The following is a 249,616-nucleotide window of genomic DNA, read 5'->3' on the forward strand; positions in this document are numbered from 1 at the left end:
CAAGGTGCAAATACCAACATTTAAGTGAGAAAGTGATGGGTGACCCTTTTGCCCTAAAGTCGAGAATAAATCATGTGACTTGCTTAATCCTATTATTTTGCCTCTACTTGATCTATTACCATTTATTTTTCTTCCATTAACGGTCTCGTCAGTTTTTACGATCTTCTCAGTGACCACGGTTTTCTTTTGCGCAGATTTAAGAAATCTTTTGTAATAAACTAGCTCTATTTTACAGTTGATAAAGAGCACTTGAATAACTTATAGCATTTCTACGAAATGGGATCGTACGCAGACACTTTAAAACCACCAAGTATTTAATTACTGACGGAAATATTCGTGGTATGTAAAGTGACTAAATCTTGAGACCAAGGTAACAGAGGCGTAATAGAGTAAAGCCCAACTACAAGGTAAGTGGGGGTAACCTTCACTGACCGGATGAAGGATGTCTTTTTCCTCTACATCTTTGTACTTCTTCTGTATTTTCCAAAATTTCTGCAATAAGCATATTTGTAAATTCTTTCTAAAATTATATACAATCCTCATTATATTGGCATCTTTGAAATGCAGGACTGACAGTAGGTCACATCATCTGTAAACAAATACCAGCCTTTATTTCCTTTAAGGCTTTGCCTGCAGTCATACCTTTGGGAAGGGAAATCAAGAAAAGGGAAACAGAAGAGGTGCGTCAGGCCTCATAATTTACAATCAAGTGTACTCTCAAAATGACTACAAGTCTCAAGGTGTAAGCCAATCAACTATCTGGAAGATAACTTGCCTGGTTTTGCTCTTATACAACATCCATTATTTTTCAAATTCTCAGCGCTGGCAACATAGGTAGGACTATGTACATTCTGTTTTGATCTCTAAGTTTACTTTCAACCTCAAGCTCATGGAAAATATTCACTTATCACAGTTAATGGAGAAGGCATGCGCTCCTTTTATTTTGCTAATTCTGTTAGCGAAAAGGTACATAACAATATTGGGCATAAGCATAAAGCATAAGGCAAGTTTTTTCCTCCCCATTTCTGCCTATATCATCACACCCACTAAATGTGATAGTTTCTTATGTGATTTGCTATTCCAGCATTTTGTGTAAATAGGATCAATATTTTGCCTTCAGTTTTTTGTTTTAGTGATCTGAGTGGTCATCTGATATTTATCTGCTTTTTTCTTCAGTTTTGTTTGTTCATAAGAAAGATTATTTAACTCCTTGTCTCTTTTTTTATTAGACATTCCATTTTGACTGAAACAGAGACTTTTCAAACAAGAATCTAAAAAGCAGCTTTTTTAGATTCTTGTCTATAAAACTTAATTTCAGGTGAGGGCCAAATGGATGAAATGACTTTTCAAGATCTCTTGATGACATCCTCCCAGTTCCTTTCCCTCTACTGTACATTGCCATCACAACATGCTGCATTCCCCAGCTAACATTTTTTTCACCTCCACAGTAGCTCAAGAAACTCAGAATTTCATTAGTCATACATTGTTTTATGATAGTCTTTACTAGGTAGTTTTTCATTTAATCTGATGATGTAGGAATTTTGAAAAGCAAATGCTGTTCATCATTTCTCAGGCAGCAAAAAAGAGTGGTTCCCACAATGGATCACGGATACATATATGAATTTTTCAACTGTGGTTGCTAAAAGTGACTGGCATGTGTGTGTGTGTGTGTGCGTGTGTGTGTGTTTGACGACATACTCGGATAATACATTGTTTAAATGATTATTCATTTTCTAACTCCTGGTTTAAAAAAAATGTATGTAGCTAAATGACATTGATTAATGCTGACTACCAGTCAACATAATAAGTGCAACAAATGCCTGAGTCCAAATATGAAAGTAAATCCAAAATAATAGAACAGATGCAAACCCAATGATCTGAAAAGGTGTATATAAATAGCTTTTGGAGGGAAAGTTTTATAATAAATTTTATCTTTTAATTAAATTGCTTGTTCAAGACACTGAACTGGGTAACCAGAAACACTGAAGTGAAAATTAACAACTACTAAGTTACTTAAGGAATTAAGAAGAAGAAACTGAAACTGGTCTAAAACTGTTTATCCAAAATACCACACAGATTTGCTTATTATGCTCTTTGGAGTATTTGGTGCTGCTTAAGTTCTCTAGCTTCTAACCATATTTAAATCATTTTATTCACATATTTAGCTTTAAAATGTTTTGGAAAGTTAAAGATCAGAAAGGTACTGTAGTTTTTACCAGCATTAATGCCAGGGAAAATTCTTAGGGACTGGAAGTAGTTTGAACAGTTTGTTGTTGTTTCTATGTAGTTGATCATGGCAGCTTACTTTAGAGAACATTGAGGAAACTAAATAATATTCATTCTTAATTGAGAAGATTTTTAGGGAAAGGGTGATGTATAATTTGCATATTTAAATTTTTTTGTATTGCATCAGAGATTGATTCAAACTGATTTTGAAAAATTGTTTCTTTTAAAGTTGACCTTCTCCTAATTTTCATGTGGTATATTTATTAAACATTTTCAGTTAAGCATTTAGGAAAATCCTTTTGTTCTGACCCTGAGAGATTGATTAGCCTGAGGTCATTGGTGTTGTGATGAAAGATTTGGCAAGTTTCTGAATGACTGCAGTCAGTAATCGGAAATACAAGTCAAACTAAATATTTAAATGGTCTCGAGGAGAAAGAGCAATGACACCAAAATTCCATAGTAAACAGCCTAAGAACTTTGTTTGGGGAAGGAAATGACATTTCATTTCTCATAATTCCACACTTTCTTTAAATAAAAGAATGTAGTTCTAATGACACCTCAGACTTCATTGCTTCTATATAGAATCTCTCAGGCAATTATATCCCATGATATATTTTTTTCAGCAGGTCCCATCAATTATAAATAAGGTCTTCCTTTCAAATTATGACTTTGCCACTGTTGGTTCACAGCCAACTGACCTCTGTTACCTGTATAGTAGTGCAGTTATTTTTAAAAGGGGAGGGTCAAAGGAGGTAAGATACTTTCTTCACTCCATGAGAATCATCAAGAGATAAAGGAAAGTAGATATTTAAAAATGTTAATTCCTTATAATTCACATGTTTGGGCTATTATTTTAAGATATAGTTGTAATTTACATTTTTCTATTTTTCCAAGTGTTAAATTATTGGAAGTCCAGGGGAGGAGGGGGGGCGTACTTATTTCATCATTGGATTTTTGGAAACACTTGGGATTCAAACACCTATAAAGTTACTCAGGTATTTCTTTAAAATAACTCCAATATATTCTTGAAGAATGACTGTCAAAACCAACTGGACTTAAATGTAAAAGTCTAGTTTTATTGGGCTTGAGAAGTGAAACTCTTTTTTTAGTCAATGGAACTAAATATCAATGACAACAAACACCAAGATCTCATAGGACTTCCCTCCTGCCAATACCCTGTGAGGGACAAGGTAGAGATTCAACAAACTATTCCACAATATCATTTTTATTGTTCTTGAATCTTCTTGGAAGAGTAATCTGTGCTCACTGTCTTCAATACCTAAACCCAGTCACTGAGCAACTCACTGCTCCCACACTTCAGACACCACCTCTCCTGAAACTGCCTTACTATCTAACTCCTACTCACTCCTCAAGACTCAGGTCAATAGCCAACCCGAGGAATCAGTCTTTCTTTGTCCCCTCGGAATGCTCTAAGGGCTTCTCTCTGAGCTCAAGGCAACTTATATATACCTCTGTCTTTGCGCTTATCATAGTACTGAAAAATCTGTCTTTCCTAGTAGATAAAAGTTTCTCAAAATCAAAGACTGTTTTTGTTTTCTGTATCTCCAACACCTGGCAAAGCACCTAGGACGTAAAAGATATTTAATAAATCTTGAACTAACCTGACCCACTCAGTGAAACATTTTACTGGGATAGATGACTTGCCAACAAACAATTGAAATACAGTGAGGTAAGTGATATATGAGATGTGTGCACAAGGGATTATGGGAGATGTGAGCAGGTACCACACCTACTTTATGATGTCAAAAACTAAACTGTAGAAGTGAGTCCTAAGGTCTGAGTGATATTGTGGTTCTCTAACCAGTAGAGAATAGGATCAAAAAGGAACATAGAAGAAGTTGAACCTTATATACTACATTTATTAATGATTTGTGAAACTGTATACCCTGGATGATCATATATTTTTTTCTCAAGCAAGACCTTAGTAGTTGTTCTGGAAAAAAGACCTCTGGTACCCACCACTTCTGGGAGTTTGATATTCAGTTTGATAGCTAATATAGACCATTTGTCCTACTGCCTATGTGCACCAATGTTCCATGCGGAAACCAGTGCTGGGCGTCTTTGTGAATGGAATATGATGGAACATACTTTTCTTGTTAAAATGGCATGGACCATCTGGTGGTCTGATAGAGACCCTTTGTCCTTGCAGAGAGTATATCTTCCATTAGAATCAGTAATTATTGAGGGTCTCTTCTTATTTAAACCTGCTACTCTGCATTTAAAACAACCAGTAAGCACAGAGGTTTCTGGAAGGGAAGAATAAGCAGCCTGAACAATTTGTAGTGAAGATCTGGTACTATTCTAAAAGGAACAACCCTTTGGGATTAGAAGTCAATAATTAGGTGCCTACAAAACACACTGCCATTTTGACTAAACACGTGCCTTGTTTTCAAGGAAGAGAAAGAAATGTGCCCTGAGAGCCAGAAAGACCAAAAATGAGAATGTGATTGTAGTCATAGGAAAGGTGTGTAAAGATTGGGGGAAAGGAAATAGAATAGCCGGAAGAAGACTGGGAAAAGGCCCGTCTCTTGAAGAAACTGTATTGCCTTTTCGAGCATTTATCCAGTACCTTTTATTCACTCTGAGAAATATGCAAGTCTTGCATTCAAGAAGCTTACTCAAACTGGGGTGATAGTTTTGTATACCATGGCAAGTCAATATAAGGCAGAATGCGACAAATGGACTCCTGAAGAGAAATAGAAGATTTTCTTATTGGAAGTGCTTATCTCTCAAAGAAAAGCTGGGAATAATGCTAGGGAAAACTAAAGCAGATAAGGTTATTTTTTATAAAAATTATATTTGAGCTCCACGGAACTAGGTTCCAACCGTTATCTGTGGAACCACACAGTTACTGAGGGTGGCCCTGTTAAAAGAAGGCCTTAGTGTTTGACATCTTTCATAGGTTCCTGGGGATGCATTAAATACAAATTTCAAAAGTAGATTTTAATGACATTCAAAAAAAAAAAAAGTATGGTGCAATGTTGCTTATTGCCAACAAGCATGATGCCCAGGGAAGTTCTGCAGTCTTTCTACCCAAAAGAAAAGCCTTTTGCTTATTAAAGGTGACTCTAGCCCAGGGCTCGAGGGGGGCAAATCCATTTGAGCAAATCTGGTGGAAAGCTTGAGACTCAGTCCCCTGGGAAGTCATGATATAAATGGACAATGACTTTTGGCCAGTTTAAACCAGGAGCATGAAAAAGCACTCCTCCAAGAAGAGAGGTCACACAGATGCCCTGTGGGCAAGATCTCTAACATCTGCAACTTTCCTTTGGAAAGCTTCATTTTGACATCTTCAGTGCCTGCTTTTTTGATACGTATATCTTTAAATCATAAGCAGGAGAGACTCTTTTGTTTGTCTCAAATAAGGCAAAAATAAGAAGTGGATCACCACTTCTGGCACTAGGCTGAGAAATGAAACAGGTCGGAGTACAACCCAATTATCACCCCCATCCCACTTGGCTGAAACCATTGCCCAGCTGCTTCTGTAGAGATTGGCCTGTGGGCTGCTGGCAGTCTCAGGTGTGTTTGCTCTACTGAGCAATCTACCTTTGGAAAGCGGTAGAGTAATATTTGAATGTTTATTGACAAAGCCTTTGATGAGGATAAAGGGGTAAGGGGAACCCTGTAACCAGTTTCCATCTCTTGGTGTCTTGCAGTTTTCATCTACTAAGTAATCAAACTATGATGCAACTCAGAGGAAAAGCATCTCTTATCTTGGCTGATCTGCTGCATTGCTTCTGCTTATTCACAATGAAAAACACCATATTTTAACAAAATATGAAATGCAGAAGTGAAAACTATTTTAAAGCAAACAATGTTAAATAAGGCGGAATATTCACTTTAAAGAATTTTAATTTTATGCACATTATATTCTAACTCAGAAAAGAATATTGCACAATGCTTTTATAATCACAACTGATATTTTTCTCACTGGTGAGATTTTGATAAACAAAGTTAAGTGAAAGTAACACAGAGAATGTCTTAATTGGTTAAATAATTTCAATAACCTGTGATGAACTGGAAGCAGGATATCATATTCCTATAAAAGACAAATACATATTCATAAATTCACTTGGTATAGTGAAAAATGAACTTCTCATGTACTTAATAAAACTTAAAGAAGAGAAAAATTGAGAATGTTGTGAAAATAGAATGTAACTCCAGAAGTTTTCAATGTAGTCATTTGCTTTTGAAAATCCATTAAACCTGCAAGACTTGAAGAATATCTGATCACATTGTAATCCTCTTATATTGGGGAAGCTAACACCTGATATTTTTAAAACAAAAATCTAGTTTAAATAAATACATATCTGCACTGTGAACAAAGTCTGCGAATGGTAAGGTAAAATTAACCAAATAACATAAACAAACTAACAAAAAATAAATAAATGTATCATGTCATGACATCTATAAACATTTCTGTTCAAATGTATGAATCCACAGCATTTTCCCTATGAAACAAACATGGTTATCATAGGATAGTGATGGAAGAAATGCTGAAAGTTTAAGAAAATAAAATATTAGTGGTCACTAAGCAATGTTAATTTCATAAATCTTTCCCAATTTTTGTGAATTCATTACAATTTTAATTGTTTTATTGCTGTCTATCTAGTCCTTTTAACAGAGGCATAGCACTGGAGGTCCAGAGGAGGGTATATGCCTCAGGCGGCACTCAGCTGTTTTTTTTAAACTATCATTCTGTATTTTTGTATTTTTAGAATTGGTGCTTACCAAATTCATGAACACACCCTACCTTTGCTCTATTTTTTATTTACTTCCAGGAAAATTTAACCACAGCATAAAGAGAAAAGACACAAACATATTACATTGTCTGATATACCATTTCCTCTTGCTCTGCCATTGACTTTTAGGAGCTGTGAATTATTTCAACATTGTTGGTATCTCTGTTAATGCTTAAACTAGATATTCCACACTATGAAATTCTTTTACGGTGTACTAAATACAATTAATTTGTACTGTGAACATTCCAGGCATCTAACATCTAGAATATTTATTCTATCCACTATTTTCATTAAATCCTAGTATTTTATTATATACTTGAAAAAAGTCTTCGTACAAGGTACCTCAAAAAACAAACTTATCAAAAAGAAAAAGGTAAAATAATGGATTCATTTGTTGTGCCTTAAATTGAAAACACTACAGTTAGGCTTCAGAAAACATAATTATTCCATTCAAAACTGATTCTCATTCATATTAATGATTGGAGATTTATTTACAGTAAAAGATACAGAAATTATGCGAGCCTAGGATGGTGCCAGGCTTGCATGTGGTGGTCATGTTTTTCAATTGGATGTGGATATTGAGATATGACTATTTATGAACTTGTTTATTTATTAGATAAGGATATGGCTATTGTTAATATTCCATTCTTTCATATTCCATTCAATTTCTAAACAATTTTTCAATTTTTAAATTAATTTTGGCCATCTGTCACTCTGATTCCATTTGGGTTTAAATAGAGGATTTATTCATAGCATGAGTGGAAAAAAAGCCCAGAACCATCTAAATGACTCTGATTGTACCCTCACTCTGCATTGCAAGTACCAAATTTCATTATAAACTCAAGAGAAATAAAAACTTCAGACTCAAATATACATAAATTACTTGTAATATTTTAAAGTCAAGAGGTATTTAAAGTCTTATTTTCTAGCATTTTCACAATTAGTGTAATAAAATTTCCACAGGTTGAGAAAAAGTTATTTGCTTCAAATGCTTATCTGTGATATATCAGAATATTTTTGCCATCACAAGTATAAACATTGGCAAAAAGGGAACTTAATTGCGAGTGAAAAAAAATACCAATACTAAATAAAATGCTTTCTTAATTAAAAATGCCATTACAGTTTAGAAACATTTTCAGAAAACAAAACCAACAACAATTTTTTAAATTTTCACACAAACACACTCTAGTTTTCTTAATCAGTAATCAAAAGCCCTGAAGGTTATGTGATGTATACACAATCATTCAAGCTGGGACAAGCCTACTGTAGCGTTTCTTTTACTTACAAAAATCAAAACTAATTTTACATAAAATATATTTAATTTAAAATACCTACTGAATATGATTTGCTAATTCCACAAGGTATACCTTCAAACCTTACCAAGTCCCATAGGGGAGGAAATCCAACCTTTATTTTTCTATTCCAGAGACTTGGTGTGGACTACCCTCTGGGCTTGTAAATCTGGGTACAACCTGTGTACTAGAGAAATGGGCCAACACTATTATTTGTGTTGTTTTTACAATAGTTATCCTTGTGATGCCCAGAAGCATAGTTTTGTTAATCTCAGTCAAGTTATGTGATAGATGACTTCTGCCTTCAGAAACTGATGTGTCAAATCTTTAAAGCTATCTTTTAAAGGCCTTATTGAAACCATGTCCACATTAACAAACTCTTTGTTTTAAAAAAACAAATAAACCCATATTAAGGGTTTCAAGTAGACTTTAGTTGCACATTTTTACATAAATCTAAAATCAACAGCAGCTCTGACAATGAGATTTGAGTAATTCATGTGCTTTTTTTTCTTTAAAGAATATATTCTCCAACCTGTGCATGATCCTGAAAATCTGTCCAAATCCCATCTGCAAGAAAAAAAGTTATCTATCTTGCGATTTCTATTACCATTAAAAAAAATGCTAATACTGTTCTTGGTCAGTTTTTGTTTTCAGACTTTTACTTAGGTAGATTGTGAGAAATATCTTGATATCCTTATTGTGAGTCTTGTGCAGGTAAGTAAATAATGCAAGCAAATATAATTGAACTATCAGTTGAAGGTGTTCCTACAATCCTTACATGTTAAACTCTTACATCTCCTTTTATTAATTCATTCCATATGAAAATCAATTCATTCAAGGGTTTTGGCACAGAACACTAGAAAGAGCAACTTTAAAAACTGGGGATTTAAGTATTTAAAGTTAAACTTTAAATCAGAGTGTTATTTGTTAGTGTTGAACCATGATCAGAATCACAGCATTGTACAAACAATAATAAAAACTCTTCCAAAAGCTCCTGCTTCTCTCTTTAACTCTTGAGTTTACCCCAGGAAATATATAATGTGTTGTACTTTCTTTTCTTCAGAAACAACAAATTGATAAAAGAAAACAATCATAGATAACTGTTATTAATGCACCAATACCCATGCTTTGAAGAACTGACAGTATATTCTACATAGTATATATGTGCCATAGACTATGAAAAAGGAAACACTTTAGGAAAAAAATCACATTACAAAGTGTATTATAAAAATAAATTACATAGCATGTGCCCATGGACCTGAAAGCTTTTCAAAAGGAAGAAAAATTTCTTTTGACACAAAGATTAAGTCATTCTTGCAACCTATTTTTATGTTTTCAGCAATGCCATTTTCAGCTTTTACATTATAGCCTCAAAAAAAAAAAATCACTGGAAGTAGAAAACTATTTTCAGTAGTGATCAGTAGAACGGAGGACCTTAGTGATGATGGAGAGCTGTAGAAACACTATCCGTTCAACAGGGATTCAGAGGAAGTACACACACCCAATATGTGCTTGGTTTACCATTTCATCTGGAGTTCATACGTAACTGGTGAATGATGATGCTTTCTATAAAGAGAAGAAAGATACAGCATTTTCAATTAAACTGAAAGGCAATTAGTAGTCTATGTGAGGATCAATACCACATCATTTCATTAAAAGACCATTGATATTAAACAGCAAAACAAAAACAGGTACATGAGCCCAATAGCTTCTCCTGCAGTTCTTTACTGCTCTTGGGTAACTTCTTTGTATTGGCATAATGCTTTACCTCCAAAATTCTTAAGGCTTTTTAGAAATCATGTCTAATATTCTAACAATATTAGATTGATTTTATACTCAAGCAAAGAACTAAACACCAAGGCAATAGAAGCCCCATGGTGGGAAACCAGGCTCTTTCCTAGAAGTAACTCTTCCAGCTATACTCCCTGGTCTGACAATATTCATATGATTTTAATTTTTTAATGTGTGCGAATTTGAGTTTAATGATGAAATATTAATTACCTGTTCCTAAAAAGTCAATAAACACGGATGACTCACCTTCATCTCTGACTGCCTCTTTTTGCATAATTCCATATATGCTTTTAAATCTAAATTCATTCTTCTAAAAGTAAATAAAAATAGACTGAGAGAGCAATTAAAACAGTACTGGCCCTGTTATGGGTGTGTGATAAGTATTGATTGACTTTACTTTTATCTTAATCTTTTTGCTTTCATGAACATGTATTATCATTTTTTTCATTCTATCATTCAAGGACTGTTTGCTGAGGCCAAACTATGTGCCCATCCTTGTGTCAGACATGAAACTACATTGGTGAGCAAAATGAGACAGAGTCTTGTCATTGCTGAGATTATAAAGACCAGAGGAAAGAAATAACTAAGACTCAATGGTTTCTCTGCCCCAGAAATGTCTTACCTCTTTGTCATATATGGCAGTGTTGTAAGTGTAGAAAATAACATGAGGGTTTATCAGTAGCATGAGGAAATTTTCACCTATTATTTGCACTTTAATTTCAAATATATTTACATTTTATTTTTACTTAGGTAATTAATATCTAAGTGAACATTAACTAAAGCACATTATGTCACCCTGACTGGTGTGGCTCAGTGAGTTGAGCATAGTCCTGCAAACCCAAAGGCCCTGGTTGGATTCCCAGTCAGGCACATGCCTGGGTTGTAGGCCAGGTTCCTGACTCGGGGCATGCGAGAAGTAACTGACCGATGTTTCTCACACACACATTAGTGTTTCCCTTCCTCTCTTTCTTCCTCCATTCCCTTCCCTCTCTAAAAACGAATAAATATTTTTTTTTTTTAAAGAAAGCACATTATGTCATATATCTATAAGTTCATGCTAATTCTGTTCAGTGGGTAATCAATCCTCTGTAAAAGTTTCTTAATTTGCTTTTATTAACTGACCACTAGGGGGAGATATTTCCATTTCTTCCCTCAACCTTTCAAACTATTTGGGACAAAACAGGTAAAAAAAGCAAATAAATGAAATACATAAATGTTTTACATATTTAATAATATTTAAATATGAAGCTTTTAAGACATACATATTATTTTTTCACTATACCAGAAAACTTTAAAAATCATTTCATTTTTCTCCATTGAAAAATTGTTCTAGCTTTAAAATTTTTTAATGCTTAAAATATACCAAAATCTTCAGACAAAAACTAAAAAAACACTAATTAAAATATGTAATTAAAAATCACAATCCAAGATTAAAATGCCATTTCCCAATCAATACCTTTTCTTTTTAAAAATTTCTGTAGTTGTTTTCAAAGAGAAAATATGTAGTTCTCAAATCTCCCTAATAGAATTAAAGAATCTTCTCCATTTTCCTCTTTTAAAAAAGCATAGAAAACATAAATTTAAAAGAGTGAAATCCAGAATTGTTTTTATTGTAGGTGTAATGCAGACTGTTTGTGCCTTTGTTTCCTCACCACAAAATGAGAGTATTAGAGGTCATCTCTAAAGTCTCTCGCAGGGTCAGTGTTCTGTTACTATCATACCACCTTCTCTCACCTTGGGTGTGCAAAGCTCTAAATTCCTAGAGTTGCCTTCTCTTAATCCTAGCATTTTGAAATCTCCATAATAATAACAGTTTTTCAGAATTAGCACTTGGTAAAAATGCATGTGACAGAGGGATACATACATGTTCATTGAACCTTTACATTATATTATCATATTTAAATTAGCAAACTGGTCATCTATGCATGGCATATCTACTAATGCCATTAATCAGATTATGTTATTAAGAAGACTGTCTCAGAAATACTTGCTGATGCCAAATAGTTTATTTAATTCTACTTTAATAATAAAAATGGTATTTACATTTAGGTTTATAAAGTTTATTTAAAGGAATACAATTAAGCTCAAGTTATTTTGTATGCATGGAGGCATATTTCATCGTGTTTCTAGAGATAATGAAATTATATGATGGCAGCCCTATTAATTTAAACTTATTAAACATATTTACTAAATCTATGTTTGCTTATCATCTATGTTTTCCCCAGATCTATGAACTAAAATAAAGTTAGAATTGCCCAGCCACTACACAAGATTGTGAGAAATTAAAGAAAATGTTGTTTCATGCCATTAAAGTTTGAGGTGACTCAATACACAGCCAAACTATCTAATATATATGGAATCCACAGTGGCCAGCAAAAAGAGAAAAAAGAAAAAGCTTTAGAGATTAATGCCATTATTTGTGTTAAAAAAAATTCCCAAGTCTCTTCCTTTTTTTGTGATTTAGTACAATGAAATAGTCATAAATTTTATTAATGTTACAAAGTCAATGAGGAAATCGTATTCCATCTTCTACTGTCTTCACCTAGTCCCAGAGTAAGACCCAATTATAAGTCGTTTGGGTCCTCTAAAATGACCTAAGTAATAAGTCTAGTTCTGTAACAATTTTTTCTGACATTCATAATTGGTACAGGTAGACTGAGACCAAAGGCCACCAATTAACATTACCACCTCCATCAACAAACTCAAAATAGCAAAGCACTTTACTTTGGAGCCCTCTGATGTACAGACATTTAATAAGATCATTTCCTTTTTTTCTAATTGAAAGAATAAAAAATAATTCTAAGCCTTACTTATCATATTGGATTTTTATATATTTTTGACATCAAACAGTTTACCAAAATCACTTAATAACATTTTATGTGTTTCTCTCAAGTGTTACCTTGAAGTTTCTTTTCCTTAGGGAACTTCAGGTAACACATTAAGTACATTATTTGTTATTATGATATACTGTGAAATGGTGTAGTTTATGAATTCATTCTTTTATTATACTAGCAAAGATAATTTCAATGGGAAGGAAGTTTAACATATTATCAAATCTTTATTGCTGTTGACTTCTGAACTCACTAACTATTCATCCTCCTTGGGGGGTATCCCAAAACTACTGGCCAGCAAGATGACACAATCCAAGATGGGGTTTGGGGAGAAATTTGGGGGAGAATGTCTCTTGAATGTTAGAGTAGGGCAACCTGGCAGCAAATAAGAATTCTGATTCCTCCCAGGAGAGCTCCTTGGCTGTGGGGTAGGAAAGATGTACTCATTGGAAAGTCTGCCTTCCTCCCAAGCAATGCATATGTTTTTGCTCTGCCAAACTCTCTGCAAGGGAACACATGAGCTCTGAATTTTAAAAATCTCCTCTAATAAATGAGACCAGATCACTTTCATAGATAGCCTCTAAGTTCACACATCAAAGACAACACGTAGAATTTACTGCAGGGCTTTGTACCAGCAAACGAGGACTGCTCTATCCACAAGAAACTGCATACTGTGGATGGTAGGATGGGTGGAAGAGGGCAAAGGGGGAAAAATTGGGACAACTGTAACAGAATAACAATAAAAAGGATTTAATTAGAAAACAAACAAACAACAAAACTGCATACCAAGTTATAGAAAACATTCTCTCTTGAATTTTGCATCAATTTGTCCGGTTCATGGCCTGCTTCCCATGTCCCATAGCACCCTCCTCCCCAGCAGCTCTGCCTGGACAACAAGGCATGGGGTTAGGGCTGTGCTGCTCTTCCTGTCCACCAGCTACCAAACCCCAGCTTTGAACTTGGTGTCCACAGGGTAATTTATCCACCTGTAAAAATGTCCTACATTCTGTACCCTTTAGAAGTAGGAGTGTCTAGATATTGTTTACTTTTAAGATTCTCATTTTAATAAACTGCTTCAGCATTCAGTTCTGTTATTATCACATTCAGAAATTTATCAGTTTTGATAAAACATCTGTTTTAAATAGGAAGTCCAGTAAACTTCCTCTGTTGACTTGGACTTGTATTCCTTCTTTTGGATTCAGCCCAGCTAATTAAAAATACTTCCGTTAATCAGTTCTGTCATTTTCGTCAGGAAATTTTTCAACCAGATGATACAGATTCTCTTGGGGTTTCTCAACCACCTAAGAGTTTATTTGCTTCTTTCTAAAACATTTCCCTCTCCACCCTCAGCCTAAATCATCCCCTTACCTCCCCAGGTTGCACAAGTTACCAATATCATAGTTACAACTGGTAACTTCTTTTTCAGGCAAGCTAATCCTTATCTCTCATGTAGATTACTGTTTACCAGACACAAGCAAATTGAAACTAGTTCTCCCACATATAACATTAATTATAAAAAAACTAAACTAAATGGTCGAAAAATAGGTAAATATTTGAGCCAAGTATGGTCAGGTTCTCCCTTTTCGCACACAGATGCTAAATGCCTAGTTTTGTCCTAAGCCTTTGGCTGGTCACAGAATAGCATGGGAAATAACATTGCGTGTGAAAATTGAAAAGGATATTGTGCTTTTTAGATAAGGATAACAATATTCATCAAAGTACATACTGTTATGAGAACTTTGACACATAGTTTCTAAGCAAATATCTCAAAATCCTTTGAAAATTTTATTTTGGCCCAATGAGTGTGGGTGTTTTAGTTTATGTATGAATATGTACTTTGCTCACTTGAAGTAGTTTCATATGAAATAATGAATAATGAACTAGGAGAAACTGAAAACCTGGCTTCATCATTAATAAGGTGGTTAGACATCTTTAAGCCTTGGGATTTTTCTTGTTTTATTTTTGTTTCATCATCAGTAATAGAAATAGTTATCTTCTTGATCTCTAAAGTTTGGTTCAGCTCTAATTAGCCCTTGACTTTGGAATTCTGTCCATCACACATTAGTACAAATGGAAAGGCCAAAACTACTTTTACCATATAAGCAATTAACCATTAGTTCTTAGGAAAAGCATTATGGCAGAATCCTTTAAGTTGCTTGCTAAACGGTAATGAAGAATATCATATTATGACTGTCAGGAGAAATGCCAAAATCATAAAAGATTATAGCTAAATGCTAAACCAAACCAGAGTAAAGTGATTTGCCAAAAGTTAGACAGCCTTGCTCTGGTCTCCTGGTTTTCAGTCTTATCTCAGGTGTCCAGTCCATTGGTCAGCTATCCGCTTTTTCTGGATGTTCACCTTGATAGCAATTCTAAATCTACATTCTGCTTATTGATTGTATTGTTTGATCCTTTAAAATGAGAGCCTCTCAGATGCATTTTAGTGGGTTCTTGGTGAATCCAAAGAGTATGACAGATCACGGGAAACTTCCTCTTTCCTGAAGTGTCTTTCATGCTCCTCATTCAAGTATGTTTGTAGTTCACAGTAAGCTCTCAGGCCCCCTCGAGTTCTCCACACATGTGATGGCTTCAGAGGCAAAAACTCCCCAGTCCTGAACCCCTGGCTCTTTTGCACCCAGTACTTGCCATGGTGCCTCTGGGGGCAGAGATGTAGCTTGCACTATCCAGAATGGCAGTACCCAGATTCCTTCCAATTCCACTCACTCTTTTCCCTCCATGTTCTCACAAATGCTTTGTCAGCATCTTGCATGTCATTCGCATGGGCTTGCATTGCAGACAAAGGGAAAAAAGAAGAATACCTCTTTTTTCCCGAACGTCCAGCCATCTTTCAGATCCTAGTTTTCTTTCTCTACAGTAAGTGCCAAGTTTTTACAGCAACGGACAGGCTTTAAACCTCAGGATAGATTCTGAAATTATGGTTTGTCTTCCTAAGGGAGGCAATGTTTTTAAGAGATTCTGAACATAGAAGGACACAACCACCAGAAGGAAAGGTAGGAGAAAGGGCAATCCAGGGAGAAAGAACAAGTTGATCAAATCAAGGAAAGTTGCTTGGCCTGCTATGCAAGCGATCCGTGGGCCTGGGTGGCCGGAGTCCAGGCAAGGGAAAGGGAGGGCTGCTCAGAGACTGGGGAAGTAGAGAGCCAAGATCACAGGGAGCCTCAAGTGCCATACCAAAGAGTTGGCATTGTACTCTATAGGTAATGATGAACATTTGGAGGGTTTTCAAACAGAAGAGTGATATGATCAACTTGCACTCTGGAAAACAAAATGGAAAATGAATCAGAGAGTTTTCAGGCTGGAGATTATGAAACCAGTTAGGAGAGTATCAGAGTAATTCAGAGGAGAAGTAATTAGAACTGCAACTCAGGCAGTGGTGGGAGAAATGGAGATGTGGGTTCAGCTGCTTGAGGTGTTTGGGGGTTTAAATATGAGAGACTTGCTGAATGAGTCTACTGTATGGGAGAGGGAGAGGGGTGAGCCTAAAATGGCTACCAGTTGCTAGCTTGGGTACTTGAATGGATCAGGACACCCCTGCTGAGGTGGAGAATACTAAGAGGAGAAGGCTTGGAAGAAGGATAGAGGAGTTGTTTAGAATGCTTTGAGATGAGTGGGAGACAGCAGTTTGGTAGTTATCAGCATATAGGTGATAAGTGAAGCCATGGGAGTGCATAAAATAACAAGAACTAGACTGCAGTGTAGGAAAATTGCTTTTGATAACAATGGGAGGAACAACAATCCTTTAGGTGTATACGTAAAACGAGGAGCCATCCACAGAGACTGTAGCAGAACAGTCAGAGAGGACAAAGGAAAACCAAAGACAATTGGATGTCTTGGTCACTGAGGGAGAAGAGCATCACCTCATTCTGTTTTCACACTTACCAGAGACTAAAAGAAACAACCTAAGAAGTTCTGGGCCTAGGCAAAGACTAGGCAGCACAGACTGAGTACAGGGGAGTGAAAAATTTGATGGGCTGAACTATGAGATGCTCCATCTCACCTCCCCTGATCTATTCCCAGAATGCAGGTAGCCTGCCCAGCAAGGTTATTGAAGGATTTTTCTCTGTAGAAACTACTGGGAGGTATACTTAAAAAAAAAAGGTAGACAGACAGAGGGATGATGAGGATAGATAGACAGATGGATAGATAGATACAGTTAAGCAAAAGAAGTAGAAGATAAGAAAATCCAGGAAACAGAGGATTTAGCACAAGCAAAAGGACAGCCAGACACCTGCGCAGCAGGCCGAGAGGACAAGTGGTCCAGGCCTCCGGGGAAAATATGAAACGGATGTGTTTCAGGGTTTGGTAGGTGTTTGGCAGATCCATTTGAAGCATTTGGGAAAAAATAAAAAATAAGGATAGATACCTAGAAAACAAAGCAGATGAAAAATTAAAGCAATTATTTATTTGAAGTGGAAAAATGATAAGGAAAAATAATCATAGTATAATACTTAACTCTGCAGGAAACAATATTTAAATTTACACTGTAAACATATTAATATATAAACCTACACATGCTGCTGGTTTATAAAAAAAAGTCTGATATAATCATAGTGGGAGGTTGGGAAAAGCAGAGCGTGGGACATGGGGGCGGACTAAATCCTCAGCCGTCCAGGTAATAATGATAAGACAAAAATAATATCTAAACTGACAAATAAAAAATCAGAATACAAGTATATTATTCATAAATATGGAGATAAATACCAGATGAAACAGCTAAGAGTTAGAAATGATTTTCTCCAGGGAGCAAAACTGAGGGAAAAGGAACAGCTGTTTTCATTGTCTTTTAGCACTGGCTGATATTTTAAGTATGTGTACAAATTACTTAAACAAGAATAAAAAGTATATAAAGAATAAATGGTCCCTGGCTGGTGTGGCTCAGTGGATTGAGTGCCAGCCTGTGAACCAAAGGGTTGTCAGTTTGATTCCCAGTCAGGGCACATGCCTGGGTTGCTGGCCAGGTCACAAGCAGGGGGCGCGTGAGAGGCAACCGCATATTGATGTTTTCCTCTTTCTCCCTCCCTTCTCCTCTTTCTAAAAAATAAATAAGTAAATGTGTTTTTTTTTTTAACTCAAAAAAAAAAAAAAAGAATAAAGGGGAAGTATGGAAGTGGAGGCATAAAAGTTAGAGTGTTCTGTAAATGACTTAAGTTGGCAGGAGAGAGACAGGGCAGTAGCTAGAGAGGAGGAAACACAGCTGAAGAAAGAATTGTTCAAAAATAGAACAGGCCAGAGCACATTTATATGCTGTGTGGAGGTAACAAGTGAAAAGGAGAAGTTGAAAGAGCACAGATTGAGGAGATAAGGAATGAGGAGACCTTGGGGCAGGAGATAAGAGGTAAACACTAACCTTCATCTGGGTTAGGAAAACTTGGGAATCCTATGTTCTTGCTTACTGGGAAACTCTCTCTGCATTCTTGTCGTTACCTCTTCCTTTCTCTCTCTGCCCTGTTCTCCCACATAAATGTGCTCTTCCTATCTAGTGTCCCCAGGACTTTCCAATCAGGTAAGCCTTACCCTTTCCCCAGTGTTCTGAAACTTCAAGGGAATGAGAAATTTAAATCTCTGTTACACTTTACATTCTTGAAGATGGTTTCATTTCCCTGAAATTATGCTCTTCCCACTCAACACATCAAAGCTATTCCTTCACTCTCTTCTTGAAAATATTCAAGTAAGAGATCTGGTAACACCATACCCTTATTGAAGATGACAAAAATCTCTAGAGAGACCAGTGGTTATCCATTAACTTGTCCTCACTGAAAATCTCATAAAAATGCCAGTAACAACTGAATGACACTTCCAAAATCACACATGCTAAATGGCCACCATCTGAGTGTTCTAAAATGGTCAGCACATAAAGATTATTTCAGGAGGGGGAAGATCAGGGCCTCCTGCGTAGCTGTGCAGATGGTACCCTGCATGTCATTTTTGTGGGGGGTGGGGGCACCATCTCATTGAAATCTGTGGAAGTGGTACCCCATCCCCTCCCCTCTGCTCCCCAGGGTGGGACCTGAGCAGCAGCGATTCACAGCCGTCCTGGTCAGACCCTTTTCATTTTACCACACAACGCTATGTTCCAGGACAAGGAAAAGACTAACCTTTTAATCTCATTCATTCTTATGAAAGCACATTAAACTGCATCTTAAAAACATTATACTCACAAATGGAAGCTGGAGTTGGAGTGCATTTAATCCTCCACCTCCTATCCCCAGTGGATTTCATTTCTAATATGTGGTTTAGAACAAAGCTATCCAATAAATGTAGAGTTGGTTCTAAAATTACAAAGAAAAGCTGCCATGGCGGTTGCTCTTTATCATTTCTGAAAAGTGAATATGTGTTGTTCTGCCAAGTTTTCTTAGTAGTTGTACTTTGTAGGTGGCTCAGTTCCAGGGTCCAGATGTATAAACATACTGTACGTGCACTGTCAAGCCGTTCGGAGCACTCTCCCTGCAGATGGTATGGACTTCCAGGCAGAAATGACGTAAGCATGGTGTGAGCAGGTAAAAGCAAAAATAGCAACAGTGACAATAAGAATACAATAAAAGTCACTGAAGAATGGCAGGTAAGTTCAAAAGGAATGCAGTGTTTCATACTTTTGGCACCTTCATTTGCTTAAGTACAGTATATTATGGTACAGTAACCCCAAATACCCTAAATGCCAGAGAATGCCCTTGTTTTTGAAAAGGACTGTGTCCACTTTCCAAAGTGGCGGTGGCCGGGTCGGGGGCGGGGGGTGGATTCCCTTTAAAAAAACAAGTATTTGAAATGGAGAGATTTCTTGTTTAAACTTGCTTACAGTCATATTTTATAAAATCTTCATTCTTAGCCTCTCCTATCTTGAAACCCCACTATTAGGGCACGTCTATCATGGTTGCTCAATATTTTTAAAGACATATGCTAAGAACTGATGAGCGATAGACAGCAGCGATCTGATTAAAGTGAATGTAAACACTGTGAGGCATCTAGTACCATCATATATAATTTAAGTCTAAGTTCTGCAAGGCGTAAAAAATCAGTATGGAAAGAACTTAGAGAAGGGTCTATTTATCAGGAAGCATGATTAATCATGGGCTAAAAACTAATCATATAGATATTTAATTTTCTTTTTCCCAAATATCAAGAGCAGGGAATATCCAGATAATTTTGGATCCCTCACAATTCAAAAGTGGAAAAATAACCTGTAACTTTGCAGTTATCGTATTTTTGTAAAGTTCACCCCATTGACTCAGAAATCTTGACAAAGGTGCTCCTACATAAGACCTCATATGCTATGCTACAGGTTATTAGCCTTGAGCTCATTTGTGGTTATTTGGCTGTGAAGCAGTGTTCTCTTTAACATGGTTAGTCTCCTCATAAAAACACTTGGCATTTTGCACTCACACACTGTTTCATGCTCATTAAAACATGCTCAAAATTAATGAAAATGATAGAAACACAAGTAAAACTGACAGGAATAATGATACACTTCTCTATGGCACACGCACGCGCGCGCACACACACACACACACAGTCATGAGCTGGTTTTTTACTTGCTAGTGAAGTTCACAGTTAACTAAGGAAAATATTTCGATTCAATTAAGCTATGCATGATGTCATTTTTTTTCTTGGCATTAACGTATCAGAATTTACTTTCTGCTATTTCCTATCCATTACAACCTCTGTTGAGCAATATGGGGCCATTTGGCAGCTCTATTCAAACTGCCCCGTGATCTAAATCAATTGCACACTTGAATAGAGCATGAGTCTGACATTAGCGGTTCTAAAATTGTCTATGAAATTCTGGGAATGTTTTGGAGATGGCCAAAACCTCTACAATACACAAAGAAACGCACAAATAAGTAAAACTCTGCTTTAGGATTCCATATTTCATTTCCATTTTATTTCACATTCAAATTATTTCCTGAAATCATTTCAGAGGCTTTTGTTTTTGCAAGACTTTGGAGGTCCAGGCCCTGTGATAACTAGATGTTTCTTCCAGCACATGGAGCAAATTTGGGATTTGATAGAGGTAAATGACAATTGTTAAAGTACTTCCTATTTCATAATAGAATTTTTGAAAAATCAATTATTGTGGAACAAGGTTTATTACATTTAATTTACAATTAGGAAATATGGGAGCTGGCTTTGGAGAGGATGTTATCCAGCTCCCCATAGCTCAGTGACAAAGAAACCGAGGTTCAGGTGGGTTAATTGATGGGTCCATTTCCTAGAAGCAAAACGGGCACTGCCCGTCAGGCCCTGTCTCAGGCCCAGGTTCCTCGACCACACTCACGGCAAACAGTAGTTTTGCTGATTAGTTCTGTTCCCCAGCATCAAAACAATTTCACAAAATGGGAAGGACACAAGGCTATTAGTAGATTACTTTATAAACAAGATATTCAAAACTTAAATTAGTACATGTAAAGAGTTGGCAAGAACAGACGAAGGTTTGTTTTCACTGCAGCAGTAGCGTCCGCACGACATACCCCCTCAGCCACTGCCCTCAGCCCTTCCCCCCTCCAAGAGAGGTAGCGCTGCCGGCTGCAGATTTCTTCAGCTCTATTTTCATAGACTGAGTCTCAGCTCGAGGCTCGAATTTGGTCAGATTTCCTGCTCCTGGGGCTGCCACTACTGGCTTTCCTGCTTTCATACCTTTTGACATAGGAATGCGGGTGGGCGTAGGCCGCTGGGATGACCCGTCTTGTCCTGACTGTAAGAGAAAACACAGAAACACAAGGGAGATGGTGGTGAGTTTCCCCCTGGATATGCCGTCAGTTTGAACGTTAGCAGGCCTCTCGCCACAGACGACCCCTCCCTGGGTAAAATTATCATTAGAACCTTTAAGTCATTATCTAATCTATTCTGATTGCATCCCTTTCTCCTCTGCCAAACTTCCTTCCCTTCTCAAGCTCCTACCCTACTTCCTCTACCCTTACTGAAGAGGACCTTGCCTCCTATTTCACAGACGAAATACAGGCCACTTGGTGTTCACTCAGGCCGTTTTATTCCTGCTGTCCCCCCAGTTATCTCCACTTTCTTTAGGTAGCCAGTTCTCCTCAGGACCCAGACTTTTCTCATTTATTATTGTCACCGACAACCACACCCTCTTTTCTGAAGCACTCCTAAAGCTCTTACTGTAATTTCTTACTCGAGTCTCACCCATCACATCCTGTGGCTGCAACTGCTTTTTAATCTCTTGATGGTTAGGCTCCTTGTTCAAGCTTGCCTGCTTGCTAAATGTGGGCATCACCATATTCCATTCTCAGCCCTCCTTTAATTTTTTGCTTTCATGCTGAGAATCACCTCAGTTATCACCTGATGTGTTGACAAGTTTCAGACCTCAAGCCTTCAATGCTCTCCTTACATACAGATCCATGTTTCCAACTACTAGCTAAACATTTCCAGTGTTCCTGAGGAATCTCAAGTATAACATGCCCCAAACATTACTTACCTTCTCCCCCAAACAGTAGCCCCTCTCTGTTTCTCATCCTATCCACCCATCCATCCAAGCCAGAAACCTCGGAGCCACCCTCCGTACTCAATTTGTCATGAAATCTTTGATTCTGTCTTCAACATATCTCATTTTCACTACTGTACTTCAAGCCTACACCATCTCTGGCCTAAAGAATTGCAACAGTATCTCTGTTCTCAGCCTCTGTCCCCTCCAATTTATCTTTTAAACGGTTTTATAGACATATCTTTCTAAAACATAAATAATGTAATGTTTTTAAAATCATCCTTACGCTTTCAATACCCCTTATATACTCCATGAGAGTAAATGCCAATTTCATAAGACATGCACTCTTCATACCTGCCCCCAGTTTGCCTCTCCATTTTCTGCTCTTGCGTTTTGTCTCCACGCCCAAATGCTGCAGCATAGTGGGACTGCTCACCCTCCCCTAGACATGCCAGGCTCCTCCACATTGCCATACCTTTGCACACACTGTTCTCTCTAGATGCTCCTTCCCTCTTCCTTCTTGAAAATCTCTCCTCACCTGTGAAAACCTCCTTCTCTGGGAAGCCTTCTCTGGTGGTTCCTTTGTTGAAATTCCTATCATGAAACCACTAAGTAAGTTCCATTCGGGACTGTCTCACTAAGATGAGAACTTCTAAAGGTTCCCGTTTTAGTCAGCTCCTGATCCAGTGGCTAAAGTGTAGCTACTACTCAGTAAATTCAATACTTCAATGAATACATGCACAAATAAACTAGCCTCACTATTTGATTTCTGAGAAGGGTGTCCCAAACTTTTTGTTGTCCTTAATTTAATGGGATCAGATATACCTGAAGCAGGTGGGCAATTACTCAGGCCTGAGAAATCTTAGCTGTTTTTAAATCCTATTTGTGTATGGGGTTTAATCAGTAGTCATTAAGGTTGCTACAGAAGGTAAAGCTATCTTGATCTGACCCTTAAAATGGGAATAAAATGTTTCAGCAGAGTGATCTGCTCTTTATTACAACAATTGACACCCCCACTGTCTTTTTATAAAAAATTTAAGCTATGCTCTGCCTAAAAAGCAGTATTGAACCATTTGAGAAGAGTGAGAGGTTCTGAATGCTATTTGGCTCCTATAGAGCCAATAAGGAAAAGCTTTTCTGGCAAAGCTGTTACTAATTCACATTTTGAAGACTGGCTGTCTTGAGTAGTCTACATTTGTACATAAAGAATTGAAAGTAAATTATATTGAAGATATGGGAAAATAAGCCACAGTTTCTATATTTAAATAAATAAGCTTTCTTAAGAGTTTCCAATATATGCTGCAGAATTTGTTCAGAGTTTAGGAATCATAATTTCTAGTCTGTTTATTTAAATTAATATCTGAATAGCACATGATTCTCTATAATTTCATTCATTAATTTATCCCCAATAAATGAAGACAATCGCTGGAAGCAGTTTGAAAAATAGAATTTATTTTTAAGTTCTGGCTTTTGTACTTTGGACATGATTTTTTATTATCATTCATTTAACCTTCTAGCTGGTTATTAAAAATATATATCAAGCACCTGACTTCTACAAGCTACTGTTAATATAGTATTTAGAGCTATAACTCACTTTTTTTACTTTTAAAAAAGTTTTTAATATTTTAATATTAAAATCTTTTCATCTCATTTTTTGGAATAAAGTATGACTATGGTCATACATAATCACATATTGAATATTTTAGGTTATAGAAGTATAACCCAGGAACAGTTTTAATTTGTCTTGCATATTGACCATTTCCCCAGTCTCCATTTTTAAAATTATTTTAAACATAAAATCAAATTTTAAACATTATCACTACATGCTAACATTACAAAGAGGCCATCTTTACAATTATTTTGGGGGTCTCCAAAATTTACATGAAAAAAATCTTTCTGTCAAAATTAGCTCAATTTATTAAAATATTAGGCCACTTTTTATTTTCATTTCTTAATGTAGATAGTTGTCTAGGAAACATCTCCTAATGGGTTCAGGTGGAGCGAGAGGCAATTGCTTTCCTTTTATTTTGGGCGTTGGGTTATTCTCACTGTTCACTTCTTACTCCTCCCTCAGCCTGCACTTTGAACCTCTTCTACTCACCACTGACTGGGTTCCTCGAGTAGATGAGGTTGTGACTGGTGTTATGGTGATAGTGCTTGTCACTTTGTTTGCACCAGGTCGTGAGGAGAGATGGTTCCTGGGAGAGCGAAGGACAGTGCCAGTGGAAACCTCCTTTTCAGCTGTCACGTTGACAGGTCGGACGGTAATAACCGGACTTGCTCCTTCTGCTGAAGTCCCAGGGGATCGCTTAAACTGAGAACCTAAATGAATGTGAATTTTATTGTCTTCTGTGGTTATGATATTGGCATTGGAGTTGTATTTCCGTACAGGAGTTGGAACAGTCTGTTTTTCTGGGGTGACTTTGAGGACAGTCCTTCCCATGGGCATTTCCTGGGAGTCAGGAGGGACTGCGATCTCAGCGGGGGCAGCTGATGTAGACACTGTCATTATCTGAATGGGGGATGTGGGCCTGTCCGCAAATGCACCTCTTCCGCTGTCTGGGGTTTTCTCTCTGGAATATGTGGTAATTGTGACTGGGGACATGGCTCGTTCTGTGCCAAGGGTACTATCTCCACTTTTCTGTTTTTGGGACATAATATTTGGTGATGGAATAATGGTTATCCTTGGTTTCTGATTCCCTAATGTAGGAATGACAGTGGTACTAGAGAAAAATTCTTCAGATGTCGGGCTTGTTATCTCCAAAGTTGCAGTGCTGTTCTCATGATCTGGTGTCACTCGAATATGCAGGGGCTGGCCCTGTTTTGGTGAAAGAACCAGCTCTCCTGGGTGCCCTGGACTGGAACTTGTTCGCGGCCCTTTCTCTTGAATGATTGAGGGCCCATTTTCCCTTTTTCTCATCCATGGAATCCACGACTTTCGCATAGTGAGCTCATTGGCTGCTGGAGGGTACCTGTCTAGGACAGAGGATCGTTCCATGGGTTTTTTCAATCCCACCTGTCGAAGATTACTCATGATATGATTTTCTTCTTGGAAGGATTTCCGTATAAATACTGCTGGTGTTTCCTCCTCTGTCGCGTCACTGCTGACAGCATCAGTCTGGACTCCAGTTGAGGTCACAGGAATATCTACCATTCTTCTCCCATTCATGCTGGGTCTCAGAGCTCGGCTGTAACGCTTAGAAAGCTCCAACTCTTTGGTCAGATTGAAGACCTCCTGTCCCATGTTTTTGTTCTTATTTTCTTCTTCCATAAATCTTTGTTGAAGGACAGAATAATCCACTTGGAGCTGAGAAAGCTGATCTTCTTTGTTCATTAATTCATGAATCTTCTCTTTAAGAGCTTGCACTTCGGCTTTTAAGTCTCGACTTTTAGCTTCTTCCAACCGAAATCTGTGTCTCAGCTCAGCTTCCTGGCTCACGGCCTCACCTTTCTCTATTGCTTTATTCTTGGCAATTTGGTGCTTAATCTCCTCCAGTTGCTGAGAGAGGAAATTAGCCTTATCCTGCTCTGTTCTAAACTTCTGCTCCAGCTGATCATACTCATCTTCCGTCTTCATCAAATCCCCTTCGACCACCTCCAGTTGTTGGAGACGTTTCTTCAGTCTCTCAATTTCAAGTGTTAGTTCCTTAATCTTGTTATCTTCTGGGCAGGTGAGTTCAGGTCCTTTTCGAGACCTTCCTCTTGTTATTTCTCTTTCCACTTCCTCTATCCCATCAAGTCTCTTCTTTAATAAGTCAACACTGCAGCTTAATTCAGATGATTTTTCTTCTTCACTTTTCAGTTTGCCTATTAACTCGTCCCTCTCTTTTGTCAAATTATATACTTTTTCCTCCATTTCAGATTTCAGTTTTAAAAGCTTCTTACTTTCTTCGATTAGTTTCTCAGTTACATCCATAACCTTTCCTTGTTCCACCTTAAAATTTTTATTGAGTCCATCCACTTTTCTCTCTTCTTGCTTTATTTTTTCCATCATGTTTTTCCTTTCATCAACCAGCATCACAGTAAATGACTTCAACTTTGTAAGATCATCTTTTAGGCTTAATTCAGCCTTTTCCAATCTACTTTCAGAACATTCCAGCTCTTTAACTCGACGCTTGACCACCTCCAGTTCATTTAGCAGGTCTTTGGTTAAGTTCTTTTCTTTCTCCAGATTTAAGTGTAGCTGGGTGCATTCAGATTTACTCTTGCTAAATGCTTCTTCCAATTTCTCCAGTTCGGACATTCTCTTTTGTAACTTCTCAACTTCAAGTTTGAGCTCCCTACTATGATGTTCTTCCTCTTGCAACTTCTTCCTCAATTCCCTGCACTGGGATTCAGTTTTAGTGATCTCCTCATCTTTACCCTCCATTTCAAGCACACGCTTCCTGAGATTTTCCACTTCTGCCATGAGGCTGGAGTTGCCACATTCCCCTTTGGCAATTTTATCTCTTAATTCCTGAAGTTCTTCCTCTGCCTTTTGCAGATTTTTGTTGGTCTCTTCTAGCTCCTCGATTCTTTGAGTTAAGCCAACCAGTTTGAGTCTAAGTTGCCTGTTGTGAGACTCTTGATTAGCCAACTTAGCATTCATCTCTTCATGCTCTTGGGAAAACCTCGAAGCCTTGCTTTCAAAATCCACTTCTAACTTCAGCAATTTCTGCCTGTCCTCTTTGGATTTGGAAGTAATGGCTTTGAGTTTTTCTTCTTCTTCCCTCAGTTTCTGAGTAAGGTCTTGTACTTTCTGGCTTTGCAGGCCAAGTTGCTCAATATGCATTTGTCTTTCATCCACCAGCATGAGTGCAAAGGATTTCAGTTTCACAAGCTCATCTCTTAGTTTATTGAGCCTCTTAGCATTTTCCTTTTCTTTGCGGGCTTGGTAAGCCTTTTCTTGTTCAAGGAGCTTTTTCAATCTATAAAACAAAATACATTAAAATATTATATTTTATTATTATATATTATACTTTACATATTCTATTTATATGTATTATATTTACTATTGTAAATATCAGAAGATTAATCAGAAAATAGGGTTATCTTAGATATTAAATAAAAAGTAAGATGCTATTACAATGTCTCATCAATTGCTGCAATATCAAGGTTTAACAAATAACCATTAACAAAACTAACCAGAAGTCAGTATATTAGTTACCCTTAGAGAGGGGTAGTAACTAGAAGTGGGCATGAAGAGGTACCGGTTTCCCTTTCATGATTTATGTGTTGTTTACACAGGATTGTTCCACTTATAAAATTTCTGTAAGCCGACCACTTATGAGTTCCTTTCTGCATATGTATTATACTTCAATAACATGACCATTGAATAAAACTTAAGTTGTACAATACACAACTATGTATAGAGTGTTTTCTGTATTCTAGGCACTGGGAATTATTTTATCCTCATAGCAATCCTATGAGACATGTAGTGCTAGTATCATCCCATGAGGAAAACGAGACATGGCACCTGCCACAGGTCACACTGTCAGCAAGTGGCAGAACTGGGATTCAAACTCAGACAGCACGGTTCCAGAATTCTGGCTCCTTGCCTCTGTATCACATGACTTCAAGAAAGAAATGTGTAGACCCAGAAAAGAAGAACCTTCAGATGCTCTCATTTCATATGCTACTATCACCTGATAAGGACAAAGCAAGACGAGCTTTCTGATAGAATGCTGATCTACACAAACTGAGTTTAGTTAACGCCAGAACTGGCACAGGATTTTGCCTCAGTTTTCTGATTTAAATGATTTTTTAAAATAGAGAATAGGTTAGGTAGAAAATGTGAATTGCTATAATGCAAAAAATGTGGCAGCCACAGAAATGATTATGTTTCACATGTATGAAATGCATTTTCTCTGTTGTATTTGTTTGGCTTTTTTTCCCCTCTGTCCTCATTTTTTTTTTATTATTCAATTACAGTTTTCCCCATTTTTCTCCCATTATTCTCCCCTGTCCTACCCACTCTCCACCTTATGTTTGGCTTCAAAAACTAGAAATATAAAGGTGCCAGAGTACCTCTTTACCATCCTTATGTTAGTCAGTTAATGTGCATCAATCTTTAAGTTATTTTTAACTACCCATAAAAAAGTTAAAATAAAAGTCATATTTACCATGATTATAGGAACACATTTTAGTAATTTACGTTTACAAGAGAGGCAAATTATAAACAACCACTAACATGTATTTACTTAAGTACATTTTCCTTTTAATATATTTTGTACCTTTTTTATTCTGAGTGATTTATTTCATATTTATGACTAGGCTGTTAGCCAAAATACATAGAAGTTAATAGTCTCACATTGCATTGTGTAGGAAAAGACTGAACATACACATAGGAATTCTTTATAATTAAATCCAGTGTCAGATATAGAAATGGTTCTGATGATGTCATGAAGATTTTTTAAATGGAATTTATTTTTTATAAAACATATGCTTGTGTATAAGTATCTATTAAGTAAACGTATTATTTACAAAACACATTATGACTTTATTCCTAGAATAGGAGAAGAAGATGCTTTTAAATCCTATGGACTTGCGTGAGCAATACTGAAATGGCTTCACTAAACGTGGTTGTTACATGTACAAACGGGCATTTTGTTGATCATCTTCTTTTTTACTTGGAGTCAAAACAGCTGAAATAATATCTTGGAACTATAGAGTAGGAGAGACTTCAGGGGATGTTTTCAAATTTTAATCTGTAAGAATTTTTATATCATTATCCTTCCTGTCTTTAAGAGTAGAACCTGGGGCCCTGATGTTTCTGCCAAGGAAAAGTAGAAAGCTTTCTGATCGGTAGGAAATCCTTTGAGCTAGAACATAACCGTCATAGGAATTTGGCTTTCAGAAAACTGCATTTTTCAGGTCCTAGCTGTGATTATTTCTCTTTTTCTAACTCCATTAAGCTGTCTCTCCTTCCTTCTTCTACCACATCCTAAACCATTCCCCTCTCTTAGTTTATAGGGCCTAACAACAGTACATAACCCATTCTCTGCATTCTCCCCAAATCCAGTTTCCTTGTTGGTACAGGTGAGAGTTAGATCCAGGACCACAGTAAATTTGGATGGCTCAGTTGCGACAGCCTGCCAATAGTGTTCTTGTAAATAGATCTGTACCCAAATTTCTACAGGCAGGGCATTAAGGATGGGAAGGATGAAATGAACCGTGAAATGAAATGTTACCTTTGCAAGAGGTAACTTGGCTTGGGCTTTGTGACTGCTTACTCACTAGGAGGACGTGAAAGAGAGAGAAAAATTACTCCAATGCTTTGGGTCTGAATTATTGCAAATAATAAAATCTCTAACAGATATGAAAAAAAGATGAGAAAGTAGTATTAGTATTAGTAAAAAACTGAGGCAAAAGCAAAACAGTTAAGTAGAAAAGTATAGCAGGCAACAGTTAACAATACTCTTTTGTACACTGAGAATTTAGTTAAGAGGGTAGATCTCATGTTAATTGTTCTTACCATAATAAAATAAGAAAAACAGAAAAGTATACCAACCAGAAGTGTAGTGCTTTGAAGATAAATCCTATGAACGTTACAGTTCATATAGATCTTAACCTATTATCCTAATGTCTCCCAACTACATTACTCCAGGCCAAGCCCTAAGCCTCTTCTGCTGATAATTCTGCAACAGCTTCCTGAATGCTATCCTCACAATCTTGGCATTGCCATTTGTTGGCTGTATGATCTTGGACAAGTTATATAATACTTCTGTATACCTCAGTTTTCTCAGTGATAAATTGGGCACCCAAATACCATCTGATTCACAGGGTTTGTGTGAAGTGCATATCAGTTAATATACAAAAAGTACCTACAACAATGTCAGCCTAAAGTGAGTGTACTTTTAGCTTTATTATCATCTCTCACCCAAATGCAAATATGTCACTCCCTGGCTTTCCATGGCGCCCTATTGCTCTAAGAATAGAGACATGAAATTTATTTATTTTTAATTTTATTTATTTATTTGTAGAGAGAGGGGAAGGAAGAAAGAGAAGGAGAGAAACATCAATGTGTGGTCACCTCTCACATGCCCCCTACCGGGGATCCGAGGATCCGGCCTGCAACCCAGGCATATGCCCCAACTGGGAATCAAACCGGCGACCCCCTAGTTCACAAGGCAGCACTCAACCCACTGACCCACACCAGCCAGGGCAAGGCATGAAATTTATAATATGGCCCAGCACAATCTGATTCCTGATTACCTTAGCAGGTTCATCTCAAATCAATCTATCCAGTTATCTAAGCTGCTAACATTCCTTCCATATGCCATGCCTTCTGGTTAGTATTTCCTCCCTGTTCCTCCTTTCACTTGGACTCACACACTAGAAAACACCTGGCTGATTTTTATCCTTCAAGTCTCATTTAAATGTCCCTTCCTCCAGGAAGCCTTCCCTGACCAACCTAAGTTAGATCTTTTCATAGATTCCCATCCTAACAGTTATAATTTTATATGGTGCTTTAAACAATTTGCACTGCTGGGCACCATTTTCATGTAATTATGCTATTTCAGGAACAGAACAAAAGGGTTTTGGTGTTGCTTGTGTCTTCCATCTCCTCTCCATCCTCCTCTCTGTCCATGTTGCCATTCTTCAACCACTTGCTGATTGTAAACATATTAGCATTAAAAGGAAACAAACCAGAAGGCCAAGACTAAGAAGATAAATTAGTAGCTTGATGCCAATCAGTAATAACAGAGCTTTAAGTGTCCTGAAACCAAACTTATTCTTTGCAAGTTCTTCATTTTCTGAAAACATTTTATCTTATTTAGAGGACAAAAGGAAGACAAGTAAATGATCTACTAGATTTTTCAGAATTCTCTTGCCATTCTTACTAACTATTAAATGTATTTTTCATTTCTCTTTTCAACCTAAATAAAACTATATTTTTTTACTTCTCATCTTGTATCATCATCATTTAACGTCTTGTATTTGGATTATTTTAATAACAATTTACCTGACCCTCAGCTTCCACTCTTGCTCACACTCAGTTTGTTCTCTGCCTAGGAGCCAGAGTAATCCTTTAAAAAAGGGTAAATCAGATTATGTCACTCTTTTGTCCAAGTCCTCCAATAGCTATTCATTTCAATCTGAGTGAAGCAGAGAATTGGAAAATAAGAGACATTTGAATCTGAGTGAAACCAAATCATCACATAAAAGCACAGAATTCTCTTGCTTTTCTTAATAACTATTAAATGTATTTCTTCTTTCTCTTTTCAACCTAAATAAAACTATATTTTTTAACTTGCAAGTTTGTCATTTATAAACATGTTAAGAAATTCGATTGTTTTCAACTAGAAAACTTTAAAAGTGTAGACACAAATGTTCTGATTGTTCATGATGTATATATTTGTCAAGACTCATCAAACTGTATATTTAAAATTGGTGAATACTTTATGTAAGTTATACTTCAATAAAAACTATAGTAAGAAAATAATGTAAAAAGCCCTGAAAAATATTCTAAGATGTCAGATAGAGAGAAATTGTAAACCAACACTCTAAGAAAGTGACTTAAATATGATAAAAAAACATAATGTAGGTCATTAATCTTATGTCAGAAAGAAGTGGAAGCAGAAGTCTGAAAGATAAAGAGAAAATGGCTAACATTTTCAGGTGGAACTGGAGCGGCTGACAAGACTATTTGTTCTGAAGAAATAATGTTTCAGTTACTATAAAACCTCTAGTCCAAATATTATTTCAAGAGGCTCTTAAAAGCCCACTCCAAACTCCAATATTTGCTAACACCTAATTTAAAAAAATAAAGGTTAGAAAGAAAGGTCTTTGATAATCAAACATCTTTTTTACGTATTACAGCCTAGGAAATATGTTAATACTTTATTATTTACTTGATTTTCATAACAACTCTTTGAGCCAGATATTTTACTGTGCCATTTTATAAATAAGAAAGTTATTTGACTTGAATCAAGGGAGCCTAAGAAGGGGAAAAGTTGGGATTTTGGACCAGATCCGTTTGACCACGAACAATGCACTTTTAACAAAAGTGCAATATCTGCATTTATGCAAGTAGATATTGCTTGAACAGTTAAAATTCGTAAGACTTTGTGTTCACTTCGGTTAACTTTATCTAGCTTGATTCAGTCTATCCTTCTGGAATTGTCAAGATCCTCCTTGGCCTCTTTCTTGTTGCCCAATATATTAGCTTATGTCAAGCCTTGTGTCAATGGCAAAATGACCCCAATCACTAATAAAAAGGCAGGTCAGTACACAGAACCCTTCAAACACTCTGAAGATCTCCCTCCTGCTGGCACCAACCCATTCAATAACACAGACATTGTCATTCAATTAGGATGAACCCACTGGGCTGTCATTCATTATCTCTTCTGAGCTCTCAATCCTCCCCCACAAATGTGTTCCAACCACATCTTCCTCAAATCAGTCAACAACAACCAAATTCTTTCAGATGCTGGAGCACAAAATCTAGGGTCATACTTGAGTCTTCTCTTTCTCTCACATTCCCATGTTCAATTCTTCAGAAAACCTTGTCAGTTTTACCTTCAAAATATATCTCAGACATGATTACTTACTACCTCCTCTACTACTATCACCTCAGGCCACACTACCATCATCTCTTATCTGGATTATTTTAATAACAATCTATCTGACCCTCAATTTTTACTCGTGCTCACACTCAGTCTATTTTCTGCCCAGAAACCTTTAAAGAAACCAGTAATCCTTTAAAAAGGACCCAGTATTTGCCCTTAAGCATTGGCTCTCTAAAGAAGAGGACAACTTTAGAGAGAAAGATATACAGAGGGAGCGGATAAGAAAGGCAGATAAAGCACATCAGAGGAAGAGAGGTTTCCAGGAAGAAGTGACACTTAACCTGAGTCTTAAAAGCTAAGTAGGAGCCAAGTAAGTGGAGAAGGGAAGGAAAGGGCCCTCTAGACCAGGGGTTAGCAAACTTTTGTTTGCGGACCACCTCTAGATCAAGACCAGCATTTGTATAGTCATCAACCTAAGAACGGTTCTTACATTTTTAAAAGGTTGTCATATAACCTCACTTATATGTGGAATCTAATGAACAAAATAAAGTAATGAACAAAGTAAAAACAGAGGCATAGATACATGGAACAGACTGCCAGCAGTTGAAGGGGAGGTGGGAGAGATATACTGATGAAAGAAGGTGAAAGAATTAACCAAAGAACATGTATGCCGAACTCAAGGACACAGAAAACTGTGTGGGGCTTGCAGGGGTGGAGGGAGTTGTGGTGGAGAGGGTATTGCTGGGTAGAGACAGGCAAAGAGAGAAAAAGTAGGGATAACTGTAATAGCATAAACGATAAAATATAAATGAATGAATGAATGAATAAATAAAATTGTTGTAAAATACAACAAAGAATAGTCAACAGATACTGTATGTGACCTGTAAAGCCTAAAATAATAGTCTAACGAAAACAGCACATAAAAGCACAGAATTGGGAAATGAGATATTTCGTTTTCAAGGCACAGTGTGTAGCTCAACTGAAATGAAGCGTACCTGTGGGGACAGTAGGGGAAATGCGGCTAGAAAGGAAGGACAAGCCTAACAAAGCAACGCATGGTCTAATAGGAAGAATCTGAGCTTTGTATTCAGAATACAAGGAAACTTAACACATGTGTGGAGGATAGAGGAATGTATCCAAGAACTAGATATCAGTTAGGAAGCTACAACAACAGAAACTGAGTAACAGAATGGAGTCTGAACTAAAATCATGTCATTGAAAAAGGGGAGAAGGGGATATACATGGCGATTTTGGGGAGGCAAAAGTCACAGGGTCTGGTGATAGATTGAGTGAAGATGGAGAGGTTGAAATTTGGACACTCTTCAGCTTCTGGCCAGAGCTGTTAATTTGATGTCAGTGTTTATCATACATAGGGTAATATAAGAGAAATACACTTGGAGGAGGAGGATCATGATGTTCCAGAAAGGTACAATGACTTCAGATTCCTGAGAGCCTACACTCTCTCATTGAAACTCTCACTGGTAGACCTGGAGTTCAGGAAACACCCAGGCAGAGTCTCCGGAGACTGGTGCAATCTAAAGCCCTAAGAAAGGAAGAGATAAGTAGGGGATGTGCGGACATAAGAAAGAAAAAGGAGGAAAAACAGGAAAAAAGATAAGAGATGACACAGAGAATTCGATGAGAGCCCCTGAGCAGGGACAGCCAGAGAGAGAGGGGATAGCGCATTTTTAGATGCCAGAGGGCTTCTCTGCCATGTCCATGACGCCAAACACTCTGGGCAGATCAAGTGAGAGAACAGGAAAATGTCCATTGTTTTCAATTAAATTCAAATTTTAAAAACTTTTTTCTACTGGACATGTCAATATGGTTATCATCAGTACATCATATGAGCAGTTTTAGTGAAGTTAGGGAACAAAATACAGATTAGAGCTTTAGCTGATAAAAAAAACCAAGAGAAAAAAATGGAGACAAATATCTGACATTAATTGTTTGAGATCTTGATTGTAGAAGAGGAGAAACAGGAAAGAAGACACAGTAAAGAGACAGGACAGGATTAACATTGTAAACTTTTATATATATTGGAGGTTACATAGATGTGTATGAGTTATCATGTTCCTACTTAACTTTAAATGTTTTTGTGTTTTTCTTGATAAGATAGTCTAGTTTATAAATAACCATAGAATGTCATTATTAAGAAAGAAAAATGTAAATATTGAATACTACCATTTTACAGTCCCCAATTAAATAATGGATACGGGCAATGTCTCCCAACAGAGAAACAGCCAAAACATTGTACACATATCACATACCCACCCAAGACATATTCTTACTAAAACAATTAATCGCAAATTAGATCAAGCTCTTGTAACTAATTACTAGTTTATAGGGAAGACAGGACCAAGAAACATATTAAATGACATTGTGATGGTAGGGGAAAAAAAACAAAATATAAGAAACTACACAGGATTTTTTAAAAAAACTCTATTTCAAAAATAAACTGCAAGAAAAAAGAGCAGTGGAAGGAAAACTACAAACTAAAAGAAATTTAGAAGACATAACCAGCAGTCATCTATTTGGATTCTAATTTAAATATTTTTAAATGAGACAGCTGGAAAAATTATGTTGTAAAAAAACTACTATTAAATTTTAGGTGTGATAAAAGATTTTAGTAATATTGTTTTTAAAAATCCTTATCTTTTAGAAATACAAATTGAAATATTTCTGAATAAAATGGCATTTATAGAATTTATACCAAAATAACCCAGGGGGTGGGGATAGATGAAATCAGACTAGTCACAAATTAATTATTGAAGCTAAGTGAGGGTTCATTATACTATTCTCTTTATTCTTGTAAATGTTTGAAATTTTCCATTATAACATTTTTTAACCCCCTTTTGTAATTTTTAGCTTTCTCTCCCAACCCTGCCCCCTCTACCCCCAAGTCCCAGCAGCTTTGGTATCTGGTCATATTTCTACTTTCCTAACAGTGCCATGCGACTTTCACATTTCTCTGTGATTGTGAGTAATTCTTTCATTTTTTTTCTGTGTTTATAAAATTAAGCTTGTTACTTTTTCTTCCCCATCGGAATCCATTTGAAGCTTTGTCAAACTTATGCTAGAAAAAGCATCCTCACACTGTTCTGTTTCACAGATATTTGTTAATTGACCTCTCTTTTTAGAGTATAAGGACAATTTTTTTTATTGGGGAATAGGGGAAGTGAGGTTTCTTTAACGTTTTCCTGGTTATCACCTTGAGATAAACACCTTCTCTGGACAGTTGTCAATTGGTGCTCCTAAAGACTCAGGGCCACACCTCTACCCATTCTCACTTGTCCTCCTTGAAAAGTAAACCATGCAAGATTCACAGGTTCTTTCCCCAACTTTATTGACACTTCCACTTCTTCAATCATTTCTTCAAATTTATCGGCATTAGCCCTAATGTAGCAATTTTCTCTTTGCTTCCTTTAGATGCTGTCAATTTGTCACCATCTTAATCCATCAGATCTCGTTTTAAAACACTGATGTCACCTTAAAAGTCGCCTAGGTTTGTATCTTAGGCAGACCATGCTAATTTCCTTTCCCATTATTTCTCTTCCTTTTCACTACGTTTATTCTTCTTAAACTCTCCCTGTGAGAATGGCTCTCTCTTTCAAGAGAAAAGGCAGGTAAAAACTAGCAAGGGCATGATAGCAATTAAAGATGAATGAACCTCAAAAGAGTCAAGCTTGCATTCTGTTAGAAGTCTGTAATCACAAAACATTTTTTACTAAGTAGAGCATGAGGCAGAGCTAAGCAGCTTGGTAACATGACTGGACAGGGTTTCACCAAATGATTCAGGAAGAAGTGTTACTTTTTCATAAGTCACCTTAGTTCCTCATGATGGAGGCTATTATAATGATTATCCAGGATCTAATGTCTCCAATACACTGCACAGGGCTGGGATTAGGGTGTGGTGGGTAAGGACGGGTCACGCAGCTGACCGCAGAGTCAGATCCCATCCTCATTTGAAAGTTTGATATTTTGTTCATTATGGGGTTTTTCCATTAATTTTTATTTTTAAATGCTTTAAAATATTGTATACCTTGATTACTGAGTTTTTTGGCACCGCCTTAAATTCTCTTGGACACACCCAATGCAAGAGACTCATTTGCCTTACCTGTTCCCAGCCCTGAGTACTGAATGCTAGATAATCATTTTTTATATACAAAGAAAGGATGGATCCTTCACGATAGGACACAAAATTTGAGCAGTATTACAGAGTGTCTGATAAACATTTTGACCCTGGCTCAGTGTAGGGGGACAAAGAATTATCTTACCTATTCTCACAATAAAAAAGAACTTGGTGATAAAAAATTGAAATCAAATCAAATCAAATCAGGAAATTTTTGTCAGCAGCTTTTATGAACTGCTTTTACTTTGTAAGAGAAGAACCTGAAGTTAAATACACAATTTCATATATAAAACTAAGTCCTATAAATTTAAAAATAATCTAGTAATCCTATTACATTTACTTTGACACTATAACCCAAGTAATGAAAATAGCATAAGCGCATGCACGCATCCCAGGCAAATGATCATAAATGAAATTTTACTCTTCATCAGATTTTGAGGGGATTAGGTATAATTCTGCTCTAGAATGGGCACATTGATGATGTACCTTGAGGTTCAGTTGTTGAAAATTATAAACTAATATTCTTCATGGAATCTCTGTGGCTTAACCCAGCAACCGCCAACAAACTGATTATGAAGCTTAAACAACACAGTACTAATTTACTTTTAAAAGTCACAGATGGCAGCAACTGAAAACCATGAAAATCTTGTGATGGATAACAAATTATTCTTCTTGAAGATTATAGGATTTCCTAATGCCAGGTGAGCACATGCTTAGTAAGTGTTTGCCAATGCATGGCAGCAGCCAGATGCCACTGTAAAATACTGACTTAGTCTTTAAGAAAAACTGGTAGCATGCCAATATAAAAGTACAATGCTCTATGTAAAAAGAAATAACAGCATATTACTAGTAAGTAGCTTTTAATCATAGTAGAAATTAAAGTCTATGGAATTGTCTGTCATTCGCTCATAAAACCATAGAAACTTTTTTTTTTCTGATAGTTTGCTGACCATCAGGAGACCTGTATTTGAGAATCGCTGTTTGAGGTGGGGTTCTGTGATCACACTCTGTAGTATGAAACCCCCGGATTCATATAGAAATGTAGCCATGATACATTAACCCATTCAATAATTCAACAAAAATGGGCCAAAAGTCCCCCACCATTGTCATATAGTGTATCCGGTACTCAGAATAAAAATAAATAAATGCAACATTATATAAAATATGCCATTTATGCTTTAAATATAATTTACTGAGGGACACCGAAGCATGGGGATGTGACTGGAGAAGTAGTTGCCCAAGGCTTTTGTAATTTTTGTTCCCATACTGTTTCCCTACTATCAAGAGTGCAGCCCATACTGCCCCTTCGGGAGAAGTCCATAAGGGTCCCCCTCCTCTCTAGGAAACTAGTCCCATGCTGGAATGCCTGGCTTGGTACTCTGAATGAGAAGTGAATTTCAGGCCCTCTCCTTGCATTAGACAAGTGCTCCTGCAAGCTGTAGCCTGCACTACCACACAACAGTCCTTCGGGGTTTAGTTCACGCGTCTCCTCCCAGAAAGGTATTCTCTGACAAGCTTATTGAAAATAGTTTCCCCAGCCACTCACCATCCTATCACTCTATTTCCTTCTTTCACTGAACTTTCATTATCTAAAAATCATCAGGTTCATTTATTTGCTTACTTAGATATGACCTGTCTCCACAGTGCAAAAGCTCCGTAATAGCAGGGCCCATGGCTGAACGCCAGCTCCATAACAAAGTGCCTAACACATAGTAGGTGCTCAATCAATATTTGTTCATGAATGAATAAACAGAGGTTATACAAATAAAGAATGGGGGAAACACCACACCACGTAAAGGAAAAAAGAGCACACAAACGCGAGAAAACAGAACCTCATCCAGAACGGCACAGTCCACATCAGAACACACAGTTGGAGGGAGTATGTCAAGCAACAAGACTCCAGAGGAATGTAGAAGTCAGATCATCAAGAAGTTTGATGTCATCCTAAGGAGCCCAGCTCCACTGTGGGGGTTACACAGCTCCTTAAAGACTTTAAGAACAGTCATAATATCAAATTTAGTTACTCGAAATTTCTGATGACAATGTGATTGCCTGGATTACAGAAGGGGAAGACTGGAGGCAGGGAAAGCAGTGGTGAAAGAATTTAAATTCTCCAAGAAGAAAAAAATCCCAAAAAACTAAATGAAGACCACAGTTGTAATCTGAGAAAAGGAGATTATAGAAATAATTAAGATGTAAAATTGTCTGGTTATGGTGATGGATTGAATGTAATGGTTAAGGTAGAAAGAATTATATAGGATTTTTCCCTGCATTTTGACAAGGTGATTATGTGAATGATAGTGCCTTGACCATACTGGCCCCCCACCACGCTACAGCCAAGTGATCTAAGTGGTATTGCGTGGAATCTTAGGGAAGTGGTTTTGATGGTTACCAATTGCCCAATTTTTCCTCAAGATTCTACTGATTTCATTAGAGGGCAAAACTACATTTTTGAAAAACTCAACTCAGCTGAGTCAGCATGGGCAAGATAAACTCGTTGGTCTTCTCTAGCATTGTAACTTTTTGAAATGTCCTTTTAGATCTCACTTTTATTCATCTTTGAAAAATAAGTATAGTTTTCTATTTTAAACTTGTGAGGAAAACAAATCAGGACTATGAACATTTTGGTAGGAAGTGTTTTTTGTATAGGGACATCAAGTCATTTGATGAAATCAATGTTACACAGCTGTAGAAAAAAATTGTTATTGAAGTTACTTAATTACCAACCTATTAATATGTATATTGTATTATTTAATAACACAAAATTCTATAGTTCTAATTGTTACCCTTGTGTTACTTAATTTCCATTTATCTTTCCAGTTCCTTTCTCCACCAGTCTCAGTTCTGTACTCCAGGAGGCTGACTTTTAGGCATTGTATTAACAAGCTCCTCCTAGCTTCCAGTTGGTTTAGTCAATAGCAGGCTCCGATAGGAGCTTGGAGAATAAGGTATTAGTTCCCTCCTCAGTCTTGGATATTTGGTTTCATTCCTCCACTAAGGGCCACACTCCCTGTTAGGAAGCCCTCTCCAACAGAGGGCTATAGTTATTCTCGAGAGTTCTGGTAACTACTCCCTCTCTCCAAGTTAATGGGTAGTAAGAACACATGCTCACCCTCCGCCATCCCCCACCTCAACACCAGTTACTAGGTCTCTATGGAACCGCTCCCTGACACTGCCACCACGCATGTGTAACAGTAACAAAATATCTCATCAGAGTCATCTGAGTGTTTGCTGTAATCCTGATAGATTATACCATATGCAAATTTCAGGGCTGAGGATCACTTTCCTTCTCTACATCCAACACACAACTTTATATGCATCATGATTTCTCCTAAAACAGGTTTGGTGCTTGGAATAATAGGACAAATCCATGGAGAGAAAACAAGGATAGCAGTAGTTAAGAGTGGGTCAATGAAGACCTGACAAACAAGAAGAACTGCTATGGTGGGGAGCAGGATCAAGAACACATGTGAAGCTGAAGATAGAAGAAGGAAGACAGAATGTTGTTCCTCCTCTCCCTCAGACCAGACATGAAGGGGCCTCACCTGTCCCCACCTTAAGGCTGGGAAGGGCCTTGCCTTGGATCCCAGGACAACAATCCTGAAGCCTAGCTCTCTACCTTTTGTATTTGGCACTGTAGGTTCTTTATAGCTAGAAAATTTCTGGTTGATACAAGTAAAGGAGAAATATTACAAATACTGAAAGCTGATGGGAATATTCAGGAGGAAAAAATATGGATGACTCCCGACAGAGGACCAAATATGAAATCATATCTAATAAATCGTGTAAGAAAACTGACCTCTAGTAACTCAATCATGGCAATAATTTTCATCAGCAGAAAATATATGTATTTTTTTTCACACATGTCATTTCAAAGCTATCCCTCGGTGCTCGGTGTAGTAGTTCTGAAGAGGGGTTCTGGAGTCAGGCTGTCTGGTCTGAATCCAGTTCTGCCACCTACTCACTTGGGCAAGTTTTAAAATTTCTCTCTTCCTCAGTTTCCCCCTCTGCAAAAAGTAGGGAAATGATAAAGTCTGTATCCCCAGTGTCATTGTCAGAATCACATCTGTACGGATGTGTACAGAGCTAAGTACTCAATAAATGTTAGATACTAGTGTTAATAACAATGCTAAATTGGAACTTACTGCTGATTTATATCTTTTCCCAACAATGAGAATAAATTCATTAAAGAAAATAAGGAGGGAAGTTCATCTACTAGTGCAATGGAAAATATATTTTCATTCCTGAAACTTGAAAATGTTGTCTCCCTTGTGGACATGGATGAGTAGTTTCTATCCACAGTAATATGCCTTTTATTGTATTTTCATATTTTCTAAGTTGTCCAAAATACTTTTCAAACACTCTCAGATTGATCAGGAAATATTTTGAAAACAGTAGAAAGAAAATATCTTTCTTTTTTATGTTGTTTATAAAGAATCAGCCCAGTGAATAAATTTACTGAACAATTTTCATGAAGAACAGAAAAAATCAGGAACCAGAGAACTTTGCCACCTGAACGTGTGTGGCCTTGGGCATTTTCTCCCCTCAGTCTAACCCGGAGTCCTTTCCTCTCCCCTTCCTAAAGAATGTGCCACCCGGGTTCATCACACCTAATTGTCGGAAGCTCCATCTAGCTAACACTGGAGACTCTCCCCCTCCTCCCCGCCGCCCCCGTAAGCTAAATGGAGGGATTTCACTAGGGAAGCCAGAGGCAGGTGGGTTTTTAGGTCCCTGCAACCACAGTGTGAGGGTGTCGTCCCACGCACTTCCATAGAGAGGCCTCTCTTCTTCGGGTTGCACTTGTCGCACAGAACATGAGGGGAGGAGCTGGGAGCATGAATCAAATTTCCTGAGACTATTCAAGCAAGCTGAAAACAATCCACAAAGGTATAAACACACTTCATTTTATGCTGTAAACATGCAGTTACAGAGTGCTAGGCGAAAGTCGTGTTTTAAGCTTCTACATTTTGAGAGCTCACAATATAAAAACATATCCTTTTGTAAAGTCTTGTTAAGACGCTATTAAGCTAATTTGTCTCAGAGAAACCTGTTTTCCTAAATAATATTTGTTTAAAATAATATAGGCATGAAATAAGTAGCAAATTAGCTTCAGTACATAAATCACTGATATGAGTGCATTCCCATGCTTTTATTTACTCAAAAATAATCTTCTCCCTCTTTAAAGTGGCAATAGAATGTATTGCCATTGTATCTAAAGGTCTTTAAAAAGCTTTTAAGTATAAACGTAAATGAAATTCCACTATAACTTTTAAAATTATGTTAACATTTACCTAATAATTATTTTATCCAGTTTTGGAACAACTTTAAAACCAATGCATAAACTAAAAAGCCAAAACAATAAAGAAAACTCCAAAACCCGAGACTTAATGTTGCGTTTATTTTGACTATTGTTAATCTAGAGGAAAAATAATGTGAGCACCCTCCTGCTGTGGCCAGGACACTTAGTTTTACAACCAAACAGAAGTTCATCCAGTCACAAGGAATTAAGAATCCAGTCTGATCAATGTAGTCTACGCAAGATTTTCATCACATTGAACTCAAGATTTTTGTCACTTTAAACACGGAGACAAAACATTAGAGACAATCAATATTACACAAAATTAAATCTATGCAAATGAGAATCTCACCATCTGCCCTTTCATTCAAGTTTCTATAAAATGGGTTATGTGAATCTAAAATCATGCTAGAAAAATTTGGTTCTGGCCAAGAGAAGGTCGTTTGTGACAGATTCACACTACCTGCCAGCCTTACTGAGCGCTAAATGCAAGCTGTTTATTTTGATACACACTGTTGAATTCAGACAACGTTTTTATGGCATTTTGAAAAATTACTAAAGTTGAACTTTTTATACAATTGCTTAACCTAGTCCAAATTTTAATCCCATTCTCACTCTGAAATCAAACCTGCCGTTTGCTTTATTATCCTTGTTATCACTACCACTCTGCCTGTTTCAGAACAAACAGGGCTTTCTTTGGATCTCTATGCATTTTAATTCATTGCCAATTTTTACAAGCCTTCCCCACATATGCAAAGAGAGATCCGCAGCAAATCCACGTAAAAAGAACAAAGAAAACCTTAAAAATAGTATTTTTACTTCAAATTAGTTGATCATCAAGCAATCATACAGCAGAAGATAAATTTACAGTTGAAGGAAAGGCTGTTCTGCTAAAAGCCTTCAAAACACAGGATTGATATTAGCAAGAAAATAAATTTTTCCATTCTTATTTATACAAACTCCCCAAGTTTCTCTAGAGTTAGATTACTTTTCACCTCCATAGAAAAACAGGAGCATGCCTCATACCACAAGATGCATCTTGGCCAGTTGCAGTCAAGGATTCTGAGGTATCAAGGAAAGTCACAATAAACTGATCACTTTCAAGGGTTGTCACCATTCACACTAAGTAAAACCTATAGCCGAAAGCTGAAAGATTGTTGAGTTCTCACAGCCCTTGTCAGATTAGAGAAGGCTCTACAAATGTCCAAACCCCGCTTCAAAGATGCTCTTTGCAGTAACACTTAGAAATGAGCTTACTGCCAAGTAAGCCTATTAACAAATGAAATGCGCCTGGATTAGAGTAACTAGTTGCTTAAATCAAAACAGATCTTGACTTCCTTACCTTAATACTAGGAAGCATGGTAGCTTTTGTTTTTGTTTTTGTTTTTTATAAGGGGGTACTGAAGTTTGTTCAACAGCAGCAGGCCTGCTCAGCCCCCTACTCCACAGGGAATTAACCGTCACATTCCAGCCCTGTCATCAGAACAATGAAAGGTGAATGTTGTGCAAAACAGCTTGGGACCACTAACTGATGATGTCATTCCTCCCTTATATGGTTCATTATTGTGCAGATTTACTTTGGTCTGTGAAAAGAGGTGGAGCTGCCCAGGACTGGAAGGGAAGGCAGCTCTTAAGAAGCAAAGCAAGTCAACAGGAATTATGCTTTATACTGAGGCAAATGCACTGCAGAGAGGGATAGAGTTGAGGGGGAAGAATAAGGTAAAGAAAAGATATGCATAAAATATCAAATGGGCCTCACTCCTGATTTTTCAGACTAGCTAAACGCCATACAGTTGTATTCAACACACACTGGAATTTAAATAGGGAGCCCACTAGAGCCTCATCTATGATTCAGCCAATAGGAGGGGGAGTCACAGTTCAGGCAAAGTGCTGGTTAAGTTGTGTGTTATCTAAATGAAAACACTACATTGTGGGCTACAGAATGCCAAGCGCCCTTTACTTGAAGGATCATTGTATCTTTTAAAAAAATTTTTTATCCTAAATTTCTTTCTTTCCTAGAAGTGTTTTTTCCCCTAAAAAAGTAAGTATAAATGTTTAATATCCCACATAAACAAAAAGTTCTTTGGACGTCCTTTTCTTTTTTTTTTTTCCAGAGGTAAGGGCATCTTGAGACCTAAAAGTAAGAAAACCACTGCAGTTTATCCCCAATAATTATTTGTATATTTCTTGCTCTGACCTCATAAGGTCCCATTACAAATAATTCATATTATAAAGCCCTTCGTGGGTTGAAGTTTTTGTTCTTTAAAGCCCAGGAACCTGACTTGTGGTGACCTGTTGGATTTGGATTAGTTACCTTGTTTTCTCCTCCCCACCCCTATTTTATTTCTTTTTTCTTATTTCTTTACACTTTTTTTCTTTTATCTCATTTTTAAAATTATTTTTCCCTTTTTTAATTTTTCTTATTGTTCTCTTTTCTCATTTTTTCTCACGTTTAAAATTTTTTCCCTCAATTTTTCTTTGTTCTCGTCTCATTTTTAATTTTATTTTTTTCTTTGTTCTTTTTCCTATTTTTTTAGAATTGTTTCAGTTAGTATTGTCACTCTCAGCATAGTATAGTTAGTGCTGTTAGTAATATTATCAGTAAGCACTGTTAGCACAGTTAGTATAGTTAGTATTGTTAACATTGCTTCTTAGTATTGTTTATTAGCATAGTTAGTATTAGTTACCATAGTTAGTGTAGTTAGTATTGTTTGTTAGCATACTCAGTAACCACAGTCATCATTGATAGTTAGTATTGTCAGTTACTGTAGTTAGCAAGTCACCATGTCTAATGAACTTGCAGCCATCTCTGCCAAGGAGGAGCCGCATGTTGGCCATTATGAGCTCCTGAACACCATTGGCCAGGGAACCTTTGCTGATGTGCGGTTGGTCCAGCACATTCTGACCAGGTCAGACATAGCAATCAAAGTTATTAATCAGTGGGACTCCTCTAGACCTTTTTAAGCAGTCTGCTGTATGAAGGGCTTGAATCACCCAAATATCATAAAGTTATTCAAGGTGATTGTCACTGAGGAAACTTTATTCCTCGTTATGGTGCTTGTGAGTGGAGGGGACGTGTTTGATTATCTAGAGGACCATGACGCATGACCAAGAAGGAAAGCCAAGCCAGGTTTCGGCAACTGGTAGCAGCAGTATAGTACTGCCACCTGAGCAGCATCATCCATAGGGACCTGACACCAGAGAACATACTTTTAGATGCTGAGCTGAGTGTAAAAATTGCAGTTTGGCCTCAGTGGTGAACTTATTTGCCATAAGCTGAGCACATTCCATAGCACCCTCTCTTATGCCCAGAGCCTTTCCTGCACCTACGACAGCCCCAGGGTCAATGTATGGAACCTGGGGGTAGTTTTGCATTGGATGGTAATGGGGACCCTGCCTCTTGTGGGAGAGGACTTAGCAGAAGTGACACGGCGGATACTGAGTGGGCACTTCCATGTCCCATATTTTATGTCTATAGAACGTCAAAAACTTTTTAAAAATGAATGACACTCGACCCCAGAAAAAGAAGACTTCTGGAGGGTATAATGAAGGACCCATGGCTCAACATGGCCCAGGAGGAGGAACTCAGTTAAATTTAAAGTTAATTTTAATTAACTCAATTTAAAGTTAATTACTGAAATTAACTTTAAAGCTCACAGAATTAAATTTTTGGAGAGCATTTTTAAGTACTCCTACATCTTTGATATAGTATAAATATGCCACTGTATGGCAGAGAAAGGAATATGAAGAAAAAAGAATTTAAAAATAATTGCTTTCCTACATTCCTATGTTAATTCATGCCTTTCACTTTAAGAACATGTCTATCTTTTTAATAGCATGAACTTAGTAAAATGATTACTGCATGTTTCAAGGTTTCAAGTGCATGTTTCAAGCTTACAATTCTGAATAAATATGTTTTGATGATCTAGTGATGTTGGTAAACGCTACACTAAGCAACTTTCCTGGTTAAAGTAAAATTACAGATACTGAACCAATTAGTTGTTGGTTTAGGGTTTTTTTGAAGGCTTTTTTCCCCATCTATTTTAATATGATGGGAAAAACTGAAATTCAAGAAGAAACTGCTGCCACCACTTGTTTGCTGCGTGCAGTGCTGCACTAATGTTGGGGAAGGGCTCCTTGGCCATCGAAAGACCCAAGACTGAATTTTGGCTTGGCACCTACTGGGTAGATAACCCAGATGTTTTATAACTCCTTTGGCTTCAGTTTACTCAGCTATATATGGATTTTAACTTGTAGAGTTGTTATGAGAATTAAGTAATATAAGGCTACAGACTGCCACATAGCAGGCCCACAACAAATAATATATTTAGTCATGGTTTATTCATTTTGATGGTGGTAGACACTTTGCAACAGCTCCAGTTTGTGGCCTAATTTTGACACAGACAATATAAAGCCATGTTAAAAAAGAGAATGTTGTGGGGGTCAGGGTCATGATTGATTATATAATTAAGTGGCATCTTACATGCAATCTTCCTCTGGTGATTCAGGTTTGAGATATAGCCCCAGGGAGACATTGATTACATTCAAAACCTTATCAAATCAGTATCTCAAAACAAATGATAATAGCAAGAGGAAATGTTTTATCACCTTTGAAAATTCTTTAAAACAAATACCAAATGTCAGTCACAGACCTGTATTTTTGTTCCCTGCTTAATACCACTAAATAGTTACATTCAGAATTAGGTAACTTAAAACCCTACTATTAAGAATTAAAATAGCTGTGTTTAGCATAATTAGTTAAGCTTCTTTGGCCAACTGACATTACTTATTAGAAGCCTCTTGGAACCTAGAGAAGATATTTAAATGGGTGTTAGCACCCTCCTTAGAGTCACAGTAACTAGAAATGCCCCACTATTAGACCTTGAAGGGCAGGGATGACATCTTTGTGTCTTTCTGTCTTCAGGAAGTATCTTCTAGTCACTCATTTAAAAAAAATAGCCTTATTGAGGTATAATTGACAAATAAAATAAGATATTTAAAGTGTACATGGTAGTGACTTGACATATACTGTGAAAGGATTCCCCCATCTAATTAATTAACAAATCTATCATCTCACCTCACTTTTTAAATTTTTTTGGTGAAAAAATTTAAGACCTATTCTCTTAGTACATTTCAATTATGCAATACAGTGTTATCAACTACAGTCACCATGTTTTACTTGAGATCCTCAGACTTTATTCGTCTTAGAGCTAAAAGTTTGTATTCTTTTATTATTTTCTATTTCCCCCACCCTCCAGCCCCGGGCAACAACCACTTTTCTGATATCTGTTTCTATGAATTTGACTTTTCTTTTTAAAGAGTCCACATATAAGTGATACCATGTAGTATTTTTCTTTTTCTGTCTGGTTTACTTCACTTAGCATTATGCCCTCTGGGTCCATCCATGTTGTTGCCAGTGGCAACTTTCCTTCTTTCTCATGTCTGCATAATGTGCCATTGTATGCAAATACCAAGTCTTTATCTATTTATCCATCTACAGACACTTAGATCATTTCCATATCTTGGCTATTATGAATAATGCTGCAACAGATATCTCTTTGATATCCTGATTTCTTTTCCTTTGGACGTATTCCCAAAAATTGGATTGCTGTATCATTTGGTAGTTCTATTTTTAATTTTTTGAGGAAACTTCCTACTGTTTTCCATAGAGGCTGACCCAATTTACATTCCCAACAGCAGTGCACAAGCATTCCCTTTTCTCCACATTCTCGCCAACAGTTATTATCTCTTGCTTTTTTTACTACAGCCAGTCTAACAGGTGGGAAGTGATATCTCACTGTGGTTTTGATTTGTATTTCCCTGCAGATTATTGTATTCACTCATTCTTAATTGGCTGTCCACCAAGGACCAGGCGTTATATTAAACACTGTGGATATGGTGTGCACAGGGTCTCAACCCAAAGTGATAGGTGCCCCGGGAAAAGGAAACAAGAATGTTTTCAAAGGAGGTGTCCTTAAAGATTTTCCTAAGGCAGTGACATCTGAATGAATACAAAAGGCTCAAAGAAACCGACCATGCAAAGAACAGAGGAAGGAGCAGCGAGTGCAAAGGGCCTGAAGCAGGAATACATTTGGGAGGGTCCAAGTACAGACAGGAAGCCATTGTGACCAGAGCATGAACAGCAAAGGAAGAGACATACAAGGTCCATTCAAATGACTGGTCCTTTCAGTAATTAGTATTTAGTTAACATTAGAAGTGTCCTTTTCAGGAGTATATGCTCCAGAGGTAACTCTGACAAAATACAAGGCCTTTAACATGCACTACAAATTTTTCTAATTAGTCCAAGGAATGTTAGAAATCATATTTATACTGGTGAAATGAGTGATTGAAAACATGTGGCACCCCCATTCTTGTATAAATGAGGCATAAGCACCTGGCAAGCTCAGCAGCCTGATGTCCTTAGGGTGCTCTCTCTAGACCCAGGCCTCCATTTAGTTCTTTGTCCCCCCAAATTAGCAGCAAATCCTATCACCTGATTTAACCAGAAAATGAGCTGATCCTGCAGCTAAAATGTTGCTGCATCTGCCTGATTGAACTTTTCATGCTGGGAACTTGTCAGTGTGTCTAAGGACAGGGAGCTGAAACTTCACCAGGCTTACAAGTACTGTTTACTCATAACCATGTATGTGGTGAAATTCAGTTAGGGACTTTTTTGCATCACGGTATATCATTTTTCATGAATTATCAATATATTCCAATAAGATATGACAATTGGAAAACAGTAAGTTGCCACTCTGTGGTAAGGAGTTGAATTTTCAGATCCTTTTCTGAAGGATCTGATTACATAACTTAATATGTAGAGAATTGTACTTGGGGGCAAGGAGGACAAGAGTGGAAACAAGATGTCTAGAGAAAGCTATGTAGTAGCCTGGACAAGCAATGTAATGGTAGCTTGGATAAGACTATCTTGGCCTAGGATGGCAGCAATGGTTCTGGAGAAAAATGGACAAATTCTCAATAGAATTTTAAAGCAGAATCAATAAAACTTGCTGGTGGTTACATTTTGAAGGTTGAGAGAAAGAGAAAGATTAATGATGATTGCTAGTCTTTTAGTTTGAGTTATTAGAAGTACTGTTGATTGAGATAGACACAACTGAGAGGAACAGGTTTGCAGGAAATGACAAAGAGTTCTGTTTGGAACACATTAGTTTGAAAAACCTATTAAACATCCAAATGGGCAGGTCAGGTATGGATATTGACTCAGTTACTATTTACTCAATGAACTAAATAAACATTTTTATTCTAAAAGAATTAGAAATTTTCTATGAATGACATACAACAAAATGGAGGTTCTCCTCTCAAACTCTTTAGCATATGTTAACTGAAATGTGTACTCCAATGTAATATAATGTACATGGAAAGTATTGTTGTGATAATGGGTCACCATACCAAGTCCTAAACCCACTGTTGGTATTGTATTAGAACTTTTAATGCCGTCATAACTTCTTAGAGTGCCAGATTCAGAGTATCTAGGATCCCATTATCCTAAAAGCATCTGGTTGCCACTTAACATTATGACCTGAACAGTGGCTCTTAAAATCAAGTTTTCTCTCAATTGTTCCTCATTTAAAATCATCACAAAAGAAAAGAAAAAGAGGAAGTTTCCTGAACTTTTCTGAGAAAGATCTAGTTGAGCCCATGGCAAGTAGGAAGTTTCTTAATGTGTAGGCAATCGCTAGTGTTGCCAATTCAATGTGCTTTCATCTCAGAAGATATTTGTATTTATTTATTTATTTATTTGCAGCAGCGGAGGTTATGTTCCAGAATTATGAGAAGTGGATGCACTGTGGGGCCTGATGTGGACAGGCAAGCTGAAGAAAATCATAGGATATGCTAGAAGTACTGCACTTGTGTTCCTTACTTGGGGCAGGAGAACATTCTTCCAGGATCTCCCTGGAGGTTTGATAATGGTGGATTAAGTCTGGGCAGTAGTTCTTCACACACTTGTGCCTCCTTCCTTGGGAGAAATGTGACCCAGAACTTCTCAAATGATATGTCTTCCAGAAGTCAGACAAATCTGGGACCATTGGAAAGCTGCACAAATCAGAAAGTACTGGAGGGAGGGATGGTGGGTATAAAAAAGAGGGCAAAGTAAGAATACTTTGATGATTAGAATACAAGATTTGGTGACATTGTAATAAAGGCAAAGACTAGGCAGATCAAAGCATTCTCCCCTCTAACAGCACAATGGATATGGAGCAGTCATGGTTCAGCATTTGCAGTTTCCTTTACACTTCAGATCAGACATGTAATTCCTCAAGCACTTAAGAATAAAATAAATAAAAGTAACTTCCAATACACCCTTACAGGATATTAGGCACTGTTAAAAATGTATAGAAAATCCTAAAGCACAGCATTTCTGAACTTAAGAGGAATAAGTTAAGATTAAGTAAAGTTGACCTCTAGTTTGTTTGCAGTTGAAGCTCACATTTCGGCCCCTGAATATTATTTGAATAGTTTCTTGGCTAAGAAATTCACATCCAAGAGCTGAATATGTTATGCATTGAGCATGAAAGACCCAACCTTTGATTAATCTTTTCTGTTCAAACTTTTCACCACCGTGAAGTACTTTCCAAACACAAGCATTCTTGGAAAAAAGCGCACACTCAGTCAAGGAGCCAGGAAGGAGCAACCTCCAAACACTGCAAACACCACCTTCCCAAGTTCCAACTCCCTCCCTGGAGTACAGGATTTGTAATGCTAATATCAGTACCTTCTTCCAGCCTGGAAAAAAGGAAAAATATCAAAGTAATGGAGTTATTCTCTGTGGTGCTAAGAGACAACAGATTTTTCCAGCAGTTTCCTTTCTTAACTCTTTCTTGCTGTATAAATTTGTGCAAAAACATTTGCCTGTTATTAATTGTGATAACAAATGGCTGCCAGTTTAAGGCAGCATTCCCAAGTTTTTCATTTCAGAAGAATAATCTCACTTATTACTTTTCAATATCTGATTTTATCCATAATGTTGAAACAAGACATCAGCTCAATTAATAATTTGATTCAACTAGTTTGGAATTTGGAAACCAAAAACTCCAAATCAGTTGTTGGAAATTTTCACTTTTAAATCCAGTTGTTTTTGCAACCTGCATTCAGTTGCTTTCTCTGGAACTTATACATCTCACTAATGCTCTAATTAATTTTTTAAAATCTGTAGGATATTTTGGTTTTGTATTTTCTGATATACAGAATGCGTGTGAGAGTTGATCAGCCCTAACCGGGTAGCTCAGTTGGTTAGAGCATCATCCTAATACACCAAGTTTGTGGGTTTGGTCCCTGGTCAGGGCACATACAAGAATCAACCAATAAATACATAAATAAGTAGAACAACAAATTGATGTTGTTTTTTTTACCTCTCTCTCTCCCCACCCCTTCCTCTTTCTCTCTAAAATCAAGTAAAAAAAATTTTTTTAATTGATGCATTGTCTGGAATTTCAACTGCCTGGATTATAATTGGCAGTATCAGTATATTGCCAGATCAAAAGAATAAAAAAATTTGTCACTTCAAAGCAGCATTCACTGTATGTCACTTGAGTAGACAATAAGACTGTAATTATTGACTTGTTAGCAACCGTCCCATCTGGTTTCAGGAACTGTAGCCTTGCCAGCAGGTGAGAGGACCCCAAGGCTGGAGCTAAGCAAGGAGGCCTTGCAAAAATAGACCACTGAGGAAACTAAACCTGTTCCCCTGGCAGGGCCACAGCCCCTGCCTCCCTCACATCACCATACTTGGCCTCAAAGGATGGCTGGTTAATCAATGATGGGTAAGACCCCTTGATTGCAGGGGCAACCTAAGACAGGCACAGTTGCAAGGGGCCATCATGAGAAGGACTTGGAAGACACTGAGAAAGGGCAATAGACCCTCACCCCTTGGCTTTGATATGGCCAGAGTCCTTATTCTATCTGAAAGAAGCCTCCTTATCTCTTGGCAGCTCTTCTCCCCGACCCTGGCTCAGGTTTGAAACAATATTGGAGATATCCCTAAACTGGATTGGGCGATTCCTGGGGGAAATCAGGCCTAGAAGTAAATTCCTTAAAGCATGCTTTGTTTTTCCCTCAAAAACTATGATAACCAGCTCATGCTGGGAAGGAAATTTACATAATTCATAGACCCTGACCCTAAATCATTTGGTGCTTTTATGTTTACGGTTTTATGTTTACTCGTCTTGTCTCAGATCCATGTAAATCGGTGTGTTCCTACCATTTGTTTTCCTCAAAACATCATCTATTGTCTGTAAACATTAACATACTGCTGTAATGAGATCACCTGAACATTCCTACTACCTAGCCCCCATTGATAATCCTTTCAACAAAAGCCATTGGACACAGGGGCTTGGGGCATTCTCCACTAGAGGGAATCACCACCCCCCTTCTCCTGGCAGACAGAGAAATGTCTGGGTTGGCTTATTTTTATTTCCCCATCTGTGACGACCCAGAGTGCACTCTGTGGGCCAGAACTCCGCTCCTCCTCATTGACTTAAAATTTGCTTGTTAAAGTATCATTATAACTGGTTTGCGTGTTATTTCCTGATTTTCGTTGTGTTTCTTTTTTATTTTTTTAAAGATTTTATTTATTTATTTTTAGAGAGAGGGGAAGGGAGGGAGAGAAACACTGATGCACAAAAGAAACATCGATCGCCTCTCACACGCCCCTAACCAGGGACCTGGCCCACAACCTAGTCATTTTCCTGACTGGGATTTCTTGCTTTGCAGAACGATGCCCAACACACTGAGCCATACCAGTCAGGGCTCAAAACTTCCCATCTGTCCTAGTTTCTGAAGGCTCTCTGATTAACAATAAAAGCAAGCATGAATTTGTATTTGTATACATATGCTGTATCAATAACAATCAACTTTTTATCTAAAATATATACAGTAGATCTGTACTAGATTTTCTAAATTAGTGAATTTATATCTGGACTCTGCTTAATAACCAACAATAACTTCTGTGACAAATATATGCATTAAAATAACCCCTCAACTTGGTACACTATGAGGTACAATTCTTTAGTTTGTTTGTGTGGGGTTTTTCTTTTTCATGTTTAAAGCAGTTTGCTTTATGCAGCTGCTGGGAAAAGAGTATAATTATTCCCCAGGTTATTCTAACAAGTCAGTCCAGTTGGATTTATACTTATATTATTTCAAGATATAAAATGTGTTCTTGGCTACTTCTTTTTAATTCATTAATTTTTTTGAATATGCAAAGTTATAGAAATACAGCAATATTTATGACTTCAGCAAAGTTACCATAGTAGTTTTTTTTAAGGGATGCCTATAGTTATCACATATTTTACTTCCCATAAAATTTTATGTGGCTTAAAATCATAATATTGCTTTTTTAATAGAAAGACATCGTTTTCCAGCTATATATTTTGTAGTTATATTTTATTCCTCAAATATAATTTTTTTATTACATAGGACTCATTGATCCTTTGGAAACTTAAAAAGTCAATGCTAAATCTTCCCTTAACATAAACCACTAATGTTATCTTGATGGTTCTCCTGAAATAGTAGAAACTAGATGAGGCTGGAGGGCAATTCCCTAACTAAAATATGACAAGTTGTACCCCATGTTCACAAATAAATTATCTGCAGTATACATAAAAATAACTATGATAATAACTATTACTAAGGGTCTCAATTTTTAAAACTGATATGGAATGCCGTTTCTACTTTAAATTTCCATATCTACTATAATCTATTTCCAGAACACCTATCAGCTCTATTGACCTGTCTACCCATGTACCAATACCACAATATTTTACTTATTGTAACTTTAAAATGACTTTAGTTTCTGCTAGAAAACATTTCTATTACTTTTCAGTTTCAAAATTTTACTAGTCTTGCTTTTTTCATACTTCATCTCTGCAGCATCCACTACTTCTCTCAGAAGATGCCTCTTCAGTGAATTGAGAGTTTCAGGAACTGTCTGACAATTTCCTAAAATCTTTCTGAAAGAGAACAACTCAATAATTTGTTCAGATATAGAGAGACGACAACCTGGCCACCTCCCACTACTGGGCTCTCACTCTTCTCACATACCATCCTCCATTTTCACTTCTCCTAGGACTTCTTCAGAATAAAGGGTCTCAAATAACAAGACTGAGACATTCTTATGAATTAAAATCTTAAACAGTAAAGTGTGTTTCTTGCTCATTGTCTCTCAAGCCCTTCTTTTCAATGCCTTTCCTTTCTTGAGGCCAGTCTCCTTTGATTATTATCCCACCCCTTTGTATAATATTAGAGTCTTTCTTGATTTGAGTTTTGTTTTTGTTGTCCTTGAAGTCCAAATACATTGAATCTAATTAACTAAGACGCCCAGCTAGGTTAAACCTAAGATCTGGAAAATGTCTTCACCACCCTTACACACAAAAATGCAACCATAACTGACATTTACATTTAAATATAATCTAATAGCCCCTGAAGTTGTATGGGTGGCAGGTAGCAGCGTGACAAGATCCTGATTCATCAAATATGAATTAACTGAATTTTGTGGTATATTTAAAAAACTAAGGAAAGTAAAATGTGTCAGAAATATTTTCCATAACAGTAAAAGTAATTTGTATCATAACCTGTAATTAATCAGAAAATTTGGTTGATCAGATAATGAGGATACTTTAAAGCTTGGGAGAAAAGGTCACGTCTACTTAAGACCCAGCATTCTTGTATAGTTGGAATCTGATAAAATGAAACTCAAGGCATTTTTTAATAGACTCACACTCATATGTAATCCACAGAGTGCCTAGTTAAACATAAGTGACATGTTCTACTATGCTGAACGTAGATACATTAATATTCTCGGTCCTTTAGGAGGATCAACTCCCCTTTAATTCCAAACTTCCAGGCCCAGGGAACTGTCTTTGTGTCACTGATTACTTGGTCCCTTTTAAGTAAGATGTAACATCACTTTTTTTAACATTATCCCCACCTACCCCACCCCCCAACATAAACAACCAAGCTGTGCTATAGGCGTAATACCACCAACGGCAGCCTCCTTCATTTCAGTCACATTTTCCAGTAGGAATCAGGATTTGCATATTGTAAGGATAAGAGGAATTGAAAGGTGTAGTTTGAGCCCAGCATTCTTTCAGAAAATCAGCTGTAAAACATATTCCTTCTGTGACTGAATCTCTGAAATCTAATCCCTCTTCTTTCTGAAAAACTCTATTCCTACGGATTTTCTCAGTCAGTAAGGATACTGGTAGTAGGTGGCATATCTCATGACCAAGTCTGTGAATTTGAATCCTGAACAGAATGGTTGGGCAGTCCAAGAAGTCATTGTCCAACTTTCCAAGTCATCTTTTCTGCCTCCATGCATTAATGAAATGAGGTGTTCATTTTAATTAGAAGCTAAGAATTTAGAAGTAAAAAATGTTACTTCATTTTATTTTTTTACTGTAAGAAGCTCAGTTCAAACATTGGTTCTTTCCATGAACTGTTCGCAGTGACGTCTGGTGCAAGGAACATAATCTGTCTGTTTCCTACCTGCTAAATGGAGGTGGTAATTATTACACATGTTACAGTTGTATAAGGATTAAACAAGATGTGTATGTGTCCAGCATATCGGGGTGGTCAATAAAAGCTAACTGTGCTATTAAACAGCATCTAGCACAGCGCTAATGCAGACTCAGGGCTCAGATGTTTTCTGTCCATATGTTCCGCCTACTGATTACTTTCTGCTTGATAAGACTTGATCATTTACACATCAGCAGCAATCTTTTTAAACAAAGTGCTTTATTGTGATCTTCCAAGCTACCAATGAAAAAAACCGACTTTATTGCCATATTTTAGAGATAAGCCATCTAAATCCAAGGAATTTTAGGAAATTATGCCCAGGAACCAGATGTGAATCTCTTTCTATAAAGTGAGCCAAGAATTTTTCCCCAAATCCCAGGCCACTACAGCCAGTTTTCAAAAACTTACTCTGTCTGACTGGTCATCCCCCCCCCCCCCACAGGCAAATGTAATAGTGCAGCCTGTCCCATGGGCCACCAGGCAAATGTCCAGTCCCCTTCCCATTGACCTAAACACCACCAAAATGGGGCTTGAAAGCTTTCCCTCCATTCAAGCTCCTGCTCCTGCATTCCCTGCTTTACAAGTTCAGAAATTTCTCCTGAGATGCTGATTTGTACTTAAAAAAAAAAAATAAAAAGAACTTATACTTGGAAAGCTTGCTGCAAGATTATATGATGATGTAATTATTTATTCAGTCCCAGCTGAGCTTATAGAATCCAAAAGCTTTAAAAACCTGTATCTACAGTTATAGATTTAGACAGCACTCCCCCCATCATTTACACACATGACCCCCAAATATTTAAGTTCAAGATCTTTTTTTTTGATGTAACTGTGTTGTCTCTATTTTGACATTCTTGAAGCAACCCTAGTGAAGTTTAAGATTAAAATCACAAGTCTTGCAGTTCAGACAAGGAATAAAACATAAACTCTAAAGGTGATCTCATGTGCCCAGAATTATCCCTTTAAAGATCAAATTAGTTTAAATACGGACCAAACAATATAGCATTTAGAAAGAGAGCTTCTCTTTACCCTCTCTTAATGCAATAAAGGATAAATTTCATCTTTATTATTAACAATACCATTTAAGCCAATGCATTTTTTTCATGCTATTTCCTCTTCTTAATCTGGGAATACAACTATTTATAACAATAAATATGCAGGAAATAATGGTAATAAATTATGATCACAGTCTGTTGTCTTAGAACAAAGGAAGCCCAGAATAATATGTTGTCCATTGTAGGGACTTAATTTGTGGAATTTTTCTGCAAGATGAACTTAACAACTCCTGAAGAGTTTTTACATTTGCATGGTTTAGGTCAGTAGCCATTGCACGGAGGTAGCTTGGAGGAGGGATTTATGTAGCCCTCCCATAACCATCATCAGCCTTGCATCAGAAAAGTCCCAAACAGAATGCAACTGAAGTGGAACACCGTGTATCCTAGTCAAATTTGGCTCCAAAACAAGTCCCCAGACTTGTGTCCCCAACAGACTATGTCTTAAAGCTGCTCCTATATTGACAGTCTAGAGACACTGCTGGTCCTAATATCACTGTGTTTATATCCTCACAATATCTGCCATTCTGCCTTTTAAAGACGTTATGTCATAGTTTGGACATAAGAGCATAGAGGTGGGGAGTCCACACACACACAAAGAAAACATAAAACAAGCCATTTTGTCCAAGAGGCTTATTTGCATAAAAATGTCAGTGACCTGTTTTATGATCTTAATTGAGCTACATAACTTTTCTGGGTCTCAATTTCTCCACTTGTAGAATGAGGAGCTTGAAAAGGCTGATCCCAGAAGTGCTCTGCGATGCTCAGAGCCTCAGATTCCTGGTTTCATCAAATACATGAATCTGGATTGCTTATCAAAATCTGCTACTAATCCTGTGTGCCTGGGTCCATTTTTGTTATCTTTTACCATTTTTCTGGAAGTGAGGACCCCTTACAGAGAAGGATAATTATAGAGAATGGACTCCCTTAGGTGGAGTCCCCTGGCTCTGCACCATTCCCCCTTGATTCCACCACCATCAAATGAAAAGCTGCCTGGGATGAAGACAGCTACGGAGTCACACATCCAGTGGGACAAACTAACTCGGTGACGTAAGAAGCAAACCACTTAGGCTTATCTCAAGTCTCACTTCCTTCCTTTACTCATGCTCACAGAAGAAACAAAGGTAAATGTTTCCCAAGGAAAGTTCTTGGCTCTCTCTGTCTCTCTTTCTGTCTCTCTATTCTTTTTTCTTTTCCTCACAAAAGAGACTTTTCCAGAGATGGGAAAGGGAGTGCAAAACAAAGAAGCAAACAAAGAACTTGGAACAGTCTATGCCAGGACTCCCACTAGTGCTGAGAAATGCCAGTTCTTTATTAGCTGTAGCTCAGCTTCCCCTTGCAGGTATTATGGCCATGGCCGCGTGGCACCCAAGCACAGGCTGCCAGAACGCCTGGGCCCAGACTGAGCCCCAAGGGACTAGGTCCAAGGGCCTTGTGGGGAGGAGCTCCACTGCCACCTGGCCCATGGGAAGGGAAAGCAAGCCTTGGGGTCAGCAAACTGACCCCAAGTAGATCTAATTATGACTGCTTACTTCAAAAAGAGGATTTAACTCAAAGCAGATTTATAGCAGGGCAGTTTCCAAAGGCAAGAATCCCAAACCTGACCTTTGAGAAAATCCTACAGGCTTCACTGCCCCGCGAACGGGACAGGCCAGTCACTGCTGATGCCTCAGGTCACAGAGAAATTCCGAGATGCCAGCTTAAATTACCAGAGTCATAGTGGGTGTATAAGTTAACAAACAAGTATGTCAAGGTGTGCCCACCATGACATACACACTGGTGGGCAGTCAGGGGATAGATCAGGGGGGAAAAATAGACAGTAAAAAATATGCAACATTAAAGTATAACCTGTTGAGTCAAAAAATACTATTTCAAAACTTTGAAGTGGTTTTATCATTAAGTGAGAGCCAAAGGTGTCTTCATGAATTCTTATAAAAAACATGAAAGTTTGGTGACATATCCCAGTTGTGCTGATCAAAGTATCAAAAGCATCTTAAGGTAATTTTTTTTTAATTTACTTTGATTTTTAAAAACCTTCTGCATAGCACTTCACTCAGGGGATATGGTTGTTGTAGTTGTCTTAGTAAACTTAACTCCAAAAAAGGGATTGGAATTGTTCAGCATGAAGTTGATCAGCATGAAGTTAGTAAATAAACACATCTGGGATAGGCTTATTGTATAATTGATGTAAAAGTACTGCTTGAACTGTTCAATTACTCTCACAGAACACAAAAATTAGGAAAACAAAGAAAGAAAGAAAAGGAAAGAGCCTGGGTAGTTCAGTCTCTCTGATCCAGACACTCCACGTAAGCCGACACCTCTGTAAGTGAACTGGTGCCACTTCAGGCATTGGCCTTAAGTGTGCAATTAGAGAAAAGCAATGTATCTGGGTAATGAAATAATTTACAAAGTGATCGGGAAATAATTAATCCACACAGGTGTTTTTTAAAATTATTTGATTTCAGAGCTTTTAAAAAGCCCATCTCTAACAAGTTGTTACTTTTTTACTGAGGCATTCCAGCACAGGGGCCTGCTGTAGATGGCTGTAACTGACGCTGCCATTAGAAACTTGTTTGCAATGTCCGTGTTTTAGATTGAGGAGGTGGCATTTATTCTCACTGTTTGGTTACCGAAAATGTCAAATTGGACCATGTATTGGTTCCAACATGAAGCGGATAAGCATGAGTTTACAGAAGCAGAAGAGGGGTTTAAAGAAACCATAGTGAGGAAATGGTGCAGCCATTGTTCTCTTTTCCATTTTTGCCTCCCCAAGGAATGTGCCTCGTCTAATAATAGATAAACATTACCAATAATTTTAGAATATTTAACACAAACTTGCCCTGTTTCATGTTTTTATTTCCTCTCTTATTGTGATAGCTTTTTCTGGTAAGTAAACTATTCTGGGGAAACCATATCTCTTTATTAAGTAGATAATAAAGCTGGAATTGGTAAAGCTGTTCCTGAGTGGCCTTTTTTAAAAAAAATAGTTTTTATTTTTCAACTACAGTTGACATACATTATTATATTAGGTTCAGGTGTACACCCCAGTGATTAGACATTATATATGTAACTTACTAGGTGATCATCCTGATAAATCTTGCACTCACTCGGCATTATTGACTATATTCTGTATGCTGTACTTTATATTCCCATGACCTTTCTATAACAATCAATATGTATTTCTTAATCCCTTTACCTGTTTCATCCATCTGCCCAACCCCTCTCCCATCTGGCAACCATGAAAATGTTCTCTGTATCTATGAGACTGTTTCTGTTCTGCTTGTTTGTGTATTTTGTTTTTTATATTCAGTTGTTGATAGATATGTATTTATTGACATTTTATTGTTCATATTTCTGATCTTTTTTTCATCTTCTTAGAGAAGACCCTTCAACAGTTCATATGATGCTGATTTGGTGGTGATGAACTCCTTTAGCTTTTTCTTGTCTGGGAAGCTCTTTATATGTCCTTTGATTCCCTGAGTGGCTCTTAATTTGCAAGCCTTATACACAGAAGCAGACACGCTTGGTAGCTCAAGGCATCAGGATTCAAGTCATTGGTTTCAAAGACTGCGAAATTCACAGACATACTATTCAGCTAAGGGAAGAAAAAGAAGAGAATAAACTAAAAAGAAGATGCTAAAAAAAAAACTGGGTAGCATAGAGCTTGTCAGTTTGGAGTCTGCTTCAAATGTGGCAATCCCTGGTCTGAGAAAAACTACCTGCAGGGATACATAATCAAGGCTCAGCACACTGTTTTGTTTTGATTTTGATTTTTTACATTGTTTTAAGAGTTTTAAACCCTTAGAAAGTTAGGCAGATAGTTCTAGTCATTAAGTAATTTATATACAACTGAATATTAAGAGTTTCTATACTGGTATTAAGAATGAATAGAATTAATTTTAAATTGTTAAGTTTAAAAATTTGCCTTCCTGAATAAGTCGATTTCAATCCCAAAGAGAACAAGTAGAGTATTTCAAATAGAAGGCAATTAGTGGAGAGGCTTTTCTAATGTGGGTGTTTCATTGATCAAGTTCAAATATAATCTTCCTGGGTTGGTTTCCAGCTACGAAGTTTATGGCTTACAAAATTCTAGTGGGAACATGGAGTCCTACTTACATGCACCCCCAAATATATTCACTTTAATAGTTCCAGATAAAAGCTCATCTCACTCTCCAAGGTCAGAAGCCATTTAGAAATTGGAATCAGACTGGGCACCTATCTGTGGTATCACTGGAACAAAGTCTGGTCCCTGACAGCAGGGACAGAGATGAGGGCGGCAGGCGCCCTCATGCGCCTGGTGGCACATTACCTCTCCCGCTCCTGCTCCAGCAGGTTGGTGAAGTCGTCGCTCTTGTTCATGTAGTCAGTGTGTTTGTGCTTCTCGTTTTCTAACTCGTCCACCGTGCGCCTGTGACACTTCTCTGCCAGCAACAGTTGCTCTAGCATGCGCCGGTAGGTTTCTCTCTGTTTTTCCTCAAGTCTGTCCAGCTGAGTAAGCAAACATGGGAAAGAGCTTAATATTTTACTTTATTTGTATATGACTCTAAATAATTTGTTTACATTGGTCTAGTGATTTATTACCTGAAGGGATATTCTCGGCCATTTTCCCTATTCCATAATTTTCTCTAGGCCTCTTGGCTTTGTAAACTAGTCAATAATAAGGCCGCAGTGGCCTACTGGCCTTATTATTGACTTCTGGCCTACTGGCCCCTGCACTGTGAACATACATATGGTTCCTAAACTGGCAGGAAAACAAAGTCTTTCACTGTTTCATGAGATGACACAAAACCCTCTAGCCAGAAAGAAAGAGGGTAACATCCCTCCTGATCTCAGGTAACAGAAGAGCTCAGCATGTACATGTGCCAAACTTCTACCCTGGGAGGTCGTTATCATCATCAGAATCTTTTTTTTTTTTTTTTTGAAGGTTTGCAGTTAAATGCATTTCTAGGAAAAAGTATACAAAGGACCTACTATCCTCTTTTTCAAGAGATGACAAATATAGAGAGGATTTCAGAACTTGTGGAGAGCCCAAATCTCAGACTAAAAGAGATCTTATCAAATATGATTGCAGGGCTTTGTGCCGAGTTCCCTGGCCAGACTATAAGATCTTTAAGGGGTCATGCGCTAATCATCCTTTTAGTCCCTAGTGCCTAGCACAGTGACAGGAACAAAGTTAAGTGTTCAGTAAATGCTTGTTAAATTGGATCAAATCTTACAATATTGATAGTTCCCTATCCTATTCTCCTCTTCAAACTCTATTACAGGGTTTCTCAACTTCAGCACTACTGACATTTTAGGCCAAATAATTCTTTATTTTGGGGGGCTGTCCTGTCCATTGGAGAATGTTTAGCAGCCTCCCTGGCCTCTGCCCCAAAGAGGTCAGTAGTATCACCACTGGTTGTAACAAAACTATTCCCAGACATCACCAAATGTACTCTTGTGGGAAAAACTGCTGACTTCCCCCTAGTGGAGAACCACTGCTCCCTAAATATGTTGAAGCAGACATATTTAAAACTCATTCTCAACCCCACAACCAACTCCCTAAAACCTAAGGGGTTAGCTCCACAGGGCATCAGCATCAGAGCTGTTCCTGCTGGGTTTTCCATGTTTGCCTTTCAGTCATTGGAAGGATCCAAGGTTCCCTCTACAACTGCATGTTTCTGTTGTGAATGGGTAATTTCTAGTGCCCCAAATGAAACAGATACTCTCCCCATAATATTCAGTGCCTTCTGCCTAGATCTCCTAAAAGCAAGTGAGCAGACAGACTGCTGAAGAAGCCCAGATTAACTGGTGGCTGATAATATTTGAGATCATCAAGGATTAACAAATTGTACTTTTATGGGTCTGGTATATTTCTGCCATCCTAAAGGGATAGCCTGTAGAAGGGATTTTCTCATAGCTTCACATTACAATATATTCTCCCCAAGGACTCTCTCATTCTCCTACAAATGTGGTTTTTCACCATGTTTTCTAGAATTTGCCAAGCATTGTTGAAACATCAGCATCCTCCTCCTCCTCCTCATCAGAAATGTAGAAGGAGAGACTCTCCCTTTTTTGATCCTTTATGATAGCATAGGACTATCCATGCTTTTGAAAGTATTTGAAAGAAAAGTTTCTGTCCACTTCCTCATACCCTCCTGGCTCCTCACTAAGGAGGGAGGAGTGACTTATATTACCATTTGCAATAGGGAACTGGAGATAAGCAGCTGAAACTTTTCATTTCTTATTTTTGACTCTGCTTGTCACAATATGATACATTGTGTTCTGTTGGCCCAAGATCTCTCTCAAGTGGTTTCTCCAAAGTTTAGGAGGGGAGGAAGTATAAAAAGCCTGGTGAGGTAATTTATTTATTTGTACTAATAATAAAGCTAAATATTTTAAGTCATCTGTCAGACTTTTGCAGTTATCCCTCAATCCATTAAAGGAACCATGGAGGAGCCAAGGCGGATGGGAGCATTGTTAATTGGATGGTTGAAGGAGACATCCAGGTAGACATTGTAGGAATATCTAGAGAGAAAAAGAGCACATATTGCTATTTGGCGTTCTGGGGCAGCCTGGACAAAAGGTGGACCTTAGCCTTAGTACGTTCTATCCACGTGGGCCTTTGAAACAGCTATGGCCCTGGGGCTAGGCCGCTGGAGGAGTTGCTGGGTTTCTGTGGGCAATTTTCACCTCACCTACACTAGCTGAGCTTGACCTCTAGCGCTGTTGGCCTCTAGCCCATAGGAAGGATGCCGAGACATCAGTGTGTGCTCCATGTTTTTTTGCCCAGAACTACAGACCCATTTCTCTTTAGCAATAAAGCATTAATGTGTGAGGATCTAGCTTCAATGTTAAACTCTGGGTGAAAGAACATACGTAGCAGTGATCAGCTGTGTCAGATCCTTCTTATTATTTTGTTTGTAACTGCATTGAGTTCTTAGGAGACAACTGAGGCGAGCCAAACCCTTGGATCTGTGTGGCTTGCCCAGAGGCTCTGAAGACTACCTCCCATTGCAGTGGGCTCTGCAGATTCTTTATTCATGTACACTGTACCTTTGGCTTTGGTTTTAAGGATCCAAACTGTGGCTCAACTGTAGAGGAATGATACCTTTTACTAATTTCACTTTTTTTACTAAAAGTGAAATGGGCACCTATTACTTTGGAAATACAACTCTCACTGGGACAGAGATGGAAGTAAAATTGAATGAATTCATCATAATGCCAAAAGCCTAAATTTACTAAGGAAAGGGTGTGGTGGAAAAGAAGTGCAAGGCTTTTAGATGGGGAAAAAATTCAGTATGTCTTAGACAAATGATCGTAGTTCAGGAAGTGATTTGAGCTGTTACCAGCAGAAGGCTAACTGGAGAAGTATTAAGGAACTTAGAAAGAAATAAATCTACTTAAGAGGAAACATGAGGTCTTAAAGACCACGCTGGATTTACACAAAAGGGAAATGGATCTAAGTGCTCTTAAAGATAGGGCCATGAAAAGTGAGCTAATTTAGTCACTGTTGAATCAGAATGTATGATCATAGGAGGTAGAGACAGGAGAGCCCAGAAAACAGAGCAATGAGACTCCCCCACAAAGAGGGTGTTGGGATCCCAGAAATGTTTCAAGACCGCAATAACTATTCGAACTGGTTACATAAAATGTTTAAGCATTAAAATCTGAGAATATCAGGGTAGGATATTTGAAATATTATTTGGTGAGTTTCTCAGTGTCAACTATTTACATGGGCCCTGAGTGAACATGCTCAAGAAACTTGGAAATGTAGAGTTTAAAGGAAAGATAAGACAAATAAGAGGAGATTCAGGCAGGACAGCAGCAGGTATGGACACAACATAGGTGTGGTATGATGGGAAAGCGCTCCTTAGTAGAGATTATCCAACTCAAAGACATAAAAGTAGGTAAGATTTGTATCAAACAAAGGATCCTCTTGGCAGACTCCTAATACCTTGCTGTTACTTCTCTCACTGAGAGAGACCACAGAATATAGATTATGGAAGGCAGTATTAGGAAAACAAATGTCTGGGTCTGAAAACATAGGGAAGTAGAAGCAAGCAAAACAATCAAAACACTTTAAGATCCATAAAATAAGAACAGAGAACAAAGAAAACCTCTTGAAGAAACTGGTCAAAATATTTTTTTTAAAAAAAAAAAGCTCAGCTGAGCCTCCTTACTGCAGAAAAGGCTGTGACAAAAGAAAATATTTCTGTTGCCTTGAGTAGGACAAGCTACTCCAGGATTAGAAAGGTCAAACACGAGGGAAGGTTAAGTTCTGAGAACAGTAACACCTGGATAAGGTATGGTCCTCATTAAATCCCAAGGCACACAAGCTGCAGAAGAGTCTCCCAGGGGAGGGGTCATTCTCCAGCTGAAATAAGGAGGAAATAAGGAAAATCAATGGTAAGAGATGGGTTTTTTAGGCCTGGGTGTAAGGGCTAGAAAAGAAAAAATTAAACAGGTGTTAAATATACAGGTGTAATATTAGAGCACCTAAAAATAAGACCTAGGCACAGAGAATATCACCACTGCAAATCCCTAAACTTCACCAAAAGATGCATTTCAAATGTCTCTCACTGAGGGCAAGGATAGTACTGTATATGCAAACAGATTCTTCCATCCAACATAGGGTTTTCCATATCCCGTAATTATTTACATTTTGATAGTAACAGTCTCTGTCTGATGTGGACAACTGCCCAGACTGACTGGCATTTTATTGTAGCTGAAGGTTTTCTGTATCTGCCCTCTTTTCTTAGACATCTCCTACGTCTCTGCTTTGGTCTTGGAAGGGTAACATGGGTCTGTATTGCACTGAGTTGTAGGGTCAAGGAATGTCATTTTGCTTGACAGAAACTGATCTTGGAGCTGGGAATTTTCTTGAATTTTTAAAATTTCAAGTTGGTACTATGATAAATGCATATGTCCAATAATTCTTAGGACTCTGAAAAAAAATTGACTAGTGGCACTACAGAATTAATTCACCTTTAAAAGTGTTTAAGATTAGGATCCCTCTGGCTAAGGTTAAGGAGAATAAGAATTTGGAAAGGAAAAACACTGAAACCTGAATTTGTTTGGAATTTTGCTTAAGAATTATGAATGTTGATATCCTGAAAGCTCAGGAGGATTTAATACTTGACACTTAATTTCTCCCCAGATATTTGGCAAGGGATGGGGGGTGGGTTCACCATACTGGCTTCACTGCCTCTAGTGAGTTCTATTGAGTAGACTAGCTGGGACTAATTTAGTATGAAAAATTTGAATAAGCCACAAGTTTTTGGCTTGAGGTGTAGTATGGCTTCTAGGAACAAGAGCTAGATTATTTGTTTAGGGTCCAAGGGGGCTAATGGAAAAGTGATGTGTTGGGATTTTTGCCCCATGAAGTTGAAAGCAGGACTCCTGCTCCTGGGTAACACAAACTTGATTGTTAAGCCCAGAAGGCTTCAGAGACCAAGAATCTGTAGATGGTGAGAGAGAAATCTTTTCTCCTCCTAGCATTCTGTTTCCCTCACAAAAACAGGACTTCTCCATTCTGGCAGTACTGGGAATAGAAGCTTCTGTCCTTTTCTCTATCTCCTCACTCACTCTTCCCCAGGGGAAGAATAAACTTTTTAGATTATTTAGAGAAAGAAACAAAGAATCATGCCCAGTTTAGCCAATTCCAAAGGACAACCCACAGGGTAGGTATTTTCTGTTCTGCTCTTCTGTTCAGGAGGCAGGAGCATTTGGGCTACATCCACTTTCTGAAGGTAGGTCAGAAACTTCTTTCTTTGTGTACTGTCCATAAAACTCATGCACTAGAGGCACTGATTCTGGGTAAGTGCATGTGCTCTGCAGGCCTACTGCTCTTTTGAGGGGTCATTCCAAACTCAAGCATGGGAGAAAAAAATGAGGAAGTTCAAATGATACCATTTATCCAAACTGAGTTCTCCAGTTCAGGTGATAATGATAATAAAATAAAACTGATATTTTGACTTCTCTATATCTTTTACTCCTCAAATCCCTCCAAGTTTGGAGCTAATTACAGGTGTGAGCAATTACCAACCTTAGGTCAAAGCACATACCCATGACTAATATTTGCTGGAGTACTGAAAGGGGATTTTAGGAGTACCTAAAATGTATCAGACTCAAAGTTGAGGCTTTACTGGCATTGCTTCATTTAATCCTCACAGAAGTTCTATTATAAGTGCAGTGTTGTTTCTCTCACCTGACAGATAAGGAAATTGAGGCTTAAAGAGCTGAAGTGACAAGACCAAAGCCACACACAGCTAGTAACCATGGATCTCAAACATGAAACAGTATTCAGCCTGTTGACTACATCCTACCACATAATCAGTTCTTAGCATTTTAGGAAAAGATGAGAACAAAACTTCAGTTTATCCTAGTTGCAGAAAGTAGAATATTATAAGACCATCAATTTGTTGTGAATATTGTCTAAAGCAGATCTCATCTGAGATATGTCAAAATGAACTGTGCAAAGACTTGACTAAGTTAAAAGTTAAATTATAATAAATTGGTCAGACTTTAAATTTTTGTGTTCTTTTTCATTTGTGATACTAATTGTACATCTATGAATTTTTTTACATGAATTCTAAAGAGTCAATATGGTTAGATCCATCAACTGGTTCCTTAATTCAGCATCACATTTCTATTTTTAACATATAGCATCAGGGTAATTAATAACAATAGTCAATTGTTCCTAATATAATCTCGTAAAAATTATTAAATTATAGCCCTATTAGATTTCATTTCATCTTAAATAATTGTCTTAAGCATTGCATTGGGATTTTGCTCCCACCATTGTATTTTAGCCACTTGAATGAGATTTTAATTATCACAGAGTTGATTAGATACCAAAGCAGTGGCTTTATAACCATAAATATCAATAATAAAATAAATTTAATTTTAGGTTACCAGTTTGATAATAATCCTGACAACTCAATGCTAAAGCCGATAAGCACTTCAAATTTTACACTCATAATCTCTTAGAGAAATTAAAGAATAACAGTCTGCAAGAGCAGGTAACTGTAATAATCATATGAGAAATATATTTCTAGCTTTAAGTATATTCAAAGAAATGCTTCTAAAATTCTTATCATTGAAGTGTAGCCACAATAATTCATGAATTATTTAATTACAGTTTAATTTTATATTAGTGTATTATAAAAATGTTGCTTTTGAAAAAATATTAAAGCGTGTAAAATGGAAGAATGTGAAGGGATCACTGTGAGGTTCCCTTCCGAGGGGATTGTTGGTGTCATATTTTTACCTCTGAAATTGGTTTCTCGTAGACATCTTCTCCTATGGATTTCTCCTGGGCTAGGATGGCGTCTCGGTGCAGGACCCGCAGCACTTTCTCTGGCTCCGCAGACCCGTAATGAGCCTCCAGAACCTCAGGCTTGGTTTTCTCCGTCTTCAGCATGTGGATCACATCTTCCCTGGCCTGTGGTGGAAAGTGCAGCAAGGTCAGATGGTTGGCAACATAAATCACATGCTGAAGCTCACAAAATCAGCACAGGGCTTATTGAATACATCCCCCACCTCTTCAGGGCGATTGTCAAATTCACTGGGTCTTCTGTTCTTATTTCTTACCAAAAGCAGATTGGCAAGCAGATACTCTGCTTCAGTTGCTAGGAAGCAGGCAGGCAGCAAAGGATTTGTGCTAATATTAACTACATAAAAACTGCTTTTTCTAAGTAGCACTGATTATAAGAGGGGGTTGGACTGCTCCTGGGATATTTACCCCCTTTCAGTGCAGATAAAGTCAATGACAATAAAAGTGTTCTGGTTTTCTATTTATGCTCAGTGTAGTATTCAAATCTGGTTTAAAATAAAACCCTGCTCTCTCCATTCTAGTTATAACTGCATGTGTAATTAACAAAAACAGCCTGTATTACTGATTTCCTGTTTCCCACCAAGTGATTTATTTTGCACAGAAACACATGGTTGGGAATTCACAGGTTGCTGGACTGGGCGTTTCAAATGAATGTATTCACACTGAAGGTGAAATTTAACCCCTTTAACATACAGGTTGTCAATCATGACTCAGGATGGTGGGGTCAGAGTTGTTTGGTTTTTTAGCAAAACTTTTTTAGCATCTTGTTGAAGTTCTTGAGAAAACCACATAATTATAAGCTTTCTATCATATAGATATGGTCCCCGTCACAAAATGCAAATATATCTTGATGTACTTACTACTGGCTAGTAGTGATTATTTTTCTAGTTAAAATGAAGCTGACACCTGCTAAATGTATTCCATCTAGTCATATACTTGTTTTTCCAGTAATGGTGATGGTTATGAAGTATCCTGACTTCATTTTAACTTACACTAAGGAATAAAAAGGTTGGCAACAGTGTTCAGTCTATGACAATGGAACAGAGTCTCTCCCTGTATTATGCTAACTACGGGTTTGAAATTATAAACCTGGCTTATTATCATGGTATTCTAAACATCGGAGCTAACCAGTTAGTCCTGAGATAGCACAGTTATCAAGCTGGTCTTTCTTGAGGGTTTTCACTTTTATTGCTAATTCAGAGTCTCCAAAATAATCTAATTCCAGATGGCTGAAGACTAATTTATTACAGAAACGTCAACGGACTGGAATTTGCAGATTTTCCCATGTTGTTTCTGCCACATATAGTGTGCTCATTTCAAGACAAAAATGGAAAATATTAATTTTGAGGAACCTAGTGGTTTCGAATTAGGGAGATAGTTAAAGTCAGATACAGTTCAGTGGAAAGGCAACGTGCCTCCATGTAGGGTGAAAGGACACAAACATGGAGGTAGTGTCAGGCCAGGTTGTACAGTGTCTTTGCACAAATTAGAAAAGGTGCCAGGAGATGTAGCCCAGAGTGGGAGTGCAGCTTGCCTAGTGAGCAAAGAGTGGGCTGTATTTTGTCCCCTCTGCTAGGCACCCTTGTGGAAGGCACAGCTCCGTATCTGTATATGGTGGCCCTGTACTGAAGGAGCCTAAGGTATGTTCATTGTTATTGGTCTTCAGGCAGGAAGTTCTCCCTATGTTTATCACACGGGTGAATATATATAGCAAATTCTAAAATAACGGTTTTTGAACCTGACTGCTTTGGAATCAGGGGAACTTTGAAAAATTCCAATCTCCAGGCAATCCCAGACCAACTACATCCAAATCTTTCAGGAGAAGGAATTAGGCATTAGTACTTGTTTAAGGTGATTCCAGAGTTGAGAGTACTCTTCCACACTAATCAATTAAGAAACCTAGTAACCATACTGGATACAAATCCTTGGTATTATCTAATCTAAACTTCCCCAGTTTAGTACATTTCCCATCGTCAAGTGCATTTCCTTTTACTGTTCATAGAAAGGTGTTATCACCTTACTGCTCACACCGGAGGTCCACCTTTTGCTTTGGCCAAAGTTGAAGGAAAACAAGTTGTCTTAAAAAAAAAAAAGAAAAAAGAAACACAGGTCTGATTTATCATGAAATGTAAATATTTCAAATTGTCTGCTCCTTGCTCTCCGAAACAGATATAGTAGAAGTTTAAGAAAGGAACAGAATGAAAACAGAACTCAAAATCTTCAGGAAAAAAAAAATTATAATTGAAACATATATACTTGGGTTATTTAGAAAAATATTGAAGGACCAAAAGAAAATGGCTTAGAAGATGGACATTAAAATACTGTACCGACACTAGGGCTGTTTTTATTGCTCCTCTCTGACCTCTCTCCCTCTCGCTCTTGTCCCCTTCCAATCTCCCTCTTTCCCTCCCCTCTCTCTTTTGTTTATTTGTATTTTCTAAATTTTTTACAGTGAACATGTAATTGAATTTATAAAGAGAAACAAAGTTATACTTAAAGAAAAAAGAAATAGTTCATCATTCATTCCTATTTCATATAAATAAAACAGGCAAATAATGTAACAGCTATCTCTTTTTTGAGGTGCTAAATGCTGAGAATGCTGCTTGCATTCTGCTTATAGACAAGCCTATGATAATTGTCTCTGGGGTTCAGCACAAAGAAGGGCGTAAACCCAAATTGCCCACATGATTATTCTATACACTGTTTCTGACATTGTCTTGATTCCTTTTATAATTATTTCAAACACAGCAGCGAAGGCACAGACACAACAGCCACCGAGCTCAGTACGTGTACTAAAAACAGACTGGTGTAAAGATCATAGGTTTTCCCATCTAATGTTTATTCTGATTAGTCACATTCTGACTAGACAGCTGAAGAAATCACAGCAAAACTATTTCCATATGGCATTTCCACAAATGACATCTCTGAAAAAATGTTTGTCTCTAATTGTGGATTGAGGTAATCAGAAAGTGGCTCTCAAATGCAAATCAAATAATCTTGAGTTCATAAATTGTACTGCTAGTTAGCTTAAACTTACATGATCTGAGCACAGAGGAAATTAAAGAAAGCTATCAGGAAAATAAAAATTTAAGTGCACATGGAAATAAAAGTCTCAACATGGAATAATACAGTGAGTCCAACTTTGAAGAAACCCAGAATTCTTTTCCAGTCCCAGCTGTGCTGTGTGATTTGTACAAGTTGCTAACATTGCTTTGACCTAATTTCATTGTCTGTAAGTAGGATTATAATAACTTGCTTGTACAATTATTGTTAGGATGAAATCCAATATCAACATATAAAATACCTAGTACAGAAGTTGGTTCACAGTTGGTGCCCAGTCAATGGTAACAATTTAGTTTCTATTAGGTCCCCATCATTAGATGCTTTTTTGCTGCACGGGGAGAAAAGAAATTTTATAAGATATATTTTTCCCTAACTAAATATAGCATTTAGGACTGATATAGTTTAACAGTCTAAACATTTCAAAATTTGCCCTTAACATTTTTTGAAAAAGGAATTTTTAAATCATAACAGCCTCTTTCCAAAAGATATTTACTCTCCCTGACTCAGCCACCTTGTCTATAATATAGGGACACCAGCCTCTCTGCGTCACCGGGACCATGCAAAGCTCTAACGAGGTAGTGTAAATAATGAGCTTTTAAAACTGTAAATAGGTAGCTATTTCAGTTTAAAAGTTTAAGCCACTCAGTTTAAAAACATGTCAATATTGTTGGTATTTATCTTCTTGACCAACTCATCCTATTTACTAGAAGAAAACAGCTTCTTTCTTTCCAACTGATGTGAAACAGCTAATTCTTCTTTCCCAAACAATGCGACTGTGTTTGAACTGTATTGTAATATGTTACATATACTACACATTTTATTCTTATTGGGTTGGCCAAAAAGATCATTTAGTTTTTTCTGTAAGATGGCTCTAGTAATGCTTAGTTGTCTTTAACTTCATTTGAAAAAATTTTTGCTAGATTATATTGTGACAATTGTCATATCAGCATGTATTTTTTTAAAAAACCAAAATTTGTGAATTTTGGGGTGGGGGAGAGTGGTAGAGGGAAAATGGAGACAACTGTACTTGAACAACAATAAAAAAAATTGATGAATTTTTGTGTAGCCATTTTAATATTGAAGATGGAAGAAAATATGAAACATTTTTGGCATATTACGCTTTATTATTTCAAGAAAGGTAAAAATGCAACTGAAATACAAAAAAAAAAAACGATTTGTGCAATGTATAGAGAAGGTGCTGTGTGACTTATTGAATGTGTCAAAAGTGGTTTTGAAGTTTCATGCTGGAGATCTCTCGCTGGACAATGCTCCACGATCAGGTGACCAGTTGAAGTTGATAGTGATCAAATCAAGACATTAACTGAGAACAATCAACATTATACCATGTGGGAAATAGCAGACATATTCAAAATATCTAAATCAATGAAGTCATTGGTGAAAATGAAAACTGTGTCTTTTATTTTATGAATAAACAAGATGGACTTGTTGGACAACTCAATAGTTTAAAAACTGTGGACACTAATTACCAAAGAAAAAGATGCTATGGTGATGTAACACTGTGCATTATATATTTAGAACCACATTATTCATCATGAATTTACTAAAAGCTTTGTATTTGCTTTAGTAATAACAATGTAAGTAAAATAGCTGTTGCCTATAAATTATTGCTAATTAAAATAGTTTAGTAAATCAATCTTGTGGTGACTATTTAATCAATGGGTTAATAAAGATGACTATGTGATCACAACTAATGTTTACACCACTTTAAACATGTGATTCAATCTATGTAAATAAGATCTTACATTTTGGGGATAAAACCACTTTTCATCTCTTTTTGGAAACCTTGTAATTTTTGTATAAAAGAATTACAAAGGTAAGAAAATTCCTGTCCTTGAACATTATTAGTTTTTACAAAGAAATCTTATCAAAAGCAAGTGATTAAAGTCCTACTATTGTAGGGAGCTGCTAAGCATATCCCTATACTTAAATATACATAAAGAGATCCACAGGGAAGAATACTTTGAAGGCGACTCTAGAGTAGGGAGAGAAAGGGGGATTGAAGGAGAAGAGACTTAATAATAATGTTTATTTAGTCATGATGATGGAGGAGAATAAATGTGAGATAATGGCAAGAGTATAGAAACAGACACAGAGGGGTCACACCCTTTTTTTCTATTCTACTTGGTCCCTCTTTGTGCCAAGGGAGGCATATTGAGGCTAAGAGCAAAGGTTTCCATGCAGAACTGAAACTGGACCAGGTAGAGCAAGCAGCTGGCTCAACTGGCTACATAAGGGGCTATTTCAAAACATGTGGGGACAGCAAAGAGCTGCTCTGCAAAGCCCAAGGCCAACAGGTGTCTGTGCTTCATCTTCTAAAGTCAGGGAAGGGCATCTGGGGTTTGCAGGGAGTTTGCAGATTGAGGGACAGGATAAGACGCAGGACAGATGGAGCCCACACTGGTGGCATAGTTCAGAAGAGGATTAAATCCAATCATTCATTCAATAAATATTTGTGCATGTTAACTTTGGGCAATGCATTGTATTCAGTACTGGAGATAAAATTTCATCCTCAGGGATTAAAATTTACAGCGATACAGATGAACAATTGAGAGACATTTGTAATATAACATGGCAAACCTTAGGATGGAAGAAACACTGGGAGCTAAGAAACTCATTAGAATAATACTTGACTTGAAACCGAGCTGAAAGAGGGGGCTTCCTGGAGGAAGTGACCCAAAATCTCACAAGTACTTGAGCCAGAGAAATAGGGAAGTAGTTAGGGTGAGAGTAATCTTGGCCAAGAGAAGACTAGGCAAGAGCCAGAGTGAGATGCATGGCTGGGGCAACAGAAGGTTAGAGTGATAACCAATAGGAAACTCATGAAAAGCCATATAAACCGTGCAGTGAATTTGCATTTTATCATGGAACAGAAAGAGGATTAAAATTTTTAACCAACAAGACAGTGACATAGATTTGTGTGATGGAAAGATTATTTTACCTGCTGTGTTAAAAATATAGAACTTCTGAATCAGCATGTCTGTTGGTCCAGCCCAGGAATTGGGATTTAAAATATCCCTGCAGGTGATTCTAAAGTACAGCTGCACTTAGAAACCACTGCTTTAAGACAGATAAACCAATTCACCACCAAAAGCACTTAAAACTTGAGCTGTGTTAGTTAGCTCAAGCTTCCCGGCACGGTTGTCTGATTCCCAGAGACTTGCTTGCTCAAAAAGCCTCTCATGTTCTCACAGTTTAACCAGATCCTTCTTCACCAAGGAATCATGGTCTCTTCAGGCTAGTCACCTAAGCCAGGAGGGTCCCTGGAAACACTTGGAAATGTTTGCCAGTTCCGGGCAAATGAGGGTAACCAACTGTCCCATTTTGCCTGGGACTAAGAAGAGCAAGGTCCCATGAAGTAGACTTTTGAAAATCAGAACAGTCCCAGAGAAACTGGAATGAGTTGGTCGTTCTGGGGCAAAAACCAAGTGGAGAGAAGACTGGATATTTCAAAATCTCCCTGCATCTAGCAGAGCAGCCATAGCGGACTTGGCATACTCAGGAAATGAGTTCCACTGACAGTGTTTCCAAAACTTAGCTTTATTATCATGATTATGACTGGTGACGATTTTAACTGTTTTTTTAAACTTGTGAGGTTTTCTTTTTTAATTTGTGGGAAAAACCCATTATGAGTAGGAAAGAATGCGTAGTTCTTATATCCATGTGACAGCTTTTTCCACATTTCTAAAATGGGTAGGTGTATAACTCGGAGCACAGGGTGGAATCGAAATGAGCCTTGGAGCCTTGAGCTAAATAAATACGGTGCATCCTCCTGAAGCACTATGGGTACATAAAGACTTGGGGTGGGTGGTAGCTTAAAACTCTTTTCTTAACATTAATACAGTTTTAATATTCACTTGAATGTTTATGCAAAAAGCCCACAAGATTTAAAAAACATTTGCTTGAGGCAGATAGTTTGGGACAGATTCTTAGACTACGGCACCATGAGCCCCAGTATCCTAATCCACTCACCGAGGCTGGAGGGAGCACACACGGGGGGAAGTTTGAGAAGCCTGCCCCTTCCCCCTACACTGTGTACCTCAAACACAGCAGTTCCCTGCCAATAGCTGCTGACCTTAAATGGTGGAAGCATTTTAAGGAAAGAATGAATCTATTTCTATGCTGACGGAAGAACCAGAATGTCACAGTTCCTAAACACTATCACTTCTTTGTATTGTTTAGTTAACTACCTATATAAGGTCTTATTGCTGTAGTGAGCCAAGGAATCCTAGAAAAGAAGACCCTGGAAGACCAATGTATGCCCATTCTGTGAATGCTTTCCTGTTCTGGGAACTCACTTTGGTGTTCTGTATGTTTTTAAATAAAATGATTTATTAGTTTACTTATCTATTTCTTTATTAGGCGGTGAGCTGCTTTGAGTACAAGGGGACTGTATCTACAGTGTCCACTAAATGAGTGTCTCCCCACACGATAGGCACTTTGTAAATATTTGCCAAAATAAAGAAAAGTAAAGCAAGTGATGTGAGGTCCAAGTGGTATAATCTAGCACTGAAAATCTCAGAACAACCTGAACTACTTAGCCTTGTTTAGAAGATCTAAACAATTACTCTTTCGTCTGAAATTCTTGTCTACAATTTAGGAGTCATTTTGTTCTTCTTAAGTTTATTCCAAAGGAAAATATGTAAACTGGATAAGGAAAAATAGTACATTCCAAAATGTTGCAACAGGGTGTAGGTTATCTTTAAATCTCATACAAATTGAATGATACTATTTATCCAAGTTAGGTGAACATGAAATTGTAAATGTATCACAAGAAAAAAACTAGGTAATTTATGATGGTATTAGTTATTACTAGAGAAATTAACCCATTTTTTTCTCCTGAATTTTAGAAAGCAAAGTGAACATGATTAGTAACACCACAACATACAAGGAGAAGAATTAGGCATAGTTAGTTTCAAGGGCTATTGAAGCTAAAAAATGTGTCTTTGGTTTCTCTGGAGAAATTTCTCTCCACAACTATATGGTCAACAGTAACCTAATAGTCTCTATACAGCTTGTTCATTAAAGATCATTCTTTTTTAGCATTTCAGACTGAAAATCATCCAAAAGAAATAGTTTATTAAAATATCACAAGCAAATTTTTTTCATGTTAAAACTTGCTTTTACTCTCACCATGATGCTTGAATTTTTAAAGGTAAAATTCCTCAAAATCTCAATAGCATTCTTTACAGAAATGGAAAAATCCATCCTAAAATGCATTCGGAATTTCAAGGGACCCCAAAGAGCCAAAATAATCTGGAAAAAGAACAAAGTTGGTGGTCTCACACCTCTGATTTCAAAACTTATTACAAAGCTACAGTAATTAAAACAGTACTGGCATAAATACAGACATATAGACCAGTGGAATAGATTATCAAGCCCAGAAGTAAACCCTAGCATATGTGGTCAAATGATTTCCAGCAAGGATGCCAAGACCATTCAGTTGGGAAAGGACAGTCTTTTCAACACATGACATTGGGAAACCTGTATCTCCACAAATAAATGAAATTGAACCCTTACATTATACCACATACAAAAATTTACTCAAAATGAATCAAAGACCTAAATGTAAGAGCTAAAATGCTTAGAAGAAAATATAGGGGAAAAAGTTCATGACACTGGATTTGGCAATTACTTCATGGACATGACATAGGCAACAAAAGAAAAAATAGATAAATTGAATATATCGAAATTTAAAACTCCTGTGTATCAAAGGCTACAATCAACAGAGTGAGAACAAATCATAGGATGGAAGAAAATATTTGCAAATCATATATATCCAGACTATATAAAAAAAATGCCTACTATTCAGCAGCAACAACTACAACAACAAAAAAACTTAATTAAAAAGTGAGCAAAGGACTTAAATAGACATTTCTCCGGAGAAAGTATACAAATGGACAACAAGCAGTTGAAAAGATACTCGAAATCACAAATAATTAAGGAAATACAAATCTAAAGCACAGAAAGATGACACTTAACACCCATTAGGGTAGCTTCCATCCAAAAAACAGAAAATAGGTATTAGCAAAGTTATTTGTCTATGAAAAACTGGAACACTTGTGCATTGCTAGTGAAAATGTAAAATAGTCTGGTCACTATGGGAAACAGTATGGTGGTTCCTCAAAAAATTAGGAATAGATTACCATATGACTGAGCAATTCCACTTCTGAGTGCATACTCAAAGAATTCGAAACAGATACTTGCGTTCATAGCATTCTTCAGGATAGCCAAAAGGTGGAAACAACTCAAATGTCTACTCACAGATGAAAGAGCAAAATGTGGTATATACACAATGCAATGTTATTTAGCCTTTAAAAAGAAAGGAAATTCTGACATGCTACAAAATGGATAACCTGGAAAGTAACTATGCTAAGGGAAAAAAGCTAGTCACAGATGGTCAACTGCTCTATGATTCCACTTCCATGGGGTACTTAGAATAGTTAAATTCATAGAGATAGAAAATAGAATGGTGGTTTTCAGAGGTAGGGGAGCAAGGTAGGGAAAATTATGGGTTAATGGGTACAGAACTTTAGGGTTGGAGTAGGACGAAATTCTGGAGACGGATGCCGGTGATGTTGCACAACAGGGTGAATGCCTTCAATGTCAATGAACTGTATACTTAAAAATGATTAAAATGGTAAATCTTATGTATATTTTACTGCAATTTTTTAAAAATTAAAAGTAACTCATTCACACCCAAGAAAATTCAAATAAGAAAATAAAAATCATCCTCAATCTTTTTAGAGATTACCACTTAAGTAAAAGGTTGACTCCCATGTATTAAATGAAAAAGTGCTGTCATATTTTTCTTGTGATTAGTTTCCTGAAAGTCACAGTCATCCATGGATTTAAATGCATTTTAATTACTTATGTAGTTTTCTTCATTTTTCTTTTTTACACATGTTGGGATATAAATAGTACAACAGCTGCTGTGTCTTGGATTAGAAATTAGATAAGGTCACAGTTTCCCCATGTAGTGCTATGATTTTACAGTGTGTCATTTCTTAAGTTCTAAAAGACTGCAACCTTTTTGCTCTTTGCTAATAAAGACCTTGAGCAGGGCCCTTAAACTGCCCACCCCCATACGTAATCAGGTCCAGCAGTTAGAGTCCAGTTTTCTGTGAACCAGTTGAGAAACTGACTTCCTTAAAACATGAAAGAAGCCATCCCTAAGGCATGAATAGATGACCATTTTCTCACTGAGGTTGTTTATCCAGGTCCATAAATTAAATCCCATCAACATAAACCAGCTAGATGAGATCCAGGACAGATAAAGCATCTGTGCCAGACAGCTAGCTCTCTCTGTACAGACATCTCTGGTATACACAGTTTGCTTATTAGGTTACATTTTCTCCACAGCTTCACTTTTCCTTATGATTGTCTCCTTTTCAGATGGTCTCAAGTATTTTTCAAGGCTGAGTGAAATCCTTCGATGTAATCCTGTCTGGAGGATTGACTGGCAGGCTGGCTCTGCCACAGGGCTATTTGCATGAGGAATCGAGGCCCTTCCTGGGAAAGAACTCGTCCTGAGGGAGGAAGGGCGCCATTTTGGTTGAAGGACAATGGGGCAGGGTCAGAGGGGAAGGGTGAGTCTGAGGGCAGCACAGAGTCTGTCACTCAGATTCCCCTCCAGCCCACCCCTAGACCCATGCCTGAGTCCCAGAGTGAGGAACTGCTACAAAAGACTTAAATAATAACTAGAGGAACTGGTCAATAAGAATTCAGGGCATTGAGCCTCTAGTAAAGGGGGAAGGCAGGAAGGGGCAGCCCTCTCCATATCTTGCATCACACTCTCAGTGTAGACACCAGCCTGAGCAGCTCACAAGGAGACATCAACTGACATAAACAGAAGGGAAGCACAGTGCTGGCCGTGCTTCCAGCATGTATGCACAGGGGCAGCTGGGCTGGAGCAGGAAAAAGGGCAAAATGGTAAATGTCATATGATAGCCCAATGAACATATCGGAAGACTTCTAGCCTATTCCCACAGAGCAGGTTGGGGCAGAGGCAGGAGAGGAAAAAGCTTATTTCCTTTCATTTTATGTCTAACCTCTGACTGATGAGGGCTGAAGAATATGAGTAATACTTTTTCCAAAGAGAAAATATCTCAATCAAAAAGGTAAGACCACATTGTCTAGATAGAATTATACATGAGGTTTATTTGACTCACATGACATTGAGTTCCTTTGGATTTTTTTTTTTTTTTTTGACGTATTCCCTTCAACTCCTGACCTAAGTGAATTCTATAGTTATAACATACATTTGGTCAACTTAGAAGAAGCAGAGTTTAATTTTTTGAATAAAAATACAAGAAAATATCAGCCATAACAAACCTACAGGGGATGTGATACTACATATTTAGGTTTATAAGTAATCAAGGGTTAGTACTTTAAACACTAAAGTTTTTTCATTTTAAGGGTTTGGGAATAAGAGCATCCTGAAATGAATTATAAAGCCTCTCCCTTCTTAAAAATATAATATACATAAGTTAATGCCCTTTTGAGTACTCATGGTGGTATCAGTTATTCTAATGTACTAAAGATGTTTATTATTATATGGTTCCTTAACCCACTTGCTTTTTGTTTTTCTCTTTAAACAAGTTCCTGTTGTAAACTTAGAGCTAGTTTTTTGTTTATATTTACTCCTACTCAAGAAAAGCAATTGTGGAGGAAAAAACACGTGCTTGGGAATCTTGCGTTAGAAAATGTATCAGCACTACTGCAAGTGTGACCTTGAACACGTGAATTAGCTTCTCTGAATTCAGTTTCTTCATTTGTAAAATGAGCATAGCAGTAGCTACCTCACAGGTTATACATGGGCTAATATACATAGGTACCTGGAAAATGATAATTACCTGGCTTTTTGGGAGTCAAACGGACAAATTATGGCTCTGCAGTTTACTATAGCTATGTTACCTTTGGCAGATTAGCTCTGAACTTTAGTTTCCTCACCGGTATGAGAACGAAATAAAGGACTCATGGACTAAGCCAAAGTGAGGAAGGATTGAGGGTGGGAGGTGCAGGGGAAAGAGGTCTGAGAAAATGGAGACAAATATATTTGAACAATTAAAAAAAAAAAAAGAATGAAATATATGTGAAGTGACTATTAATAGAGTACCTGGAATACTGTAGATAGCGAATAAAAGGCTGAATTGGCTAATATGGAATTGTTGGATCTACTGGGGGACATAACGAAAGCCTTTCCACAAACTGAATCAATAAGTAAAAGGCTAAGGTGGTTCTCGTCCCTGTTGCTCTCAGTATCCTGCGATTGCCCAAACTGCTCATAATAATATCTGAGATTCCGATGCCACAAACCTAACAGACAATAGGCAACCCACGTTGGCTTGCCCTGTGCTGCTGAGCCTCCTGCACTATTGGTTGATGGGATTTGAAGGAGCAGCTCCGTCTCTAATTGGAGAATTTGGTCTGCACTGTTTACTCTAGTGTCTGTAGCTTCTTCATCACCACTGTCAAAAGATTATATTGCAGCAGAAATGACACCATTTTTTCTAAACTTTTCTGAGCATTCTATTTAAAACCTGGCAGCCGTAAGAAGCAATGCTGAACAGCACATCCTGTGCTGGCACTTATGCTGAACACAGGCATTGCCTGTAAATGAAGGTGCCACCAAAGTCAAGCCTGCTGATTTAGGAAAAGAAAATAAAAATAAGTTTAATAAATGATTTGATAATTTTGAAAAAATTCACCTTTGATGTTTAATAAAACTTCTATCAGTGCTTCTACTAGGAATGTCATTTTTTAAAGAAAGGAGGTGCTTGAAAAGCCATAAAAATACAATCTGTTGTTTGCCAGCTGCTTTTTATGAGCAGTATTTGGCTTTCTAGTGTCATGTCATAATTTGAAATGCCAAATCTACCATTTTAAAGAGAAAATGTGATTGATTACATCTGCTCCTACAATTTTCTTTTTTTTTCACTATATTGGACAAGAGATAGGCACCTTCAAAAAATTTTTAAACAAGAAAATCTCATGTGTATTGTTACTTGAGTGCCCGTATTTAGGAGCTATGTGATGCTCTGCGATTTGAGAATGGGCACACAATCACACGACTTACAGAACTGCCATTTCTGATGCCTGATACTTCTCACCACTTTGTAGCTACAGTGGCCTGTTTTCTCTCTGAGAGCTCAGTGAGGGCAGAAGCCTCTTCTCTTTTGTGTCCCGAGCCCTTAGTGCGGTGACCGACATGAGTGGGTGCTCAATCAACATTGTTTAATGTATGAAGTGTGTCTGTGTCGTGTGTATGTATTCTACATATCAAACAACAATTTTCCATGTTTCCCTTTTTCTAAGGATGTACATTTTCTCCTTTGAGGAGACAATGGCTTTATAAAAATCTACCTTCTATCTTTCACTAGAGAAAGCTTAGATTCCAAAAGATAGTGGCTTATTACTTTCATCAGTGTTCATGAAATTCTTGTCAAATCTCCTCATGACTCAGGTTCCTTATTGTATATGAGAAACAAATAGAAATGAAATACAGTTGCTCCTCACTATCTGTAGTAGTTATTTTATCACAAACATTGAATTAGAGAATACTGAATCACTGATCTTGGGGGAAATAGAGTTAGGTTCTCACACACTTCTTGTCATGACATTTCATTAACTAATCAATATATAGCCTCATTTTATTTATGTTTTTGCTGTTTAAAGTCAAATGAATGAATGAATGAATATACATGGGTAGTTAACTGGCTCTGCATGAGGGAAAGACCGCCTCTGAAATGAGAAAGAAAAAGATCAGAGTTTCTTCAAGTAAAACAAAATCATAGCCAATTAAATGACAGAAAAAGAAGGAATTTTGTAATGACTATGACAGATATGAGGTAACTATCCTCAATTATAAAGAGTTTACACCCGAGGTCTGTCCAGAAAAAGTCCAACCATTGTTAATATAATGAGAATGGCTTGCGTGACATCAATGTAACCTGGCAGCCAAGGAAAGTGGACTGGAATGCACGTGCGTGAACAATGATGATTTCACTGTACTAGTCAGTGTGGATGGTAGATGCTGTTGAGTGAGCATGTGTACTGTGTGGCGATGGCATTCAAAATGACTGACTGAGTAGAGTAATGAATCTACATGAGATTTTGCATTAAGCTTGAACATTTCTCCATGGAAACTATTCAGAAGGCCACAGCTATGGAACTGGTGATTGGCAGCTTCATCACAACAACATGCCTCCTTATGCATCACATCTCATGCAGTTTTCTTGCAAAACATCAAATCACCCGGGTGACTCAGCCCCACTACAGTCCAGTCTTGGTGCCCTGAGATATCTGGCATTTCCCAAAAATTAAAATCACCTTTGAGAGGGAAGAGATTTCAGACTGTCAGTGAGATTCAGGAAATTACAACGGGGCGGTAGATGGTGATTCTGGCAAAGGATTTTGCAGGGTGTTTTGAGCAGTGGAAGAGGCACTGGGAGAACTGTGTGAGGTCCCAAGGTGCCTGTTTTGAAGGGGACTGAGATGTCATTGTCCTATGTACAATGTTTCTTGTATCTTGTATCTTCTTCAACAAATGTCTCTATTTTTTATATCATATGGCTGGCAACTTTTCTGGGCAGGCCTCTTATATCAGTGAGAAAAACTCCAAGTCTCAACAGAAAAACATACAAAAGCTATAAATAGATAATTCACTGGCATATAACATGTCCATTAGGAAATAGTTCAACTTAACTAACAACTAAAGAAATGCAGTGAAAGCAATAATGAAGTAACATAGCTCACTCCTAAATCAGGACACATTTTAGAACTATAGTAGTTATTTCAAGAGACAGTTTTACTAATGAGAATTCTCATAATTTTGTGGGGATGTCACGTGGATTCTAGAAAACAATTTGGCAATAGTTTCACAGAAGAGACTTTTAAAATATTCATATCTTTTAATTGAAAAGTTTAGCAAGAAAATCAAAGATTTGTACACAAGTACATTTGTTGAAATGTTGTTTATAACAGTAAAAATTAGAAATGACCAAAATATTCAGTAATAAGGATATATTTGAATAAAATATAATACTTCCATAGGATAATATATTTTAGACTTTAAAAATTATATTAGGGAATGTGAAATGATGTGGAAAATGCTTATAACAAATATATATTCAAATTTGTATGTACTCTGTGTTTGCAATTATGTAAAAAAAAAGTGTAGAAAAATACCAAAATATTTGCAATTGTTTTTTCAGGTTGGTAAAATTATGAACGATTGATATTTTTCTTTGTAACTTTTTAATATTTCTTTTTAAAATGATTTTGTTTGTTTATTTTTAGAGAAGAGTGAAGGGAGGCGAAAGAGAAAGAGAGAAACATCAATGTGCAAGAGAAACATCAATTGGTTGCATGTGCCTCAAATGGGGACTGCCAGGCCCACAATACAGGCAAGTGACCTGACTAAGAATTGAACCTGAGACCTTTAGTTTTGCAGAATAATGTCCAACCAACTGAACCACACCACTAAGAGAAACTTTTTAATATTTTTAAATCAGTGTTTCTTAAACTTTTTCAGATTTATTTTCCTAAGGAGATTTTTGTATATGTATCTCCTAATTGACCTCGTTATGAAATTTTAATACCCGAGTATACTGTAGTCTTTTTTTCCCTAAAGATTTTATTTATTTCCTTTTTTTTTTTTTTTTTTTTTTTTTTTTTAGAGGGGAAAGGAGGGAGACAGAAAGGGAGAGAAACAGCAAAATGTGAGAGATACATTGACCAGTTGCCTCTCATGCACCCCCACCTGGGGACCCAGGTATGTGCCCTGACTAGGAATTGAACTGATGACCTTTTGGTTCACAGGCCAGCCCTCAATCCACTGAGCCACACCAGCTAGGCCGTACTGTGGTCTTTTTGAGGACCACAAACCAATTTTAGATTTGTCAAATCTAAAATTTCTTTACCTCCCCTCTAAGAACAAGTTTTTAACCAGTTGGGAACAATAGCATTCTCATTGAGAATGCATGTTTTGAATAATCTATACTGAATTTGCTTTGTTTTGAAAATCAGATAAAATATTTTTATTTTATTTTTTATTCTTTTACAATTTTATTTATTTATTTTTAGATAGAGAGGAAGGGAGGGAGAAAGAAAAGAAGAGAAACATCAATGTGTGGTTACCTCTCACAAGTCCCCAACCAGCGACCCAGCCAGCAATCCAGGCATGTGCCCTGACCGAGAATGGAACCAGTGACCCTTTGGTTAGCAGATCGGCATTCAATCCACCAAGCCACACCAGCCACGGCAGATAAAATATTTTTAAAAGAAACTTCTGAAATGAGTAGTTTCAAATTAGAAGACAACATCTCTAATAGAATTTTTGGTCCTGTGATACCTGAAATTTTGAAACATTGATCTTTCTATCATTGCTAAAATTGCTTATATAAGTGAACATCTATTCCAACTAATACCTCTGGTTTTATATGTATAATATATGAAACTAACATTTTTCAGGAAGGACAGTTGAATTTAGTAACAACCAATACTTACATTGCACCCTAGTTTGATCAATATTCTTCTCAGAGGTATTATTTAATTTATTTTTCTTAATTCCATTTTACAGATTAAAAATAAGGCTCAAAAAAATTAAATAGCTTGCCCAAGGTTACATGATTCATAAGAAGCAGAGCTACTTGACTTCACAATATTTATTCTTTCCATCAGCAATTGCTGTGGGGGGTCAGTAAAAGTTTTCTGTGATAATACAATATAAGCTCAAAGCAAGGGGAGGCTCTGGAATGAAATTCGCTGGGTAATGTTTCCTATACCATGACATTCCTCCTCCATGGCACTGCCCCCATCCGGTCCACACTACATAACTTGATTGGCTTGCCATGATCTTGCCAACATTTCTTGAGCAGTGTTATCTCTTTAATAACTTCCCTAAAAATGCTGCGCTTCTATCTTCAGGCCAGCATGTGAGGCAGTGAACTCTATCGTGTAAACTTACTTCTCTGATTCTCCAAGACCCCTTGCCAAGCCACTGCTGCTGGAAGACAGCCCATCCCTGGAGCATGACTTCTTGCAATGCACTTTGAAGTAGATAAAATATGCACTCATGGACATCTGTCTGTTATTTCCTGCACTCACAGCTTTGTTCTTCTTTATTGCCAGAGAATTCTATGGATGATGTCACTTTTCTCTGAAGAGAACAGGCCATCGGAGCTTTTCACTGACATAATTAATTATCTGTAGCTTGATTCGGAGCCAGAAAATTCTCAAGGCACGGCCTCCAAAAGAATTAACTCTACTGTGCTCGCTATTCTTAAACTTTTAAAGAGACAGGGTACCATATCTTTTTTCTCTCAGACACTGATAATGGTAGTTTTGTTCAGTGATATCAAGTAACAGAAAGTGAACTGGGGCACCATTCTATGATTTCACAAGGAAGACCTTCGCTTCAATGGGCAGCAAACTCTAAAGGTCGCTACAGATCAAGTATACAAAGCAGAGCTTTTAGGGCTTAGTCTTAAATGCTACAGGAATGCATCACAATTACTGAATAGACTCTTTGGGGGATCTTATGAATTTGCAGCCAAAAAAATGAGATCTCAATCAAGGCTAAGCATGTTAAGTTATCTACAAGGTGAAAAGCTTCAGTCTATCAGCCACAAAAGTCTGAAACATGAATATAATTAAAATTTACAAGATATAAGAAATTGCCAGAATAGTAACTATGTATTTGAGAATTTTCACCCATGTCTTTATATAGATTTAAAGCAAATTAGCCAGTTCATCAGAAAATGTCACCCTCTACTCTGCTGAGTTTCAAGGTTATGTTAATGAGTTATTGTCGCTTCAAACTGGGGCTTAGTGGGGAACGACCAACACTGCGGATGTCATAAATGTCATAAAGTCGTGGCGGGGCTCTGATGGGATCACGGCGCTTGAGTTCTGGCCTGGCTCTTCACTAGGTGAGTGGTAAGATGTGACTCAGGAAATCTTTCAACTTTCTCAGCTCTGGAGGAAATCTCAATATCCTACCTGACACAAAGGATTAATTAAGACCCTAGATTTGAATGTGCATAGGAATACTGCCCATCTCCTCCAGAAGGAATTGTTATTTATGGCCTCTTCTGCTGCTTTGATCCTGCATAAACTTGTTTAAATTGCACTCTCTTTGGATTAATTTTGTTGGGTAAATTACCTCTTTAGATCTACTCTCAAAATTTTTAGGGATTTAAAATTATAATGTAATAAATGTTGATTATTTTAAGAAATCAACATTACAGAATTGACTTTTTAAAAAGCAAAGGTATATGCCACATTCTTTCAAAATTCCACTCCCCAGGCTAATTCTATTAATAACTTAAAGTGGATTTTTACATAATTGTTTCTTATGCCTGTATTTACAATATTTTAAGCAGATGTCAACAAACACACACCATTCTCTCTGTGTATCAATCTCTCTTTCTCTTCTTAATATTATTGAGCAGTTAATAGTAACTGGGAATGTGCAAAGTGCTTTGCAAACATCATTGAGTGTAAACCTCACAATAACTGTATCAGACAGGTACTACTATCACCATTTTGTAGATGAGAGATCTGAGACAGGCACAAAGAGATTCAGAGATTTGCCCAAAGTAACACAACTAACAAGTGGTGGCGTCAGGATGCAAATCTAGGCAACCAATCCCCGGAACTGGGGTTATACTTTATGAAATCTCCATATGCATGCATCAATATAGAACCCCTAAAATAGGTACCATTTTATTTTTTACTCAACTATAATGTAAAGCTTAAGAAGAGTGAAGTGCTATTGATGTTAATATTAATTTCACCAGAACTAAGAGTTATGTCTTGCTTATTTGTTTTTCAATAAATTGATTGGGTTGTTTCTATTTTTACATGTTCATCTCTCAATTCAGTCTTTTTCAGTTTTCTCAGTTCTTACCTGAAACTTTAACCCAAGTTTATATCAAAATCTAATACTAAAACAAAAATTTTTTTAATTCCAAGGAAAGAATCATATAATTATGTTGGACTAGGATTCCAAAATGTTGAGTTTGTTTGAAATAAAGATCTCTACTGTGATTATACCTGTAGTAATTAAGTAAAATCTTTATCAAACCTGTCTTTGATTTATCCTGTTCCTTCTTAGATTAAAATTAAAAGGTGTAGCCACTACTTCCCTTTTCACTGGTACCAGCACAAACCATACAGGGAGTAGTAGTTATTGCCTTCTTCCCTCCCTTTTTCCTTTCTTCTTTCTATTTATTAATTATTCACTTAGCAACTACATGTAAAATTGCAATTCTGTGGGTCATTCTGATGGATCCCAAATGAGTAGGACATAATCTTGTGTTTGCATGACTTTATAATCCAGTAGAAATGAGCTTTGGGAAGGTAATTACTACAGCTATTAGTTCATCAAGCCATTTTTTGAAAGGATGACAGAAAAATCCCAGAGCAAGGGAGATAGCATGGGGAAGTCAGGAGGAATGATTAACTTTAATTCCAGTGTTTTGACCAATCTAAATGGCTCCAAACCTTAGCACAACATTTGATTCATAGAATCATATTTAAAGTAAAAAAGGACTTTAATCACTTAATTTACTGTTAAGGAAACAGTTTCAGAGAAGTCAGTGATTTGCCCAAGGGGTACAACTAATTAGTTATCAATTTTATGTCCGAACTTAGGTGTCTTGATTCTCAGACCAGAGATCTCTTCATTATACTAAATCACTAGTAAATATATTTCAACAATCTCAAGCAGGAATTAATCCATATGCTAATTAATTAGTTTTAAAAATGTAAAATGAGCAATATTTTAGGCCAGGTCAATTTTTATAAGTATTTAAATGTCATTAGGCACACTTGAAGGAACCCTGACATGCTATCAAATCAATGCCCTGAATAAGTAATTGATATTTCACTGAAATTTGTGTATTCAAATACATTATTTGTCTATTAGCAGTAAGAATGTGGTAGCTGAGCTCAGGTTATGTGAGTCAATATTTTTACCTTAATTTTCAAGTCAGTGCATATATAAAGTGCTATTTACAAGCATGCTTTTTTCCCATATGCAGTTCCTACAGTCGATCAATTTTTTTACAGTATTCTTGAGGGAAGATGTTGAACAAACTTGATTTTGTTATAAGATTATCAGTAACTACAGCCGATAACCAGTCATCATTTAAAGTTGGATCATTCTGGTTAAGCATGTCATATATCATGGTCTCATTATTTGCAGACACTTAGAAATTTTTTTTATGATAGCCTAAGGTTAAGCTTTATCAGACAGCATGACATTAGTTCTGATATTTCAAAATCTCTGTTTTACTAGCTTCTATAATCTTCCCACTGCATCAGCCTTTTCATAATACATGACTAAGAACCACCAGCCAACATTCATATTAACAGCTAGGAACTTTCAGGCAAAGCGCTTTCTTAATTATGGTAGAGTCAATAAAATGGCTCAGGGTCTCCTTAGTTATTTTAGACTCCTGCTGCTTATTTGTAGTTACGAAGTTGCCCATTATTATTTTCTCAGACTATTGATATGCACTGACCTCTGCTGAGGCTCTGTGGTTAGGAACCTTAACTGAGCTGTCATTATCCTGCTTCATCATCCACAACCCAAAGGTCAGATGAAAGCACGGTGAGGACGACTAAATAGAAGAAGCAGGTGAATGAGATCAGACAACCAGTGTTGGCAGGTTTCTCGATGCTGAACTCATTTTATGCTCAGCAGTGGCTGGTCTTAAATAATATTACAGGAATATCCCTAGATTTCCTTCCAATTTCTCCAGGACCCTCAAGGCCAATAAACATGAAGTCTGAAGGCCCTCTTTCTGCAGCCACTCTTCACACATGCTCAATCTCAAGCACTGACTTAGCAAGGCACCATGAAGCTACAGCAATATAGGCTTGCTCTTCCCAGCTGAAGTTCTAGTGGTCATCTCACAGATGGTGTCCTGTTCATGGGGATCATTTATGGAGGTTTACGTTCCTAAATGACTCAACCACAGCAAAACCATTTTAAGCATCTCTTTCTGACATGTTTGGCATCGGTTTTTCTAGCCACAGCTCTGAAGGACTCGCCAAAGCCATGAACAAGGATAATAATAATCAATTGTGTATTTCCAATACTGCAGCTGCTAAAGTAAAGGCACTTGCTACTTTAGGTACAACAAATAAAAAACCCTGGAAAAACTCATATCTCTCACCTCCCAAACTCAAATCCGCATTTGGCCCTGCCATCATTTCTAATCCTACAACTCACCCATCCCCATCTCTTGAAATTCTTTCCCTGTGTTTTTTGAAATTCACATTCAACTACTAAGCCATTTCTTCTAAGTTCACAAACTCTTCTGAGAATGTTCCCTTCACCTCCTTGCTCTCAGGCAGTGATTTTCAAATTTGACTGTATATTGGGGTCATGCAAACTTTTTAAAAAAGTCCTGATGTCTGCCTCCTATTTCCAGAGGTTGTTATTTTTTTGGTCTGGAGTGTGGCCCCAGCATCTTCAGAAAACTTTGGGCACCACTTCCCTAAGGGAGCCCTGACACTGTCCTGAGGGCACTGCCTCCCCCAAGAGCCCTCAGAAAAAATGAATAGTTTCTCTTCCATTCTTCTTGTACGAAAAGTCCTGGAAATAGCATAGACTTCCACCTTGCTTTATATCACTGCTTCCAGATCATTCTTTTTCTCTCTTCCTTAAAATGCCCTGACTTCCAGCCAAGATGGAGGCATAGGTAGATACACTTTGCCTCCTCGCACAAGCAAAAGAAGGACAACAACAAATTTAAAAACAAAAAATAACAAGAACTGCCAGAAAATCAAACTGTATGGAAGTCCAACAACCAAGGTGCTAAAGAAGAAACATTCATCCAGACCAGTAGGAGGAGCGGAGATGGGCAGCCGGGGTGTAGAGGACCTGTGGCAAGGTGCGGCTGGAGGACCTGGCAGGCGAGGCAGCAACTGGAAGACCAAAGGATCCCACATTTGCATGCAGATAAACTGGAGGAACAGCTGGGGAGAGAGAGAGACTGTGCAATCCAGGTTCCAGAGCCAGAAAAGAAAGCCCTAAAACCTCTGGAGGTAAAAACTTCTTTGGGTTTCAGCAGCAGGACAAATTGCCAGCTTCACAGGAGAGTCCATTGGAGAGACCCACAGGGTCCTAGAACATACACAAACCCTCCCACCCTGGAATCAGCACTAGAAGGGCCCAATTTGTTTGTGGGTAGTGACTGAAAGCTGGCTGAGAGCCAAGCAAGTGCCATTGTTTGCTCTCGGGTCCCTCCCCCACAGACAGCATCACAACGCAGCGACCTGGATTGCCCCACCCTGGTGAATACCTAAGGCTCGGCCCCTTCCAAAGATTTCCAAGGCATGCCAAGACAAAGAAATATGGCCCAAATTAAAGGACAGATCAAAGCTCCAAAAATAGAACTAAGTTATGAACAGATAACCAACCTATCAGATGCACAGTTTGAAACACTGGTAATCTGGATGCTCACTGAACTGGTTAAGTATGGTTGCAAAATGGATGAAAAAGTGAAGGCTATGCAAAGTGAAATAAAGAAAAATATACAGGGAACCAACAGTAAAGGGAAGGAAACGGACTCAAATCAATGATCTGGAGCAGAAGGAAGAGATAAACATTCAACCAGAACAGAAGGAAGAAACAAGAATTCAAAAAAATAAGGACAGGCTTAGGAACCTCTGGGACAACTTTAAACAATCCAACATCCAAATCATAGGGGTGCCAGAAGGAGAAGAGGAAGAGCAAGAAATTGAAAAATTATTTGAAAAAATAATGAAGAACTTCCCCAGTCTGGCCAAGGAAATAGACTCTCAGGAGATCCAGGAAGCTGAAAGAGTCCCAAAGAAGTTGGGCCCAAGGAAGCACACACCAAGGCACATCTTAATTAAGATACCCAAGATTAAAGATATGGAGAGAATCTTAAAAGCAGCAAGAGAAAAGGAGACAGTTTCTTACAAAGGTGTTCCCAAAAGACTATCAGCTGATTTTTTATAAGAAACCTTGCAGACAAGAAGGCGCTGGCAAGGACTTTTCTAAGTCATGAAAAACAAGGACCTACATCCAAGATTACTCTATCCAGCAAAGCTATCGTTTAGAATGGAAGGGCAAGTTAAGTGCTTCCCAGATAAGGAAAAGTTAAAGGAGTTCATCATCACCAAGCCCTTATTATATGAAATGTTAAAGGGACTTATCTAAGAAAAAGAAGATCAAAAACTATGGACAGTAAAACAGAGGGATGGGGAAGGAGGAAGAATGGGGGAAAACGTACAGGAAATAAGCAGCATAAATAATAGGTACAAAATAAGCAGGGGGAGGTTAAGAATAGTATAGGAAATGGAGAAGCCAAAGAACTTATATGTACAACCCATGGACATGAACTAAGGAGGGGTGGAATGCTGGGGGGCGGGACAGTGTAGGGAGGAGGGGAATAAAGGGAAGAAAAAAATGGGACAACTGTAATAACGTAATCAATAAAATTTTTTTAAAAAACTTAAAAAAAAAGAAGTAATGAACTGAGACATGAAGGATAAATCACTTGCCCAAGGTCATACAGCTATTAACTGACAGAGCTAGGACTAAAATCCAAATTTATTTGGCTCTAAAGCCTGAACACTTATATACTATAGATAAGTTCACATAGGGTTCATATAGTATTGTGAACTGAGTCATTTTTTTATTAATTCAGTTTTTCATATCATCTCTGTCTATTCACAAGTATCAAATTTCCTTGAAATTCTCTAAAACTGGAATTTAGTGCTGAAATATTAAGATATGTCATTGTTTTTAAAAACTTACCATAGTCTGGTAAGACCATAAAACTAATTCATAATAAAGTTTTACGCTGGCCAGTGTGTCTCAGTTGGTTAGAACATCGTCCTGTAATCAAAAGTTTGCAGGTTTGATTCCTGGTTGGGGTACAAACCTAGGTTGTGGGTTCAGTGCCTGGCCCAGTGGTGGGAAACACCCCATTTGGTTTCGAGGACTGTAGCCTTGCCGACAGGCAAGAGGACCCGAAGGCAGGAGCTAATCAAGGAGGCCTTGGAAAAACAGGCCACTAAGGAGACAAAACCTGTCCCCTTGAGCCCTTGCCCCCCTCACATTACCCTGCTTGACCCTGTGATGGTCGGTGATCCATGGCGGATAAATCCTCTCACAAGTAGAGACAACCTAAGACAGACATCAACCAGTATAGAAAGCAGACAAGAAATTGGAGGACATGGAGAAAGGGCAAAAAGGCCCACATCCCTTGGCTCGGCTTGGACAAGGCCAGAGTCCTCATTCTATCTGAAAGAAGTCTCCTTATCTCTTGGCGGCTCTGCCCCACCTGCCTGGCTCAGGCTTGAAACAACACTAAAGGCAGGTACAGCCGTAAACTGAATCAGGTAGCCCGGGGACAATCAGGCCTAGAAGTAAGTTCCTGTAAGCATGCTTTGTTCTTCCCTCAAAGTGAGGCTAACGGGCTCATACTGGGAAGAAGGTTTACATTATTCATAGACCCTGACCTGAGGCAGATCTCTTGTGATCCTTCCATTGTCTCTATTTGTTTTCTGTAAACATAGTCTTTTAACACTGATTGATGAGCTTTGCTACATATCCCTTTGCATATGGTCCTCAATAAAAGCCTTTTGACAAACACAGGCGTTCTGGGCCTTCTCTCTCCTAAAGGTAAGAGTCTTGTCCCCTCTCCTGACAGACAGAGAAGTGTTTGCAAGGACTTATGTTTAGTCTCCGCATCTGTGACAACCCTGGGACGGGCTCTGCGGGATTCAGAGCCCCTCCCCCTCTTCAGCTGGCTTCAGACAGTGACCCTCAGATCCAGGAGCGCCCATCCCCCACACTCCCTTGTGTTGCCCCTCGCAATAGTCCAGGCGTGTATGATCCCTGGTCTGGGCATGGAGGGAAAAAAAATGTCCTAGCTTTGAATCTCATGACAATATCAGTGTGTATCCTTTCTTTTCATGGTCAGGTGCCATTCACATCTCTAGGGCCATTCACTCTCTTTCTCAAAAATGTTAACTCCTACATTTTTATTACCCTCACTACCACTGCTTCTGTCAAATTTCTCGGTGATTTCAACATTCCTGTAGATCAACAATTTTCAACCTTTTTCATCTTATGGCACACATAAACTAATTACTAAAATTCTGTAGCACACCAAAAAATATATTTTTTGCCGATCTGACAAAAATAGCTATAATTTTGATTCATTCACATCTGATGGCTATTGTTGTACTGGCTGTCGTCATTTTTTAATTTGACAATCTGAGGGAAAAGAGGTCGGTGCCCCTGACTAAACAGCCAGGTGTTGTATGTTTTAAAAAGTCTTGTTGCATACCATTTGAAAATCACTGTGTTATAGGATTAAAGTGACATTTCAAAAAGTCAGGGAAATTTGATTGTTTAATTTAATGCTTATTTACTTATTATCTCTCAGTATAAAACCATTTATCTTTATTTTGCCCTGTGCTGCTGGGTCTGGAGCTCAGCAAATTGCATTTCCCAGACTCCTTGAGCTTGCTGCTTCCTGCTGGGTTCTGCCAAGAAGAGTCATTAGAGAGATATTAAAAGGTGGGAAGGGGAAAAAGGGGAGTTCCTTTCTGTTTTGTCCTGTTTCTGACAGTGTTGCTCCAGCAGTAGCAGTTAGCTCTGGCTTCAGCTCTAGTTTCCTCAGGTCTTCTAGAACCAGCCTCACTGAGCTCCCTCACAGGTACCAGCAGAAGCTAGGTGGTGAGCCCTCCTCAGTGAGGACCCTCTTCTGAACACCTGTATTCCAGTAATTTTACCTCTTCCCTTTGTTTCCCCAGCTCTAGAGTTAGTAGCAGCTTATTGCACTTATTATCTCTAGTTACCACAACATTTCTCTATATCCTTTCAGCTTTCTAATATCTGTGGAACCAATTCCTTTATTAACTTCTTTCCGTTGGAAATATTTAAAAGCAGTTCCTGTCGTACTAACCTAGACCCTGACTGATACAACAGCCATCTACAGAAAAGTACAGTGGTGCGCCTTAAACAAAGATGAATTCCAGGTGGATAAAATATTTAAATAGGAAAATGGGAGGGGGGTAATAGAAAAAAAATTGGAAGGAAATTTTCATACTACAAGAATAGGAAGGCCTTTCTCCATTTGTTTGAAATTAAAAACCATAAAAGAAAAGCTAGATTTCTAGCTAATGGTCGTAATAAATAAAGTCTGCACAGCAAAAAATGTCAAAGGCAAAGACAAAATAAAAATAATGAGATGGGAAAAGTATTTCATTTACAGCTCATGTCACAAAGAACTAATTTCTTTACTATGTAAAGAACTCATATTAATCAATAAAAGAACAACAAGCCAAAGGATAGGAACAGAGTAGTCACTAAAAGGAAAGATAAATACCACTAAAAACACTTGAAAAGATGCTCAACCTCACTCACAGGAAAATGTAAATTAAACTACAAGGGGACGCTCATTTCACCTATCAGATTGGCAAAGAAACTAAACATCAGATTGGCAAAACAATTGATAATATACTGTGTTAGCAAAAATGTGAGAAAACAGACCTATGAAGGGCAACTTAGCAAAATCTACCCCAAATTTATATATCCTTTGATGCAGCAATTTTAATGCCAGGAATATGACTAAGAGAAATACCCTTACATACATGATAAGATGGATGTATAATATATTTACACAGCATTATTTGTGATCGCCAAATGCTGGTTGTAGCTTAAATGTCCATCAACAGGGGACCGCACTAAGGTACACTCAACTATCATATACTCTGCAGCTATTAAAAAGAATGTAAAGTCTCCATGTAAGAGGGAAAGATTTCCAAGGCATATTTGATATCTGAAAGAGACCAATTGCAGTGCTGTGTATATAGAATGCTACACTTGTGTAAAAAGCAAGAAGAATATATACATAATTGCATACATCATTATCTTCTAGCTTTCAGCCATATGTGTGAACTAACCATTCAAATTTTTAAATAAAATATTTTTAAGATAACTAAACATTACGATAATCACTTCATAATATACACGATTATTGAATCATTGTGTTGTACATCTGAAATTAATGTGTTATATGTCAATCATATTCAGTAAAAACCATAAAAGATAATAAAACTGTTGTTTGAAATCACAAAAAGAATTTTTAACATTTTTTTTTAATATATAAACATTACTCCTATACTGTAATTATATTTTTTATGTTTGGACTCAGTTTTACTACTGAATCAGAACATGGCTGCACCCATACACTTGCCTTGTCTTATAATTACAACATTATTTCTAAGTATATGAAACAATAAAACTCCACCTTGGAAGAGATACAGGAATGATACTCTATCAAGATATAAAAATCTCTGAACACCTGGGCAAAACGGAAGTCCTCTAACATGAAATCCTTGAAAAAACATGTGAGCAAGTTATAACAAGTAACGGAAAAACTTTTAAGCACTAGCCAAACAGTAGGTGTTTGTATGAAGAATTGCCTTCCCTGCCTAATGTTTCTACTTGATGTAGAAACAACATTAAAAATAAAATAAGACAGAAGTCAATGAATAGAATCAATGCACTGCTCCCATCAGCCAGCCTTGAACATGTGGAATATTAGAACCTGTTCTTTCAAATTATTTGCATAATACACAATGAAAAAGAATACTCCCCAATAAAAAGAGGCTCTCCACACCGTATAAGCAGGAAACGTTCAGGGATTGCAGACAAGTCAGTACAATGGACCGTAGGTTGGGGGAAAACAATGAAAATGAGGCTGGAGTGTGAGCAGCTGCCAGTCAATAAGTGTCTCAGAGCAACAGGGAACCCCTGAGTGCTTTAAGCAGAGAAAGGACCAATTTGTATTGGGTTGGCTAAAAAGTTTATGTGGGTTTTTCCCCTTAAAATAAAGACATATTTTTCATTTTCACCAGTAACATTACTGATTTGGATGTTTTTGAGTATGCGGGCTATCTCCTGCATGGTAGTGTTGATTGTTCTGAATTAATGTCTCAATTTGATCACTATCAACTTCAACTGGTCATCAGACTGTGGAGCATCATCCAGTGATAAATTTCCAGCACAAAACTTTGCAAACCACTTTTGACAAATTCAATCAGTCACAGCACCTTCTCCACGCACTGCACAATTCTCATGTTGCATTTCAGTTGCGTTTTTACCTTTCTTGAAATAATAAAGCATGATATGCCAAAAATGTTGCCTATTCCACCTTCAATATTAAAATGCCTACACAAAAATTCATCAATTCTGCTAAGTTTTTTTAAAATGCACACTGATATGACAGCTGTCACAATACAATCTAACAAAATTGTTTCAAATGAAGTTAAAGACAACGAAGTGCCACTGCAGCCATCGTGCAGAAAAAAACAAACGAACTTTTTGACCAACCCAATACTTTAAAAAGCTAACTCTTGCTGTGATGTGGAGAATTACAGGTAACAAGACTGTGGGAAGGGCATACCAGTTAGGAGGCTCTTGCAACAAACCATTAGAAGGTTGGTAAGTATGCCCGAAGTAAAGCTGTGGCCATGGAGGTCATGTTTCCTAGTCAGGGACACTGGGGTTATTTTCCCCCTTCAAATTCCCTCTACTACCTAGCTGGCATTCCATACTTGCATGTCAATTGTTGACCCCCTCTCTGCTGTAGGTAGACAATAGTGTGATATTTGTGAACATCATTACAATGAGGCAGTAGGACTCAGGGGGAGATGGGAACCACCTGCATCTTGTCTCACAGGTAAAGAAGGGTAAGCCTACATCCCTTCCTGCTTAAGTAATTATGGCTCCAGAGAGAAAGAAAGGAAGTGAAATGTTCAGAGTTTCCTGTGCTGAACTCTTCAGAGACCCTGGAGGTGTCTCCTGCTCAGGATATGTAAGTTTCCTTTCAGGACAGGCATGTGCCCTGCTATTATGCACTCAGTCTACCTGGCACTGCAGGCTGACATGCTATGCCACAACTACCTATAAACAAGTCATGTCAGATATTTCAACAATAATAAATATGCAGGGCTCACACTCTGCAGGCAACTGTGATCTTATCTACACTTGAAAGACTGTCCTTGTAAACTCAAAGCCAGGAAATTACATTCCACTAAGGAAAAAAAAAGACACACACCTTTTGATTATCTCAGAACACAGTTCTTCTTACGCATTGTTTTCAGGTTTAAAAAAGTTTGCTAATTTAAAAAATTATATGTATATAGGTATGTGTATGTATATATTTTTATATAACATATATACATTCACACACACACATAAAACATAATTTTGTTTGACTACTGCAAGATGGCAAAGCTATAATATGACACCTCAGGGTAGACCTAACTATTCAGAAACAGTAACACCACTATTCAAGGGACACTTATTTTCTTTTTTATTTAATTAATTAATTAATTTTTTCAAATACATTTGTCTCCACCTTCCCCCCACCACTTTCCCCTGCCCCCCTCCCCCTTCTCCCTCCCTCAATCCTTCCCCACTTTGGCTTTGTCCATGAGTCCTTGCTATATGTTCCTTGACTTACCCCCTCCCTTCCCTTTCCCCCGCCCACCCCTCCCTCTTTCCCTCTTGTCTCTGTTGGTTTCTTTTCCTTTCAGTGTTGCTGGTCTTATTTTCCTTGCATCTTTGTTTTGTTGGTTAGGTTCTGCTTATAGGTGAGATCATATGGTATTTGTCTTTCGCTCCCTGGCTTATTTCGCGTAGCATAATGCGCTCTAGTTCCAACCATGCTGTTGTGAAGTGTAGTAGTTCTTTTTTTCTTTCTGCTGTGTAGTATTCCATTGTGTAAATGTACCATAGTTTTTTGATCCAATCATCTACTGATGGGCATTAAGGTTGCTTCCAACACTTGGCTATTGTAAATTGTGCTGCTATGAACATTGGGGTGCATAGGTTCTTTTGAAGTGGCGTTTGGGTATTCTTAGGGTATAGTCCCAGCAGGGGAATCCCTGGATCAAAAGGCAGTTCCATTTTCAGCTTTTTGAGGAAATTCCACACTGCTTTCCACAGTGACTGCACCAGTCTGCATTCCCACCAACAGTGGACTAGGGTTCCCTTTTCTCCACAGCCTCGCCAGCACCTGTTGTTTGTTGATGTGTTTATGATGGCCATTCTGACCGGTGTGAGGTGGTACCTCATGGTGGTTTTGATCTGCATTTCTCTGATGGCTAGTGATGCCAAGCATCCTTTCAAATTTCTCTGGGCCCTCTGTATCTCTTCCTTGGAAAAGCATCTGCCCAGGTCCTTTGCCCATTTTTTGATTGGATCATTTGTCTTCTTGGAGTGGAGTGGTGTGAGTTCTTTATACATTTTGGATATCAAACTCTTGTCCAAGGTATCATTAGCAAATATATTTTCCCATACGGTTGGCTCCCTTTTCATTTTGCTGATATTTTCTTTAGCCGTGCAGAAGCTTCTTATTTTGATGAAGTCCCACTTGTTTATTCTTTCCTTTATGTCCCTTGCTTTAGGAGACATATTGGTGAAAAAATTGCTGCGTGGGATATCTGAGAGTTTCCTGCCAATGTTCTCCTCTAGGACTTTTATGGTGTTGCGACTTACATTTAAGTCTTTTATCCATCTTGAGTTTATTTTCGTGTATGGTGTCAGCTGATGATCCAATTTCAATTTTTTGCATGTAGCCATCCAGCTCTCCCAACACCATTTGTTGAAGAGGCTATTATTGCTCCATTTTATGCTTCTGCCCCCTTTGTCAAATATTAGTTGCCCATATAGACCTGGGCTTATTTCTGGGCTTTCTATTCTGTTCCACTGGTCTATGGGTCTGTTCTTGTGCCAGTACCAGATTGTTTTGAGTATAGTAGCTTTGTAATATAGTTTGATGCCCAGTGTTGTGATCTCTCCTACTTTGTTTTTCTTTCTCAAAATTGCTGCAGCTATTCAGGGTCATTTATAGTTCCATATAAATTTTTGAAATGTCTGTTCTATTTCTGTGAAATATGTCATTGGTATTTTAATAGGGATTGCGTTGAGTCTATAAATTGCTTTGGGTAGTATGGACATTTTGATGATATTAATTCTTCCAATCCATGAACACAGTATATGCTTCCATTTATTTGTGTCTTCCTTAATTTCTTTCTTCAATGTTGTATAGTTTTCTGCGTACAGGTCTTTTACCTCTTTGGTTAAATGTACTCCTAGGTACTTTATTTTTCTTGCTGCTATAGCGAATGCTATTTTTTTTTCTGATTTAGTCTTCTTCTATTTCATTGCTGGTGTACAAAAATGCCTTTGATTTCTGAATATTGACTTTGTAGCCTGCTGTTTTACCAAATTCACTTATTAGGTTGAATAGTTTTTTGGTGGAGTCTACAGGATTTTCTATATACACTATTATGTCATCTGCAAACAATGATAGTTTTACTTCCTTTTTTTTCCTATTTGGATGCCTTTCATTTTGACTGCTGTGCTAGGACTTCCAATACTATATTGAATAGAAGTGGTGAAAGTGGACATCCTTGTTGTGTTCCCGATCTTCGTGGGAAAGCTTTTAGTTTTTGCCCGTTGAGTATGATGTTGGCTGTAGGTTTATCATATATGGCCTTTATTACATTGAGGAATGCCCCCATTTATTCCAATTTTGCTGAGTGTTTTGATCATAAATGGGTGCTGTACCTTATCAAATGCTTTTTCTGCATCTATCGAGATGATCATGTGGTTTTTGTCTTTTCTTTTGTTTATGTGATGTCTTACATTATTGATTTGCGTACATTGAACCATCCCTGCATCCCTGAGATGAATCCCACTTGATCATGATGGATGATCTTTTTAATGTATTGCTAGATGCAGTTTGCCAATATTTTGTTGAGGATTTTAGCATCTATGTTCATTAGCGAAATTGGCCTGTAGTTTTCTTTCTGTGTAGGGTCTTTATCTGGTTTTGGGATTAGGGTGATGCTGGCCTCATAAAAAGAGTCTGGGAGTCTTCCCTCCTCTTGGATTTTTTTGGAATAGTCTGAGACGGACAGGGGTTAGCTCTTCCTTAAATGTTTTGTATGTGAAACCATCCAGCCCTGGGCTTTTGTGTGCCGGGAGTTTTTGATCACTGCTTCAATATCCCCAGCTGTTACCAGTCTGTTCAGGCTTTTCCGCTTCTTTTTCCTTCAGTGTTGGAAGATTATACTTTTCTAGAAATGTATCCATTTCATTGAGGTTTTCAAATTTCTTGGCATATAATTGTTCATAGTAGTTTCTGATGATCCTTTGCATTTCTGTGGTATCAGTTGTTATTTCTCCTCTTTCATTCCTGATATTATTAATTTGGGTCCTCGCCCTTTTTTTCTTGATGAGTCTGCTTAAAGGCTTGTCGATTTTATTTATCTTTTCAAAGAACCAGCTCCTGGATTGGTTGATCCTTTGAATTGTTCTTTTCGTCTCTATGTCATTCAGTTCTGCTCTGATCTTGATTATTTCCTTCCTTCTACTTGCTCTGGGATTTATTTGTTGTTGTTTCTCCAGTTCTTGAAGTTGTAGTGTTAGGCCTTTTATTTGAAATGTTTCTATCTTTTTTAGGTAGGCCTGTATTGCTATGAACTTCCCTCTCAGGACCGCCTTTGCTGTGTCCCATAGGTTTTGGGCTGTTGTACGTTCATTTTCATTTGTTTCCAGAAACTTTTTGATTTCTTCTCTTACCTCATTATTGACCCATTCGTTGTTTAATAGCATACTGTTCAGTCTCCATGAGTTTGCAAGCTTTTGAGGTTTCTCTTTGAGGTTGATTTCCAGTTTCAAGCCCTTGTGGCAAGGGACACTCATTTTCACGAGTGCAAGTGTTGCTTTTCAGCCTTTGAGATCATTTCCTACATCTGCTTAGGAACATATAAACCCCTGGTTTATCATTGATTTACCTCATAAATTAGCTATTCCCCATAGAACCATGGACTTGCAAATGTGCTCTCATTATTACTACTTTTAAAGGCAGGAGAGCAGGGTTTGCTAAAATTTGAGCACATTATTTCTGGTTTCCTTTCAGGCCCTTGATCAGGAAATGTTTAACATGGGACTAAGTAATGCTAGAGATTAATGGTTGCTGTTCAGAAAGGTCCATAGATATTCTTTCCTGGCAATACAAAAAACAAAAAATACATACATTGTTGACGAACAAGACTGAGTCCACAGATAGGATTGCTTAAGCTAAACAGACCCCAGTGACAATGCTCTTTTTGAATCAAAGTTTCTATCCTTTCTTTCGATTATGTACTAATATCAAAGTAAAATGATTTCAACAATTTTCATCAGTGCCTGCTTTCTCTTCTAAATACAGATGGTTTGGATAAAATATTTCTCTGTTGACAGCCATGTGACATGAGTCTCTAAATTCTTCATGTATTTTGAGACTGGTCCATGACTGGTTGATATGATGCTTGTGAAGTCAGATTTCAAATACCACCGAGACCAGGTGCTTTGCAAAGAAAAATATTCCACATGTTGTCTGCACTTGTAATTGCATCTGGCAAACCTGAGGATGCTACAGGTCACACGAGGTTCAGAACAGACCCTCCGTCACCACTGTACCAGCTAAGGTCTGAGGGTCGCTGGGGCTGAAACAAAGGAACACCTAATGAGGAAGGAAGCACCTAAAAAAGGGCCATACTTTACTGAGTCTTTGCCCAGTGACTTTCAGGAGTGTCCCTGAAATGTTCAGAAGGGAGAAGGGAATAAAAAAGAGGTTTAAGGCTGACCTTGGAATTTGTAAACGCTGTCAAGTTGCTAGCAGCTATAAACAGGCTGGTACAGTGACATCTCACTAATTTGTACACTATCAGTTTAAATTCACCATGGTCTAGACATGCACTTCTGCATTTTACTATTTATAGTGTAATAGTGTGAACCAGAAAATGCCCCTCACTTAGGTGAAGCTGAGTCCCTCTTTCCTCTAGCTAGCTCCTCTGTGATCTTTATCACCAGCTTGTTGGGGGCCTGGAAACTTTCTTCGTAAAAGGAGCAAGATTAAGCAAAAACTTCTGGGGTTCTTTAGACATGGGTTTACTGTCATCAAGGTCTCTGTTTCCCAGGGAGGCTGAACATAAAATATTAAGACCTCTTCTAATCTTCTCCTGCCTACATGCTTACGCCTTCTCTCTCCCTTATCTAATTCAGGTACCTGTGTCTTCACATCGATATATTCATCTCAACCATTTTCTATACTGTTTGACTATTTTTAACCAAGTTTCTACTTGTCCATGTCTCTCTTTTTAAAAACTATTTTAAATTGCAAAATTCTAGAGGACAGACCAGTTAGATGCTTTTTGAAAATTACTTTGTAATTCCATTTGGTTAATACAGTTTTTAAAGCAAACAAACAAACAAACAAAATGTGGATTACCATTTAAATTTTTTCTTAAAGTATTTCACGTTGAATCCAGAAGTTGTCATTGGCAGAACCTTCACACAGTGACCAAGAGTGAGGGTGTTCTACTTGTCACACTACCTTACCTGTTGCATCACTTTATGCACTTTCTCGCTGGATGTGTTAGGCCAATATTAGGGGCAGAGCTGTCTCTCCAACAGTGGCTAAATGGTACCCTACCCTGAAAACAGTCTTTATAATCTCCTTATTGCTGGATGAAATGAAAGAATGTCTGGAATCACCTTTAAAGTGCTCTAGTCTCTCTTCTCCTACTATTCCTTCAGATCCAGCCCTGCCACCTTTATCTACCTACAGACTTCTCAAAAGTGAAGTTTGGCCAAGCTTCTAGACACCAGCAGTTTGATATTAACACTCACTATTCCTTTGAAATTTCACCTGTTGAATGTCAGCTCAATAATGACCTGTCCTCCCTCTTCATTCTCCAGCCTTGCAGCAGTTCTGAGGACTGTGTAAATGTCTTCTTTCTGAAATTCTCTCCACCCTTGCTTCCACGACACTTTATGGTTCAGATCTGTTTTCCTTTCTCTTTAGTCATGTCCTTTCTTCCTCTTTGGCCATTTCTTTTCTCTCTTCCCACCCTTAACCAGGGGCATTTTATAGAATCGGTGTTTAGATTTGACTTTTTCCCTTTATTCTCTATTTTTTGGTTTCTACGAAGGTCTCTTCAGATCAGTGCCATGTTTGTCTCTCTATATCTGTATTGTTGATTCAGTAGCCATGTGACTCTTTAAATTTAAATTAAGTATCATTGGCATTTAAAATTCAGTTCCTCAGCCATATTAGCCATATTTCACAAGCTCACAAGTCACATGTGGCTATTGGCTACCATGTAGAACAGTACAGATATAGAACATTTTTTTCTTCATAGAAATTTGTTTTGGATACCAGAGGTCTAGATCTTACCTCTCCAAGTTCTTCTGGAATCACCAATTCATCATTCCTCAATTCTACTCCATTTAACAAATGTTTCTCATGAGAGCTTTTACATAAAAATGGCTCCATGTGACAAGAGCACATGCTCAAGTAATTGGAAAATATTTATACAGGTAAGTTTAATATTTAGATATGGTTTTGTTTATTAAAATAATAGAGATAACTTTCACTAGAAAAATACAGTTTACACTCCTTTATGGTAGAAATCTCCAACTTTCACATATTGCCTATATATAGTATTTCCCCATGTTCAGAGACTCTCAAATAAGAAACAGATTTATTTGATGGAATATTTTCTCTATTAATATATGTTTTTACATTTCTCAATGAAACCAATATTCTCTCCTATAGTGTCAATGAGTATATTATTCTCACTGCAGAGAGGCCAACTTTCTGATTCTATGAGGAGCAGTTAAAAATACTCTGCCTGAACAATGACACCAAAGCTCTTTGCCAAAACACTGATAATACCACGAGACACATGAGATTTTGAAGCATCATATTCAACAAAGAATCAGATCTGGTCCTGATTTTAATCAGAAAGCAACCTGTCTCTTTGCTGCCTCCTAAACTTAGCAAAGACATACCATTCTCAGCATGCTGACCATGTTGGTGGTATGAGGTTTCACTGGGCAGCCTTGCTCAGGGTGACCTCAGCCTGGGATTCTAAAGATGGAGCATATTAAGTGCAGGTGAGTCATCAATTTCAAAAGCCATATGGAGTAACTAAAAGCTTCTTTCTTCAGAAGTACAGAGGCTCCACAGGAAGCCTTACCATGTGACAAATAAAAATCACTTAGGGGAAAAAAAAGCCATCTCTAAAGAAAAAAGTGATAAATGGCACCCCTGTAGTATAAACCTATTGTGTTTGGTTGCACCAGGTAATTCCATCTGAACTGATTGTCACCATCCCCAATGGAGTTATGACATCCTTTGTTAAAAATGACAAAAAAGCAGAATCATAGTAGTATAGTAGGAATATCATTGTAAATATTTGGGACCATTATTATTAATTTAATAACATGACATTTTTATGTTATATAGTTCAAAGTCTTTTGTAGATGTTAAGAATGTCATGTTAAGGAACACAAAAGATGAGCTTTTACAGCTAAGGGAGTGTCAACTAATAAATAGCTTTTTCAGATAGTCTGAACAATTTTAATTTTAGTCAGATAAGGTCTAGAGATTTTTTAAAAATTCCTACATGATCAGAGGCACTTCAGAAAAAGTAGTCTGGAAACAGTTATCTGCTGACCTTCTAGTCCCCAACCTTCATATTTATTAAATGAAACAGACTTGCTCTCAGTTCCAAATCCTACCATCATCCCACGAAGTTTCAACATTCATGTGGGAGAGTTAGCCAGTATCTTAACATTACCATTCCTTGATCTCATTAATTCTAATTGCTTCACTTCTACTCCCAGGACCACACCCAAGACTTTGCATTAGTTGAAACTTTAGCACACCGAAAATTTAAGTACAAATAGCCCAAATCCAAGTAAGAATTAAAGTCAACACTACTAAGGTCAACTACTAAACCTTTTGAGATCTACAACACTTCTCCACAAGACTTGGCATTCAAGACACACTGATTTAGCCTTTTACTTTTTAATAATCCATTGCTTCACTTAAAACACCAAAGTAGATAAAAAGAAACATGGTGATTTCATAGCAGGAGGTCAACAAATGTATACTAAGAACATACTCTGTGCCAAACAAATAATTTACTGCTATGCTAAAGAAAAGGGAAATTTGGCGTCTTTGGCTATGTCAAAACAAACAACAACAAAAAAATACAACAGAAAATCTGATAACTCATAAAGATTTTCTAAATTCCTGTATTTTCAACAGAACATGTCACTCTTATTTTTTTAATTTCCATTCACTTCTCGAACCACTGAAAGCAGCTTTAAACTCACTGAAACTGCTCCAGCAAATGTTCCCAACAACCTTTAGATTCACAAAACTCAATGCCCTTCAGTCATACCCAGCTGAAACTTTCTGCTGATATGCCTGACACAAATCCTCTTTTCTTCTCCACAACCTTGACTCCCTTGGCTTCTGTAACAATCCTCTCCTCTGGGAGCCTCACACCTTCTAACTCTTGTTTTTCAGATGTCTTACTTGTAGTTTCCAAATGGAGGTGTAATTTTACTCCTACCCAATTCTTCTCTACTGAATCAAGACTATTCACCCACGAGCATGCCCCACGCTTTCCCACCCACTCTGTGTTTGGTTCTACTCCTGTTGGCCCTACACTAATCTCCTGTCCAAAACCTATCAATCCTTCAAAGACCAATTCTTCAATGAAGCTTTTATTCATCTCTTGAGGTTTTCAGAATCTTCCCCACCTCTGTACTCCCATAAGTTGCATTTCAATTACCCCTATAGAATATTTATTCCTGTATATTCTCATCTATCCTTTCAGGTCTTAAACTCTTCCTTCATGACTGCTGTAATAACCAGTGCTTAAAATCATGCTTGGCACAGAATAGTAACTCATCAAATTTTAGCCATAAGCATTATTGTTATTCACCTTTGTATTCCTCAAACCTCTAGCATAGCAATGTTTCTAAAATATTGTAAGATCAATCAACTTAGAATGAATGAATGAATTAATTAATGCCCTAAGAATGGATGAACTCTCATTGAGAAAGAACAGATAGAGTGCTCACCTATAGTAGGTGGTGGAGTGGTAAAGAGAAACTAGTGAACAATATTAAAGAAAATGACTAGGAACCCCAGAAGGAAAGAATAAACTTTTAATAATCTGCAGGGATATTATCTATTTCATAAATTATCTTTTTGAAATACAATACCTTCTGCCAGCCACCTAGGATGAAGTTAGATTTCTCAGTGTATCGATGACTGTCTCTGACTCAGGCTGGAAAGCACAAAGCCAAATGGAACGGTGGTTCCTTATCTAGTTATGGTATCTAGTTTTCCCTGGGCCCGCTTACACACAGGTAGAAGAGAACTAACTACAAGGACAAAAGGAAAAATGATGAAATCCATTTGAGGTTGGGTTTTCTAAAACGTTTTCAAGTGGAAAACGTCAGGAAATTTACTACATAAAGTAGTTAACTTTTTTTTTTTTTTGCATCAAGAAAAAAAATTAATTAGGATTCTGTTTTTAAATCATTTTATAAGAATACCCTTCTGCCAAGTTTTCTGTATTATGGCTTTTTGATGTGAGTACCATTTCCTTTGAACTTCAGTCATGTTTAGTACAGCCAAATTGAATAACTTCTTTAAATTGCTATTTTTGGACAAATACAGAGGGAAATTAATCATGGTGCCCAAATAATGGTCTGGTGTACTATTTCATTATTTCCAGTTTAGTCTGGGAAATATGTAACCAGTTTTTCACCCAGAAAGTAAAAATGTTCCAATTTATTAGAAAGTAGTTGTTATTGGAAGCAGTCAATGACACAAATGTAATAATAAAAACCATCCCTGCTACTTCTGTGCAGGCAATGCCAGCCAGTCACTGTGCTGAAACAACTTTCCATGTGTTAAGGTGTGACTTGAAAAGTCTGGAAGACATCTGTCTCCAGGACAAGGGTCATGACATCACCAGTTCTGGCTAAGACTCCTTAAAATGCAAAGATCCCTGGGAAGGACAACTTCATATCTAATACATGTCCATTAAAGGTGCACTTCAAGGGTTTACTGGATACATGGACTGATAAACAAAACAGCAAATTTACAAAGGTTTGCTAAGTGCCAATGCTAACAATAAAGGTCATGCCATTTAAAATGATGGCTGAACAAATTTCCCATAGATTGCACAACAGATTCTGAAGGTGGCAGACCGCTAGAACCAAAAATATACAGAGCGATAATGTCCAAAACCCTGGGTCCCGGGTGAGAAAGAATGAAGAAATCGACAAGGAGTCTGAGAAAGAGAAATGGGCATGAAAAGCCTGAGCGAGCCTCCTGCTCCTCCTTTTCCCCAAGTCACTGCCAGAGCACGTCTGTTACTGGCAGACCTCACATTATTCTTATCTCCTTGATATTATTGGGTTGGCCAAAAAGTCAGTTACATTTTTTTCCATATGATAGCTCCAGTAGTGCTTAGTTGTCTTTAACTTCATTCAAAACAATTTTGTTAGATTATATTGTGATAACTATCATATCAGTGTGCATTTTTAAAAAAACATATCAAAATTGGTGAATTTTTGTGTAGCCATTTTAATACTGAAGATGGAAGAAAATAGGCAACAATTTTGGCATATCGTGCTTTATTATTTCAAGAAGGGTAAAAATGCAATTGAAATGCATAAAAAGATTTGGACAGTGTGTGGAGAAGGTGCTGTGACTGATCGAACATGTCAAAAGTGGTTTGCGAAGTTTCTTGGTACTACTGACATTTTGGCCAAATAATTCTTGGCTGTGGGGCTGTCTTATGCATCGGAGGATGTTTATGCAGCACCCCTGGCCCCTGCCCACGAGCAGCCAATAGAGGGAGGTAGCCGACATATTCAAAATATTCAAATCAGTAAAGTTATTGGTGAAAATGGAAAACGTGTCTTTCAGTTTATGGAAAAAATGTAAGGGACTTTTTGGCCAACCCAATATAAGTTCTTTTCTCTGTGAGTCACCCTATTCATTTTGGTTAGCAGTTCCAGTCCCCTCAAGGCTAAGCTGTCACACAGCTTCAGGGCACAGGCCTCATGGAGTACTGAACATGAAGCCCCCGCAGTGGTGCTGTGCCCAGCTTGTGGCCACGTGGTGCTGCTGTCGTCCCCATTTTTCTCACTATCCAGACCACAACTGAACTTAAAGGCTTAGCTCATATTCCACTGCCTTGATGTGAAAGATTCCTCTTAACTCTATTTCTCTTACCCAAAAAAGGCTTTGTCTTTTCACAGAATGGCTTCAGCCCCAAAGTTCACAATGTAAGTCTACTAAGAAATTCTGGAGGTGAAGAATGAGTATAATAGAACCCACCCTTGAACATCCCTACAGTGTAAATGATTTAGCGGTGGGGACACTGGACTGAAAGACAGGGAATTTAAGTCTAGAGAAAATATAACTAAATTGCTGAGCAACCTTGGCAAGTCACATAACTTATCTGAGTGTCAGTTTCACAAATATGGTGTAAAATGGGTAAATGAGTTACCTCAAAGATGTCTGGCAGTCCCAATATTTTAGAGAACCTTGGAACAAACACCACCTCCAGAGTAAGAATACACAAGTCACATACAGCCAGTCCATAAAGGGAGAGCAATGGGTGGCCTCTGAGCGACAACTCACTAAATGCTCATACATGTTGAGCTAAATGCACACAGGCCCAAGCTGGGGGAACTTACCTCTCCTCTCAATGCCAAATCTTTAGATAGATTTTTTTTTTCTTATCTTTAATCTTGAAAACCTGGTTCAGAGCTGCCACATTTTTAGCAGCCCACTCATGGTTGCTAATGCCAACTGCCTCCCACTCTCAGCTGCAACAGACACACACCCAAGGGACAATGTTAATGAAGTACAGGTGTCAGGTACAAGAACATCTATCTACAGCTGTAAACATAGGCACACCCTCATTTTTAACAAATCTAATATTGCAAAATCTGCATTTATAAGAACACATACTGGCACATGTATGTGTGTGCATATAAGTATATGGAGGATGAATTATTTGCTTTGCAAATGAATGCACCATGGAATTTCGTTAAAAATATCAGATCTTTCATGTCTTTTTCCCTTCACTACCGCCCTCACAAATATCTTATATTTTTACTTGTTATTTACTTATTTATTACTTATTTACATCTACTGTGTAAGGTAAGGTATCTTGTGTTCATAAAAATTAATGGAGAGCAAAATGTGTTCCTTTGGAGTCTCCTCGTAATTTCTTTGATATCCTGGGCATGTGGGCTTACACAGAGTGGAAAGAAGTAAGCTGATAGCATTGATTTTTATTTCTAAAGCAACCATTCTGCCTTCCACTCTGGTTAGTAATGTCTGCTAGGGCAGCTTAAAAAGCTGAACTAATAAATTCTACCTCCTTACACAATAAATGTTAATACACAAAACATTAACCACATTTCTGGGAGAGGTGCAGCTATTTTCATTAATGATGGCGCTCTGGAAAATTTCATCCTTTGTTGAGAAATGCAAATGTGATTTTATCCACAGGTAACTGGTAAGCTCAATCATGTTTATCTTTTTCTTTTTTTTTAATTTGAGCTCTGTTGTGTTTTCTATTTCCCTTTACCCAAAAAGTTTTCTTATCTATGTGCACACACAGACAAGGGCAGGAACAGATCAGGGGAGCCCACCCTAGTTTAGGGTAGGTTTAAAATAATATCTCTGATGCTAATAGCACCAAACAAAGGTTTTATCTCACACAATCATTATTATTATTCCCCTAGCTGCTATTTTCAACCTTTTTCATTTCATGGCACACAAACTACTAAAATTCTGCAGCACACCAAAAAATATATTTTTTGCCAATCTGTCCAAAAAAATAGGTATAATTTTGATTCATTCACACTGGACAGCTATTGTTGTGTTGGTTGTTGTTGTTGTTGTTGTTGTTGTTTAATTTGACAATCTAAGGGAAAATAGGTCAGTGCCCCAAACTAAATAGTCAGGTATTGCATTATTTTCAAAACTGCCAGCATACATGGTTAAAAATTGCTGCCCTAGAGGCTCATGAAAGCTAAGAAATGGATAAAAACAAAAAAGAAAACAGAAACTCCATTCTTAAGTCATCTCCTCCACCCTACCCCAACACACACCAAAAAAAAAAAAGTTATGGTTTCCCCACTTCCACAGATATAATTGTCTAGCGCTCAGGAACTCAGAAAGATCCCAGCTCCTCTTGGATCCTTAAAAACTTACAGATGAGGACATGGCCCAGATAGCCTCAGAAGGCTGTGAGGACGGGCTGCAGAAAGAACACTGGGCCAAGAATCAGGAGGCCTAAGATGAGATCTGGACAAGCCCTTAACCCTTCTGAGCCTCAGTTTCCTCACTGTAAAATATAGATAATGACACCCACAATTTTATTGAGATTGAATGAGGTAATAGACTTGAAATGCTTTGTGAAAGTATCAGGTCTTCACAATACGTTGCTCTGCTTATTTGTGTGCATCTCAATCCTTATGACATTATAGAAAATTAAAGTTGAAGGTTACAAAAAATAAGGTAACTGTAAGGCTGGTTTAAACAAAGCCTTCTTTCTCTTTTCCCTTCCTTTCTTCCTCCGTCTTTCTTTTCCTTTATCTCTCTTGTACTCTATCTTCTGGAAAAAATAAAAAATAGCACTTATCTTGACTCTGTCATCTAATAACCATGATTTTTCCCCAGTTTTTAGCCATACTCAAAGGCTAAATTAAATGAGCTCATTGATTACCTACTACTAAGTATAGGGACCTGTGTTAAATTATTACCAAAATCATATCATGAAGAAATTTTCTGCCCCAGAGAAGCTTGGAGCTGGAATCAGCATCTACTCATTTATTCATTCATTCAACAATAATATACACAGTGCAAACCAGGGCCAGGCACCAGGGATTTAGAAATGTGTAAGAAAAACCTTGCCTTTTTCCTCATGAAGTTTGTAATCTAATGAGACAAACTAGTTTGTAGTCTCTTATTTTACAGTTCAGTAACTAGAAACACAATAGTTGAGAAAATTTGACACTACCTGCAACTCTCCTTCCATTATACTGAGTAGCTGGATGAGGTCTTCTTTGGATAACTCCAAGGATTTCTTATTCTTTTTTTCACTTTCTCCAGATGGTTTTAGGTGTCGTTTGACGGTTCCTGAGGCCATGACATCATCCTCCTTTCTATTTGATTTGTTCTTCTTTTTTGCATCTTCTGAGAGACTTTTATCATCGACATTGCTTATGATGGAGGATTTGGGGCAGGAGATATGCCCGTTGGATGAACTTTCACCACCCTGGTTTCTGGATCTCATTCCCACCTAACACAAAAAAAGATTAGATGTTTTTACAACCATTGTAATTATTTTTTTCTAACTATTTAAAAACTTATTACAGCTTTACAACACCACCAATAAAGAAAAATCAAAAGATCAGTCCCAGTTAGCTTCCTTATAGCTTTAATTAATGTATCATTAAAATCTTCAGGAAAATGCTTTGATGGTCTCCAAGAAATAGTGAAAATATGATTCTAATCTGACAAATATCTCAAGCCAAATGATCAAGGTCAACATCAACAGTCCTGAGTCCTGTTGATGATATGTATCTTTGACAGGAAGTGATAAATTTGTGATCTTCCTCCCTCAAAACATTACTCAAGTCTAATAATGAGAAAAACATCAAACAGATCCAAATTGAGAGACACTCTACAAAATTCTTGACCAATGCTCTTTAAAACTATCAATGTAATCAAAAACAAGGAAAATCTGAAAAACTGACACAGCTAAGCAGGGCCTAAGGACCTATGCAAACTAAATGTAGTATGGCCCCCTGGAACACTGAAAAGACATTAGGGGAAAATCGAGGAAATATGAACAAATTATGAGCTTTATTCAATTACAATATATCAATATTGGTTTATTCATTGTAACAAATGTATCATACTAATATAAGGTGTTAATTATAGAGGAAATTGGGTGGGGGGTATTTGGGAACCCCCATTATCACCTTGCAACAATTCTGTGAATCTAAATGTGCTGTAAAATAAAAAGTTTATTTTTAAAAGTGATTCTAAGTTAAGTCCATCAGAAAATTCAAACCTCTGACCCTGTCAGGAATCAAATGGAAGTCGCTGTGTGCAGAGAAATTCACAAAGGGTGGAGGGGGCTTGAAATGGAGAAAGAAAAAGGGAAAAGCAAAGGGAAGAGGGTGGTGCAGTATTTAGCGATATGTAATCCTATTTTTCCAGTAGCCTTTTTTTCAAAATCAGGTGTGTGTATGTGTATTTTTTATGTCAGTCATTTACAGTAATAAGAAAAAGAGTACAAAGAATTGGGAGAAAACATCAATTACAAAACCAAAAATTTGAAAAGTATACTTTGAGGTAAAATAAAGAAAAAAGACAAAGCAGCAGTGAACTCGTCCCATGGGGAGCAACTTTGAGTCGTTCCGTGATGAATGTTTTACATATTATCTGTCAGTCTCTGAGCAAAAGGGCTTGACTAACAGCTATGTTATTAATACAAACATACTGAACCCAAAAGCTAGGATTCAAAGTGCTGCAAAGAGAGCTCTGATATCCTGGGAGCTGTACTACAAAATTTATCCAAACTCTTAAATATAGTAGCTTAGTGCATGGGCTTATTTAAAACTCACAATATAAATAGTTCTTTTTCTGAACAACTAAGCAGCCAGATTTTCTAAAAGTAAATTTCCTTTATGAACCCATCATACTTGACAAACTAAGGAAAGCTTTTCAAAATAGTAGGTTTATAATAGAAAAATAAATATGGTGTGGTGTTTCCTTTCAGATAGCAAATAGTCAATTCTTCCAACAAATCTTGAAATCTACATTCATGCTCCTTTTTTTGAACTCCACTCATATTGTGTGTGTGTGTGTTGGGGGGGGCAGGGGTGAACTTTCTACAGCACCCTAACCGTGAACAACATAAAAGAAGGGGTGGTCTTTGACGCTGGCACCCAGGTTTCTGGTTAACTCAGTGATTTGTTCTTGGAATTTTAGAGCATCTTTTGTGCTTCTCTGATGAACAAAGAATAGATGTTTCTTTGTAATGGAAGCCAGGGCACTTCGGAGCAGACCTACTGTATTTCATCACAGCTTGTTTGTGGGCAGAGTGGGCTGACTTAAGCTCCAAGCCAAAAAAAAAAAAAAAAGGTGATGAATAAAAATTTTTGAATTTAACTCTTGACCTGTTACACATCACAACTAAGACACATGGACTTCCCAAATTGAATTGTGACTCCCTACGACTCCATACCACATGTGAATTCCTTTTATCTGAAATAACTTTCTCTATAAGATCTTAAGGCTCTTTGGAATGGTACGTCAAATATTGATTTGACAACTTCAGTTTAGATCATGAGTTAATATAAATTCCAGACAATAGTTCTTAAAGCACAGGAAGTGAGGAGTGATGTACTAAATTTAATTTCTCTTAGCCTTAATCATACACAGAATTTGTATTTGACTATAGCATGTGCTTATATCTTATTTCCCTGGATTTTCAGTATATTTTAAAGTATCTACAGCACTAGGATATTCCTAAAATAGGGCAAATGCATAATTATATGTACGTTATGTGCATTTACATACTCAATTAAACTTTTATTTGCAAACATGCAGAAAGTGGTATTTCCTTAGCGCCAACTCTCTTACATTTAGTTCTTTCTAAAAGTTTCAGCCTGATATTAATATTTTAAAATAAATTTTTGTAACATTAATAGCTTTTACAAAATTGTATTAAACAACATTAATTATTGAATTAATTAATTATAGAAAAACATATTTTAGAATTATCTAGCTATATTATATCGGGTCAAAAGCTTGAGTTTCCTATTCTCTTCCACTTTAATTTACTTTGGCTGATGGAAAATCTCATGTGCTAGAACCATGATGTTGATGTCTTAGGAAATGATTTTCCTCAATGACATAGAAATTTCACATTAATTGCTTTTCCTCTGACACGGGCACATGTATGTTAGTCCATTCTTGGTAAGCCAAATAAGGTCTACTATCTTTATCTCCGCCATAAAATCAGCAGGCAGTACCTGTTCTGTCTCAAGACTGCAAAAGTACTCAGACAACAAACTAGTCAATAAATGCGTTAGGAAGAAATTAGGCAACCTGTAAGAGGGAGAAAAACATAAGTTCTCAATAGCATAACCAAGTCTGTCATCAATAATGTCTGCATTAAAATACTTTTTTTCTGCTTTGTAAGAAGAAAATATTCAGACTACAATGAATTTAGTGACATTCACACTCTTCCTTACTATAATAGCCCTCACTTATTGTTTCTTAAGTGTTACACAGTGTGCTAAGAATTCTACATATAGCATCTCACTTAAATTAATATTCACATCAACCCTATGAAGTGAGTGCTATTATTCTCAGTTTTATAGATGAGGCCTCTAAGATTTAAAGAGATTAAATATATTTTTCTAGATTACACAGCCACTCCTAGTGAATAGAAAAACAAGGATTTGAACCCAAGTGTGATTCTAAATACCTCCTCACTATATGGCATTCTCTAAATTCTTAAACACATGCAAACTGAAAGAGAGAAGTACAGCCTGTAAATCAGATGATCCAGAGAAATTTACAAATGCTTACTAAGGCAATGTTTTTTTCACTTCACACTACAAAGTAGGAGAAATCCATAAATCTTCCTCCATAAACACTGCAAAACTCACACAGCAACAGAAATTAGTTTGCTAAGTAAAAATACATTTTCTAAAAATCATTATCCTACTGCAGAACTTGTAAAATGATGAATCGTTTAAAAATCTTCTTGAGAAGGAACCTGGTCAATTATTAAGGAAACAGGTTATAAAAACAGGATGCAAAGTCTGAACAGGGACCATTGTAGATTTATTGTGTAAAAAGCCCTAGAGCTGAACAATAATAAACATTTAATCAGAGTTGGCCAAATCCTATCCATTGTGCTTAGAGGAGCACAGACAGGTAACAGAAAAGGCATCTGGCACCCTGCAGGCTTCTTAATAGTTGATCATATGACTGCAAGTTTGGGACATGTAGACAATAAACTTTCTGAAAGAAGCCAAGAATGCCTTTGCTTCACTTAGCTCATACTCTTCAAAGAAAGTTCTCAAGAAAGTGGCTTAAATAAACTGAAGATTCACATCAGATTTGTAATATTTTTTTAATCCTCACACAAGGATATGTTTATTGACTTCAGAGACACAGAAAGATCAATGTGGGAGAGAAACACCAAGCAGTTGCCTCCCGTGCACGCCCCAGCAGGGGATCAAACCTGCAAACTTTTGGTGAACAGGACAGCACTCCAATCAAACAAGCCACCTCACCAGGGCTGCAATCTTTATTTTTAATCAATGTAAGTTGGGGCACAGATTCTTCTCTTTAATAAGTAAACTATCCTAACATAGTTCATGAAATATACTTACTTTTCCTTTTGTAGTAATTAGTCAGCAATACTTTGCATGGGATTTGCTGACTAAGGTGTGAAGAAAAGAAAGACCAAATGTTATTTCAACCCTCCCTCTTTCATCTGCCATCGTCTCTCTTCTGTTTTCCCTCCCCTTACATTAGGCAATATTACCAGACCATACCCTCAATGAATGGTATCCGAGGAATCAGAAAATGTTTATCATGGCATTGGATCATTTATGCTGAACTAACAAGTATTTCTAGAGCATTTGAACGAGAAAAAGAAAAAAATAAAGAAGTCTACAGCAGTTAAATACCGAACCTAGTTCCCATCTTCATTATTAGTTCCTGCAAATTGTGACCTTGAATTTTCCTCAGCATTTTCACTCCTTCTCTTGCCTCCTTTCAGATTTGCCTTTTCATGTTATGATTCAACGCAAGTCACAATACTTCCATTTCTACCACCAACAAAAACTTCTTTTCTGCATAAATTGGGTTTTGGCCGCTTTCCTATGCTTCTCAACTATTCAGCTCCTGTCTGTCCCTGGTTTTATTTTATCTATATAGTTTTTCAAGAACCTATCTTAGTGCATAGGGTGAAATGTCACAATAATTTTATTTATATAACTTCTATTTTTAAATTACTTTATAGAATTACAAAGCCTAATTATAGTATCTGGTAAAAAGGAAAGCACACAAGCACAGAAAAGCCTACTCTTGACAGCGTGGCCTGGCAAGAGGCCTCTACCAGTGGGGCTTCCAGGCCATTAGCATGGAACTGGCCTGATTCTTTCTTTAGACATAAATGACAATACCCAAAGCACCCAAAACTGAAAGCAAAAGAAAACATCTGTTCTAGTTTTATGTGAATTTTAAGATGTAAAAGACCAATCGAATCAACTAGTTCCTTCTCTATTAACGCCATATTAGTCCCTCTGCATATTTTATTTACTTGGGTAAATCTAGTTATAAATATCCCAACTCACAAAATGTTCAAGCATTTCTCATGAGATCATTACTCATTCCAATAGCAAAGACTATTCATAAGTGTTACTAAATCTGCCTTAAGTGTCCTTTACAATTTTTAAAAAGTATTTATTTGTTTGTTTTCAGAGAGAACAAAATGGAATGGAATAAGAAAGGAATATCAATGCAAGAGAGAAACGTGGATCAGTTGCCTCTCATATGTGCCCCAACTGGGTACCAAACTGCAACCCAGGCACGTGCCCTGACCAGGAATCCAGCCCGTGACCTGACCTTTCCCTTTGCAGGAAGATACCCAGCCCGCTGAGCAACACTGGTCAGGGCTGGGAGAGAATCTTTATGACCTTGGGTTAGACAAAGATTTTAGATAAGACAGAAAAAATACAAACCATGAACTTTTCACTTTGTGGGATCATGCCCAACCAACTGAGCCACATCACTCAGAGCTTCCTTAACAATTAAAAAAAAATTTTCTTCATCTTACTTATGCAACAAGCTATGTGAAGGGATTTTTTAAAATTCTGATTACCTATACTCATAAAATCCTCAAAATATCCAGAATTTTTGTTTATTTAAGGTCTTTTCTTTCTACTAGGACAGATCTATTCAGACCAAATGAAAATTCTCCAAATAATTTCATGAATGTTAAAATTCAAGAAAAGGGATTTTCTTGAAGTCACTGCAGTGATGTTGTAATCAAAAGTTCAAGGAAAATATTATAACTGTGGCAAAATAAAAAATATTATTCTACCCTAGCCTAATACCATGGTGAAATATCTTATGAAATTCTTTTTAATATCCTTCAAGAAAGATAACAGCAGACCTGGAAAAGATTTCTAGAAAAAGAAAAATAAAACACAGGAATAGACCAGGGATCTACCATGAAATAAGGAATCTTTTTACATTAGATACACGAGTCTAAATAAATGTACCATTTGAGGGTTTTAAAACTTTGACTGTAAAATAGAGTGACCTCTCTGACCAATATTTTGATAAAAAGGGTATCCCTTCTAGCATCTATAATGTAGTGTTCTTTTTCTTTTTTACTGCCTTGCAAAAATAAGGCTACTGTCTATTATAATAAAGAGAAAAGCAGTTAACCACCTATAAATATAATATTTTATAAAGTAATGACAACATGACAATTTTTTTCTGGCATTTTCAACATCAATGACTCATCCTTTAACCTCGAATACATTTCAAATATTGTTTTATTTATAATATTTTATTATTATAATTCTGATGTCACTATTCCACTAGATATAGTATATAATCCATAGTCACTGATTACATAAAAAAGAGGAAGGTCCTCAAATTTAAGATTTCTAGTAAATTTTACCTATATTCTTTCTACATATATAAAATATTTTTTTTCATACATTTTAATAGTACCTGTGGGTCTCTGAAGAATGCCATCATCTAATTTAATTAGAGTTGCAAATATTTGTTTTATCATCTGACAAGAAGAACATCTCTGGAAAAGTACCAGATTTTTGGTGAGCCAGGACTATACTTCCTTCCTGGATTTCATCACTTCTAAAAAGGCCCAACCCTAGAATTATATAAGAATCAGTCATTTCCTTTTCACTAACAAAAGAGACTTATTTGTAGCCAGAAAGAGAAATACTTTACTTAGATTTTAACTCAGGCAGTATATATTTGATCAAATATTCTTAAATATTACCTTTATTAAGAATAATCATAACTGACATTTACTAAAGAGCTTATTATGCTCTGAGCTTGGGGTTAAGTATACTTATCTATAGTATCCTCTCAAGAAAATCTGATAACAACCCATAAAGCAGGCACTATAATTATTCTCCTTATGAAGATAAGAAGTGAGGCTTAGAGAGATTTAGATATTAGTCCAAAACAATATGGCTGTACCTAGGAAGCCTGCACTAAAAGGTTTGGATTTTACATGTTCATGAAGAAGTTTTTACCACCACAAGAGAACTACTGCCTTACAAATGATTCCACAGCCACTCACCCTGTCATGGGGCTGAAATATGTTTAGTCAGAGAGGCTCGTATCCACCAAACAGTTGTAAATAGCAATGATTAATATAGAATCCTACTATTCCAGGAGATTTTCCCCTCTAATTTCTACTTGTGTCATACCTTATTCTTCTAAGACCACATTTTCTCCCCCACTGCTCTCACACTTCTCAGTGCTCGACGTTTTCAAAGGAGCTAAAGAGAAACTTTGCTATTGTGCTTCTGACTTTTGACTTTTTTGGAACTGGCAAAGTCACTAAGACTCCAGAAGCATAACAATTGTTATTTAATTGGATATAAATTAAGCTGATGTTTTAAATTAGGAAAATTCTAGTTTGTGCAGAAGCTGATTATTCTAGTAAGCCAACTGCAAAAAATTTCCTGTTAGAAAAAAATGTTTGTCTTTATGTAGAAAATATCCTCAAATAATTTTATTATACTTTCAAGGAATATGAGGCAAATCACAATTGCTGGTCAAAATTAACAAGATGCGCTTAGGTCCACGAGGAGAAAGACGTGCAGTGGTTTGGCTCATACTGAGCGGGGAGAATATGGAACAATGCACATACCTGTGTGCTGACGATGACTTCATACATTCTTAGTGCCTGCACATATGCCAGCTTTATTCAGGTGTCCTTTAAATGCCTTTTCTTTTAAACTTCTAGGCCATTTCTTAACATAACAGAACAACTTAAAATCAGTTGTAATGTATGGGGTCACAGGTTGTGTCTGTTTTGAACTCCTCCTGACTTCTGTCTTTTCTAAGCATCCCCGAGCACCTCTTGGATTAAATCAGAGTATAGGGAGCCTAAATTAAAAACAGAGCATAGCTACTTTATAACCAAGCAAGAAGAGAAGTAAAAATTACTCCTATTGAAACACATTCTATGAAAGCAACTGAAGCCACATGGTCATCAAAAATGTATATCTGATGTTTACAGATGCTTATCACTTGGATACTGCGTGAAGAGGCTGTGAATTCTATGTCAATCAACCAATCTTCATAAACTTAGTTGCCATGACTGCAAAGCTGGCAAAAACAGTAAAGAGGAGAATTTTGAGGTTAGCTAATTAAGGTGCATCAGAAATTTAATTTATCTAAAATGTCATGCTGCCATAATGCCCACGTTACAGACTCAGTGTATGGGCAGGAAGTATGTAAGAAATTGAGTCACTACCTTTTGGAATAATTTTTTTCCTAACACGTAAGGATCCGTAGACACCTCTCTTCTCTACCCTCTACCTCAGCATACCACCCAACCCCACAGTGGACCTTAAGGTTGTCCACAACGTCATGCATCAGAACCCTCAGCGTTTGTTTTCCTAACATGCCGAATCCGCCCAGAACCATTTGCCATTAGCTCCAAGGAATCAAGAGAGCTGAGTTCCCGCCCCTTACCCCACACTCACTTCTGTCATCCAGGACAAGTTGCTTTACCTCTCCAATGCATAGTTTTTTCACCGCACAATGAAAACAATGATGCCCCTCCTACCCACTGCATGTATGTGAAATCATAATGCCTGTTCTACTCTCTGTACGTACATAAAAGTATTTATTAGCAGTAGTGATGCAGGAAGCATTCGTCTGTGGCAGATTTACTATGGGGTCATCAAACACCACTTCACAGCCCCACATAGGTGTCACCAGAGGCAAAGACACTTTATTTTCAATTGTGATTGTCTAGTACAGGGGTCAGAAAATTTTTCCTGTAAAGAGGTAAATATTTAATATCTTGGACTTTGCAAGTCATGTGGTCTCTATTCCCTCTACTCAATTCTGCCATTGTAGCATGAAAGCAGCCATAGATGATATATAAACAGATGGGTATGGCTGGGTTTGACCCCCTCCCTTAGTTTGCCAACCCTGATTTAGAATCTCTTATTTCCAGCCATCTTTCTAATTTCTATAAACTGGGGCAGAAATGGAAATGATTTTTGCCACTCCCACTCCCTCCCCCAGTTTACGGAAATTAGAAAAATGGCTGAAAATAACAGAGAAGGAAAAAAATGAGAAAAACATTAATGTAGTAGCTATGCTATCTATCCACCTATCCTATTCTTCTCTTCCACATAAGTTGAGAGAGGATACAAATATAAAGGGCTCCTTCACAAAGTTTGGGGAACCTATGGTAGAAGAACCTGACATGCTAAAATTTCAGAGGATTTCCACTGGCATTAGTCATGCCATAGGCTGTGCAGACAAGCAACAGACTTAGCAGCACGTGTCTGTACAAAGAGGATGATAGAGACTGATGGCCACCAAGTGTATGAAGGAGATACAGAAGAGGTCAAGCGCCCAGCGAGAGTGGAAGGTAGCTAGGAAAGATGGCTGGCATGCTAGTACAAGAGTCACCCAGGCAGACCACCCACACTAGGGAGAAATGGAAGGCACAGCACCTGTGAGCGTTATGGCAGGGTTCCAAGACAGCTGGAGACAGAGGCCACTTCCCCAAAAGAGCTATGGTCATAACCTTCACCAGGAGCCAGGCTGGGAGATGATAACAGGGAACACAGGTAGGACTGGTTTCATAGGCTTATGACCTGTGCACAGAGCCCCACTCTCAGTTTAATGCTCTGTTGTTGCTCTTTGGAAATTCTTAATTATTTTTTAACTGGAGCCGCCCCCCCCACTTCCCGTATGTGTGGGCTCCTAAATTACGTGGCCAGTCCTGACAGCAGCAAGGCAGGTACCGGAGGTGCTCCCACGCGGTCACTTCCACCAGCCTGTGCATGTTAGCAAACTTCCCCTCTCGCCTCCCACCCCTCACAGATGAAGCACAGTTTTTGTGTGACACCCCCAAAATGAAGTGAATAGCTTGGGAGGAGATAAAGAAAAGACTGAAATGGAATTCTGATTTGTTTTAGGACTGACCGAAGAGTATTGAGTTTAACTAAAAAAGAAAAAAAAATAGCCAATAAAATTGAACTTACCAGGAAATATCCAGGTTAAGTTCTCTATCTCAGGCGGGGATTGGAGGAAGGAATACAGAAGAGGTAGTAACTAAAGAGCAAAGTTGAATTCAGTCTTAAAGAAATAAAGTATTAGAATTATGTCCTTGAGTTTTATGGGATGTCTTGACTGTGAAATATAATACTCGTCAGTTTTATAAGCCATAAAGTACTACAGGACTTTAAAGCCATAGATGTAAAGTAGTTTTCCTTTAAATCTCACCGCTATTGTTCCTGCTCTAGCTTTGAAAAAGAAAGTTAAGAAATAAGATTCATACCTGGGGCTTGGAACCAACCAGAACGCAGGGACTTTCCAACAATGAAATCATTGCATGACACCTCTGAGAGGAGGATGATGAGGAGCTTTTGAAAAGAGGGAAAAATACAAGTCTATCCATTGTCTTTCTCTGACTCTCTTTACCTTCCTCCCTCAAGTACCTTTCTTGTTTTCCCACCTGTGTTCCTCACCTATGTCTTTCACTGAAATTGTAAAACTGAGATCCCCATGATCTCATTCTGCTCCACAAGGGGCCTTCCTAGTCCAGACTTGTCTGAAGTGTGCCCCAAGCCCTCACCCATCTATTGAACTCTCACTCTTCCAGAATCTCAGGATGGTGTTAAGTAATCAACCTGGCTAAATTTAAATCATATAGTAGCTTGATTACCCTAATCCAGTATTCCTTAGTCTTTATTTACCCTAGTGATTGAAATTAAAATAGAAATAGCCATTGGTAAAAGTTTGGGTTGAAGGTAGGGCAAGGACAAGAGATCTTAAAGTACACCCACTACTAGGCTCTTCTTCTATGTAAAATAAGCCGTGGCAGAGGGAGGGCAAGAAATCTGGGGACATGTTTTTCTTCTCCTCTTCCCTCTCAACATTCTAAATTCCTGAATCCCCTTTTCTCCACTACTAAGTGCCAAGATCCTATTTCGTGTCTTAATCCAATGTTCTTTTTTTCTGGAGAGCAAAACTGAACCCAGGGTTTACATAGCAGATATATCTTGGCTCCTAAAACCTGGTGTTGAGGTCGGGAAGCAGGAAGACCAGGGTTGTACCTGGCGCCAGAGCTCTAGGATCATACTGCAAGTAGAGAAGCTCCTCTGAAGGCCTGAAGCAGAGGTTCTCAAACTTCAGCCTATGGCAGAATCACTTAGAGGGCTGGGTCATTGCTGGAACCAACACAGGTGGCAGAGGCCTCAAGAGATCTTCAAGCCAGGTCAGGGACAAGACAGCATTTGGAGGGCCTAATAGACGTCTGCTGGGAACCAACTCTTAAATTAATCTGAGGAAGGTGGAGAGGAGGTTCTGCAATATGAGGGGGGACCCAAAAATATCAGAATTATCTTCAGAAGGGTGAGCTCCTTGTAGTACAGAGTTCCCCCGCTAAGTGAGTGTTCTAGGAACTCATCTGTTACCAGTGTTCCTACAACTCACAACAGCTGGCATTGTTGTGAGAGGCTACGTTCGGCTTCAGTGAATTTTTTTAAAGACCCTTTCAACACATTTGCCCATTTCATGATGGGTGATTTACAAGTGCACCTGCCCACACTGCGCTGGGTATTCAGCAGTTTTTGACCAAAAACGGCGTGACCCCATGCCCGACCCTCCCTATTCACCTGATATTGCCCCAAGCTACTTTTTTGTTTTTTGTTTTTGTTTCCCCATGAAACTGAAAAAATTCTTCAAAGGCAAACATTTTGCCAATGTAGAAGAGGTGAAACAAAAAACAGCAGAAGCAGTAGAAGGCATCAAAATCGATGAGTTCAAAAACCGTTTTGAGAAGTGGAAAAAATGTCTCAATGGGTGTATTGCATTAAATGGAGAGTAGTTTGAAAGTGACTGAAGTTTAAACATGTAAGAATAAACACACAGTTTTTTATAAATAATTTCCGGTTTTTGGGGGTCCCCCCTCATAGTTGAGGTAGAAACCACACTGATCTGTTCCTATTAACCCTCTGCCTATCTAAGCTAGAGAACTATGGGTTTTATTTCATTCCACAAACTGTTTTTGTGAAACATTATACCAAACAACAAGCATACAAGAACCATGCTGGGTACAAGCAATCACCCACAAAAAATTTTAAATAAAATAATAAAAATAGAAAAATTCTTACCTCACATATGTCATAGTCTAAGAAGAGTCAAGATGATGGAGTAGATAGATTCCGAACTCACCTCCTCTCACAAACACATCAAAATTACAACTAAATAGACAGAACAACTATTACTGAGAACCACAAGAACAGAATTCCTATAACTAAGGAAATAAAGAGGAAGCCACATCGAGACAGATTGAGGGGAAGGCACAAATGCTGGTTGGGACTCACACCCAGTGTGGTGACTCACAAATGGTGGGATTATCTGAACGACAGTTGTCTCCTCTGAGGAACAAGGAGTCCAAGCCCCACACCAGACTCCCCAGCCCAGAGCACCAATGCCTGGAAGAGGAGTCTCTGTAATATCAGATTTTGTAAACTAACTGAGATTATGTCTCAGAGAGATGAAGGACAATGGGAGATGCTGTTCTTAAAGGGCTCATGCACAAACTCACTTGTTTCACATTTCAGGTTCAAGACAGCAGCTTGAGAAGTACCTGGGTCATATGGGGAGGAATTAAATTGTATAACGTTAGGCCAAGGGCCTAAACTCTTCCTGAGGATGGAAGCATTGGTGCATGCCGCTGTTCCTTTGTTTCTTTTTTTGTGCTTCAACCTGGCTAGCCAGATGTGTCAGGAATCAAATCAGTTACTCTCCATTAACCTGCTAACACTGTACACCCCACCCCAGTGATCCCCTGAGATTCCTCCCCACCCACTCAGCTGGCCCCTGCTGGAACCCCTTCTAAGTAACTCCAGACCCTCCCTACAAGTGGTGGCCAGCCTTGGTTTGCATCGTGGTCTTTTCAAATGCCCTCGAGCCCAGCACAAGCAGCAGTTGGCTTCTTCTTGCATCACAGCCTTTTCCAAGTGCTCCCAGGATCAGCATAGGAGGCAGCTGGCCTCAGTTTGCATTGCAGTCTTTTTCAAATGCTCCCAAGCTCAGCCTAGGTGACAGTCAGCCTTCACTTGTATTGAAAACTTTCCCAAGAGTCCATAAACCCACACAAGTGGCAGCTGACCTTGGCTCACTCTATAATCTCTCCCAAGTGGTCACAAGACTAACATAAGTGACGACAACACCAGAGCTCCCCGCAAGTAGTTCACCCATCAACACACCCAATGGGCAGCCTCAGCTGGTACCAGAGCCCTGCCAAAGAGATTCCTGCTCCATGGGGCCAGCCCCTACATACCATATCATCCACAGTTATCATGGTCAGTTTTCACAGCCAGTCAGCCTGAGGATCAAACTCACTTATCACTGTGCTTGGAGCAACGACAGCCCAACTACAACAGGAAAGCTCATACAACCAACTCAGGGGACACATGTGGAGTACCTGGCTTTGGTGACCAGGGAGGATTGGGTCATTATGTCCCACAAAACACCTTCTATGTAAGACTTCTCTTTCAAGACCAGAAGATTAACAGAGCTATCTAGTATATACAAACAACCACCCACAGAGAGACAGCCAAAATAAGGAGATTGAAGAGTATGTTCCAAATTAAAGAAAAGGACAAAACCACAGAAAAAGAACTAAACAAAACAGAGGCAAGCAATCTATGAAAGAGTTCAAAAACAATGTTTATAAAGGCACACAATGAAATTGGGAGAGGAATAGATGGACTCAGTGAGAACTTCATCAAAGACACAGAAAATAAAAAGGAGCCAATCAGAATTGAAGAACACAATAACTAAAATGAAAACAAAATACACTAGAGTATTTCAACATCAATTACATGATGCAGAAGAATTACATGATGCATCAATCATGGAGACAAAGTAGTGAAATAACACAATTGGAAGAGCAAAAAGAAAAAAAAAAGAAAACATAAGGATAGTTTAAAGCACCTCTGGGAAAACATCAAGCATACCAACATTTGCATCATAGGGATCCCAGGAGAAAAGAGAGAGAAAGGGGCAGAAAACCTATTTGAAGAAATAAAGGCTAAAAATTTCTCTAACCTGGTGAAGGAAACAGACAACCAAGTCCAGGAAGCACAGAGAGTCTCAAACAAGATGAATTCAAAGAAGCCCAGCCCAAGACATATCATAATAAAAGGCCACGAGTTAAGGATAAAAAGAGAACATTAAAAGCAGTAAGAGAAAAGCAGTTATACGCAAGGGAGCCCCCATAAGACTATCAGGTGATTTTCAGCAAAAACTTTGCAGGAAAGAAGGGGATGGCATAATATATTCAAAGTGATGCAAGGAGAAACCAAGAATACTCTACCAAGCAAAATTATAGTATATAGAATTGAAAGAGAGAAAGTTTCCCAGATAAACAAAAACTATAGAAGTTCATCACCACTAAACTAGCCAGAAATTTCAAAGGAACATTTTTAAGGGGAAAAGAAAAGGCCAAAACTGAAAATAATAAAATATAAGAAAGAAAAAAAATGTAACTGATAAAGGCAAACATTTAATAAAAGTAGTGAATCAACCAACTATAAAGCTAAGAAGAAAGTTAAAAGGCAAAAGTACTAAGATTATATGTAACCACAGTAATAAATTAAGGGATACATATATGCAAATGTAAAATATGATGTCTTTAACATAAATATGGGGTTGTGAGTAAAAAATGAAGTACTTTTAGAATGCATTTGAACTTAGAAACAACCATCAGCTTAAACAGATTGCTGTAAACAAATCTTGTTGCAGATGAATCACATGGTAATCACAAACCAAAAACCTATAATAGATACACAAAAAATAAAAAAATCCAAGAAAATCACACAAAAATGTCATTAATGTACAAGAAAACAGAGGCGAAGAAAGGAATAGAGAAGGACTACAAAAGCAAATAAAACAATTAATAAAATGGCAATAAATACATGCCTATCAATAACTACTTCAGTGTATGGACTAAATGCTCCGATCAAAAGACATAGAGTGGCTGAATGGATTGAAAAAAACAAGACTTGTACATATGCTACCCACAAGATACTCAGTTCAAATAGAAAGACATAGGAAGCTTGAAAATGAAGAGATTATAGAAAGAGATATTTCATGTAATGGAAACAAAAAGAAAGCTGGGGTAATTGACACATATTTCAAACAAGACAGACTATAAAACAAAGGCTTTAACACTAGACAACTAAGGGTATTCCATAATGATTTTAAAATATCAATCCAACAAGAGGATGCAATACTTATAAACATCTATACACCCAATGCGGGAGAACCTAAATATACAAAGCAAATATAATGGAAATAAAAGGAGAGATTGACAACACTACAGTAGCATTAGGAGACTATACCATCCCACTTATGTCAATAATAGATCATTCAGACTGAAAATCCACAAGATAACAGTGGCCTTAAATAACACCTTAGGTCAAATAGACATTTATTTACAGAACAATCTAACTTTATACCTAAAGGAAGTAGTAGAAGATGAACAAAACCCAAATTGACTAGGAGGAAGAAAATAATAGAGATCAGAGAAGAAATAAATAAAATAGAGATTAAAAAAATAGAAAAGATCCATGAAACTAATAGCTGATTCTTTAAAAAGATAAACAAAATTGATAAGCCAGACTCATTAAGAAGAAAGAGAGGACCCCAAATAAGTATAATCAGAAAAGAAAGAGTAACATGGACAACAGTATGGTGATTGTGGGGGAAAGAGGGGTACAAGAGTACTAAATGGTAATGGAAAAAAAAAACAATAAGAAATGAAAAGAAAAAGTGGCAACCAATACCACAGACATTCAAAGACTCAGAAGAGAATACTATGAACAATTATATGCCAACAAATTGGGCAACCTATAAGAAATGAACAAATTTCTAGAAACACACAATATGCCAAGACTGAATCAGGAAAAAAATAGAAAATCAAAACAGAATGATTACTAGTAATACAACTGTATCAGTAATCACAAAACTGCCAACAAACAAAAGGCCAGGACCAGATAATAACAGGTAAATTCTACCAAACATTCAAAGAAGAATCTATACCCATATTTCTCAAACTATTAAAAAAATTGAAGTGGAAGAAAAGCTTCCAAACTCACTTTACAAGGCCAGCATTACCCTGATACTAAAGCTAGACAAAAACACTATAAAAAACTATAGACCAATATCTCTGATGAACAGAGATTAAAAAAATCCTTAACAAAATATTAGTATACTGAATTCAGCTATACATTAAAAAGATCATATACCATGGCAAAGTGGGACTTCTTCCAGGGATTCAAGGATAGCTAAATATCAGCAAATCAATCAACATGCTGTACAACATAAACAAAATGAGAGTAAAAATCATATGATCATTTCAATAGATGCAGAGAAGGCACTTGACAAAATTCAGTATTCATTTATGATAAAAACTCTAACAAGAGGGTATAGAGGAAACACACCTGAACATAATAAAGGCCATATATGACAAGTCCATACCTGACATTACACTCAATGGTGAAAAGATGACAAGGATACTCACTCTCAGCACTGTTATTTAACACAGTATTACAATTCTTAGGCACAACAATCAGACAAGAAAAAAATAAATTGGAAAGGAAGAAGGAAAATTGTCACTTTTTGCAGGTAACACCATACTGTATGTAGAAAATCCTAAAGATTCCACCAAATAACTACTCCAACTAATAAATTAATTTAGTAAAGTTACAGGATACAAAATTAATATTTAGAAATCTGTTCTATTTCTATACACTAAAAAACTGTCACAAAGAGAAATTAAGAAAACAACCCCATTTACAGCTGCATCAAAAAATATTAAAATACCTAGAAATAAATTAAACAAGGGAGTAATAGACCTGTACTCTGAAAACTATAAGACATTAAAGAAACTGAAGAAGTCACAAAAAGAAGGAAGGATAAACCATGATCATTAATTGAAAGAATTAATATCATTTAAATGTCCATCCCACCCAAAGCAATCTACAGATTCAATGCAATCCTTATCAAAATACCAATGGCAATTTTTACAGCATTTGAACAAATAATCCTAAAATTTACATAGAACCACAAAAGACTTCAAATGGCCAAAGCAATCTTGAGTAAAAAGAACAAAGTTGGAGGTAGCATACTGCCTGATTTCAAACTATACTACAGAGCTATCTTAGTCAAAACATAATCATACTGACACAAAAACAGATACATAGGTGAATGGAATAAAACAGAGTCCAGATATGAGTGCACACTTATATGGTCAGTTACTCTACAAAGAGGAGGCAAGAATATACAGTGGGGTAAAGATAGTCTCCTTAATAAATGATGTTGGGAAAACAGGAGAGATAAAATTTAAAAAAAGAAACTAGACCATTTCATTACACCATATACAAAAGTAAACCCAAAATGGATAAAAACTTAAGGGTAAGACATGAAGTCATAAAATTCCTGGGCAGTAAACCCTTTGATATTAGTCCTAACAATATTTTTTTCAGTATGTCTCCCAGAGCGAAGGCATCGGAAGCTAAAATAAACAAATGGGACTGCATTGAACTGAAAAGCTTTGAACCATGAAAGAAACTACCAACAAAATGAAAAGGAAACCTACTGAATGAGAGAAAATATTTTTAAATGATGTATCTGAAACATCCAAAATATATAAAGAACTCATACAATTCAAAATCAAAAATTAAACAATCTGACTTAAAAATGGGCAGAGTTGCTGAATAGACATTTCAAAGAAGACATGCAAATAGCTAACAGACACATGAAAAGATGCCTAATACCTCTAATGTCAGAATGAAATATCACTTCATAGATGTCAGAATGGCTATTATCAAAAAGACAGGAAATAACAAGTATTGGCAAGGATGTGGAAAAAAAGAGATCCCCTGTGCACTGTCAATGAGAATGTAAATTGGTGCAGCCACTATGGGAAACAGTATGATGATTCCTCAAAAAATAAAAATAGAACTACCATATGATACAGCAGTCCCACTTCTGAGTGTTTATCCAAAGAAACTCAACGCACTATTTTGAAAAGATACATGCATCTCTATGTCCATTGAAGCATTATTTATAATAGCCAAAATAGGGAAGCAACCAAGGTGTCCATCAAGAGATAAATGGATTAAAAAATGTATATATACAATGGACTATGAGTCAATCATAAAATTAATAATGTCTTGCCATTTGTGACAACTTGTATGGACCTAGAAGGTACTGTGCTAAGTGCAATTAGTCAGACAAATTTATATGTGGAATCTAAAGCAAAACAACCAACCCCACAAAAAACAAAACAAAACAGAAACAAATTAATAGATTCAGGAAACGAACTCATAGATTCAGAAAATAAACTCATGGATGCCAGATGGGACAGGCAAGGAGATGGGGAAAAAAGGTGCAAGGGATTAAGAAGTATAAACTACCAGTTATAGAATAAGTCACAGGAATGTAATGCACAGCACAGGAAATAGAATTAATAATATAATAATAACTATGTATGGTGACAGGCAGTTATTAGACTTATCATGGTGATCTCCTCACAATATATGCAAATGTTTAATCACTATGTTCTACACCTAAAATTAATATAATATTGTATGTCAACCATAATTTAAAAATACATTTTTAAAAAATGTCCTAGTCCAAGATAGTGGTTCCCTAAAATTTTTTGACAGCTCAATCCATTATTTAAGAGAGATCCAAGATGGCAGAGGAGTAAGTGGAAGCTGCACAGTCCTTCTCCCAAGACCAAACTGGAAATTACAACTAAATTGCAAAAAACATCATCCTGAATAACCAACTGAACACTATCTGGAGAGAAGCCTTATAATCAAGGACAGACAGAAGAAACCGCTTCACCACAATGTGACTGGTAAAAAGGGCAAAAGAGGTGCAAAAGGGCTGGTGGACTCCTACAGGTGGCAGCTGAAATTCCAAAAAAATATTTCAGTGGCCTGAGGATTCCCCCTGAGAAGTGTGGGATCTAAACCCTAAGCTGGGCTCCCCAGCCTGCAACACCAGAGCCAAAAAAGGAACCCAGATAACATCCAGCTGTGAAAAGCAGCATGGTTTCTGTCTGCCAGGGAGAAATGGCTGGAGATACAGAGACCACTTAAAGGGCCAACACACAAAATTCCATGGCAGCCACTTACCCTGGCTTCTGGCAGATGGAGGGCAGGGTGGACTAGAGACATGTGAGGAGAGTCTGGGGTTGCTGGTCCTGGGGAGAGAACTGAAGGAACAGCTGCCAGGATCCCTGTGCCAAATCATTCCCCATACGGCAGAGGCCATCCTTCTCAGGCAGAGCACTCCCCTCCACATGGCATCGGCCCGAGTGAAAACAATAGCCCTGCCTGCAGGAATTACTCTGTCCCACCCCGTGGAGCTTAAGCTGGTATGCTGAATATAGCTCGAGGCTATATCTGTGATGAAATTTTACAACCAAGGTGGATCTCTGGGAACTCTGAGATGTCAGCTGACCCTCCCCTGGGCATTGTGCTGGTACAAGCCAGCCTTGGTGCATAGCCTGGTTCTTTCTGCACACAAACAGGCCCAGCAGAGGGAGCTGCAAGCTGAGGATCACTGATAGCTCCAAACAGGTTGCCCTAGGCCAGTCACAGGCAGCGTCTGACATAGATATACACCAGAGTCTTTGCAGATCCACCTAATACATAGAAACAAACACAAAGAAGCAGCCAAAATGGGAGGACAAAGAAATAGGCCCCAAGTGAAAGAATATGAGATTCCCCGAGAAGAAGAACTAGGTGAAATGGAGACAAGCAATTGGTCAGGTAGAGAGTTTAGAGTAATGATTATATAAGAATACTCAACAACATGAAAAAAGACATAGAAACCATAAAAAAAGACCAGTCAGAAATAAAGTGTGGGGAACTGCCCTGCCTGGTATTGGGGACTGCAGCTCCGCATGAGCAGGGCTGACCTATAAGTCTCAAATGGAAAACAAGGAATGCTGGCCAACAGGCATGAACCGATACAGGCACGATAGGCCCCCTGGGGAAATTAGGCCTGAAGAAAAATAATCCATTATTTCCTTTGAAGCCTGTCATGCTAAGAATAATGTCTTCTATTTAATCAAGTTAACATACACTGGATGTTTAGTTTCCAAGCGCAACATTGTCTTGACTACCTAGCATCATGCTAACAGACCCTGATTTAAAGAGATCCCTAAGTTCTTGCAGTTGTTACTTCTGAACAATATCTATTCACCTTTGGTCAACACTATGTGATATTGATTGATGAGCCATATGTGCATGCTGTGTGCTCCCTTACCTGCTGAACTCAATAAAAGCCTAGGGAAAAAGGAGATCAGGGCCCTTCTCCTCTGAGAGATTGGCCAAACTTTTCTCCTGATGCAGACCATGTGCTGGTAGATTTATTTCATCTGCAGCTTTGGGGAACTTCATGGGTTGAGGTCCCTCCATGATAAAGAATGCAATAGCTGAAATAAATAATACACTGGAAGCAATAAACAGTATTTTAGATGAACCAAAGGATCAAATCAGTGATTTGGAAGACAAGGTAGAAAAAAAACATCCAGTCAAGGCAGCAAAAAGAAAAACTAATTAAAAAGAATGAAGAGGTTAAGAAACCTTTGGGACAACATGAAGCATAACAATATCTGCATCATGGGATTACCAGAAGGAGAAGAGAGTAAGCAAGGAATCGAGAACCTATTTGAAGAAATAATGACTGAAAACCTCCCTAGTCTGGATAAAGGAAAAAAACACACAAGTCCAGGAAGCTCAGAGAGTCCCAAACAAGATGGACCCAAAGAGGCCTACACCAAGACACATCATAATTAAATGGCAAAGTTTAAAGACAAGGAGAAAATCCTAAAAGCTGCAAGAGAAAAGCAAGTAGTTGCCTGTCAGGGAGCTCCAATTAGACTGACACCTGATTTCTCAATGGAAACATTTCAGGCCAGAAGGGATTGGCATGAAATATTCAAGGTGATGAAAAACAAGGACCTACAAGCAAGACTACTTTACCAGCAAGGCTATCATTTAAAAGAAGGAGAAATAAAGAGCTTACCAGACAAGAAAAAGCTAAAGGATTTTGTTAACACCAAACCAGTACTGCAACAAATGTTAAAGGATTTGCTTCAAGAATAAGACAAAGAAAAAGACAAAAGAAAAACAGAGGGAAATAGTTCTTTAAAATACGGCAGTAAATACGTACCTGTGAATAATCAATCACCTTAAATGTAAATGGCTTAAATGCTACAACCAAAAGACATAGCTGAATGGATAAAAAAACAAGACTGATATATATGCTGTCTCCAAGAGACTCACCTCAGATCAAAAAATACACACAGACTAAAAGTAAAGGGATGGAATAGATATTTCATGCAAATGGAAAGGAAAAAAAAAAGCTGGGGTAGCAATACTTAATATCTCACAAAACAGACTTTAAAACCAAAGCTATAAGAGACACAGAAGGACACTGCACAACGATAAGGGAACAATCCAACAAGAGGATATAACCCTAGTAAACATTTATGCACCCAACATAGGAGCACCTAAATGTGTAAAGCAAATCTTGATGGACATAAAAGGAGAGACTGACAGAAATGCAAACATAGGGGATTGTAATACCCTATTGACTTCAATGGATAGATTTCCAGGCAGAAAACCCATTATTTAAAAATATAATCACTTATACCAACATTTGTATATTTATTTCTAAATTATGTTATGTTAATTTCTTAATTATTAGACATATTATAAATTATATCAAAAAATAGAAAAACTAAATACATAAATAATAATAAATTATAAATAAATATAATAGAAGCTTATATCCCAATGATTTCTCATGTGACAACTGTTCTATAAAACAAACATTTGTTTATTTGTTTTTGTTTCTTTCAGTGAGAGGGGAAGAAAGGGAGAAAGAGAGTGAAAGGAACATCAATATGAGAGAGAAATATCAATAGGTGGCCTCTCTAAGCACCCAGAACAGGAGCTGACCAGCATTGGCCCTGACTGGGAATCCAACCACCATCCTTTTGCTTTGCGCGATGACACCCAACTAAATGAGCACACAAGGCAGGGCTATAAAACAGACATTTAAACAGGTTTAAAAATTAGAAGGAAGCTTGGGAAATGCCTTAATAGCAGTCTTGGATCTGAGGATTAACTACACCTGATCCTGAATAACTCTTGAGCTCATAAAAATTGAAAGCATGCAAAGTCAAGAGTCTATATAGATTAAACAGACAGGCATGCTTTGAGGACTGAGCAGTGGACCCTGGGGAATGAATAAGCTTTTTCCAGGCCAAGGTAAGAACATAATAAAAGTACAACAGAACACATGGACAAAACCAAAGGGGAAGAGCTGAGGAAGGGAAGGAGGGAGGGGGCAAGGGAAAGTGGTGGGGGGGAGGCAGAGACAAATGTATTTGAAAAAATAAATTAAAAAATATATAATAATAAAAAAAAAGAAATACAAAAAATAAAGTACAAAAGTACATAGCTCTTCAGTGGCTTGACACCGATTTAGGAGAAGTTCAAAATGGAGGACATGTGCCACAAAATACTAATTATGTGTATAACAAAAAAGAATGGATTAACTCAGGCAAGCTGCAACTTATAATAAGACTACACTCTGTGTTTTCATGTTCAGCCTTCAGTTTGTCCCTCCCTGTTATCCTTTCACATCAGAAAAAAATAGTTAACCTTGGTGGTCAACATGGTAGGGCAGAGAAAGGTCAAGGGATGTTCTATAATTACACATCAAGAAAGTATAAAATACAGGTTATTTTTAATTTTGGCTTTGTTCCTATAATTTAATGTCTAAAAATTAAGATGTACATAAATAGTAAAGTCTGTTTCTCATGTAGGCATGAGAAAAAATACTTTCCCAGTAATTCAACACTACCTTCTTATTTTGTTGAAGTTTCATTTTTATCAGCTGTGATTCAAGCCAACAAACATGACCAAAGTGAGCATTTTCCAAATGTATAACTAGGGAGGGTGTCCCTTACCCTTCTTTCCCTTGTTTTCTGTCCTTCTCTGTTCTTAGCATACCAGCATCACTCACCCTGCACATAACACAAATGGAGAACTGCTTTTCTAAGAGTAGTGATGTCTTCGCTTTCAGTCATTCATAGTCTCTGATTAATGACATCTGTGGCCACAGACAAAGACTTGCCAGACAGCTGACAAACCGGAATAGGGAGGTGGCATAGCCTATGAACAAAAGGCTTCCCTCAACCCCACGTAGTGCCAGCTGTCCTGGGCTGAGAATGAGCCTGCATTATTGGACTCCTGAACCAGCTGAGGTAATGGGCCTAATCATTCCTCTGTCCTCTCTATAGCTCTGCTCGAAGGAAATTTCCCAATGACTAGGGAAGGCATAAAAAGAAACAGAAACTGTCCCCCAAAATCAAAACATCGGAAGATCAGAGAACTACCTTAAAGAAATCTTTTACGGTATGCTATGTGAAATATACTGACATATGAATTGTGTGAAAATAGAGTTTCTCTCCTAAGGATTATAAATAGCTGGGGGTTTTCTATTTCTCCATAGATGTCATTTAGTTTGTAAACCAGTCATATGCTACATTTGGTAGGCTGTGCAGATTTTACCAAAACAATCCCACTGTTTTCATTAAATAGTTTTTGTCACTTATATATTTATAATTAGCATTCCCTATCTCTCTCTCTCTCTCTCTCTACACACATACAAGAAATTTTAGAATAAACCTTGGCCACTTTAAAACTTCTTGCTGAAAATTAAATTCAAAGACAGTGTTCATGTTACCATTATCAAATTATTTTCAGGATCCATTTTATTATTTTTAGTCAGTATAACTTATTAAGTGATTTCAAAGGGCCAGGCTCTAGGTAAAGAAAATAATTCTAGGTAGTTTGTGACATTGTGAACTTCACAGGCTAGTAAATTTGTTCCAATTGAATAGATAAGTCATGAGAGGAGCTAGAGAAACTACTAATATCTTTTGCTTATGCTAGCCGATTGGCTGAATGAGTTATTTCTTGTAAATTTTTAAAATTGTATTATAAAAAAATGAGTCAGTATTAACATATCAAAGCCAGTCCCACAAAAATACTACTGAGCACCTTCCCTCTGCAAAGTGGTATAGGTTTTACCCACAACAGCTCAAAATGAGTGAACATTTAATGGCCTCTTTTTAAAACTTAAAAAGTATTCTATATTCTAGCAGTTGATTTTTCAAAGCCCTAAATTATATCATATGTGTAATGGTAACTCAGAGGCCACTGTAATTTTTTTCACTATTCTTCAGAGGAAGATGTCAAGTCATTGGGGATTTGTTCACTTTTGTCTTGAAATATGAGTGAATGAATAACTAATTGTTAGTGCTGTAATCAGCAGTTAAGCTATACTGCTGAATTATATCTGGCAGAATTCAGATTCCACATGTCTGTGCCTCTGCTGTCTCACACACTGAGAACTTAGAACCAGGTGCTCCAGAATAAGAGTAATCTGGAAGTGAAAGTATGGCCTCTCACACTTTTTCCATCTGTTTCTGGGGACCCACATGCTCTTTTCAAAGCCCCTTACTCAGCTATTTCTATAAGTCCCCAAAGGGGACGGGTGAATAGCTATGCTTATTAATGCTGTCCTCACAGCTACCCAGAGACTTTCAAACATTTTCTTCTCTCTTGCTCTTACTGCCTGTGGCCTCTCCTGGCATCACTGAAGCTGCTGAGATGTTACCAAAGGCAAAAAAAAGAAGAGATCTCAGAAAGTGCAGAAGCCTCCAGGGTTTAACCCCAATGCTCAGTTACCACTCAAACTTCACACACAGTAAAGACAATGGTGGAGCCAGAATCCCTGATGCTCCTGAAGTCCCCAGGATCACAGAAGCCACAAGTTATGGAAATCGCTACAGCAAAGACCCTCCACTGTAACTGTGGATGTAACAAATTTGGGGGCAGAAGTGGCTCCTGAGTTTCTACTGGGGACAGGAGATTTAGTAGTAGTAGTCTGGTTGAAAGTGACAACAAGAGATCATAGATTATCCTGAAACTGCATTTGCTTAAAATGTACGCTTCTTTCATATATTGATTTTTTTGATGGAGCTTTAAATGGTTGCTCATGGAGATTAAAAGACAGATAAAGCCCTGTCCACAAGCTATCACTTGATGATGGCTCAAGTGAAGAATTCATCCCTTTCTAACTCATTTTGGGTTGTCAGCTTGTGCTCACAATATGTCCGAGATTTAGTGAAGTTTTCCTGGACGCTGACAGAAATCTTGCGGGTATATGATGTCTGTCCAGAAAAATTCCAGCCATTGTTAAAATAACGAGAATTGTTTGCACGACATCGATGTAACCTGGCAGCCAAAGAGAGTGGACTGGAATGCACATGCGTGAACAATGAGGACTTCGCCATACTAGTCAGTACTAGTCAGTGGAGGTGGTAGACACTGTTGAGTGAGCATGTGTACTGTGTGGCCCTGACAATTCAAAGTGACTGAGCAAGTAGAGCAATTAATCTGCATCAAATTTTGTGTTGAGCTTGAACATTCCTCTGTGGAACTATCTGGAAGATTCGGAAGGCTTTCAGGAACAATGCAATGAGTGCAGTGCAAATAAAAGAGTGGCACAAATGCTTCAAAGATGGTCGAGAATCTGTTGAAAGTGATCCATTTTGTGGAAGGCCTGCAACAAGCAGAACACCTGAGGAATGTTGAATCATACAGGCTGCAATCAACAAAGACTGGCCACTGACAGTATGAGTACTAGAAGGTGATCTGGGGATTCCAAAAACTGTGTCTGAGATTTTGACTCAGGATCTTGGCAAGAAATATGTCATGGCAAAATTCATTCCACTGCTTCTTCTACCAGAGCAGAAGGAGCATCACACTACAGTTGCTAATGACTTGATTCAAACCACTGCCAATAAACCAGATTTCCTCAAGAAGGTCATAACTGGAGATGAATTGAGGGTCTAAGGCTATGACCCAGAAACAAAGGCCCAGTTGCCCAGTGGAAGTTGCCTGGTTCTCTGGGTTTGAAAAAGGAGTGGCAAAGTCACAGGAAGATAAGGCCATCTTAACTGTGTTTTTTGACTGGGATGGGTTTGTCCATCATCAGTATGCCCTCCAGGCCAAACAATTAATAAGGAGTACTATCTCAATATTCTTCATTGGTTGAGATATCTAATATGATGAAAACAGCCACAGCTGTGGGCAACTGGTGATTGGCAGCTTCATCACGACAATGTGCTCACTCACGCATTATAACTCATGCTGAGTTTGTTGGTGAAACATTAAATCACCCAGGTGACTCAGACCCCCTAAAGCCCAGATTTGGTGCCTTGTGACTTCTGGCTCTTCCCAAAACTAAAATCACCTTTGAAAGGGAAGAGGTTTCAGACCATATATGAGGTTCAGGAAAATATATGGGGCAGTTGATGACGATTCCAACAACAGATTTTGCACAGTGTTTTGAACAGTGGAAGAGACGCTGGGAAAACTGTGTGAGGTCTCGAGCTGCCTACTTTGAAGGGGACTGAGGCGCCATTGTCTTATGCACAATATTTCTTGCATATTCTTCAATAAATGTCTCTATTTTTCATATTACATGGCTGGATACTTTCTGGGCAGATCTCATAGGTCATGAAGAACTCTCCAGCTCTCCAGAAGAAAAAAAAATCCCTGTTTGGTAGTACTTGCAGATTTCCATGGGGTAAGTATCCCATCATGGCCAATTTCAAGCTACCAACTTGACTTCGCCAAATGCAGAGCTGAGAAGACATGAGCACAGTCAGCTCCTGCAAGCTGGTGCCAGTTGGCTCCAGCACACCACTGAGAGAGGGCCAAGTAACTGTGGCAGCCTCAGCCCCTCCTCTTCCTTTTCTATGCAGACAGAATCGTACTGGAGAAATTTCCCTGCATTCCTAAGATAATATGAAGGCAGAAGTAGGAAAGACAAATATATCAAATAAACCTAGCATTACTCGCTGCTTCCTTCATTTCTCCCTCTGCCTGACAAGGATAAAGCACATTCTGACCAGCCAAACTTCAGTCCACAGCAGTGTGTTGTTTCTAAGCAGACAGAAAAGCAGATATAAAGAGAAAAAAAGTCAGAAGACAAGATATTTCTCTCCTTAAAGTATGTGACAATAAGCTGGGAAGAAAATATGTGAGTTTGTATGGACATACAAAGCAAAGGTCCTCTGTGAAGAAAACAAGCTGGAATTTGAACTGAAGTCAATATTTTGTTCTTGTTTTCTTTTCTTTTATTAGAAATAAAGCTTAGTTCATAAGGATATTGGCTTTCTCATCTTCCTCACACTCCTCATTTCAGCAATCCTCTTGGCTAGAGATGCCTCATGGGAGAGCCTGGGTCTGTGATATTTTGGTAACCGTTACTGATATGTTGATATAGTCAGGGATCTCTCTGTGCTCACTATGAGGTAACTGCCTCAAGTACAGTCCAAAAAGATGATGTCAAAGATATATACAAACAAACATTGACCTTGAACACTTCTAATGCATCTCTAATGGAGCAAGCAGAGCTATGCTTGTTGGTCATGAGCTTCATGATCTGCTGAGAACATATTTGAGCTGGGGAAGAATTGCTGTCAAGAGCCAAGAATTAAACCAATGTCACCCTAAAAAATTCAATTAAAAAGTTTTTATATAAGTAAGAAAGAAAAAAGAAACTCTAAAAATAAATAAAATAAAATAAAAAGAACCAATAATTAGTCATCAGTAATGTTGGCTAATTAATTTCATAAATTAATTTACTGAAAAGAAAGATTTAAGAGACAAGACCTTGTGTCTTAGCCATGTCGCATTGTAACAATTCCTGCTTATCTCTGTTACATTCTATTATTGTGGCACAGTGACAGTCCAAGACAATCAGTTTTAATGTCATGAACTCAAGAATATGCTACTTCCATTTAAGCTTAATTGCATGCCTGCCAGTGGGTCTGTTTGGGCAGAAAACAGTAGTCAAAGAGGGTTAATGCTTCATCTTAGGTAGTGTATAAGTAGTGAAGCTATAAATGATATAGTATTAAGATGTTGTCATTCACTGAACTATGGGACAAATCCAACATCTGGACTTCATCCTTTGAAGCAAGATTATTCAGAGCACATGATGAGGACATTCAGGCCAGAGACTTTTCTCTTCTTACTCTCCTTTATCCCACAGACCTTTGATTAGAAAGCTTTAGATAAATTTAACCTAAGTAAGGAGTAAAAATGGAAACAGGAATTATACTTATTTTTGTCTGCATATTACAGCTTTGGTGTACTTACCATTTCCTTCACCCCAAGAGATCATAAACCGCTTGAGGGCAAAACAGTTCGGTTCACTTTTGTAACCCCTGCAGCAATTAGCACAGGGCTTACACAAAATGTGTGCACAATATGTCTTCGTGTAATTGGTTAAACTACAGAGAAAAAAGGGCAGGGTGTGAGAAAATACAATGAGCACCAGCATATTATACTTGATCTGGAAAAGGTGGCCCATTCTGGCTTAATAAATCAGAGGTTATTCTAAAATGTAGACTGAGCCCTCCTCTCAGAAAGTATAGAGGCCCTTTAGAATATTGCTTCCTCTCATGGACTCTTTATTAATAAGATGAAGAATTTACATGATTTTCCAAACATTACAGAAAAATCAGCAAAGCCAAAAAGTGACTAAAAGAAACTAGATAAATTTTGAATGGCTCCAATAGGAAAACTCTGCCAAAGATGGGGTTATAAACAGGCTGCTGACCAACTTGATAGGCCAATGTTACATTCTCCCCAAATAACCTCTTATGAAATGTCTCCAGATCTCTGAATTCTCACCCTCAGCATGTTAACTAGAGGTCCTGCATCACAGCAATTCCCTTCGCTTGTTGAGAGGAGTAAATCTAAGCTTCTAAATGCTCTGAGAAAAGTTTAAAGGGATAGTAAACAACTATAGTCAGGAATGGAGCATGCAAACCATGTTTTCTGTTTCTCAAAATACAGAACAATAGCTACAATGTGCAAACACAGTAGAAGTCCTTAATATATTCAGGAAGGCAAACACAGAACAATGAAAAATATGTTATTATTTTTAGAAAAAAATTTTTCAATTACAATTGACATTCAAGAATACCTTTTTAAAAATTTTTTTAAAATCCTCACCTGAGGATATGTTTACTGGTTTTGGGGGTGGGGGGAGACAGACAGAGAGAAAGAGAGAAACATCCATGTACGAGAGAAACATCGACCAGTTGCCTCCTGTCCTCACCCCGACCAGGGATGGAACCCACAGCTTAGGTACGTGCTCTGACCAAGGATCAAACCTGAGACCTTTTGGTTTATGGGACAACACTCCAACCAACTGAGCCACCTGGCCAGGGCAAGAGTAAACTACTCTTAAAACTGTAGAGCAAGTGAAATATATTCACCCCTTGGGATTAGTCAAGCAGCTCAGATTTGAAAAGGATTTAGAAAAGTAAATGGATGATCAATTTATAATAAGATACTGAAAAGAATTTAGAAAACATTTATTCACAATACTAGCCTTTGAGTATAATGTCCTAGAGAGTGAGCAAATGTCATATTCTTCCAAAAAGGTCATTGGGGACCATCTAAGGTCTGAAGGCTTGTGTTCCTCCCAAATTCTCATGTTGAAATCCCAAGGCCCAAGAAATCAGCTCCCTCTAAGGTAACTAATTGTCTTTCTCTTGTGGCTTTTAAGATTCATTTTTAAATTAAATTTGACTTACATATACTATTTGTGTATGTATATAGTTGTAGAATTACAAATCAAAATTTGTAAGTTCTAAACCAATAATATTTTAGGTAAAAAAAAAAAAACAATATAATTTGTATTCTCCTCAGGGTTTGTTTTATTTGAATTTTTACCTGTAATTGTGTTATTTTTATCGCCTCAGAACTGATGACTGATTAAAGAGAACAAGACTAGCATAAAGGACATTCCACAGCTTTTCAGCCCAGCATAAGGTTGAAACGGAGACAGACTGGAACGGACAGCCAGAGGGAAACTGTAGTAGTCAATGTAGTCTAACTCCTACCTCATACCTGAATCCTCTCTCCTCCCGCCTGTGCAACCACCACTGTCTCCCATGCATTGGCCCTTCCAACTCATATGCTAAAGAGATCTCAGAAAAATAAATTTAACACAAACATCACCTTGTGTTAATCTTCTGCTCAAGATTCTTAAGTCAGTTGCTATTGCCCAAAAGTAGAGGCTTTACATGACCTAGACCCCATCAAACTCTCAACATGTTCTTTCCTCCCTTCCCCTCAAAGAACCAAGTCCAACTAATCTCTGTTCTCTGAACACATCACCTTTTCTCCAGCCCTCTGGTCCTCTCTCCCTTTCCTCCCCACCATTAGTCTCACTCTTCCTTCGGGTGTCAGTTTAAGCATTACTTTCTCTTCCCTGGGTCCCTAAGGAAAACTTAGCTGCTATTCTCCGTGAATGTTGCTCACATATAACTATGACAATTACCATGTTTGTTTGCCTATGTGTGAGTTCTTGAAAGCAGGAACCAAGTTCCTAAATATTTTTACTCCTAGCACCTAATACAGTGCCTGATATATGGTAGGCAACTGGATATTTTCTAAATATTGAATAAATGGACCTGCTGAGTTCCCATAGCCTATATATTTGCAGATTCCATTCTGTAATGTCATAAAGTTGTTTTTGTTACCATGACAACTAATTAACAGCATTTTTTACATAGCTTTCTTTTTAATATATTTTGCTTTCTTCTTTTATGCCTTTGGGACAGTTTATGCTTTATGCTGTATCTGTTCATGCTTTATACCCATTAACAAAAACATACTATCTGAGCCTACCAATATAAGATCATTATTTTTACTAAATCTTAAAAATATAAAACTTTCCAAGTATCCATAGTATATCTGTTATGAAATTTAGAGGATGATCATGACACAGAGGTCTTTGAGCACTAATTTCAAAATACACAAACTGAATAGATTACAGAGATAAAACTTCAGAGATTTTTACTTATAATCACCCAGTTTTCAAAAATCTAAATTTTCATTTCTTCATATTATTGATATAGTTAGATTTTTATCAGAATAAAGCAGCCAGCAAAGTCCCATTCACTATTTAAATCTTGTTTTTCACAGCTAATGCCATGTACGCCGCTAACCACAATGAAAAAGTAATGTTTGCAGCTGCTATCATTGTAAAATATAACAAACTCTTATAAGAGCCAAAACCCAAAATTTCTACAGTGACATAACTGTATTTCTTAAGTGAATGCTATGGATGTACCCACTACCTGTCTTGGTAAAAACCTCTGTTGCACATTGGCCCAAAACTTAAATGAGCAAACCGACATTTCACAGTCATTCACAGAGAAAATTGTGGCTGTATAGAATGGTGTGCACTCTGTGAATGGGACTATGCACCTCAGTGGTTTCTGAAGGATGGTGGCTTCTCTAGTGGTAAACATTCAGTTTACCTGGGTTCACACCCCTTGGCTTTCACTTGGACAAACCTGAAAGCTCCAACCAGCCAGAACTGCCAGCTTTTGCATAGTTTTCTACCCACAACCATCAATCTCTCCCTGGCAATAAAAGGAGACTAAACCTGGGTTTGCCCCAGTGTCACCTGGGGAGATGATGAATCCTTCATTGAATCTGAGCCAAAGATGACATACCCAGCAAAGTAAACCCAGTGTACAATGTCTCACCAGTTTTATAATCTGGGGAGTCGGATTCTCTACACACAATGTGGCACATTTTCTGGACTGGCTAATTGAGCCAGTTGCTTCCAAGAGCTGGTGCCAAGAGTCTGCCCAATGATTTAAAACACCTTCTCTTTAGGTTTTTTTAATATTCAGTATTCATTTCCTTGGTTAACATTGGTGTCATATCAAGTGAAGTCATCAAACCTCAGTGAAGAGTCAACTTTCCTCCAAAAAAGTACCATATTATTCTGTGGAGATGTTTAGCCAAAATTGAAAGGAAATGATTGAGAAATGAAGTTGCCATGAGCATATCTGGCCTACGAAATTGTGTGGTCTTAAGAACCTATACATGTTTTTCGCTAAAATGAGGTTTCATTGTAGGTAGGGAGATAAAAGAAAAAAGGGCTATAAACATAAAAAATAGTTTTTTTAAAGCATTTTTTTGCAAGAAACACTGGTAATAAATGTAATTCCCTGAAAATCATTTGCAATTTATCTCCTTCCTTTGTTTTTAATTGGCTGAAAGGATTCAACGGAAACTTCAGATCACCATGCATGTTAGCTTGAGCCAAGAACTGGTTTTTCAAATCTCAGCGGAACTTTAGATAATAAGGTCAATGTCATCTCAGGAAAACTACAGGAAGCTCTGAGGTTCCGCCCCCCATTTGAAGAGGGAAGGAGAGCAATGCTTTCTATTACCAGGTTTGTAGACATAAGATTTGCTTTACCAAAATGAGATTATTTTAAATATTTGTACAGGAGAATAAAAGATGGGGGTTAGTAGTCTAGGGAATATAGAATAATGAATTTTGAAAGCTAATGGAGAGAACTAAAAGGAGCTGAAGTAATTTTTGCATTTCAGGTGTATGGGTTTCTGATCAAGGAAACTTTGGAAAGATCTTCATTTTTTAACCATGGCTCAAGATTTAGCTTTCTAGTGTGTTCTCAGCTCAATATCTCAGTGAGGCCATATGTACTAAATCTTTATCTTAAAAGTAAACTGTATATGAAAACCTACACAGACCCAGATATTGTCACAAATGCAAATCGGGTCTCTTTTCCTATTCTTTGAAGATTGAGCTCTTGAAGAAACCACGCCAGGTGTTGATATGGAAGAAAGGAAATTTCCTCAAGATTCCTCATCAGTATTTCTCAAAGAGAAAAATAAAATAATTGTAATATCAAACTATTTCCACAGTTGTTTTTCACAAAGAGGATAACACCTTCTGAAACAAATAAGGACAAATGTCTTTGTAATTTCATTTCAAAGACACTACATAAATTTGAAAATCTGTATTTGAACTTTCAAGTTAATTAAATTTACTTTAACCTGGACTGGTATATTCTCAGCCTGAATTTTGTCACACCTTCCTCCCAGTTCACTAATGGTTGTAGAATCCTTTAAAGGTACATTCTTTGTACATTTGCTGAGCCTGAGTACATTCCCAGAATCCTCAACACATCACCAGAACCACCTCTAAAACATTCTGGTCACAAGAATATGTGTTTGGCATTTCTGTCCTCAATTCTTTAAAAATGAAATGTGATTAATTCTTATGTGTCACTGCTATATGAGTGAAATAGTAAATACATACTTTTTGAAAAGATGCCTAAGTAGCCTGGTTAAACACAAAGATGATCAAACCTTATCAAGAATAGAATAGTGGAGGAAAAAAATTCCAAAAATAATGACATTTATTACACTGTTGTGGCAAAAATTCTGAGACACTTGCTCCTTAAGCCATTCTCCAGAATCGGCGGCTATCTCTTCAATTCCCAGCTTATATGTAACTGAAATTCTAAAGTTATGAGTGTTTTATGGCCCATTCAAAACCAATGGAGTCTGGGATTTCACTCAGAGCAATATGATAGCCAGTTAGAATCCAGGATAAAATGCACATAATTCTGAGACACGAAATTGATGTATCCCATTTATTCTAAAAGAAAATTCATTGTGGGCTTATTAAATAATCATATCATAAAATATTAATAAAACATCTCTTGAATTCAAGAACTACTTGATATAAGTAATACAATCAATTTATACCACTTTGGAAGTCACATAAGTCCAAATGCTAGTGGATTTTTTGTCCCATGCTGGGGCAGCAGGAAAAAAAGTTGGTGGGAGGGAGTGCCAATTGTCTTTTAATAAACCATCAACTTGCTGTAATGTTTAGGTGGGAGTATTACTTTGAAATGTCAATGCTATATAAACATTATAAACAATATTCAAAAGCAAACTACAAAATGGGAACATTATTTGCAAGTACTAGGAACAAATATAGGGTCCAGCATAAATAACACCTCTTTTTTATTATAAAATCTTTTATTATAAAATCATAAGATGTAATTCTGTAACGTAACAATATCAAACTCAAGCACACCATACAACATTTTAGGTGAAATGTTCAAATTAAAACTATAAATTATTACACCCATATTATTACCCTACCAACCACACTCAAGGAGGCATTACATTTGCCAGACCCTGTATATCATTAACACGCTGATTATTCATTACTATAGTTATCAAAATATCAATTTTTAATGATAATATGTAAAGAGCTCTCAATCAATACAAAATACTAATATATTAAAAATAGGCAAAGTACACCAATAGATGATTCACAAATAAGGTAAATTTCCACTCTAACATGAAAATAATACTTGTTTTTTTTTCAATTACAGTTGACATTCAATATTATATTAGTTTCAGGTATACAGCATAGTGGTTAGACATTTGCTTAATTTACAAAATGATCCCCTGCCCCCCCGATAATTCTAGTACTCGCCTGACTCCATATCTAGTTATAATACTATTGACTATATTCCTTATGCTGTCCTTTATATCCCTGTGACTGTTTTGTAACTGCCAATTTGTAGTTCTTAATCCCTTCAACTTTTCCACCCAGGCCCCCAACCCCCTGTAAGTAATTTCGTACATATACAAAATTACATTTCGTGAAATTCATAACAAAACAAAAATATAATTAACAGAGATCAAGCTAGAAAACTAAATGCTGGTGAGGGTATGATGATATAAGTACTCATATAAAATTCATGAAAATATAAATTGATGTGAGGTAGTACACAAAACAAACTCCTTTTTCTTTCTACAAAGTGATCTGAAAAATGTATAGCGAGCCTTAAAAATAGTCATTCATTTGGATTCAATAATCCCAACTTCTGGGACTTTTCTTTTAAAGATTTTATTTATTTTTAGGGAGAGGAGAGGAAGAAGAAAGAGAAATGTTGATGTGAGAGAGAAGCATTGATTGGTTGCCTCTCGAACACGCCCTAACAGGGGACCAAACCCATAACCAAGGAATGTGCCCTGACAGGGAATGAAACTGTCGACCTGTTGCTTTGCAGGATGACGCTCAACCATTTTTTCCCCATGTGGTCTAGAGGGAATACATATTACTTTTGCATTAAAATTTATTTTAAAAAGTATGGTATGGCACCATTCAATATGAAAATGTCATATCATTATGAGAGAAAGGAACAGGTAGAAGAACAACAGCATCAAGAATGCTGATAATGAAGCTCTGGTCCCCAGTGGTAGGTGTACTGTCCTATAAAAGGTGCACAGTACTTCCCAGCAAGGCAGATGACACAGCAGTTTCCCCACCATGTTCAGGTCAAGACTAGTGCACATATTGGCTGGTCAGCGTGGATTGCTCTGTGTAGAGTTTTGGGACTGCTCTTTTCCCCCCATCCTTCTCCTTCTGATTTGCTTCCTCCCTCCTCTTCTTACTTGGCCTATCTCCTCCATGAAATCTTTCTCCATCTCAATGCACTGCAACCTCCATTCCACTAGAAACCTAGAATATATATTGTCTATACCTCTTGTTTGGCACTTATATTGTCTTGTCTTTTGGGTTTGTTTTTACATTGAGATTTTGATGCCCCAACTACATTTTTAAACTCCACCACGGAAGGGTAATATTGAAAAATATTTTGTAGCCCTATTTAGTCATTTAAGTAATATCTATTGAGCACATAGTATGTATTAGGCACTATTTGAGATTCACAGGTGAAATATTTTTTTAAGAGAGAGAAAAAATCACTGCCTTCAAGAGCATACACTCTAGTAGGGGAGCCTCCTTGGTGCCATTTTATATGTGATGCAAATCCACAATAAATTACGGCAATGGTGGTGATAGTAATGAAGACAGAAACAATAATAAAGAACAATTTATTCATTTGCTATTTCTCCCATGACAACTTACTATAAATTTGACAGCCTAAAACGGCATTCATGTATTAGGTCACATTTTTCTATGGGTCCAAAATCTGGGTACAATATAGTTCAGTGGGGTCTTCAGTTTAGTCTCACCAGGATAAAACCAAGGATTCGACAAAGTTGCTGTCCTTACTGGTGGCTCTGGAGAAGAATATGCTTTCAAACTCATGCATGTTGTTGGCATCATTCAGTTCCTTGCAGTTGTAGGACCGGGGCCTCTGTTTCTTTGCTGGGTGTCAGCTGGAAGACCCTGACCTCCTAGAGGCTTCTCTTTGATTTTCATGTGTGGCTTCTTACATCCAGTACAAGGAACAGTGCATTGACTCCCTCTCACACGTGGAATCTCACTAACATCTTCTGCTGTTTTACTCTTGCCCCAAGCTGGACAAAATTCTCTGCTTTTAAAGATGCATGGGTTTAGATTAGGCCCACCTGAATGATCTAGGTACTCTCCCCATCTTAAGGTCCATCCTCACAATTACATCTGCAAAATCGCTTTCACCATGTAATATAACATATTCATGGGAGCCAAGGACTAATGTGTTGACATCTTTGAGGGGCCATTCTGCCTACCACAAATAGTAATAACCAAGAATAACGGTATGAAATACTCTACAATGAAATTATGGATACGACTCAAAAAATTTAATTAGATTCTATGAACCCAAATGTTTCTTATTCTCATGACAAACATTTCTTCCATAGGTCTGATTTCCTGATGACCAGATCTAGAACACACTGACAGCCTTTTGCTTGACAATGTTTTTATTTAGCAGAAACCATTTTTAGCCACAGTTGAATTGTCTCCTAATTACCCAAGTTCCATTTGTGTCGGTTCATCTTTGTCCTAACATCAGTCAGACATTGAGAAACCCAAGGAACAAGAGAAGTTTGTTTTGGGGACTGGGGGAAACGAAAACCGAGCTGTGTATTACCTCATAACACCCGCAATTATGCAACTCCTCCACAGGACAGGATCAGGTCCTGCAGTAAATAGACAGAGCACCCGGGAGATGGGCGCACTAGAAAGAAAACTGTCTGGCCTCTTTTGGAATGGAAAGAACAGGGTGGTCAAAACGTAATCCTGTGGTACTACAAGCAGACCTTCAACAGATTGTGGAGGGGACAATGCCAAATTCATATGACAGTCAGCCCTTTTAATGCTTGTACAGTGCCACTTATTCATCTGAGGAGGCAAAAGGAAATGCTTTCCAACTCTGATCCCAGAGACACAGAAAGAAGCCCAGGTTTTATGCCCCTCCCTGCCAAGGACAGGGTGTGACTCAGTTACATCTTTGCACATGAGGTGAACCAGCTGCCCAAGCCTGCCAATGACATCACATCTTGAGGGATAAAGAAAAAAAAATTTTTGTCAGCATGAAATGTATTCAAAGCTCATTTCCACTGCAATGACCTCGTACCTCTGTTAGTTGGGGATCGGCGTGGGGGGGGGAGGAAATGACTAAAGAAAATAAATATGTAGTTAATACTGAATTTTGAGGGACAACCAAATTAGAAATATAGGCAAAGGTGCTTTGTAAATGTGAAGCAAAAAAATTTTTCATTAAGTCACAATTCCAACTCTCAATTCCAACTCCTTTATCTCACTAGTGAGAAAACTTGACTCTGGAACAGCTTGATTTTCTCAAGATCACATCATTTCTTCGCTCAAAGAACTCAAGCGGGTGTCCGCTGCCCACCAGAAAAAGTTTAATCCCTTAGACTTTCACTCAAAGCCTTTCTTATGTTGATACAGATTACCTTTCAAATAAAATTACTGATTAATTATTACACAGCTGCCAACATCAAAACAGTTTTAGGCATTAGGGGCATAGGTAGAGTCACAAAAGATATTCTATTTCTTAAAATATGTTCTATTTCCCACAGGAACAATAACCACAATTAAACTTAACTGCCTACAATACTCCAAATTTAGCCTTGATTTTTCCACTTTGGCATCTTTATTCATGCCATTCCCTCACCTAAATGCTCTTCCATCACCATCACCACCTCTTTCTTTTAAAATCGTACCCATTCTCCCAAGCCCAGTTCAAATGCTAACTCTTTTTGGATGTCTCCCACACTCTACTAGGCCAAGCAATTTTCTTACCCAGGGACATTTGACAATATTGGAAGACATTTTTTATTATCACAACAGATAGAGAGTGCTGTTGGCTTCCATGAGTAAAGACCAAAGATCCTTCCAAACATCCTACAATGCATAGGTATAACCCGCTACAACAACTTCTCCAGCTCAAAAGGTCAATAATGATGGAGGTGAGCCACTGCACTAGAAGAAAGTGAAATCCCCTCCTCTGAAGTCCTGTAACACCGAAAGTGTAAACAGTCTTTCGGCATTTAGCATATATTTTCTTTTCTCTTTACTACCCTTTCTCTCTCTGCATGTATTTTTTTCCTGAGCAATTTAGAATTCTGTAAGAAAGAGGAACAATTTTATGCTCTTCAGCATCTCCTTCAATGTTTGATTCTGTCTCTAGTCAGTATTGAAATCTCTATTGATAACAGTGATAAAATATTTCTTTTTCAGTACTGATGAACACTCCATGCTTCAGTTATTACTGCCATATTTCACCAATTTCAACATCCTCAAGATTCTTTCATTTTTATGCTGCATCTTCAAAACCCCTGCTTCTATAAATATAGGAAGCCCCAACAACAACAAAAAAAGCCAGAATCCTAAATTGGTGAGATGAGTTAGGCTCAAACTGAAAAATCAGTCTGTTCAAGTTCAGCATAGCACAATATGTGCCTAGATCTCTGTTTCATTTGATCATCCACTTCCCCACATGCACAATTTTTATCAATATTCACACTCTATATACAAGGTTGGGCAAAAGTAGGTTCACAGTTGTGAGTACATGAAACAATTTATTCTTGTATTATTTATTAATTATTATATCAATATTATTTTCCATATCAACAACTGTAAACCTACTTTTGCCTCACCCTGCATAACTTCTCAAGAGCTTAAAGTCAAAAGGAGGAGTCATGTACCTGTAGTAATCCCTTTATTTTCACTTACGGCTGATATGGGATAAACTATCCTAAAAAAAAAAAAAAAAAAAAGAGTAGGACAGGGTTAAAAACTCTAAATGCCCTCAAAAAGATTATCCTTCACCCTATTCCTGTATGGAATCCAAAATAAGTCCAACAAAGTTATAACTTCCCACATAGTGTCAACTTCTACACTGGCGCTTTTAAAAAATATGTCATTCTTTGAAACAAAACCTCTATCTTCTATTTTGCTGGTGCGCTCAGTACATGCTTAGTCTTCCCAGAGGGAAATCGGAAGTGGCAAAAAAAAGAAAAATCCATCTAACATCCTTATCCTAACAATGTTGAAAAATATTCTCTTTTAGAATAGATGTTCCTATGAATGCAAAATTAACCAAATAGAAACATTTCCAAAAAAAGCTAATAAAATGGAAGTCTAGCCTATGCTTATAATTAATCCAGAAAACTCCAGGAAGAATAGAACCATATTTTCATTAAAAATTTACCTGGAACACTGGTTTTCAACGAGGCAGAGGAGAAAGCGATTTTGCTTTCCCAGATAGTGTTGTCAGATTTAGCAAATAAAAACACAAGATGCTTTGTTAAATGTGAATTCCAGCTAAAGAATATATGTTTCTTTATAAGCACTTCATGTGAAGTGATTTACTTAATTCCCAAAACAACTTTAAAAGGTCAGTATGGAAACTGAGGCTTACAGAGGTTAAATAGAATGCCCCTTGACACAAAGCAGGGAAGAGATGAATCCAGGTTTGATTTCAGAGCCCAATGTCTTGAACATTCTGACCAGGTCAAAACACACTTTTCAACATGATCAAAATAATATAAAAATTTTAATGCAAATATGTCCCATTTAATATTTGGGATCTTATACTGGTATTTTAAAATTATTCATTCTTTATCTGATACTCAACTTTAGCTGAGCCGTCTGTATTTTATCTGGCAACCTATCCCTAGAGGGACATTTGGCGAGGTATAGAGGCACTCTGGGGTGTCAAAACGAGGCATGATGCTACTGGCATGGGTCAAGGCCAGGGACGCTGCTAAACACCCTGCAGTGCATCAGACAGCCCACCACAAGAATTACCCATGCCAAAATGTCAGTAATGTTGAAGGTGAGAAACCCTAATCTAGAGTCACCTTTCAGAACATCTATTCTGTCCTCTCCTTTCAATCAGAGAGGAACAGAAGGCCTGGAGGAGTTAAAATAATATATCCTCAGCCTCACAGCTAATTAGTTTCAAAGTTGGTAAACTTGGAGGCACACCCAGAAAACACTTCCTTACTGGGTGGCCTGGAAATGTTACCTACGAAAGCAGATACACTTAAGCTATCCAAAAGTGTATTCCTTCAGACTTCTCCAATAGAAAACATTAATCAAGACCCTGGGTGGCCTCTGGCTAGAAGGAAGAGGAGGTATAGGGCTTGGGACAAAATTTTTGTTCAAATATTTTTTCAAATCTTTTTCCTCAACCTTATTTTATTTATAGGAAAGGAAGGGAAGAGAAAAAGGCTGGCTCGGAGTGAGTTCCAATTATGTCTACTCTCCCCTATTCCCACTTTTCCTTTGACCTACAAAGATACATTGTTTGAGTCTTTGGGAGAGTTTAACATTCGCTTATTCCAGGATCTTCCTGCTCCTGGATGTGGGAAAATTGCTTACAGAGAAACCAACCCAAAGACCTTTTATGTATTACAAAAGAAAATGAAGGCATTGATGAAACCTACTAGAGATTATTTGGGAGGTGGCCAAATGTCAGAGGCCTGTGAAATAACACGAAGTGGTGTACTGAAAATGTATTCATACGTCAATTCTTGCCACATAAGGTTTGCTTGGAGGCCCCAAAGCAAGCAACATGGCTCATCTAAGTAAAGAGCTAGCCAAGATAATCTAATGACCTAAGAATCTAATGACACCGTATACTGTCTCTGATCCTGCTTGGTTTTAACAGACTGATTTTTATTGCTTCTCTTCCGTGAGTGTCGGCTACTGCTTACTGAAATTTTTCCTTAAATTATGAGTTGAGGTTTTTTAATGCAGTTTTTTAAATATTCATTCAGTTTGTTATTAATTATTAGTATGGATTTTTGGCACGACTGGACCGAAGAGGAATAATTGTTCTAATGATCTCATCCAAATGTGGAAATGCTCATCCTACTAAAAGAATTTCTACATAAAAAATACAAATAAATTTAGGAAGGGCATATCCTATGGAGATTTTGGGAGTTTCTCACTTCCTTCTCAGTTCCCAAGCCCCATCATTCAATCATTGTAAAATTTCAAAAGGAAAACAACTTTGGCCCTGGCCAAGTGGCTCAGTTGGGTGGAGTGTCATCCCATACACTAACAGGTTGTGGGTTTGATTTCTGGTTAGGGCACACACTTAAGTTACAGGTTCGATCCCTCACTGGGGTGCATATGGGAGGCAAGGGATGTTTCTCTATCACATCGATGTTTATCCCTGCCCTCTCTCTCTAAAAATCAGTAAACATATCCTTAGGTGAAGATTTTAAAAAATGAAGAAAAAGAAATACAACTTGGCATTAACATTGCCCATTCCAGGCCTGGGAAAACTGTCCTCTGAACCAACTGTTTTTTAAAATCTTCTTGCTACATCTATCTGTCATTTTTATTTATATTAATGTCCATATTTCCATATGTATACATAATTTCCCGTTGCTTTTTTTGACCCACTGACTTACCAAGGATGCATTTCAATTGCAGCCTTCCAATTGTCAAATAGTTTCTGTTTTTTAATATTTAGGTTATCCACACACATTGCATTCTTAAGGGAATTAGGAGATAATTTTCAGAATCCTCAAGGCGCTTATGTGTTTCTTGGAAGACAACTTTCCTAAATATTTACATTAATTACTTCAAATAAGTTAAGTAATTATAAGTAATTCCAATCAAATGTTATTTTCAGAAAGGAAATGTTTCTGACTCCTGACTCTAATTTTCATCTTATTTGGGAAAGTACTCAGACCCTAAAACAGCTAGTAGAGATGGCAGTGATCTTATGACAAGGAGTCTCCAGAAATCCTTGTGCCATTGGCTCTTGGCCTAAAAAACAACAGAAAATCTCCAAGCCCAATACGTTAGAGTATGTCTAAGGAGTCTCTGGTTGGAACCACAAGTCTCTCTCCACAGCTACATCTTTCCTCAGGTAGTATAAGGCAATATTAAGCTAACTAGAGCCAGAAATATGTCTTTGCTAAGTCTCAGCAAATATATGAAGATTTAAAAAGTATGGAGATACTCTCCCCAAAATTTAGTACCCTTTTGAGAAAGTCACCTTTCTGCCATTTTAAAGGCACTCAGCAATTTTACACCTATTCGGTAATTTAAGATCATTTATGTACATCTATAAATTTTTAAAAGGAAGCAATATATATTTATACATGTCTTAAAGCAAACAACTGAATTTTGTCTAAGAGCAAATTAAATCATTTCTGTAGGTGAGAATTCAGTATCAATAAGTTATTTCACAAAGTAAACACCTTGGAATTTCAGCTACCTTAGAAGAAAATAATTACCAAAATTATTAATAACAATTTTCATTTTCCACTAAAGCTAGATGTAATACCCTTTAGTTTCTGGATTTGTGGGAGGCACAGAGAATCTGAAGGGAGTTACCACACAGCCGCAATGGCAGGGTAACTAGCCAAACCAGGTGGCCCATCCTGGCATGTACCAACTTAATGTAAATCCTGCCAATAACAAAAATAATTGAAAATCTTGAGTAAATCTTTATTGATATACACACATATCTAGCTACATAGATAGTTATGCACAGCAGCTGCTTCAAAAATTCTTTCCTCTCTCATCTAAACTCTAAAAAATTCTCTCTACAACTCAAGCCAAGCCCCCTACCCAGCCTCTGTTGTCACTCTCTTTTTCACCCCATGGCTCTCTGGAGGCACAGGTGTGTGCGTTCCATACAAGCTGCCTCCCTCCCTTTGTATCGTTCCTTTCTAGGCAACTTTCTATCATCTCCTCTTCTCCACCATTTCTATCAGGACCACAGCGCCCAAGAGCCATTTAAGTAGAAATGGGAAGGTCCTGGAGGTTGGACAACAGGGATTTAAAAAAGTGGCTACACAGACATTTATTTTTCCATCGTCACATGCTTTCATCTGTATGTGAGATCTTCACAGTGGCAACAGAACAAAAAATGAGCACATCGTACGTGAGAAATGTTAAGTCGAAATACTTGGCTCTTGGTGGAGAGTAAACAAATGAGGCTGATGGGAAAATGACTGTGAGTAAAGGACCTTAAGGCTGAAGTGTCTGCACTTAGTACCATGTCCTGGGGCATGTGCACATCTTAGACTTGCTGCTCTCAGGGCACAACTCTAGCTCATTATTGTGCCCTCTAGTGTCTCATACCTCCTTCCCCTAAATTATAATCTCATGGAAAGATGAATTTATTTATTCAGCATAACCAGTATAATCACTTCTTGGCACTTAGCATCCAATATGCAGGAAAAGCAACTAACCATTGAATTATCTAGTTCTATTATAATCTAATTAGTTACTGTGTGTGTGTCTTGGGGTAGCGGGGGATGGGACTGGGTGAGAGGAGTAAGCCTGAAGAGGAAGAAAAATACAGCAAAATATCTTTTTTTTTTTTCAAAAACATAAATATGAAGTTTTTAAATTGATTTTAGAGAGAGAGAAAGGGAAATAGAGAGACACACAGAAAAAGAGAGAGAAACATCGATTTGTTGTTCCACTTATTTATGCATTCATTGGTTGCTTCTTGTATGTGCTCTGACCAGAGAGCGAACTTGCAACCTTGGCGTACCAACTGAGCTACCTGGCCAGGACCTCATAAATATCCAGTTTTTAATTACTCAATTAAGAAAGCAAAGGGAGAGGGTGAGGGGAGAAGGCTGGGAAATGTACAGGGAAAAAGAAGCATAACTGGTAGACACAAAATAGACAAGGGGAGGTTAAGAATAGTACTGGAAATGGAGAAGCCAAAGAACTTATATGTATGACCCATAGGCATGAACTAAGGTGGAGGGGGGAGGATGCTGGAAGAAGGGGGTGCAGGGCGGAGGGGGATGAAGGGGAGAGAAAAATGGGACGACTGTAATAGCATAATCAGTAACATATACTTAAAAAATAAGGAAAGCAAATCAGCTGAAAATGCACAGATTAAATGAGAGCCCCCCATGTTAAATGATTCTTCTGAAACTTTAAAACTTTAGTGTTCTAGGTATCCTAAAACAACTGTCCTTATGCAGAACATGGGCCAGTATGATATATTTGACCTGGAAAGTGGCCAAACAGTCTTAACAAAAGACAAATATTATTAAAAGCATTATGGAAGCGCACTTCCCCCACTCCCCACAAGCAAATTGGCAGGGGGCGGGGGGGAAGCATTATAGAAGCAACATAGTTAAACCCAGAATAAGCTATCTATCTAATGTTTCTTATCTTAGTTTATTCATATTAATTCCTTTAGATTTCATGACCCTAACTCAGAGTTGGTGAACTTTTTCCTTACCACTTTATTTCCCCATTTAGAGATGTTTTAAAGTGGTCATATTTCTGAAAGAAGGTGCTAATTTAGTTGTTCACATTAGGACTAATGAGTATTTATTTAATAGAGGTTAAAAGCAAGGTAGAGAGAGGAGTGGATAGCTGAAAAATATTGTTGTACTTCTCTGGCTTTTTAAAATATCCATGTTTTATGAATTAAAACCATGGAAAACTATCATGATGTCTAAATATTTAAAAGGAAATATTATGCTTCACAGAGGTCATTCTGGCACAGATGTTGAACTGTTTCATGTCTGCCCTTAAGAATCTAAGACATGAGACCCTTGATGTCATCTCTTTAAGATTATAAAGCACCACAATTTTGATTAACTTGTTTTTATAGGACTCAGGCCTGATGCTCAAATACTTGTGTTTAACTATTTCATTATTTTAAATTAACAGCAAGATTTTCCTTCATATGACTTAAAAAGAAATTTTTTATGTTGCAATAATAAATATATTTAAAATGCAGTAATTTGACTTTAACTGCTAAAAATATTATGCAGCTGGGAGGGAAAAAAATACTAGCATATGTCCTAACATGGCACCGATATTAACAAAAAATACTAAGTACTTTCTGCAAAAATTACAGAAAACTCCTGTACCCTAAACATTCATGCCTGTGGGGAAACATTCCTTTTTTAAAAGCAAAATTTAATGCCTGGACATTTTGTGAATGTTTGCAAAGCCAAATTTTGAACAGGTCTTTTCCTAGCTCATGCTAAGAACAAAATGATGACATTTTTATCCCACTTAATAGCCAGCCAATTCACACTTTGCGATATACAAAAACTTGCACGTTTCATTAACAGAGAATATATTTTCTTACCTATCAATAACACCTGTGTCCTGGCTGTTTTCCCTGCCTGGAATGCTCTTTGTCCACATAGTTATAGAGCTTACTCCCCAATTTTTTAAGTCTTGTCAAATCTCATCTCATTGAGGCATATTTAAAATTATAATCCTCATTTCTTTAGCCACACCCAACACCCCTGATTCCCCTTACTCTGTTTTATATTTTATTTTTCATATTTATCACCCTAAAATTTGTGATAATTTACTTATTTACTATGCTTATCATTTATAATATCCCCCACCTCTGGTATGTGAGTTCCACATGGGAAGTGATGTCTGTTTAGTCTACTCATATATCCCAAGCACCTGAAGCAATACCTAGCATATGGTAGGCATTTCAGAAACACCAGCTGAATTAATGAATGAAGGAAAGAATGCAGTACTTTATCAAATAGTTGAGATTCACTGCTAGTCTTCATACATGTATCCATTCATACATCCACTCACCAAAAATTTTATCAATTACTCTGTACTCAGTATGTAGCCATACTCCATTTTCCCTTTAGACAATCTGATCACTAAAATCTAGGATCACAAAGATGAGATAAAACTACTTGGATGGAAGGGACCTAAATTAAGAGATTAACTAGTTCAGCACTATTCAACAGAGTTTTCTGCGATGACAGAAACATTCTATATCTGTGTTGTCTGGTACATTAGCCACTAGTTACATGGAGCATTGAGCACTTGAAATGCAACTAGTATCACTGAAGTCCTGAATTTTTTAATCTTATGTTAATTGTTTAAATTTAAATAGTCACCTGTGGCTAGTGGATCCTAAACTGAGCAGTATAGCTCTACTTCATCCCTCTGCCCTTACCTAGGACTTCCCTTAGGTACCCAGAGAAGGTTGGTAAGTACACTACTTTTTCTTTTCATAAAAGATGATTAATAGCCAATTACCATCTCTTGTAAACTATCTTTTCTGTGATCCATGAATATGTCTTCTCTCATGATTATCATTTCTTTGTCAGCTAAGATGTTTCTATATCAACCAATTTATGAAAAAAAAGCTTCAGAACTGACTTCTAAATCCAATAGCATATTTTACCTATTTCACTACTTGCATAATGTAATTTTCTTTACTTTTTAAGCTTTATTTTTGCAGTTTTATTGAGGTATAACTGATGTACAAAAAAACTGTTAATATTTCAAGTGAATAATTTGATGAGTGTCGTCATAAGTGTACACCCATGAAACGATCACCATACACAATGTAATTTAAAGTTCAAATGACCAGAGCCACTGTTGACCCATAGGCTATCATTATGTAATTTGGGGAAAATGGCATCTCCTACCCAGCAGAAGTTTTCCTTTGCCAAGATGCACAGTGTAGTGAAAAGCAGTGAGCTCAATCTCAGCTCTCACCTTCCTCCTCACTGGTGCCTTCAAGCAGTGAACAACACACACAACCGTAAATGACAGTCCTGAAAACCGGCCTGTAAAACTCATTTTCAAAACATCTGCTAAGGTTCTGAAGAGTAGGCTCTGTTTCTATTTCAAGGTAGTAGAGCGGGGATAGATTTTAGCTTCCTTTTCCCACTGCAAAACCTTAAAATTTCAGAAAGAATTTTTTTAATCTATATAACTGGAAAATAGTTTTAACCTTTTGAGAACCATAAACTTTGAGGAAACACCGGAAGACAGAAAGCAGATGGAATTAGAATGACGATTTAAAACCACAGCTCAAAAGAAGTATAGGAGAGTGCTGCCAAAAATGTTAGGAATGGATACCAAAGAAAAGAGGGAGGCTGGGACAACAGACGCTGTGATTGAGGGCAACAGCAAGAACAGCCAAGAAGGTTGAATGAACTCTTCACAGTCCCTCTACCAACCTAGGCTATATTTTGGGCCAACGAACAGCAATAGGAGTTTAGGTCAAAGAAACAAAGCAGAGTCCTGGATGTCCTAGGTGCCTGGAGCTCTCCAGGAGGAATGAGACATCCCCTCATGCACCAGAAGCTAGCCTCGCAGGCAGCCCTATCCCTCTCACATGCTCTTGCAAACAGACTGAAATACAAGTTCCAGCAGCAATCCTGCCTCTATCCCTAAGCATCTACAGGAGCACATAGAACAAAAAGCCTAACAACGAGTCTCAGCTACTAGACAAACACCCAGGAATCATTACACATTCATTGGAGGAAAACAAATACCGTTAAAAAGAGATAAAACAGAGATCTTCGTTTTTTTAAAAATAAGGATCTGACACCTAGGAACCAAAATTAATAAAGAAATCAGAATAAGACTTTAGGATAAGTATAATTCATATCCATAGAGATATTTGAGAGTTTATTAAAGCCATAGAAAATGATCAGTTAGAAAGTAGAAATATTAAAATTTTGATCATTGAAATAGAATACTCAGTAAATGGGTCAAAATAACAGAATAGGCATAGTCAAAGAACAAATTGCTGAACTGGAATATTAAGCCAAAAAATTCTTCTGGAATGCAATAAAAAGTGATGAAGGGATATAAAGTATAAAACAAAAGTTAAGAACTGTATAAAATAGACTTAAATATTCAATCACCCATTTAATTAGAGTTACTAAAAGAGTTAATAGGGAAATGAAGGAAGGTAACATATACATTAGTCACAATTTAAGGAATAACCAAATACTGAGTAAGGTAAAATTTTTAAATCCACACCTAGATATTACATAACCTTTCAGAAAACTAATATAGGAAAACAAAACTTAAAACCTTTAAGAAAGAAAAAAACAATGGTCTATGTGGTAATCATTTACAATGTATCTAAATCAAATAATCATGCGGTATGCATTAAACTTATGCAGTGATGTATGCTGATTATTTCTCAATAAAACTAGAAGAAATATTCTTTTAAAAAGAAAGAAAAGAAGCAAGGGAAAAATATTAAACCTGTAAGTTTATACCCAACTAAACTACCATTCAAGTATGAAGATAAAGCATGAAGGAACAAGTAACTTTGCCAACTACAATAACTCTTTGAAATAATTCAAGATAAAAATAACATAGTAATAAGGAAGCTTTGGGCAACAATGATGAACAAAGAAATCTATTGAATTATATTACTAATCCAAATTAAGTGTGATTTTTTAAAACAACAGTGATAATAATTTTTTTTAAGTGACAATGTAGTACTAAAAGTCCAAATAATGTTGATGTGGGAGGGAATGGTAATGAAAGGAAATGTTTCAAATAAAACTGAAGGATGCAGAGATTTTGTTTTGTTCAATGAATGTACAGAAACACTGATTACCTCTGGATAGTAATATAAAATATATTTAATTGTATGTGTTAATTACTTAAGAAACAAAATTTATAATTTTTACACCATCAGAGAAAAAAGTAGAAGAAAATTAAGCCAGCCCAAGAAAGGCAGAAAAAACTTGAAACAGTACTCAAATATAACTCCTCCCTGCAAAAAAAAATTACCAAGCCCACAAAATTTTGTAGGCAACTCTCACTAATTTTTTCAAAATAGAAATTTATATTTTAAACAAACAAAATGGAAAAATATGGGAAGCTACTAAGTATATGTCATAGCTTTCTAAAAATTCAGAACAAGACTGCATAAGGAAAGAAAACTACAAGCCAATCTCACAAACGTTGATGTAAAATTGCTAAATAAAATATTAGAAATGAATATTCAACAATCTGTTAAAAGACTTATGCATTATGATTGGGCAAGATTTATTCTAGGAATGCAAAGGTAGATTTTTCCAATAGTGAACAACCAGTATAATTCACTAACTTAGTCATATTATTTAAAAAATAATAATTTCAAAGATGCACCTCAGACTCAGTTGTGGAGATGTGTGTGTGAGTGTGTGTGTGTGTGTGTGTGTGTGTGTAAAAGCTAAAAACAATAAAAAAACTTCCTTAATTTGATAAAAGGTATCTGCCCCTAAAACAGCAAACATGATACTCATTAGAAATTCTGTCTTTAAGGTCAGGAACAAAACAAGAATGTTGCTAATATTCAATATCAGACTGTCCTAGCCAGTGGAATAAAATAAATAAGTCAATACAAAATGTTATAAATATTGGACAGTAAGAGATAAACTACTATTAATTACAGAGAATATAATACTCTTCATAGAAAATTAAAGATAGTCAAATGAAAAACTACTATAACTGAGAAGGGAGTTCAGTAAGATGGAAAGATGCAAAATCAACATAAGAAATTCACACATTTTCTGTATATTGGCATCAATATTTTAAAAATGTAATTAGAGGAAAAATATCACATTCCCAATAGCAGCAGAAATTAAATTATAAAATCCCTAAGGATAAAAGTAATAGAAACAAATAAAGCCTCTGTGGAAAAATTTTACAGAACAAGTGAAAAAAAAATGGTGGGAAGGGAAGAAATATACAACATTTATAGGTAAAAACCTAAATATATTTAAAATGTAAATTCTTTTTCAAATTAATATGTACTTTCTATGCAATCCTATTCAAAGTACAAATAGAATTTTTAATGAAATTCCAAGGTTTTTTAAATTTATCTTTATTGTATTTTTTCCATTACCATTTAGTCCCCTTATACTTCCCTCCCCCCAGCAATCACACCATTGTCCATATTTTGTATAGATTGGATAAACAATGGTAACTAAAGTCTTTTTCTAAAAAAGGAATACAAAGAGAAGGAACTTGTCCTAATAGATATCAAACATATTATATATCTATAATTATTAGGACTATGAGATATTAATGCAGAAATATACAAATAGTGTAAAGAAACAGAATAGAGTCCTTAAACAGGCCCACACACAAGTGTGAATTTTATAGAGTGTAGACGGTAAGATACGAGTCTAAATCTAGGCTCCTGGGTTTGATATCTTGTTCCACCACTTCCAATGTATCACTGGGCAAGTTACGTGATATGTCTGCATCTCAGTTTCCTTGACTGTAAAATAGAGAATAATCATAGAATCAACCTAATATTTTTGTTCAAAGATAAATGTTCATGTATATATATGAACACATATATATGAAACATAATAAAAGTGGAATACAAAATCACTGGAAAAAATGGTATAGTATTTCAAATCAATGACACCTAGCTAACCATTTGAGAAAAGTCTTACACCACTCAAAAATTACAAACAAGACTTACACTTTTTAAATGACAAGAAATTATTAGAAGAAAATGTAGGTAAATATATATAAACTGGGAGTCAAGAAAGCCATCTGAGATAATGCACGGAAAAAGCCAAAGTCATAAAAGAGAATATTATAAATTTGACTACATAAAAATTTAAAATACCTGAATGGCCAAAGAACTTTAAAAGTTAAAAAGAACAAGCAACAAAAACAATAACAAGCATAAGAGTTAACAAATTATTTAAATAAAAGAAAAAAAACGATCTCATTGAAAGAATGGGCCAAAGATATAAACTGGTAGCCCATAAAAGAAATAATAAAAATGGTCAAGATTTATATAAACTTGTGCTCAACCTCATTTTAACAGAGGAACTTCAAAATCAATGTGTATATTCATACACAGCAGGAGGGAAAACAGGTACAAGTACGGCCATTGCAGAGATCATTTTGTATAACCCCTCATCCCCAAGTAAGTTATCTACCCCAGAGAGACACTTATACCATGTGCCCCAAAAACACATACATGGATCTTCATTGCATTGTTATTTGTAACAGTGAAAAATTTAAAGCAACAAATATTTATAAAAACAGGAATGGTTAAATAAATAATTGGATGCTCTTTCTATGGAAGATCATCTTGCAATTTTCTAAAAGGAAGTAGACCTACATGCACTGATATGAAAAAATGGTCTAAGCCATATTGTTAAGTGTTATAACAGATTTATCATTTATGTTAAAATATATACACATATAGATATCTTTTCTATTCCCATGGAGAAAAGTCTGGAAACCTACATTACATTGTTAATAGTGACTATTCCTAGAGAGAAGATTAAGATAGGAGGCACTGGAGAGGGGAATAATCAAGGCTACTTCAGTTTGATCTAAGTTTTAATTTTTTAATAAAGAGAATCAATTACTAAAGTAATTTTTAATTATTTTTAACATATGTCCTAAGTATGGAAAATAAGTGACAAAGTCATGTAAAGTACTGTAAGCAAAGTTGCTTTAAACTGGTGAAATCAATGAAACAATAGACTTTATTAAAATCTAGGCCATTTCTTCCTTTACATAAGCTATTTCTTCTTTCCATTCATAGTACTAGAGAATCCAAAGAAACTGCATGTTACAACATATTCTTTACCCTCTGGTCTTAAAAATAGAAAAGGTAATCTTGGGTGGGGCTTTATTTTTTGTGGCTGCTTTGGGTGAAGTTTGAATTACCCACCCAGGATTCTATGACATAGTGCTCTTTAATTTCTGATATGATTACTCTGGAAACAAGAGTCACCCTCTTAATGCACCCTCTTAATGAATGGTAATTTAACAAAATAGTCTTTCTCAAGTCTCTGTTCAATATTAATATATTAATTAGCAAAATTTTTGTATAATTTAAGAATTTTCCATTTTTTAGAATTTTGATTCCCAAATTGACTGTTTTGTGATAGAGTCTTAAAGAATGGAATGAATTTGTCTTTCAGTGTGAAAGGTAAAACCATGAAGAACCAAACATACAAACATTTCTTTCTTGATAACCACAAATGGCCTATGATTAAGACAGAACCTGATAATTTAAGGAAAATTAACTTGTCTGAAGTGAGAACAGAAAATAATTCATGAATGCACTAATTTTTCTTTCTTCTTCCCTATTAGTCTACATTGGACTGTAGCTATGACATGTACAAACCAGTGCGAAAACATTAACTATGGTTAATGGACTGAATGGATTTATTTAAGGAAAAATACTTAAAGAAGTAAAAGCATCAAATTATCTCCACATATATTGGTCACAGAGACATAATATGAAGTACATCATAAATCTTACTGCTTTCAAAAACCCCATCTCCAGCCCCATAGAATTTGAAAGAAACAGTGTATTTCCAAATCCCAAAGTCTCTTAGCTATATTTTTACCTTTCTTTTCTCACCACCTACTTCAATATTTTCCTACTTTTTAATTAAGATCTATACTCGAGGGGGAAGATTGTGGGCACAGCAGAGCACAGGCCTTCTCAGTCAATAGAGTTCGTGTGCAAAATCAGGTCTAGTAGCCACTTTCAAACTGACTAAATTTGAGATCATTTTTTTAAACTTTATATAAGAGCCCTGTAGAAGGACTTTATCTGAATTTGCTTTGCTACCCTCAAAGTGCGTATTTATAATACAATAACATAGTAGATCCTTAAAAATGTGTCAAATATAATAAATGAACAATGAAAGCAAAATCCAAATAAAAATGAATAAATATTTAATGGAATTTTAAGAAAAAGAAAGTTCTTTCTCAGTAATAGAAAAGTAATGAGTAGAAAGTTGATTTAAATTAAAATGGAAGCACTGACTTCATCATATTTCACTAACAGGAAAATAATGGCGCCTCTCTTGAAAGTCATTACTATTTATAATAAACAAAAGCCAAATACAATATAAGTAGAAATTAAATCTTAGGTGCTTTCCCTGTCTTAACACAATAGTTTCTCAGAGAAATTTTTTTAAAGATTATATTTATTTATTTATAGAAAAAGGGAGAGAGAGGGAGAAAAAGGAGGGAAACATCAATGTGTGCTTGCCTATTGTGCACCCCCTACAGGAGACCTGGCCTACAACCCAGGCATGTGCCCTGACTGGGAATCAAACTGGCCACCTTTTGCTTTGCAGTCTGGCGTTCAATCCACTGAGCCATGCCAGCCAGGGCAGTTTCCCAGAGAAATTTTAATAACCTTCAAGGACCTTCAAATATGAGGGTGATTTAATATTCTCCTAGGAGGAAGGAGAAGGAGATTCTCAGAGAGAGAGATCTCAATAAGGACAAGCAAAGAATTTATAAACCTTTAACTTCCGTATGTAAGTTAAGAATACAGGAATTGAAGAGCTTGAAGATACTGGGCATAGCAGAGCAACCAGAAGCTCTCTCAGTGACTGCACCAAACTTCCTGGGTTTGGGACCTCTATAAAGTTACCCAGCTCTACTGGGGTCATTTAAGACACTTCATTTGCTATTTCTAAAGGTGTTTTATACCCTCCTGCCTTCACCCCCTTCCATTAAGAGTATACACTTTAATTAGAAAGGTAGGAAAATACGGAAATGGTTATAGAGAAAAGTAAAAATACAGTCTAAAGACTGAATGTGACAACGTGCTGGTTCTTTCAATCTCTATCTTTTGGAGTCTTAGATTAGTACCTACCTATGGACAAAAGTGACTGGTGAAACCCCCAGAGTGTCTCTTAGTTTACTGTAGGATGAGGTAAATGGAAGGTCAGTTTCCCAGGTATAGAACTGGTTAACAGACCCAAGCCCCAAGCCTGCAATCACTATATGAGATGGATAATACTGGTATTTAAGATCACACAACATTACATGGAAAGTAAAAAAAATACTGCCTTGATGAAGATACTTGTTTTTCTGAGTTTATTAAAGTACTCACTAAGAGCTATTCCTATCTCTTTAAAAACAACAGTATGCTCTTAGGACATTTTCCAACTAATTTCATTACGTATTAAAGGAGAATTTCATCTGATTATTTACTGAACATCTGCAATGATTAAACATATTTATATGCATCTAAGTTTTATTCTCAAGAAATATATTTATTCTTGAAATATTATAGGCCCTGCAAGGAAGCTTACCAATTTGGTACTGGAAGAATCCCTTGGTTTGTAATTAATTTTAATAAAATGTCTTTTTCTCATTAAACCCAAAATAAAATTATTTTTTCTTGCCAACATGTATTTGTTGCCCTCTGAATACCTGGCCATGATAACAACTAAATCTTATAAGAACTCAATATTTGTCAAAATTTGTAGAAATGTTGCCAACAGAAAATAAGAGTATCTTGGACTTTGTAAAAGGTAAAAACTGCTTTTGAGAAGGCCATACTATGTTTTAATTAACCAATCTTACCAACTGAAAGGAAAATATAGCTGATTGCCATGGTAACTTATATGTTGACATATATCTGGAGCTCATCATCCTGAAATTGTTGAAGGGAAATTGACCACATTTTTGTTCATAAAATAAAAATACTGTGGAGGAGACAAGAACTCCTCCAGGTGGCATGGCCCAAGTCAGAGCATTAGTCATATGACACTAACATACATTCGATAAGGCCACCTTTCCATTTACAGAATGAGTAGAGCTTCCATTTGCTTCCAGAGAATATTAAGGCAAATGACAAACAAATATAAAATACTAGAAAAGTTGTTATAGTGAATTTCTTTTATGCACTTTCGAGAGGTAAGTTGTGTGGGAATCTGTCGTATTTTAAAATACTCAGTTCTTAACCACTTCCAGCATAATCCGTTGAATCGAATCTCATGTTTGAGTTTAACCATATGTCAAAGATTTTAGGGAACACAAAAGAGCCACATCTCTGTCTTCAAGAACTTCCAATTAGGAAGGTATACAAAACAAAAATGTGAAAATGAGTAAAGAAATAATCAAGTGCTAAATGGAAAATTATTATTTGTCAAAATGTACAGACCAAACAATAAGTGCCTTTAAGGAACAAGGAGAACAATGGAATTATAAAGTCACACTTAAAATGTAGGAAAGTGTAAGGTATCTGTGTTTTTTGTTTTTTTAATAGAATTTGAAAGATGAACAACATTAAAGAGATACAAACATGAGAGAAGTGCAGGGGGTTTTTTATTTGTTTTTAAAGTGAAGTGCTTAACAAGACTGGTGTTTACTGGTAAACTGGCACTTTAAGTTAACTAAGTCTCATGTCCTGCCAAGGGCCCACTAGAAACTTAAGTTAGAACTAGGCATATTCAGTATTAAAGAAAATACCTTAGTTAGAATGTGATTGTTAGAACTGTTAAAATATTCTAGTTGTATTTAAAAGAATATGGAAGAAAAAAATTGCCTAAACTATTCTATTTCTGTTTCATGAGGATTTGAGTACCAACAGAGAGAGCTCAGATTAGTAAAAGAAATAACCTACACCAGAAGTTCTCAACCAGGGACAATTTCATCCCTAAGAGGATATTTGGTAATGTCTAAAGACATATTTGGTTGTCACAACTTGGAGTGGGAAATGTTACAGGTATAGGCCAAGAGTACATAGGGACAAATACCCTACAATGTACAGGACAGGCCCTCACAACAAAGAATTATCCAGCACAAAATGCTGATTGAGTTCAGGATGAGGAAACCTACGGTAGACCACAGGCACAATCAATTATGAGACCTCCTGCCACAATTCAAGCAGCAAAACAGGCTGTGTTAAGGTCAAACTAAAGTTACAAAGAATGAAGTCATATGGAAAATCAAGCTTAGAATACAGCCTTCTCGTGTCATTCAATTTACAATTCTGATATCAAAAAAGACATTTTTGTCTTTAAAAACAAGTGCTTTGTCAAAGATACATAACCTAAATATAATCTCATCATGAGGAAACATCAGACAGACCAAAAATTAGTTCACATTTTACAAAATAAATGGCCTATAATCTTCAAATATGTCAAGAAAGGTATAGGGAAGTGTTCCAGACTTAAATAAACTAAAAAGACACAATGAAATGTTATGTGTGATTCTGAAATAAATCCTTTTGCTATGGATTTATTTCATTGCTGGGACAAGGGAAACTTGAATGGATTATGAGAATTAGACGGTAGTCAGATCTCGATGACACTTGTCATAGTCCTGTAGGAGAACATCCTTGTTTGTAGGTACTGCACACTAAATAATTGGGAATTTTAGGACATCAGGTTTGAAACATACTCTCTAATGGTTGGGGTGTGAGGTTAGGGAAAGCCTTTGTACTGTACTTTCTACATAATTGTTTCATAATTTTAAAAAAAAATTAATGTATTTTGGGGGGAAGCAAAATGTCCATGCATATGCTAGCCAAAAAATGTTTTATTTAAAATATAGAGATATTATCATTTTATTTGGGACAATACATATTTAATCCCTACTAAATCTGTATGATAATCTTTTAAATCTTTTATGGAAGAAGGTCATCTATAAATATGTACATACATAGATACTATTTTGGCATTCTGACCTTTAGAGAATATCTTATTAAATTTTGAGTTTATATGGAATTTTTTTTTTCAATTTGGCCACGTGAACTAATCCATTAAGTCATTTTAAAATAACTTCAACTCTTTTTCTTATTAAATATGATGCATAGTTAGTATAGAAATTTAAAATTACGCAGTTATCGTTCCAAAAAAGAGATAACTATTGTTAATGGAATATGGTCTTTTCGTTTTTCCAATAGAATCTTATAGTAGATATTTTTTGTAATGTATGTTTGTTTGCAGTTTTTCATCACAACAAAAATGCTGTACTCATGTAGTTCTGATTTATTAAATGTCTTCAGTTTAACACCCACGCAGTATTTAATGCCACTTCTCATACCCCAGGTGGTATCTGATGGTAAATAGCCATATATCAAAAAAAGAGCCCAAAATCTCATGCCTTCAAGGACAGTCAGTGGATGAAACCAGAGAGGAAGGAAATAGGACCTCTCCTCTGTAATTGTGGGTCCTACTGAGATGCTATTTTTTTTTTCTTTCAGACACTGTTTCCTCAGCAGGCCTGCCGCTGACATAAGGGCAGCGAGCTGTTCATTAAGGTCCCCATAGGAAGTACAGGGCTCCCTCTTTCCATGAAACTATACACTCAGTTATTTAAAGAAGATAATATCAGACAAAGTTTAACTGATCTCTATTTTAAAGTGGACATAATTTTAAATTTCCCATAAAATATTTCTGAAGTATAAATCAATGTTATATGTGTGTAAATCACACACAGTCTGGGTGGGTCAATGCACGTGGTTCTAGAGGAACATGTGAAGATTTGATGTCATTGAGAGGTTAGCTTTCCACAAGGAGAATTTTATTTTATAATCTGACTAATCACAAGGGGAATCTGGCAAAAAAAATAATAGATAGCTCAGAGCTGATTCAACTGCTCTCTTGAAATCAGCTTACTGTCCTTGTATTTAAGGTGGAAGGACATCCTGCATCATCCTACTATTCCCTGCAAAGGAAAGCCCAGCATAAATAATATTATAACACATTATTATCATATATAGTACATGTAATATGAATATATTATTAAAATAATAAAAAATTTTCTGAAGTTTAACAAGTTTAAAGAGCTTTGCATATGGCTTATTTTTTTAATCTGATAAGATCTTGTGGATAAATTTTTTATTTCATAGTGAATTTTGTACACAAATCAAAACTATCAAGTGTTTAAAAATTTATGAAGTAAAAAATTATTTCATAATCTTGTATCCTGTTTTCTAAAACCTTGATATCTAAGTTTCAAATAAACCCAAATTTCGGATGGCATGAAGTCAGGCCATGTCTTAAGGAAGAATTCAAAAATAGCATGATTATGTCTATAAAATGGGAATAATAATAATTGTTATTCCATGCACACAGAGCATTTAGCATAGTTCCTGGTATGTTGGAAGTACTCAATAAAAGTAACTATGACTATTATTATTCTGTCATTTATTTTCTTTCTACAGCCAATAACTATAAGTTATATTAAAATTAGCATTAATGCATTAACAATTATCATATTCACATGAGACAATTTATAGATCAGGTTTTACTGATGTCATTATTCCTAATTTGTCATTCAGGTTAACTGGGCTACAAGTAGAAAAATACATATAAAATTTCTTCTGTATTTAGGTCCAGATCATATACAGCATAAAAGGTTATGTGTAACCTTCAGTTTTGTGTGAACCAAATTAAACAAATAAATCAACCACTATTAGTGAGGAAACTAATGGGTAAAAGAAAGTAATTATATATTACCATTATATAGACTCTCAAATAATATCTTAGAAAATAGTGTCTAATCTATTCTACATACATATTTTAAATCCACATTTTATAACTCTCCTTTTAAATAAAACATTTTATGAAAAATTTCTGGAATTTCACTGAGGATTTTATATAACCAAGATTCAGACCTTTGCCTAGTACCCTTTTACCTTTTACAATCATTGTACTCACACCAAATTCTTCCAGTCTCTTGGTGTTGTAGATACTATTCCCCCTTATAGCACAAAAATTCCAAAGTAGAAAAACAAATATTAAAAACTCAGAAGAGAGTCAAGTCAGACCATTTTCCTGTTCCCAAGCATCTGGTTTGACCTCCACATTGAGTGGTAATTTATACTTCAAATTCTGTTCTGTTGTACAACAATCTAGAAGAAATGAAGGTCCTTCCTCCAAGGTAAGTATTTCTCAGAGAATGATTGGGGCTAACAGTTTTAATAGTAAATTGATCATCAATCTTGAAGTTAAAGGTAAACTATGGATAACAAATTATCATTTGTGAATAATAACTTTATAACAGTAACAAAAGTGTCTTGATCTGTGTAGCTTTCATGTATATTAATGTTGAAGGATGCTCTAAGACTGGCTGAAGTAGAAGAAATAACAGAAAGAGGGTTCCAAAAAGAGGAAATTAAGAGAGAATGAGGAATAAGCCCACAAAAGCATGGGAAGTTGATTAGAAAGCCTGATTGAGAACGTCTTCATGTGATAGAAGGGACAAAACTTACACATATTAAAACTTGAACCCAGGTAGAAAGGGAAGTAGGGGAAACAATTTATATGACCACATTGTGAGTATGTGAGGGAGACTAGCAGGGGAAATATGAAGCAAGGAGTGGGAGTATCATCGACTTGGCCATTCAAAGAACAGAGAGCTACAAATGGACAATGTGATGACCCCAATGAATGATGCATTGTTAGTTAAATCACTTGGTCTAGGAGTCACCAAATAGAAGCTGGAAATAAAGCACAGTTGTTGCTATTATTCACACTTACATTATAATTAACAGAATTATATATAATGTTTGGGCTCACTCCTCTCTGTCTGTGGGTATGAAAGGAGTAACGGGAACTCATTTGCTTGTGACCAGTATATAATAAAGAACACTTGGAAGAACAACAAGTCAAAGTGATAAAATACCATGACTCACCTCAGCACACTGTTCACACAACTACAGAGCAGAAGATGATCTAGATGGCCAGCTCGGTTTAAAATGTTTAGTGCCTGCCTTCACTCTGGGAAAACTTTCAGGAGTGGCTTCTTCCAAAAAAGGGCTTCCCCAGAAGACAGCACAAGAATGTTAACACACAAGGTCTTGGGTGAGATTTCACTCACATCCCTGCTCCCTATGCATTCACAAAAAGTCCCTGCTCTCAGACAAATGAGAAGCAGATGGCCATCAAGCTGCATAGGACACATGCACACCACACACTACGCTGTAAGTAGCCTCCCTCTATTCCTTGGAATAACAGACAGAATCGATGAGTAATGAGCTGCCGATGTTCTGAAAAGCCCAACATCTGGAGGTGCCAGAGGCATGAGGAGACAGAGAAATCATGAGCTCATATATAATAGGTATCGTGGGAAATAACCCAATACAGGTAATGTTCTAGATTCTAGGGAGTTATGTAGCACAATGCTGTGACTTGTCTGTGAATTTATATATCTGAATTAATAAACTATATGACCTTGAGAAAATCAGATTTCCTGGATTTCAGCTTTCTTATCTCCCATCGAAAGGGGCTAGAGTCAATTATCCCTTAGCAATCATCAGTATCTAAAAGTGCTATGGTAAAACAATTTTTTCACAGTACCTCGTGAACTCAGAAGATTGTCCAAAACTTGAACCTTAGTCCCCCTTTCCAGGATTAGTCTAACCCTGTACGCCAGCTATTTTCAACCAGTATGCTGTGGCACACACAGTATGGTGTGCCACAAGAATTTTTAAAACATGCAATATCTATTTAGTCAGGGGCACTAACCTCTTTCCCTTAGATTAAGAAATAAATAAAATGACAACAGTTAACACAACAATAGCCACCTGGTGTGAATGAATCAAAATTATACTTTTTTTGTCAGATCAGCAAAAAATATATTTTTTGCTGTGCCATAGAATTTTAGTAATTAGTTTATGTGTGTGATGAGATAAAAAGGTTGAAAATCACTGCTGTACATCTTATAATAAATAGTTCGATGAAGTAGTGCTCAAATGCAAAGAATTCCTTGCTCCAGTAACCAATTTAATCCACCTGCCCCCAGTCCCTCATTCTCATGATTCAGTCACAAATATATCCATTTTAGCTATCAGATTATGTTTAACAATAACATTATTCAGCAAATACATTGTCATCAAGATGTACTTGGCAGCTCAAAGATTAGGGAAAATGGACTATGGAACCTTGTTTCTACAATTCCAATGAAACAAGGTCCCTCCTAGGAAATCCTATCAAGCTTCTAAAGGAAGAAGTATGTGGACTTAAAAAAAAAAAAAAAAAGACCCGCTAGGTCTGCCAAACTTTCAGAAGTCAATAGACATATTTGAGAACAATAGGAGGAAGAGAAAAGAATGCATTCTCAAAAACATCACATGTGTTTTGACTCTTCTACTTTTCAAAATGAAGTGGCCTTATTTTTCCTCTGATTCTAAAGATTTTTTAACACATATTGTCAAATTGCTTTTCAGGAAGCTTGTCCTAGTGGATTTCCCCACCAGCAGTACACAGAAGGGAGGAAAATTAGGTTACAGTTGTGAGTATGCAAAACAGTTTTTTCTTGTATCATTATTTATTAATTATTGTATTATTTTCCATGTCAACAGTTATAAGCCTCACTCTGTGTTGTGTCCATTTCTTCACACTCTCACCATACTGGGTATTGAATTCTTCTGAGTCTTTGTCAAGGTGTTGGTTGAAATAATAATATCATCTTTTATTTTAAATTTTAATTATCAGGGAGGTTAAACAGTCTTTCCACTTGCTTATTACAAATATTTATGTTATTTGTCCATTTTTCTATTGTGTCCTTTTTTTGCTTTGTTCATTTGGAAAGAGTTATTTATATTAAGGATATTTGTCCTTGATTATTTTTGTCACAAATATCTTGGTCCAGATTGCTGTTTGCATTTTAACTTTGTTCATGAGATTTTCTTCTGTGTAAAGTATTCATTCAATTTTTATGAAGTCAATATTTCATAGCATCAAATATTTTAGTCTTCTGTGTTACTGCTTTTTTGTCTTGCTTAGGAGGATTTTTCATATATATATATAGAGAGAGAGAGAGTTTCACTTTCATTTTTTTTTTTACACTTTAATTTTGGTGTAAGGTATGATGTAGAGAGTATATTTCATTATTTTCCAGTTATTTCAATCTAATTGATTGAAAAATCCATGTTTTTGCCTCTGATTTGAAATGTCTCTGGTTCCTAACATGAAATTCTAATATGTAGGTGTATATTTTTCTGGACTGCTTAGAATTTTTTCTTAATCTCCTCATCTGATGTGAACTGATTCTGACACCATTATCAAAGTGTTTCAGTGAGTGTGGTTTCAATTTTTTTTTTTTTTAACATGTAGTAAGGCAATGCTTCCAACTTGTGCTTCAAAACTTTCCTGGCTATTCACACAGGTTTCTTGTTCCAGCAGCAATTAGGCACTTGAACTAAAGTGTAGAATATATAGAACTATTTTCTGAGGTGCATAAACTTGTAAAAGTCCTCAAGCATATAATTTTATAGGAAGTATTTATCACCCCCTTTTCGACATATTAAGAGTGGTCACTGTTTTGAAAGAATACTCAGAGTATAGGTGGTGTTGAGGATCAGAAATTTTCTAGCTCACAAGATATGTATTTGGCTGGCTTGTTATGGCCACTACAGATTTAAGTATGATGAAAATAAATGTGTACAGTGTATCCTCTTCATCACAGTATTCTTAAAAACATTAAAATTTTCATGTAAGTGGAAAGAATACTACTCAAAAGTTCCTCACCATTTTTAAAACTATGTGGACTTGTTACAACAACTCTAGATATGCTAGCCTTTCGATTACATTCATTTCTGCTACATTCCCTTAGACCTTGTTTGTCAGTCTCTATCTCAATTTCAGCTTCTATAGCCCCTCTTCCCACGACAAGACTCACTTCATGCCAACTATTATCTATGAACTAATCACTGACAACCCAAAACCAGATGAGTGCTCCCACAATACCATGTATTCACTAGTCACATGGCATTGAAATTGCTGTTATTTTTACCTGTAATCCCTGTCAGAGAGTAGAGGTAGTATAATACTAACCATTGTATCCCAATCCCTAGCTCAGTATCTGACACATATGGATCTCAATAAATGTTTAATGAATGGGCCAATGCTTCATTCTAAATGTGAAACAGGAGGGACATAAAGAGCTCTAGCCCAGTACTCTGGGATTTAGCATCATCTCAGCTATTTTGACATGTATTACAATTTTGGTATCTCACTCAGAGTCTCTTGAACTGCTATTCCTCCAGAACTATCCTGTCTCTGAATCCCACCCCCCTGCTCTCCTCCCAGGTCTGCTGACGGGCTTGCCCACATGCTGACTCCCTGCCTGTGTCAAAACACAGCCATGCGCCACCTGCCTGGCAAGCTACTCCAGAACTTCCTGTTAGACTCTCAGACATCAGCTGCTAACTTGGACGATTCTTTGACATCTAATGCCATACTATTTGGATCCTGTGTTCTACTGTGTTCCCAGTTCAGCACCAGTCCAGCCCCCTTCCAGCTTCATAAATGGGCCTTGACTGATTGAGTCCAGCATGTCCTTCAAGATGAGCAGACCAAGCGGATCTCACTCTATAAAGCATTGCCTCCACAAAGCTCAAATCCCTTCACATCTTCACACACCAGTAGTTGAAATCCAACTCCTATGAAAGTGTCTGGGAACAGAAATTGATATAATAATCCAAATATAAATCAAATTTTATGATTTTAATCATACATTCATACTATGTGGAAGAACTGGTTCTCTCTCTACTCTCTCTCTCAAAAGGACAAAATTCTTCACTTTCCGAGAAACCACAAGTCCCTTTCATCTGGTTTCCCCCCTTGTCCTCTCCTCTGTTTGAGCTCAGCACTTCACATGCTCATTTTGGTGAGATTCCATTGTAATACATCACCAGGAACACATGTGCTCCACTGGGACTTGATTCCCTGGAATATGTGGATGGTGATGTAAATAACAGCATTGTTGGAATTTGAAGGAATTGATGCAGGAAAGAAAGTGAAATAAGGCAAAATCAAGCAACTATAATCAATAATTCCTTTGGGGGTAATGTGGGTAGTATTGATGCTGATAGGGAACTTCAATGGAACCCATCAGCTGGAGCTGTCAGCAGAAACATTAATTAAATGGCAGCTGTTGCTTTACCACTTGTAGGGGAGTGGAGCAATCCTAACTCCAAAATAGATTGCTGAGGATGAGAACATTTCCAGCTAATGAACCACAATAAGAGCCTGGATGTGTTCTTTTCATGAGTTTTGTGGTACATGAATGAAAAGAGTGCAATTAGATTTGTGTCAATAGTTATGTTTTATACCATTGCATTTAAATTAAGTGCTCTAGTCTGCTATTGGAAAGACATGTATATCATATCAATCATAGCTACAGAATCCAGCTTCCTTAGTTATGCACTGGTTATTCTCTGATTCTCTAACAAACATTTAAAATGTTTGTTGATTTTTAATTTGTATTGTTATAAAAGTAATACGTGACCATTAAAAGTTTAAAGAATACTGAGAAGCAAAGAAATAATCACTCACGGTCACTGATTGTTATTCCCGTATTTATAAAAAAAAAAAAAAAATTGTGTGCAGTCAAATCAATAGACGCCAGTTAATAATGTTTACTTTCTCAATTCCAGGACATTTAATGGATTCAACTTAACATACATTTATTGAGCATTTGTTCTGTGCAATGAGATTTTTAAAATAGTCCCAAGCCATACCTGAGTCTATTTACCATGTTAAATTCTTAATTTGCATGTAAATGTTTATTATAGAATAATTATAATAATCTATCACTTTTTTATTAGTTTCTATTGCTTAGAAAAATCTGTGCTACAGTTGCCATTCGTGATTTTTGTTTGGTAAAGTTCATTTGACCAGAAAATGCATATAGATTTTCCCCTATGTGTGAAAAAGCCTGCTCTGTAGAACTTCAAACTTACAGAATCAATCAAAAAATTAACTCTATACATGCTATCTAAAATGTAGACTTTAACAGGTCTTCAGAGTACATGGATCCACTGGCCTGTCAGTTCAATGGGACAGACCAGCTTGTTTTCAACACACCTGCTGCTACAGGAGAAGCAAAGTGATTAATCCCTTCCTGTTGTTGGAAGTATCATGAAAGTTAGGGCCTGATATGAAAGCCCAGACAGGGGAATCCAAGGAAAAACATGAACCCAGCCAAACTCACAGGACTAGGGGGAGAGCCAAGGGTCTGAATAGGAGCGTAGAGTATTCAGTTAGAATTTCAATGGAAAGGTAAACAGTAAGGCAGAAAATATTATATCAGTCTACAACAGAAAGGAAAGACAGGACACAAGAAACAAATTTATGGGGCCCAGGGCATGTTGCTCAGTTGGTTGGAGCATCATTCTATACACCAAAAACTTTTCAGGTTTGATCCCCAGTCAGGGCACACACCTAAGTTGTGGGTTCAATCCCTGATCGGGGCACTTACAAGAGGCAACCAATCGATGCTTCTCACATCGATGTATCTCTTTCTCTTCCCCTACCCTTCTAAAATCAATAAACATATCCTCAGGTGAAGATTTAAAAAAAAAAGGAATAAAATCACAGGCGAAATGAAGCACCTTCTAACTTCCAACAGTCTCTAAGGAAATGAATTGCCTCCAATAGGCCCACTTATTCAGAAAATAGAGAAGAAGTAAAGGACCCAATTTCTAGTCAAGCAGATAACTCAGTTGGGGGAATTCAGAGCACCAAGGCCAGATGTCACAAGACCCCCGATGCTGAAACAGCTGCCATTCAGTACCTTATATTCTCAGAGTTGGCTCCAGAACGCCAAAGTGATTAAAAGATTAAGAGCACAAATTCAGAGTACAATTGTCTGGACTCAAATCTCAGATCTGCCACCTGCTTGTTGGGGGTGAGGGGCTTGGAATATTCCTTCGGCTTCATTATCTGTAAAATGTAGAGGAGAGGAATATCTGTTTCATGGGGTTGTCAGTACCTAATAAACAGAAGTATTCATTAAATATTAGCTACTTTGTTGTTTATTATGAACCTATGATAGAAAGGGTAATAGCCTAAGACTCAGAGGCCTTTATAACTTCCGCCAAGTGACTTCTGCTTGCTCCTTCTAGTACTGTCTCCTTTAAAGTGATGAGATTGTACTAGATAACTGATTCTCAACCCTGGATGCTCATTAAAATAATATAAAAGCTCCTAAAATAGATCAATATTTATTGGCACCTACTCAGGCCAACTTGAATCAGAACCTCTGGGGCATAGCCTGGGCATCTGCATTTTTAAAGCATTCCAGAAAAACCTGATGCACAGAAAATATTGAGAACCACAAGACTAGATGATCTGAGAGCTCCAGTGAGCTCGGAGATCTCTACCCTCTCAGTTCCCTGATGGGTATGAGTAGCTCTAGGACCACAACTGTATGATCAACAGTGTGAGACGCAGAACCTCCTTTCCTCCTTGAAATTAGACCAGATGCAGAGGTGCTAAGAGAACTAGGAGCTCTTACAGAATGTCTTAGATAATCCTTGAATGAATATGATAAACTGTTAATATCTTCCATTTATGAGGCATTAGCTAAAGATTAATGTGGAAATTTTTACTAAGTTTTTTTGCCAAGAGAAATTTAGAGTAATTGAATGAGAAAAAAGAAATGCTGTTAGAAGCCATCCAGTCAAGCCCTTTGTCTCCAAAGGATGTAACTAATTCTTTCCCTCCTTGGGCACTGTTGCGCCTTTTTACATAAAGAGGGGAGAGGACAAAAGGAAAATTCTGAGATGATTTGTTGTAAGAAAATCAGGAGAAATTACATAAAAGAAACAGAGGGCTTTGATGAAATATAATACATCACTACCTTTATTTGGGATTAAATAGGTCTATGCCTCAGAGCAAAGTGCATATTTGCTTTAGGAAGGCATTTAACCTGTCAGGTAAGTAGTGGTATAAGTCCTGTGCATAGACTAGTGTGTATATATGTGTTGGGAAGATTGGGGTATGCTAGTCTAGTTGTGACAAGCTACTGATTTCAATTCATAGAACAGAATGTCTCAGAGGATAGAGATTCATTCTGTTATATGTTCACTTCACATAAAAAATCATCTTCCTGGGACATACCCCACCACCTGATATATCTGAAACACTGGAAAAGTAGAGTATTTATAGCCACTGGTATAAGAAAAAGCCAAGTATTATCTGCTCCATCAAAATGTTATTAAAACGGCTGTTTTACTTGGACGCTTGCAAAAGTTAAATGCCACTCATGTAACATAGAAACTCAAAACTTCCAATTATCCAAATGCCAGACATTTGGTTTCTTTAAAGGTACCTTTTGGTTAATAAAGATAAAATAATTAATAAAATATCAAATGAAATATTTCATGCCATTGCTCCATAGTAACAAACCACTGGCTGAAAAGTATCAGGTAATTTTCCTTAAATTATGGTAAGCTCTGTGTTGTTTTGTTTTGTTTTTAAGGAACGACGTGCTGCCAGATTGACAATTCACTGCCTAAACAAAGTCATTGGGAGCCAATAAGTGCTCACCTTTGTCCCCTTCCTCACCACCTCCTCCAACCAATAAACGCATACCACCAAAGGCTACTCCAAGGAATATTGCTACCAACAGCTAGAATGAGTGATTTTGTAGGACTCCTTGTTGAACCTGCCTAACAAACTGAATGCTGTGACCAAGGCAGAGATCTGCAGAGCATTTCAAATGTTACAATAGAAGGTGGGGTTCTGAGTTGTCAACAGGAGCAACAACAGACCAAAACCCCAATGATATCAAAGGATCTGGCTACACCAGTAGCCATAATAGCTCATAAATTCAAATGCTGCTTGGCATCCTCTCCCAAGGAATCAGCTCAGCAATGTGGAAACTAAGAACCACGCTGCTCCATCAATAACTGTGGGAGAACTTCTACAAGCCAGTGCCCAGGGGGAGCTCTTTCTGAGTTGCCCAATGACACTGGCCACTGAAGCTTCTGGCGCCGCCTCGGAACCCTGGAGAAATGCCCCAATTGACCTCTGAACCTGCATCTCTTTCTTATTTGCTCTAGTGAATCTCTTCATACTTTAGGGGCAGCTGCCCCCCGACAGTGTCACATTCTACACCTCTCATTAAAACATCTCAGTCATCTAGGTGCAGATCTTCCTTGAACTGCCTACGTTACAAGAAAGTGGTTGAAAATGTGAGCTAAATAAGGTCAAGTTACCCGAGTCTGAATTTCAAATCTACCACTGGGCAGTAACCATTTATAAGACTCATTTTTCTAATCCATAAAACAGAGATAAAAATAGTGCCTCATAGGGTTGTTATGAGAAGTAAATAAAATCATCCATGTAAAGTGCTTGGAACGATGCCTGGTACAGAATAACCTCCAGCATATGCTAGCTATTACTATCATTTATATATACTAAATAATTACATATAACTACATAATACATATATTATTATGTATATATTATATAGATAGTATATATTATGTGTAGCTATTATTATCGTTTTATTATCTATTATATTATTATATAAGAATTGGGAATTAGATGTCCCAGTCATTAGCAGGAACATTTGGTATGCTGGGCAATGATCTATGGAATAAACAGGATATAGAAGGTGAGGATATGTTACTCAAAGTTCAGGGGCCCCTGAGGGGTGAATTCTACCAAAGCAGCTGGCTTCCTTAAGGACCAGAGAAACAACAGGCTGTGACCAAAGCAGTTGGTTTGGTGGTGTCCAAACCAGAAGATGATATCTATCAAGGCAGCATGTGAAAGTTAAGCTCATGTGTAAGTCCCCTCCCTCACCCAAATAGCAGGCTGCTCTTCAAGCATGTGTCACTTACTAAACAGTTCGTGAAACACAAAGAGCCTTGAATACCTCCAGTGTCACATTTCAAGACTTACAGAATAATTAGGAAAAATCTGAGCTGGCAAAACTCATCCCGGCTCTCCCTGGCAAGCAGACCATCTTTGTTTTCCATTAGTGTGTGTTGTCGTCACAGTAACTGCAAGGCTCCAAATACAGGCCCATGGTGTCATTTCCTCATGTACTTAGGCTGCCACACTGAAATAGCGTTATGAACTCAGCAATGTCTCTTCCTTTCCTGTTGTGCTGTGGCACCTCCGTCAAAGGAACAGGCCCTAAAATGAGTGACTTAAGATACAAATATATTAAAGAGATATAAGAAGAAATAAAGTCCATTTATCCCTATTATTGTATCACCTATGACTCATGTGTGTGTGAGAGTGTGTATGTGTGTGCGTGTGTGTATGAAAACCATATTTTTGTAAAGCTCTTTTAGATAAACAAGGCGAGTTGGCAATAACTTGATTATCTTGGTGATGTCAGCAGTCTACTGTTTTCAATCAAATTGTCTTTTGGCTTTAAACCTTTAACAAATCATTTTTTAAAGAATGCATTTGCCTAACTCTGACACATCCACTCCATGGCTTTCTTATGCCTATTCCTTACAAAGATAAGCACAAGTTAATCCATTTATTCAAAGTAACTTGGAAACACTACAGTTACAAGTACTGAAAGACAAAAAAAAAAAGTTTTCAAGTGCAGGCATATAAGGCCTTTGGCTAGTGGAACAATAATCAGTATTTTCATCTGTTTTGGTAAGGAGGTAAGGGGGCAGCATTTAAGCAAGAAAGAAACAAAGTCCCTGAACCTTAAGGACTCAAAGTCAGATCACAGGTGATAAATTGAGCATTAACTTTAAAAACTCTTTTTAGTTTGTCTTTCACAGACCTCAAGAGCATATAAATCACCCAAGATTATGAACATTGACACCATTTCCCAAAAAGGAAAAGCAACACCAAGCTTCTTTTGACTTTCCAGTGCTGTTATGGCTTAAACAAAGCTCTCAGGGACTGGGGTGCTGGTTAATGTCGTGTTTCTTCATCTCTCTGCCGGGACTTTCTCAAATTCTGCAATCAGCTGGTTTAGAGCCAACTGTAGCTGCTCAACTCATGTTTGACTTTCCTTAGTCTAAGTTCTTCCACAACTCACTGCATGGCCTTTGAAATTAAACTGTCTCAGCTCCTGCCACAGGGAAAGTTGTATTCTGCCTGCAGCCTTTTCCCTTCTCTGAGGGCTTAAAGAGTAGTCCTGACCAATTAAGGAAAAAGAACATAATCCAATATATTTTCTTAAGGTTCCTATATTTTTGCCCTGAACCTTTAAATGGATTTTATAAAACCAGGAAAAATTCTTCCCTTTTCTTCTTTTCCTTCCTCCCTCCCTTCCTTTCTCCCTTTCTCCCTTCCTGCTCCTCTTCTTTCTTTCTACAACAAGGTTTTCATTAGAGAATGACAATTATAAAACTCCATTCTCCTTATCTTTTAGAAACTCATTCTTTCAATTGAAAAAAATAAAGCAAAATGGACAAGTCTAAACAGTAACTATCCTACATAAGATTTGTTGGAACTAAAGCTACTAAGAAACTTCTCTGCTTATAAGGGTGTCTCTATACATTAAATATACAGAATAGTCACCACCCCATAATATATACACGCATATTTATGGTATAACAGTTTTTTGTTCATCTTAGAATATACTTTCCTGTCATGCTTAAGAAGAATGAATAGCAAGAATTAATTTCCATTTGGTAAGGTTGAAGCTAGCGTGAGAAGACCTTTCTTGGTCTTTTTATTTTTATCTGTTACTAGGTTAGTATAACAAAACAAAACATCTAAGGGAAGAAATAAAGAACGATAAATTTAATAATATGTTCCTCCACGGAAGAAGTCTCTGTTGCCACACATTACCCAGTGTAATCAACTATAAAATAGACACCCAAGCCCGATGTATAAACACACTTTATCTCCGAGTACAAATATAGAAAGCATAGAATAGTTTATGCTGTCGGTGATTTCTTAGCCTTTTTAGTAATGATTGTATATGACAGCAGACTGCTGAGTGATAAGGGAGGGTTTAAAATATAAATTCCATACTAAATTATTGGCTGGTGTTCAAAGTATGTCTGCTTAGAGTACCCAGGAGCAAAGTATGTCCCAAACAGGATTCCAAATTTAAACAATACATTCTTCTGCTTTTTCTATGAACTTGATTTCTCAGACTATATGTATCTAAGAATTTTGTGTGCAAAAAAGGTTAAATTAAACAGATAACAACACTTACAGTGTGGTAATAAAGCAATAATAGCTTAAATTTATTGAAAAGTCAACCAGGCAACTATAAGTTTTATTAAATCATTTAATCTTCAAGAAGAAGATAATATTATTATCCTTTTTCTATAGATGAGGAAACTGAGGCACGGAAAGTAATTTTTGCCCAGGATTATAGTGAGCTGATATGCGAATCCAGGTCTATTATACTAGACTTTCCTGCCTCCTCCTCCGTACCAATAAACATGTTCTTATTGTTATATCTTCAACTCAGATTTAGGGAAACAAAGCATATTTGACTAGCTTATCTTTTATTCTATCATTATATGCATTAAAAATAATTAATACAAAAACAAACTTATGCTGCAGGCTCTAAACATCATTTTTCTAACAAGCTGTTACCAAGCTTTTTTCTCTGAAATCTTTCTGTTGAAATAGATCTCAGTCTACGCTTACTCTCTCACTTCCCATGGTGCTGCTTTCCTAAAACCCAAATGTGCAGAAAAATGAGATGAGACAAATTAGTGAAAATGTAGATTAAACAAACTCTATAAATCTCATTTCTCAGAGCACCTGTTTTATGAGGAAATAATAATCTTCAAAAAAGAAACCACATTGGCATTAGTTGCAATGTGTATTTTGCCACATAGATTATTTCTAAGGAATAACTAAAAATATAACCACAGGAAAACCACTGCTAAATGAATATATTCAATATTTCACAAATTTCATCAGGAAAATCCCATAGTGATTCTTGCTGAACACCCATTTAGAAGAGTTAATTTTAACTTTCTTAGCACTCTTAACATGTAGAGAGAATGCTTTTCTTTTGATAGACACAAAAAATTGCTTCAAAGTCATGATTCATGCTTTATCTCACATAGTAAAGCTACAGGTTTCATGAGTGATTAAAAATAAACCTGAGAAATGTCTCTTTTTTAAATATCTAGGGGGAAAAAGACACTATGACATGACATTTAAGTATTTTAATTCTCAAGGCCAGATTCTAATTCATGATGACCAAGAAATAGAAGGAGCCATCACCCTGTCTGGTGTGGCTCAGCCGGTTGGCTGTCGTAAGGTTGCCAGTTCATTCCCAGTCAGGGCATGTGCCTGGGTTGCAGGTCTGGTCCCCTTTCAGGAAACACAGACGAGGCAACCAATTGATGTTTCTCTCTCACATCACTGTTTCTCTCCCTCTATTTCTCCCTCCCTTCTCTTCTTCCTAATAATAAATAAGTAAAGTTTTTTAAAAAGGAGACATAATTTAAATGAATAGTACCAAAGGTAACTATAAATAGGATCTGGTGCCAAAAGATAATAGAAGTACACGCATTATAGTATTTAAAGTTCTAGGTACATCCACAGAGCATGCTTGTATATATAGTCCTTACATATTATCCTTTGTATTTCATTCTCCAGAGTTACCTCATCTCCACAATCAGGTACATCACCATAGTTACAATGACTTGTAATTTTTCTGGGTACAGGAAAACTATGAAGACTTTCTTTAAAATTTTTCCAGATAAAAAGCTATTAACCATAATTACAGTTTCTTTTCTTTATTTTATACTTATCTAGACTTTCTTACATACTCATCATCAGAATCTTGAGCCAAAAATGTTAAGAAAACATTTACAATATGCGTGAGGCTGAAAAAACCTCAACGCCAAGTGATGCTTAGGATAATGCTTTGTACCTAATCATCTTCATAAAATCATTCAGAATTTGAAGAGGCATAACCCTGCTAAGTATCCTAATTCTAACAGAGCACCAAACTGTCTAAACTAAGAAGGAATTGTTTCTAAAACGCATTAATCCTGGAAATCATTGTGAAAGTGGAAGACACTGATATGGGTTTCAAAAAGTGAACAAGGTCTCCACAGGAAAAGGGCTGAGAGGTGTCCCAGACATGGAGAATGAAGTGGGCAGGCATAGAGCGCAAAGGTACGGCGTGTATGTGTTTGGAGAATGGCCCAAAAATCTGAAATATCTGGAGCAAAGAGATGGACACTGATTGCTGAATAATGGGAGCTGAGACTAGAAAAGTTAAACACGTGCCAAATGATGGAAGGTTTTCAAAATACCCAGCCTCAGTGTTTGGCAGCAACAATGAGTCCCAGAAGACAACTGGAATAAAAGAAAAAGAAAAGCACAGCCATGCTTTAGGAAAATTAACCTGATGGTCATAGGCAAGATGGTGTGGGTAGCAAAAAGGGGTGGGAGGGGAGCACTAGTGTCACAGTCCAGGCTGAGGGTGAAGGGAGTAGGCCTTAGTGTGGTGGGAGAGACGGGAATGGATCTAACAACTTTCACAGTAAAAAGGAAAAGGAGGATTCCAAAATAACACAGAAATGTGAACTTGAGTGAACAGGAGAGCAGAATCTGCATGGTTCATGGAGTTTGTTCATACACTGGGGGAAAGGTCATGGTCTAACCTGAGCTACTTTTGATTCTCAAAAGTAAACTTATAGCCATAAACATACATTCTCAAAATTTCAGTCTATCAGGAAACATGGCTTTCACTCAGGGCCAAATGCTGCATTTAGTTATCTACACACTATTCCACTGATTCCAAAATAAATTACATGCCTAGAACTAATGGTAGATTAGTTGATACGTCTGGTAAGGAGTTAATATCCAAAACTTATGAAGAACTTATAAAACTCAACATCAAAAAACAAACATTCCAATTAAAAAATGGACAAAGGACCTAAATAGACACTTCTCTCCAAAGAGGACATACAGATGGCCAATAGACGTGGGAAAAGATGCTCAACATCATTTATCATCAGAAAAATGCAAATTAAAACCACAATGAGATATCACCTCACACATGTCAGAATGGCTATAATCAATAAATCAACAAACAAGTGTTGGCAAGGATGTGGAGAAAGGGGAACCCTCATGCCCTATGGTGGGAATGCAGACTGGTGCAGGGACTGTGGAAAGCAGTGTGGAGTTCCCTCAAAAATTAAAAATGGAACTGCCTTATGACCCGATGATCCCACTTCCGGGAATATATCCAAAGAAACCCAAAACACTAATTCAAAAGAATATACACATCCCTATGTTCATTGCAGTGTAATTTACAATCCCTAAGATTTGGAAACAGCCCTAGTGCCCATCAGTAGATGAGTGGATGAAAAAGCTGCAGTGCATTTACGCAATGGAATACTACTTGGCCATAAAAAAGAAAGAAATCTTACCCTTTGTGACAGCATGGATAGACCGGGAAAGCATTATGCCAAATGAAATTAGCCAGTCAGAGAAAGACAAGTACCACATGATTTCACTCATCTGTGGAATCTAATGAACAAAATTAACTAACTAAATAGAAACAAGCTGGTAGACAGAGAGCAGGCTGACGGCTGTCAGAGGGAAGGGAGTTGTGGGGCTGGGTGAAAAAAGTAAAGGGATTAAGCAAACAAACAAACAAAAAACCTCATACACACAGACAACAGTATGGTGACAACAGAAGGAAAGGGGAGCAATGGGAGACAGAAGACGGTGACAGGGGATACATGATGATGGAAGGAGTCTTGACCTGCAGTAGTGAACACACAAACACACAGCACAATACACAGATAATGTGTTATAGAATTGTACACCTGAAACCTATATAATTTTATTAACCAGTGCCACCCCAATAAATGCAATTGAGAAATTTAAAAATAAAATAAAATGACATCTCAGGAACTGACTTGCAACTTCCCCAATCTTAAACTGCCTTGCCTCAGAGAATTTTTTTTTTTTAAATAGATTTTGGCCTTACATGTACATTTGTAAGCCAACAATGTGACCCTTCCTAAGATAAAAACAAAAAAAATGTAAAGCATTCCGTTCTGACTTTTCAAAACTCAAGAAGAAGATACCTTGTCTCCACTAAGGCACCAAGAGATTCATTCTCTGATACCCAAGGTTACCCAAGTACATTTTACACTATTATACATTCATTATATATAATTAGCTTCATTCACTTTTTAAACTAAACATATAATCAGAATTATGAAACATAATACACACTATGTACTAAATATATGTGATAAGCTTTAGCTTTTCTTAAAATAGGAATACCTGAAAAAGTTGATAACTTCTTACTTGTCAACAATGTGTTCAAAACTGATCTTGGGTAAATTCTCTCTTTAAACTGACAAAATAGACTCATCTCTATCTTCTTTGATATTATCCTTAGATTTAGAATATTCATTCAAATTATGTTCACTTAAAGGAACAAACTTCTTATATAAATCCAACCCAACTACAGATGCCAGGTGTCAACAATAACCATATCACCAATGTACAGACAATTTTTGTCAGATTCAATGTGAAATTAATCAGTCTAAGCAATTCTGAGAGAAGTACATTGCAATTCATGGAAGAGGAGAAACTATACAGACACATATACAACTTAAGAAAGGATTTTTTTCTAATCAATTCTAGTTTTAAAAAACAGAGTCTGTTTTATCTATGTATAACTAATTACCCAATTTTTTTAAATGCAAAATAACATTCTCCTGAGTTGTTTGTATTCAACAACTGCACAAGTCATGACTTAATAGTAGGCATATTTTGTGCCTTGTTAGAAGCATCTGGGGTGGCTGTAATGTAACGGGGTCAAAACCGTCACAAGGTGTACCAGTGTAATCAGAGAATCAGGCGAAGGGAAAAGTAGATAGCAGCAAGTCAAAAGTACAGCAATACAAACACCATGTAGGACTTTCCTCCCATTTACCACACAAGCTGCTCAGCTAGTTGCAATAAATGAGTTATTTTGCTTTCTGGGAAAATATCCCTACGATTGGCTAGCCATCCTAACCGAAAGGAGCTGTGAAATCATCCTTTGTCATATTTCTGTTACCTGCTGAAGAATAATAACTAGGCAGGAATATTTTAATGGCTAGTAAAACATCATAATCTTTGTGTTTAAAAGGCAATCAGTATAATTCTGAGAAACACATGATGTTTCTGATTCTTTAAAATAATTCACAATGATTATCATAATTCCTAAATGTGTTATCACACAGTGGAACAGTAAGAATGAAAGGAAACAGACAACACAGAACCGGAGAGAACGCTCTTCTTATGGGAGCAGATATTTCTCAAAAGAGTAAGTAACTATTTATTTTGCTCTTACCTGATGGCAGCTCGTTTAACCAAGGGTATGTCCTTTATGGAGGTAGTTTATCCTTTGAAGAAACAGTGGCTTGTCCCACAGCCCAAGAGAGACTGGAGTCCTGGAAAACTATCCAGCCCAAAAGAATACAGAGGAAAAAGCTTTTCCCACTTTCTTTCCCAGGACTAGCCAATAGCTGAAGTCATGCAGGAAACTGAGTACAGGGAAAGGGAAAGCAGCTTCTTCTCCCTGAAATCCCGATCAGCAGAAATTGGAGGCTGTTGTATATCTCCCACCCAGACTTTTGTTTAAAAGTTTTTTCAACTGTTGCTAGGTGTTGTTGGGTTCTGAGATTAGGTTTCTCGTCTTCTGCTCCCTTCAAAACACCGTCAGAGCAATGACTTTGTTGAGGAGCTGGCTTGCGCGTGCTATATTTAACCAGTGTTCTCAGCAAGTCAAGCCTGTCAACAGCTGAGAAGTTTGGAGCCGGCTTTACTCAGTTCCTCGGCAGCTGGGTTATCAGTGGATATAGCTCTGCTCACCCTGCGAAAGATTGCGGGGAAACCGGCAGTCCCTTTTAAGGATTTCTGCTCATTACACAGAGGTAATTATTACTCAAAGCACTTAAATACAGACTGTGATTTGGGACTTGGGTTTTTAAATCTGAAAATGAATCAAACAGCAGCAGTTGTTTGGAGCAGAACATTTTACCAATACAATATTTTTCTCAATTAGGCTTTCTTAGAGAAATGTTCTTTAATTAAAAAAAGCTTTTATGTAAAAGTGTATCACAACTGTTGGAAAAATTCACAGTAAGAGATTATTTCCAGACTATTTTTATATTGACGTGTTATATTCATAGCTAGATGACTTACCCAATCATATCAGACTTGACCAGCTTATATACCTGAATGTTATAAAAGTAAGATTACTGTAAAGAAATGTCTGTAACATTGTTTTGGAAAGGAGTAAAAGTTAAGAAAGAAAATCTTAGCATTCTCACTCAGGTCATTCATTCAAAGTAAGAAATGGGGGACACTCCAGGAAAACCCTCGCTGTGGACAGCCTTGCCTCATCATTAACCCTCCAGTGTCCAAAACCAGAGAAGGGTCACTTCTGCCCTGAACTCTAACATGAAGAATGTCTGAAGAAATCTTATTTGTTTTATTCTATGTTCTAAAAGACTATGAATCTGCCAAGACTAAGAAACATGAAAAATATGCGTTTAACTAACTAGTTCTTAGAACTGTCTTACTCATTACTTACGTGAAATTAATGGCAAGAGGAACTGAGAGGGATCTTTAAATTGCAGGTAAAGTAGGACAGGACACACACCACTGTTGATTAATACACTAGACTATTGCCCTGACAAAAATCTCACCAGAACCATTATAGAGGTGACTACCTGCTACCTGAGATCAACTTATCAGTTTAAAGATAACCCTTTTTTGATAGGCAAACTGAAGGTGGACCAAGGAGACATTTAAAGGCATGGATTTAAGTGTTGCAATCTTGTAATAAAGCGGCTTGTGTGCTGTATAACCCTAATGTCTCTCTGGGAAGGCTACCACTTTTCAGAAGGCGGGTGCATGTCCTCTTTAAGGAATGACTCTCACCTCCAAGGTTAGCTGACCCCAACACCTCAACCCATTAGAAAACATCTCAGTTCTTCCCATCCCAGCCACCACACTAATAACATTCAGTTTTTCCTCTTAATTTATTTACTACTATTCACATATAAAATTGCATTTGTTCAGATTCTTAGTCTTTCTGGGTCTGGGCCAAACTTGATTAAAAAAAAAAGGTTTCTATTAAGATGAAAGCATTCTTATGTGAAATTAACTGACTCTTCTAGAACACTAATGGATCTGTTAGGAACAATCAATTCACAGTTTCTAAAACGTGGATCCAACAGGAGATGGAAGCGTGTAACTGGGCTATGAGATAGTTCTGAATCACCAACAGAACTTTTTAAAAAATACAAAGGGCTCGCATCTGGGGAGACTATTGTTTTAAAATGCTCACACCCCAGACACACATCCCATATGCAACAGATGCAAGGTGAAATCCACTTCCTTGAAAAGGACTTCAGGAATGTTCTCATTTTACCCCTACTCAGAGTTCACTTACAGATGTCTCCCATCGAAAATGAACCAGAGTAGTTTGTAGCCAAAATCAAGATAACTGAGGGGAAATAACCCACTTTCTCTCAATGGGCCTAAATAATTTCACTGAGAGGGTGATAGTTATTTCTTCTCTGACTCTCCAGACAATTAGACTTTTCATTTTCTTTTCTTTAATAAAAACCTAGTTCCCCACACCGTTGTTTTCTTTAATTCTTGGATTAGCTGTCCATTGTCACTATTAGTTTATTTTAAACAATGTGGTGACAAGCAGCATACAAAGTACCTCATGTAATTAGATACTGCTGCTACCTTCAGGTTATGTTCTTTAATTATACTAGTCATATGTGTTTGTCTGACTCAGTATTTCACAATAATCTGTCTTTTCTCATTCTCTCCATCTCCTTCTCCCTCGCCCTTCTACACACACACATTTATTCGCTACCTCTCTCTAGAAAATGAATTTATTCAGAAGGCTTTCCCCACAGGAATTACACAAAAGCATTCCCTACATAATCCACAGAGGAAGTAATGCCATTAGAACTTTTAGAAATTTGTGTTTTGAACACAGTCAACAAGGAACTGATTTTTCAACACATATCATTAATATATGAGTGTTCAGCTGCATCCTTTACCCAGTTTTAAAGGTGAACATTATGAGACTGTCTGATAAATAACTAAAGCTGAATTTCCCAACTTCAAGGATTAGTCATGATGAGACTTTTTAATAAGAAGCTAGATTGGCATTATCAGTGAGAAAAAAAAGGCAAATGAACTTAATGAGAGTTGGCGTATTATACCCACATCCATTTCTAAAACCAAATTTTACCACATTCTTCCTTTAAAGAGGCAGAGTGATTTTTTAAGTCATTTATTTTTCAATTACAGTTGACATACAATATTATATTAGTTTCAGGTGTACACCCCAGTGATTAGGCATTATATAACTATGAAGCCATCATCCCAATAAATCTCATACTCATCAGATACCATACATAGTTATTAGAATATTATTGACTATATTCCTTATGCTGTACTTTACATTCCCATGACAATTCTATAACAATCAATTTGTACTTCTTAATCCATTCACCTTTTCACCCATTCTCCTAACCCCCTTCCCATCTGGCAACTGTCAAAATGTTCTCTGTATCTGTGGGTCTATTTCTTTTCTACTTGCTCATTTATTTTGATTTTTAGATACAATTCTTTAGAGATATGTATTTATTGACATTTTTGTATTCATATTTTTTATCTTTTTTTCCTTCTTCTTAAAGAAGACCCTTTAACATTTAATGTAATACTGGTTTGGTGGTGATGAACTCTTTAGCTTTTTCTTGTCTGGGAAGCTCAATCTGTCTTTTGATCCTAAATGATAGCTTTGCAAAGTAGAGTAATCTTGGCTGTAGGTCCTTGCTTTTTATCATTTTGAATATTTCTTGTCAATCCCTCTACCCTGAAAAGTTTCTGTTGAGAAATCAGCTGACAGTCTATGGGAGCTCCCCTGTAGGTAACTAGCTTCTTTTCTTTTGCTGCTTTTAAGATCCTCTCTTTATCTTTAATCTTTGGCAGTTTAATTATGATGTGTCTTGCAGTGGGCCTCTTTGCATCCATCTGGTTTGGGACTCTCTGTGCTTACTGGACTTGCATGTTTATTTCCTTCATCAAATTAGGGAAGTTTTCTTTCATTATTTTTTCAAATAGATTTCCAGTTTTTTGCTCTTCCCCTTCTTCTTCTGGCACCCCTATGCTGCTAATGTTGGAATGCTTGAAGTTATCCCAGAGACTGCTTATACTATTCTTGTTTTTTGGATTCTTTTTTTCTTCTTATTGTTCTGATTGGTTGTTTTTTTTTTTTTTGCTTGAAGAACAGAGACAGAATCATGAATTCAGAGAACATTTTGATCGTTGCCAGATGGGAAGGGGATGCAGAGGAATGGCTGAGGAGGTAAGGGGATTAAGAAGTACAAATAGGTAGGTACAGAATAGCCATGGGGATATAAAGTACAGTATAGGAAATTTAGAAGCCAAAGAACTTATAAGTATGACCCATGGACATGAACAATGGTGAGGGATTGCCTGAGGGAGTGGAGGGTGCTGGGTGGAAGGGGTAAAGAGGGAAAAATTGGGACAACTGTAATATCATAATCAATAAAGTATAATAAAAAATAAATTTAAAAGAATGTGAATAAAATTATTTCTTACTACTATGACAACAATTATGCTGCCTTGCCTGGGGCCACCCAGCACAAGATACAGAGATATCTGCAGATGTCTGTTGCTTGCGCTGGGCTTGGAGGTGCCTAGGAGAAGCCAATCTGCAAATCAAGGATAGTTGCTCTAGTGCTGTGCCTGGGGCCACTTAGCAAGATTTCTGGGGTATGTAGAGGCAAGATGATGCTTGTTGGAGAGATTTTAGGAAAGTCCAAAGCATGAGGTAAGAGGCCAGTTATATGGACACTGGGAAAGGGTTTGGGTAGGCCCCCAAGTGGGGCGACTGGAGTCTTAGGGATCACTGGGGCAGGGCAAACAGTGTGAGCCAGGTTGATTGAGACTCAGATACAACACAAGCCTGTCAGCTCAAAGAGGCATAGTAATTTTTTAAAGAAAAAAATTAATAAGTTATTTAATATACCAGTGAGGAGAAAGATATTTGCTTCAAAACAATGTTCAGGGGAGGAAGGATCATGAGAGGAGTTTCCAAACAAACATGCTGTGTTATTGTGTATTGCCTGGTTTTAAGACTTAAATATAAGCTCCCACATAGCAGAGAATGTTTCCTGTGTTTTCCTTACTGAGTATTCAAGCTCCATGGTAAGTGTTCAATAAATGAGAAGGATTGAATGAACAAATAAACATATAAAAGATTGAAGAAAAGATGAAGGAAACTTCAGAGCATATAATGCTATATTTATGAAAAATGCTTCTAGTCTTTCTTGACAGAGTTGGGTCATTACTGGCTGCTTATTACAAGTTGTAGAAAGAAATTATTAGATTGTGGATTAATTATTTTTATTTTTGTTAAAATTTCAAAGGAAAGTAATATATTTCAGGATAACAGTAAACATACCTGTGCAACACTCACTATATGCCCAGAAGAATTAAAAGTGCTTGACATATAATTAGCCCACTTAATTTTCACAATAATCCAATGCGGTAGGTATTACTATTATCCCCCATTTTACAGGTAAGAAAAATGAGGCATAGAGTTATGAAGTCAGTTGATCAAGGTCACATGTTAGTAAGTATTAGAACCAGAACTTAAACTAAAGAGTCTGGGTCCCAAAAATTTGTGTTTTTAACCCCCTAACTGCCTCTTACATTTAACAGTTACATTAACCCATTCTTAGCAGTTACTGAATGTCAAAACATAGAAACTTTGCTATACCTAAATATATATGATTCTAACCCCAAAAATACATTTAAAGTTCCACAGCTTTGAGGCAACTAGAAAAAATAGTGCCATAATTTCATGTCTTCATATTTAAATAAAAGCTCATTGGAACTGAATTCTTGCTGAATACCAGAGAAGAGAAAATTGGACTAAAGAAGAGATAATTGCTTTGAGGAAACAAAAAGGGGAAAAAGGTCTATTTTTAAGCAAAGAATATGAGCTGTTCAGTATTCTCCCTAAAACAAACAATGCATGATGTTTTATGATGAATGAGTTCACTGTTTAATGAGGTTCTAAAATTACATTCTAAAAATATAATTTTGGTCTGTGATTTCACATGCAATTTAAAAATGTTTATGAGCTATGCATTCACAACCAAAACTCCTCAAAGATGTTACCAACAACAAGAAAAAAATTGGGGGAGGGGTGGAATCATTATAATTAGCTAGTTCTTTGGTATCAAAATGATTCTGTGTTACACTTGCTATAGTTAGTCTTTACAATTTGAAAATGCTTAAATTTTCCATTAACCTAGCTATACATCTATTTAGATTTTACAAACTTTTAAAAGAAATAATGCTAATATTTTTAATATCTATAAATGTTCATAGTAAAATAATTACCTTGTCGTGTTACAAATAAATACTATGTCACACCTACATTTATTAATAAAAAGCTTCAATTAAATTATTTGTTTTCCCAACAACTAGAAAGAATAAAAGACAAGAATAGTTTTTAAAAAGTTATAATATTTTTGCATTTACTTGAGTAAAATAAACACTTACATGGATATATTAGACCTTAAAATTCCCGCTTCCTTGTTTACATGCTTGAAAGCGGGTTAATAGAGCATAATCCTGAAAGTTATCATAGGACCATAATCACAGCCAATGAAAGGTCATTGTACTTTGAACTTTCAGTCCTCCAATGACTCTTCATTTACAGCAGCCCCTTCCAAGTCCATAAAAGAGTGGTCCGTGACTTTGTTTCTCTGAACTTGGAGTGGTTCCTCATTAGGTACATATACAAAATTGCAGTTCTTTGCTGTTCCCAAATAAACCCATTTTGCTGAAGATATAGCTATTTATTAAAGGTCAGCAATATATAACACCTAAAGGTCCTTACCCTCTGAAATGTTTACAGGTAAAATCATACGATGTCTGGGATTTACTTCTAGATAATCCAGTGTGAGGAGAAGAAAAGAAGTAGATGAAAGGATAATGAAACAATATTGGGCATAAATTGACAGTTATTGAAACTGAATAATGGGTAATTGTTATTACTACTCTCTCTACTCTCGTACAGGTTAAGTATAATAAAATGCCTTCAGAATATGGCATACTATCTAGCACATAAATAGGTAATATGTTATGATTTTAGTTATTAATATTAAGATGACTATCATTCTAAAATATCGATACAAACTAAACTCTTTGGGTCCAACTTAGCCTTTACATGGAAGTCATATGGAATTTCATTGCTATCATGAGATAACTAATAAGACAATTGGGTTTATAATATTAATACATATTAATAGCAACTGAAATCAAAAGTTGAACAAGAAAAAAAGTGAGTTAAAAAGGCCTGCTTGAGGCAAATTAGTTCTAAAACCAATAGAGAAGAAAGCTTTATTCTTGCTTTCATCAGAAAAAGTTGTCAACATATTGTCTTCCCTATCTGATAATGAAAGGGAAAATATCAGGAAAGTAAGATGTCTAAAAATATCAAAAAAGCAAAAGATTTAGGTCAACAGAAATGGTTAGTAACAAGAAATGTCACCACAAGGGTTAAACACTCAGCATAAAATTTCAGGGTGAGAAACACACAGAAATACTCAGAAATGAATTTGGTATTCATTTATAATTGAGCAGACCCTCAAATGCTTAATATTTGTATTCTCTACTTCCTTCATCTGAAATTAGGATAATAATTTACCTCCTGGGAGAGCTGGAACAAATATTCAAGGACAGGAAAGTATTTTTAAATGACAAAATATCTAAAAATTTTGTACCTCAAAGCTTTCTTGAGGACTATGAGGTAAGTCAACCATAAGATAAAATGATGAAGAAAGTTCTTTTAAAAGCCTAGTGTTAAATAAATATAAACATAAATGTAGAAATTGGAATTATTAAGTAGAGTGAGGTAAATGAAAATTAGAAAGCAGAAATTTTTTTTAAAAAGAAATTTTGACCTCATAAGATAATTGCAACTTTCTTGTTGACTCTTTAGCTATTAAAAATAATATTACAGCTCAGGCCTGGTGGCCTAGTTGGTTAGAGTGTCATCCCGATATACCAAGGTCACAGGTTCAATCTCTGGTCATGACACATAAAAGAAACAACCAATTAATGCATAAATAAGTGGAACAACAAATTAATATTTCTCTCTCTCTCCCCCTCCCTCACTCTCTCTAAAATCAGTAAGCAAAAATTTTAATGACATTACAGAAAAATATTATTTAATGAATTAAAAAAAATTCACTGAAAGTGAAAACAGCAGATAATAAAAAACATTAATGAATTATTGCATTATCTCACTGAGTAATAGATATAGATATACTTAAATAAATGTGATGTATAGATGTTCTCTCCTATACCATGCATATGCATTTCTACAGAAATACATAAAACATACATATATAAGTATATATGTGTGTATATATTTATATCTGAAATACATAAACCATAATATTTACAATGGTTATTTTTCCCAATATTTTCTAAATTTTAACTGATATTTTGTTTTCATAATAGAAAAGCTAAGATTATTTAAAATCATTTTTCATTGAGGTAGTTTCTCAATATTTTGCTCAGATGGGACTTGAAGACCTGTGCTTTGTATGACTTGCCTTTCTTGTTACTATGATTTCGATGGATTTACCTCAAGATAATATAATAATTAAACAGACAAACACAGCTGAACTTTGTCTGGTATGGGTCTGGCATTCAGACTCATTAATTGAATTTCTCTTAATATTTGCTCACAAGAAAAACAAAAAGATCATCTCTGCACAATTCTTCAAAATGAACTGCAGGGGCTTTGCTTTCCATGCTTTTTCTACTCTTTTATCCTTAATTCTTCATAACAAATACCAGAATTCTTCACATTACATCATTTCATTCGTTTCTCCTGTGACATTTTCCCTCTGAGCGTGGACTGTGTTTGGGTTCTGCCTGAAAATTCTGCTGAGGTGCCAGGGGGAAATATTTCACCTTTAGGGCTTACCTGAGGAAAAGTTCAAGCCATTGTGCTGCTTGTTGACTTTAAGCGATAGGGGACAGAGAAACATTTTTTGCACTTCCCCAGCTATATCTGGAGTATGACATCAGTATCTGAACATGTCTTATGGTAGAAAGAGCTCTGGGAAAAAGGAGACTTTGTTCTGACCTCAACCAGTGAAACGATATTTAAAAATGATTTAATCCCGCTGAGCCCATTTCTTCAATTGTTAAATAGGGATAAATGGAATTTATACAGATCCCACCCCCATTGGGTACCCTCCACTACTGCCATCGTTGCCGGTCACAGTACATGAGACGATGGGGAGCCAGTGCCCCCGGAGTGGGAATGGGCAGTGAAAGGGGAGGGAAGGCAACAGTATTATCAGGGCTCACCACCACTGAATTTCATAATTTAAAATCATTTTATTGACTAAAATTATTTTTGTTACCTAAAATGTGGTACTTGTTATAAGCTTTGTTTCTGACATAAACATACATTTATAAAACATTATTTACTGTGTGGATTTTTATATATAATTCTAAATTATGAAAAACACTGTAAAATATGTAAAAAATGGAAAAGCAGCAATTTTCCTTTTCAAAATTGATCAAATTAGGTGTGTCCTTGTTAATAGAAAAACAAATAGTACACTCCCAAGACCAAAATTTTACTCATTTATTCCAACAAATAATATTCTGATCTTCTGTGTCTGCATGTGCTTGGAAACGCTGTCATCTGTAAAGCAAGTGCAATGGAATGTAAATTTAACCGATAGTATTTGTCAGAAAATGAATACATGCAATGTGGAAGCAGTGGATTTAAGCTACACACCAAACTATAAACCTCCAGATGTTTTCAGATTATACAATAAGTAGATGATAATGAGAGAACAGGCGTTGAGGAGGGAGGTGACAATGAGTAGTGACAGGAGTGGAGCTCATCCCGGTGCTAGTTCAGACCTGCAAATGAGAGCATGGTCCAACACCAGACCAGTGTCCTCAAGAAAATATAAATTCCATGTTTGTCTTTTTGGGATTCGATCAAAATTTGCTATAGAATTTATGTAATGAACAAATAGGGAGCACTCACTCTGTGTAAGTCACTCTAAAATTTTTGTCCTCCAAGGGACATTTGACATTATCTGGAGACATTTTTGACTGTCACAACTGTGGAATGCTATTGGCATCCAGTGGGTAGAGGCTAGGGATGCTGTTAAATATCGTACGGTACACAGAACAGCTGTCCAAAGCAAAGAACTATCCAGGCAAAATGTCAATAGTGCCGATGCTGAAATCCTTCACACACTAGAAACCAATAGTACAGACAAGATCCACCCTCAAGAGCTTAGAGTCTGGCGATGAAGATGAGGCAGGCACCCAATAATAGGGGCAAAGCAAGAATAGCTATAAAAAATATATGGAGGAATAATTACTTATAGTTTCAAGGATCAAGGGAAAGTTGGAAAACTAATACTGTAACTACCCACTTTAACATAACTAAAATAAACTTAAAGGCCCTATTTATTTTTATAATTTTTTTCTTTTCTTTTCTTTTTTATGGGTCCTTTATACATGTTCTTTGACTTGACCCTTCCCTTCCCTTTCCCTGTAATTCTTATATAAATAAAGATAAATTAACCACCAAAGGCTTATTTTAAAAATCCTCTCTTTTTCTAGAACTGTATTAAATTCCCTGGGAAGACAAAGCTGAGTGAAATATAGCCACTATTATCTGGAACTCAGAGTAGAGTTTCATCTCCAACTCCATATTAACACTATCAAGATTCACTCCTTTCAATAGGTCACACACATCAATTAAGTACCAAACACTGTGCAGCACAGGACTTTAACGGGCAAGGTTCCTGCCCTTGCAGAAGACTCTGTTTCTTGGGGAAGAGAGACAAAACAAACCAACTAATGTGTGATTTTAATGTGATTTCTGTTTCCAAAAATACTGGACTATAGTCCAAAAATCCTGAAAATATCCTCACAACAAAACGCCTAAAAATTCTCGTTAAATTTGCACTTTTTGGAAACCTAGCTGAGTATAAAAAAAAAAAAAAAGCCATGAGAATCCTCTAAGGGCCAAAACAAAGGGGGAACTGAAAATCAGGGCAGTTAGTGTAAACTGAAAATGAGGTGCCTAGAGCTGGAAAGAGAGAGAGAGAGATTGTGTGTGTGTGTGTGTGTGTGTGTGTGTGTGTGTGTGTGTGTTTATTAGTCTCAGAAACCAATAAATTTTAATGGCCATGTAGGAATGGAACAGATGTGACATCTCAGTTCCCAGAGATTAGGACCTGGAATTGAGATCCCCAAATAAAGCTAAGACCCTTAATTTTAACAGCACCAAAAACAACAACAACAACAACAACAACAACAAAAGGGCATAAGAAAATAAGAAGAAAGCTTATCCATTCTGGTCTGACTCTTGATGAGGAAAAAAAAAATAGCCTACTCTGAAAATTCATTACCACAAACCAGTTTTCAGTAGGTTTGATGAGCAAATCTATACCACTACGTTGTCTGAGAAACCCCTATCCAAGAAGTTAATATAAAAAGGCCAATATAGGTAATCCCTACAGAACACCTAACAGAAGCAAATATTTATCCATATAGTCCATCCCTTATGACCCAGCTATGTCTCTTCATGGCTTGGCATGAAGCAGTGGCCCGTATTATGATGTTTGTCTTTGCATTGCTTCCCATCCTTCCTCCTTTATCTTTTCTCAGAGTGTCACTGTCCTGGGATTAGACCTAGCAAATAAAGCCTAGTATATAATCCTCGTCTCCGGTTCTCCTTTCTAGGTAACCTAAGATAGGTTAGGGAGCCTTATAAAAGAAGGCCTATTTGAGGAGCTGTCATTCTCAACTGAGACCTGAAGGATAAGAAGACTATGCAAGCTATAGAGGGAAAGAGTAATCCAGATGTGGGGAGTAGTGTGGCCAAAGGCTCTGATGTGAAATAGACCACAGCATCTTCAAGAAACATTAGCACAGTAAAGGCACAGCATGGGAGAAAGAAAGGTACTTAAGAGCCCAGTCAGGTAGAAGAGAGGTCCTGCGCTGCATTTGGTCCACAGCTATATGTGTGTGTTTGTGTTTAATTAGTTACCAAAAGTTGAAAATAAGGGAATATCATATAATGATATCTGGATTTTCAAAAAATTCAAAAGATTTGTCAGCAGTGGACCTGCATTCTTACATGGCAACCAGCAGTTGAATCCAGCCCTTGGAAACAGGCCTATGACCTCACTGTCCCCAACCAGCTTTTTCATTCATTTATGTCACCAATTTGGCCTTTATCCAAGGGAGTTTGAATTTATAGCTCCTACTTTAGGACTTTATAGGTTATGATTTAAAAAAAAAGTTGGGTTTCATTCTAAGACAAAGATACCTCTTAAAGTATTTTAAGGAAGGGAGTGAGGTAGTCTGATTTATATACACTGCAAAATGATGGGAGAGAACAAAGAACGGAAAAGAGAATATAAATAGGGAGACCTGCTGGAATCTGAGTGACAGATTACAGTGGTTTGAAATAGGGCGGTAGCAATGATAATAGAAATAAATGGATTTAAAGTGTGTATTGAAAGTAGAGAATACAATATTTACTGATATTGGATTTTGAAGGTGAAAGAGAAAATCAAAAGTGATTTGTACTATATTATGAAGAAATTGAGTCTTCTGTGGTCAACAGCTAAAGGGACACTTATTGATAACATTCAGTACATGGGGAACTTAACATGTGCTGTACATATCAAAGAAATTCTAATGCCCTTTAGGACCTTGAATCTTATTGGTAGAGGTAGGACAGATGCAAATATATGTAACTTAAAAGTTATACAACTTATAAGATAGAGAACTGTAAGTATCAGAATAATAGTAATAATTGTTATTCACTGAGGGTACAGCATGTACCAACTGCATATATACCTTCATTTCATTAGGGTAGAATTCATTTCCCAATGAATTCTTATAATACCACCCAGAGTTAGACATTATTATCATCTCCATTTTAAACATGGAAAAATAAAATCTTGCCAGGCCTGGTGGCTTGGTTGGTTGGAGCATCAGCCTGTAAACCAAAATGTGTGGGTTTGATTCCCCATCAGGGTACATACCTAGCTTGCAAGTTCCACCCCTGGTTAGGGCACTTACAGGAGGCAACCCATCGACATTACTCTCTCACCTCGATGCCTCTCTCTCTCTCCTCCTCCTCCCCTCCTTTCCTCTTTCTCTAAAATCAATAACTATATCCTCAGGTGAGGATTTTAAAAATCTTAAGAAAGTTAAGTAACTAGTACAAAATCATATAGCTTGTAATTGACAGAATATGGATTTGGGCCCAGGCAGACTGACTTCATCGGCCATTTGTTTAATCATTATCCTACACTGCTTTTATATAACATTTAGTGGGATCACAAATTTACCTGCATACAGCAAATTAGCTATGCAAAGAAAAATGTAGCTCTTTAATTTGACTGAAACTGCTTTGAGCTCCCTTACAAGCTTCTACCAGCTGGTTAGAAGGAAGCGAATTAAACAAGACTGTTTTAAACTTAGTTCCATTCAGTAAGTGAAACAGTCCCTTTAGGTAATGTTCTGACCTGTCTAGGAAAGAAGTGCAGATCTCTCAGCCTTCCACCACATTCATGTGTAGCAGCACATATGCACATACATACACACCTCTTATCTCCATAATAGTGTCCAGATGGCATCTGGAATGCTGTGGTTTGTATGTACACAGAGAGCCATCAAATTGTCCCAATCATAGGCTTCAACCCTGATCTCGTGGTCTCTTAGTTCACTATAACATCGGTAGCCTTCTGCGGTTAATGGAGCCCCACCTGAGCCCTGGGCAGTGCTGTAGAGCTCCTCACATCTCTGATATTTCTTACATCCAACCATCTGGCCCAACAGTCATGTCCTGCCTCTGCTTCAGAATCACTTCCATCTCTGTAGGATCCGTAGTTAGGTTGACAATAAAATTTATCATCCAAATCAAGACACTTGTGAGTGACAAGAAGGTGTATTGTAGTTACACTAGAACAAGTGGAATAAACTAGGACGGTCTGAAAACTGGGACATAGGGCAGGCCCACTGACTCTAAACTTAGCTGCTTTGCAAGTTCCTTTTGGAAGTTTCAAGGACTCCTGGGTTCTCTTTGTGCTACATGGGATGAGGGACAGGTCGAAGAAAGCTAAACTTTGAGGGCTCCTCCTAGCCACATTGAACAGCCAAATCCAATCTGTTGGGATTGAGTCCCATGTTCTGGTAGGTTAGCCCAAAAGGCAATCTCTCTCACATCCTAAGTGGAAATAGCCTCCCACACAACTATTTACATACCTGCTCCTCTTCCAAGAAAACCCAAAGAAGGAAATGGTTCACATGCCATAGAGGAAGAGGTATCTTCTCTTCACTGTGGGAAAATTGTGACCCACATTTTCTAGACATTCCCTTTGTTAAGTTAAATCAAAGTTAAAAAAAGATGAGGGTAGGAGTGAGGAGGGACTTTTAACTCCACAGAGCCTTGCTTTCAAATCTAGTGTCTTATTAAAGAAATCCAGTGCCTGCCCTCAGATTCTGACTCAGCTTCAGAAGTAGAAGACTATGAATGAAAAATGATTTAAGTCAGGAGGTAGAAAGAAAATGCATTGGTTTAATACTTGCAAAATAAAATGACTAACATGTAGAAGGCTGTTCATTCTCAGTCACGTTCTGCCTGTAGTAAGAGAACTATTTAATATCATTCAAAGTTAAGATTCTTAACACAGACTGTATAAGCCAACTAAACGGATGTCCTTTATAATACATTCTGTCAGAATCATTAGATCTTCAGAGATTAACATTTAGCTGCTTTTAGATCTCAGATTCTGTTCTGAATATTCTATGGTTCTGTGATTTTTATCTTTGAAAAGCCAAATAGTATTATATATCAGGTTTCTACTTAGGACTTTCCTTACTCAATTAAGTATCTCAAATCTAAGTTGCAAGTCATAATGTTTTAGAGTGGCATTAAATGGTTTTCCAATATTGAGCAGGGACTACTGAGAGGTCCCCAAAGCTTGTGATATTTCGCAAGGGCATTCTAATGGGTTCATTGTTCAATTTATTCTATTTAGTGCCAGGCAGTGGCAACAATTGCATCTCATATATACTATTACTTTAGTTGACTTTGGATAACCCTAACTAAAAAAAGTTCTCTCTACAGATGTGCCCATTTCCAAACAAGCGGAAATGTACAGAAATGCTGAGTAATCAGGGTTATAGAAGTGCCAAACAAGAAGAAGCCAGGTGGAGTTTGTCTGGAAAAGTTTTATAATGCCTTTATGATTAACAAACCTAAGGAAAACATCTGAAGCTCCTCTGAAATGTTAAGAATGAACTATTGGAGAACAACTGTGCTTCAAATAGTAGCAAAGAATGTGAGGCAGTATCTCGCTTGGCGAAAAAAGGAATCCTACATTCCCAATAAATTACTTAGAAAGAAGTAGAAGGTTGAGTTCAGCAAGTTTAGAAGAATTTCTTTATACATTTCTATGAACTCAACTCAAGCTACTGCCTCCAAACCTTAAATCCCTGGAATTCCAAGATAACCTTAAGAATTTGTGTTGCACAACTGAATATTCCCAGAAATGCAGCTCCATATTGCATATTCAGATTAAATGGGACTTAAAAAACTGTATGGCAATCTAGATAGTTCTGTAAAATATCTTTAAACACTTCATATCAAGAAAGGGGCTTCAGAAGCCAAGTAAAGGAGGAGAAATACTGCTTTATAAATTATAATATAGTATCAACATCCACTCACTGACTATCAACTGTGAGCAAAGCTTGTTCCATGAAATAAAAAGTTACGTTTTTCCCTCCTTCCAAGATATTTCATGTCCTTGATGTGATAAATATATAATTAGATACACACAATTACAACTAAAACAGCACAAAATAGGATTAGGACAATCATAAATATTCTTCTCTAATGCAATAGCTTGTGAGGAAGAGAAATTTGTTTGGGTAATCTGGGTAAATCAGAGATGCAGATAGATGAATATTAGGCAAAGAGTATGCTGCATAAAGTAGAAATTTGCCAGTTCTTAAATATTCATGATTATAAGGACAGCAATTATATAGGTAATTGAATATATCTATGAGATCCCCAAGTTTTACACAAAATTCAAAAATCCCACCCTTTCATATATCATGCATCAATTCCCCTAGACCACAGGGCTTAAATCAGAGTTTTTCAATCAGTTGACTAGAAATTATTTTAAGCTGTCACTATGTACAAGCTGTCAATGCTAGAAAAAAGGGCCTGCTCATCATTAGAATGGCAAGTAAGGGGCCTCTCACTGACCTATGTTTATGAGAACCAATTTACAACTTTAGAAGCACCCTCCAGCAGTCCCGTTTCATATGCTGAATAAAAAGTCAAAAATGTCCTCTCTAGGAAGTGCAAGCTCCCACCCTACCTCCCCTCCTCTCTTGAGCTCCCAAAAAGCCACACCCAGAAGCCAAGGGTCAAGACCCTGCTTTTCTGTAAGGTGCCCCTAAGGTAACCTCCCCTCCTACAACCATGCTCCACCCTCCTCTTCCTTCTCCATCTCCAAAGGACCACCATACAAATAGTAAATAGTCTTGCTATGGGTCATATGTGCATCACATAGTCCTTGGTGATTGAATGGCTCAAGACCTCTTACTCCATCCCTGATCTGAGAATTTACTGAGACCTGACTATTGGATTTAAAATCATTCTGATTGCACAACCATCTTCTCAGGTCACCACAGAAAAGCAGCAGACCCATGGGAAAACAGACCATCCCTAATGCAAGGAGCAGGCAACAGGGTTTCTGGCCCTAGGCCCCAGCACCTTTGAAGTTCTTCACCTGCGGTCTGGGTTGCTTACATCCAAGAAAAGCAAAATTTTCTTGAAATATAGTTAGAGGTTGTACACCACTTTTTATAATTCTGAGTATGGAATCTCTCATGTAATATATAAGCATACCATGGACTTTCAAACATTTTACTAACAGTCTTTTCATGAAGTATTATATATGGAATTGCAGAACTCTCTGTGGTGACTATCATTCATTCCCCTCTTTTCTTTTTGCAGTAAATGAAGTATTGATAGTAGAAGTCATTCAGTAAGAGGTAGAAGAGAGGCAAAGAAAAACAAAAGATTAGGCAAGCCTCAACTCAAATATATGTTACTGAAAAATCAAGACACTGAAGTATACAAATGTACAAAAATATGAGGGAGAGCAGGAATATTTCTGGGTAAGCACATGGTTGGATGAATAAGAGAGATGTGGTGAAATCCAAGCCCTTGTCATTAGTACGTAAATATCTCTGTGACTCAGTTTCAGTGAAAGATAACCAGGTAGGTTGACAGGTTTATATCCTGTCTTCCTTCTGTGATTAGTGAGATATGCAAAAAGCTAAATCAAGCCTAACATAGATACTATACCAAGATGTGGCCAAGAGGTCTGGTTGTCCACAGAAACCCTTTTTAACTTTTCTCATAGTAATGGATTACTGATTTCCCAGCTCCTGGTATTTCCCAAACTCCCTTGCAGTCAGATATGGCCCCATGACTAAGTTCACTCAACATCAGCAGAAATGTAGTGTGCCAGTCCTTGATCTGAGCCTAAGACAATGGGCATACATTCCTCCCACTCATTTCCCCTTCCCACTGGCTGGAACCTAGACGTGGTGCCTTCTATCAATAGTTTGACCACATAAGCAAAAACATGACACTGTTAGATCATGGAGCAACCGGATAAAGCAAAGCTGAATCCTGAATCTGAGTCATGTAGACCTGTCTCACTAAACTCTGTACTGTTTATTTTGTGAAAAACAAACTTCTCTCTCTTTTTTTTAAATAAGCCACTGTTTTTTGGGTGTCTTTGTCACGGTAGCTTAGCCTTATACTAATTCAGGAGAGAACATATGTTATAAAAGGAAGGGTATAGTATTCAATAATAGCTTCTAATGAGAGGTAAATTTAATTTTTTTTAAAGCCTGGGAAAACTCTGTGCTAGTGTAGACACTGTATCGATGCCTCTCCCGTATTCTACGGACTTTTCCATGTACTCTCTTGAAATTCCAACTCCTGGTATCTGCATCCGTGGGTTTCAGTGCTCTTCCTCCAGCTCTGTGCAGACACAGATTAAAGTGTAAGGAATCAATATCCCCAAGAGCAGCCCTCAACCAATGGCCTACCAAGAGCTGATATATTACTATCTCAGTGTCTAGCCCTTTGGTTGGAATAATTCTAAGGTGGATGCTTTACCCCATTTTCCTAGAGTTTCCCTACAGAATTAATCTCTAGGTGCCCTTTGTAGTATCTGGCTCACCCATGTCCCCTTTATTGGTTGTCTCTCTGTCACTCAATCATGCCGTCTACTTCCCTACCGTAATTCTCTGAACTTCCCAAATAAAATAATTTCACTGAAATCCTTGCGTTGGGTTCTGCTTAAGGGAGAATCCAAAGTAAAACCATCAGCTACTTCATATTTACATCTCAGCCAAAACAACTCTCCAGCATAGCCATTATTATTAGATAGTATTTGTTATTTTTTTTATGGCTCAAGAAATTAAATTTCTGAGAAATTTGACCAAGGTCAGTATCAGAGCTAGAATTAGAAACAAGCACTCTGACTCAAAAGTTTTTGCATCTTCTAATACACTAGACTCCATCAGAAGTAAAATTTTTCCAATTATCTGTTGATACAACTTTCAGTAGGTGATGGGGTTGGTGGCTTTATGATTAGAGCATATATTTCAGGTAAATTACATGAAACAGATTCTACATTAGCCTACAATATTTTTGTCAAATAAAACATTGTTGATAGCACTTTTTGTTAAACAGATTATTTTTTAACTAGAACAGAAAAAAAGAGCCATTTTCTCCTACTTGGTAACATAAATTTATTTAGCACTTTTTAAATTAGTTAAGTCCTAATGAGCCTAATTCTGTTGAACAAATCTGCTTCTTAAGATGGTGTGCATAGAATCTTTCTGATAGCAGCCCAGCTCCACTCACTTCCCTATTAAGACTTGCACAGGGAAAAGGATAGTAGGTGAATACGCATCAAGGTATAAATAATTCATTAGGCTTCAGAGGAATTTTTTTTAATCCTCACCCGAGGATGTGTTTTTAGAGACCCAGGAAGAGAGAGAGAGAGAGAGAGAGAGAGAGAGAAGGAGAGAGAAACAGCGATCGTTGCCTTCTGTACACACCCCAACTAGGGATTGAACCCGCAACTTTTTTGGTATACAGGATGATGCTCCAATGAACTGAGCCACATGACCAGGGCAGGGCTCAGGAATTTTTTAATTTGAACAAAGGATTCAATCTATCTACCTATGGAATGAATAGAATTTTCGTATTAGAATTTTGGTTGTCAGTCAACAAAAATATAGACAAAAAATATGTCTACAAAAAGTAGACATATTTGATGAGACAAAGTTATGTTTCCTATGAGTTTCCTAATGCAACTACTCATGAGATTAATTCTATATGAAGCAAGCATACAGAGAAGATAGTCTAAATCAGAGGAAGTAAGTTTCTTTATCCTTTTATTGTATTAATAATTTGATCTGTGCTTTCTTTTAGATTTTCAGTTAATAGTCTCTCGGGAAAAGCCCTGTGAAATTGTCACACACAGGCAATACACTGGGTTAATATAATGTTGTAAATAGTGCAGAAGTATTACAAAATCTTAGAGAAAAAAAAAAAGCTGTCTGCTTTCTCTTTACCTCCACTAGATATAATCTAAACTTTATATTCCTAAAAGGACATGCAATGTCACTTCCATTCAGTCTGGGCCATTGCATTCCTCTCCTGGTCTTAGCTGAACTCCACAGCATGATCTTAAGCTTTGGTTATTTGAGGTAAACAAACCCTGTGGTCATGCATGCTTCAACTGAAGCTAATGTCAATATGGACAGGCGTGGAGGGGAATACTAAATGCCTAAAAACACTGATTATCTTCAGGAAATGTAATGAGTCAGTTCCTACCCTTATTGATGTCAGATTTTTATAGGGAACATTACATCACATAAAGTCTGAAAAAGAATGGAAGCCAGAATAAATAAAACTGTGCATCAAGAAGTCTTAGTCTCATGGCAGACACAGTTTAGCTAATATAGTCATATTCATATACTTCTTATCCAGACAGACTACGGTCATAAAACAGAAATATACACATTAGAACATACTTACCTAACTTATAAAAGTGGAAAATATTTTACATACATGTAAAAATAAAAGGACTTTGCCTATCTCCAGAAATGAACATGTTCTTTCACTTGTCCAAAGACTTATATGTGAGATTTTATGAAGTTGAATTAAATAATGAAATGTGTAATATATATACTAAATGTACTTAAAATACATACTAAAAACATTTCATAAAATGTTTTTGCCCATTTAAAAAACTCAATATTTCTGCAACATTTTGTAGCATATGTCACTTTAAGCTCTCACGACTTAAATATTATTTCTCTGAGGATGTCATATGGCCTAACTGAGATTTAAAATAAAATTACACATCAAGAACTCTAGTAATAGGATAGTGGTATTGTGATTATGTGGTAAGGTTTTTTTAAGTTCTTATTTCTGTATGATACAAACAAGTATTTACAAGTGAAATGATACGACTTCTTGTGTTTATTTTTAAAATGCTTCAAGTACTTCAGAAAAATAAAGGTTGGAGGGTATACATAAAGCAATAATGCAGAATGTTGATAATTATTGAAATTTGATAATGAGTATATCTTTATATATCCTTTCCCCTTTTGTATGTTTAAATTTTCCATAATAAAAGCATAAACTATCACAGATATTATAGCTGAATTAAAATCATGCGGTCTCAATTTAAAATTAGGAAAAATAACAGTAAGATACATATATATCAATAAGAATGGTATATTTTTTACTTTTAAATATATTAAAATATATTTAATATATTTTTATTATATATTGTTTAAAATAGATTAAGTAATTCCTGGGATATTATTAATTTAACATGGATTCAAATTTTTCTTTAATATGTTCAAATGCTGTCCTTTTAAACTAATTTTAGAGAGAGAGTGGAAGAGAAGGAGAGAAAAAGAGAGAGAAACATCAATTTGTTGTTCCACTCATCCATGCAACCACTGACTTGTATGTGCCCTGACCAGGGATCAAACCCACTACCCAGACACATATGGACGACACTCCAACTAACTTAACTGCAGGGCAGGACCAAATTTTATCTTAGAGTATTTATGAAAAGGTAACTTTGGGAGTAAAAATATACTCTTATTAGAAAAGTAATTTAGAGTACTCTCATGTTTATCATTTTCCATATTTTTGAAGGGCACTTAGAATGTTAGACATCATCTAGGTGAGAGGAAGCCTCTCCAGAGAAATCTCAGATAGAGGTGCATCCTGACAGCTCAGTAACCCCATCTACGGTTTCTCTTTGCACAGGAGGAGTTCTGGACATTTTTCTGACAGAAGATTTTTAGGCACTATTTATTGATATATATTTTCAAGTATCTGGTCATTAATAGGTAGCAAATTACTAAACCATAGCTCTTTGTTTTGTAGTATGAAAGAGAAAACTACTCATTCATTGCAGATTTGTAATAAAATTTTATCGTAGTTTAGATGGATTTTAATAATGGGGTTTGTGGTTCTATATTAGAGAATGAATGAATGAATGAATGAATGAATGAAAGAATTCTTAAGTACATCTGTTTTTCAACACCATCAGTTGCTTCATTATCTTCCATTAACCTGATCACAGACGCTTGGTCTTACACTGATGAACGGTTCTTGAGTGCCACCTGGTGGCTCTCCCTCCTTCCTACAGCATGACCTTCTTCTGACCCTCTGGCAGGAGGAAATCCTTACACCAACCTAGCACTCCAAATGCCAAATTAGAATAAGACATTGTTTGCCACATAAATTATCTACTAAAACACTGTAGAATTCTGAACCTCATCACACAATAAGAAGCATATTTTGAAGTATACAAATGATTCTATTATGGTCAAATACTCTCTAATACAAAAATTGAAAGGCAAAAAATATTAAGAGTATTTGTTATTTCAAAATAATGTGTCATGTTTTTCCCTGGCTGGGTGGCTCAGTTGGTTGGTATATGGGAGCATTGTCCCATATACCAAAAGGCTGCAGGTTCAATTCCCAATTAGGGCACATACCTGCGTTGCAAGTTCAGTCCCTTGTCGGGACAGGTACAAGAGGCAACAGATCAATGTTTCTCTTTCTCTCTCCTTCCCTCTTTCTCTAATATTTCAGTAAAACATATCCTCAGATGAGGAATAAAAAAAAAATGAAATAATCTGTAATGTTTTAGCAGCTCAATTTAGTAGCATGAGTCATTAAAGGATCATGAGATTTGTGATCCAAAAACCAGGTAGTGTCTGTTTAGTGTGATCTTTGGTTTAGTGAGTAAAATTGTCTCTGTTTGGAATGGAAAAAGATAATTTTGAAATATTCTCTTTTTTTTCCTCCGTATTTTCTTGTATCCTCCCTTAGCCATCAAGAAAGTTCTTAAGTCAAGAAAGGAAAAGTCAATATTTAGTGAAGTTTTGGTTTGTTCCATAACTTACAAAAGAGGAGCAGGAGAGTAGCACATAAAGTTTACACCACATTAATCCACTGGAAAAATAGGGGAAGGAGTCAAAGAGCTCCTTCCACTGCCCAGGAAAGAGAACATGAGGGACACCTGGGCTATGAGGGGGCTGGGCATGAGCCTGGAAAGGTACTGCCTGCCGCTCGCTCGCAGTTCAGGAGACCGCAGGAGAGGAGTGAAGTCAGGATCCACAAATAACCAGCACTACCAGTGCCCAAAATTGTCTGGTATGCAGGATTCCTTCTATTAAATATCAGTCTTCTTTCTTATTTGTAGATCAGAAATTTTAGTATGAGGATTAGGACCTCTCATTTTGTCAGATCATTGCTTTCTATTTCTGAAACTCCAAATAAGTTTTCTGATGCCCCTTTCCTTCCCTGTGTCATCACCTCACCAACATTTTTGTATTATTCTAGTACACCACAGTAGGCTGCAAGCACCTCCTATCTTCATTTTTACTACATATTCCATCCCATGCATCAGTGAAAACTTGTTATTCTTGCCCACTTCTATATCTTCATTTCAAATTTATATTCATTCTCCTAGTATAGTTCAAACCCTGTATGTTCTATGAGCCAAGATAGTCCCAGCCTGAGAGATTCTTTCCATCGCCTACATAATCTTCACACTTCTTGGTGCCTACCTTGTTATTTACAAGTATGGTCATATCTGCCTCTAGATTAGTTGTTCTCAACATTGACTACAATTAGAATCACACTGAGAGCTTAAAAAACAATACAGGGGCCCATCTCCCAGAAAATCTGATTTAATAGATCTGGAATAGGGCAACCTGAATCACAGCATTGTCGAAGCTCTCCGGGTGATTCTAATTTAAGCCACATTGCAAGCTTTCAGAGAGATCATCAACTCCTGAAAGGTGACTGTCGTCTTCATCTCTGAAGAGGCATGCTGTATTGGACACACTAAGAACTCAATGTATGTGGCAAAAATAAAGGAACTCCAGAATCTACATTTTTCTTATAAAATAAGGCACGAATTGGTCCAACTGCAGTATCTTACAGATTCACATACTCTGCTAAGAGTATGTATTTACCCATTCCCCAGAAGACTAACAATGGGTACAAACAGCTCCTTTCCAAAGTAGTTCAATGCAACTCAGTGAAACAATTCAGCATATGGGTATTTTTTTAAAATAAAGAACTACATGGTGGTATATATATATACATATATATATACACACACATATATATACATATACATATATATATAAAACAACATGTGTAAAGTCATGCATTACAGCATTTAAAGATTATTTATAATAGAAAAATATTGGAAGTAATCTAATGCTTATTTATTTACTATGCAAACAAAAAAAAGACAAAGAGAAATCTCTATGAATTAATGTCAAGTGATTTCCAGGATATGTTGTTCAGTAAACACATCAAAGTTTTAAAAGTCTATTACAAGGGAAAACCCAAGAAAACCCAGAATTTATTTATTAAAAAATGTGTATTTATTCTTAGGCCATGTTTAAACTTCAAACTACTCTCCATTTGATGCAGTACCCCTAGTGAAATGTTTTTCCACAGCTCAGAACAGTTTTTGAACTTGTTGATTTCTATGCCTTTTAGTACTTCTGCCATTTTTTGTTTCCCTCTTCCACATCTGAAACATCAGAGAAAAATGTTTCTCTCTGAAGACTTTTTCATCCAGGAGACAAAGAAAAGTTGGTCTGGGTGAGATCAGGTGAGTGGGGAGGGTGCAGCATGGGGTCATGCTGTTTTTGGTCAAAAATCCAGTGAACACGCAGCATGGTGTGGACAGGTGTTCTCCTAAATCACTCATCATGAATTGGGCAAACGTGTTGGAAGAGTCTTCAAAAAAAATTCACTGAAGCAATGCCAGCTGGTAGACTGATAAAGATGGGTTCCGAGAACACTCAGCTAGCCAGGGAAGTCTGGACTGCAAGGGGCCCACCCTCCAGAAGATAATTCCGGTTTGGGCGGGGAGCCCCCTACCATATGTACTACCGTTATATTTTTAAAAAGGGAACTATATGTTTGTCTTGGCAAAAAGAGGAAAGAAGTGTAAACAACAAAAAAATGAAAATGTTTATCTATAGATGATGAGTGGGAATCAAATGGAAAAAATGAGGATGGAATGACACTTCCATGAGCATACTACAGTTTCAACCTTTAAATCAAGTAAATATTTTTACATAGTCAAAAATTAAATTAAGCCCTGGCTGGTATTTCTCTGTTGGTTGGGCATCATCCTGCAGATCTAATTGTTGCAGATTCAATTCCTGTCAAGGCACAGGCCTGAGTTGTGGGTTTGATCCCCAGCTGGAGTGTGTGCAAGAGACAACCAGTTGATGTTTCTCTCTCACATTGGTGTTTCTCTTTCTCTTGCTCCCTCCCTACCCCTCTCTCTGGAATCAATTTTAAAACCTTTTTTTAATGTTAAATAAAACTAAAAATAAACCATTAAATTGAACACAACAAATAAAACTAAATATATCAAATTATAACATAACCAAGCAAAAAAAACCTAATTCTAGTAAGTTTTAAACATTACTATACAACTTTACTGACATATATTATAAGGACAAAAAGAAAAGAACTCATAAACTTTATACTTATTATATGCATTGTTAATAATGATATTATATTGAAACTCTGAAATTATCTTACATATACCGTAGGACACTATAAACAAGTTAACGTTGTTACTATGAATGAAGATTTGCATTATGAAAGGAAACTATATATGTATATGAGGTATAAAATTATATGCATGTGTATAAATGTATATTTATAAAAATAAATATATGTATTAAACAAAAGCAAGAACAAACTCTGAAACATTAAATTTGAATTGTACTTTTTAAATTGAGGTATAATGGACATAATATATTGTTTTCAGATATACAGTGCAATGGTTTGATACTTGTATATTGCAAAATGATCACCTAAATAAGTCCAGTTAATATCCATCACCATGAATTGTATTACAGTCATGGGCCATATAATAATATTTTAGGAGTCAACAATGGATTGCCTATAAAACGGTAGTATATCCTATAGACTCAGTGTGTAGTAGGCTATACCATGTAGGTTTGTATAAGTACACTCTACGATGTTCACACAACAATGAAGTGCCGGAAAACACATTTCTCAGAGTGCATCTCCATTGTTAAGGGGCACATTACTGTATGTTTTTAATAAGTAAGAATAAAGCAATCTCTAACACAAAAAAATAAAAATATATTCAATTGGTGCTATACTACACACATGCACATAAAATTCCAAGTGACTTTAAAATATAAAATGTGGTCCTGGCTGGTGTGGCTCAGTGGATTGAGCACCGGCCTGCAAACCAAAGGGTCACCAGTTCAATTCCCTGTCAGGGCACATGCCTGGGTTGCAGGCCAGGTCCCCAGTTGGGGGCACAAGAGAGAAAACCAAACGTTGATGTTTCTCTCCCTGTTTCCCTCCCTTCCTCTCTCTCTAAAAATAAATAAATAAAATCTTTTTAAAAAATGTGATTGTACATCTCTAGAAAAATACACGCTAAGGATGAAAATAACTACAAAAAATTTTTGTAACTATTTCAGTAATCACATTGTAGACAATTGTGCTATTATAAGATTGTTTTGCATGTAATGCAAGATAAAGCAAATGAGTAATTATGTGATATGCTGAATCTTTCATCCCTGTTGTCATTGAGAATCAGAATTCTTGGCATGGAGAAAAAAAAATAAAAATACTCACAGAAGAGGTAAGTAAAAACCCTGTAGTCCTAACTTTGCATTGGATATATTAGTATAATTCAGGATGTAATTCTTCTTACAAAGAAATTCCTCGCTCTCTTCACTGAAAAGGACTAGAAATAACGATTATCCCATTGGCAATAAGCATCCCTAGAGCCTATACTATGTTAATTGAAATACCATTTTACACTAAAAGAAACTAAGACTCTTTTGGAGAAGTGGTTGGTTCTAGGTCTGGAGCAGCAAAAATATAAGGTGAGCCTGGAACATCTTACACCACAAGGCAAAGAAGTGTTCAAAGACTAGTGAAGTTATGTTTTGATTTGAAGAAACTTCCACTAGCTAAATCTGAGATAATTTGAGTAACAAAAAAAGACTAGAAGTAGTAAAGGATTCCTTGTCAGATTAAAAATAGGGTCCTTAATGGTACTTTAAAAAAAAGAGAAAAGTTGTGGGGAAGGTGTAGGAAAGGGAAAAAACTCTTCTTGATAGAAGAATGACAGCGAATAATTATAAAGGACTGAAAGAATCTTTTTAAAACTAACCATTTTGCATTTCCAACATAGTAATTGACTTAAAGAAGAATAATTAATAGATGATAAAACCATTGGTTAAAGATTGATGGGGGAACAGTATATTCACATGCTCTCTATCACTTCATGAAATGCTTACTAATTTCAAAGAGAAAAATATGCCTTCAAAATGGAGCCATCTGGCAATCTGCCCTTAACTAAGTGATCATACTTTGTACCACCAATAACAAGACAAACTGACTTACTGAGATTCCTAATGTGATGTAGTAAGTACACATAAACCATGAATTGGCCTTGCTAGAAATACTTAACCTAAATCTAATCAAAAGGAAATTGTAAGATGAATTCAGAATGTGAGACATTCTAAATGACAATTAGTCAGTATTCTTTAAAAATAACAATGTCATGAAAAGCCAAACAAGGTGAATGGAATGTTTTAGATTAAAGAAAAATAACAAAAATGCAATGTATGAACCATGGTCATATGCTGGATCAAAAAACAAAGTTATGAAAGTTATTTTGTGTATAGTTGGGAAATTTTTAATATGAGCTTTTAGATGATATTATGAAAGTATTGTTTTCTTAAGTGGGATAATGATAGGAAAATAGCTTTATTTCTAAGAAATGCACGCTAAAGTATCATAGTGCCTTCAATTTATTTTCAGAGTTCAGAAAAAGTGTGTGTGTGTGTACATATAGAAATTATATATATGTATAATGTATATATAACATACATATATATAACATACATATATAAATTTATATATATACATACTATTTTTATATATATACTCGTATGTCATATATACAATTTAGAGATAGATGGGTATTTGTCATACTGGTCTTTTAAATTCCTATAGGTTTTCAATTTTTCAAAATACAAATCTGGAGAACGAAATAGTTATACTGTTTGGCCAGAATGTTATAAATCTGAGAGATTACATAAGACAATAAGAAAAGCCCACAAATACCATGATTTAAAAAGATGGAGACATCATTTCATGTTCCTGAGATCAGGAAAAACTTCATGGGTGGAATTGCATTTTCTTTTCTTTCTTTTTTTTAAAGATTTTATTTATTTATTTCAGAGACGAGAAAGAAGGAAGAAAGAGAGGGAGAGGAACATCAATGTGTGGTTGCCTCTTGTGCATCCCCTACTGGGGACATGGCCTGCAACCTAGGCATGTGCCCTGACTGGGAATTGAACCTGCAGCCCTTTGGTTCACAGGCTGGCACTCAATCCACTGAGACACACTAGCCAGGGAAGGAGTTGCATTTTCAAATGTAAAGGCTTTGAGTTAGGAAGTATCTTAGGAATCATCTCATTCAACTCTCTCATTTTGTAGATAAGAAAACTGGCTCTGAGAGGCTTAGTGGCTTGTCCAAATTCAACACATACTTAGTGCAAAACTATAAAACCTGAAGTAGAGAATCCATAGTTATTTTCCACTAATCCATTTTTTGAGCAATCTCTGGATGCCAAGCAGTTCCATTTCCCATTTGAGATGGACCAAAAAGCTCCCACTAAATAAAATATATATATGGAACTCCATCACAACAAGTTTCAAAATAAAATTTAAAATCATTTGGGCAAAGGAGAAGGCAGTATATTTCTAAGGGTTATTGGGATGATTAAATTAAGTTATGTGTGTGAATGACCAAATGATTTAATGTGATTTAATAAATGAGTCTTAATTTATATCACCCTTAAATTAAACCTTAAGATAAGTACTGTGAAGATGATGAAGGGGTTCATGAGTCAAGACATGTGGACAGCCTTTAGAAGCTTAGAACATCCTCAGCAAACAGAGAGCTAGGAAATGGAGATGACTTCAGTCCAGAACTGCAAGGGACTGAATTCTGCTAATGCTCTAAATGAGCAAGGAAAAGGACCCTCCCCTAGAGCCTCCAGAAAGGAATGAAAGCCCTGTTAACACCTTGAGTTTAGCCCAATGAGACCCATACTGAATTTCTGACTTACAGAACTGTAAGATCATGAGGAAGGAAGGAGGGAAAGAAGGAAGAGAGGAAGGAAGGAAGGAAGGAAGGAAAGGAGGAAGAAAGGAAGGAAAGGAGGAATGGAGGAAGAAGGGAAGGGGGAAGGGGGAGGAGGGAAGAGGGAAAGAAAGGGAAGGGAAGGGAAGGGAAGCAGGGATTTGTTAGCTCATGTAACTGGGAAGAACTGAGATGGAGACAGGAGACAGGTCTTGAGCAGCACTGAAACAGAACGCCAATTATGTTTATTATTTCTCTTAACATTTTGGCTCTACCTCTCTTTGTATGAGGGCCTCATTGTTTCTATTTAAAGACAGATTTCCTTCATGTCACATAGGATGGATACAGCCACAGAAAACTACAAAATTATATCTTCTTAGTTCAGCAGGCTTGGAAGAAACAGAGGACTTCCCTCTCAGTATCCATAGCTATATGAGATATTATCTCATGAAGATCACTGATTGTCCCAGATTGGATCATGCACTGTCATTGGCCAGATCTGGATCACATGCAGCTCCACTATTAAGCTCTCACACAACTGACAGTCCTACCACCTAGCCTCCCACCCCACCCCCAACCACATGGAGCAAGAGAGAGGCAGAAATGCTGGGAGAACAAAAACAAGAAGCAGTCACTCCAGTGCGTGAACAACAGAAACAAATTACAGTATAAAGATCAAAATGCACAGGAAGTATTCGGGCAATGGCAGAAGGTCAATTCTAGTAGTGCTCTAGGGAATAGTGACTGAAAAGGCATTTGGGCTATATTGTAGAAGTTAGTGGTTAGTGTAATGACAGGATGAAGAAAATGGTACTTAATTGGGTAAAAAGCAGAGAGCCAGTCACTGGCTAAAACAAACAAACAAAAAAAAAAACCCAACCCCAAACACAATGGCATGATTAAATCTGGGGTATAGGAATATTTATATGTGTATACTCTATGTTTCTCAAAGTGTCCTTGACCAATCAATACCAGAAATCACCTGAGTACTTGGTTAAAAATGCAAAATCTTATGTCCCACCCAAATTTACCAAATGAGAATTTCAGAAGATGGGTCATGGATATTTGCATTTTAAAAAAAGGCTGGAGGTATTTCTACATTCTAAAAGCTGAGAACAAATAGAGTATGCTTTTAATAGGAAAAACAGTGTTTAACAGTGAAACTATACAATTAATTTCCAAAATGCTTTAGTTAGTTGGAAAACTCCCATTTAATCCTCATGCATTTTTTCTACCACTAACAAGCTGTGTGACTGGGCAATAATTTAGCTATTCTGAGCCACAGCTTACCCAGACCATAAAAAGTAAAACTTGGACTAAATCACCTCCCAAGCTTTTTAAAGATTATATTATAATTTTAAAATCCTACTTTTTGAAATATTTCTACACCATTGTACAATAAAGGATTAATTCATCAGCCATCTAACAGAGCTGGCCCTTGACAGCTAGCGGAGATAACACCTATCCTGCCTGACAAGAGTGTTTCTAGCTCATTTTTTGGCCTTTGGGGCACTAGAGATTGAGTAGCTAAGGTATTCATGTGGGCACCACATACCTATGTGACATCTGCAATAAATGTCTTGGATACCAAAGCTCAAGAGAGTTTCCCTGACTCACATACAAATGTCACACATGGCTTTTTCGCAACGGGTTTGCCGCCAGAACACAGGTGTCGAGAAAACCACCACTAAATCAAAGCCAAAATGGGAAAGGAAAAGACTCACATCAACATTGTCGTCATTGGACACGTAGATTCCGGCAAGTCTACCACTACTGGCCATCTGATCTACAAATGTGGTGGGATCGACAAGAGAACCATCGAAAAATTTGAGAAAGAGGCTGCTGAGATGGGGAAGGGCTCCTTCAAGTATGCCTGGGTCTTGGATAAACTGAAAGCTGAACGTGAGCGTGGTATCACCACTGATATCTCCCTATGGAAGTTTGAAACCAGCAAGTATTACGTGACCATCATTGATGCCCCAGGACACAGAGACTTTATCAAAAACATGATTACAGGCACATCTCAGGCTGATTGTGCTGTCCTGATTGTTGCTGCTGGCGTTGGTGAGTTTGAAGCAGGGATCTCCAAGAATGGGCAGACCCGTGAGCATGCCCTCTGGCTTACACACTGGGTGTGAAACAGCTGATTGTTGGTGTTAACAAAATGGATTCCACTGAGCCTCCCTACAGCCAGAAGAGATATGAGGAAATTGTTAAAGAAGTCAGCACCTACATTAAGAAAATTGGCTACAACCCTGACACAGTAGCATTTGTGCCAATTTCTGGTTGGAATGGCGACAACATGCTGGAGCCAAGTGCTAACATGCCTTGGTTCAAGGGATGGAAAGTCACCCGCAAAGATGGCAGTGCCAGTGGAACCACGCTGCTTGAAGCTCTGGATTGCATCCTGCCACCAACTCGTCCAACTGACAAGCCCCTGCGTCTGCCCCTCCAGGACGTCTACAAAATTGGTCGCAATGTGGGAGTAACAAGGTATTGGTACTGTCCCTGTGGGCCGAGTGGAGACTGGTGTTCTCAAACCTGGCATGGTGGTCACCTTTGCTCCAGTCAATGTTACAACTGAAGTCAAATCTGTTGAAATGCACCATGAAGCTTTGAGTGAAGCTCTTCCTGGGGACAATGTGGGCTTCAATGTCAAGAACGTGTCTGTCAAAGATGTTCGTCGTGGCAATGTGGCTGGTGACAGCAAAAATGACCCACCAATGGAAGCAGCTGGCTTCACAGCTCAGGTGATTATCCTCAACCATCCTGGCCAAATCAGTGCTGGTTATGCACCTGTTCTGGATTGTCACACAGCTCATATTGCTTGCAAATTTGCTGAGCTGAAGGAGAAGATTGATCGTCATTTTGGGAAAAAGCTGGAAGATGGCCCGAAGTTTTTGAAATCTGGTGATGCTGCCATTGTTGATATGGTTCCTGGCAAGCCCATGTGTGTTGAAAGCTTCTCTGACTATCCCCCTCTGGGCCGCTTTGCTGTTCGTGACATGAGACAGACAGTTGCTGTTGGTGTCATCAAAGCAGTGGACAAGAAGGCAGCTGAAGCTGGCAAAGTCACCAAGTCTGCCCAGAAAGCTCAGAAGGCTAAATGAATATTATCCCTAACACCTCCCACCCCAGTCTTAATCAGTGGTGGAAGAACGGTCTCAGAACTGTTTGTCTCAATTGGCCACTTAAGTTTAATAGTAAAGGACTGGTTAATGATTACAATGCATCGTAAAACCTTCAGAAGGAAAGGAGAATGTTTTGTGGACCATTTGGTTTTTTTGTGTGTGGCAGTTTTTAAGTTATTAGTTTTTAAAATCAGTACTTTTTAATGGAAACAACTTGACCAAAATCTGTCACAGAATTTTGAGACCCATTAAAACAGTTTAATGAGAAAAAAAAAAAAACCCCAAAAAAACAAATGTCACACATGTCACATGTCATAACTGGGAAGATTAAGGGCTCCTCATACAACTCCAGTGGAAGGCACCACCTGGAAGCTTATGTCAGGTCTCTCCTAGACTTCAACCATGTGCATTTTCCCAATGCTGATCTGCATCCTTTCACTGTAATAAACCATAACCATGAGTATAATGGCCTTTCTGAGTTCTGTGAGGACAAATCAGTAAGCCTGAGGCTGGACCCCTGATACGATCAGTATTTCAACATAATATTTTCAATGTGATTTTCAATTCAATGAAGATTAAATATTGCCTAAACAGGACATTTTGTATTATTTTTTATTTTGCTTCCTTTTGACCCAATAATCTTTAAAAATTTATCCTAAAGAAACCATACAAAATAAAGCACTATATGTATTAAAATGTTTATTACAGTGAAAAAGAAAATTGAAAACAACCTAAATTTTAAATAATATAAGTATAGTTTATATCCATTTAGTGAAATAGTTAATAAAATTGTTTTTTACAATAAGTAAATATTTTTAAGTGCCAAATTGTAAATTTAATTCCCGGGTTTATGGTATTAATTCAACATTTTTAATATGAACTTCTGAAAATCATGATCACTGCCATATAGACCATCCATTAACTAAGACATATGTACCAGATTCTATGTGGAATCTAGATCCCATCAATACCATATTAGGAGATTAGGAGATAGGAGGAACAATGTGGAGACGTTATGTAGTAGAGGAGATTGGGCTTTAAGGTCAACCACATATGATCACCAGCTTTATTTGCTGCTAGCTATGAAGCCTTGAGCAGTTTCCTCACTTCTCAAAGACTGAGTATCCTCATGTGAAATAGGGGTAATTATAACAACTAGTTTATAGAGTTACTGCCACAATAAGTGAGTAAAGCACTTAATGCAGTTCCTGGCATGAGCAAAAGCTAAATAAATGTTCAGTCTGTTCTCTCTTCCTCAATCACACTCTCAAAGACTGCAGATGTGAATCTATCTATATTTTAAAGTGCTGTAATACATAGTTTCAATATCATATTAATTATAAAATAATGAAGTCTCATGGCATAAAAAATAATGGCCCAAGTGGATCTGAGAGAAAATTTTAACTTTAAGTGATTGGTTTAAGTGTTGATAAAATACATGCAATTTTTTTTTTTGCCACTTAAGTAATCATAAATCTAATTTTGAAAATCAAATAATCTCATTCAAACCACTTTGCTAATTTTAAAGTCCAAAATAGAGCAACATTAGCATAACAGATATTTATCACAGGTCATTAATTAATCAACAACAACAAATAGAAAAATAATGGAATAAAATAATATGTGGAAAGTCTTACCACAGCCACTGTCACTGCTTTCCAAAAGCTTCTGGGCATTGTATTTTGCTAAGAAATTCAAAGATGGAAAATTTTAGAAACTGTTTCTCTTTTAAGTGCATAACAGAAAACTTTTCAAATTGTCCTTCCTTGGTTAGTTCAAAAACAAAATAAAATGATAGTGCACAAATATTTTTATCCAGTTTGCCACGTTTCACTGTATATCCAGCCTATCTGATATATTACATTAATTATGTTTTTTTGTGTGGGAAGTATTGTCTCCTACTAAAGCGTGCTCTTTATTTGGTCAGACAGGAGATTCAGAGAAAAACAATTAAGACCATTTTCAGTTTCTTACTAGTGGGAGTCAAGTCTGCATTGAGGAAATATTTGTCATGCTCACCACATTTTTGTCATATATTTGCCTCACAGAACCAGTGTACAACTTTGAAGAAAGAAGAACACTGTTGTGTATAATGCTGGAGAAATACTCTCTGCCACCCGTCTTGCCTCCTACAGGACAGCCAGGCCAATCTTTCTAAAACAACCTTTCAATTCTGATTCTTGCTCCAAATTTCCTAAGGTCTCCCTGTATCTCCTGCCTAAAATCCAAGCTCTCCAACCTGCCTCCAGTGATACCCCTCAAAAAGCACCCCAGCAATAAGGCCCAACTAGTTCAATTCTGTACCTTTTCTCATCCTGCTACAACTGCTTAGAAGGACTTTCATCCAAATTCTAACAACTTCAAGACCCAGTGCAAGTCTTCTCTCATCCATAAGACCTTTATCTGTCCTTGTGACTCACACATGAATTTTCTCTGAATGTCCATAGCAGTTCTTGTCTGAACTCTTTTTTTCTTTTGGCACTTAATAAAATACTCCCTTGTATCCTTGCCTTTTTCACAATCCACCTTCTACCCCAGTTATACCATAGAAGCAAAAATTCTTACTGTACTGTGGTAGATTATATTGTTGTTTGTAATTATATAGTCCCTCCCTCTCTGTGAATAAAATGTGTTCCCATGCCCATTGACTTTGGGCTTGGACATCTGACTTGCTTGGGCCAAGAGAATATTTGTTATATATCGCTTCCAAACAGAAGCTTTTAGTGGAATTGCAAGATTGCAAAAGTCTCCTAGCTCTGTGCTCCCTGCTATCAGAAAAACATGTTGTGCATAAGGCTTTCTTCTTTAGTTTATGTTCCAGAATAAGGAGATATGTGGAGAAGGCTCAGCCTGCAGTCTGGGGTAGAATCACAACACCCAACCAGTAGCTGACAATATAAGCCTAAACAAGAAATAAGTATTTGTCATTGTAAATCACTGAGAATTTAAGATTGTTTTTGATATGGTAAAAGCTGACTGATATAATACCTAATATTTTATAGGCAGTATGTCCTGTATCTACAATATCCCATTTAACTAACACAATATTTCTGCAACATACATTATTATCTCATTGTACATATGAAAAAGCAAGGAAAAAGAAAAATAAAGTAATCCAAAACACACAATACTCTAAGATTTTAGAATCAGATATATCGAGCTTTGGAATTAGATTCTGCCACTTATCAAATATAGTATCATAGGCATGATACAATCTCACTAAAACTCAGTTCTATGTCAAATAGAGATAATACTTAAGTTTTCCTCACAGTGTACTTCTAAGGGCTATTGAGATGATTAAATTAAATAATGTGTATGAATAACCAAATGATTTAATAAATGAGTGAATCCTAATTTATATTACCTTTAAATTAGGCCCTATGATAAAGACTTGGTGTAAGTAGTTTAGGAAGCATGTATGGGATGAAGGAAAAGTGAGGCAAAAAATTAGAAAAGTCAATAAAATGATCAGGTTATGATTTGGGAAAACAGGCTCAATACACTGATACCATGTGGTATATGTCTCAGCTGGCCAAGTAAGACTGTATCAGACAGACCCACCCATCACAAATAACTACAAAATCCAGACCAAAAAATAAAAAAGTAAACAACCAAAAACTGAAAAACAAAAACAAGTGAAAAGATTTGGGAAGAATCAAAACTTGGAAGAAGGATCGGAAGAGGATGAATTTCCCATCATTACAGATTTTACCCGGAGGGCAGGCTAAAGTTAGTCCTCCATAGTACACCGAAAACCCTAATAGAAAACAGTTCCCTTCTGGCCTGAAGAATCAGAGAATGGAATTTAGAGCAACCACAGATCCTGGAAAGTTGTGAGGATGGGATTTGAGATAAAAATGAGCCAGAAATTATCCCTGGAAGGATATGAATTTATAAACAGAATTTATAAATTCTGTTTATAAACTCTGCTCAAGTCTCTGAACCCATATATCAATGGGACAGACTCCAATACCTCAGCTAAGTACAAAAGGAATGAGCAGAGATCTGAGCTTCTGCCCATGGGAAACTACTTACAGTTTAAGTTTGGCCAAGTTAACTTCCCACTTAAAGTAGTAATAATTAACACTCTTTGAAGAAATATAATCTGAAGTCTTCACTGTATAACATTCTGCAATGTCCAAGATTCAGTTCAAAATTGCTTGACTTAAAGGACCAGGGAAAGGTGACCCATTTTCAAAGGACAAGATTGTGACTGTGTCTGAGTAGCACAAAATATCAAGTGTCTATTACGAACCTCCAGTGTTCCAACCTTCTCCTATCTATACGTCAAGCTTTCCCATCTTCTCTAGAGAGGTTCCCAAGAGTCTTACATACTCTCTGGCTAGGGTGCTAAAAGTAGCATCTCGTGGATACAAATTCAGCTCCTCTTTTATCTTTTTCCCCCCAGAAGTTATACAAACTCACACTAATCAACTCTACTCTTCTGAGGATCATTTCCACAAAAAATACCAGTCTCTTTTCAGATTCTACCTCCCTCTGGCTACTTGTACACCATGTGCTGGTTCCCAAAATTCCTGTCTGTCTTTTCTCACTGGCAGAATCAGCTTTAACAACAGAGGCTTTGTAAAATATGTGATTGTTTAACTATACTGTACACCTGAAACTAATACAAAGTAATGTTGAATATAAACTGTAATTGAAAAATAAAATAACAAGGAAAAAAAAGAACAAAGGCTCTGCTCAGTTTACCTTGATTTTGTTACCAAATTACTAATATTCCCAATCAAGAGTCCCAAAAGAGTACATTATTATTTCCTTCCCTTTCAAACCATAGACTTGATGTTATACAGCATCCAGTTAATGACCAGGAGACAAACAGTACAAAATTTGTAACATTTCCTTTCCTTAACTGGTAGCCAACTTGAATTCTTTCAAGAATCTACCCCCACCTCCAATCCCCACCTTTTGTTAAGTTAAAATCCCTCTGTAAGGAACCAGTCCGGCTTAGCATGTGCTAATATCCCTCTTTAACCAGAAGAATGTAAACAATCTCTTACCACACACTTTATTGCATCTTACATTTTCTGGATCATAGCCTAATCCAGCAAATGTATGTGAGTAAGTAAGTTTGTCTAGAAAGACATGTGTGTACTGGCAGTCAGTAGATCAATTCAAGGTCTCAAAGAAGCTTCCAGTGAGAATATTCCATCTGCTAATTTAAATAATAAAGCATACCAAATTGCACCTGACTCCAAGTTATACCAGCATGGTTATATCTTATGTCTCAAAAGTTGCCTTGTGTCTAGGTCTTGGTGTGTATTGTCACAGGCACAGATAACACTTCCCTCCTAAAGTCATTCCTTGGGGTGAACTTCTACCAGCACAGAGCCCACAATTTCCCAATGAGATTTTCCAAAAGAAACTGTTAATATAAGAGAAACATTTTCTGATTCATTGTCCCAGCACCTTCTGACAAAGGTAAAATCATGATGTTTGTACAAATATAGAATAAATATGTGTCAAAGATTTTATTTAATATATTAATTGACAGAATAATTGAGGTGTTACAATTATTTCAAAAAAGAAACCAAAGAGCAGACATATATATAAGCAATCAAGAATGTTGAAATGAATTTACTAATAGATGCAAAACTGGCCTCCACCACACAAAACTCATTTGAAAAACAGTCATCCCCCCCTTATCAACACTTTCACTTTCTGTGGCCTTAGTCACCCATGGTCTCCCAACTCTGAAGGTGTCTGTGTCACTCGCCTCACTTTATCTCATCACATAGGCATTGTGTCATCTTATCACAAGAAGAAGGGTGAGTACCCTACCTTTCAAAAGATGATATTTTGAGAGACAGACCACATTTTTACAACATTTATTACAGTATATAATTATAATTTTTCTATTTTAAGTTATTATTAATCCTGATGTTTAATTTATAAATTAAATTTTACCATAGTATGTATGTTTAGGAAAAATATAGTTTATGTAAGGAGGGAGGCTCTGTCCTGCAGAGTCTTCCCAGCCGCTGTGGGTGTGATTTGTCTGTGTGGAAAAGGGAGTGGCGATTCCCCCTATTGGAGAATGCCCGAGCCCTTCTCTGAAATGGCTTTTATTGACAACGAAAAGCACAGGGGTATACAGCCGCTTGCAAAGCTTATCAACCCATATCAAAAGGTTATAGATATTTAGATCAGGGTCTGCAGAACATTTGGTACAGATGGGGATCAGGAAGTTTCTCCCTGCTGTGAGGTCAAACACCTGGTTTTTCCTTATCAGGGCAGTGCGGAAACAGAGCAGGCACCAGTAATTATATCGCATTCTTTAGGCCAGGTCTCCCAGGGTACCCTTGGTGTCAGTGTCGGGTCATGCCTGCCTCTAGCGTTCCTACTTTTCTAGTCAAGGCTTACAGGCCCTTTTCAAGGCCTCGCTCGCACAGGGCTACCTTTCCCAATACCACACAAAGTGGTCCCCAACAACCCACAGTTTCAGGCATCCACTGAGAGTCTTTGAACATATCCCCCGTGGATAAGGGGGGACTGCTATTCTGGTTTCCACAATTGCAGTGTGCAAAATAGCTCAGTTAAAGTAAACAAAAGGTGAGAAAACCTGTAGAAAAAGATAACTTGTGTAAGTACACTAGGTAACACTTAGTGTTCATTGAAAATAAACCTGGTAATAATATTTAGCCCCTTTCTGCAACAATATCTTTTGTCCCAAACTTATGCTCATAATATCAAAAATTATTTCTGCTTACATAAGAAAAGGCTCATCTCATTATGTTTGGTCTAATTATTTACATATGAGCAACAGGCGTAAGTTAATTAACCACAAGGCCTCCTTGGGATTGCTTTGCAAATCTACAGTAGCACGGTATTGAACTAATACTAAGGCTTACCATATTAACTTCTGTCTGGAAGTTATCATAAGGAATATTGAACTAAACTTCTAAAAGCTTCTCTTTTGTTATCTGGAGGTTATGAAATGAAGCCTCCAAAATTCTTCACCATATTACACCTGCAATATCTACAAATTTGGATGAATTTCTTCCTTGAGGTCCCTAAAATTCTCTTAGGTTCTTGGCCTAGTAACCTTCATAACCACCTGTGAGTCTAGGATCCTCTAAACTAGACACTGAGCCAGGTTTCCTTGCAAGGTTTCATAGGCATTTCTTCCATGAGTAAAGTCAATTTTTTTTTCTTAAAGTGGCTTATCTTACTTGATTAAATAAGCATCCTTCTCAAATATGACATTCCAGCTAGGGCCTTGATTTCACAATCAATCTAATTATATTCTGGTAAAGAAGAGAACAGATTTTTAAATTTTTAAATTGATTGATTTTAGAGAAAGACGAAGGGAAAGAGAAACCTCAGATTGTTTCACTTATTTATGCATTCATTGATTGATTTTTTAAAAAATTAATTTGAGAGAGAGAAGATGGAGAGAGAAAAAGAGAGAAAGAGAGCAACACCGACTTGTTGTTCCACTTGTTGTTTATGCATGCATTCATATTTTCCTGTACGTGCACTGACCAGGTATCAGACCTGCAACATTCGAGTGTAGGGACGATGCTCTACCTGACTAACTCACCCTGCCAGCGCCATTGGTTGATTCCTGTGTGTGCCCTCACCAGGGATCAGACCTAAAGCCTTGGCATGTCAGGACACTCTAACCAACTGAGCTACCCAACCAGGTCATCAAAAAGGACAGATTTTTATTGAGCACTTGCAAATAGTACTTTGCCATGAAAAGTAAGGAGACTCAGAAACATTTTATTGCATTTTTAAACCTTTTCTTTGAGATATAATATATATTTTTTAAATATATGATTCAACAGCTTTGGGCAATCACAAAGTTATGCAGACATCACTACTACATAATTCCAGAACAGTTTCATCACTCTAAAAAGAAACTCCATATCTCTTTTCAGTCACTTTCCACTTCTCCCTCTCCCAGCCCCTGGAAAAAAAACTAATTTATTTCTGCTTGGAGGAATTAACCTATTTTGAAATTTTATATAAACTGAATCATACAATATGAGGACTTTTGTGTCTGACTTATTTTACTTGCCATAATATTTTCAAGGTTTCTCCATGTTATAGAATGAATCCGTATTTCATTTTTGTGTTTGTGGGTATATAAGATACCAATTTGTCTTTTTTGTTTTTAATTATATTTTATTAATTATGCTCTTACAGTTGTCTGAATTTTTCCCCCTTTGCCCCCTTCCAGCCAGCATCCCCCACTCCCTCAGGCAATCTCTCCACCCTTGTTCATGTCCATGGGTCATGCATGTAAGTTCTTTGGCTGCCCCATTTCCTACACATCCCCATGGCTTTTCTGTAACTACTTATTTGTACTTCTTAATCCCCTCACCTATTCACCCATTCTCCCTTACCCCACCTCCCATCTGGCAACCATCAAAATGTTCTCTGTATCCATGATTCTGTCTCTGTTCTTCTTGTTTGCTTAGTTCCTATTTTCAGATTTAACTGTTGATAGATTTGCATTTTTTGCCATTTTATTGTTCACAGTTTTGATCTTCTTTTTAAATAAGTTCCTTTAACATTTCATATCATAATTATTTGGTAATGATGAACCCTTTTAGTTTTTTCTTATCTGTGAAGCTACCATATATCTGCCTTTATCTGCCCTTTGATTCTAAATAATATCTTTGCTGGGTAGAGCAGTCTCGGCTGTAGCTCCCCACTTTTCATGATTTTGAATATCTCTTGCCAATCCCTTCTAGCCTGCAAAGTTTCTTTTGAGAAATCAGCTGATAGTCTTATGGGAATTCCCCTGTAGGTAATTATCTGTTTTTCTCTTGCTGTTTTTAAGATTCTCTCTTTATTTTTAACCTTTAGCATTTTAATTATGATGTATCTTGGAGTGGGTCTCTTTGCATCCACCTTGTTTGTGACTCTCTGAGTCCTTGGACTTGCATGTCTATTTCCTTCACTAAAGTAGGGAAGTTTTCTTTCATTATTTTTTCAAAAAGATTTCCAATTTCTTGCTCTTTCTCTTCTCCTTCTGACACCTATATGATGTAAATGTTAGACTTCTAGAAGTTGTCCCAGAAGCTGCTTACACTATCCTCTTTCTTTTGGATTATTTTTCTTGTTGTTCTGGTTGGTTGTTTTTTGATTCCTCATGTTCGAAATCATTGATTTGATTCTTGGCTCCAAGGCAGGTCTAACAATGTTAGCCATGTTGATGGAGTCTCAGATATGACACAAGCTTGCTGGCTCTCTAGATGGAGGGTTAAGAAAAGGGACAGTGGCCTCTACTCCCTGTACTCACCTTGATGCCAGACACTTCATTTTCTCCCTGTACACCACTGGTGCCTTCAAGCTGCTACCCAGGTGCTGGAGCTCAGAGGGAGTGAGTCTGAGTAGGTGATTCTGTGTATGGGCTCTTTAAGAGGAACTGCTTGGTGCTCCAGAAGTTTCTTCCACTGACTCAATCTCTGCTGATTTTTGCAGCCAGAAGTTTTTGGAACTTATCTCCCTAATACTGGGAACCCTGAGCTAGTAGGCTTGGTGTGGAGCTGGGACTCCTCACTCCTGAGATATCCCTCCCGAACTTTTATCCACCACACATGGGTATGGGACCAGCCCATTCTGCATCTGCTCCACTCCTACCAGTTGGGATGGATATGGTTTTTTAAGTGCTGTAGTTATCAGACTTCTATCCAACTCAATTTCTGATGGTTCTGAGTGATGGCTGTTCTATATTTTAGTTGTAATTTTCATGTGGTTGTGCAAAGAGGTGAGCCATGTCTGCCTCCACTGCCATCTTGACTGGAAGTCTCCTATATTTTTTTATTGGAGCATTTAATCTATTTATATTTAAGGTTATTATTGATAGCTATGTATTCATTTCCATTTTTTCCCCTTTGTGCCTGTGTTCCTTTCTCTCTCTTTTTTCTTCATCTTCTTAAAGTACTCCCTATAGCATCTCTTGCAATTCTGGTTTGGTGAAGATGTACTCTTTGAGGGTTTTGTTGTTGTTGTTTTTTGTTTTGTTTTGTTTAGTTTTTGGTCTGGGAGCTCCTTATTTCACCTTCCACTTAAAATGAGAGCCTTGCTGGGTGTAGTAGTGTTGGTTGCAAGTCTTTGCTTTTCATTACTTGGAATATTTTGTGCCATTCCCTTCTGGCTTGTAATGTTTCTGTTGAGAAATCATCTCATAGCCTTATTGGAGCTCCCTTGTATGTTACTAGCTGTTTCTCCTTGCTGCCTTAAAAATTCTCTTTGTCTTTAAATTTTGCCATTTTAATTATGATGTGTCTTGGAGTGGGACTCTTTGGGTTTATCTTGATTGCGGGCCCTCTGTGCTTGCTGAACTTGTATGACTTTTTCCCTCACCAAGTAAGGAAGTTTTCTGTTATTATGTTTTCAAACAAGTTTTCTATCCTTTCCTCCTTCTCTTCTCCCTCTGGGAACCCTATTATGTGAATATTGTTATGTTTCATATTGTCCTGCTGCTCCCTTAAACTATCTTCCTTCTTTTTGGGTCTTTTTTCATTTTGTTCCTGTTTTTTTTTTCTACCTTGTCTTCCAACTCACCGATTTGATCCTCTGCTTCATCTAGCCTGCTTTTTTAATGCCTTCTAGTGTGTTCTTCATTTCAGATATAGTCGGCCTCATTTCCTCCTGATTCTTATCATAGTTTCTCTGTTCTTTTTCATGTTGATGCAGTTCCCACTAAGTGCATTGTAGTTCTGAGTTCCTTTAGCATCCTTATAACCATTACTTTGAACTCTATGTCTGCTAAATTGCTTGCCTCAATTTCATTTAGCACTCTTTCTGGGGATTCTTCCTTTCCTTTCGATTGGGGTTTGTCTCTTTGTCTCAAGATTTTAGATGGCTCTTTTTGTTTGTTTCTGTATATTTGATTGATCTGCTTTGACTCCCTGTCTTCTTGGTCGGCCTTCAGTGGTAAGAGTCCTGTGGGACTCAGTGGAGCAATCTCCTTGAACTCTTGAGCTGGATATTATAGGCATGCTCTTTATGAAAATTATGTGGGCTCTCTTGTTGTAATTGGGTTTTGGCTGTTATTGGCTTTTTCATTGGTGGGTTTCCCCTCTGGCTGGCTGACTGAGAGCCACAACCCCCACCATGTCTCATATGCTGTTGTACAGGAGCTGCCAGCACAAAACAAAACAACCCAGCAAACACCACCCACACCAGCAAAAATACAACTAACCACTACTGCAATATCAACAACAAGTGAGCTAATATTAATAAAGATGGAAAGAGAATAAGAATATTACTTAAAAGGAAAAAAGAATATGAGATGACTAATGGAAAGAAAAATGATTATGAGAGGGCAGGGGGAGGAGAAATAATAAGAGTTCGACATAGAAACAAGGCATAGAGAAGGAGAAAATAAAATTTACAATATAAATTAAATAGGGACAGAATAGGGTAAACTAGAGTAAGAAAGGAGTACAATATGAGTTTTGAAGAAAAAAAAGTGAAAAAATAGGAACCAAACTGAAGAAAAACAACCACCACAGCAATATCCACAACAAAGGAGTAAAGATTAGGGTGGAAAGAGACTAATGATATTATAAGAAAAAAGAAAAGATAAAAGAGATTGTGAGATGTCTAAAGGAAGAAAACTGATTTTGAGGGATAGAGGGAGGAGGAATAATAAGTTTAAGAGTTAGAAATCAGGCTAAGAAAGGGAGAAAATAAAATTTAAAATGAAAAGACAGGGCTGGAGGATGGCAGAATGCAAGACAGGCGAACAGTAAATATGAGATTTACAATTAAAAACAGTGAATAATTATGGATAAAATTGAAAAAGTGCAACAACAACCTCAATATCAATGACAAGTGAGCAAATATTAATAAAGGTGGAATAACAATAGGATATTTTAAGAACAGGAAAAAGAATGTGGGATGACTAATGGAAAGAAAGATGGTTTTGAGAGGATGGAGGGAGGAGAAATAGTTAGGGTAAGGAATAGAAACAAGGTATAGAAAGGGAAAATAATAAAATTTAAAACAAAAGTTAGAAAGAGAAAGGCAAAGGCAAAATGGAGTGTGAGAAAGGAAGAGCAAAATATGAAATTGCAATTAAAGCTAAAATAAAAATAAAAATATAAAAATATATAAAATAAAATAAAAAATAGCAAAATAATGGGAACAAATTGAACATAAATAAACAATGTGAAAAAGCTATGCAGGATCAAAAATAACACCAATAGTGAAAAAGAGGAGGTGGAATTCATCTCAGCAGTCTTGTGTTTGTTGGCCTACTGTCTTCTCCTTCGGGATTTGTCCCTGATGTCAGCTGGAGTCTCAGTCTAGCTTTAAGTAGCCTATTCAAAGCTACAAGCAATCCACAGTCTGTGGCTGTCCCCTCCAGCCTTGGCTGGTCCCGTCCATCCATCCTGCTGGCTGTTTATTAGTACAAGGCCCGGGGTGGTTCATTTAACATTCAACAGCACTGCATAGACCTGCCTCCACCTGCCTCCAAGAGGGGGCCTCTGGTGCCATCGAGGGGGTGGAATCCCTGCATCACCCTCTGGGAGGTACTGTTTAGCCTTTAGAGAAGATGGTGGGTGTGCTCCCCTGCCCCTGCATCATATGTCTTGATCTGTCCATATTATTTCTAATAATGTATAGTTTCTAATTCATTAGTTGCTTGTTTCATGTGAGGGGGCAATCTGTGTAAAAAGGTAAGTTCTTTCCTACTTGGCACTGATGGCAGCTCTTTGTGAGGCTGGGCTGGGCCCTGAATACCTCTTGCTGCACCAATTTCTAACCTCTATGCTCTGCCATTTTCAGTGTAATAGGGTCCGAGGAGGAGCCAGCATAGCATCTGATTAAAGTTCAAAAAGGGCTCCTTTGGAGATTCTCTTTCTTTCCCCCATGGATATCTCCTGGCAGGGGGTCTTGATCCTGGCCATACTGTTCTGCAGAGTTTGCAATCCTGCAGGTGGGGGAAGAGTATACCTTCCCCTTCCCAGAGGTCTGTATTCATTGATTTGAGTGGCCCTGCCTGGCTGCAAAGAATCTCAGGTCCTCACCTCTAGCCTGCCCAGTTCCTAGCTCGCTGCTCTCACAGAAGGCTTGCACCTGGACCCTCCGTTCTGTGCACAGCCCACTGCATGCCAGCTATGCTGGGTGGTACCCCATAATCCCTTCACCTTGCAGTCTTCAACTCTTCCTGGCCAGCTGGGTTCAGTGGGCACGAACCGTGCTTTGACTCTGACATCTTTCCTGGCAGACGAACGCATGCATGGGTTCCCTGCTCAGCCGTGCCTCTGCTCCTCTCTTTAAAAGTCTCTGTGTGGCACCCACTCTGCAGCTCTGAGCTGCTGTCCAGCTCTCCGTGTACTCCACTTCTCCAAAAGGCAAAAAGTCTTTCTCACTGGCCTCAGTCTGCTGGTGCCTCCAACTGTTCTAGGAGCTAAAATTTCTCTCTTGGACTCTCTCAGTTGGCGCTGCAGCCCTGAACGTGCAGCTTGCTCTGTGTGTGTGTGTGTGTGTGTGTGCAGCCTGAGCCTCCCAGAATTCGTATATCCTTCCAAGTCTCTCCCGATTAGGTTTGGGTATTCCCTATGTGGGACTGCCCCACCCCCCAACTCCAGGAGGGGCAGGAGCTACTAAATTTCATTTTCTCACTTCTGCTCCCTCCCTTGCTGCAGGCAGCACAACAGGGTATTTCCTCAATTTATAAAACGTCTTACAAGACAGTGCAAAGCTTCTTTTATACTCTTTGGCTTCAAAAATTCATGTCAGCTAAGATTCTGTTGGTTGTTCAGGTCACTTGTCAAGAGATCAACTGAAAATCTGTGCTGGGGGCACAAACAAGTGAACTCAGCTTCCACCTACTCAGCTGCCATCTTCACTATCCCCCCCCCCCAATTTTTTTAAAATACTATGCATTAAACTAATAAGCTTCTGAACAACAAAGGAAATGATCAACAAAATGAAAAGGCAACCAACCAAATGGGAGAAAATATTTGCAAATCATATATCTGATAAGGGTTAATATGTAAAATATATTTTTTAAAACTCATACAATAGTAAAAAGACAATTTGGTTTAAAAATGTGCAGAAAATCTAGACATTTTTCCAAAAACACCTGTAAATGGCCAAAAGAAAAGGTGCTCAATATCACTAATCATCAGGGAAATGCAAATTAAAACCATAACAAGATATCACCACAGGCCTGTTAGAATGGCTTTTATCAAAATTACAAGAAATAAGTGTTGGTGAGGATGAGGAGAAAAGGGGAACACTTGTGCATTACTGGTGGTAATGTAAATTGGCACAGTCATTATGAAAAACAGTATAAAGATTCCTCAAAAAATTAAAAATAGAACTATCATATAATCCAGTAATCCCACTGTGGCAGGGAATATTGGGGTCCCCAAAAGTAGGAAAGTTTCCCTAATAACCTGGCTGGGGGAAGGGGAAGCAGAGCAGGGCCATTGAGAGTTACTTTCCATATCTAAAGCACTTTTGTAGCGATGTTAAGTAGCTGTGGCAGGCACTCAGAGCCAGGGAGAGAGGAGCGTGACTTTAACCCATGATGCTATGTAGCCAGAGGGGCTTGCTGAGCCTGCATGAAAACAGGAAGGCAGTTAGCTCTTTGTCATGGGGCCACGCCTGCCAGGACTAACAATGACTGCCAAGAAAGGCAGAAGAAACCAGAGTGCTGGCAGGTGTAACCCAGTGTGAAAGGAGTCAGAAAAGGGGTTATGGAGAAAGATCCGTGCGAGGATTTAAACCAAGGTGCAGGGTCAGCCAGTCTCTCTCTCTCTCTCTCTCTCTCTCTCTTAGCCATGCTAAGGCTCTGGACCATGTGGGAAGAACAGCAGGAAGGCCATAAGAGGCTCTCTCTCTCATGCTTTCTGGACTACACGGCTTAGAAAGGAGCAGAAAAGCAGGATGTAGCAGCCATGTGGGGTCTTGTCCATGCAGTTTGAAAGGATGCAGAAGGATACCCACTGGCCCACCACGAGGATGTAGTTTCAGATTAAGAGCAGGAAGCTAGTTAGCCAAGCATGGACGACTGGAAGAAGCCAGAATGCAGATGGGAATCTGCCCAGCTAGGCTACAGATTTCTATTTCCTTTCCTGAGAGACTGTACCTCTGACTGGCCTGTTTTGGCAAGGGGAGGCAGGACAGTGAGATTATGGGTGTTTTTTTTTGTTTCTAAAAGGAAAAAGAGTTAATGGCAGAATTCTGCCATTACTGCCATTATTCTAAACCTGTGTAACTTTTGAATAAATAATTTCTTTCCTTTTTGTAAGACTCTGACATTGAGAGTCATGGTTCTTATCAGCACTGAGCAATAGAACCCAATGGTTCTATTACACCACTTCTGGGTATTTATCTGAAAGAAATGAAGACACTAACTCAAAAAGATATCTTGACTCCTATGTTCATTGCAGCATCATGTACAATAGCCAAGACATGTGAACTACCTAAGTGTCCAAAAATGGATGAATAGATAAAGAAAATTGTGAAACTCATAAAAATTCCCCACAAGTTTGGATGTTCCTTATGTTGACAGTACCAGCAAATGGTACTAGATAACACACACAAGTAATCCAGCTGATGGAAATACTGATCTTTTAAAAATTAATAAAGTGATCTTCCAACAAGAGTGCATATACACACAGGCCTATTTTGTGCTTGGTTAGAGTATTTTAAGACCTATGATTATTAAGTTCCAGTACTCTAGAGAAGAGAGACCACATCCTGGCCTGTGGTGATTTACCAGAATTTGTGTTGGTCAATGTGAGTGAAACATTACTACAGATATATTAAAATTAAATGTAACAAAAGAAAAAAAACTCTGACTTTTTTATTCATTAAGAAACTACCGACTATTGATTTAAAATCCATAGAAGTACTGTAATATGTTAGACAATAAAAAAAATCCCATTAACATACTAGCAAACCATGAGATTGTTTCTCTGAAGAAATTTCATACGTGAGGTGAGGTGACACTGGTGTCTGCCAACCAAAGCACATTCTTCATCCATTGTAGGCTGATCATCTATGGTTTAATCAGTCATGAATACTGGGGAGAAAAATCACATTAATTGATCACATTAATCATATCAGTAATATAAAATCACATCAGTGTTAGTAATAATCCCAACAGCTGTGAGTCTGAAGAATATTTGGTGTTTGTTTATTCATGTATATGTGTATTCAGAATCATCCTCTCACATGACACATGACAGCATGGACTCAACCATATAAGGCTTTAACTTTAAATCATCTGAATGAGTTTGGTTTTCAAAATACCAAAAGATCTTGTTATACCACTGTGTCATCTCTAATACTCTGGCAGGAATATAGGAAAGTTTCAAGAGGAATTCCAACATTTTTGTGTATTTAAAACACTTGGGTAACATATTAAGTAAGAAGGATGGCTATTTTTTTTTCAAACAAATATTGAATTACAATAAGTACAATGTAAACATGTGAATACAAATATATATACAAGAAGGTAGACAGGCAGCATGATTAGTACTTAAAGTCAGCATGATATTGCACCATGATTTAAAATTCTTTTGCGTTTGTTTCATGAACACACCATATAGTATTGAAAATAAGTTTTTGGCTAAGAATTTAATTTTGGTGAGTAAGGGTTAAAGTGACATAACAAAAAATGTTAGAAATATCTGAAAAAATATAAGAACACCTATTGACTTCTCTTGGTCATGCTGAATTGCAAAGAAAACTTGATCCCAGTAGCTGTGAATTAAATGTTACAATGTCATCTTAATTAACTGAAGATAACCTAAAAATAAGACGTACATTTAGATTCCTCTTGTGTTTTTATGCTAGAATTTTTGGTTCATCAAGTCAGATGAACAACTATTAAATATCCTCTGTGTTCAAGATGCTACACTGTGGAAGACATAAAGAAGTCTTTAAAAATACTTTCTGTCTTTAAGGAACTAATAATTTAGCTGATTCCAAGTTGTAGCTATCTGATGTCAGTTGATCATATCTTCATTGTTTTTATGATCCTTTCAGAATAAAAGCTGACCTTTTTTTTAAGAGAGAGGGGAAGGGAGGGAGAAAGAGAGGGAGAGAAATATCTAAAGAATTGCCTCTCACATGCACCCCTTCTGGGGACCAAACCTGCAATTCAGGCATGTGCCCTGACTGGGAACTGACACAGTGACATTTCACTTTGTGGGATGCTGCCCAACCAACTAAGCCACATCGGTGAATACACATATACATGTATAAACAAACACCAAGTATTTTTTCAGACTCACACAGGACTTTTATTTGCTTATTTTATTTACTTATTTACTTATTTATTTCTTACTTAAAAGCCAGATTTTTAAGAATAAAATGTAGTGTCATCATTTTAGCTTCAATTGCGTTTTTGGTCAATAGTTGAGATGGTGACATCCAAAAAATATTTTTAAAAAGTATTTTTGGAGAGTTTACTCTAAATACAACAGAATTAAGATATGAGATGTTAAAAAACAGAAACACAAGTATACTTTTGAATGTAAGAATTGATCATGAATATTTTTTCAAATTATAAGAGAAAGCTTATTTACAGTAGAAAGCCACAGAGGTAAAATAAGTGAGCCATAGAAGAAATGGGCTCAGGAAACATGTTACAGCAAAAGAAGGGCCCTTGGAGCCTTGCAGATTAGGAAAGAGAGAGAGAAAGAGACACTGGGGAAAGGAGGGGTTGGGGAAAGGTATGGGCGTGCTTCACAGAGAGAGAGCTACACCATGGATGGTTTTGCTTATTGTTAGTCACAAGAAGAAAAGGCAATGTGCATGCATCGTTACAAATCTATTACTACGAACTGACAACTGAAATAAATCCCTAGGGACAATGGCTCGGTAACATTATTATCATGCAGTGCATGAATTTAGAAGGAGGTGAGAACTACACAAGTGTCCAGAGAACTTTTCAGGTGACTCTAACACTATCAATTCAGAATTACTTTTTCCTATACAAGATACAAAACCCAAGGAGTATAAAATATTATATAATGCAAAGTAAATCTCCCACCTTAGTTCCTTTCTCAGAAGAAAAAGACTGCTACCAGATTCTTATAGCTAAATAATCTTCTTTTATGTGACTTTTCTTCTCCAAAACTTTTACTCTTCCTGTGTTTTCATTTCGGTTGCCTCCAACCTTAATCCATACACTTATTCTACACGTATTCCTAAAGAGGACTATGCTACCAACTTCATACTCCAAAATAGGATAAGGTAATTGATAATGGAGAAAATAAAATAGAATAAGCATTGCCAAGAGAATCACTTAAAATGGAGCCAAAACGCTATTGAGAAAGTGGGGCCTGTGCGCATTTCATGTCTTATTTATTGCTAAACTCAACTCAAGACCAAACAACAACCATACCAGATCAAAGATTGCTACATGGACATTTATAAACTTTACACACTCCTCATCACAGCCACCAGACCATCTGCATTCTTCACCTTGAAATAAAAACAAAAAATCCATTTTGACAACCAGCATCCTTCATTTACATAACTGGCCTAAACAATCCCAATTGACCTAACAAACATACTTCGTTTACATGAAGGACCTTAATAGCTACAGCTCTTACATTTTGCCCTTTATAAACCGTGCCTTTCTTTCTTCCCTTCAGAGCACAATTAGGTTGCTACCTGAATCTGTGTTGGATTGTAATCCCTAGTTTGCTAAAATAATCACTTTTTATTCTTTATTGTAGCCTAAATCTTAGTTTTTGTTAACATAAATATAAAACTGCTAAAATTACCCAATTTGTCAAGATGATGTTAATGGTTAGATTTCTTTCTTCAATATGAAGAAAATCCACTTTTATCAAGGTGTATTTTCATGATTAGACTGGTTTATGTAAATCACTATGCCAGGGAGATTGAAAATAACCTGAATGAGTTATACAAATCAAGCACACCTTGGCGCTAAGGTCACCATGGTTGCTAAATACTGCGACAAGGTGGAAATGGACATTGTTGAGTCACCCTTAGGGACTAGGACACCTAAAGTCTATTTTTGATATTGATACAAATTTGGAGAAGACACAAGTTACTTGATTCTTAATTTAGAAAACCAAAACAAAATATATGATCTGCCTAAGACTGTGAGGATAAAATAAGTATATTTAATTATATAGAATTAGGCAAAGTTCTTCTGTGGGTCTAATGAAAGCATATTTAGTTGATATAAAGTTATTCTACATACAATCTAGTGTTTTAAAATTTATTATTAAGTTAGGGAAATCTCTTAAAGAAATGTTTTCAGAAAAATACTAGTTTTTGTGTTTGACCACAAAGCCACTTAGCTCGGAAGACTGATGAGGCTCATGATTTGGGATTGATTAAGGTTCATTTCAGTTTATATGACTAATAAATCAACAAAAAGAAATGCAAAGATTAAACAAGGTATAATGGTACCAATGAGTGAAAGGAGTTCCCTGATGTTCCTCTTCTTCTCTATAGAATTATGTCTAAAGTTCTGCCACTGAGAAGCCCAGTTCCATCAAGGAGTGATTCTATTATCACATGATTTATTTATTTATTTTTTTACATTATAGTGCACCATTGGCCCTTACTGAAGTTTTGGTTCAGTAAGCTTGGCTACAGTCCACCAAATTTATGATATGTCCATACTCCAGAAAAAGAAAGTATTTAACTTGTAAGATAATTCGGCAAATATTTATAGAATATCTACTAAATGTTGAACACCATGCCAGACATTGGAAAATGACCAATTTATTTTTACATTTGGGTTGATTTCTCTACCAGAGATATATACATATTTTGAGGGAGGGTAGAGATTCCTACAATGTTTTATTTAAATGGAACAACTATCTCAATAATATATAGAGAAACTGTTTTAGGAAGTAGCATGTTGAACTGTGGGCCAGGAAACATTTTCTCTCATGGTATTATTGAAGGAGATTTTACATTATTACAGCGATGTTTAAATAAACATTCTTAGGGATATGAGCTCACATATTGCTAATTCATTTATGTACTCAGATATTCCAAAAAGCTTCTAAATCTTATTAAAGACACCAAAGGCAGTCTAACCTATCCACATGATTTAAAAGAATTAGATAAGACACTTAATTTTTTTTTCAATTAGGTTGACTTCATGATAACAGCAAGAAGCAAAGAGCACCAACATCCTGTTTCCCTATACTTTCATGCTTGGCTTCAGTGTAGAATACTCTCCCAGTCCAAAGTGTTTTCAGGAGAGACATGGCTGGCTACTGACATGGTTTCAATAACTCCTCCAGGACCATGGCTTGTTAATAATTTATCCTCATTGTCCTCTCTGAAGAAAAGGGCTAAAGAAGCAAGATAGTATCTTGGTGCTAGTTTCTGTAGCTATAGTTCAGATTTTACAAAATGTTCCTTAGCTTGTTCTAGTCTGCCAAGTTTGTTGCATAACAGGCAAGGGCCTTTGCTGAGTGAAGACACATTCAAAAACAAATACCTAAGTGCTTCATATTGCTTAGAATGACAAAGTTCAGTAATCTGTAGAAAATAAAATACTTTCATGGGCATGAGGTGCTTGACCAGCACAAATGTTCTCTGACTCTCTGTATAATACATTCCAATCCAAAGCATTCCAAACTAAATTATGACTTTTTCTCAGGAGGATAGAATCATAAACATTTTTAAAGTAATTCCTTATTAAAGGTCTGACACATCTTCCCTTTTATCTACCCAAATGAGTCAATTTTATAAAAACCTATCTGTCCAATATACCACTTTATAGATAATTGTTGCTATCCTTAATATTTATAATACTCTTTTTTTTTAATTTTTTTTTATTGATTTGAGAGAGAGATAAAAAACACTGATTTGTTGTTCTACTCATTTATACATTCATTGGTTGATTCTTTCATGTGCCCTGACCAGGGATCGAGCCCACAACCTTGGCGCAGTGGGACAATGCTCTACCATCTGAGATACCCAGCCAGGGCCAATAATCTTTGCTTTTATATTACAGTGAAACCAAGGCTGTAGCACATGCCCATGTTATAGCCTTAGTAGTCACCATGTAAGTTCTACAACTTTAATAAACCAAGTTTCCAATATTATGCTTTCATGTACATATAATACAATATTAAGGTAAATCTACATTTTCCACAGTTATTTTCTAGGTAAATTATCACATGACAATTCAAGATAGCTATTGATTATTAGGTAGAGGCATATGAAATACCAAAATGTGATTATTTTTTAACTACAAAAACAGCAATTTAATTTAATTCTACCTAATTCCATGGTGGTTTCAAGAATAATATATATAAATCTAATAAAAATCATAATAATAAATAGAGGAATCAACTGCAATAATCTAGAATTTAACTCTGATCAATATATAATATATATAAAATTGTTTTCCCACATCCAAGATTATCAAACTTACATGGTTTTCATACCTAAAATCTTAGGCTGTTAACTGTGGGCAAGGCCTGAAAAGTAAGAAGAATATATACAAATTGGGAGGGTCCATAATGACCATATTTTTGTTTCAGGAAAAAAAATGCATTTTAAAAAAAGAAAATTATAAGATAATACTGTTAAACTTCAGAGTTTCAAGGAAAATGTTTATAAAAATACAGCTTTATTTATTTATTTAGCTTTAAATTGTTTAAAAATACTGATAAACACTAGGAGGAAAGCAGCTTACCTGTAACCCATAAACTACTTAAAATTCCATAAAAAGAAGACTCTCTAATTCCTCTGAAAGAGCATGTGCTAAACAGATTAGCTAGTTATACATTTTTTATAAAAATGATGTCAAACTGGTTTGTAACTTGTTTTTTCTTTTTAATTAATCATGGATACTTTCCTGATCAGTACATAGATCTACTTCACTGCTTTAAATAGCTGCAAAGCATTTCACTAATGGATGCTGCATAACGTATTTGATCATTTATCTACCCTTGTAATATTTCCTTTGTTATATATTTCATTATGTCTCTATGATTGGTGAAAACACTGTGACCCCTTTACACTGGGTTGTGGGCTAACGTTTGGTAAACTTTGAGATCATTAAACATTTTCTTGAAAAATACAATTTAGAAAATAGCCCACATTTGTATTAGACTATGTTTGTGAAGAATAAAAAAATCACAGAAAGAAAAGCTAGAAGAAACACACATATACATACACACACATAGATGGTGAAAGGTGATTCTCTGATGTGTTTATATTGTTGACATAAGAAATGTCCAACCCTATAGAGAGTTTTTATAAGTTTATTTGAGCCAAACTGATGACAATTACTGGGAAGCAAAATCTCAATGGCTTGAGAAAATGCTCCAGAGAATGGCATTTTCACAGTTTATTTCATACATTACAATTAAAGGAGGAGGCGTAAGGAAGGTTACATGAAATTCATTGGTGGTAGATTAGGGAGGCAAAGAGAGCAAGGGGGGAAAATATCTAAGATTAGATAAAGTGCAAAATGAAGCCCTGGCCAGGCAGCTCAGTTGGTTAGAGTATCATTCTGATTCACAGAGGTTGTGGGTTTGGTGCCCATTCAGGGCACATACAGCAAGCAGCCAATAAATGTATAAATAAGTAGAACAATACATCAATGTTTCTCTCTTTTTTCTTTCTCTCTCTCTCTAAAATAAAAAAAATTAAGAGTAAAATGAAGAGAGAAATACTTCTTTTACATCGGTCTGTATAGGATAGTTAATGGTCATTTACAACACATAGAGATGGCATTTGGGCAACGAGATAACAATGAGTGGTCTCTGCTTAGGCGGGAGATTGTGCTCTGAGGAGTCTAGAAAAAGGGGGATCACTCTGACATTCCAAAGATATGTTATCTTAGAGACCAAAAGATAATACACAGGTTCAGGTAAGGTAAAGATTGACTTGTCAAAAAGATACTGGCCTAGGATATGACAACCTCCTATGACTTGCTTTTAGCTTAAAAGTTTTAACTTCAGACCACCCTATGAGGTTATTTTAGGACTCAGAGTTTGTAAGACCCATTACGCAGGCCTCCTTTGAGCTTGTCAGGTTTAGTATGTGGTTCCTTTTCCATCCATAATATTTATAATGACACAGTATTAAGAAGAAGGAATGAGAAAGCTAGCTATACAGTAAAACTTTCAACCTCATAAGGTGAAGGTGTTTAAAGTTCAAAACTCTCGGTGCATGTTAGCCCTTACATTTTTTATGCTTTGAGGATTTAAGACATTCTGAGCTAAGGATATAATGAACTGCCTTATGAGCTTCAAAGGGTTGTTGCAGAATGAGAAGAGCAGATGTTTAGTAAATAGGTTATCTTTGATAATCTCCTATATAGGTAAGGCCCCTAATCAGAATTTTCTTCTGAGCCCACAGCTAAAGATGCACTTAGCTCAAAACAATCCACATACCACAGAAGCACATCTTGGGATGACTAGCTCAGAACCTCTAAATGGGTTAATACACCTTTGAAATATCCACCTTCAAGAAAGAACATAACTTTGTCCTGTAATCTAATTCCCACCTTGCTCTCTCACCTTCACATACTCATCTTATTTCAAATGCATGTTCCCTCCTTGTTTCAAATGTATTAAAGAAACTGCAAAACTGTCATTCCCCAGAGAATGTGAGATCTTGCTTCCTGGCAACTGTCAGTTCGGTTCAAATAAATTTATAAAAATTCTTTTGAAGTTAGGACATTCTTATGTTAACAGTAGCATTGGCATTGCTTTTTGAGCTTATCATAAATTCAAATGAATGGGCCCTACCCTGATACTGAATCAGATGGCATGAGAGGGAGCCCATGAGTCTGTTTTATAAGCTCTCCACTCGATTCTTACACATATTAAAGTTTGAGAACCACTGCTTCAGAGTTCAGTTAGAGGTTGATTCTTGCATGAGCATTTCCGTTCATGATCATGAGAGGGTCCAGAGGTCATCTACAGGGCTAACACATCCATCAGGCATAGGAGGCACAGTACCTGGGGCCCATGGTACTTTTAGAGTCTTATTAAAAATGTTTTAATATTATTTCCTTTAAAATCAGAAGAAAAAATTAATATAATAATAGCTATATAATAATGAGTCCAGCTTGCATTGTATCTTTATACTAAAGCAGCTTTAAAATTAGCTAATGTAAAAATTAAAAATACAGTTTTATATATAGCACTGTAACTTTGGCTTAAAAATAGTTTAATATATTTCTTGTGAAGGAAGGGCACCATGACAACAAAAGTGCCTAGGGCACAGGAAAGTCATAATTTAGCCCTGATTACCTGAAAACTTGACTGTAAATTAAATGTTGACACTGAAGATACTTGGTAGGAACTGATTATTATAAGGAATGTGTTATGCTCTGGCTGGTATGGCTCAGCAGATTGAGTGCCGGCCTGCTAACCAAAGGGCCGATGCTTCGATTCCCAGACTAGGGCACATGCCTGGGTTGCAGGCCAGGTCCCCAGCAGTGGGCATGTGAGAGGCAACCACACATTGATGTTTCTCTCCCTCTCTTTCTCCCTCCCTTTCCTTTTGTAAAAATAAATAAATAAAATCATCAAAAAAGAAAAGAAAAGAAATGTGTTATTATGAGGATATCTTCATTTAAAATATTTAAAAAATTAGTTTGGGACAGAAAGCATTGACTAAAAGAACAGAACAATTTTTTAAAAGAATGAAGCATGGGAGTATTATACAAAAGCAAAAATTACATAATCAAAATGTTGAAAGTGAACTGAAATATTGTAATGTAGAAATTATATTAAAACAGAAACTTACATACATATAACAGAAACTTACACATTATTCTCATATAACACTTGCTGAAGAACAAAAATTCAACCTAGTAAATTTTAAGATCTAACTGGTGTTATTGAAGAATTTGTGAATCGGGTAGCATCCCATCTAATAATTAAAATCGTGCCCTCTGAAACAAACAAAATAAAATAAAAAGGTGTTTTGAGGAACTGCACAAAATGGAAGAAATGGGGCAATTTCTTTCAGGAAAAACAATGAATGGGTTTCATCAGGCAAATTATCTCACCAGTGCTGACCAGAAATTCTAGATTTATTGAGATTGTGCTATCCTATTCCTAGACTTTCTGGTTCAGTGGGTCTGGAGTGGGCCTGAGAAGTTGCACTTTCACGAAGTTCCCAGTTGATCCAAAAGCTGCTTGCTGATCTTGGGCCCACTACATAAAACAATCTCTGAATTTCTTTCCAGTTCAATTATTATTCTATGAGTTTGCAATTACAAGTGAAATTATCATTTTTCATATTTGAGTATAAGATTAAAGATATTTTCAGAAATCACTGTTCTTTCATAGGAATATGATCAACTAAAGATTGATAGCCTTATATATCCTTTTAAGCAGGATTCAGGGCCTAGAAAACTTCAAATAAGGACATGTACCTAAAACTTAGATGCTGAGAAGGTACCCAGCCATCTAATATGAGAAATAGAGACACTTATTGAAGAAGAAACAAGAAACATTGTGCATAGGAAAATGGTGCCTCTGTCCCATTTGTGTGGGACCTCCTTGGTCCCCTTGGGTGAGGTCACCTTGGAACCTCACACAATTCTCCCAGTCACCATGAGCTGCCCTATCGTATTTTCCTGAGTCTCATAAATGGTCTGAAATCCCTTCCCTTTCAAAGGTGATTTTAGTTTTAGGAAAAGCCAGAAGTCACAGGGTGCCAAATCTGGGCTGTAGGGGGTGCTGAGTCAACTGCATGATTTGATGTTTCACCAAAAAAGTTTGTACAAGAGATGATGTATGACCTGGCACATTGCTGTGATGAAGCTGCTAATTACCAGTTGTCCACAGCTGTAGCCATCTGAGCCATCCGAGTACTTTCTTCAAAGGAATGCTCAAGCTTAATGTGAAATTTGCTTGAGGTAGGTTCATCGCTCTACTTGCTCACTCATTTTGAATGCAGTGGCTACACAGCACACATACTCACTCAGCGGCGACCATTGCCCCAACTGACTAGCACAGTGAGAAGTCGCCATTGTTCATGCACACATATTCCAGTCCACTCTGCTTGGCTGCCAGGTTACACCAATGTCACGCAAACCATTATTGTTATATTAACAATGGCTGGGCTTTTTCTGGACAGACCCCATATATCAAATATATGTTTAGTATATTTACAAATATCCAGTGGCCCATCTTTATATATTCATTTTGAAGTTCAGAGATGTTACTGAAAATGTCCTTGAATTTTAGAAATATGACTAATTACAAAATCAGTTCGAGTTATATGTTTTTATTAAAAGTCTAGCATATCTTTATTGTTTAAAGTTAGCAAATTACATTCAGATATCAGCTATCTTTTAGTTGTCATATTAAACACAATTAATACTGGCATAAAAAAAGTAAATATAACGGAGAAAATTAACTATTGAAATTCAAATGGATGAGTAATTACAGTGGATACAAGTTATTTTATTTTTTCTAATTATTTTATTAAAGAAAATTTGGGGAAAAACCAAAAGAAACAGGGTCCTGCCAACCCAAATTCTAATGTCTTTTCACTTACTCTGGTCTCAAGTTTAAACCTGGACCTGCTTCTCTTACAGACTGGGTGATTCAAACATCCCATCTCCAAACACACCCACTATGACTATTTTCAATCTCACTGTAATCCCTAAACTTTGACTCCTCTGTTTTCTGTCTTTAGTTCTCTCTCCATTTAGTTTAGATTCCATGGTGCATCATGTCACTTATTCTTTCTTGATTATATGCTCCACTCCCTTGCCTTTTTGCCCCTTTTCTGCTCCCCTCCTCTAAAATCTTCATCTGGAGTAAGTCCTGTTACCCACCTTCCCTGATGGGTCATAGGAGGGTGAGCGTCCCTGAAGAAAGTCACCCAAGAGAGAAGTATGGTTCCACTATAACATCATGACTGCCTCATCTCAGGGAACTTTTGTATTATCAGCCTTTCTGCCAGGTTCTCAAATCAAGTGCTCTCCAGCTGTCCACCACAACTATATCGAACTCCTCCAACCTGAATACTATCACTTTCAGCAGAATTCCTTGTTTCTTACTTCAAAGAGAAATACAACACACAAGAAAAATATTCCCTTTGTTTACCAAAACTACCTGCATCTGTACTTACCCACTATATTTGTTATTTCCTACTATTAAAATAGGGGCAGAGTCCATCCTCCTTTAACTCAATCTCCTCATGTATTCTGAGTTCCATACCCCAGGTACCTTCATGATCCCCACTGTCCTCAGTCCACCAGAAGTTGGTCTTCTTTGCAAAAAGGAGTGCTGATTCTGCTCTTTATAATTTTTATGATGTTTAACCATACCATACATTTGAGAACAAGCAATATACTAGCATAACCATAGCCTATTTAAATTGCACCATAAACATGTATTCAGAAGTGCTCATATTAAGAATCCCCTCAGTTTTCTGTGTGGTCTGAGTCCTGTAAGAAAGGATGATCAATGGTGATTACCAAAGAACTAACATTTTTAAGACTACACAATCATCCTATGCAAGCAGAATTCAAAGGAAAACAGGACTGAGACAATGAACAGGATGAGCATGAGACCCTTCCCAAAACTACTTCTCTCTGGGACTTTTAGCTCAGTGAATAGTTTTGACACTATTTCACAAATCAGGAACCTAAAAATTGCTCTTGGTTCTCTTTTTTAAATTAAATCTACTGTCTGAATAAATCTTGAATTTATTCATTTTTTCCAACTCTGATGACCCCAACCTAGCCTTAGTCAATTCTCAGCCATACAACTATATATTTACTTTAATTTTTTAATTTATTTATTTTTCGAGAGAGAGAGGAAAGAATTGGGGAGAGGGGGGAGGGGAGGGAGAGAAAGAGAGAGGGGGGAGAGAGAGAGAGAGAGACAGAGAGAGAGACATTGATTTGTTATTCTACTTACTTATGCATTCATTGGTTGATTCTTGTATGTGCCCTGACTGGGGATCAAAACTGCAAACTTGGAGTACCAGGGCCCTCCCTATCTACTTCACTAGTCTCACCTTGCAGCATTTCACCTTAATTAAGCTCCAAATACTTTGTATTTCTTTCAGTTCCTCAAATGCTGCTTCTTTTTTTTCTACTTAGAGCCTATGAACGTTTATCCTCCATTTGCAATGCACTTTTTGTCTAGAGTCTTGCTCCCGTGGGTTAATACTTGTTTGCTGAATAAACAAAGCAAATACTTGTTTGCTGAATAAATATGTTTAAATACAACATATTTAAAACAATCTTTCCCAAGGAAAATTCAAAGTCACAGAATTCTGGAGCCCATATTCTTTAGAAAGCATTGAATACAATCTTCTGAGGGGTCCTGAAAAGGTCTTTGCCCCAAGTAACTTTGTGGTAGAAATGTAGGAAAGATACCCTTAAAAGGATCAGCAATCTAGGGGTGAACCTAGGGCTTGGCTTTGAAGATTACAATACTGAAACAATTTGAGCTCTCTTGAGAAGGCCAGAAGGAAGACTTAAGTTGGTAATAGATACATAATAACAAATTTTTTCTCTGTATATGGCTACAAATTTTTCTTTTATATCACAGTTGTTGTTTCTTTTATTTTAGCCAGATTTAAAATAACTGTATAGGCCCTGTTCCATGGCTCAGTTGGGTAGAGCATCGTTCTGATGCACCACGGTTGAAGGTTCCATTCCTGGTGCGGGTATATCATGAAGCAATCACTGAATGCATAATTAAGTGGAACAACAAATTGATATTTCTCTCTTTCCTTCTCTCTCTCTCTATAAAATCAATAAGTAAAAATTAAAATAAAATAAAATAGTATATAAAACTGCATAAGTAAACATGAATTTTATTCTGGTGGAGCTTAATAGTTAATAAAATAGTAACCCAGTTTTAATACATATATTTTTTGAAAACATAATTATCAAAATGTTCTTTGAAATACTGCACTTAGAAGCAGTATATAGGTAGACCATGACTAAATGCAAATTTCAGAAGACGATACCAGGTTCCACAAGTTATGTCTGGTTGATAGTTTTCGAAGGGCTATGTGCACTTGTCTCAGGTGATATGAACGAGTGACCAAAAATGGAGTCATTTGTGGTGAGCCCCACCAAAATTTAGTACCTAAACTGATTTCAGTTTCAGACTGTCCCAGAATTGTAATTTTAAATGTTTTAACGAGCCATTACAGGTGATTTTGTTGCATGCTAAAGGTTGAGAACCATGGGTTTAATCCATACTTCTCTTTAAAATTGGAATTATGGAGTTCCATAGAGATTAGGTGAAATTAACAACACAAAAATAAAACAATGACTTTGTCTGAAAGATACTAACTTACTTGTTTAAAAGACATCTTTTATATAATTTCACCTTGTTTCTTTGTTCATGTGTTTTAGCTCTCTGTGATTACTATAACAAATTACTAATTTAGCAACTTAACTTATTATGTTACAGTTCTGAAAGGTCAGAAGTCCAACATCTGTCTCATTGGGCTAATTCAAGGTGTCATCTTTACTTTTTGAAAGCTCTAGGAAAGAATCAGTTTCCTTGCCTTTTCCACATTCCTTGACTTCCGGCATCTTCTTCCATTTTCAAAGCCAGCAGGTATGTATTTTACAATCAGTGATTATTTGAAGTCTGTAGAAATGAGTCCAGTCCCCCACATCTGCTTAGTGTCTACACACTTCAGTATTATACTGTCATTGACACAGCCTATGTCATAGAGCATTACAACTGGATCATCCAATATCCTCAAGAAACAAAATAACAAAATTACAATAAATTATACTTACATCGTTCTTACTTAATCAGGAAAGATTATTAGTTCGTTTTAGGACAAGATTTTAAAAGAACTTTTAAATAAAAAGATTGTCTTATACCTTGGTTAACAGTACAGTTAAACTAGTTAGAGCAGTTCATTACCCGAAAGATCGCACTTAATCCTATTTTGCTGCATCATTTTATATCACTACTATATAGCATAATTTTTTAAAAAAAGATGAATAGTGAGGGATGTAAGGAAAATGTTCATTTAGAAGACTACACACAGAAAGGAATTCAGTTTCGGGGGTGGGACTACACATTCCTTCTTTTAACTTTACTGTATTTTCCAAATTTTCATTATTGAATGTCTTATTTTTATAATGCTAAAAATATAAGAAAAAAGAAAAAGAAAAACAAACATGATATAGTCACTTGCAATTAATTATAGGCCTGACTTGTAAGGTAGTTTTTGAAGTCTCTGGGACTTAAATGACAGGCTTTTTTTTTAACATTGTCACGTGAAGCATACGTAGAATCTTCCCTGATAAATTACTTTGAAAACTTCTTTAAAAATGAATGAAGACCACAAATCATTTTCTAAACTGCTGACTTAACTACCTCACTCTTTTTCTCTTTACTTGGTGATGGTTGAAATTCTAAGGCCTCTTCAGATAAATGAACTTTTAACGTTTTATTAAAGGCAATTGTGGTGCCACAGAAGCCCCGTTTCACCACCCGTCTGGCCGGGAAGGAAGCGCTCACACACGGCGCCTGCCACCGGGCCCTCGGCGGTGGGGATTTGGGGCGAAACTTGTCTAGGCCG

The 249,616-nt window shown here is 37.0% G+C and overlaps 1 protein-coding gene, 1 long non-coding RNA gene and 1 pseudogene across 3 annotated transcripts; 2 read left to right on the plus strand and 1 right to left on the minus strand.

Annotated features, from left to right (window-relative positions):
* Positions 1-7,596: 7,596 nt before the first annotated feature.
* On the minus strand, positions 7,597-187,777 carry FILIP1 (filamin A interacting protein 1). Of its 2 annotated transcripts, none has more exons than XM_054569635.1 (7): positions 187,358-187,775; positions 111,243-111,524; positions 68,112-68,285; positions 61,170-61,348; positions 24,459-27,264; positions 21,553-21,610; positions 7,597-9,847 (listed from the first exon to the last, which is right to left on the minus strand). In XM_054569635.1, the coding sequence occupies exons 2-7, from the start codon at positions 111,516-111,518 to the stop codon at positions 9,807-9,809; spliced, it is 3,534 nt and encodes a 1,177-aa protein (XP_054425610.1). In that variant the 5' UTR covers positions 111,519-111,524; positions 187,358-187,775; the 3' UTR covers positions 7,597-9,806. The 2 variants fall into 2 exon arrangements, with proteins under 2 accessions (XP_054425610.1, XP_054425609.1); XM_054569634.1 differs by having other exon boundaries at positions 9,820-9,847; positions 21,387-21,610; positions 187,358-187,777.
* On the plus strand, positions 187,105-221,449 carry LOC129067586 (uncharacterized). The gene is made up of 3 exons (XR_008528770.1): positions 187,105-187,330; positions 191,328-191,407; positions 221,158-221,449. It is a non-coding gene; the product is annotated as an uncharacterized LOC129067586 (long non-coding RNA).
* Positions 217,619-219,382, plus strand: LOC129067585 (elongation factor 1-alpha 1-like; annotated as a pseudogene).
* Positions 221,450-249,616: the final 28,167 nt, after the last annotated feature.

Source organism: Pteronotus mesoamericanus, unplaced genomic scaffold (assembly GCF_021234165.1).
Source record: "Pteronotus mesoamericanus isolate MK-2021 breed Mesoamerican mustached bat unplaced genomic scaffold, CSHL_Meso_final contig_20, whole genome shotgun sequence".
Lineage (NCBI taxonomy): Eukaryota > Metazoa > Chordata > Mammalia > Chiroptera > Mormoopidae > Pteronotus > Pteronotus mesoamericanus.

Coding starts and splice junctions, on each gene's coding strand:
- FILIP1 (XM_054569634.1), bottom strand. CDS start 111,518: ATGAGATCCAGAAACCAGGGTGGTGAAAGTTCATCCAACGGGCATATC. Junction 27,265..61,169: donor CTGGAGCAGGAGCGGGAGAG/GTAATGTGCCAC, acceptor TTTGTTTTATAG/ATTGAAAAAGCTCCTTGAAC. Junction 21,611..24,458: donor CTCGAGGAACCCAGTCAGTG/GTGAGTAGAAGA, acceptor TTTCTCTTACAG/TCAGGACAAGACGGGTCATC.